General features: G+C 43.0%; 1 protein-coding gene and 1 long non-coding RNA gene across 2 annotated transcripts; both read right to left on the bottom strand.

Moving 5' to 3' along the window:
* Nucleotides 1–10,380: 10,380 nt before the first annotated feature.
* FGFRL1 (fibroblast growth factor receptor like 1) lies at nucleotides 10,381–172,755 on the bottom strand. Its single transcript, XM_048941045.1, has 7 exons — nucleotides 172,266–172,755; nucleotides 171,253–171,360; nucleotides 94,220–94,492; nucleotides 22,965–23,045; nucleotides 18,799–19,083; nucleotides 15,041–15,394; nucleotides 10,381–12,203 (listed from the first exon to the last, which is right to left on the bottom strand). Exons 2-7 carry the CDS (start codon nucleotides 171,311–171,313, stop codon nucleotides 11,794–11,796), a joined length of 1,464 nt encoding a protein of 487 aa, XP_048797002.1. The 5' UTR covers nucleotides 171,314–171,360; nucleotides 172,266–172,755; the 3' UTR covers nucleotides 10,381–11,793.
* Nucleotides 172,756–201,032: 28,277 nt separating this feature from the next.
* LOC125692051 (uncharacterized) lies at nucleotides 201,033–211,502 on the bottom strand. Its single transcript, XR_007376426.1, has 4 exons — nucleotides 211,459–211,502; nucleotides 203,837–203,952; nucleotides 203,055–203,203; nucleotides 201,033–201,680 (listed from the first exon to the last, which is right to left on the bottom strand). It is a non-coding gene; the product is annotated as an uncharacterized LOC125692051 (long non-coding RNA).
* Nucleotides 211,503–256,025: the final 44,523 nt, after the last annotated feature.

The raw sequence follows: 256,025 nt of genomic DNA on the forward strand, positions 1-256,025 counted from the left end.
TTCGGGTACTTCCTCCATCTGATGTTTCAGCCCTGATATGTGCAAATCACTGGCAGCATTACAACCCCCAGTTCCTCCTACAAATCCCGTTTTCTCTGTTCTCACAGGGAGGGGTGGGGTAAAGATACTTTCTGTGGTTAAATATGGGCTAAATGCTTTATTCTCACCAAATCAACACCAGTGGGGTCATTGTGCACTGACTCATAGCAGACAGAAAGTAAAAATCATCCCAGTGTTTATTCCTTTTGGAGCCTATATAATTAAAGCTGCCCACCTGCTCCTGAATTTTGCTGTCATTTTTTGATGTTACAGGCAATGCGATACTCAGTTATTATCATAAACTATGTTGAGCTTTACCCACTGTGGGGTTTATGAGAAGAATCCCGGACAAAACTGTAATCCTCTGTGCTCAAGTATATCTCCTTGTTATAATGCTTATGATTCTTGGCTTGAGATGGTGGCAGATGATGGGCCGTGAAAGATTTCCAAATAAGGGTTGTGGTCACTAACTCTTGTCTTCATTTGCTTACATTAAAATGAAGTCATTTGCAGCACCACCATTGTTCCTGTGCTGGGATGTAGAACTGAGAGATGCAACCAACAGTCCCAGGATACTTGTGGCCCCCTCCTCTTCAGAGCCATCCAATTCTGCATGTATCTGCTGAGGTTTCCGATGAATTAAGGTTGAGGTTGCTGGGGTGTCAGCTAAGCAGCAACCAAGAGCAAAGCTGCTGCATTTAAAAAAATCTGGTCTCTGAACTCCAAATACTGTTTATATTCCAAATATTTACAATATTATAAATACAGTCATGGGACAGCTAAATAGTCAATAGTCTTGGAAACAATTAAAACAGATTTCCATATAATCTAGCACACAAATATGAAAGCAATGATCATAATAACTCACTCAGACTTTGTAGATGAAAACAGCAATAATGTGTTTTCTCTCTGTATATGTTCTGTGTTGGTCTCTGGAATACTAAAAATTATCAAGAATAAATATAATAAAAATTTAGAAACAGTGCAAACACTGAGGATTTTGGAAACTGAATATTTTGATAGACTATTTTTTAAATTCTGAATGATGAAACATCCAAAATTTAACACCACACACTTACAAAAATTCCACATCTGATACAGTTTTCCCTGTGCTGGTGCCTCCCATTACAATCTCAACAATGACAAACCATCAAGATTAACAGTCCAAACATGTTTTCTAGACAGTCTGGTCATCCATAATTGTTGGAAGCAGTCACTTCTCTTCACTGCCAAAGTATTATCTATCATTTGTTGCCTGATACTCCTGGAGGGACTTATCAGCGTTTATTGAACAACTTGAATCTGCTTTGTAAATTTTCCATTTAATGTTATTTGAAATGTGAATTATTTGTCATGATTTTTTTTTTTCTCCAGTTTTATGAAAAATGACACATGGTCTTTCATAGAAGCTTTTGACTGCTGGAGGTGCATGAGCTGGCATCACACACAGCTTTCCATAGCAGCTGTAGGACAAAGGACCAATGTTGGTGCATCTTGTACAGGTCCTTCTTAATGGTGCAAAATTTCTTTTTATATTTCTTTTGCACGTTTACTGCAAAAATAGAAAGAAAAAAAAAAATCATTTTTCAGTGCTGAATGACAACAGTTGTCAAAAGCTTTGTAAGATAAATGAATTCTTTTCCTGAAAAAATTCAGTGTAAGATTCTCAATGACTTTTAGGAGGCTGAGTTTAATCCAAACCACTCTGGTGTCCTCACACAGTAGCTGGGGAACTAGTTCTGCTTCTGTCCATGGCTTTTAGACCATGTTTTGGGAGGAATAAGGATAAACCACAACCCTGAACAGAATAACAGATTAACTGTGACTTCAGCTGAGTGAGAAAGCCAGCTCAGCACCAGGTTAGAGTCACTCTATTATAGAATCATAGAATTGTTTGAGTTGGAAGGGACCCATAAAGGCCATCTAGTCCAACTTCCCTGCAAAGAACAGGGATGCTACAGCTCCATCAGGTGCTCAGAGCCTCGTCCAGCCTGACCTTGAGTGTCTCCAGGGTTGGGACTTCCACCACTTCTCTGGGCAATCTGAAATGGCACATGATAATTCACCTACGTGAGGTAAATCATCATATCCTCTAAAACTATTAAACAAGCAGGGTTTCCTTGGTGGTAGGTGCCATTATGACCTCATTTTACCCATTTAATTTTCTGACTTCCATTTGGTATTTGCCTGATCTGGCAAAAGTGGCCAACCAGCCTAAACGCTGCAGGGAATGTTTCTTTAAATACTCACCACAGAGCAGTGTTTGCACAGAGGCCCCTGCAGCACTGTCAAGGAACCAAAAGCAAGTGCAAACAGAGCTGTGCTGACTTTATGGCCCCTTACAAATCTTTTCTGGCATATGGGAGTATTAGGTCTTCACACACCGAAACGAGAGAGAAGTGTTTTATCACTATCGGGTCAGACCTGTCCCCACATGCAGCCTCTATTGTGTACGTACATTTGAAAAAGGTTTTCAGATAAACATCAAAATGCATCTCCTCTGGTGTCAAGCAGGAAAGCTTTGCTCTTTCTGAACCATGACAGAGGGCACCTGACATTCCCTGACAGCGTGGGCCCAGGGCAGGTGGCAGCGGATGGAGCAGTGAAAACTGGGACTTGTACCAGCAGGCAGCCTCTCACGGCCTCCCTGTGGTTTCTTTCCCTTCCTCCCCATTAATGGTCAAAGGTATTCAGGAAAACACTGTTCCAGGCTCATAGGCTGAGAAGCATAAGGAAAGGCAGAATTATTTACTTAAGTCTCCACCAGATTTGGGTAAATGTAATATATGTGGGCATTTTACCAAAGTGCTACGCATTTCTGTAGTTTTCCAACTCTCTGTTTTGTGCCCAAACCCAGATTCATCCTTTTGTTTTGTGGTACCTGGATGACAAATCTAGCTTAGCTCATTGGCTTTAATGGGCCTCTGTTGGTCCTTTGCTCCACCCAAAAACTAAACCATCTGCAGGAAGGGCCAATTCATGATTACTCTGGCAGTAACTTCGCTATCTGTTTCATTAAGATGGATTCAAGATTAAAAACACATTGTTACTTCTCTTTCAGATTTGGTCAATGCAAGAACATGCTTCAAATTAAAGATGCTCCTCAGTGACATGTTCCATAGAAATTGCCTGTTATATGGGAGGTGAGTGCACAGGTTTGTTATGGGTATGGAGACAGGGGAAGGTGCTAGCACCCAACACCAAATCCTGGTTATTTCTGGACTCCAATCTGTTTGGACCAGCCAAACAGAAACCTCTGTGACATGTTCTCTCTGTCCGTTTTATTTGTCCCTCCTTACCTTTCATAGAACCATAGGATCACTAAGGCTGGAAAAGATCACCAAGATCACCAAGTCCAAACACTGACCCATTCCTGCCATGCTCACTAACCCATGTCCCTCTGTGCCATATCTCCACAGTTCTTGAACCTCCAGGGACAGAGACTCCACCATCTCCTTGGGCAGCCTGTGCCAATGCTGAGAAGAAATTTTTTCACGACTTCTCTTTTCACATTCACATCCTGTCTTAAGCAGCACTAGTAAAAACATTAAAATTGAAATAACACAGCCTTAAATACTTACCCAGTACAATTTAGGATCTCAGCTCCCACTGCTTTCAGGATCCGGTCCCCCATCTTTATCTCTGTGGTTAAATTATTAGCTTTAAAATCCTTCATGGTCTTCAACTCCATTATAAAGCAAGGGAAAATGTGGCTGCAAGATTCATGAATATTTATTATTTCAACAGTGAAGGAGCAAGTTTACCTAACAGCTTTGCTAACTGATTGTCTGCAGAACAAGGAAGTTATGGCCATGTTAACGCAAGCAGTAGTAGTTTATTGTTTTAGTAGACACTTCTTTTTCCTTCCCTTTGAATAAACACACCGCAGGGTCTGGGAGGACGTGTGCCAAGAGCATTATTGAGAGCAGCAACAGCCCAACAAAGTACGGCAAAAGCACAATCCTAATCATAACAGGGAGAGCAAGTATTGTTACAAATGTTCCCTTTAGTATGGAAATGAGCCAGGGGTAATAAAAACACCATAAAAATGTCAAAATGACTGATCACCATGAAGCAGTGGCCTTTTTATAACCAAAACTTGTAATGAACTTTTAAAAATTCCGTGTGTTAAAAGAAATGCCATTTTTAGTTAACTTTCTTGTTTGACTTATCCTCATTTTGCTGGGCAGTTAAATGACCGCAGAAGAGAATGACTTCAGAAGGGCATCAGTAAAGATCTGATTGACATTAAATGGCAATCAGGCATGATGGTGGACTCTGGATGGGAACAAACTGTTAATCAGGGCATTAATATTAGCACTGCTACCGCCTCTTTATGAGAATATGGGGCATATTTAGGTACTAATTGTTTGAACAGCAGCAATAAAACATAATGTTTAATGACATACAAATGAAGAGCTGTGTAACTCGTGTAATTCCATCAGAAAATGCTTAGGAACAGCAACTTGACTCCTTAATTACTCAGATCAAAGAAAAAAGGCATTTTGAAGTCTGCTCTAAAGTGTTATTTATTACTCCTCTCACCAAAGCATAGATCAACTCAGATGGAAAGCGCACTGCAGACTGGATTTGGTTAGTGAAAATGGGAAAATAAAAGAATATTCATTGCTTTGCTGATGCCCATATGTACTGCAGGATATATTAAATCCTAATTACAACAGACTGGCAAAAGGGGAAACAGAAAAGGAAGAAGTGTAAAAGCTGAAATACTAACAAATAGAGGTCACTGCACCATGAATTATTCCGAGGGATCAGAAAATGGTGAACAGACACAAAGATGCCTGTGCTAAACACGAAAGGTAAAATGGGCACTCTCTTTCTTCCAGACTCTGCTCTGTAAGCAGACAATATGTATGTGCTAGTTAATAGTCAATGCAATACTAATACTTTAATTCCGTTTTCTTTTTCAACTTCAATAATGCATTTTATTTCATTCGTTTAGCATTTGTAGCAAAGTTTTAAAAGATAGAAATCTTAATTCAAGAAACGCTTTGCTGGTAAGGTAAGGTCAAGATCAAGTCTGAAATACCTGCAGAATCCTAACCAGTAGCATTTTCTCCCATGCCCCCATTGTGGAGCCAACCTGGCCTGGATCCCATTTGGATCGCAGACCCTGGCCCTCGTCAGGCTGACATCTTCCTGCCTTATTTTTTCCCTCTGAAATTTTTGCTGAGCTCCATTGGTGAAGCCTACCCCATAAAGTTGGGTGTGTTTGTAGCCATGTCCCTTGAATCCTCACTATATGGATGCATGAGCAGATGAATACAGACAAGTGCCCACCACCAATGGGACCAGGTGTGTGCAGGAGACCTGCATGGTTCACTTTGGCCAAGCTCTACAACCCAATTAGTGAGTCCATGTGTTCGAATGAGAGCCAGGACAGACTTGTGTCCACACCAACATGAATTCTGAGAAGGATTCTGCCCTCTTCCCTGCATGAAGAAAAAAAGGATTGTAGAGAATTTCACCAATAACAAGTCTGAACAACTCAGAGGCCATTTAACCACATGTGTTTATTCTCAATTCACGTGTAAATCCTCCCTGACACCAACTGCAGCAAACCCAGCAAGATTTGCCAAAATACTGAATGTAAAAGAGTGGGATGTGTGTATTCACAGGATTATGCTGCTGTTTACACAAGGGGTTATTTGCAGATGCTGAAAATGTCAATGCACAACTCCATTTTATATAAATAACACCATTACTTTAGTAATAAGCCATAAAATGCTGAGCTGACATACTTACAGCCTGGAAGGAAGTAGGGCTGCAAGCAGCAGAGCTGAGTGTGCAGCCCATGTGCCAAATGTTGATACCTGTGCTGCACATCTGTGGTTATCTGCAATCCTGGGGCATGGAGCTGTGCTTGTATCCTCAGCTGCATGTCTTTGAGGCCAGAAGGGATCTCTGGATGAGGCCCTATGGCCTTTCATTACAACAACATTCACAATACCATATGTCTGAACACAGTACCCATATAGCACCCATCCTTCATGTGACACTTGTGAGAGATGCAGGCTCTATCCCTTCCTTTGGTAGCCCACATAGGCAGAGGTGATACCTACATAGCAAAGCCATGAAAAATTCCCCAGTAACTTTTGACCATCTCCCAGTTTTTGTCCAATGCTACATCTCCTGTGGGGCTTTATTCCTTTACTTCAAAAGTCTGAAGAATTTCAGACAGCCATAGAAATGGAGTTGACATAGAAATATTTCTTTTTCCTCGCCCTACTTGTGCCACTTCTTCACAGAGCTGCTTGTGCCCAAGCTCCAGTAAAGGTTGGGTGAACTGAATTTGAAATCATAGAACCATAGAATATCCCAAGTTGGAAGGGACCTACAAGGATCATTGAGTCCAACTCCTGGCTCCACACAGCTCCATCCAAAATCCAAACCTACATCTGAGAGCAGTGTTCCAAAACTCCTTGAACTTCAGCAGCTCAGGGCTGTGCCCACTGCCCTGGTCAGCCTGTTCCATGCTCACCACCCTTGGCGCAGACCCTTTCCCTAATCCCCAGTTGCCCCTCATCTGACAACTCCATGCTGTTCTGTCTGTCTCTGTCACTGTCACAGAGAGCAGAGCTCAGTGCTGTCCCTCTGCTCCCTATGAGAAGCTGTAGCTGTCGTGAGGCCTCACTTCAGCCTGCTCTGCTCCTGGCCCGGGACCTCAGCTGCCCCTCTTACATCTCCCTCTTCAGTCTCATCACTGCTTTTGTAGCCACAATTGGATGTTTGCTGCTGTGAGGCAGCCAGCCATTCACCCACACATTCACCCCAAAGGGCTGGAGCAGCTGGGTCTCAGCCTAAACCCCCTGCTCTTCTCTGGACACTATAATGCTGCCATTGACACCTGCATACCCAAGATTTCATCTTGCTACATTTAGTTTGGCTTGTGGTGCATCTATGCCATTTGTCTATGGAGGTGAAGCAATCAAAAATAGACGTCATAGAATCATAAAACTGTTTGATTTGGATTAAAAGCCATCTAGTTCAACCCCCGTGCAGTGAACTGGGACACCTACATCTCCATCAGGTGCTTAGATCCCATTCAGTCTGAGCTTGAGTGTCTCCAAGGACAGGGCATCCACCACCTCTCTGGGCAACCTGTGCCAGTGTCTCACTGTCACTATTGTAAAAAACTGATTCCTCATATCCAATCTAAATCTCTCCTCTTAGTTCAAAAGCATTTCCCCTTGTCCTGCCACAACATATCTTGGTAAAGTTTTTGTCTCCCTCTTTCTGATAGACCCTTTAGATACTGGCAGTCCACTGTCAGGTCTTCCCGGAGCCTTCTCTTCTCCAGGCTGAACAATCCCGGCTCTCTCATCCTATCCTTGCAGGGAAGGTGTTCCATCCCTGGGATCATTTTTGTGGCCCTCCCCTGGATATGCTCCAACAGATCCATGTCTCTCCTAAGCCTATTTATTCACTAAGTAACTAGAAAACTTTTCCAAACCACCCCAAGAAGTCTGCCCTGGATTCACAACATACACAATTAATTAATCAGGCTGGGTCATGGTGCAGAGAGAATTTTTCAGTGCTGTGTGCTTCATCATTCTGGCATGTATTTCTCATGTGTATTCACACACATCCCACCACCCTTTCCCTCAAAACAACCTAAGAGAATCATTCTTTCCTCCTTTCTAGCTTTTATTGCACAGCCAGATGCACACAGTGCCATCCCATCTCTTTTTGATGTCCTCAGTTATTGTGTTTGCTACTGTTTGAAAATCACACAACACTTTTTATTTGTAAATGTCTGATAAAGGTTTTCAGTTTAAAAGGGCTGACAGTACAAGCATTGTCCATACAAAGCTTAAAAATGCCACACACAAACCGACATGTAAGGCCATGTTTGATCTGTAATGCAAATAAATTAAACAAAGATGGAGAGCTTTAAGCCTGATGTTCTTTTGATCTTTGAAGCCTGATGGCTTTTAAAGTACAGCTATTTTCTGTATCACAGCCCAGTACTTACATGCATATGACCATATATATACGTATTCTTATGTATAAAACAAAAAAAACTTCTGTGTTCCAAATAGGGTCAGTAGTTAATAGCAAGACTACGATTTTCTTTAAATGCCCTGTATGCATGAGCAGAGATGAATCCAAATCTTGTCTCATTGGTGAAAACAAAATATTCTGAGATGCACAGGATCTGGCAGTATTTATTTAGGCTAAAGATTTTGCAATGCAAGCAAGGCACAATTGAGCCCTAAAAAAGAAATGGCATGTGGTAGGTGGTAGTCATGGGACACAGTGACTCTGAAGAGTGCTTATAGGTGTCCTGTGGAGGAAAAATAACTCCTCAAAACACCAAATCCACTCAGGCCTAGCAAGTCAGTGCAAGATCCAGACAGGACATAAAATATATGTGCAAATCTAAGTGTTTGCACTGTCTTCCACCAGAGCTGGAACTTCAACAGGAAGGAGGAAGCTCCTTCCACTTGAGCCAACTGGCTATCATAGCATCATCTTGGAAGCATCATGGAAGGGTCTCACCCTGGATCATAGCAGATAGAAGGCCGCAGTTGAGAGCAAAGTGCTCAGCAGGAAGACTATACCCTATGGGAAATGCAGGCTCTGAGGGTCAATGACATAGCTGCTATTAGAAAGTGTTGTAAGGCCATCACTTAGGATTTGCACAGGGCCGAACCAAATGAAACTGGTTGAGCACCTCCTCTAAAGCTGGTATCAGCATGAGCTAGGTGCCATCTTGCTGTAGCACCAACACAGATAGCTGGGAAGGTTGGCAAGCTTACAGGTACAGCTACTGTGCCCTGAAAGCTGCTGAGATGTTCTCAGTGCCTACCACAGTGCAAAAAGTAGGTTCACATAGGCATGAGTTGTAAGACATAGCTCTTGGTATCAGCCACACGCTGTCTTCTTAAAAAACTGGCGATGCATGTAGTGTATAAAAGTATTTTGGCTTTCTCCATGAAGTGACTCAATAAACTGTAGCCACTGAGAGCACTGCCATATACAGAGCCCTCCTCAGTGCTCGTATTTAAGTCTTCCTGAAGCGGAGAGAATGTATGCAGAGACATTCATGAAGCGAATTTAGCTTTTATGAATTTCATAAAATGGCACTAACGAAGTTCTAATGAACTAACCCGCTTAAAAAAAAGTGTAAAATATTGGTAATAATAATAAAATAGCAGTAGCTTGCCTTGTTATAACCTCTACAGAAAAACCATTGTGTTAAGAGAGTTATTGACCTGGGTGGCCAAGGCAAAAAAGGGGACATTTTGGGGAGGCATGTGTTGATGAGGGAAAGTGGGAGTGTTTGTGCTTTGCTGAATGAGGACCCCATCTCAAGTGATCCAGCTGAGCAAACGGAGAGTTGTTTGGTTTGCATCTGAGGATGCAACAAGTCAGCAGAAAAATAACTGCAAATCGATGCAGAGCAAATAGTTTTGGAAACACTCAGAGGAAAACAAAAGCCTGAAGCACTCTTTTGTTTCAGCTTAAATGAAGTGTTTCACTCTAAGTCAGAGCAGCTGAAGCTGAAGATCTCTTTTGCAGAGCAGAACTGAGAAAGCAGTAGTTTCAAACCTAAAAATTGGCACATACCTTTTTTTTTTCCCTGCAACAAGCTTTGAGTGGCACTCGAGCAAGCAGCAAACAATTGCTCCATCACTGGAGCATCATGGAAAGGTCTCACCTCATCATGTGTTTTCTCCTCCTGAGCACCCTGAGGCTGAAGCTCATTTTACAGACTCACAAATTTTTATGTTTTGATTTATGAAACATTCTTTTTAAAAGAAAAACACCTGCAGGCTTGTGGTTTGCAACCTTTTATCCCACTTCCCTTCACTCTCCCCCCTAAAAATACATTAAAAAAAAAGCATTAAGGAAACAGATTTCCCTGTGAGCAGAGCTCTTTGCTCCTGGAGGTGACAAGTGGCCCATGGGAAATGACCCAGTCACTGCAGATCCTCACAATCATAGAGTCATGGAATCATTAAGGTTGGAAAAGATCTCTAAGAACATCAAGTCCAACCACCAACCCATCCCCACCGTGCCCACCAACCCATGTCCCTCAGTGCCACATTTCCATCTTTCTCGAACAGCTCCGGGGATGCTGACTCCACCGCCTCCCCAGACAGACCGTTCCAATGCATCACAACTCCTTTTTGTGAGGAAATTTTTTCTAATATCCAACCTGAAAAATCAGAATATAAATGGTGGAGAAGGTAATTTTCTAATGTAAATGGTGGCACTCAGAACCTGAGATAATACGAGGAGATTATGTCTGAGAAGACATACAGAGAAGTGCAGCTGGTTACTGTTTTTACATTGAGCATATTCTGAGCATGGTATCTATAGAACCTGCAAAAAAAAAATCTTTATTTTCTTTGATCAAAAATATGCATAGAAATGCCAGTCTTGAGGAAAATATCATACATTTTTTTTCTTGTTTAACAAAATAAATTAAATATACATGACTTCTGTTTAAACTCTATATAGAATTACAAAGGTTTTGTATTTGCATTTGGATTAATTTCCAGTCCATACAGGTATTTAATATGGCCCTTAATTAATCTCTTTTATTTCTGTTTTCACCGTTGTTCAAACCGGAATGAAACTGTATCATTTCCAAAATGCTACCTGTGGGGAGGGGACAACCACACACAACCTAGGTGAATATTTCTCAAATGCAATTTTTCCTACAATATTATTATTTCATTTTCTTTTTCTGTTTCTCCTTATGTTCTCACGTATCTTGCATTGATGTAGAGAATCCAGTAGCTTGTCACCATAAGCCATCAGAGAAGGGCAGCGTGTTTTGCTTTCTTCACCATCAGCAGTTCAATTATTATTATTATTAATTATTATTATTTCTTAAATATAAATATAAAGGTGTTCTGTACAACGTTCCTCTTTCCTTCCTTCCTTTTTCATGGCAGTGGCACTGAGTCCTGGGACTAGGGCAGTGACATTTGCTCTGTAAAACCCTCTATGGGGGAACTCAATGCCTTTAACTTGAAGAAATTGAAGCAAGCATCTTGGTTAGCATTATAGACAAGACAACTGTGCTTGAGAAACATTCCACATTTCACTTTGGGAACATAAATTCTTTTTTTTTTTTCCCCTTGTGTTATTAGGAAGAGGTGAGTTGGTCATTTCTCCTTGTGCTTTGGAACTAAATCTTTACAGCTTGAGTCATTCTAAGGGAAAAGGTTCTCCCACATAAATGGGACAGGTCTGGGGTCTTCCCACCAAAACACGATATGCAGCAAGCACAAGAACAGGGGTGCCTGCCCTAGAAAAGCACCATGTCACCTTTTTTTGCTCCTTTTAGCAACAGAAGGAGGCGGTGGTTTATATCCCTACATCCTGTCTCACTTGCCACCACCTTACTTAAAAAATCCAGGAAGGTTCCACTGGTGGAGACAGCTGCCTAGCTGCTGGGATTTGGAGTTCCTTCATTATTCCTTGGCTACATCCTGATTGCAATAATTAAAAAAAAAAAAAAAAGAATCTCTTTTCTCTGTCTTTCTCTATTATATATATATTTATATAGATAGATATAGATATATACACATATATATATACACACATACACACGCATATACAATTATATATATATGTATATATATATTTAAAATCATATATATAATCTTTTCTGTCTGCTTTGCCTACTGCTGGCAGTGTGAGCTGACTTTGAGCAGTCTCTTCTGAGGTACCAGGAGGAAAAGCCCCCATGAGCTTCTGTACACGGCCGCCCTCTTAGCACTGGTACTGAATGTGCTGGTGCTGGTGGACTTTGCCTTCCACATGCGAGTGGGTGTGGGTATGGATGTCCGTGTAAATCTTTGGGTACATTTTGGATGCCATGGCTGGAGCGAGCGCAGGCCCTTGGGACAGTAAATGCTGCTGCTGGGCGACGTATTCCTCATAGTTTATGGAGGAGATGCAGTCTTTGTCTGGGACCTGGGAAACACAGATCCTGTCCCGGGGCTGCGGCCGGTGCACAGGGGCAGCAGCTGGTGGGGAGCAAGGTTTCTTCTTGGTCTGGCAAAGCCACAGGAGGATTGTCCCAAAGATGAAGACCGCCCCAGCAGGGATGCCGATGATCACAGGCCAGGGAAGGCTGCTGGCTGAGGAGGGGGGCACAGGTGCACTCGGAGGCTTGGGATCTGGATGGACATCGTGGCAGGGAAGAGACAGAAAGAGTTAATTAAAAGCAGGCAAGGTAAATTTGAAACAGATGTCACACTTGAGCTGGTTTTGTACAGGCTGTATGGCAACTCTGCCAGACTAAGTAACGAGGGAAAAATCAAGCCAGCACATTGTACTTGGTAACTGCTGTGCTTTTCAGTGCTCCTGGAAGGACAAGCAACTAATTTTCTTTGGTTTGGGGAAGGTCTTTGGGGATTTTTTAACTTATCCAAGCTGTAATGGATGTACATATACTAGAGCCAGCCCAAGAGTCTCCTAACACCTTTACTCTGTGATGGCATGGGCTTCTCCGTCCAGATGGAAGCACACAACACATGGCATGCCACTACTATCTCCATGTCAGCAGCACAATTGGATCACACAGAGCCACAACATGCTGCATGCTTGCTTTTACTGAGCATATCTGTGTCTGAACAGCTTTAGACATACTTTAATGATACTGGAGCTACTAAACTACGCTCTGCCAGGGCAGGAAGCAAGAATTTGGTGTTCTGGAGGGGTTGTCTTGAGTTTCTTGTGTAGCTGAGAGAAAGGTCAATCACAAGTGAGCTGATGTCTTCTCCTTGGTGCCCAAGCAATAGGGAACTAACATTTCACTTGCCCAACTATTGATGCCAAATGGCCTCCTTCTCCACTAATTTATTTGGAGCTACTATTGGCTTTCCATGGGCAGCAAACTCATTTAAGAAATGCAATAAGGCAATAAGAAAGGCTCCAGACAGCATCTTTCACAGCTGCCCTCCCCCTAATCTCTGTGCTGTTGGCAGCCTGCACCTTCCTGAGCAGTCACTCTGGTTTCACAGCCTGATCTCTCAATTTATAGACCCCAAAGGAGTACTGGGCTAGGACCCCAGCTATCAAAGTCCCTTCCTAGATAGCTACCAGCTGTTGCTTTCAAAAGCCCTGAAAAATACCTAGGTGCAGAGTTCAGCCTGCAGGGTGACATTCAGAAACTTAGAAAACCGCAGGCTATCCAAACAGCCCAGAATGTTATTTTCAAACATATATCACTTAACTTTCAAGCCAAACTTCTTTAAAATACTCATGTCTTTTTCTCTCCTTGACAATCAATTCAATGGCTAGTTTGAAATATTAAATATATACCATGTGGCTTCTTTGAAGTCAGGAGGACGTGTACTGCTGACCTCAATAGACAAAACTTTCATCCAACACTGGAAATTACAGACTAATTTAGTCTGGATGGGACTCTGGAGGTCATCTGGTCAACCCCTTGCTCAAAGCAAGACAGGATCAGGGAAATGACCATCAGCTGACCACGAGAACAATAGTCTTTACATTGTTTGGCAGAAATCTGCTGGGCTAACTCAGAAGTGTTTTGATATTCAACCATACTATTCTTCTAAGCTGTCTATGTCAATTCTGCTAGATTTATGAGCAAAGTTCTGTTTTTCTAACTCATGGCCTTGCAACCATATTTTTGCTTCTGAGGGCAAGCTGGGTTCTCCTTCTCTGTTATTGCCAATAACAGCAGGACTGCGGGCGCTGGTTCTGGTATGAGGCCTCATTATAGTGCCATTCAAATCAATGGAAAGTCTCCCACTGATTTCAGTGGGAGCTGGATCAGGCTGTTGTAGTTTGGAAACTTCCAGAGGCTTTGAGTTATATCCCACCCACACAGCTTTCTGCTTCACACTGGCTTTCTAGTTGGAGTTTAGTCCTAAATCTAAGTGATGCAGAAGAAGGTGCTAAGGACGAATTGAATTTTTTTCTCTTACTTGGCAACATGCTGTTGGTGTCTAAATTCATGTTGCTGACTTTTGATGACTTCTAAGATGCAGAGTGTGGCAAGTATAGAGCAAAAGTAGCCACGGTAGCTTAGTTATAGGAGTCATTTTTCCCACCACATACACAAAAAAACAACAGTCCTAATACTCTGGGAGAGTTTATGGTCTCTGTCTCTTACTGATATCTTGACCAGTGACATCGCATTAGATCTGACAGCTAAAATGTTCTGATACTGGCTCCAGCCCCTGCATTTTCTTATCTGTGTTGGCCTTGTGCAGGTAAAGGGACGAAAAAGCAGAAAGATGGATTTTTGTTATAAAGGTGGTGGTTCTAAAGCTAGATTCACATGTCCAAATGAGGCAGAAGGAGATTCTCCTTTCAATAAAAATATTTTTTGGGCAAAACTAAATGAAGTAAATGATAAAGTGAAGATGGTGTGCCTGAAATACACAGGATATAGCCTCAGCTGGACACAGACACCAGCTCTGAGGCCTGCGGAGAGCAGGAAGCAGCAGTGAGTTTGGTACAACGTTCCTCAGGGGACCTTTGGGTAAGAATTTAACTAATCAATCATTCCCTCTTTCACATTCATTCATTTCCTTTTCTTGTGACCAGGACAGTTTTTATTCTTCTCTCCTTTTATGGGCTTGCATCATTGTTTTCTTTTACCAGTAAAGCAATACAAGTAAGAACAAGAGAAAGGAGAAATGTCAGGGAATAGGGCTGCAAATTGTGCTGCTATTCAGTACCCCTCTCACCTCCTGCACCCTCTTGCTGAACCCTGTAACTGCAGTATGATTTCCAGATCCTGCATTGTATTTCACCCTGCTGGAATTGTTGATCCCCATGGATGGGAGAAAAGGAACCATCAGCAAGAGAAATTCAGCAGGGGCTGATTTAAATCACGGCTCACATATTCTTAGTAGAATTGGACTAGCTTAAATCAGCACAGCATCACTGAGGCTCATAGAGAACAACAGGTAATGCATTACTAAATACCAAAACATAGGATACTGATTCAGACTGGGGAAATAAAAGCACAACTCACCTGGCAGGACTGTGAGAAAAGCACTGCGAAAACTGTAGCCCATGGTGTTTGCCCCTAAGCAAATGTACATCCCTGCATCCTCTTCCTTGGCTCGAGTAATCATCAGTTTGTTCAGGTAGGAGCCATCAGGACGGGACCAGACCTCCCCTGTGGGTAGCACAACAAACTTCTGTCCCCCGACATCAATGGTAGAGTTGTACTTGCTCTCTGTGCCATACTCCACCCGCTTCAGCCACTGGATGACAGGTTTGACATCACTGCGGACTTTACACTGGAAGGATGTGGTCCCACCGTAGTCTACCGTTGTGTTGACGGGGTGTGTCCCTGTCAGGATGGGCTTGGATCTCGTTCTCTCTGCACAAAAACACAAGGAGCTCCATGGAAAATGGGGTTTGCCAACCTGATTAACTCGTGATTCCAGAACCATTGCAAAAAGATGTAGAATGCATGCAAAAAATTGTCTAATCCAATTCTCTGCCATACAGTAGGCTGAAATCTCAGCTGAATTTCCCCAGTCCCATTTCCCAGGCTGCAACTATGAGAAAGAGCTAAAAGAGGTCATCCTTCCTTGTACTCCCACTAAAACATATCTCAGGAAATGCATCCCAGCAAGATGCGATCTTAATGATGTACCTGCACCTATAGAATGTTTGAAAGGTTGCAGAGGAATATAAATGGCTTGAAATTAGCCAAAACAATAAAACACTTTTGGGATTGAATTTTAACAATACAGCAGGTCTGAACGTGAATTAAGTGGTTTATCTAACTGTAAATGTGCGATTCCAATGATGTCTTATCAATGTCTTATCAATTATCAGTAGAACTATCTGAAGGGAAGATGTAAAGAAGACAGAGCCAGGCTCTTCTCAATGCTAAGAGGCACTGAGCACAAACTGGAGCCCAAGAGCTCCCTCTTTCCATCAGGAAGCATTGCTGTGGGAGCTGCCAAAGCACTGGTACAGGGACCAGAGAGGATGTGGGCTCTCCTCCTTGAGGATTTCCAAAAGCTACCTGGACATGGGGCTGGGCACCTGCTCAATGGGGGACCCTGATGGAGCCAGAAGGACCCAGAGGTTCCCCTCTCATCCATGCTGTGATTCTGTGTCTTTTATCACTGCCTCTGGTAGGGTGTAATTTACAAGGGCTTTTATTTTTTTTAGATCAGATTATTTGCAGTATGAGGCTACCAACAGTTTGGATACAGGAACTTGGGGTAAGACATGTTCCTTCTCCTTTTGGTCTTTCCAAATATCTCTTAAAGACAAAAAAAAACAACAAAAAACAAACAAAAAAAAAAACAGATGGGAAGAAGCCCCTTCCTTCACAGATTGTCCATCAGCAGTGAGGGTAGACTGTGGATTTCTCACATCTTTGCTTTGGGAATCCCTTGGGAGCAGTCTGTCACCTTTCCTGCTGGGTCTGGCATATGTCCATGGGATCAAAACTCTACTGGATGTCATCCCACACCATGTCACCACTGCTGGGCTAGAGCAGCTGAAGCCACAGGCACCACCAGTGCAGAAAATCTTGCATCAGCCTCACCTATCATCTGCTTTTATTATTCCTTTTTTCAGTCTAATTGTCCACACACTCACTGTGAAGTAACATTTGTCAAGTAATAAGCCAGAGATCTTTTCTAGACAATGGCAAAATCTTCCATTTCTCACTCAAATTTTGTTTCACGTCTCAGCTAATGAAGGAAACAAGATGGTAGGAAAGGAAATCAAACACAAAAGTTCACAAGACCATGCTTTCCAGCATGATCATAAGCCATAAGTTGTGTCAGTATAACGTAAAATCAAAAGAAAACTAAATTCCTGATTCCTAGGAATATTAGGATCTTATTTTGGTGGCAGCATCACAGAAACAAGGACAAGGATTTACTGAAAACTTCTTTCCTAAGCACAGAGAGAAATGATGGTATCACAGTGGGTGGTAACTGCTGGCAATCACCAACCACTTTTGAAGGCAAAACACTGCTGGATTGATCGTGTAACACAACAGCTCCCACCAGCACAGGCTTTGAGGTGACAGCAAGGAACAATGGACCCTCTTTCAAAAAGTCAGGGTACTGTCAACAACTAGAGCTCTAAAGATGTGCCTGGGAAACAAAAATACCACCAGGGTCTCCATAGGACTACAAGCAGAAATCACAGCTGGGGAGACTGAGACTCAGATAAGTAGGATGGGTTTAGGAGTGGTGGCTCAAGAAAAAAAAAAAAAAAGGAGGAAATTGAATAAAACCTGAAATACTCCACAGAAAGATGTTAAAAATAGAAAGACGTCTGAAGACTGCTTAATGCCCTTATCTGCCTGACTCTGGTTCCAGCTTTCGTTACTGTTTTCACTCCTAGCCAGCAAAAGCTAATGAAAACAAAGGTTACATACATCTTTAAGTTGATAAAAACCAAGATAAACAGGGACACAGAAAGGGGTTTGTTCCTGGTGCTGTCTGGTTTTGATGAAGTGAAAATGCCACAGCTGCCATTAGGATGGGGCTTGATTCATTTCCCTGTCTCTGCTCCTGGTTTTAGTGTAAACACATGTTTTTACTGTCTCCACACAGCTGCATCTTTATCAAATCCAGATGTCTAGCAGGTTTGTGCCTTCAGAGCCCAACAGAGCTCCCCACATGTGCTTTTAATTCCTGTTATTCTAGAGAAAGGACTTATCAGAGACCAGATCTTTACCTTTAAGAACAATCTTTCACACTGGGATAAACTTTCTCATGCTAAAACACATGCACAGACGGACAAACAACATGCTTTCCATGTGGCTGGAAATAGCCCTTCGTGCCCCTGCTCCTCATTAATGAAGGATATTCTATCTTCCTCCACTCTGCTCATCTTCTTCTTCAGCTGGCTGTTCCATAATCATTTCCATGACAGTTTATGATGATGTCATAGACAAGGCATGATGATTTAAGAATAAGAGTTCTACTTTGGTCGACTTAGGTAGCTTTGAGTATAATTTTATTCAGTAATAATAGGGGAAACAGGAGATTAGAGGCCAAAAATCAGAATATTAGACGGTAAGTGGAGCAATTTACTCTACTACATCACAAAGTAAGGTAATCCCCCACAGCTCATCTTCTAAGGGCTGAGACTGAAGATACACACAGGACTTCAGTGGAATTTTAGAATTTTGTTAGCATCTCATTTGTATCCACCTGAACTTTCATATGTCTAAATGCTTTTAAAAATCTGGCACTAAAGCCGTGTCTGGCTAATCAATCTAGTCATAAGATTTCTGCTCATTCCCTTGGGAGATTTCTCTAATGAAATGAGTCTCTTATTACAGATGTCTAGTGTAACTTTTCAGTTGCTTGGTTTCACTTCACTCTGATAAAGTAATCTGGACCATCCTAGTATTTCCACCCCTCCTCTATGGCCCTCTGTGAAGTGTCTTCTTGGTAAGTTCTCATTTTGCTCTTAAACTGACTGTCAGCAGTATGGGGTTGAATTGGTCAGTTGTGAACTTATGCCATGTGAGTGATGTCAGAGATGACAGTTTCCTAAGAGTTTCTCTTTATTAAGGAACTTCTAAACTGTATTATTAACACTCTGTCTTTTTCGGATGTTAGGTTTATTCTAGTTTCAACAACATTTTCTCTGATGGTTCCTGTTGGTATTTCTAACACTTACCCAAGTTTATATCCAGCTGTCAGCACTACATCCTCAAAACCATGCTCTCTTAACTCAGCCAGCCCCTTTCTGATAGCTCCCTCCCCCCCTTTCCACCATAGAGGCTGCACTTACGGATCACTTCAACTTTGTAAGTCGCATTGATCTCCCCAACTTTGTTAAACACTCGGCAGGTGTATTTCCCACTATCCTCTGGCTTCAGATTCTTCAGGTTCAGTGTCCACTTCTTCTTCTTGTTCTCTCCAGTCTCATGGGGCATGAGGGGCTTATTGTCCTTCAGCCACGTGATGTCAGGCCGTGGGTTGCCGCTGGCCACACACTTCAGACGGATGGAGCTGCCAACAGGACGGGCGATGACTCTGCGTCTCATCTTTGCAGGCTGGGTGAACCTGGGCTGGGCTGCAAAAGGCAAGAGCAATTGACATTAGCAAAAGGCATATAAAGCAGGATGCTACTGTCAAACATTATGGCCAAATTTTCTCAAGAGGCACTCAGCAGCACCATACAAGACATCTCATATTCCAGCTCATATAGAAAGCACTATCCAGTCTGATGCAGTCGAGTGTCTAGAGGACTGCTATGAATACATTAGCCTCATGCATGGAATAACCCCAGAATTCCTCAGTGTCCCTAAGGCAACTGAGTCAAAGAATCTCACGAAATAATACTAGAATCATGCTAAAGGCAAAATGTGACCCCTCAATCACATTATAATTGTTAACATATTCTATGCCAGAAATGCAAGACCTTAGCTAAGACCAAACAAAAAAGCCACAGATTCCTGTTAAGCTGGCAATTTTCTCAGTCCTTTGTGTTAAGCTGGCAATTTTCTCAGTCCTTTGGTTGTCACTTATAGCTTCATTTTTTGAAGACGTTTTTGCCTCTTAGTTCTCACTGGCTATTGTGGAACTTGGGAAGGGTCAACAACTTTTCAAACTGTAACGCAGTCTTAGAAGTGAGCAAGACATTTGAACAATCATCTGAACTAAAAGGCATCAGATCCACTGAGTATTAACTTACGTAGCATTCATGTTGAAAGACCCAAAGGAATCACACAGAATCACAGAATCACAAGGTTGGAAACGACCTGCAAGATCATCTAGTCCAACCACCCTCCCATTCCTATTAGTACCACAAGCACTAAACCATCTCTCGTAGCTCCTCATCCAGGCGCTTCTTGAACACTACCAGGGATGGCGACTCCACCACCTCCCTGGGCAGCCATTCCAGTGCCTGACCACCCTTTGAGAGAAAAAGTTTCTCCTAATGTCCAACCTAAACCTCCTCTGGTACAACTTCTGGCCGTTTCCTTGGATCCTACTATTTGCCTGGGAGAAGAGGCCAGACCCTTTTGCACCACAAGCTCCCTTCAGGAAGTTGTAGAGCACAATGAGGTCTCCCCTGAGCCTCCTCTTCTCCAGACTAAACAATCCCAGCTCCCTCAGCTGCTCCTCATAAGACTTGTGCTCCAGACCCCTCACTAGTTTTGTTGCCCTTCTCTGGACACATTCCAGGGCCTCAATGTCTTTCTTGTAGTGAGGGGCCCAAAACTGAACACAGTACTCGAGGTGCAGCCTCACCAGTGCTGAGTAGAGCAAACACAACACATGGAAACAAACAAAACACATGGAAATATACAATAAAAGAAAACTTGAGTCAACCTAATGCCCATCCATCCCCAGTACTATGAAGCAATATCTGCTGGTGGAGAGAATCATGGGATAAGATAAAGTTACCCTGATTTAGGATCGAAATAACTAGTATTCCTAGAAACAGTGACAAGAACACCAGAGAAATGTGAGGTCCCTCACCTGGCAAAATCTAGAATTTATGCCCTCAGATTTGGATTAGATAAGAATTCCAGAAGGAAAAGAAGTGGCATCTTCATACCTTGGTAGCTTTAGTAATACTGGTGAGGATCTTCCTATAAAATCATGAGTTGGTCTAATTAATCAGTAGAAAGAAAAAATGCTTTGCTTTGCACGCTTTTAAGACACTTAATGCTATACGATTTGTTGCAAGGCAAAAGCTTGAAAATCCAAAAGAAATTACAGCTTTTCTTGTATTTCCTTTCTTTGCTTGGAGAAAATGAAAAACAGAGAATGATTGGCCATTGGCTTGGACATGCCCATCAACCACTGCAATTAGAGATCCACAACATCAGTAGAACACAGCACATCAAAGCAAGCTGAGAAGGTTGTACTTCAGATATTGGGGAAGTTTGCTACAGGTGGGACTACCTACTATAGAGTCAGCCCTGCTGCCCAGCAACGGGCAGAAGCTCCAGGATGTGCATTATAGTGGAGAATTGATGGATGGAGGAGGTTAGTTTGCAGCTTCCTCTCTCCATGCATCTGCAAATTGCAGCCTCTGCCCTCCGAGGTCTGTGACCCTGTCCCCTGGTGCTCTCACCCACCTGCAGCCTTGACCTACAGATCTTCCTCTCAGAAGAAGACACCCTTTGGCATTCCCCTCTCTCGGAGTCTCTTTCTTTAGGAGAAACCATCTGCCTCTGCAGCCTCCTCTCGCCCTCCTTGACTGTCATTTTGGGTCCCAGCCATTTCATGTTATTTCAAACTCTTGCTGAGAAATGCTTTGCTCTCCATACAGAGACTTTCATGTGTAATCTAATGAACTGGAGCAACTCTGGCTCTGAGAATCCTTGCCATGACAGCTGAGCAGCAAGTGTGACATACTAACCTGCACAGCTCCTGGTGCGTAAATAACCCCCTGCACAGCTCCTTCTGTGTAAATTTCTGGGTATTCCCTTGAGGATTTGCTGCAAGAGGAGGCTCCCTTCCACCAAAACAATTGGCCTCTAGAGGGGAAATTAACCCCATCAGGGCTGAATATTAGGAATGACTGCAAGCTCAGGCCTTTCCCCTCACCCTTTCCTGCTTCCACAGCAGTATTTCGGGACGTGATCTCTGTGTTCAGTAAGAGTGGTGCAAAAGAGAAACTTTCTCCCCAGAAGCAGACCTATAACATTTCTGTATTTTTCTCCTGCTCTGATTCCCATAAATCTGTCTGAAGTTTTGCACTCATCTCTCATGCAACGTTGCTCAAATACACACTAAGCTACAAGTAAAGCTAAACTTGTTTGGCTCTTTCTCTTTCTTGTTCTGTTTAGGGAAGGTTAAGTGATTATGCGCTCTCAAAAGCTACTCCAGCCTGCATGCAGTAGGCTGAAATCAGATCCCATTTACACAGCCCTGAATGCTTCCTTGACAAAAGCCTGAATTGGACGAGTTTAGAAAGGACAGTGGACAAAAAAGGAGAAAAAGACAGACACACATATAAGAGAGAAAAAGAGGCTCAACAATCACAAAGGAGATGGAGAGAGAAGCAGCACTGTGAGACAGAAAAGGTCTCCTTTGAGTTTGTGCTGGTAAATGTCCGTCCCTAGATCTGTACCATTTACAGAAGTTTTGCTTGTTGGAGTGCCAGAGAAGGTCATTACAAAGTGCCCCTGTATTATTTATACTTCATTGCTTGTTCTCTTCCACATCGCTTGGTGTTTGCTTCATAAACATGAACAGCACATTTGTACAGTATAAATTATGCCAAGCACAAGATCAAGGGAAAACATGAGCAGATAGGGACAAAGAAACAGTGTTGTGCATGGGTTTCTTGCTGAAACCTGTTTACCATGAAGGTTCAAGCTAATGAAAATGAAATGAAGCAGAAGGTTATGAGCACAAAGAGCTGGGAAGGAGTACAGCTATCTCATCTCCCTAGATAACAAATCTAGGTGGTTAGCTAAAACATGCAGTCTGCTGTGATCTGCCATGTATACCTCCACATAGTGATAGTGCTGCTTCAAGCTTTCCTGATGCTTAGAAATCATCCTATGTACTAATAATATGTACAGAAATAATCCTATGTGCTACCAAGCACTGAAATACTTTCAGATCTTTAGGATAAGAGCTCAGTCATTTGTGGGAAAATGAGGACAGGGGTATCTATCTTTTCCTACTCTTGTTGGGCAGGCGCTTTCCCCAGTGATTTCCTTCCACAATGGTAGCTGGATGGCAAGCTGGGGCAATCACCAAGTTTCCTCTCTCACTTCTCCAGTGCCCAAGACTCTGCAAACACCAACTGCAACTTCGCTCATTCTCTTCCTGAAACCCACAGATACACACTGACTGTTTATTATTTGAGCATCTGCAGGGAGAACTCACTCCATTTGCTCTGCCTTTTCCTTTCTTTCTGCAACTGAGAAACATGCTGTGTGAACAACACTGAACAGGAACAGAAGGAAAATACACACTGTTCCTTACCCCATTGCTTCCCAGAATGATCTTCATATTCTCCATTAGAGCCTTCAGGTGTCTGGCTGTTCTTTCCTGAGCTGGTGTCATCTGCAACAGAGAGGAAAGTGAAGATGTTAGGAAGATCTCCTGCAGTGCAGCAGTGTGATGAAGGGAGTTTGCATTTCCTCCTGCAGGCACCATGAAGCTGAAAGGCACCTGACATACATTTGGCATTCATATCCCGGCATGTACAGCTTAGCCAGTTTAGTAAACAATTTAGTTGCTGCTTTATGAGCTTTTCGGCAAGCAACCAAAGCAATGGGAGATTAATCAATGTTTCCATTAATAGCTAACAAAAGACTCTTTGTTTATGTTTACAGGTTGCCATTCTCTAGGAGGAGCCGATCTGTTGTACCTTCTATGCAAATAATGGTATAAGTCAAAATTACAGATAATTAAACCTGGGAGGTGGTGAAGGCTTATGTGATCAGTAACACACAGAGCACAAGCAATGGAATTAGGGCCACTAATTTGCCTTTCAGTTTCCATACAAAATCAGGAAAGCAAGCAGGTTTGCTGAGGGGTCAAATGAGCCCTCAAGGGATATCAAACACAAAGATAGGGCTGGTCAAAGCATGGAAAAGTTTTATATATACATGTATGTTTAAAACAAAAAAAAAGAAATTAAGGCTGCCCATCCACCTATAGCAATGATACAGCTCTTTGCCCCTAATCACTTCCTATTATTGGCACAGGCTGCTCAGGGAGGTGGTGGGATTACCGTCCCTGGAGGTGTTCAAGAACCTTAGAAATGTGGCACTGAGGAACATGGTCAGTGGGCAAGGTGGGGATGTGTCAGTGGCTGAGCTTGGTGATCTTAATTGTCTTTTCCAACCTTAATGATTCTATGATTCTAAGTGTGTGTAATAAAGCCAGAACTAAAGTCTTCATCTCTGTGAGGGCAACTTGGTAGGCAGAGAGAGGTCAGAGGAAGGCAGGATCTACCTTAGTAAGAACTAGCAGAACTACCTCTACAGCAGTGTAAAATGCCAGCAAGAGAAGTGGAAATGCCTAAGCTAAGGAATGAATCCCTCTGAATGCTCAGCTCCTCAAACTCATAAGAAAAAATAATTCAGGCAAAAGAGAGAAAATTCTTTACTAATCTCTGCAGTGGAGAGAAAAAGCTCTGTATTTTTTTAATATTTTTTTTATAGAGAGTTGTATATGCAAAATGTGCAAAGAGTAGAACTGTTCTTTATAGTTACTTCAGAAGATGAAATGGGCTTAAATAGTGGCATATAAACCTGCATGTTGGCTTTGTGAGTGAAGTCCATAGCTATAACCCCATCCTCAGCCCAGTTTCCATTAGTTTGGAAAATCACCCTGTCTCCTCAACATGGGGCACTTTATGCTGCCACATGGTTGGCTCTCGTTTCCTGCTGTCTCTTAAGCAGCGAAGCTGCAGTGCCATAAGGGTTTGTCTCCCCTCACCCCTGGCAGATTTTTCTCTTCTCCTCGTGGTGACTTCGGCACGGTTCCCCCCAGAGGTATGTGCAGCTGTCACTTCGAGGGGTAAAGAAAACTTTCAGGGCCGCAGCACGCCGTGCCCTTGCTCCGGCAGCTCGCTCTGGCCGCCCGCCCTGTCCCACCTCCCTCACCCTTCGCCGTCCCTGGAATCCCAGAGGCTTTCCTGGCTGAGCAGTGGGGAAGCAGCGTGAAACGCAGCCACGCTCAGCAAACAGCCTTGGCAAACTGAATGCAGGCAGTACAAATTTACCCATTATATATGGTGGCTTGCTTATGATGGATTGCGTCCTTTCAGTTAAAATACTGAACGGATTATTTTCTGGTGCTTGTACAATTTTTCTCATAAATACCAGTTGGGCTGTGAATGAAATTCTGGATGCTCCATGGCAGAGAATTTAGTAAATCCTTTAGTACCATTATAAAAATGTATTGGGTAATGAAGAAGAAATGAAAAGTATGGTCAGAGATGTAGGAATCCTGCACACTGTTAAGCTGCCGAATATCTTAAAAGTGGCTAAGGCCTTTAAGTGGTGATGTCCTGTCAGTTATATCTTAATCCTCTCCAGCTCAGTGTGCAAAGAGCAGGGCAGCCTCCCTTGCCTCCTGCCTCATGTTACAATATGTCAGCCCATGTGCACTCCTCCTGCCTGCACACCAGGACCGACTGGCATCCTCAACACCTCTTGACACGCTGCCAAGCTTTTGATGTCAATAAAATTGCCCTGAATCTGTTTGATCTTTTGAAGATGCCTCTTGGGTTGTTATCCCACCAAATCCCAAACTTGCAGAGTAACTTACCAAACCCAGAGAAAATCGTTTTGGGGGAAGAGATTGGGATAGCTCATGTCACCACAGTGAGCATATGAAACAAATACTTTGGCAGGGTAGCAAGAAGTAGCCACATGCATTTAGGTTTGTTGGTTTAGATCCACTGGAACCAGTTTCATGCTTGTTAGGAATGTGGCAATGTTAACAACAAAACATAGCAGAAGACTTAGGTGGAGTGGAAATGTCATAAACATGGAAACTTGTGTAGAATAGAACTACTCCTCCTTCCCAGACCCAGACGTGCACAATGGGTGAGGGGATGCTACTGAAATCTCTGTTCCAGCTGCAAGAACTGCAAGAAAACCTGAGAACTGTGAAAAAAAAAAACAAAAAAAAATCTGATTTATGAAATACTGAATGGAACTCAGCAAAGCTCATTTGGGAGTGATTCCTTGAAACAAGGGAATCTCAGTGCAAGTTTAGAAGTGTGAGCAAGCCAGGAGAACAGCCAGTAATATAACAATAAAGCATTAACCTGGGATGAGAGTACCCCAGGGTCAAGTCCTTCTGCTGCATTCACAGTCGCATTTGAACCTCCTCTCCCGCACCTTGGGTGAGTGTCTTAAGCACAGAACTGTGGTACCAGAGAGCCAAAACGAAGCGCATTATTTAAAAAGTGGAACAGAAAAGCAGGAGATAGATATCTCAGGAGCAATCTTCTTATGGATGAGCCCTGTTTAATTCAGCTATATCAATGAGATTTGACTTCCACCTGACACAACCACATCCAAGTTAGCACTGCTTACATAAGAAGTGTCTGTTCTTCCCTGTTTTGAAGAATTTCCTTATTAGACAGAGATTGGGCCTCAGAAAACAAGTCTCATTCAAATATATATGATCAGCACGTAAATAATGAATTGGTAACCAAAATCATGAATCTTAGCTATATTCAAAAAAGACCTAATAAACTGATTGCTTATTCAAACTTTTGTCACTTCCCACAGAGGCAGCCAGGTCAGGGTGATAAGAACACACACAAAAAATCCAGCAGCAGCCAAAGGGCAGTGAAACCAGCTATGCAGCAGGGCCAGCCTGGCTGCCAGCAGATTACTGCAAGAGGCAGTGCTAAGAAGGATGAGCTGATGAAGTTTCCTACGAGCTCCCTTTTCCGTGACCTATATTGGAAGGTCATCCTGTGCTGGACATCTTGGACACTATCACAGGGTTAGGAGAGCAGCCAGTTGGAAGACTAAGTGGAAAACCTGCCTTGAAAAATAATCACTGACTAATTTTATGTCACGAGTATCTTGGGGGTAGGAAAATACATGCTGTGCACATGATTTGGGTGTCCTCTCTCTACAAGCTGTTTTTGTGGTGTTAGAAAGCTTGAATAATTTGTCAAGAAACCTTAGGTGGAAGATTCCCATATCAGGTCAGGTGACAAACTATCGTATTATGTCAGGTGATAAACTTGGAGACAAGGGACAAACCTATGTAGCCCCCTTCCCCTCCAAGTATCACACCTGGCCATTAAAGGTTGGGTCAGAATGGGTCCAAAGGCACCCAGTTGTTCAGGAATGCCGTCCCAGTGCTGCCCCCTAGCTGCTGCCCCCCAGGATGTTGTTCCAAGTTAGCTCCCAGGTTGAGATGCCACGGGTTGGTATGGGCTGGGGAAGTGTTGGGTGTTGGGTGGGGTGAAAGGGGGATCGTGAGCTTGTTTCTGTATGAGATTTGATGCATCTGAGAGTATGAAGCCTCGGCTATCAGTGCTGACGTCATGGCCAAATTGCTCTTTCACACTCCAGAAAGCATGATGCTCTGTGCATATTGCCTGTCATGTGTCCTCCTGGTTGATTTCCTTTCACAAAACAGGTTAGATTTCTTCAGACAGGGATTTCTGTATGTAACCCCATCAGCTGACAAATGGGATCCTATGGGACAAAGAGCACCATATAAGCAGAGTATGGTTACCATTTATTACCACAGCAGAATTGTTCCACTGACTCTTAAAACAAATGGAAAATTCTGCATAATGATCTGACTCCAAGAGGAGCTGATGGGAAATACTCACAGGCTGTTACTGAGTCAGGATCAAATTTTATTTACCCACAGACTTTCTGGGGAGGCTTTATGTTCTAGCTGAATGGGCATGACTTGTTTTCAGACCAATACCATGTTCTGAGCACCCATCCCCAAGTCAAAACATCTCAGTTTTTTATGAAGCAAAACTCTAGCCATAATGTTTCTCTATGATTCACAAAGTTGCTTTAATTTGTTATAATGCAAGGCCAGTCTCTGCTCTGACTTGATGTGACCAGCTTTGGAGCCTTTGATGTCAGAGGCCTTGAAAGCCCCATTTCGCAGATGAGCCAGCTTTGCATAAATAAACAAAGTGACCTCTGAACTGGAGCCTGAGACGGGAACACACTTCAAAGCCCTAGGGGAGGCACTGGGGGGCTAAAGGGGGGAGGGGGGAAGGGGGCAACAGGGAATGAAGCGATCAGCATGCATCATTAAGGCAGCCCCTACTCAACACTCAACTGCTGCCCAACAAGGGGTGCAAATGAGGGAGGGAGTGAAATGAGGGGGAAAGTGATGCAATCCAGTCAGGCTTGAACAATTAGAATGAGGCCTTTTCTCATGGATGAATGAAAGGGATCTCTCTGAACTCCAGCTTTAGGTGCTCTCTCTCGCACTTACTTAGGGGCACCATATTTGCACATGGTGTTTGTGCCCCAACTTTGCTGCTGCAGAAGCCCAGTAAATGACAAACTTACAGTTGGCTGTGGATGGTGGGTCTTGGGCCTTCCTTGGAGTTAGGTCAGAATTTGTTATCATGAACTTAACCGTAAAATTAAGGGGTGAGAATAGACCAGTAAGCATTTGGACTCCTTTCCCAGTAGTCCTGGCAGCAGACAGGATAAAGAACTTAGAAGAAAGCAAGTGCAATCTGAAAAAGTCTGTATCTACAGTTTATCTCAGATAAATTCAGGATTTCCTGTAGTACTGTCTGAAATTTAAAGGGAAACACAAGGGTAAGATCATTCTGTTTTACTGAGCCTCCTGCTATCCTAACAGGTTCAACTGATGTCCACGTAAATGGTCCATGAGGTATGCATGTAGACAGGCAGTAACAACTTTATCACAGGGTTTGCAGGGATTAAGGCACTTGCTTTCCCCAGATCTCCTTAATGCGGATTAACACTCCAGGTTTCACTTAGAATTTCAGCTGGTATTAACTCCCAATGGTCAGAGAAATGAGTACCAGACTACTGGCTAGTGCATGATTTCAATCTGAAAGCTACTTATGCCAGCTTCCAGGATTTCATCACTTGCCTTGTGATATTTGGGGATTCTAAAGAACTTTGATCCTGGCATGAGATTGCTTGAGAATTTCAGGGCTTGTTTGTTACTGATTTGCAGTCTGTGACTGCAAAGAATTCTGCATAAATATACCTAAAGACTTGGAAGGAAGAAAACATTAATTTTTGAGATCTTGTGACCTTTTTAATTGCCTCGTGTTTTTCTGTTTTTGTTTTTGAGGCCTGGATTATGTGTTTAGGTCTCATGAGTCCAGTGATCCATAGGTGAATTCAAAGCCTGATTTGAAATCACAGCAAGGATTAAAAAGCAAAATTTGTATCTCAGCTAATCCTGAATTTACTCACATCACTAAGGTTTAATTTAGCAAGCTTTCTCTCTGAACACTCCTTTATGCTAGAGTCAGATAGGAAAAAAATCCAATAAATTCATCCCACTAACATAAACCTAGTTTAAATCTTAGGTGGTATTTTGAATATTTTTTCATAGTTCCTCCAGCAACCCTTCATTTCATGCTTGCCACTCCTTAACCTGCCTACTACTATGTTAACAGATCCACTGTATTAACAGTGCTGATACTATGAAAAGGCAGGAAATGTGTTTAGAATTGATTTGGAAGGGTGCAGTGAAAGCAAAGTGATCAGGAATTTTTGGAGCAATGAAAAAAAGACTCCTGGAGGAAACCCCTTTCCTTGGGCCCAGCCAAACTAAACCCCTGAAGATGAAAAGGAAGAAACCCACTCAGAGGAGCACATAGCCAAGGAACACTCTAGCTATTTTTATTTATTTTATTTTTTTTTTTTATTAAACAAAAAAATATATGTTACTGGCAGAGAATTTGCTTCTGTAATGGGCACTGTAGACTTTACTGCTTATTGCCTTTGGTTTCGGTTGGGCCAAAAATAATCAGAGCTATTGGTACTAGAATTTCCTGAATATTTAGATTATATATGTATAAAGTATGGTTTGTGCTAGTGGCTTTTTTGGTATTTTCATCTCTGGTTAAATTCATGGGAATTTCCATTTCAAAAAATTCATGGATTTCACTTCAGCCTCAGTACTGGGAGTTTCTCTATAAGCAAGATGTGCTGAAAAGAATCCTTTGCAGCCCACCTCATGAATTCAGCAGGGACACCACAGGCTACAGCCTATAGCCTACAGCCCTGGCTAGGAAATGAGGACACCCAACTTCTGTCCCTTCCTACAGTTTCAATTCTTTAATCTATACCATTCCTCATTGTAGATGACAAAGCTCTTAGTTGTTATCTATTGCTGCAACCCACATCTCAAGAGGTGAACATACATTAGGAGCTTTAAGACCAAAGAAAATAGAACCATTCTACAGAATAAAAGAAGGAGGGACTATGGTGTAGAATAAACATGACAGAGCCAGCTTATTTCATGTGTTGATACCAATCTAGCTTCAGGCACAGGCAAACCTATTCTGCTTCTCCGGACAGCAGCCCACAGGGACTCTAGCACTGCTATGCATGAGCTGCTACCAGCACCTGAGCTAACTCTTTTACCACCAATTCCTTCTTTATACAGCAATCCTCTGCTGAGTGTGCAATGTAGGCATATCCCCAAAGAATGCTGTGGTTTATAGTTTAAGCTTGATTTAAAAAACTTTGGTTTGGAAAGGGATCACATATTTCCTTAGAGAAGTAAATGTGTAAAGAGGAGAGATGGAATTTCAGAAAGAGTGGGCTATTTTAGGCACACGTAAAAGTATTAATGCACAAATAATGAGATGTGGAATGAAAGTATTTAAATTTCAGCATATAAGAGAGCTTCTCAAAAGGGGTATCTACTGGACTATGCCACCTAGAAAAATCAAAAGTTTATTTCCTTCAATTTTTGGAACATCTGAGATTTAAAATTGTAATGGTCTACCTATGGCTGAACTAGAGATTTTATGAATCCATTGGCAAATGTTGCATCATCTAGTTCCCAAAGCATGCTGTAGTAACTTCTCCATTGTATATAATTGTATGATCACTATAATTGTATGATCAGCAAGAACGAAAATGCTCAACTGAAAATGATGTTCATGACAAGAAGACCTTGAGGATCCAAAAAGAATCCCTTTACTAGTGGCTGTATCCATACAGAGGAACTGCAGAGATGTTCTGAGCTCCTGATGAGACCTGCCCTGGGCATACCATGCTCATCTGTCCCCTTCGCTTCTCTGTACCTGGGTCAGGTTTTCACCCACTTTAACTCTGCACCCCTCTTCCTCAACCACTTTCCATACTGCTGTAGAGGGAGAAGCCTTCCTGAAGATTGGGTTCTTGCCTTGGTCTTTGTGGCCCATTATTACCCACAGAACTCATTAAATCATCTGAGACATTCCCAGCCATGGAACATCTGCACACGAGGATGCTCAATCTACTGCTGTAACCACACAAAGAACCACAAGGGGCAATGGCTGGAGTCACTCATGGAACCACTGCAATTCTCTGACCTACCATTATGACAATTACAAAGGCAATCAGAGCCCTTCTGCCACACAGACTTCTCCAGACACCAGGACCTCCCGCCTGCATCCAGGTCTCCATTCCACAGGAGACAAGAAAATAACTCTTCCTTTTTGTTCTTGTTGTTGAGGTTACTTTTTTTATCAGCATGCTACACCATACACAGACAGTAGCTCCCAGAGCTCTGCACCGCAGGCACCAGTCTGCGGTTAAGCTCTTGATCTACTGCTGGTGAGGATGAAAGGACAAAGGAATCAGAGAACAAGACAAGTGGTTAGGCTTCTGCCTTGTCACCAGCATTTTCTGGGCATGAAATAGCAGCACCAAGCAAACAGCAGTTACCAATCAACTCCTCCAGCCCTCGAATAACTTGAGAATGTCTTCCAGTATTTTTAAATCATTACTTGTACCATGACAATATCAAGGATTTCTTAGAGACAGGTTCCCATTATATTAAATACTGCTCACACACAGAGCAAAAGACAGTCCCTGTTCAAGGTTTTTTGTCTCAGTACTGCAAGCATGGAGTGGATGCAGAGTATATTAAAGTTTGCCAATAATATTTTTTTTAGGCTGCAGTCATTCTGGCCTGCTAGGGGAATGATGAGGATTTCTCATCGATTCATAGAGTTGAGAAACTAAGTTTAATTTATAGTATCAGTCAGTCCAATATCTGAATTTACAACAATTTTGTAATTACTTATATTAATGAATCATTTGTTACTTACCTTAAGTTTATAAAAATGGCATGTTTCATTTGGTTTACTGTTGCCTGACAAGTACATATTTTTTAAATAGCCTCTCCTTTAGAAATCAGCATTCAAGTTAGGAGTGAGGAGGAGAAGGTTAGGTTGACATCTACCTCTTCTCCCTGAGTGCAAAGGGATGATGGAGGGGTCCTCAGCCATGTACAATGGATGCCAAAAATGAGGTGGTATGAACGCTCCACCCAAGAACATTGGCCAAAAATCCATCTTCAACAATCCTAAACTGCTTAGGGTTGGGGGAGGGAGACATGCTACTAAAAGGACTAATGCAAGGTTAATGATAAGAAGATTACAGCAGAGCCAAGGATAAACTGCTAAGACCTGGCTCTCAGCTTTGTATTTTAACTACTACGCAGCTACTGTTCCTCACATAAAGTTACCTCTATCCTTCCCCTTCCTAGTAGTGCTGATTGATGTTCATTATTTCCTTTACTGAGATGTGTATGAACATCACTGATACGTACTGAATCTCCCTGAACTTTCATGTGGTCAAAACAGCCAGCTCCCAGAAATTTCCAGAGGGGCTGCTGGGAAAGAGAAGTCAGACATGTCAGTGATTGAGTGCAATAATTATTTTTAGATGGCATTCATGATCAAACAAAAATAATCAATCATACAGTCCTGACCCTTCCAAACACTGAGCTAATTCCTTGGTGTGGAATTACCTAATCCATCACAATGAACTGGGAATTGCAATTCTGAATGATACAGATAGGAATGTGGATCCAGCTGTTTCTTCAATGCCAGTATGAAAATTATTTAAACATCATTTTGGGGCTTGCATATTTCACAGTCTATTGGTGTAAAGGGAAAATATCTGCTATGGAAGAAAATTAAACATCCTATGCAGTAGAGCTATTACGAAAGGAAGCTAAGCCCCAGAGAGAACTGCTGCTTAACATCTTTGATGGGAAAACTGAGTCCCCTGTCTCTTTGCTTGAGGCAGAAACTCACACCTCATCAAGATCCATCAATAGCATATTAAGTTTAACTTTGATTTCAATAATAGCACCTGTATGTGTTAAAAGTGCTACGAAATGGGTAGAAGATGATGGTTTTCAACTGGACTTTAGAAGAACATAATGAAAAGGAGTGTTTAAGTTTTTAGTTATATGCAGTAAGACACGGAACGTTGGTATGGAATCTTTTGCCTCAAGTTTCAGGAATAAAGAGATCTCCTATTTCACAAAACAGTCCACGCGTAATAAATAGGATTCCATAAATGATGTCATCTGCAACCGTCATCACCTCTACAAGCTACAGGTCTCTGAGCAATATCAAATATCTTTCGATAAATGAACTTTCTAGAGGACACAAGTAAACTACTAAGATAGTATAAAAAAGGCATTGGAAAAAGTGGAGAAGAAAATCAAATTTTGTTAGTTTTTTGTGTTCAAGGTTGATTTAACCTTTGTTAACAAAGCGATATGCAGCAGTGCAACAGCAATACAGCAGTGATGTAACCTTGGCTTTTCACACTATCTTTCTGATCACTATAGTTTTCAGCATGAGAAGAAACTAAAAAAACCTGGAACTTTGGGTTCTGATCATGAAAATACAAAGTACCCTCAGTGCCTGCCGATGTCAAACAGTCATTTGATATTCTCTCCATAGGCTGTCAAATACATAATTTTATTACTTCTCCGTGATGTTCAATGAATGGTTGCATATATATCTGGTCATTGTCTGACTAATAATAGCAAGGAGCAAAATGTTACCACTTTCACAATTCTGTCCAAGAACAACTCTGGACAAGTGGCAATTTTGCTGGCTCCCAAAACAAATGGAATACTTGGCACCTCAAATAACGTGAGGATTACAGTATATTACACTGGATAATTCTGGCCTATGTCTTGCCAGAATTAAACTTAACCTAATTACATGGAGTAAATTATAGCTTTCCATGTGGGGTAAAACACAAATTGTAAAAATGGTTGTTCCACAATTAACTCTATATTCGCAATGCTGTCATTACAAATTTCTAAAACATACTTCAAAACAATGACTGGTGTAGCACAGTCATTCCTGTGGGATGGAATTAACTTCTCTTGTGTGTTTTTGTGATTTATTGTTCATTTTTTAAATCCCTTTCTGAGCACATGACCCGCAGTGTAAGAGAACAGTGGCCAGAGTGCAACCAGAAAGGAACCACAGTCAGGAGCCATCTAACAATACATGCAAAAAAATTTCAGGTGCATTCAAAGGCATTTGGGTCTTTAGTCGCAGTTACTGCATTTTTTAGAGAGCGATGGCGCAGCTCTCCCCGACAGTCAGAACTGAATCTAGAGGCACAAGTCACCCGTGTCAGTGTGCTTCATACCCTGCGCCTCTTTAAAAGACTTTGCTGAGATAAAGTAGCAAAGAATCTGCAGTAGTAAATCTATTTTGGGAATAGTTAACAGTCGTGAAGACCATTCAAACGCAATGAGAAAATGGAGTAGGTATGCTGTTCAAATCCAGTGGCTATGAATGAACCAGAGCTGGGTAGCACCAAATCAGAGTTGGCTGCCACCTATGACCTTGCCTAGATGATCCATAAAGAACTTTTTTCACCACCTCTGATATTTAGAAGCTAAAGCAGGTGCAGTTTATTGGCTTTCTATGTGAGTTACCCCATAAGGACCGATCCTGGAGAGCCACACTTCACTCTTAGGGTGCAAACAAGAACATTTAAGCTCTCATTCAAACTACGAAGAACCTATCCTACCTTAATCTGTGAGGAAAATATATTTATTTTTCACAACTAAACAGAGCTTTCTCCAAAACTTCTAAATACTTACTCTTACGAGTAGTGCATTTACATACCTTATTTTTCATGGCCATAATGTATACTGTTATTAACATTCTCATATGAATATTACACACTGAATGTATCCCACACGCTGCTGGCTATTTTAAACAACAGATGTGAGAGGATTTAAATGCCAATTTTAAATCTGCGCAGTTGATTAAAATCCTGTGAGCCATTCATAGATTGCCAGATATTCTATTTACATGTATTCCTCCTATGTAAAATTCTTCAGGGAATACTCTAGACCCTGGCATATGGCTTAGAATGATGTTAACTGATGTCAGAGATGCCACACAGACAACAGGCTGTATTATCCAGTTACATCTGTGCGTAAAATGCTTGGGGATTTTTTGATGGAAGGAGTTATGAATGTGTAAAGATGAGATGCTACATTTATGTCTCTCTAAATCCTGCTCAGAGATAACAAGCATCTCAAGTCCCATCAATACAAAACCAAGCCCTTCTATGAATGCGTTTCATTGCATCCATGTGCTGTTATTCTCCGGGGTAGTTACGACTTGTGGGTGAACCTTGAAAGGCTGTGGAAGATCAGCTTAAAAGGAGCACTTCAAGGCCAAAAATCACCAAAGCCTTGGAAATCGAAACCTTGTGAGAAGATCCTGTGTGAAGGCAGACTGCAGCACGCTCAGGGCTTACTGCTCACTTCTCGTAGTGCTGGGGAAACCCCCAGCCGTGCCACAAATCCAACTGCCTCCAACTCCTGCATTTGCAGCCTCACAAATCCCAAGGGCCCGAAACTCCCACGCTCTATAGCGCAGGCCCTGCCTGGTGGATTACATGCAAATGTTATAAATACATCATAGATTGCACTGGAGGAATGTCACAGCACCGCAGATGACTTCAAGAGAAGAGATCCCACAAGATCCCTCTGTGCAGTCCCCATGGCCATACATCCTGAATGAGGAGCTCCATCATGTGAGAACATTCCTAGTAATTCCTCCAGTTTTCATTAATACTACAAAATTTCACACTTCTAGGGTGCCATTTTGTTAAACAAGGGTAGATTTTTCTGAAAGACAGTTCCACTGTGGCCTAGTATTACTATTTACGCTGAAGTCAATTAAAAGAACCAAGCATTCATTTCCAAAATCAGCAACTGGCAAGCCATAATCTCATACCAGCCAGATTAATGTGACACCTGAGATGTGTTTTCATTCAAGACATAGAAGTCTGAATGGCTGAAAGTGTCAGAAATGCATGAAAAAACAGTCCCTCTGCTTCAGAAATGTATACGCAATTGAGTCGATAGTGCTGGTAAGTGACCTTCAGTAATCTTTTTCCTGACAAGGAGCCAACTAAAATTAAACAAAATTGTAGTAGGCAAATTGTTTGAAATCACAGGCAAAAAAAGTAAATAAATAAAGAGGAAGAAAAAAAAAAAAATTGCTTTCTTACTATTTGAAATACTCCATTCTGGCCCAGAAATAATTAGGGGTGGATAAATTATCTGGTCTCTGATTTTCTTTGTCATATTATTTTACTCCTGCCTTTCTTCTTCCTCAGCATGGGGTGCTTGTGGTCATATTGTTCTTTTATTTATGACTAACAGCCTTTTCAGTGGCAGCATGCACACCAAAGCGCAGGCACAGGGCAGGAATGCAAATTCCTGGCGAGGTAACCAAGATGAGAAAAATGTCCCCAACCATGCCAACTCTTTACAAGGACAGCAGTTAAACAGAAAGCTATACCCTTAAAACACAAAACCTGGGAAACAAGAGCGCTTAATTAGAATGTCGTGATGTGTGTTTTTATGAGGTTTAAATATAAAACGTGGTTCCCTATTGAGGTCTAATTGGTTCTTTTGAAATTCCCCTATAAACTGGTGCTCACATTATCCAGCCAATGCATTCCCCTATTTATTTTGCTTGCTGGTGACTTGCTTCTGCTTTGAATTGGTTGCTCCGAGGACCTCTCTCTGGCTCAGCTTTCAAGCTGATTTCTCTGACAAGCTGGCAGCAATAAAATAATTCATTCCAGAGGCTGAGAGAATCACCCCACAGCATATAGTACGAGTATCGTCTGGCAGCAGTACAGAGGCCGACGCAATGGGAAGCCTGGGGTAAACCCTGCTCTGGGACACATGAATGCTGTGGGGAGGAGGAAAAGCTGCAGCAATCTGAACAGGAATAAGGGCAGTAGCATGGCTCTGGGATGGAAGGAATGCAGGCGAGGAGGTTCTCCAAAGGATACCCACCAAAAGAGGAGAGAAGAACCCATGGAGAAGAATGTTTTGAGTTAAGCCACATTTTCCAAGAGAAGAAACAAACCCTTGTGATGAAGCCCGTGATATGTGAAGCACTGCAGTGTGAGTGTTCAACCTCTGCTTTGCAAACTCATGGTTGCTGCTGGAGGCCCAGGGAAAATAACCCAAGAGTACAAACCAAATGGCAGCAGCCAGGTTTTGCCAGTGCTGTTGATATAGATTTGTCTTTATTTCTGCTGGAAAAGCTGATAAAAGGCAAGCAAAACTCTTGTGCCAAACAAGATGTAGGAAGTCTTTTAACTATGAATCCATTCCCGTTCAGAAGGAAAGCGGAACTCATCTCAACTGGTTTTTGGGATCACATCCCTGAGATTTCTATAAGAATTAAATGGCTCAAGTTCCTGCATCTCCCTGCTGAACTGCCTGGATCTCCAAGCACTCAGGCAAACAGGACTTTCCCGTATCAACATGATGTGTAATGCACTGGCCAAATATCTCACTGCACAATCACCAGCCTGCTGCAAGGAAACCTGATTACATATCCCTGTATGCTTCCAAACCAATCACATCTGGGTAGAGATTAGTCACTGTTTTTACAGCAAACTCCTGGACTCAGACCTGCTGTCTGATGTATTTCCGAAGTCTGGAGATCCCGTATCCATATGCCCCAAAACCAGTATTAGCAACAGCCCCAGCAGACTTCCATGCAGGGAGAGGAAAGTTGAGTGATTTGGCAAGCTCCCTTTGAGATAACACAGCAGGGAAGCAAGGAACACAAGCTCAGCGGGATTTAACTGTGCTTTGTTTTATGAGCATTTTAAAATTGTACCGTTGGAAAATGATATCAGCCTACACATGAATCTTTCTTAATTTGACTTCTGGTTGGTGTAACCATAATTTCCCAGCATTTCCAACTAGAAGAATCTCCTCCTGCAAGACTAACTTATGCATAGAGAGAGTTGGCCCAGTATAACCCATGGTGCTCAGCTCAGTTGGCAGATATCCAGTACCACCATTGAAATCTGCCCATCTTTGTCCTAACCAAGTGTTCAAAAGGTTCTCCTGTCTGTGAGGACAGCTCTGCCAAGTCCACTTGCCCAACCTGCAGCTCTCTGGATGCACCAGGTTGTCCTTTCAGAAGCAACAGCAGGTGCAACCACACTGCCAGTGCACTGAAATGCAAACTTCATAACCACAGAGACCCACACCAAAAACTTTCCTTCATCTGCTAAGGTGAAGTTAGTGGAATTTAGGATTAACTTTTTAATTGCTTCTATCCCATTTCTATGCACTACTCAAGTGACGGATATTCCAAATGAAAACTTCCCACAAATGGAGATGTGCTGTTGATTTTGTATAAAGCAGAGCAGAGGGCAGAATGCTACCTCCTTCATATAGCATCCACAGTGAGCTGATGCCCAATAGTCTTAAGAAGATTATCTATCACCTTACTTACAGAAGCTTTCTGCTCTGGCTATAAAAATGCTACAACTGCAATAATAATACAACTGATCATAAAAACTCAATGTTTGGCCTGGATGAATACTACTGCTGCTTTATTCCACAGCGAAAGTACTGCAGTGGGTTTTAAGTGCTATCTCATGGGTTAATTATACTTTATTCATTGCAGTCGTTGTGTTTTTTTCCCACTCAGTGGAAAAACGGAATTTTCTGTTTTATAGACAATGGGTTAAATTTGGCAGCAGAAAAAAATAAAACCTTGGAAAGCAGGTAATTTGTTCTCATTAGCTTTCTTACAAAAATGAAAAGCACAACAAAGTGAAAATAACTTTTTAGCTACTGATTTAAAAAAAAAAAAAAAAAAAAGAAGAAGTTAAAAATTTGATTTGGAGATGATGATAAGGCCAGGGAACACATACCTGCCTCCAAGATAAACATGCCATATGAACACTGTGCAGAAGACATCTACCAGAAGAGATTTTCAGGGAGCTGTTAGCTCAAATATATCAGAGCCCCTTTTCTCTTCACATCCTTTCTCAAAGAAGGAGGAGCAGAGCAGATGAGCCCTGAGCTGAGCTCTGGGTTTTCCTCCAGCACTGAGGCAACTTTCCCTGCTGATGGGCCTAGACCTCATCTGTGAAACCAGGTGCAGCAGGTTCCCACCAACTGGGAGTAACATGAGGATAACTGCAGCCCATTTGTGAGCCCCTCTGGTAGAAGCACAGACGCAGATAGACAGGCATGTTGTTTTAGTCAGTGTGTATAACTCACTTAAATTTACCATGCAGTTTCAACTTGCAATCCCATATTTCCTGTTCTAATCTCACATACAATGTGGGTTTTGTACTGTTAAACAGCTTCTCTGTAGTTGCTCCATAGCAATGGGCAAAACGATTCTTACAAGAAAGGCTTTCAGATACATACACTGTTTCTGCTGTTCTGAAAAGGGAGTTGCTGGTGTGCTCAGGAACAACTGGTTCAATAAGGTGCAGGGGAGCTGACCTTTTCTCAACTTTTACCAATGCCTCAAAGTAAAAATTAGCAAATTACCTACGTTAATATTAATTCTGTCCTGTCTGCTTTTATTCATTGCAAGGGGTTTTTCAACTGTCTACAACCAGTTGCACAGTAGGTTCCCACTACAAGGAATTAGTAAGAACTAAGAGCAATGCTAGGATGCTTTTAGAGGAAAAAGTCAATACAATCTCCTTTTAACAACCTATACAGCATGACAGGAACCTTATACTACTATCAAAGTACACTAAAGCCAATTAAGTTGTTCACTGGCTTCAAAGTCTAATGGATGGAGGACTTTAATACTTAGGGATAGACAAGAATATTGAAAGAACCAAGAACCTGAAACTTCTCTTTAATAGCTTCTCCCTGAAAGGCTGAAGTGTTTTCCATCATATAAGAAGGGATTACATGGACGAGACTGAAGCAATGCCATGGGAGAAAAAAAAACGAACAACACAAAAACCAACAATGGAAACACAAGCTGTAGAAGTTCTCAGTACAAGGAACAATACAGATTACATTGGAAAAAAGCCTGGATAAAATTACCAACTTCACCCTTCAAAGTTTCTGCCTGAAACCAAATCTAACTCACACCTAAACTGCACATAGGTATTACCAGAGGGAAAGATGAAATGCCTTGTTAACTGCAGCAGTGCAACGAAAGGCAGTGAGAGATTCAAAACCATCTGTTTAGTAAAAGGTTGCCATAGGACAACATATGCTACATAGGTTATTTGTGTGAGTTCTTTGACTCCTGATTTGATCTGTATCTTCTTGGTGGGTTTGTTTCTTTTATTTATTTATTTTTATTTATTTATTTATTTTTTGTGAGCTTAACAAACAGTGACCTCTATGATAAATCCTGATCTGCACACAGTCAGTAGCCCAAGTTCTTACAGATTTTGCTTTAAAAGGAAACTTTTTTTTCCTTCAAAATACATGATTGCTTGTCTGCTCGCAGCAGGTAAGCCAACATTGGTTTGTGCTTCTGTCATCTAACCAAAGCTTCCAACATCATCTACAAAAGGGAGCACCCCATGCAAGAGAAATTCCACCTGGCCTTATGTTGCTTTCTCTGTTCTTGCTGTTTCATATAACAAATAATCTTCACCATTGCCAAAATCCATATTTGGCAAAAAATACACCTGGAGAGAATGGTGGACAGTGTGAAGCTGCCCAAGCATGGGCAATTCATAGAGTCACAGAATTGTAGAATCTTTAAATTTGGAAAAGACCACTAAGTTCATCTAGCCTGACTTTCAACCCATTACCGCCATGCCTACTGATAAAAAGGGAGATGAGCGTGCAGCAGAAACAAAGATTCAAATTGCCAGTGGAAAGAGATCAAACACTGCTTGATTTGAAATGAGTGGGCATCGAGATACATAGAAAATCCTTGGGTTTGAAGATACACTTTCTCAGAAACGTGAGGATTTACTTGTCCAGATAACCTTATTCTGTGCAAAGAGAGGGATCAGATAACAAATATAACCTTTTCCACACCTTCACCATCCCCTTGAGGTAAAACACAAGCAGCAGGTTTGGCTTTTCCAGCAAAAACTCTGCATTTTACTGTGGGTCTTGGCTGCTAGATTTTTTTTTTTAATCATATATCTTCAAGATCTGAGAGCAGGAACCGGTTATTAAAACACCAGCAATGAGTGAACACAGTTGACAAGCACAATCCAGAAGGAAGGGGAAAGCAGGCTTTTATGTCATACATTACTGTTTCTGAACAAGGAAAACATAACTGGCAATAAATTACAAAGAAAAGAAACAAGACGATTAAATAATCAGCACTGAAAAAAATTGCTGCAAAGGGAAAATGATTTGACCAGCCAAAGGTAGTGCACAATGACACATCTGAGCTTTACCCTGTGAAAGGTAAAGGAGATGCTCTTGGAGAATGAGCTAAATGCCTCATAACCAACAAAACAAACTCTCAGACACCTGTAGTGCAAAGCCACAGCTGAGAGCATTTTAAGGCTTATTCATAGCACTAGAGAAAAAAGATTTTTTTTCTTATGTCTTAACTACTGCATATTCAGCATGAGAAGCAGCTTCGTCCCTCCTTCACTTCAGTCTGGCCAAGAAAGGCCACCAGAGCCAGGGAGGTGTTCAGAGTGGGGCATCAATGAGAAGTCAGCTACATGTCAAGAAGTCCCACAGATTTGCCTTAAACCCACAGGGATAATCTGAGCAGGTCGTAAAGATCCTGATTCACATCTTGAGCAAGGGAAGTTTGGACAAGTTTGAAAGAAGCCAATAAAAAGCAGAATCACAGAATGGCCCAGGTTGGAAGGGACCTCAAGGATCATGAAGCTCCAACCCCTCTGCCACAGGCAGGGTCACTGATCTCACCATTTAATACCAGACCAGGCTGCCCAGGGCCATGTCCACTCTGGCCTTGAACACCTCTAGGGACGGGGCATTCACAACCTCTCTGGGCAGCTGTTCCAGCACCTCACCACTCTCATAGTAAAGAAGCAGAAGGAGGCAAAAGAAACCAAAAGCCAGGGCAGCTGTGCTGGAGAAAACACTGTTGTATTGGCTGACTTTAAAAACTGTCCTTTTCTCCAGAAATTGCTGCCAACCTAACATTGTAGAAAAGATTGTTCTCAAATATTGTAGAAAGTATTGTCAGCACAAAGGGTAAGCAACCCTTTCAAAACAACCCTTCTCCTTCACTATTGCTAATTTCTCATCTTTCAAGGAGTTCTGCCCAGACCCAGGTGACACAGGAGTCTGGGAAAATTCAGTGAACCTAATAACTGGGCAGGTCAGACAGCCTGTATCAGGCTTTGAGCACAAGCAGCAATTATCTCCAATTGCCTGCCTTGAAGGCACCTACTCCAGTTTTTCTCTCCTGAGCTATGTATGTGATGGGCTTCGTCCACACAAGTGTCCAATAGATACAACACGTGGAGTGCTGTAGGAGAAAAGCGGAAGGATTATGCTACCAACACTTCTGGAGCCTTCAAAAGCCTTCACTATGTTAATAGCCCTTCTAGCGACATTTCAGAGCACCTGGTCCAGCTGCTCACAGCTCCATCTGAGCTCCTCGCTGCTCATCTCCCAACCCCATGGCCAAGGTGAGGAGGGCTTGTGAATGCCTACTCAGTGCTAAAATTTATTGGTTGGGCAAGAGGAGAGAGGACACAGGATTCTCCTTTGGTTTCTTGTGCACATTCTCCTCTACAGCTGCTGAACGTAACTTTAGCAAACATCAAGGAGAACAGGAGGCTTTACTGAATTAAAATATTTAACATACTGGCTAGTCATCGTTCCCTTTGAAACCAATACCCATCTGGGATTTGACTTCATGAAGACTGCTACAATCTTTCCATACCATGTCCCAAAAAAGTTCAGAAGGGAAGCACATTGTTGTATACTTTATGTGGGCCCATAGCAAGACTGAGTTGGAGCATATACGCACACAAATGCTTTTTATCTCCAGGGACCTAACTTTTGATAACTGTCATTGCAAGCATTTTATTCTGCTCACTTAAGTAGCACTATCAATAACCACCTTTAGCTCTAAAGACAAAAGTGTTCTGCTTTTCCAAGCAAAGAAAAACAAATTAAAGACTCAAAACACCCATCAGTTGCTCACTTCAGCAATTTGATCACTATCTTTTTTTTTTTGCCAGAAGACCCTTCTGGCCAGATAATAGTCACTAACTGCACTCCAGTCTGCAGCACATGTATTTTTTGAGAGCTTCAGTGAAATATGAGCGAGAGGCACAGATTAGAATCTGCCCTGGAATTACGGTTTGAACTTTGCAAAAGCGGATACAGCAGGTCGAATTCTCTTCTCAGTTACACCAGAGTAGCATTCCAACAAAGAACAGAAAATCCATGTTTTTAGCCCTCATCTTTTAGGTTATTTACACAACCCAGTATGATGGGGAGGGCTTTTGGAAGGATTAAAACCATTTGTAAGAAAAGTACATCAGCTGAATACTCAACTGCAGCCTGAAGAAGTGCCATTTGGGAGGAGGTGGACAGGTTTTCCTGCTGCAAGTCCTACAGCTTGCTGTGGCAAATCCTGGAGTCTGCCTGAGCTCAGAGGAAGATCATTAGAACATCTCTCCAGATGACGCACTGGAACATGTTGCCCAAGGAGGCTGTGGATGCCCCATCCCTGGAGGCATTCAAGGCCAGGCTGGATGTGGCTCTGGGCAGCCTGGTCTGCTGGTTGGCAACTCTGCACATAGCAGGGGGTTGAAACTAAATGATCATTGTGGTCATTTTCAACACAGACCATTCTATGATTCTACGATTTTACCCAAATACTCCAGATTTCAGAGTTATTCTGATTTACTCAGCCTAACATTATCCTAAGACACACAGAGCAGCGTGGCAAAGGGATGCCGCTCCTCCTGGTATCCATTCTGATCGCATCTGCCATCATTCCATTACAATGGTGATGTGGCATACCTAGAAAACAGAGAGGGAACTTCACATTTATCTCTGAATGGGCAGAAGCTGGAATTGGCAGCTGACGGTTGGACTTGATGATCTTAGCAGTCTTTTCCAACCTTAATGATTCCATTCTATGATGCTAAGTGATGTAAACATGGTGGTGAAGAACAGCACTGAAAAGGAGACGGGCATCCTGAGCAGTACAGTCTGGAAAGTGCTGGTGTGGGAGTAATGTGCAGCAATTTTGATGTGCACAGAAGAAAAGCAGCATGGGGGATCTGAATTTGTACACGTGTGTGAATCCAAGGCTGAGGTACACCCACCCTCATGCATGTGGGAAAGGGAATGGAGATGTGCAACCCTGGAGCTATTGCACTGGAATTATACATTTATTGGCACTGCTCCTCTGCTGTCTTACAATAGAGATACATCAGGGATAAATTTCATCCTGTGATTTTAAACAGATGGCCAAAACAATAAAACTGCAATCTGTAAACGTGCTCAGACTTCCCTTTTTTTTCAAAAGTAACAACTTCCCCTTACACACACATATGTGCATTGTTCGGAAATATTAGGCACTTCTCCTGTGCTCCAGCTCTGGTAAGTCAGGTAACTGAAGCTTCAAAGGAGAATCATGGCTTAATGGAGCTGTGCTTGCCAAAGAAGACAAAGGACCTTCATTAGATTTTTTCCAGCTTATTTACATGACTTATCTTTTTATAAATTCAACTTCCTTCCAAAGTTGATAATGAGGTGCCTTGAAAAAAAAAGAAAGAAACGGAATGGTTTATTTTGTCGCAAGACAAGTGATTATTTTTGTGATAGAGTATGTCTGGTGTAAAGTTCAAAAACAATGGAAGTAATAGTCTTTAGGCAAAAAAACATAACTGTTCCTGATAACAGTCTACCAGGAAAAATGGCATTTTTCAGAGTTCTGCATAATGGCATTGACAAATACCTTCCATGGACAGTTGTCATGGTCAATTTCTGCTCTTGAATATTAAACCAGAGATGGCTTTTCAAATAGACCAAATCATAACTTTTTTGCATTCTATTTCTTTTGCCCAAGTAGGAAACAGACATCTCCGAGACAGGAAAAGAACTATTAACATACTGGATTAAAATGTTTCCATGCATTTTAGCCCTTGTCATTCTTACTTGGACACAAATATATCCAATTTCTGCATTGCAGAGTCCTTATAAAATCACAGGCATGCTGATATTTTCCTAAACTGACCACTGAAGTGCAGCAATGAGCCCTGCAGAGATTGAGATAGCAGTGAAAGGAACTTCACTCTTTCAACTCTTTGAAAGAGTAGATAACAGCAGGACAAGGGGAGGTGCTTTAAAGTTGAGGGAGGGAAGGTTCAGGTTGGATACTGCGGGAAGTTCTTTACAGAGAGTGGTGAGGTGCTGGAACAGCTGCCCAGAGAGGCTGTGGATGCCCCATCCCTGCATGGGGCCCTGGGCCACCTGGTCTAGTATCAAATGGGGAGGTTGGTGGCCCTGCATGTGGCTGGGGGGTTGGAGATTCATGATCATTGAGGTCCCTTCCAACCCTGGCCATTCTGTGATTCTTTGAAGGGAAAGCAGAAACAGAGGCATTGGATGATTTAGACTAATGATGGAAGTTACTTTCAAAGTACTTTCCAGGCTGGATGTGGCTCTGGGCAGCCTGGTCTAGCGGTTGGCGACCCTGCACATAGCAAGGGGGTTGAAACTAGATGTTCATTGTTTCAACCCAGGCCATTCTATGATTCTATCAAAGTAATAAGTGATTAAAAACATAGACAAAGTGATAGGAACTAGTTCAGCAGCTTAGATGCATGGAGGAGATTTACCCAGAAGGACAGAAGGGGATGGATGGTCTGGAACAGGATGGAGCAAAGCATTCCCCTCTGCAGAGAGTCAGGTGATCACCTCAACTACACCTCCATGGTTTGCATAAAACTCTGAAAAATAAGCATTCACTCAGACAAATTAATCTGAGGGTCCTGAAGGTCTGCCTATGAAGGTTTGTCACCCATAACTATCTTGTTTAAATCACGTTGTAGTCGATTCTCAGTTCACTTGACAAACACATGGTTTTGGCTCCAAGATTCCTGGTTCTAAATTTCTCAATGCATACATCAGTAAATGAACTGCTCATATGTTTGAGTTCACTCAAATAAAAATTTCCATGTCATAAAATAAAAACAGCATTAAAACAGAACTATGTGTGCAGTAATTAAACAAAAATAAAAGCACTAGCATACTTGAGTAGACAACCCAAAAATAGTTGCCAAGGAGATTCTCGAGATTGCTAAAATTAAAAGCTGTCATAATAACAGCATGTTGCAATGGCAAATATTGCGGTAAAAACTTCTGAACCTTCTGTGTGTGAGCTAACAGAAACTAAAGGAAGAATTTTTACAAGTCACTTGACTCAATATTATGGTGCATTAGCTTTGATTTTTATTACTGCTCAGCATTTTTGCCCTTGGACCAGACTAAAACCTAGAAATACCAATGAATACACAGACGGGGGTGGGGAAGAGAGAACTAGGATCTGGGTTTGTAACAACTGAAAAAAAAATATGCAGAGTGAGTTCTGCACTAAAATCTGAGTGGGTTTCCAATTTACCTAACTGATTAACTCCATTCATAATTAAAAAGTAACTTTTCTCTCTTCAGGCTGTGAATCAAAATCTGCAGCTGAGAACAGTGCAGGATGGACAGCAGGGATGCGATGTGGGCTCAGGTCCAGGCACAGCTCAGCCCCTCTCTGTTGAGTCAAGGCTCCAGGAAGAAAGCGTCTTGCCAAAACATCCATTTCAGTGACCACTCTAAGTCAGTGCAATATCACATGGTTTCAAATCAAGCTGCTAAAAATAAAAGGGGTAGCGGTTCTGCCTTTGCCCTGATGGGAAAAGCAGATGTTGCCTCTAGCTCTCCCCACCACAATTTTATTCTCAGTTTACCCACCACCTCCTGTTTTATGGCTTGCCTTGTGGTAAGATACTGGAAGTCAGAGCTGCTGATTGCCAGTATGAGCCTCGTGGCTGCTTGTACCAGCAGCTTTCGCTTGGAAAACTGTTAGGAAAATATCAAGACACATTCTCCAATCATTCCACTGGGAGCCCATGAGAGGTCTGAATTAACCTTGGCTAAAAAGGAAGTGAAAAGAGAAATAAAGAAAACAAGTGAAGATAGCATTCCTAATAATATGCTCAGTTCATGTGCCTAATTCCTGCCCGCAGACAGAAACAGGCGACTCGGCTGCTAAACAAGTGCTTGAGCCAAGAATTTGGCACCCACACTTCAAACCACAGGCCACTGCATACAAATGGTCTTGCTGCCCTTCTCAGGCTGGGGAAGGTCATTTTCCAAAGAGGTAGAGTTCTAAAGTGTTCTGGTGGGCCAGGAGACACCAGGAGCACCATGGTTGAGGACCAACTGTGGTGCAAAGCAGCAGTATCAATCAGATCATCTAAATCTCTTAGGTCAATTGAGTTGTTCTGCAGCCTTCCTGATGTTTCTAAAACTGCTTGTGCTTGACACAATGAAATGCTGGTGGTGTGGCTGATCTTCTGGCTTTATCAGGCATCCTCACGTCTCGTTATGGGTCTCATGATCTCCAGATGACAGATTCACAGAACCATATGAGTTGGAAGGGACCCTTAAAGGCCATCTGGTACAACTCCTCTGCAATATTTTATATACTACAGCTCCACTACAGCTCCATCAGGTGCTCACAGTCCCTTTCAGCCTGACATTAGTGTCTCCAAGGATGGGGCATCCATCACCTCTCTGGACAACCTGTGCCAGTGCCTCACCACTCTTACTTAAAAAACTTCCTTACATCCAACCTAAATCTTCCTTCTGGTAGTTTGAAATCATCTCTTCTTAGTTCTATCACAACAGGCTCTGTTGAAGGGTTTGTCCCCTTCTTTCTTATAGCCCCTCTTCAGGTAGTGAAAAGCCACTCTTAAGTCTCCCTGGAGATGATTACCCCAGATTCTTCCCCTTCATAGCTTCATAGATTTATGTTATGCCAACACAGAGTGGATGCCCTTTCCCACGCTATGTTTGCATCCCTCCTTGACTTGACACACCTTTACAAATGTCACCACGCTACTGTGGGACTTCTGTAAAATAAATATTTGAAATGTGATTTCTGCTACCAACAGCTCCTGCAATTAGTTGTGAACATTATTCGTCTACATCACTAGCAGAAAAACACGCAGATGTGCACGAAGAAGCCAAACATCTCATAGCAAATGCACGGGCAGCCAAAAGTAGGAGAAAACAGTAAAAAATTAGCCCGGATTTCTTCAGTCAAACTGACATATGAGTTGTTCAGCTGTGGCTCATCTCTAATGGAAATGCAGCATATGCTGAGTATTTCAATGATGTGGTGAATGCATTTAGCACAGAAATGCAAGCCCTGAGAAACACATGACTGCTTTTACAGGCAACACAGACTTTTCTCAAACAGCTCTGTCATCACCAACCAACTTCCATCTTTTCTGATATTCTTTAAAAAAATGCATAATCTTTCCAGTGTTCAGCCATATATCCCCTTACTCCTAGAGGTCTGTCATGGTGTGTCCCTGGTGAGCCGGAAATAACAAGAGGGCACATATAGGGTACAAGCAAAGCTTGTAACTTGATGAGTTTCAGTATATATTTTTTTGTTCCTATTAGAGATATTTTTTATATTACTCAATCATGACCCTTTCATCAAGTGAAATGGTTTGGATGCCTTTGGATTCAGGCTGGCATGGTGAGAAGGTGAGACCAGACCTCTATGCCCACCAAAACTCCCACTGCTCCAGGGGAAATAACTCCAAGAGCATCTGTGCTTGGAGCTGGCTCCAGGATTATTATTTTGCTGTGAGCCCCCTGACAATACTCTTACTTCCAAACTCTCTTCCAGATGAGGAATAAGCAGTGAGCTCAAGCCCCTGGAAAGGGAGGTTTGCACTTCAGAATCGGTGTCACCATATGCCACAAAAACCTTTCCAGAATTTCCAAGTGTTTGCACAAGCAAAGCAAACCAGGCTCCCTGTACGAGTCTCTGTGCCAGTTCACTTGCATTAACTCTGCGTTCAGCCGTATTCCCCAAGAAGAAGAAGAACTATTTTGGTTGCCAAAGGAATGTTCCATTGGAACAGCAGGAGGCAAGCCCTGGAGCCATGAGCTTGCTGGCTACATTGGCTGATGCTCAAGTGAGATTCCTGTTCAGCATGGAGGGAGCTCTACCTGTGAACAAACTTTGGACCCAAGAAAATACTGATTCATGAAAACAAAACAAAAAAATCGTCTCTGCCTCCTGAGCATTTGGGATTGGGGGGAAATTCAAAAGCTCTTAACGAAGGGAAACATTCCTATTGAGAAACTCCTCAGTGAGGGCGAATTAGTGGCGGAAAAATAAAATAAAATAAAAAAATAAAAATCAAAGCTCCAGAGGGTTTTATGCAACAGTAGCCAAAACCCTGAAAGAAAACATTGTTAAAGGTTCCCAGTTTCTCTTTTCTTTGGGGGAATGTTTCTTCTGGAGTAGCCTACATTCTCAGGCCTGAATGCTCCCAAATTAATTGCTTCAGATCCCCTTCCCTCCCCCCAACCCCTTTTCTTTCACTCCCTTCAGCTTATCCCAAGGCAGAGAAGTCCTTGCCGAGGCCACAATGAACTGGCAGAATGATAAAGGGAGGCTGGGCTGGAGGGGGAGCAAAGGCACGCTAATAAGGACAGGATCCCCTACTTACACCATGCCCCACCGCGGGGAAGCCATTAAAGTCCTGCAGAATAGAAGAGAAAAGGAAGAAAGTTCTTAGGGAGAGACCTCCCCTCCCAGCCCTCTCCAGCCCTTGTTCAGAGCAGAGCCCTGAACACGGCTAATCCCCCCACCGCTTAATGAACTACAAGCTTCCCTTTCACTGGGACAAAAGTTTCTTTCCTTTCTCGGGCCTAATCGAGACAAATGGTCCCCCCACCATGATGCCTGTTAAAAACCCATTCCCTTTTCTGAGGCTGGAGGCAGGAGGAATGCCACAGGCAAGAATAGGTACCCTTGAAATGAGCTCCTTCTGTGCTTCTGAGAGATAAGTGGGAGATGACATTGGAGCTATAATGGAAAAAATATTTTCACAAGGCAGCATCTGTTGTTTCAGTGGATGCAGCCCCATTTTTGTACCAGAATGCTTCTGTGCATCTGTCTATATCTTTTCTGTCAGTGAAATAATTACCTCCTGCCCTCCCTCTCTCCCCTGCTCACACACACATATATTATGGGGAGGAATGTTGCACGGCTGCACAATAAAGCTGCCATGGCCTGGCCTGAGTTCCATACAGACAGCAACTTTCTGCAAGAGATATTTATTGGTTTGCTCCCAGAGTGAAATAGTAGGCATGACTTTTACAGTGCCTATATAACACTTCACAATGTGTGGGATGTACTCAGGTAGTGCCAGTTTGATACAGGGGAAAAGTACACTATCTAATTGAGTATAAAAAACCCAAGCATCCAAATTTTATTTAGGGACATTATTTCAGGACAGTAAAAAGGTAAAGCGTTTGCAGATCTCACTTCTGTTAAACAGCGGTGAAATCAGCCTGGTTATTTCAGTGCTTAATCTTTAAATACAGCGTGAATATTTTGTCCTGAATGACTTTTTAGATGACCACACAAAACTGATTTCCCCAGGTTTGTAAAATACATCAGCATCACACTTGGGAAGGCATCAGGTCTTCTGAGCCTCTCTCAAGAGCCATGTCCCATCTCATGCTCGTGTTTGACAAGAAGATGTACAGACGTTTTTGGTCATCTAATCTGAATCTGAATTCCCATCTGGTCAGTGCTGCTGAATTTAGTAGAAACATTTTTCAGAAAAGCTTCCAGAAAGAAACTGGAGACACCAAGAGGTGGAAAATCCACACCTTCTTTAAATCTCTTCCATTAAAGTCCTATCTTCCTTTTGTTGATATTTTTGCAGCTTTTCATATGTCAACATGGTTTTTAATTTATGGGCACTTTGGGTTGTGTGCAACATCCCGCTATGTCACCAATGTTTTCACATGACAGAACTTCCTACTCCTTATGAACGGGACCACACCAGTTCTGCAACAGCGTCACTAACTTTCTGCATCTGGACTGAAAGAGAAGGCAAACTTTAATTTGTTTGCAGGAAAATATTCAGTTTGACTGGATTTGACTGGGACTCTTAAACCTATCCCAGAACAGAGTCTTCGCACACAGGCTTTTGACTTACTTTTACTAAAGAGAAGTGCTGGAGTTTGAATCCCAACTTTGACTATGCGTCAACAGACTTCATATCCAGTAATTTTATGTTACAAAAGGGGGAAAAATTGTCTGCTAATTGAATGAGCAGCTGTAAATTGATTACGATTAGATGCTCACAACAGGAAAAAAAGTCACCATCGCTCAGTATGTCATGTCCAGTAAGACCCATGGCATGTCCCTGGAGCATCATACATCATATGTTTTCTTTCCTATAACAAACTGTCATAGAAATAGGCCTCCGTGTGCACACAGTTTGGATACATCACCAGCCAACCCCAAAGGCTACACAAGAGTTCATGGATGCATTTTTCCTCATAGGACTCCAAGCAGCTCTTGCTCCTGTCTTGCTTTCCTATCACAATATTTCTGTCCATGCCCTGAGGATCTAAGAAGTGTTGAGGCCATCGAGGAAATGGGATCATAGAATCATGATGGGAGTTGTGCAAAGTGATCTGACATGTCTGTGTGCTGCAGAGGAGGGAGAAGCTGAAAACTGCTGGTGTGAACAGGAGCTCTGTGGCTCTGAGCCCACCTTAAACCACCACATTTATCTTATACCAGGGTGATGACACACATTTGGACCAACGAGGCTTTAAACAGAACTAGTAGCAGCTACGCAGAATCAGGAAAAAACATTTCTGACAGAAGAGGTCTCCTTTAAAGGCCATTCCCCATTACTACACCACTGAATTTCAGCTTTCTTGGGAGAAGCTCCCCACATTAAAGCAACACAGCCCCCAGTATCAGAGTCACTTCAGGCTTTTGCCAAAGTGTCACAGAGTTTATCACGGCCACCTCACAGCACAGGACACATCACAGCCTAGGTGCCTTAGCCAGTGTTTGTAAAGCACCTGGGATGTGAGAAATGACAATCATTAGTACTTCCAACCAAAACTTTTTGCCTCTGCAGAGAAGGCTCAGTTTCAAAGGGCTAGATTTGGTTCTCATTTCTCTCAAGCCTGCCTGCCCATCAGTATTTGCAGGGTCAGGCTTAGGAGGAGGGGACTTCTACCCAGCAAATCAAACAGCCACAAAACAAAAGGAATCCCATTCAATTATTCCCAGCAAGCGGATTAAGCAAGGAAATTGACATACGAGCCCTTTGTGTGGTATTTTTGCAATTACATTCATTTTTTCTACATTACTAATATGCTACTAGAAACCAGACACCATGACCAATAATGCAAAAACAAGATAAAAGACCGGAGCCAAGATGGGGAGGAAACAGAGTGAAGAATGTGAAACTATTCCTTTTAGCCTGTGTTAAGTACCAGCGAGAGCACATAATAGCAGGGCTCAGGACTCGGGCAGCAGAGAGCTGGGAGAAAAGCAGCAGATGGTGCAGCAGATCAGTGCTGCCGACTGCCTGTCCAGAGAGCTTTGCTTGGGGTTACGGGGTTGTAGCAAAATATATCAAAGTGGAAGGGTGCTTGAAAGAGGAAGGGCACTGGCTTGGTGGAGCTTAAATTTGCCCATGTGGACTTCACCCTGCCAGAGTTGGAGAAAGCAGACAGCAAGATTTTGTGAATGTGTTACTAGAAAAAGTAACTGGATCATGTTACTGTTGTGAATCAGTGCAGCTGCACTGGCATCAGCAGATCCAAGTCCAAAAGCGCTATACGAGATTCAGACTTCAGAGACCAGGAGAAAACTGATGAAAGTAATCAATTTTTAAAATAAGAATGGCTTATTTTTAAAAGACCAGTAACATACTCTGACCAAATAGGACAGCAGTAGCTCTGCAGGCCTCAGAGCCCTTCTCTGACCTTTTGCAGAGCCTGCTGTGCAGTGTACTGAACTCTCCATATCTCTCTCTTGGTTCCTGGCCCCCATGGCTAAGACATAGTATAGATGTGCACCTACGGTGGGACAGTTTTGGGTGTACCAAAGTGCTCATCAGTGCTCCCTTCTGTGGAGATCAACCATTAATTCTCCTTTACTCATTTATCCCCACAATCTTCCATGGGTAATTGTAGAATGCAGCTCTTTTTATTGTGGAACAAGTGTGTCCAACAAACAAATTCATTCAGAGTTAGGTTTTGTACCAGAGATTCATATTCCCTCTCCCCTTCTGCAGCAGAACCAACTCCCAGTGAAGCCATATGTGCAATCCACACTATGCTCACAGGAACTGATAACAGCTTTTGCTTTTATGTGATTGGGATCACCTTGAGGAAAAGATGATCAGGTATGCTGAGATGAGATTTGCAGTTGGACAGTGTGCATGGGTTTGCTACCTTTAAATCACCTAATGCTTTTCACAAGCAGAGGAATTTGGAAGAGCCAACTAAATAATGTCACAGATCTTGGATTAAGCAAGCAGAATGCTCCCTTGATTCACATGGTCAACCTCATATTAAATAATTCTTAATTAAATTCATGATCACTAGAAGCAGCTACTGGTATACCAGCATATCTCTATTCACAAAATAACAAACACACCTAGGCATGAACCAAAGAGGGTAAAGGAACCAACCTCAAACTTCACAACATATAATCTTCCCCATATATGACCACAGATATTTTCCAGACCAGAAGTTAGATGAAAGCTTGGGAGGAGATCTACTGTAGCAGGATGGGCAAATGCATATGCATGTATGCATATATTTATCACTAGCGTGTTCCCAGCCACTCAAAGTGCCTTCTGCAAAGGGATACAGTTTCTTTACTGGGTGATGTCCAAGCATCAGCTTCTGCCATTGGCTTTAAGTAATGAAACATCCTGACAATAAACTGCAGCAAGTTGCATACCAAATTCATCGCTCCGAACCAGTATGTGTTTGCACATACATTTTTTGAAAGCGCATTTTCCTCGATGAGCCTGTAATTTGACTCGGTATGTTAGTGCAATATAACTTATATGAGATGGGAGAGTTCTTCATGGTGTCATTCACATGGCCAAGGATCTGAAGCAAATCTACTAAACACATGATGTTATTCCAGATATTTAGCTGTGGAAACAAGATCGGGACCTGGCTTACGATCACAAGGAAAATGTCCCTTATGACCTTTGTCTTTCAAGAGTGGGGGGAAAAATCTGCCACTTGAACATATATAAGGTTTACAGATATATATCTTGACCTGGACTACAGAGGACCTAATGAGTGGGGCAAATGTTCAAAGTAGAAAAGTATCCTGCAGCAGGTCAGATCACCAGTTGTCAGTCCTACCAAATGCTGACCTCTTTCTATTCTGGCATCTTCCAACCAAAGCAACATAGGATTCCTATTCTCTCTTGAGAATGCAAAACTCCAAGTAGCCTTGGAGTTTTACTATAAAATACCTATATGCATATGCATTATAATTGCATCCATGTCTCAGCATGACCCCGTTAATACATGGGAGTGTATATTTGCAATAAACTATTTTTAAATAGGAATAAGAAAGGGAATGTTCTCCTGCAAATGAAATCTCAAACTAATGAAGGAAAACCAGTTCCCACTAATGTAGTTGTCCCTGTCATAAAGTGACTATAAGGAGGTAAAGTATCAGACTAGTTCAGCACAAATTCTTCAAAGCCATGTTTTCCATGAATATTTCTTCTCAGCACAAGTATTCAGAAACTTGGCATTTTCACATAGTATCTTCTGAACAAACAAGATTTTGCTGGAAAATAAGTCAAGCACACAGACTGTCCTGCTAGGGCTTTTCCTGAGAACGCTGTGGGCATGAAAAGCAAGACATGCCACCTCTCACTGCTGCATGGGATGGCTAGAGGGTCAGATCGCACCAGCAATGTTACAGACACGCACTACAAGCTCTGGAAAGTGAGCAGGCAGGGGTTATTGCCACCTCCAGGAGGAATAAACCCCAGTCAGGTTGGCCAAGGCAAATGCTGACCTGCCCTCCAGCCCACCGCCAAGGTCAGTCATACAGTGGGGCCCAGCCAAACGCTGGCTGCTGGCTGCTGAACCCGGGCCATCCCACAAAGCAGACGAGGCCCTGCTTTTCCCATACACAGCTGTGTCCAGGGCTGGCAGGCTCTCCTCATTGGTGATGCCAGGACTTTCACCTTGGCTTTGCTTCTGCCATTTGGATGGGAGTCCTTGCTGGCGGCAGACAGGCCGACGCCTGAGGAGGGCTGCCCTGCAGGCAGGATGCAACCATGGCAGTAGCCAAGGGCTCCCTTTTCTCTCACCCTGGGCAATCCCATGGTGCACAGTGCTGCTGGATCCAGCAGAAGAAGGCATAAGCTGTGGTTGCTCCTTCAGTTCTACAAAACAGCAGAGCTGGCGAAGTTTCTTTTTAAAGCCAGCGCTGTTTGTAATGAAGGCAGAAGAAATATGTTAAACTAAAATCCCAATTACAATGGTCTTTTTACATCAAAAGAAAATTTAGTAACTTTGTTGCTTTCACAATAATGATAATTAGAAAAAGAATCACTTCTCAGGATCACAAATTAAATATTTGTCTTTGTGGGGAAAAAGGGTGAGGTTTCCTCATCTGCTGCACAAGTAAATCTGTGTGCGCTCCCCTCGTGTAACACAACCCCTCTCTGCCATCAAAGCAGTGTGTGGGTAGGGTTTAATCACTGCCTCTACTTGCTCTGCTTACAAGCCGTGCCTTAGAAGACAAATCTTCCTTCAGAGATGGATTTTACCATCAAATCCCTCTTTTCAATGCCACACCCACTGCACCGGATCACAAAGAAAGGAGATTGTTTAAACACCAAACCACAACTGTTTGATCACAGCAGAGCTATCACGTATAGATGCTGCAGATTCTTTCAAATCTCCAGGTATGCGTGTAAAAAATAGCTAATTGCTGTTTCACATCTTAAAGACATATTATTCCTTCTTCACTAAAGTCAAATTAAACTTAGAAAACGAGAATGGCATTTTTATATGTAGCATTTATAAATACGTGTTCATTCCCCATTCTACACCCTAGGGTTCTACTTAAATATTACCCCAAGCCGTAAGCCAGGATATGAACAAAATCAGGCTGTGAAAAAATGTGGATCCAACAGTGTTAAGGCCAATCTCCTGCAAGACAACACGCAGATACACTGCAGCAGAAGAATTAGGGATCCTTCTCCATCTGAATGAGATATTCATTCTAGCAGAATCTGTCCTTCAAGCTAAACAGCTTTTTAGAACATCAGAACCATGCCTGTGTTACTTCTAATGCAACTATGCAATCTGTAAGACCATTGTACAAAATAAATAGATAAATAAATAATGAAACAAAATAAAATAAAGTGACACAGAGATCTTGGGACAACTTTGAGCATGGAACAAACTGAAAAGTACAGAAGAAATACAGAATTTCTGCTCTATGGAAAATTCTGACATTTCAGCATTAGTTATGTATCCTCGGGCTGTATAAATTTTTCACACCTCTTAATGTTTGTCTAGTAGACCAAAATGTCAAGCTGCTTAAATTTCATGCTGTCAAATGAAAAGAAAAAATGCTAATATTCTCAAAAAATAAATATCCTATTGCAATGCATTGAAAAAACCTACATTTTCTCTTATTTTGACATAATTTCTCCTACCCTTCCACATTGCCTTCTGGGAGCTGTAGTTTTTGGCCATGCCTCATCATGTATCAGGTGTAGAATGACTAATTCTTGGCATAGATCAAACAAATCTGGACCAGAGATATATATGTATTATATTACTGAAATACCCCACGGGAAAGACAGAAGCATAACTGCTAGAGGGTGCTTGCTGCATTAACAGAAGCAACTTAATACCTTACTGAATTGACTCAAAACTGAGTGAGTCAGATTCAATAAAATAAAATATTTTAATTTGAATCATACATACTCAAAATTTCTTTGAGATTTTCCCAACAGAAGATCTGATGGTTTTGGCATAATCAGAAGTTTTCTGAATTAATGGCTTTTTAATTTAATTTTCCATTAGAAAATGGCTCTGGGAAAAAGCCCCCAACCAGCTCTTACAAACTTTCTGGGACAGCAATCATCTCTGTTCTTTGGCACATTGGCTAGCATAATAGGCTCCCAGTTTGTGACGGAAATCTAAATCCTAAATCCTAAATCCTACCTTGTTACCAATATCATTAAATCCTAGAAGAAATACACTCCCAATGCCTTGTTTTATGATAGCTTTTTTGGTTTCCCTTGGCATATTTTTCCTCTGTAAGACATAAGTCAATTTGACATTCACAAAGTTTCTTGTATTGCCATATAAAGAACTCGTCCTTGGATCATGAAAGAAGCTGGCAAGGCCTTCAGCCCCTGGCAAAACCCTACTGAACATGGCTCAGATGACAAATTTACTTTCAAAAACATGCTGATGAGAACTTTCACACTAATTTATTGCTCTTCATCAACACACCACTGAATAGGTCTTCTCCTGTTGCTATCAGTTCTTAGATGGGCAAATAAGTTCCATTCACATTGCACACATCTACTCCTCAGGGCAAGAAAAGTTATTTTCAGGGCTTGGAGGAAAGAATGTGACAATAACCGATCAAGATGAATGGCTGCAGTCCACCTGTTGGAGCCAATGAAACATGGGAACATGCCATCCAAAACTTGTACTATCGCAGCTTAGGAAAACAGCCCAATCAATAAATCCTCTATGAATGCACTATTGTATTGCTGCTTTATCACAACAAGTGTGTTTGATGTGAAGCCATGTGGAACACTTCATTTGGAGTGTGGCCCAGTCGGCCCCTCTGTAAGCAATCCCCCAGCACCATGTTTCCCAGCACTGGAGCAAAACCCAACCTCACATCTGCGCTGCTAGAACCTCATTTTGTGCCCGCTACGTGCCAGCATCTGTTTTTATTTTCTGGCACCTTGAACAAGTATTAGTGACTCTAAATACTAGAGTTGTCTAAAGTCTAAATTGACTTACAGGCAATTTGCTGGGAATGAGCACCTGGGCTGGATCACGGCCTTCATTAAACTGCGACACATTCACCTACTGTGCTCTTCTCCTGTACCACACAGTTACTCATGTGCCTACTGGTGAGGTGAGAAATGGAAAATACAGCATGCCTCACTGGCCTAACCACTAGATCATGATTCCAGCTAAACTCTCCTCCTCTCTGCTCCCTTTCATCCTTGTTGTATGGCATACTGGATAACACCACAGGCACGCCTTGGTTGGTTTCCTCATTACAGAAGATTAGGCACTTGTTTTTTTTCCACCGTGTTAAAACCAGGGCCGCCATATAGAGGTGCAGTCAAGCTGAAATAGCAAGTAGGCTTTGCTTTAGATGGGAAAACAAATATCAGTTGAAGTTACCTGCAACTCTATAGCTTTATTATTTGCAAAAAACTTGTATGATTGAAGCACATCTTCCATGAAATTGAACTTCAAAGTACAGAACAGAACGTGCACCACGATGGTTTTGAGACCTGTTGGTTCTTCACTATCTTGTATAACAACTATTCACTTAGCACTTCAGCATAACTAGAGAAGGAAAGGAGAAGACACACTAGTGACTCATTTTACAAACTTGAAGAGGTGAATTAACATGGAAATTTATATTGCTATAGAAAACAAAGCAAAACCTCCTAAGCTTGACTGCTCCCTCATAAGGTATCCTTAGGTTCTAGAGTAGGACCGACAAACTAGAGGCCTTATTCTTCCCAAGGAAAGAACCCAACTTGGCTTTCACATTTAGCATCAGACCCCAATTTCTATACCTGATTAGTCTGTTGAAACGTACAGAAGATGTGTGTTGAATAACTTGTGGGTGAGGAGGAAGTTACCAGCAGTCATCATCCTTGAAAGGATTTGTTGAATTATGCACCCAGCCTCCACCACAGAGGAAGGTGTGTCTGCAGGGGTGGAGGGAGCATAATGGTTGTGTCGTACTGTGCTAAGCAATGCATGATAATCTAAAGATTTCCAGACCACGTGAAGGAAGAAGAGAGATTTATAACTGTTACCTACAACAAGACCAGTCAACTGAGCAAAGGCTGAACAATCATGAAGCTTTTTCACAGAGCATCTACTTTCCTTGGCAGACCATCCATTTCCATTAGTAACGACAGTGGCTGCTTCTTAAGCCCCTAGACATAGCATTTTTTCTTTCTTTTTTTTTCTTTTTTTTTTTTTCCCCCCTTCCTTTTTAAAAGAAACTTTCCACGGATGATTTGGAGCATTTATTTCAGGTAAATGGAGTATTTACTCCATTCCCCATGAAGCCAGTAAACTTTCCATTCATCAAAGACTGTTCCAGCTAAAACAGTGTGTGAAAGTACTACTAAAACATTATGAAAATGCATATACATTCATATATATGTGTGTATATACATTCCCTGAAAAACAGGGATAAGATTGATGACAAAGAATGTTACTAGTCTTTAAAAAACACAGCCTGCAATAAAACTCAAGCTATAAGAGTGAAACACCAGGGACTCATAGAGCCAAAACCAATAAAGCAACATTTAAAAACCCATTTCCAGTTTAGGGTAAGCCTGTTGCTGGATGGAGAAGGAAAAACCATCAATGGTAGCACAGAAAGGACTGGAGAAAAAGATGACTGTGGATATTGGACCCACAGAGAATACAGATGAGTGACTGCGCATAAAGTACACCCTCCATTGCTCAACAATGAACTCTCAGGCAAAACCTGTGGTCTGACAACAGCAAATGTATTATTTTAATATAAGGGGAATACTATGTAGAAGAGGATAGGTAGTCTGCCTTTCTACGTGACAGCATTCAGAGTCCAGACTAGAAATCATGGATCAAAAATGAAATAGAAATAATGGGAAAAAAAGGGGAGTACAAAAGTAGGCCAAAAATAATAAAGAGACCAGGAGAAAACGCTAGTTAGTGTTAAGGTCCTCAACACATCCCAACAGAAGGCTAAATGAGTTGAATTTCCTTAAAAGATATTACTACATAAGCAACACATAAAATTAGAGCCTCTATAATCTTAATTATCTAGGCAAAATGAAAACCTGTGACTGGGGCTGGAAGTTAGCAAATGGCAAAGGAGAATTTGCACCTGACTAAACAACATCCAACCCTTTCCTTGGAATATCCCTATTTCTGCCACCACCATTTCCTTACCTGTAGCTTAATTTTCTCCTTTCCATTTTCAAAAGCTGACTGTGAATTCTTGGGCTCCTTTGACACACTATTCTTCGTCGTTGCTTTTAGATTTAAAAACAGTAGTTTCAATCTCTTTTCTACTTATAATATTCACTCATTGGCTACAGAATATTACAAGTCAGGATGGCAGTTTATGTATTACATCTCTATTTCTGTCACTGAGAAAACATCTTCATACAGCCTACATCTGTTCCCTACTATCAGCAGGTGGGTGCACCTAGTCTCAGAAGTTTAGAGCACCCTATAATGATCCAAGTAGTCCACTATTCTCTATGCAAAGCAGCCAGTAAATTGTCCACTAGCTCTTTTGATCATCTATATGAATACAATGCCTTTCTATAATTTTCACCATGTGCTGATACACAATACCTGGATTCTAATAACTACCTGTAAGACTGATGAAAAACTGCTGTATGAATCACTAAGTAAATGAATTTACTAATCCCTGCACATGCAGATGCGTGTGCACATGCACTTCTTGGACATGAAAAGACTTAAACATAGACAGAGCTGCAATAAGGGACTGAAGAAGTCAACTGATCGGTGGATGTTTGTTTTTTTTTTTCATAGCAAATCTTTCAAAGATTCCTAATCCTGCCATTTTTCATCAACTTTAATCTTAGTAGGTTTCACCCTACTTTATTTATGAAAACAAAACAACCAAACCCAAATATGTCACAATTTTTCCAAACAAAAGGAATGAGTGTAGCATAGGTAGCCAATGTGATGACATTTGAGATAATCCTATAATCCAGTTTCAATCTCTCATCTGGAGACTGAATACTGAATTGTCTCAAATCCATAAAGCCATTGAACTTTAAAGTCTTAGCAGGCAAGTAGAAAGCAATGTAGACCAATGACACCAAATCTGCTATGTGGTCTGCTGAATATAGATTTTTATACGTGTCCTTTGTGTGCCTATTCTGATACAAACAGTCACAGCAAAACAGAAATATGTGCTGTCTGTGCAAGACAGACCGGAATTCTGACCTTGCTCGTGCTCATCTACTCACACAGAAGTCAGCAGGATCAGCCAAAGGAAGCAGCATTCTCAAGTCAGAAGGATTTAACAGCAACAACAAAAAAATCCTAAAAAAAATGGATCATGAAGGAAGAAAGGTCATGGGGAGCAGAGTATGCATCTTTATATTCTTTGTATTGCATTACAGTGTGTGACTAGCCCTTGTCCACTAACTCAATCAGGAAGACATATTTTAGAGAGTGACAAGTAAGAATGAATACAGTCAGCCTTGTTTTCACCGCAGGACAAGAGATGGGGTTTTGATGTCTATTTGAAACATTCATTTGCCAGGCAGAATGGGAGCCCGAGGGCAGAAGGGCTCAGAAAAGAAAAGAATATATATTCCCAAAGTCATCTAAAATGTAGGGCTATACTGTCAGTTGGTGTAAATGAATGTAGCTCCGCTAATGAGACTGAGTGTCTAGAGTATAAAGCAGAGGAGGATCTGTCCATGACAAACTAAGATTGTGCCCTTGGTCACATCTGATCTATTCACACAAATATGCATGCCTTCTGGGGCAAATTTTACTATCTGCTCGAGTCTGTTTGGTGAGTATGTATGACTACGTCTGCTGGGAGAAGCAGGAGGGGCAGAGGGAGTGCTCTGGCATAAAAAGCACTACACCATTAAGCATCTTGAGGAGAAAATTTCACCCTCACTTACACAGAAGATCCTCTCCAGAACTCTGTTTCAGACAATCAACCCAGTGCCCAGAATTCACTACTGTTATAACAAAGCTCCGGATAGAGCTGATCTTCTCCAAGCATCATGTTGGTGCAGAATAGGAGCAACTTTGCTGAAATAACTCTTATCGCCAGTCTGCTGTACAGCCTGCAAAGGGAATGCAGTTAGAATTGAAAGAATTTATCTGTCATGTGTGGAAACGTGCTCCATTTCAGAGCAAATTCCTTGTCATTTACACATGCAGCTCTACGTAGTTTTAACCTTAGCATAGCCGTTGGTAAGTCAATAGTAACAGGAGTGGGGGAAGAATGATTTATTTATCCTTCTTGCCACTGCAGAGAACTACATACTTTCCTTGTCAACAGCTGTAGTTCATATACACTACAGAGATAGGCAGAAAGAAGGAAAAAAACCCACCCCAATAAACAAGATGTAGGACTCTGAGGAATTGTTATTACATACTGAGCATGCCACTATAATGCTATTCAGTCTCCTCTCTAGGTCACCAGAGATTCCAGTGTCCTTTATCCAAAACAGTTGCTCTTTCTTTTCTCCTCGACATTCTGCCATGCTGCCAAGACCCAAAGAAGCTTTTAACCAAGGAAGGATGAGCATGTTCCATTTGTGCTCCTATCTGAGCTCCTTCTGCTCTTCACACCAAACTGCCATGTGCTTGTCTGCTCTCTTTCTTTGCATCCTTCTTCCACGCTTCTTTTCTGCTGCCTTCCTCCTGACTGCTGTGTCTGTAATCCAGTCTCAGTCCCACTTCTCTAATGCCTTCAGCACGCTCCTGCTGGGAGGTTTCACTTATGCTGCAGTCGACAGGGACAACTAATCTCGACACTGGCAGGCAGTGATGCTCCTACACGCTTTTCACCTTTTCCATACACATGTTTACAGCTCAGCATATTGGAAACTCCAAGAGAACAAACCCAGGCTATGTGGCTATGTTTCCTTTCAGCATCAAGGCTCACAAGCAAAGACAGCGGAGCTGCTGTATCTCTCCCAGCTACCTCTTCATCACAACGCATAATAACTCAGCCTGCCCCTCAGAAAATTAACACGGAAATCCAAACTGCTGTGAATGTGACAACACAGAAGCATCCAGTTTTGGTTAACACAGCTTAGCTGATTGGGGTAGCTCATTAAACAGGGATCACATCAACATTTTTCATCCAAAATCTGGAGTTCTAAAAGCTGTAAATTCAGTAGCACCTTACTGCCATGAAAATACAAGTGTATTCAGACTCAGCCCTTTGCTTCAGCTTTCTTCAGAGTAGCACAACAAGCATCAAGCATCATCAGCTGTCTATGGGCGCAAAACACAAGTGTTGACCTAAACCTTCACCCACCAGCTGAACCAAACTAAAAATGCACTCAGAGGGGTAGGAAGTCCTTACCTTACTCTAAATACTATCTTTAAGTATTTTGACATCTCTCAAGAAAGCTGATATTACAGACTGATGGCAGAGGCTGTTTGTTGAAATGTTGATTAAAATTTACATTAATCGTATAGTATATCTTAATCACATGTTAAAAAAGAAGTCAGGTTCCCACTGTTTGCAGCATTCCATCCAAGAGCATTCAGCTTCCCGAAGCACCAAATCCTTTTGGTAGGTATATATGCAAAAATGTAAACAAAAATATTCCCAAGGAGACTGGCAATTCTAACTGGGCCACACAAGCCACAGCCTGAATGACCATTCTCTTCTCCCAGGGTTGAATCTCCACCTACTGCAATGCAAACGTGCATATTTCAACAAGGATTTGTTCAGACTGGCTAATGCTGGAAAAGACAAGAAATTAAGGTTAATTATTTAGAGCTCTAACAAAATCCTAGTCAGCTTATATACTGATGCAGTTTTGAGCTTAATTTTGTCCATGTAGGAGCTCAGCAGAAGCTGAGGTCAGTAGAAAAAAAAAACAAAAAGCTTGGTTTTCCACTGTTTTCATCATAGTGAAAAATAACACAGTATCTGAGCTTCTTACACGGTATCCACATTTTCCAGTTTGAGATCTCATTTCGTGCATGTAATACTGGCTCCATAAACGGCTCCTGGAGAAAATCATGTTACAAATACAAATGTATCAGGAACAGATGCGGTCCTGTGGAAAAACATCTGTTCTCAGGTAGAAAAGGAAGCACACAGAGAATCCAAAACAATTTTAATGTTCATTTTCATAAATATATATAGTAGAAAATAGTCAGTGATAGCTGTAGAGGCTGTAGAGTAGAGTAGAGGCTGTAGGTGTAGAGCCAGGCTGAAGCCTGATTTCAAACCAAGCACTGTGGAAAAATGAACAGCACAGCTGGCATTTCCACAAAGCAGGTTGGAGTCAATGCTGTAACCATGGATTGACACTCGACTCCTTCCCAGTAACCTCTGGGAGCTGCACAGAACTAACATCTCTCTGCACCCACTTGCCTTTACATCCTCCCAGGTGGACTGAAGTTTGACACCAGCAGCAACGAGAACAACAAAGCACAAAACATCTTGCTCTCCCAGCACGGTGCTGAGCTATGCCTACGTGTCTGGAGGCAGCTACTCTCCTGCCTGGCTTTCGCAATGCCAACTTCTCCTTTGTTTTGAGACACATCTCACACAAGGAACCCATGTCTGCTTGCACTTGCAGGGATCACCCATACAGCCCTCCCTGTGCCTGCAGGAAACCTTTCTCTTTCTCTCAGTGGGTTTTATGGGGGCTATCTTCCAGTTTGCACAACAAACATATGGCCTGATCCAACCAGCAGAAAGACTCCTGATTTCCATGACTCTTGCTCTCTTGGACAGCAAGGAACTACCTTCCAAATTAGACCCTGGACCAAAAATAGGATTGAACACATGACACTGCTCTCACCCCAACACCACTCTCATCCCCCACCTGCTTCTGCAGGTCACGGCTTTGTAGCCACAGGAAGATGTTTACACCATGGTCCTATTGACACAGGCCAGAGGTCAAGGAAGGCCAGTAAATCATGTGTCTAAATAGGGCAGGGCCAGAGCTGAGCGGAGAAGAGAGGGGAGGTAATGAGAGCAAAACCGTCTCTTTGAAGAGGAACAAATGGGAATTTTTACAGTCCCCCTGGTGCACTCTCCCTCTGCTAAAAACATGTTCAGGCGCTGCTTAAGAAGCTGTGCTGAATGGCAAGGATCCCTATTCACTCAACAACTCAGTTGATGCTTTACCCTGTAAAAATCCTAGTTGCATGGAAAGGAGCCAACACATTAGTCTTGTATTTTTGTCTGCACTGTACCAAAGAGTCCAGAGGCTATATGTCTGTAAGCCTAACAGGTTGCTGAAATCAGACTTAGCAGCAGCACAGAGTGAGATTCTACTGAAAAGGGTAAAAGCCAAAAAAATCAACAAAATAACCAGCAAACAAGACAGGGCATGTTCCTACACTAAACTACAGTTAATAGTTTCATAGCTTTTCACAAGCCTTCTTCATTTATTGATCTAGAGGCAATTTCTTTTTCTCCAGCAGAGTGTGCGTGACCCAGCTCCTTTCTATTACAATTCTGGGTTTCCTATATTGTTCAGAAGACCTCAAGGATGTTACCAATGCCCATAATTATTGCACAGAGCATTAGTTCTTCACTCACTCATTTCCTCTGTCTCATTACGGTTGGACTAGATGACCGTAGTGGTCTCTACCAACCTTAATGATTCTATGATTAAAGCTTCAGGAGTGTCTGACTAGAGAATGTAATTAAAATTGAGCACAAGCTAATTATGAGGCCTCATATTATTCTAATCATTTGCTTGCTGATTAATAAACAGTAAACTCTGGAGACTGAGGGGGAAAGTCTAGGACAAAACAAGTGGATGAATTCTAAGAAGGGAGAATTAACGTCCAGGTGTGGACGTTAGGTGTCCTGTAAAATCAAATCCATACCAAGGTCCATGCAGCAAAGGTGGACACTTTATTAGATATGCTTGACCTTTCTTTGTTTTGATCACAGTCCATGTTTCAAAGACATATGAAAAGCATTTGCAAGACACAATAGTCCCATACATGGGGACAGGCTTCTAAAGAGAATTGTGACCTGCCTGCTGTGCTCCATCCACTTAGCCAATATAATCCAGGCTGTCTTCAGCACAGCCTCTTTACTGATGCCTCATCATTACAAACTGCAAAGGCAGCTACTGAATTAGACTCTTTAGCAGGGTCTGTTTTTATAGGACAAGGGGAAATGCTTTCAAACTAAAAGAGGGGAGATTTAGATTGGATATGAGAACAAACTTTTTACAAGATGGGCAGTGAAGCACAGGTTGCCCAGAGGTGGTTGCCAGAGGGGATCCAGTGGTGGATGCCCCAGCCCTGGAGACACTTAAGATCAGGCTGGATGGGGCTCTGAGAACCTGACGAAGCTATAGGTGTCCCCGCTCATTGCAGAGGAGTTGGACTAGGTGGCCTTTAAGAGTCTCTTCCAACTCAATTTAGAATCAAACATATGATTCTAAATCCTTGCACACAGAAGCCAGCCGGCTCCTCTTTGGAGGCAACCAGGAAGTGCCTATGGGATCAGACTGACCCTTCCTCCATAACCTGTACACCGAAAGATCTGTTCTGACTGCAGACCTATGATGTGGCATGATACATTGTCTAAATTCTTCACTGAAAACCCTGAAGCCTTTAGTTTCACTAAGTTTTCAATTTTTAGGCAACAAGGCAGAGCACAACAGTGTAAGCCTAACCACAGACTGATTTTCCAGGTCCCAGTGAGAAAGAGGATTAATTGCCTGAGCTAGGCCTCCGGGCTAGCAATATCCCTGACTGCAAATAAACAACGAAAAATAAATCTCGAGAGGTTCCTGCCAACACTTTCAAGAGCAAAAAATGGCTGGCTTACATCTGGCAATGAACGGCCCTTACCACATAAGTAAGACAAGAAGACAGACGTTGAAACTGCTGCAGCTGCAGGGTGATTTTCTGCTTCTCAGAAATAAGATAAAAAGTCTCTGTTGTGTTGGTATGCTCTACTGGAGTGGTCTATAAAAGAGGATAATAGGAATTACTCTGTGGTAGTAGCTATTTTCTTCATATTTTTCCTCAACTACTTTTGTGTAACCTGTGAATTTTAACAGTGTAGCATCCCAGTCAGTGCAATGACTGCTGGTTTCATTATTATTGTTAATTCTGTACTACCACGCAGACAAGACACTCAGGTACAGCATATGGCCACACTGTACTCCCAATTAAAAACAGACATAAAATGTGAGACTCAGAGGCCAGGAGAATATGTCCAAGGTGACACAGATACACAAAGCAGCCTTACATCTAGTTTATAGGCTTTGAGTCACTGTTATTATTTTCTTGTTAGGTAATAAAACATGAGTTGCAATGGTATCAGCCAGCCTTCCCGGCACCTGCCCAGCCGCACAAGTGATAAGCAACAAAGCCCATGGTATTGCTTTTAGTAGAGGAACATGCACAATTTCCTCCTCTGGCTACCTGGAACAAAATATTTCTGTCTTATCATCACTGGCAAAAAACATTGCGTTAGCAAATATATTTGTTAGCACAACGTTCAACACTTTTTTTGCCTTGTGAACAGTAACTATCACATTTAAAAACACATAAGTGATTTCAGATATTTCATGGAAACCCAGGTTGGCTGCCTGCTAACACGTTAAATGTGTCTTGGCTCAAGCACTCCAGGAAGATGAAGTCAAGGGCAAGCTTATCTCTCTACCTGCAAAGGATTTGAACTATCTGTATTATTTTAAGAGTTCATAGCAATATGTGGTTGCAGAATTCTCTGCTGCTTTGCATTCTGAGCTGCTGCAGGTATTTTTGACAACCCTCAAGTAAGCATGCAGCATCCTGCTCAGCAGAGCACGGGGTGTACCAGCTGCAGCTGTTCAGACAACTTTCCTAACGCCGTCCCATGATGCAACGTCTCCTGCTCAGAACTTACTCAGAAATCCCCACTTACGAAAACAGGGCACAGGAAGAGGATTTTCAGGACACCCAGGACAGGCTGGCATAACCATAGCTCTGTCCAAATATGCATCCCTCTCTGGACATAGTAATGATCTTGCATGGTTAAGTGATGTAACTTGCCATGTTCCAAATAAGCACCAGCTGCAATTTTCTCCATATTTTGCAAATTACATGTGGCTTTCAAGAGCTTGGCAAATTGTCAACACAGCCCCTAGTCTGGTGCAATTTAAGTGTCCTTAATCCAAATGGTATAAAAGGAAACAGTTACAGAAAGTCTGAAAATAAAGGATGATGTTGATTTGATGGCTTTCTAAACATTTTTTTTAAATCCTGGGGGTGCCTTCTGCAGACATCTACTTTCAGGAAAAACCTTAAAAGCCTGCCATAACTTTCCAGAGAGCTAGCTTAAAAGCTGTATTTAGAAGATCCTGTCAAACAAAGTTTCCTTTAAATCCATCAGCTTAGCCCTACCTAGAAATGGATGTCATTTTATACTCATCTGTTTAACTTCTAGACATATCCATACATACACATTTTTTTTAAAAGAGAGAAATGAGTGAGCTACCACCTAAACTTAAATGCAACCACCATAAAAACCCCACAGAGAAAATGCCAGTTTTATGCTAGAGTGTAGTATTTTCCTGGCACTACACAAATGGCTGATCCAATGGTTGTTATCTTTGCAAAATACTCAAATTAAGAAATTCTCAGTCGGCTGGCAATTGCTAAAAAAATCCTGGGCAGAACCCAACTTATGTCACTTGAATACTGCTTAGCATCTCACGAAAAAGGCTTAGAATGAGATTTCTTGATTTTTTCTTTTGCAGGAATGCAGTGAAATGTAACCTGAAATTATGAGGAAAGAAACAAGTGAACACAGAAGCTACTACTGAAGTGTTCTTTAAGTATTTTGAACCATCAAGCATTAATGTGATGCTGTCTTGGGGATGAATAAGATAATCTATTTCTCTAACTCATTTCTAGCTCTTATATCTATCTTTTGGGCAAAACATAAAACCAGTATGCTGATCATTTGTCATCATTAAAAATCTCACTGTACTTTTTTTACAGAACATACTTGTTCCAGGCAAAATTCCAATTTGTGTAATTACTATGCATTTTGCCTACCTAAATATCTCCCTTCAGTTTCAGTCACACTGCTCTATAGTCTCTTTTTATCAAAGGCAACAGCCTTTGTTCTTCACTTTCTTGAAGACAGTGCAGTCACTGTCACTTACCTAAAGTGGATACAAAACACCATTCTGCTGTCCCATTCCTAAAGACAGCATGTTAAAGACCCTATTTGAGGGAACAAACTCAGTGACAATAATACAGCAATAATACAGGCATCAGATCAAACTGAGTCCGTGAAATGGTCAAGAAGATTTATGGCACATCCAGTGCAATGGGACACTTTTGGGTCACCGATTCAACAAGTACAATATGGGGATCCTCATGCCCGTGAAACAAATTTGGACAAAAATGTATGTATGTGTGTATGTACATATATATAATCTTCAGAGGAAAACATCAACCATAGTCAGAGTTTAGGACAGATCGCAGAAACTTCTGAGTTGTTAGAAGATTGAATCTTCCATATCTGAGCCAGGTATGCCCACATGGAAGCACCTTTATCTCACATCTTCTCCTCTTCATGCCAGAACATTACATTGTGCTTTATTTTCTTTTATAAGCATGTCTTCCAGGCAAGATTTGACACTTAATACCTACCATATGTGTTAGAATTTTCCTGACACACAAGCAGATCTTGTTTTTATAAGTAGGACCTAACCCTATACTTCATCATGTATTTGAGTTGTAACAGTAGAAAGCCAAAGCCAAATAAAAAAAAAGGGTTATCACATTCATTAGAGTATGTCTACCTCAAACAAGCAAGACGAAATCCAAGAAGAAAATATTTAGGTTTTGGAAAAGCCTTCCATGTAGAGAAATAACATTAATATGTAAGTTTTAGAGAAGACAGACAGACTTCTGATTCTGGCACTGGGACTTGTAACACAGAGTTCAATTTCCAGTTCCTAAAGGAGCTCAATTTCCAGTTTCTCTACAAACTTCCTGTGGGAACTGGGACAAGGGCTGCCACTCATAATTTGTCTATAGAATAGACTCAGCCTCTAAGATCATAAGGGTGAGATCTATTTCTTACTACATGTAAGAAAAATGTCTAGCACAACACGGCCTTGCTTTTCATTCGGATTTCAGAGCACTGTGACATAAATAATGAATAACTCCAACATACGTAAAATTGTTTGGGACAATGAACTGAAAAATAGCTTTAGGAGGATAAAAGAATAGCAAGAATGATAATCCATGCTTCTTGTAAATATACGGTGAAAAGCAGGAGGGAAAACTGCTGCCCAACAAAGAAAAGACCAGACCTGAGGTGAGACTAGGCAGAGTTTGTAGCCAAGAATGGACAGAAGATTCTCAGGATCTGTCAGATGGATGTAGCTGCCTTGATATCCTAGACAGCAGGGTGGGAGCAGACATGGTATAAATGGTGTAAGCCTTGGATCCTGAAAAATACATGCAGGATTTGCCCTCAGACAGAGAGCAGAATAATTTCAAAACCAGAGAATCAAATTCAGACTTGGCACAGTCCCAGGCATCTCAGGCTACACTGAATCCCAGGGGACTGCAAGGCACTATCTTGCTTTTTAGCACTGTGCTGCCTTTTGGCTATCCCAACACCATAATGCAAATTAAAGGTCCATAAAAGCCCCCATCTTATAAACCTCTGACAGGTGTTCCCATGTCATACAAAAATGTACGTGAAGGAGAGAGGTAAGTGGAAAGGGAGAGAGGAGAGCTAAGGGAATCAAATGCTGTATGCCCAACTGACATAAACACTAAATATTTACCTCAATGTAAAACCTTTCTCCTTTTCAGCACTATCAAATAATCATTCTAATCCTACACACTTGTTATTTTTCCCCAAGGACACAAGTACAGTTGGCAAAATTTCTACCTGAGGAAAAACAGAGCACTGGTGGTGTGACATGAGCTTACCAGAATCCAAATTTCACCTTAACTCCTAAAATAGGATAATTACAATGAAATCCTGAGCTCAGCTCCTTATGTCTAAGCCTGAGACTTGCCACTTGAATTGAAGGGACTACATTCCCAATTTCTATTAAATGGCTTTTGCAAAGGAAATTGTTTTAACAGGAGCCACACAAGCTGAACCATTTGCAAGCTGTGAAGATCCACAGGAACTGAAGAACTTTTCTCCCGTGACTGCTGCATTGTTCTGCACAAGGAAGGATGAACAGGAGGTCAAAAGAAATGCAGGAACAGGAGCCTTTGGCCAATTTTGCTTGCTGATGTCTAGGAAGTCCCCCTTGGAATTTGCTCTGCATTATACAGAACAATATGGTCCCTTTGCAGCGTCCAAAAATCCCGACTTGTCTCCTCAGCACTGGCTCACAGTCCCTCCAGCATGCAGAAACTTCCTAAAATTATCTCATCCTGTGCTCTGATTAAAGCATTAAACCAGGTTTCCTTCCATCCCTTAAAGCTTAGTGAAGAAAAAAAAAAAAAAAAAAGCCAAAGAAAAAAAAAGAAAAGCCTCAAGCTCTCTGCAAAGACGATATCCAGAAGTAGGTCTTTGTATTCTCTCACATCCAGGATAGGTAGGAGAGAAATAAGCCAGTCTGCCTCAAGGATTACATGAAGAAATTAGGAGAAAAATACTTAGAAGCTTTTGCAATTTAAGTGTGACTCACCACTAAAAAGATACTGAGGCCTTATTTGCACACGTACTGCAAAACTGCCAAGTAACATTATTATAGTGCTATCAAATAGCAGAGTGAACTGATTCCAGATGTAATGGGGATGGGAAGGAAGAGGGTGCCTCACAATCCCCCACAGTTACACTTTCAGACTACTGCTGCTCTATCTGAAATTTCCCACTCTGTGTCCTATCAGTAGAGGTCCACAGTGCCTTACACACTGGAACTGCTAAGACAAAGTCCACAATAATACTCAATTTGGCAAATATGACAGTCCCCCTTGATTTCTCTATCAAAGCACATGCAACCTGTTGAGTGCCGCAAAACTGAATCTGTTTCTAATCGGCCAGCCCTCCCAACATCCTATGTGCACACAGAAAATTCCCAGCTGCTCTGGATGGGGACCATACTGGTTAGATACCTTTCCTGCTTTCGGATGTAGCTTGCAGCCAAGATTTTGTATCCACAAGGCATAGGGACAGCATAAAAAAAGGAGAGGGATCAAGGAGAAGCACACACAAACATGGGAGTCAGACTGGCAAGATGTACAATACAGGCTGAGTAAAAGCCAATGCATGAATCTTTTCTACCTTAGACTTTATGGGTATGAACTTGAATCCTATCTAATCTTTCACACAGAGGTCACTGGAACAAACTGCCTGGCTTATTTACTTTCCCGCCTTACTCTCTTCCATCTTCCCTAATGTCATTACACCCAATGAAACCCCACGAATCCCAGGAAATGGCTTTGCCATTGCTCCAGCATGAATACTGGCTGTATGCAGGAGCTTAGCCTGGAGACATAAACCCAAATATACAGCCGTGTACAGTATGCTGAAAACTAACCCAGTACAGAGAGCTGCTTTTATGGACAGGATTTGTTTTTCCAAATGGGATTTATTTAAAGGAAAATTGAATGGTTATAAAGAGCTCATTCTAACAATAACACAGAAAATGAATCCAGTGTTCACTGCTGGCCTTGCAGTGTGGTACAATCCAGACTGAAAAAACTGTTTTAATGGGACCAGGCAGCAAATGACTGCAGAGAGAGCAAGCTGTGCCTCATCAGGGAATGGCTGGGTGTAAACTGGGACTGCTAATACCTGAAATTAAGACAGGAATTTCACTGGGAGGGGTTACAATGCCAATATGAGAAAGTGAATACAGGAGCACCCGTTTCAATAGGCCATCCAGCCTAGTGAGGTTCTAGGAGACAATCAGGGCTTCATCCTGCAGGAAATCGTTGGTGCTCCCCACTCCCATTTCACCATCCCCATCACAAGGGTAGGAGGCCCTTCAGTCCAAAGGTTGCTTATATTTCCTCAGTGCTCCTGTCAGCTGTATAAAACTGCCTTCATCCCATTTTGCTTCAATTTTGGTGGCACTGGGACTCATCTATGGGTATGATGGAAGTGTGCACCAATAAAAATGTGATGCTTTAGGTTTCTGCATAAGGCATCCATAACCTGCCCCACTGAGTTCCTTATAGCATCTGAAACCTACTGAACATCTCACTGTACAACCAGCCTTCTCAACCCGTTTTTTCCAAAGCAGTTTCTTTTGTCCTTTTTGGCTTCTTCACTGCATGTACCAAAACAATCACCTAATTGCAGTTTATCTGACTATCTGGAGAATACAAAAAGAATTACCCATGACCATTAAAGTTTCTAATACAATTTGCTTCAGATCTATCAAATCTACTTCAGTGACTAATTAGAGAGACCATTAGATGTATTTAATCTGGGACACATCAAAGATCTTTCTTCTCCTATTAAGCAAGGGGCTTCACTGAGTCCTGCCCGGGTCACTAAGCCATACATTATTGCACAGATGTTTTCAAGTCACAAAGCAGAGCAGATGGGGGGACAATTTTTACAGCTCTTACTGGAAACCTATTAAGGTCATGGTGTTGAGAAAGAGCACGGTATGGCCTTCATAGTTTAAACTTTGGAAATAGCAACCCCAGATTTATAAGATTATTTATACTGGAAGCTGGTTAGTAGGCAGCTGCCAGGATAGAGCTAATCAAGGGACTGGCTGTCCTATTAATCCTGACATATTCCCTTGCCCATAGCTTGCCCTATAGTCTTCCAGGCCTGCTCCATAGTTAGCAGATGATACATTACACTAAGAAGTCCTGACGAAACCCCAGACACACCAGTTTTGGAATACAAGCACAGAATAAGAAGCTGGTTACTTAGCTGTTACTTACAGGCAGAAAACCGGAGTAATGGGAAGACTGCTCCTTGAGATCACCTGATCCCTTTCCAAACACTCCAACAGTTTCACAAGAGTCCCTTTTTCTTCCCAAAGGTACATCAGCCTTGCAGAGCTATAGAGCTGCTAGAGCCACAGAGGCTCTAGTTTTAATCTAAACCATCTTCCATTTCTTGTGCTAGCACCCTATGTAGCAACTCAGCACTGTCCCTAGCCCACATTTCCCAGCAGCCTGGGTCAACACATCAAAAGCATACTGCAGCATCCTTCCCTTCTCCCATTGTCCAGCATTCAGCCACCATCTAGCACTTCCTTTGCCTCCATCTCATATTGCCTACTGCAAATCTACCAGACTCTGCTCTGCTTTAAAGTTATCTTAACGAAATTCAGGTTTCAAGCAATACCAAGGAACACATTTCTATGCTCTCTAATTAACCAGCTGTGCTGATATCCCAAGTTCCATCTTGGTTATTTAATTCCTTACCAAGTCCTTTGAGGAATAACTCACCCAAAACTGTATAGGACATTGAAGAGGTAAGGCACCTTACAAGATCTAAGTTTTAGTGGAGTATATTAAGCGGTGTGTATAAATTATGCAATTTAAGTAGTTTTCTAGGACCTCTGTAAAGAGCCTCCAAGTAGATACTTCTTTTACCATTACTCTGGTTCATTTGCTGAGAATCCCAACATTACCTAGTGCGAGGGAAACCCTGTCAAACAGCTACCAGTGTTAAAAAAGCGGAATTTCCCTTATTTAACCTTTTGAGGAACAAGAGGTTAACAGAAAAGGTAAATTGTAAATCTTTCCAATTTAGAAAATAGGACCTTTTCAACAGCATTTTCAAGAAAATCTATTCCCAGAGTGCTCCCAGAATTAAAATGGAAAACCTGACACCTTTAACAATTTCCTGCCACTGTATAACTGTCAACATGGAATGGGTTTTATCAAGACAAAAGTTAAGTATCAAGACCAAAAAACCTTTGCATTCATATGCTTTTGGATTGTTTTCACGTCGTTTCCTTCCAGTACTTGAAAGGAGTTTATAAGCAGGAGGGGATGGACTTTTTACATGCCCTAGTAGTGATAGGACAAGGGAGCATGGCTTTAAACTAAAAAAGAGATGTTAGGGAGAATTTTTTTACTTAGAGGGTGGTGAGGGGGGCACTGGAACAAGTTGTCTAGAGAGCTGTGAGTGCCCCATCCCTGGAGGTGCTCAAGGCCATGGTTGGGGCCCTGGGCGACCTGATCTGGTGGGGGACAACCAGCCCATAGCAGGGGGATGGGACTGGATGATCTTTAAGGTCCCCTCCAATCTAAGTCATTCTGTGTAACTCCATACAATAAGGATCTGAAGAGGAGAGCTGTGGATCACCCCTGTGATCCAAAATAGTTCAATTCTGTTGCCCTGCATGTCATGTGACAAGTCATAACTTCTAAAGATCTACTGAGGGAGCAAACATCATCAGCATGGCTACTACTTGCCATACAATTGAATCCAGAGGCCACAGGCAAAACCAGAGCCCTGTGAGGATGAACACTTTGGGAGTGCCACATGCCAGACTCAGGTAGGAAAGCAATAACCAGTGGCATCTGGTAGCTAAATGTCAGGAAGAGGAATAAAATCCAGCTCCTCTCCTTGCAGCCACTGTGTTGTGGCACCTCACTGTGGGGCGAAGTAAGAATTTGGCTTAGCAACCTGTGATGAACATAATTTAGGCACGACAGGAAGGACTGTGGTGAAGTTATGGTCTTGCTGGGTTCATACCATATATAAAAGCACACAGTTCTTTCTGTCCTGTCATCCTGGATAGACTTCTTATAGAAAGCACAGCTTCTCTCTTAGTCTCTCTCTCCCATGCACTTAAAAGTCAAATCAGCATCATGAAGACATGAAGATCACATTGAATATTCAGAATCACCAGCATTGAAAAAGGTCCCAGTATTTCACTGCTCTATCCTTTAATTACAGAAAAAGTGCTAGCTTTCTTCTACAGAGGCATTCCATAGTATAGCAGCCCACTGTAATCACCATGCAGACATTCACACCTCAGTCAGAGGTGCTCTGAAAGAGCTACGTTATGATTTGACCACTTTTAAGAGCTGAAGGAATGCAACATTATCAACACAACCCAAAAAGCACCCCCCAAACGCATGTCTCACTATAAGGAGAAAAGCAGAGCTGACAGGAAGGGAGCCCACATGGGAGGATGCAACTACAACTGGAGAAAATGTTTCTGTGATGCTGTTAATTATTTTGAAGCCATCCTCATCAACCCCCACAATACTTTTTTTTTTTTGTTTTTTTTTTTTTTTAACAACAGAAGGAGTGTTTGAGACAGGAGAAGGCATTAGGTTGAGCTGCCTGCTCCCAGCCCCAACAGAACCACAGGGCTGTCTCTGTGTTTCCACCTCCGTTGCACCAGGGAATGACATCACCAGTGCTCGAGGGGCTGGCGGGCCAACACAAATAGCTGTTACTGACCAAGAGAGCTATTGCAAGGAATATTTTTGGAACCACGCACCGCATTCCTCTGACTCCCCTGCTTCCTAGTCCAAACATATCATGGCCTAAAAATTCCTCGCATTTTCTATGCAGTGTTTCCTTTGGGCTCACACAATGGAGCAGTTCTTCTGCTCAGCAGCGCTAGCGTTCGGGAAAGGGAAGGGGAACAAAAAGAGGCTGGAGCACTAAATAACCCTACAGGCAACCACAGGGGCTGTGGTGTTGTTTTTCAGTCAGAAAAATGGTGCAGAAGGAAATAGAGTTACCTCACATTTACCTTCCATCGGCCTTTACTAAACAAAGGGCTAAAGAACCTGGTTGTTACTCCCGTGTGGAAGTAATGGGGACAGAGAAACAGCACTATATTGGATTTTTGCTTGGTCAAAAGGATGTGGTATTGCCCTCTGACAGCAGATCTGGGGCTGGGCAAGGGTAACACAGCCCGAAACCTCCACAGCTCTGTGCTGTCTGGCTGCAAGAGGAGCAAAGCAAGAGAGGCAAATTTTGAGCTGTGTCTGGGTAGTGCACCAGCAGCCACTGCTTTCCCAGAGAGAGGAGCAGGAGTCCCCAGATGGCAAAGATCCTCCTAAGATCCCATTCCAGAACACAGTCCTGATACTCTCCATTCCCACATCTGACAGTGTGTTGATACAAGGTCATCCTGGGCAATTTCTTGCTCACAAATGACTGATATTGGCAAAATGTGCTTACCTAAAAAATACCTAAGCCAAGCTGTGAACAGAACTCTAATTCCTTCACTGTGCATTTCTACTATTTTTCCCCCTCCTTCATTGTAGGACAGCTCTTCTCCTTAAGAACAAAGTCAAAGTCATGGCTGATCTTGCAAGAAGCTGTACCCAAATGTACCTCCATTCCCAGCCTGCTCTGTCCCCAGTAGAACACTTCACCCACTCTTACTGTGAATTCCTATTTGAATAGCAACAGAGGCTCTTAGACAATACGTGCTTTACTGGCCAATACTTTGTTTCTTTTTCTAGCTGCCCAGATAAGAAAAACAATAGAGATACAAAGTTAATAGGGAACATAAAGAGCCCACTTATACCACTGGTGCTCCACACAAGGTTCAGAAACTCCCTTTAACATTTTATATCTTCTCCAGTCCTTGATTAGCTTTGCATGCTTAGGCTATAAATCTGAGACTTGTTTTCTGCTCTGCCCCTGCCCTTCCCTCTCCTCGTTGGGCCTTGAAGCATATTTTTCCTGGAAATTACTATGTTTTTAAAAGATGTCTAGATTCTGCACATCTACAAACAAACCAGTTGTCACAAGCAACTGAGAGAGCAAACAGTATTCATGCTTTGGGGGTGTTAAATTTGAGAAACAAGGAATGGAGCTGGGGAAATCAGCATTTAGGTGGAACTAATTAGCAACAACTAAAAGCTAAATGACAACGTAACTCATAGCCCCCTTGTGGGATATTCTAAAATGGTTGTGGATGTCTAAAGCATTTCAAGGACTTTCATTATCTGCTGGGTTGAGTGGTTTCACAGCTCAGATAAATCAGTATTTTCAACCGCAGCATTCAGCCTACTGCCCTGCGGAATAATTCCCCAGTTCATAGAATCCAGCAATACAGAAGCACACAAAATATGGTATCTTTTACTAGGCTAATAAAAATCAAAAAGTATACTGTATAAATTTTATAGACCTTGGAGTTCTATCTTCCGCAGGAGGAAATCGGTACTTCAGACTATCATCAGCATTGTACCAGACAAAAAAAATATTTATCATCTGCTTTGGAAAACCCACCAGATAGAAGTCACCAGCAAAGCAAAATGACATAACCACAAACTTACATGAATCTTTCCTCTCTGTGGAGCTCTTCTATGTTGCAGTTTCAGCTTGCTGATAAATTCACACACATACAAGGGGAAAAGGAACAACCAGCAGAAAATACTTCTGCCTCTTCCAGCATAGCTGAGTCAGGCAACTCTGTATGATCAGAAAGCAAAATGCTAGAGCCATTACAGGTCTCACTCACAGCTCTTTGGCATCGTCATATTGAGCCCACTGGGTGCTGTATGCAAGTTCACCATCGCCCTGCAGCTAAACCAGGCTGGGGGCATTGAGAGGAGAAAGTCCTGCTGATTCAAAGGATGACTCGGGGAACCTATCTAATAGAATCCATCCCTGGATTTGGGAAACGGAGTGAGACTGCAGTAACCTTGGCAGATTTAAAGGAAATGGAGAGAGAAGAGAGAAACTCTATTGAGATAAAATTTCTTAATGGTATAGCAAAGGTATGCATCTTTTCAAGGTTGTATACAGACCATATTTTTAGGAGACTCAGAAATGTCTGCCTCGAGGACAGAAGTTGTGAGGCTTTACAAATGCTCAAAGACTTGAAAATAATAATAAAAAATGTTCAGTTTTATTCATTGAAACCTTGCTCTATAGTGTACAGGTAACTGGAAGCAATTCAGTTGTGTACAAAACCAGGTCATTTAGTGTTGTGTTCTGACTCTCTTCAGCTTTCTGAATTTTTCTTTCTAACTCTATTACTACCTTAAATCAAGCCCAGGTAGTCTGCCTGAAAGCCTTTCCACCCACATCCATTGCTGATAGCTCATTTTAGTGTTTTCTACTTTCACAGACACGTGGTTCTCCAGCAATGAGTTCTTCTAACCCTCAGAAACACCGTGAATGTCTATCAGCAAAATAACTAAGCACTGACTGACAGAAAACCCCCAAAACTGTTGTTTACTAAACTCATATTCCAATAGACTTGGTAGGACTTAATTACAGCCCTAGGCCTGTTCTAGCAACATGTCAAAGCAGGGAGATAGTTTGGTACAAACACAAAACTCCTTGATGGTTCTGAGCCCCTTAGTGAGGCTTAAGCAGAATTTTAGTCTTGAAAAATTCTGCTTGACTGACACAGGAGAGTCACAGAAGCATTTCACATGCACAGCTCTGCCTTCTAGCCAGTGTGGACCACAGATCTTTGCCAAAGGCTTCTCATCCTGTCTACATCTTCGCTCCCAAAAGGAGGACCAGAAGAACAGGCTCCCTGTGCCTAGATCTCAGCATCCATGGCAGTCATATCACTGGGGTTGGAAGCACTTTCAGTACAGTTTGACCTTCTTACTTCAAGCCTGTAGCAGGTTTTGGACAATTACCCAAAAACTAGTGATGGCGTTTAACTTACAAAAAGTTGTTCAAGGAGACTTTTGCTGGAGAGATCTGTGAACATAGATTAGTAGTTAATAAGCGTGGATGGATGGATGTCCACATGACTGCCAACAAAGTGAAAACTACAGATTTAGGCACCATTTTTCATGAAAAGACATGGAAGTTCTAGCTTAGAAAACTACAAAACCTGTGGTTACAGCTGTGAAGTTTGACCCTTCCAGAAACCCAGGGAACGTATGATGGAAGAAAGGGGTGTATACAGTAAATATTTTTATCCATACATATATATATGTGTGTGTGTATAAAATGAACACTTTTCAAGTTGAAATTACAATTCCCCAGTGCTTTGTTTTGAATCTCCAAGGGAAATTAACCTAACTACATGAAGTTTTGAATCCAAGGCAGAGTTAGACATCCCTTCCAGGGGCATGCTCCTGGGATCCAAATGTGGGGTTCTACTAACAGCCCATAAACCACTCTCCCCTACCTTTGCAGACAAAAAAGGGAGCCTCAGGACCATCTTAGTCCAGGTTAGTGACGAGAGGATACCATCTCAGCAGTCAGCTGGAAAAAACTGCAGGTGTCTGTTCAGCCCAGCTCTAGCTCTAGTTTTGTTGCAAAAAGATGGAACAAAGAGAAGAGACCTGGCTCATGACTTTGACATTCACTCTGCTAACATCATCAGCTCTATCTGATAGGATGACACTGCTTAAAACTATGGTAGCCAGAGGAAATCCAGTGCTAAGGAAATGGACATTCATTTAATGTTTATCCAGGATCTGCTCCACCAATGAATTCCAGATGTTGGCTTTAATTGTCACATTCTGGTGTGTTTAAGCAGTAGGAGTTCGTAAGGCCGATTTGTAAATCAATCTGGCAGACTCACAGTGAATCCCATCTCTGCCAGCTTTTCTGAGTAAGATGCTCTTAAAATATTAGGTACTTAACGTGTCTACAACACAAAAGGAAGGAAAGATTTTACGAAGTCCCTCACCTGACATTTTTCTCCTTTTACTCCTTCTCTCATTCATTTCCTCCCTGCAGAACTGCAATAGAAAGCCATTCCTCTCCTCTTGGATGTGTGCAATGAATATTAGCAGTTCTAAAGCTAATGAGGATAGGTATCAGGGAGACTCCCTGCAACACAGGCAGAACACCCTGACTCACACACATGCTTTCTGAGTAATTCACTGATTTCCTGCTATGACCAACAGCAACTGAATGAATGCATTACATCCAGTGATCGTGTTCTGATATCTGAGCTTAGAATTTCCTCAAAGTGGAAAAGAATAATTGATTACTGCAACCTTGGGACAGTCTCAGACTTCACCTTCCACATTCTTATTAATTTGTATTTAGCAGTTACAGCAGTTACAGCAGTCACAGCTCATGTCCAGAGATGGTACGTAAATGTCTTCCACAATCTGAATCCCAAAGCTCTGGACAAGCCCTGAGCTAGGGACCAGCAAACCTTGCAGTTGTTTCATGCTCTGTGTGAGTTCACACAACAGCAGTGTGTCAGGCTGGTGTTAGAGGGATTGCTTATTGTGACAGCAAATTTATCAGTAAAGCTCTGCTTACAAAGAGAACAATCTGTAAATATAGCTGCAGCTTAAGTACTATTTTCCTACTGACCAGGACAATCTATGGCTTATTAAAATTGTTTTAAAATTCCATTTTCTCAATTTCCTTTTAGAACACCAGCTCCTGAGGAATCACCTCAGTATTCAGCTGATGTGCACCCTAATTAGGGTGCAATGTGTGCTTAGCACACACATTTTTCAAAAGGTGTCACTGAATGGCTAGGTAAGGTTTCAAAACCTTTCAGCATTGGCAATACTCATTCCCAGGAAGTTAATAGGAATTCTTCAGAAGGCCTTGGCTGAGTGCTTTTAAAAACATTCCCTTTATCTTCCATCTTTGCTGGCCCCAGAGATAAATTGTAAGTTCAGATTAGCATCCTTTAAAATTACAAACTTGTCAATGGAGTCCTCTCCTTTCCTCCCTGAGGGAGGGAAGAAGAGGCAAAAACCATTTCACTCATGTACTGAGTCATGCCATGTTGGAAGAGAGGATTGTAAGAATGATGGCTACACATCCACCTGCTGCTTTATGCTCTGAGCAGTTTCAGCAAATAATTGGCTGTATCATCTCAGTTTGGCAGTGGTTTAGCATTTAAAGCTGGAGAAAAAAAAACCCTTACTATATCAAATCCCATAGAACAGGTAGGACACAGTGAGCAGACTTGGAACTACACTCTGGAGTCCATGAGACCATGAATGAACAAGGCACAGAACCAGGGTCATCCCCAAAACTTAAACCATCATCTGTGTGCACACTGCAGAGATGAGGTGGTATCAGGTTTTGCAAAAGACAAAAAGAGAAGCTCCAAACTAAGCAAATAAGCTAACTGTTCATTCCCCTACAGCAAACATTCTCCCTGTGATAAGTGCCAAAAAAGCTGGTATGGGGCTCCAGGGAGGTAACTGTCAATAAGAAAGGCAATAAAACACTGTGAAAACAGGCTGCAGCAGAAATAACAGGAAAGAAGTTTCATTCCCTACGTCTGAAACTATTTCTGTGGTCCATAGCATATGAGCAAGATAAATAGATTCGGCCCAAAATACAGAGGAGTGCTTTCTCCAAATACCAGGTGGATAGGATCTGGTGAATCTTTTAATGAGTTTGCCCTTCAGGACATGTCAGCGTGGCCTTGTCGGAGCAGTAGCATTCCCTCCCTCATTGCAGGCGCTGAAGGATGGGAAAAATAGCACTAGTGAGTAGCCTGGTGTACAGCCCGTCCTGTAAAATGTGGCACTTCAAGCACAAAGAGGAGCCAAAAATTCCTCAGAGGGGTTAACACAGGTCAAACAAACAAATGGCAATAACCACATCGAAAGCCTATCTTCACTATTTGAAGTTTAATAGTTTAATTTATAGTTGGATGTGTCCATGACCCAGGTTTTGCTTAGAATGAGGGCAAAAAAGTAACCAAATCATTCCTGGCAAAGGGATGGAAGATACACTTCAGTGCTGAGGGTACTGAGGATGTCAGGCGGTCAAATTCCTCTCTGACGCAATTCCATGGGTCTACCCCTGACAGCCGCTGCCCTTTTGTCTGTTTATCCTGGCAAGGCTTCAGGGACCCATCACAAAATTCTCCCTAATTACCCAAGAACGAAGCACTCGGATAACAAACACTATTTTTTGAAGGTCACAGAGAGATATTTTTACAATGGCCATGATTACAGCTTCTCAGACACCTCCCTGTAGGCTCTGAAAACCATCCTGGAGAAAAATGGCTGATGGAGTACCCAAAGGTGATCCTAACATAACCACTAACGTGAATAAGGTCAGCTCACATTGCAAGGACACACCTGATGGAGCTGGAGAAGTACACTCAACACTTCACTCAAGCTTTGAGCCACAGGCACCGATCAGCTTCTCAAAATTCACTTTCAATATTACCCACCTCCCACAGGTGAAGTCTGTTGTATTTTCCAAGCCTCCTCGAAGGAAAGGGATTAACAAAACTCCACTCAAACCAAAGCAGTTCACCAGAGTCCTTGGCTGGAACAACCCACTGAGCACTCAATTCCCACAATTTTCGCTTGGGCTGGAGCATTTTTCCAGCCAAAGCACATATGAGGGCTACCAGAAGAATCTGAAGTAGGCTTGGAGTTGACAGGAGGCACTGCAAACACAGCACAAAAACTGGACAGTGCCGGGGCTGGGGAGGTGCCATTCCTCTGCTCTGCCACCAGATTCCTGGTGGAATTCCCAGTACTGCTCTGGAAAGAGAAGCAGGCAGGTCTGGGATTCCCACCGCATGGATGATGCGAGTCCAGCCCCCTCCCCAAGCTCCTCACCAGTAAACAAGGAGGACTGTCACCAATTCTTTCCCCTTCCAGATGCAAATTCAGCAAGGGTAAGATGGAGACCTCAGCAGATAGGTCACAAACATTCATTCTATCTGAACAAAATCAACATGCCAACTCATACGGCTTCTCTTTAAGAGGAAAAATATCTAATACTGGCCTACATAAAAGTCAGCCAACAATTTGTGATGGTGCCTTTTCCAAATCAAAATAATTTCGTGAGGGAGGACCCAATCCCAATTATTTCAAAGTCCTGTGCTGTCTATCAAGCAGAAAACTGACTCAATGTGATAGTTCAATGACTTGACAACATTACTCATGGAAAGAATGAATTGGAGTTAAAATAAAAATGGCAATAAAAGCCCTATGCATATCATTGTGTGATAAACTCAGATTTAATGGCTTGGTTGGCATGAAGAAACAGGAAGACCATCCATATTCTGCAGTTCTTGCCCTATAAACTTTGTAGTGGAAAAAAAATTATATACACACACGTGGCACGAGGAATGTAGTAACCTTTAAATATCTAACAGGGGCTATAAGAAAGAAGGGGACGAACCCCTTAGCAGGGTCTTCTGTGCTAAGACAAGAGGAAATGGTTTCAGACTGAAAAAGGGGAGATTTTAATTTGGAACAGGTTGCTCAGAGAGGTGGTGGATGCTCCATCGCTGGGGACACTCAGGGTCAGGCTGGACAGGCTCTGAGCACCTGATGAAGCTGTGGGTGTGAGGGGGGGGGTTGGTCTAGATGCCCTTTAAGGGTACTTTCCAACTCAAACAATTCTGTGAATGGAAAGAAAAAAGAAAAAAAAAAGAGAGACACCAACTGCCTTTGCTGCACTGGATATTCGCAATGGAAAATAAAACTATTGTTTCCCTTTAATTTGCACAAAATGTTTTTTGTTTGGGGCTGTTTGTAATTTAGTTGTTGTTTAAACGACAGCATTGTTCTTACTGTTTGTCTCCCTATTGTTCTGCCACTTGCAGCAATTTAAAACAATACAGAAGAAATCACAGACAGATGCGCTGCGCAGAGGACAGATGCGCTGACCCATACAGTGCTTTCACAGCTCAGCTTGTAAGATGATGTTCATGTCCTTCACTTTTACTGAACATTAAAAGAAGGTCCCTTTAAAACACTACTTTGAGAGCAGCAAAAGACATTATGGGAGTAGAAAGTGAAGGGATAGATTCTACGGTAACTGATTTCTTTTACCACTTGGAGGGGTTTATTTCTCCCTTCGTTTCCTCAGCTTCAGTGAGAGCAGCAGGTTCCACCTCATCAGTGCAACCAGAGAAAAACTGACATTTTATGAGTGGAAACAGTCCAAGAATGGTGGCTTATGCTCTTAACATCCTGACATCTCAACCTCTGAAAGCTGCAGCAGGGCTGCTTCCAGTGGCTGCAGAACACCTTAAAAAGCAGCACAAACTGACAGTGAAAATAAACTACAGTTGCAGCACTGCTGGAGTCTGGCAGCCCTTAACAAATACGGCAGCGTCTGGGTGTTAAAATACATAAATCTGTCATCATTACCAGGCTAAGGGGTCATCATCCTATTCACAAAATAAAAGAACTGTGCATAATCAGTAGGGCAGGGAGTTCAGAACAAAGTACGCCTTTTACAAACTCTCAACTGCTGATAGATGGATGTTTGCAAGGGACTTAATGTCTTTAACAGGGTACGCTCAAGAAGGAGTGTAGGTTTCAGAACTCCTGGGATTAGTGTTTTTTTTCTCTGCTTTTCCAAATTTATTGCCAGAAGTGTATAACGTAAACACTAGGGTCATCTGACTACGAAACCCACGTTATTATAAAGTGAGAAGAATCAAAGCATTCTAGCACAATGCTATTATTCATCAAGCACGATGCAGGATATGTTCTTTCTCTCATCAAACAAAAACAAAACTGGATTTAAAAATAGGTTTATACAAATTGCCAGAAGGTTTTTTTTTTTTTTTTTTTTTTTTTTTTTTTTAATGCAGATGCCAAATACAGCACAGGAAACCAGATTCTACAGGAATGTAAAAATATACCTCCTCTACAGCCATACATTTTAACAATCAACATACCTACATGCATGGATTGAGAAGCAGTACATGAACAATCAATGGTGTGTGTGTGTGTGCATTTATGCATAAAGAAGGAGTCTCCAAAATCAACAGTCAAGTCACACCCTATAAATTAGCCCAACTTCTGCTGTTCTCTCTATAGTAAACATTATGCACTGTACCTTAATTTATAAGTGTGCCTTTTGTGCATTTCTCAGTTAACTGATATGAAAGGGAATGAAATTTAGCTACAAAACACTTCTTGTGGTATTTATGGGGCAAACAAGTGAGTGACAAATGGGGCATGCTGCTCTTCGGCACAGACCTCATGGTGACACTGCCCAAGAAGCACAACCCAACTACAGAGTCCCCTGTGCTCAATGTGGCCAGGTGAAGTCCAGTTTGTGGCATGTATAAGGGGCACAGGTGCCAAGGAAACTGACCAAAGAATGGGAGGACAGTGATAGTTGTAAAAAGTTAACAGAAAGATCTTGCTGTTGGGAGAAGCTGATCTAGGATGATAGGCATGAGGGCAGGTATCTCAAAACTGTTGATGTCCAGGTCTGCAATTAGCACGACGACCTCCCAATACTCAGGGCAAAATTAAGTGTAATAGTTGGCCCCATTAAGGAGGTTGTGGATGCCCCATCCCTGGAGGCATTCAGGGCCAGGCTGGATGTGGCTCAGGGCAGCCCGGTTTGGTGGTGAATCAAAAGACCCTTAACAAGAGACCCGGGTTTGTAATCTAGTCCACCTTCTATGTCTGCTCTCTGCATACCACCTGTTTGGAGGGACTGCTTTGGCTTTGCATAGACCTGTGGCTATTACTAAATGTTACAGACCAGTAGATGTAAGCAGACCAGCAGCTGCGCACACCAGCATTGCTCTGTTTTTACACAGTTTTAAATTCTGCCCATTAACTGTATGGAGAATTAAAACAAAGATAACTGATTAATAAACTCAGACATACTGACAAAAACATCTAACATGTACACCACAAACCCACTGGAGTCAGAGGCCGATTCTATTGGTACCATCTGATGGAAGCCATAAACTGCTCAGATCAAACATGCTTTTAACATCAGCCTGCCTGGCATTGTGTACTGCTTTCATTCCCAAACAATATTTGTGCAGCAAACTGAGCTGCAGTTTGATACTTGCATGGGTGTAGCAGCAGCTACACACTCCAAAGCATCTGCAGAGGATTGTGGGCTAAATGCATCCATATGTCCTGCACGCCTCAAATTTACACTGGCTGCAGCTCTGGTCTGCCACAGTCTACCACAGGACGGCGTGCAGGGGAAAATTATATATACACATATATACGTACGAATTTCATGCTTACATCCATGGAAAAAGAATCTTTTCATTTCCTTTAAATTGTGAACAGGTGTTGTCACCTTCTTAACTTGGCTTCTATGTTACAGCTTCACGAAGGGGAAAAGAAATCTACCCAAAACAGTGAGGCTTTTGTTAGCCAGAACATGATGTATTGATAAGCATACTGTAAAGTTTGTTATAAAATCAAATGAAGCTAATAAAATCTAACAAAGATCTTGTAAAAACTGTGGACATTTTACTGAATTAGCACTGCATTACATTATAGATCTGGACTTGGAAGAAATAAGACTGCTGCCAGTGATGTTTTCCAGCCTTTCACACCTGCAGACCAACAGCCGTCAGTCAAATCTCTTCTTGCTACATTCTTGATCAGTCAATTTTAGAATGGTTATAGCTATTAGTGGCACTCACATCATCACCTCTTTCTAGAGATAGACTTTTCAAGAACAAGTTACTACAGGCTGCTCTGACATGAAAATAGCATAGAACTCATCAAAATGACTAAAAATAGTAAAAACATTTTTCTCAAACAACCCATAAATAGCCACTGTTTCACTTTTGAGTATTCCTCTCTTCTCCCCTCTCCCAGGACAGTGGATATTTTCCAGGACAAAACAGACTATAAATGGGATTCCCCAAATGAGGAAGAAATGAAGCACCAGTGAAACTACTGATAGGACAAGGGGAAATCGCTTCAAACTAAAAGAGGGCATATTTAGACTGGATATAAAGAAGGGTTTTTTATGGCAAGGGTGGTGAAGCACTGCCACAGGTTGCCCAAGAGGTGGTGGACACCCTGCTCCTTGGGACATTCAAGATCAGGTTAGACAGAGCTCTGAGCACCTGATGGAGCTGTAGGTGTCCCTGTTCATTGTAGGGAGTTGGACTAGATGACTTTTTAAGGGTCCCTTCTAACTCAAATAATTCTACAATTCCATGAACTTGGGGGATGCGAACACCTTTTAGTTGACTTTTAATATCCAGACATGTATGTTTGTGCTGTCCCTGGACAGGGACAAGGGTGTGTGTCTTCGTGCCTAAGCTAATAAATACTCAGATGGAAGAGCCTTCGGCCTGGGTGAGACAATCGTTAGGCAACGATGAGTCACTTCCACTGCAGAAGGAGCTTCATTTCTGACAAAAAGTCCTTAGCTACGTATTTGCACCAAAACTTGACAATACATTGTTCATGCTTGGCTCTGCTAGTTAAGAGGATCAGTTCAAGCACATTACCAGCTTCGTCCTAGAAGCTGACACACAGGATCCCTTCACTCAACACCACCCCCTAGATAGCCTTTACTGTGATCCAAAGCCCTGAGCATCAGCACAGATGTCTTGCTGTGCCCCAGTGACACCGCACCATGTGCTGATGAGGCCTTGTGCTGCCACTGCAGTTGGTAGGCTGCAATGAAGGAGTACATCAGGTCTACCCTTTGCAGTACAGCTCCCAAAGGTCAAAAACAAACTGAGCTTTAATTAGCAACATAACCATTACTAAGCATCAGTGACTATGGCCAGATCCTCATCTGGTGTTAATCAGGCTGCGTATGCACAGAAGGCCACCAACATAGATCCAGCTGCCTTAACAAATTAAACACAAGAACTTTGTTACTGTTTATTGTCACAAGGAATTCTTCATTTCCATATAACAACTGACTAATCATCATTAGTCATGATTATATGCCCTGTGATTGTGTTAACGGTCCCATGCTGGATGGGCTGCCTTTCCCACTTCGTGCTGATGTAAATGTGCTAAAGCAGTATTGCTAGTTTCCTACCATGACTAGCACAAGCTCAACCACCTTGTGCTCAAATGCAACGAATACACTTCTTTTTTTTTTAAAAGCACTGACTCACTGCAGTTTTTGCTTAGTATTAGCAGTCCCGTGGTGCACACACTGCTGACTCAATGTTGATTCACATCGTATTGCTGAGCACATCTCTCTCTGTTCCCTGGAGTTTATTAAGAGGCCAAAATCAAAGCATAAATGAATTTGTCATGCTTTTCCAAGATGGCTGATGGCACCTGACTCTACTCTAGGCTACAAATGTTTTCTCAGCTTTTGCACTATAAATGAGTTCTGAGACACGGATTGATGACTTCATTGGAGAACTGTAATGCAAACCATATTTTACTGTACTTGTCTTTTTTTTCACTTGGTATTTTCTACTACTATGAGCAGAAAAAAAAGCACACTAAAATAAATATTCATTCAGACATTGCCATGATTTTTTTTCAGGATACTTATGCTGACTGTTAAAAAAAGGTTATTTTAATGCAATTTTTTCACACATGCCAGTTATCCAAGAGAGCTGTCTCTAGTCAAGTTGTAAAAAGCATAAAATAGCAGCTGGCTCAGCAGGAAAAAACTACTCTAAAAATAAATCTTCTGATGTCAGGGGGATTCTCAAAGCAATCAATTGCAGCAGACAGACAGTAGCCATTTAACAGCAAATTTGATTTGTTTGAAAACAAGATGTAGCTCAATTTCCCAATAACGTATCTGACGGTCAGGACAACAAGCTGTCCTTTTCCTACTGCTCTGTGCATCAACACTTTCCTGCTCCACAGTCCCAAAAGGGAACTATGTGGCCTTGCCACTTGGAGGGCCAGGCAGCAGGAAGGGGAGTGTGAACTTGACAGTGATATATTCTTCCCACAAACCTTCCCCCAGATCAACCCAGAGAAGAGAAAAAGCAAATCTGATAGGCGAAAGTACGCAGAAAGAAAAGGTATGAAGAAAGAAAAACACTGGAGAAGCTGTTCCTTGGATTTAAATATTGATCTTTTGAGAGTGTGCTGAGATGCACTGAAGCATTATGTCTTATGTAATTGACAAACATCAAGGGAAGCAAGAAACCTACACATGCTAGTGTCTCCTATTTTTCTTGCTGCAGAAGGTAATAAGAAGCGTGCATGCAGACACAAAAATAAATACAGAAAGTCTGATCTTTCATCACTTGGTTGAGCAGTTGATGCAAGATGAAGTATTTACTGGTAGCACCTGTAGCAATAGTCCTGTGTGTTGCAATGCTGGCACACCTTGCAGGGTTTCACCCAGAACATTTCTGCAAGTGAAAAGCCTTTTGTGTTGTGCATTAGTGAAAGAGGTCATTATGCCACATCATAAATATTTACTAATAGTGTTTCCTACAGGTGTTTATCAATGAATTTCCCTTCAGAGAATGAGCAGACCTCTGGAACAAGTGATCTTGTTTATTATTGTAGAAGGGGATGGTAGTGGATGCTATCCAGTGCCCTTCCAGATTGTGAAGCCCTTTGCACCAGTGTCTGAAGTGTGTGCAGAAGACTATGGCTATCGATGCAATACTGTAAGAAGGAATATTATTTTCCTGATTTCCTTTATTTTCCACATGACCCACTAAAATCTCAGAGAATCCACAACTGATCGTAAAATCAAAGGATAAGTAGCAATGAAATTGATGGCTGTATGCAACCTCAGAATTTCTCCACTCTGGCTACAACTTGACACAGGCTTCAGTTAAACTATTACTTGGAACTTCTTCCTGCAGAATGTGCCTCATTCAGTACATAAGGTGGACAGTTTTCAAATTATAATAAGCAGTTATTCAATATTTTGTTTTTTGCTCTTTGGCCTTAGGCTCCCTTTCATAGATTACTGGCAAGGAAGTTTCATTCTGCAGTAAAGAAACCACAGGTTTCAACCAATAAATTAAAAACAAAATACAGCTAAGTTTCACACCTATAGATTGCAAACCATCTTTTCTGACTTGATTCAACTGGGAAAGAAAAAAAAATTAAACCTGTAGTGGACATTCAAAGATAAAATTTTCATAGACACCATTGTACAAGTAAGGTTTTGGGGAAGCACAGCACATTTCTTTTGATGAGCAACAGATAATTCCCATAATAAGAAACCATTGTACTTAATAACTGCAATGCAGATTTAATGCTGATTAAAGATGAGTTCCTCTTCCAACATTAGTAAATCTGTCTGCAGTATAATTGGCATCCCGAATCTTGTGGTAAGCCACAAAAACTAGTAAGGCTGGCTAGAAGAGGAAATTGTAGTTTTGACTTATATTGGTTATCTGCTTTTACTGGCTTACATTTCACGCAGGGTTGTATTAGACCAGGATTCCTTGGATCTTTGGGATCTGGGTCCTGTAGTCTGAGAGAATGTAGAAAAAAGCAGGGCAGAAACCAATTGCTACCATGTGGGTTGGCAAAACCTTTGTCTGAGATCAAAACGCCAGAATAAGAGAAGACTCCCTTTTAACATAATTAGGAAGAGAAGACTTTACCAAGAAATGTGAAGGAGGAGTAGGGTGAGATTTAAGAAATTTAGACTCAACTCTGAGCCACAGTTCATATTTTCTCTGGTCTTGAATTAATCACTTGATCTCTCTTTGCCTTAGCTACCATCTGTAAAAACCCAGTAATCTTTCCCATCCACACTTGCAGACTGGAAGTTCTCCAGTCAGGCAATGTGTAGGTATGTCTACAAGACATGCAGAGGCTGCCCCAAGTTTGCTGTACTTGTGCACTGAGCCAGCTGGTTGCAAGCAAGACCTGGCACGAGAGCCACAAGTGTCATTAGAAGAGTCCTAAACCCACATTATTACATTTCACAGAGACCAGCTTGACAAATAAACATGGGAGCTCACCTCTGCCACCCACTGATGTCAGTGGACCCACTGATCTGTTTCCTCTGTACAGTGTCACAAACTTTTGTTGGCTCTCTGTTGTACTCTAATGAAAATAGGGATTAATTGAAGTTAATATTAGTAAGAGTTATACAGCACTGAATGCAGAGAGGTACGGTGCAGCTGAATTTTAGTTTTTACTCTCTGTAGGATCTCAAGTAAGCCCTCAGGTTAACCTTCTGCACTTTATACATATATAACATAGCAGTTACAGTTCTTCACTTGCCAGTGGTTTGGAAAAAGTCAGTTAAAACTGTATAACATAACTACAAAATCCTTCAGTAAGCTACTGTATGGATTTCAGATATCACTACTGAAATTCCAAGAATGTTTTCATGCCAAAATAGATTTATTTTTTTTTTAATACACAGTGTTTAATGAATACTTTGATTCTATTCTAGATTTAATGTCTTAACCACCTTGCCCATGCCTGACACCTGCATGGTTTATGCGCATTAGGTGTCAGCAGTAAAGCTGTTTATAGGAGCGCTTTTCTCCTTTGAAGAAGCTGGAGAATGAGAGCCCATATGGTTCAAAAGGCCACTGTGCCTAATGAAGTTTGTGTTCTCCGGAACACAAACAAAACAGCTCCATCAATTTGATCTTCATCCTCAAAACCAACATGTGGTTGGTTTTAAAACACTGCCTCCTTCTCAAAAATCAACAAAGGACCTTTCTCAACCAAAAGCATTTTCACCACGATGAACACGAGCATCTGGCTAAAGCATTAAATGTTTGGAACTTTTGAAAGAATAAGTCACTGATACCTTGTGTTTACTTGAAGACCTTGGAAAGAAAGTCTCTGGGGAACATTTGTTTTCAGGGAAACTCTTGTAATGAAAAGAAATTGGTTTGAACATTACAAGAACACTTCTGTATCACTGGAGATGAGAGACAGCAATAATCCATCAAAAGTGGCCTGAGCAACACTGTGAGACAAGGTAGAAAAGTACAAAGACTAAGAATCACTGTCTTTAGCCAGCATTAAAATAAGGACGCAAAGAGATGAACAATAACTCAGTCCATATGTCTGCCACACATTTAGTTTAAAGTTACCCTTTTCTTGGCACTTGGTTATCAATATTTGTTTGCATAGCGTTCAATCTCACACCCACAGAGGCCGATGGGAGCTTGCTGTTTCCTTACATAGCTGTGTGATGAGGCCCCAAATAACTGGTGTTTGTGCTCAAGGCTTTTCAGTGCCAAATATAATGAACATCATTGTTCTTGATACAATTTAATTTGATAATCCAATTTCCCTGACCAACTGAAACGCAATTTTTGTCTCAGTCGTTCTTGAATACAACTCAGCTTTTACCCTGTGCCTCCTCATTTTTCCCTCTCATTTCTTTCAGTCATGCTACCAAGGGCCTTCTTTGTCTTACAGATGCTGAAAAACCACTTTGCCTTGGAGTAACATCAGCCAGCTTGGACCCTGAATGCTATAGAAGGCAATGGATGACAGAATTAAAGATTTTGGCAACCTCTGTGAACAGCATAAGCATGACTGAAGCAGTTTCCTATAACACTGTCTTCTCCACACTAAATAGTCTGGAAGTCATGTCCAAGAGTCTGCAGAGGCATTAATCTTTATAGACTATTTTCACTTCGTTCTTTCAGCTCAGAGTAGCAATGAAGAAAGGATGAACAAGGAAAGGAATGTGTATGACAAAAACCAAGCTACAAACAGCATGTAAGCTATAAGCTGGCTTTTACAGTTTTATATCACTGATGCTACAGGAGTTGTACAGCAAGTGTTCCCTCACCTAAGTACCTCTTTCCTGATAAGACACATATGTTCTGTTTTCTTTCCCATATTGGCTTTGCAAAGTGCGTTCACCAAGAATCACCCTGTTATCGGGTGATAATCCTCTACCAAGCAGTGTCAAGTGTTTACTGCATGCTCTGAGTCCAGAGCAGTCCTCCTACTAAGCACAGAAAGAATAAATTGGGAAAAAAAATAAACAAAAAAAAACACAGGTCAAGTGCAACCAGCAGGATGGAGCCCAAAGCACCATCTTCACTTTTACTTTCCAAGGAAAAAGAGAACTCTGTGGACCAAATACTGGGAGTGCTGACCTGGCAATAGCATGAGCAAGATGCCTAATTTCCTCTCTTTGTAACATTTCCCTTTGCTCCTTCAGTATCCGCCACCATGTCAATTGTAATCCAAATCCAGCCTCTTCACAGCTCTTTCCCTCCACAGACAAAGGGTATTGAGCACATTTCTGTGGCAGCCATGCCAGAGGAATCTCTGATTATCCAGAGAAGTTTTTCTATGGACTTTCAGGAATCCTCACCCCAAAATCCCATCACCAGATCAAGCAAGCCCTTCGGGGCCAGTCAAAAGCACAACCAGAGAATCCAAGATCACCAAGTTGTTATCCAAAGTTTTTTGAATCCTGTGACCATCAAGTGAATTTCTCAGCGAGCGAGCATCCCTGAGTCATACACTATCTCTAAACCTTATTTCAATCTAAATATTATTACTCCTAAAGATAACGCTTTGCAAAAGCTCAGCACATAGATCTTCCAGCTGTACATTTTTTTTTATAGGTACCTTAATGTTTGTTTTGAGAACTACCCCGTTCCAACAGCAAACATAAAGATCAGCGTGACCTCTCCTTATCACACAGTCTTTCCTGTGTGGAATTCATTGTGATCTAGACCCTAGTGACTATTGCATCATTTCTGTTTATTTGTAACCTTTGGCACTGTGTAATCTTATCTGCCTACAGCCGGCTGCAGAAGATGTGCAGCAACACAGCCAGCTCTGGCAGTCCTCAAACACTGGAAGGGTCCAGTTAAGAGCGGAGATCAGTCAATGATTAGCAAAGCAAATCTTCAGTCACTGACAGCTACCCAGAAATCAGCTCGCCCTCTCCTCCCTGCAGAGAAAGTCAGGCTTGGCCTTTCTGTAGCTTTACTCACCTATCACGATGAGGGTGTAGTTCACATTGGTGCTGCCGAAACCATTGGTGGCTTTGCAAATGTAGGTTCCCGCATCTTCGCTCTCTACCTCTTTGATTTTCAGCCCTTGCTGAAGGATCCGGAACCTCGTCCAGCCACTGTGGATGGTGCGTCCATCTTTCATCCACATGGTGAGGGGTGGGGGATCACCTTCCACCGGGCACAGGAGCTTGATGGTCCTGCCCAGCCTCACTGACTGACGGTGGATCACTTTATCGGCAATCCTCGGAGGGCCTAAGAAAGAGCAAAGGCAGGTAGAGTTGTTACTGCTTTTGCCACTGATAAAGCACTGATTTAAAGGTCAGCCATCAATCAAGGCACTACAATGACTGCCACACAGAGAGACAGCAATAAGGGCTCACCAAAAATGTTTTAGAGCTAAAAGTGGAGGTGATTATAGAGAGGGACGTCAAGGGATATCCGGGTTTGTGGAAAACCTGAAGCTACATCTTCTTCACCATCAGCAGCAGCTTGCACTAATCCACAGCTCTAACACACCAGGAAAGTGCAATCCTCTCTTCCTTTTCCAAAGCAGCCTTCCTGTAGCAAGAAGGAGCTCTCTACACAAACTGTTCAGCTGTATTTGGTAAAGCAACTGTAGTTGTTTTAAACTTACCACCAATCCTGAAGACAAAATTAGTAACAGCACCAGTACTTAAAACAAAACACTGCCCCCCTCAAAAAGTTACAGCCCTTTCATGTTATATGTACAGTAATTCCCTTTAATAGTCACCACATGGGCTTTATCTGAGACACATACGCCTGCAGTTGTTGGACATAAAGCATTCACTAGATAACGCTTCACAGAATCACAGAATGGCCAAGGTTGGAAGGGACCTCAAGGATCATGAATCTCCAACCCCCTGCCACATGCAGGGCTACCAACCTCCACATTTAATGCTAAACCAGGCTGCCCAGGGCCCCATCCAACCTGGCCTTGAACACCTCCAAGGACGGGGCATCCACAACCACTCTCCAGGTAAAGAATTTCCCTCTGATGTCCGACCTAAATCTCCTCTCCCTCAACTTAAAACCATTTTCCCTCATCCTACACATATCAACCCTTTCAAAGAGTTGATTCCCCTCCCCTCTGTAGGCTCCCTTTAGGTATTGAAAGGCTGCAATAAGGTCACCCCGCAGCCTTCTATTCTCCAGGCTGAACAAGCCCAGCTCCCTCAGCCTGTCCTCATTGGGGAGGTGCTCCAGTCCCCTGATCATCCTAATGGCCCTCCTCTGGACCCTCTCCAACAGCTCCCTGTCTTTATTGTACTGGGGGCTCCACACTTGGACGCAGCTTCACCAAATCACAGCATAGCCTGACACTGCTGCATTGCTAGCAGTCCAAAAGAGGACATATTCATAAATTGCCTTTGCAACCCTGCTGGATTCTCCCAACTGTCAAATGTTTGTTCTTTGTAAAAGGTGATAATTTCATGCAAAACAGAGCCCCTGATACACTACAGAGTATCAAACGTGCTGTTTGCCATGTGATAACAGGATCATCTGGACCAGGCCAATATGTAGAAAAAGAAGTGATAAAAAATCCAATGGTAGGAATGGTCCCATAGCTGAATTCAACCTGGAATTTCTTCCCCAGGCTCTGAAAAATTGAAGCAGCCTCTTTTTCCCTCATCTGTCTTTTCATTAATCAGTCCATTGCACAAGCTCCCCGCTCAAACTGCAATAGCAATGCTCTTCCCAGAATAGTGTATTAATGGGTGTGATAATAAGTGCCCTGTTCTTGCATAAGGACAAAATGTTTTGCTAAGGATTGCTGATGCTGAGTTGCACCCAAACCCACAAGATGTTTGTGGGATTTGAAGCTGCTCCTTCGTGTTTTGTTTCTGTTTCTAGTGTTTTGCAGGATAGGACTCACTTGGGACAAGCTACAGAGTTCACATTTGCACTTCCTCATGACTAATTCCTATTATTTTTGCGTCTGCCAGAATTTTCTCCAGTATGACTAACGCAGCACATACAGCCCGGTTCAGGAATGGCTACAGAGCTGCTATCATAGTTGCTCCCATGAATTTCACAGCTTTGCTGTTGAACAGAAGTGCTGCACAAGCTGAGTAAAGAGTCAGAAATTAGTGTGAAACTCATTAATTAGCTTCATGATGAGCCTGGTTAAAACAGGGGGGCTTAGTTTAGACACATGCATTCTGGAGATCTGTTGAAGTCCCAAAGAAGGCATATATTAAGAGCATTTATTCTGAAAAACTCACTCCCAGGCAATGATCCCACCATCATAGCACATCTCCTGCAGACACACGTGGAACAGGATATTGGAAGTAATGGTACACCAAGGGAAACAGCAAAACACCGTGAGAAATCCTGCCTGATCAGAACTTTCTGGGCACTCAAGTCACACTGTTGACACTTTTGAGTGTAAGGAAACTCCAAGCAGCTCAGTGGATGGGAAAATAATACTGAGATCCTTTGAATGTTGATCTGACACAAGTCACGTTGCTGAATCTTTTAAGAAGAGCTCCACCCATCAGGAGGAATTGTGCCTATTGGCTTAAAGAAGTGGAATTCACTCACACCAGATGAGATCCAGCCCCAGATTCTTCTAAATTACTCAGTGTAAGGAAGTAGAATTGTCCAAACAATTTCAAAGCTTTGCTGAAATTCTGGGTTGCCCTTTGGAAAGGTGCTTTGTGTTTTAAAGCCCCGCCAAGTTGAACTTCAAGAGCAGCTTCATTACAGTCTACTTGCAAGCCAGGAAACTACTCTGTGCATATTCAGATTGCAAAAGCAGACCTAAAATTAGTGCTGGGGGAAAATGTTTGGTGCGGGGCAAGCAGGGACAGTGGATAGCGAGCGCCCTCCTCCCTGAAGCTCCTTCAAAATCCCTTTCCTTCCGACATTCAGGTTGACTCCTGATGAATTTTGAGACCTGGAGGAATCAGATAGTTTCCCAGTCACGTCATGTGCCTCGTTGAGGCGGGCTGCACAAGCAGCTCTCCTGACGGCACTGGGGTTGCCTCTGGATCTGTCACATGGTTGGGTCAGCGAAAAGCTTGGTCCTCCTAAATGCCATTTTCCTTTGATTGACCTTTCGTTCTGAGGAACTGTTGGATCGCTCTCAGTCACAGGATCTACTCACAGACCTTTGTGACATTTAGTAAAGGGTGTATTTCTCAGAGCCTTTTGGCCTGAAAAGCAAAACACCGGTGGGGTCCTTTGCAACCCTTTCCCCCTCCATTAGCACTTCTGGTGGCTTTTTTCTTGCTACAAATTTTTCTGGATACAGCTGCACGCACTCCTCAATATCATATGGATGCAGGCACGGATGCTAAAATCTCGCTTCTGCTTATTGGTGCTGTAAATATTCCTATTTAATTACCCATCGTCTTAGTATTAATAACTTCCCACAGAAGCACTATTCTCCCTCTGCAATCAGTGCCTTCACATATACCAGAGGCTTCAGAGGCCCTGACAAGCCAGCGAGATCCTGTCCTCCCATGGATGCTCACAGCAAAATCAAATGCTGGTTTTATCATAGAACAGCTTGCATTGTAAGGGACCTCAAGGATCGTCTGGCTCCAACCCCCCAGCCACAGGCAGGGCTGCCAACCTCCAGATCTAATACTAGACGAGTCTGTCCCTCACTGATCTCTGTCTCTCCTTCTAAAATACCAGCATCCCCTCAGTCTTATTTCACTATATAGCTGAGCAGCCCTGCCTTGGGACTGCAATAGAGACAGATAAATGCTTTTCAAGACCAGATACACGTTGGCACATCTCACCGGCAGTGTTCTGAGGGAAGACAGTGTGGAAGGGGACAAATGTTTTGCAGAAAGGTTTTTGCCACATTCCCTAGCACAGCATGACATACCACAGAAATCCCACAGCATCCAGACAGAAACATATTCCCTCTCCAAATCTATGCATTAAGCTGCCCAGAGCTGCTCAGGCCCTCTGTGATTTCTAGGGCTTCTCTATAGCAGTTTCATCTTCAGTGAAATGAAGTGAGTAAAAGGATAGAGTAAAAAGAAGCCATGCATCTCAGTATCTCACATGAACCACTGGTACTGAAGAAAGCTCCCCAACTCGAAGAATCATCCCATAATATCCTGGAGTGCTGCTGAAAATTGCCAGCTCCCCCATGGCACTGATCTGAAGATATCCACAGGCTGCTTCACGTGCAGCTGCCAACAAACTTAAAGACTGAGCCCTAGGTGCTGCCAACTCCCCATCCCTTGATGCTGCTGGTTTCTGCCTCATGCTATAATGCTGACCTAAAAAGCTGATGCAATCACTCCCCAAGCAGCCAGGGTCACAGTTTCAGCCTTTCTAGACCCCAGCTTTATGTTTCAAAACTTGAAATTATTTTGTTGACATATTATTAAAATATTTAATGTAGACATCTACCAAAACAGACCTTTTAATGCCAATATACTTCTAGACCAATCCCTCTATCCTTACACTTAGCTATCCCCTGTGATCCAATTGCCATGTGCCAGGACTCATGGGTAAAGGCACAACACTGGGCCCTTTCAAACACAGCAGGAGAGAGCAGTGCCTGCTGTTTCTGGTTGGAAATCCTGAATTCCTGCTCCATACCTCCCTCATTTCTTAGCCACTGGGCAGTGCTTCTTGAAATAGACCGGCTTTTGTAAGTGCAGAGAATCCGCAGCCTCTGATGCTCCTGGAGTGAGAGAGACCTTCACACAGTCCTTTTTCCCATGGGATGTGGGAGAAGAGCTCAAAGGAAAGGCCCCAGGTGGGTATTCCACCAAGACTGCTGATGCAGGTTTTTGCATGCTACTATAGTTGGGAGAGAAAACAAGCACCATTCCTTGTTTCTTTCAGCTCTCCATTCTGCAGAGGCAGCTCTCTATGGCTACTGGGTGCTGCTGAGAAAAACTCTTTAAGCCACACCAGGCTGCAGGGTGCGGCTGACTTCACAGTCCAGGCAAACAGAAGGAGCTGGTGCAATAAATTACACCCACCCTCAACACAAACCCCACAGGGGCTGGTATCATTCACTCCCCTTGTCCTCAACCCTATGGTTTGACTGATTCATTTCTTAATATCTGGACTGGGGGGGAAGGGTGGGGTTTGACATCCAAGGATATGACTTGGGAAAAAGTGACAGGAATGCAGCTGCCTTCCCCTGTGCCTGGCTGTTATTCTTTCTCCAAATACAAACTAAATATAACTTTGCCCCATACCATTCAAATCATTTTCATTACTAGAAGGGATCATGCCTGGAGTTCCAAGGGCCAGGGTGCAATCAGGCTTAAAATATAATTTAAACAATCCAGACCTTACACTTTCCACCAAGTTATTCTCCTGCTTCTAGTTTCCCCATCTGCAAATACATAGGAGTACACTCAGAAAGAAAGCAACAGACCGAACCAGATGCCAAGTTTTCTGTTCAAGATCATATAAGCCCAGTCAAACATTAACAAGGAAATGCTGTGATCACCTCGTTTGTTTTAAATATTTCTGCCCATGTACATGCAGACATGTGTGCAGATTTATTTGCCTCATTTATGAATACAAGCAACTGGAATCTCCATTCTGTTCCATTATATAAAAGACAGATCCTACACCTGTCTTACTGAACAGCTGGGCAATTTTCAATTTATATCCGGCAATTCTGCTCTCTACTATCCTATACCATGGAAAAGCCCCACTTGCTGCTGTGTTGCTGACACGACTTCACAAGCATTCCTGCTCTTGTCCCCAGTGCTTGGAAGAGTTGGTTGTTGCCACATCTTAGCGAAGGGGTTATGTAAAACTTAGAAAGCCTCCCCGCTTTTTTTCAGGAAGCAGGAAAAACGATTTCTAGAAGTGTATTTAAGACACAACAGTGGAATAGGCTGGAGCTTCCTGTCCACATTTCTCACAGTCAAAAACACACACACATGTAATTATATTTTCCTGGACTGCACTGCAAAGTTCGCGCACTCGTTCAACTCATACTTGTAGTAAACATGATTTATAGCTCTGTGTGAAAAACCTCCAGATATATGGTGTTTTGATAGTGACTCGAACCTAACACTATAATTTAGTAACACCTAGCAGTGAAAGCTAAATGATTTCCCACTCCACATTCCTAACTTTCCATGAACCCCTTTTACTGCTAACCTGGGGAGGAGATACTGCTTCTACAATTGTTTGGACTTAGCCTTGTTATTTCTTGAACTAAACTGCACACTGACTTCAAGCTTCACATATGGTGAACACACCAGCACTGACCCACATCCTAAGAGACCGTTTGCCATGATACAGTTCAAAGTGAACTTTATTAACACATTAAACATAATTACAAAGAGGAAATTCCAAAGAAGGTCAACCAGCCCGGACAGTTTCTTGGAATGGAAAGTAATTTATAATATCCACATACAGTATTGTGAAGTTTATAAAGAAGTTAAATAAGTTTTAAGAGCCCCATGGGTTAAGCATATTTTATTATTTAATACCAAACACATTCACTTTCCATGAAGATAAGATTTCGTTTGAAGTGCTGTGTTCGCGAATTAGCAAAGTCTATTACCACAAAGCACCCAAAACAACTCATCAATGCACGCAAGGAATTAACATCAGGGACCACGGTGTGTCCTACACAAAGAAAACAGCAAAACACAGAAGCCTTCCACTATGACAATGAGGTGAAGGAGTTGGACGAGGGCCACTAACCAAACCACTTGTTCAGTGTGAGCCCAATCTCTTAAACCATTTGACGCAACCATTTGGCCTTCGCTGTACTCATCACTGCCAAACTTTGTCCTCCAAAGTCCTCACTGCAAGGGAGGCTCACAGCAGAAACAATTTCCATCACCTCTTCCATGTTCCAGAATTAACATGGATGGTTGGAAAGAGTCATCTCAAAATCAAGTTTAAAACTTGACTTTGTTAAGTTGAGGAACCTATTGGACTGCAAATCTCTGCTCGGAGTTTAACCCATTCTGTAATAGCTCTTTGCAATGTCAGTACAAGGTTTGAGTGCTCCTTGCACTCTTCACACATTATAATTACCATTATTTGCATTGGCAGTCAAGTTGTAATGTTGGGTTGAAGGCCCACTATGCTGAGGGGTGGACAAACACCTACCAAAAAGCAAGTCCCACAGGGAAGGGTTTACAAGCAATGACGGCAAAATCTTAATTAACACTATTATGTGTTCCTCAAAGGTCCATGCCCAGTCTCTGCTCAAAGCGAAGCCACTACATGGGAAGCAGAACTGATAAAAATGAAGACACAAGGGGGTTGGACTAGGTGAAGTCCAGAGGTCCCTTCCAATCTCTGCAGTTCTGTTGATTCAGTGATTCTGTGAAAGCTTTGCCTGCATGCAACATTAACTATTGGCATAAGCAATTTACAGGAATGGTGAACTCAATAACTTCTCATTTTTTAAAACAAAACAGTCTGCTTTTCCAAAAGGTATGCAGTAGCCAAGCAAAGAAGGGGTCATCATAGGGGTAACTGGGCCACATGCTTTGGTATGTGACATAAAGAGATCAGATTAGATGAGCTAATGGGTCCTTCTTGGCCTGAAAACATAGGCGCCCACAGACAAAAACAACGCTTATCAAAAACAATCAAAAGATTATAGAAAAAAACAACAGCATCTCTGCAGAACAAAGGCTCCTAGAGAGGAACAAAAAAACACCACAAGTATTTGCTGATCAGCCACGATGAATGGTCAATCTTAGCTGTGGAAATAGTCTCAAGAGCAAGTTGTGAGCCTGAGCTGTGCAGCTGAGCCCAACATGACAGAGGAAACAGCTTTGCAGATACGTTTTATGTCAAGTAAAGTGGCCTATTTTCTGTTTCTTCCCTACCTCTGTGTTAGGAGCTGCTTTTCTGAGGAAATTGATATTTATTGATAGCACAAGAAGTGCTTGCCATGTTTTATATGAGTAAGAACCAGTCCCTTGAGTGAAGGCTGCCAGTAAATTTTCTACTCTAGATGTTCCAAAAATGAGAAAAAAATAGAATATTTGGGAACATGTTCCATTTAATTAAGTGCTCTGCATACACATTTCACCAAGATTTAATAAAATAGTTATTGTATGTTAAACAATTGGCACTTGATTATTGCATAGATTTATTACAGTTCAACAGCAGTAGATGAGATACGTATCTCTTACATGGCTTTTAAATCCTTTGAGCATATGTTTTCAATAATCAGTTGGTATTTATTTAACATGAAATTACCATTTTATTAAATTAAATATGCATAGGTGACATTCAATTTCAAGTTTTGCAGACCATTTTTTCAGCAGCAAAAAATAGTAACTGCATCCCTTAGGTTTTGAGGTAGCAAATGCAAAGGAAAGTTAGGATTACTTCAAATTACTTTTGAAGAAACAGTCTTTGCAGGTTAGAAGGTTTCTCTTCTAGTGCGGAAGAAAATATTTATTGTTTCTTAAGTGCTGCCAATAGATTTCATGTGGCCGAGAAGGGAGGACTAATATTTTTATTCTGAGGCTAAAATTACACTGACAGTGCACTCCAGGTACATAGCACAACGGATAACCAGAAAAGTTTCCATAGAAAAGAGGTGTGACAAAGGTGCACTGGCACTCCTTCCCAAGTAAATTGCCTTCTTCATTCCCATTCAAGAAGGCAAGCCTATCCGAATAACGACATTCCCAATTAGCCTGTTCTAAAAAATCCAAGTCATTACAACATGTTTTCAAGATTCTGAAATGAAAATGCTTTTTTTAGCCTCGTCTCTAGGCAAGACACACTGCCTGATGCTGGAAGAAAGCTAGAAGTCATCTGGCCCGAGTGAGGCAGCAGGATCCAGAGCCCAAGCAAAAATCCTGCCCAATAGCTCTAACCTGCTCTCCCCAAAGCCAGCCCAAACTGCTGGTGCCTCCATCATAAATTCCTGCCAGCACAAGGCATTTGTTTGCTCACCGTACTCTCTGGGAAACAATCCAGTCAGGCAGCCCTATATTGGCTTGTGGGGTTAAGCAACCCCAAATTTAACAGAATTGTTATTGTACTGCTCCCTTCCAACTACGAAAATCCTGCTCCGTGAGCCCAGTGCATTTCCCAGCCAAATCACCCACCACCTCCAAGATTTTTAGCAAAACAAACCAGATCTGCAAATCTCAGTTTAGTTCACATATTTTGCAATAAAACTGAGCCAGTCTGCTCAATTTTTGTCCCCTTCTTTGTCCTCTTATTGACATGTAGTCCCCCTGCCACTCAATCTTTTTATTTGAATGCTCCTAGAAAAAGGGATGCCAAGGTTCAAGTTCAGTGACACAACTTCCCCTTGAGCCTTGGTAGTCAATATTTAACCCAGTCTAAACACAGTTTAAGGTTTAATAAGTAATTAGCCATTTCCCTTATAGACAGATGCTTGTGCGAGAGCTGTACAAGCAGGAAATTGTAAGTGTCATTGTTTATGTCTGCAGGGAAACAGAAACCACGATGGCTGACTCCGTGCCATATTCGGGAATGATGTGAGCTCAGGTCTGTAAATAGCAGGTTTGCCTTCCTGCTAATCCACAGCAGCGAGCCTTCAGACACACATCAACACAGGGACCTTCTTCATCAGTATCCAGAAATTTGGTTTTCCTCAACATATTCTTAAAATAATAATAATAGTATCCTTTAAGGAACAAAATTACAGAAGAGTTGATACTCTTCCATCCATTGCTGGTATTAATGGCCATTCCCAACAGACAAGGCAGAAAAATCTGTTATAAGGGCATTGAGAACATGGATTAAAAAATTAAAAAAAGGTCTTGAATGCTCGTTCTTGAATAGGAGACACTGCCAAAATGTCCATACACCTCTTGCTGTCAGAACATCAGTGCAGTGCCCTACATAGTGAGGCTGCTCTCTGTCCTCAGTTTGCTCTACTCTTGTCACTGGGGGTTTCTAAGTTTGCTCACCACAAAAACACTGTAACAAATGTTTGTTGGTGACCACAAAGAGATAAACACCGTGGTATTTAAAAACTGAAGTTATTTTCGGAGGCTTCTCTGAAACAGAAAGCGCTTCTAGCTGGATGGCCACAGAGCAGACTTAGTCCTGGAATGTTCTGCAGAAAGGCTTTTCTACCAGAAAATGACTTCTTTTTGTCAAAAGCAGAGATTTTGCCCAGATTTCTCTTTCAATACTTGCCTTTTCATTATGAGAAGTCTTTCATGTCAGAATTTTGATGAATAACGATGCAAAACAAGTGAACAGAAAAGTCTGAATTTTGAAAGCATATAGATTAAGGAATAGTGGTCTTTTTTACATGCTGCATCACTGAAATATGAAAATAGGTGAATTAATAAGCATGGATGTTATACATTCAGATTTTATGTACATATATATATATATATACACACACATACATACACGCACACAAACATAAGAAAAAGGAAACAAAAAAATCCTCATTTTGCTCCAGAAAAAAATGCAAACCAAAGCTGACAATCCACCTGCCTCCAAGCCAACAGCAATTTACATTTTTGACTGCAACCATCCACAGTTGCTCTACCAAAGCCTTCTGTCCACCCTATGCGTGGCGGAAGGGCTCAGAGATATTCTTCCTCTCCAGATTGAACTCTCATGATCAGGGCCTACCTTAAGCATACCCTTGAATCAGGAACCTGCTTTAAGTTTGAATTTCTTTGTCATTTCCACCAATTACGCTTTGGCTCAAATCACAGAGCTGTAGTTGAGCACGCATACTGAATTGCTTGTGTATTAAATTAAAATGCAAGTTGTCTTCCAGTTCAAATTGGCACATAATCCATAGGACCAGCCAGGGGCTATTTTGAAGTGAATACCCACCTGAAATGAGAGCATCGGGTCCGCAGCACCAAATGCTTTAATATCCAGATCCAATCTTACCAATCTTATCAATCCTCAGCACTTGCTAATACAGATATAGAAAGAAATTGCTAGTTGGGTGCCTGGTAAAACAAAAGCAGAAGCTGTGCTCTTGGATTTCCATTAACAAGATCTTGGTCTACACGAGCAGACTGGAGCTAATCCAGAATAAACTCCCCAAATGCCTATAGTGTGAACATCACCTCCTCAGCACCAAATATTTCATTTTCAAGATCTACTCCTGCTGTGCTGTTCCACAGCCTAACTCTGACATGTCTGTACATCTCTTCCAGGAGGGGAAAATACTTAAAGGCAATTTAAAAGAAAGTGTTCACATAGGTTGATTCAGTGAAAACATACATTATACTCGAGCAATGCCAAGTCTTACACATATGAAAATAAGGAAACCATCAATGAATTCTTATAGCATTCACATCTGGTTCCTGCTCCCCAGACACTGAGGCACGCACTACCTGATGCAAAAGTCTGGTACTGGCAGAAGCAGGGCTTTTTAAAGAATGAAGCATTCACTCCTATAGAATAATATCCTGTCAGGTACACAGCTGACAGTCAACAGCCCCAGGTTCAGATTATACCCAAAGGAAAGCAGATAATGGATCAACCCCAGCTTGGTGCCACAGCACAATATTAAAACATGTGCTGATGCCTGCTAAGTCCATGTACAAGCAACTTCATAGAATCATAGGATAACAGGAATCATTTGAGTTGGAAGATACTCTCTCAAAGGCGTTCCATCCCTTGGATCATTTTTGTGCCCCTCCTCTAGATGCTGTCCAAAAGGCCCATGTCTCTCCTGTACTAAGGACTCCACATCCTTAGTACAGTATTTCAGGTGAGTTCTCACCAGCACAGGGCAGAAAGGCAGGATCATCTCCCTCAACCTGCTGGCTACACTTCTTCTGATGCAACCCAGTATATGATTGGCTTTCTGCACTGTGAAGGCACACTGCTAGCTTATGTCCAGCTTGCCACCAACCAGTATACCCAACTCTTTTTCTTGCTGTTAAAACTCAAGTTACCTTTGTCAAAGCCATTGTTTACAGCTAGGAGTGCCAGATGAGTTTCTGGACAGTCCCAGGGCAGCTCAGATTTGAAGGCAATATCAATGCATTTCACCTGGTGTGTCTGAAGCTCTTCTGCATCCCTTGCTGCTCAAAAACTGCTTCACTTCATCTGAAAGAAGATGCTTTCTCCCTGCCCCTATTGTACAGCAACATGAAGCATCTCAGGATGAGCACTATTACCAAAAAACCACCTAATAATGGGGATATTATGCCTAAATCAAAATGCAAACAATAAAAATGTGAATTAAAAATTTAAAATTGAAATTCCCCAAACTACCCAAACGTTTTGGCAATATTTCTCCTTTGCTGAAGATCCCATATCTATATAAACCTACACATCTATATAAACCTACATACATAGTGCTAATTACTGTGTGATGCATAGCTGAAGTACAAACACTATCTTGGTAGTGCAGCGTTATTCGAACTACAGCTCCCAAGCATGCAGGATTTTTGTCAGCATTGATTGCCCTGTGATAGCAAATGATGTCATTCCTCTGGTGGGCTGTACACTGGCACATACTGTTGTCTCTGTCAGGTAGATAGGGCTACCCTGGAATATCAATCAGTGAGCTCTCCTATTACATCACAGTCTGGTAATGCACAATCCCCACTGCCCTCTTCCATGTGTGCATGGGGGAGAGAAACTTGGAGAGCCCAGCAGCTATCTAGTGAATCTGTGCATGGAGAAATATTGTCTCGGCACTACCCCACATCACGCACACGTGCATAACCAACACGCACATCTCAACAGCTGTCAGCAGGAATTCCTGGCTGCGTGGCCATAGATTGGCTCCTTGTAGCACAGCAAAGTTCCCATTATGGGGAAGATTTCTGACTTTCTCTGCAGAAATGCAAGTTTCTACTGTTGTGACAACTTGAACTTATTCTTAGTGAGGACACATCACACCTGTGCTGCACACTGGCATCTCTGAGTAAGGACGCAGGAGGTCACAGCCTATGCTCAAACAGCACAGGACCCCTTCCTGTCACCTGTGGTGGACAAATTGACACATCCCTAATCACCTGCTAATCCTTTAATCTTTATTGCATGTAAACTCCAACCTTCTCCCAACGGCAGTGCTGTGATAATTGCCAATCTGATTACAGTGAAACCCCATTGGAAGACTCAGTGATAAAAGATGGATGCAAAATCGATTTGTTGTATAGAACAGTGCCACAACTGCCTTCAAATACTGACAAATGAAAGGTCGTTTAAAATGGCTTTTATCTAATAACTGATTTGACTATCTGACAAAAGGCAAAATTCACTTCTGAACATAGAACAAAGGAATTGTTTTACATACATAAGAGAATCAGTTTATGACTAAGAAAGAAAAGGTGATGTAAGAAATTTCATCATCATCATAGCCTATATTAGAAGACTGACAGGGCAAAATACAAGAGACCAAACCAGATGCACTTAGGCTCAAAACATCTGTGCAGGAACTCAGATGGAGCCATTGGTCTCACCTTTGCTTCCAGATGTCACAGTAAGAGCAGTGCAAAAGTGACACCTAATATTCATCATGATAAAAAGCAGTAATCACTGGATTGAGCAAAGAGTGAGCAATACGCGCTGAATTTTGATCTGAGATAAACTGAGCTTTGGGATGGAATGGCCCCAGTAGTAGAGGTGGCAGGTTTGGTCCACTGGGAACAGCCTGAAATCCATATAATTGCAGAATATGGTGGTTCTTAGCTTTAAAAACAATGGGAAAATGACACAAAAACAAAACATCTGGGCAAGAGCTTATCCTCACATCACTTTCCTATGGTGGGTAGAAGCAAAGCCAAACCCCCCCATCATGTAATCCACTGAAAGACACAGAAAAATATTAAGAAAAATGCAAGCAGAGGCCAAACTAACTCCTGTGTTTCATCCATTGAAGGGAATCTGCCTGCATTCAGAATTTTCTTGCTTTTATCTTGTGATATTAGGTGCTTGTTTCTTAATGTCTCTTTCGTGAGGGCATAATCCCAACGGAGAATCTCTGTTTATTTGAACAGGAGAGGGAATCTGTGACCTTTGTGATTATGAAGAATCACTAAATGCTTTCAAAACAGTAAGCAAATAAATAAAATCCAATCTGTTGTAACATTTATGATATTTAAGCTGCAGCACTGGCTTTCTGGGGTTTGACCAAGGAGTGCTGAACACGCAGGATTAGTAATGCGAGTGTTTCCCACGGATGTGTCCCGTGCCATTTATCTAAGCGCCTTTATGACACGCATTAACAAAAAGCTACACTAGCTGCGGGATCCAATAGCTATAGGATCTAATATATCTTACACTCCATTCACCATATAGGAGATTATAAGCAGGTGCCTCTCCTAGGGAAACTGGTATATAACAATCAACAGGAAGCTTGCTCATATCTCCAGATGTTTGACATTATGGGAAGAGGAGAGAAAGCGAGACATCAGGGTCAGTAAAACCATGCTACTACTCTTGCAGCACCTACAGTCCAGGAGGGACTTCAGTAGCTCAGTTCTGCCATTGATAAAAGTTTTACAAGACCTCTGCTCTGAAATCAAAGGTCTGTTTACTTAGCCTTTGCTTGCTGGGCTTTAGTATAGTGCAGGGAAGATCAAAGCTGAGACCTCGTTTAGCATGTCCAAGTACACAACCAGCAAGTCTGTTTATGTTGGATTCCTACACACTGAGTGTGCTGCTGTCTGTCAACACTTCAGGCTCATTTTTGGCAGGGAGGGAAATATTCAGAAAGGCCCCACAGATTTTGGTCCTATTGAAACAGAAGCGGAAGTCAGAACAGGGAGATCTGAGGTCAAAAGTGAACTCCTTGCAGGAAGAAAGGAGGAGACCCATGGTCTCTGCTGAAGTGCTGCATCACTAAAATGCATCTACAGTCTGCATCAAGAAATGCAAAAGAAAATTCTGGTTCTGCACTGTTTGGATCTCACCTGAGTTTTTACTGCTCACACACAATGCAACCAGGGCACCTGGTTTGGCAGGTGTAAGGGATGGCATCCTTTCAATCATGCACAGAAAAGGGTACTGATGGTTATCAGCAAAGCACACTCCTTCAGTCTCCCAGTGATGGCTATCAACTCACACTGCACTGTTCCAGCATTTACAATAACAGCCCACTTACTCACTATTTCTATTCTCCCTTTCAATCTTGCTGCCACAAACCAAACAGTTTTGTAGTTGCAGGCAAATTTTCCTGCACCTGTAGAGCAACACTTTCATCCATTAATGTACATCCATTTATGTAACTTTTAGCAAAGGCTGGAGCCATGCCATGGCCTTAGTCCCAGGCACAGTGGTGGTGGGACACAGCAACTGTACAATCACTCTGTTCTACATGGCTTCCATTTTCACAGTTTGTAAGAACTTATCACTCTCATCAACTCCTTCCCAAAAAGACTGTGTTATATCCGTGCTTTGAGATCCTTAGCTGGTGGATCCCACAGCGGCACTCCTGGAGCAGAAATGGAGCTGTCTGATCCAAACTAGTCCAATCTATCACTGGGAAAGAAACGTCACAACTGAGGACCTTACCAATGATTACTACAGCTATAACCAGAAAAGAACCACTAACACAGTTCAACCAACCACACATGTACCATGTTCTTACCCTCTAGTGTATTGATCAGTTTTAAGGGTGGTTAGAGTAAAATCGCTTCAATCTTAAATCTTCATCTGAACCTACATCGCTTTCAGTGGGTCCCTTCATAGCTTGTTTTCTGATGGGAGCAGCTCACACAGGACTGATAAAGCAGTACCTGCTTCTTCTTCACTTGGTTTTACAAAGAAAAAAATACATTACCAAGAGAAAACAAACAAAAAAACAATCCTATAAAGGAATGTGTAGAGAAGACCACAAAAATTGTAATCTGGAAGTTCTTCCTCTCACCATCCTATCAACAGAACTGACCCCTGAAAAATGGAAAAGTAGCAGAAAAAACAAGCTAACAGATAAGGTAGTCCCTTAGGTCTTTGAATCAAGCCAAATAGTAACAGTCACATGGGTACTGAAGAGTCTTCATCCGCCCAAAGGAATATCTCCTACTTGTGGCGGTGCAGACTGTGGGCACCTTACAATGAAGGGAGAAAAGATGGATACCTAGAAGCAGGTGTCTTTTAAATCAGTCAGAATCTTTCCAGCCTGTCAAAGGGATTTTTCCTTAAGAGAACAGCACAGACCACTTTGTTCCACCATATTGCACCACCTATTGTCAAAATCTTCACATACACCCTGAGCTTCTGCCTCCCCCACCTTCTGGCTCTGATATCCAACCCCTTCATACACTTGTAGACAGTTATTGTCCCCTCAGGTGTCACTTAGCCAAGCAATACATACATTTACAAGCAGCTCTTTTAATCTTCTCACATAAATCAGCTCTTCCAGTTGTCTGATCTGATCATCCAGGCCTGCCTCTCTCTGTCCGGATGAAAACCTTGCCTGTCACCCTGACATCTCGTGGATGTTGAGCTGTCAGCTCGAGCTCAGAGCTCTTAATCTTTCCCCCCCTCCCCACCTCCTTCCTTAAATTGCTGCATACACTGTGACTATACTGCTGCTAGATTTTCCTTGGCTTTCCCTCTGGCTGCCCACACCCCAACATGTGCCACCATCTTGCTGTAGCTCATTGATAAACCCTGGCCCTAACTCTCCATCCATTCACTCAGTCGGCATCCATGATCCTGTCACATTTCAGCAGGCCTTGATGAAGCACAGTTCTTGCCTCAGCTATACTCATGTTTTCTAGGCCCCACTTTGACCACATCTGCTTCTCTTGGCAACCCTGTCAATGGCAGGGATGCTGGAACTCTTGAAGCTCTCTTCAAGCTAAGTCACTCTACGATTCTCTTCATTTTGAGCTTTCCCTTTCAAATGGCTGATACTTTGCTTCACTGCAAAGACCCCTAGAATCTTAAAGGTTGGAAAAGATCTCTAAGATCAACTAGACTGACCATCAACCCTTCTCCACCGTGCCCAATAAACCACATCCCTCAGTGCCACAACTATGTATTTCTTGAAAACCTCAAGGGACAGTGGCTTCATCACCTCCCCAGGCAGCTCTCCTGGTCCTGCTTTCAATAGCACCTCTTCTCTGTCAAAGCTCCAGCTTTGTCCAACTGACCTAGAAGTCCAGGCTCTCTCCTCCCGTTGTTTGTTTTGTTCTGTTTTGTTGTTGTTTTTTTGTTTGTTTGTTTTTGGTCTTCAAACAACATCACTGGTGTTTTATGTCAAGCTGTCTGTCCCATGTGAGAGCATCTTCTCTGCACTTATACTGCATCCTTTTTACAACTCCCTGAAAGGAGGTTGTGGCAAGATGGGGATCAACAGCTCTCCCAGACAACAGCAATAGAACAAGAGGTAATGGCCTCAAATTGCATCTAAAGGTCTTTTCCAACCTCAGTGATTCTATCTTCCTTCACCTCATGCCCCTGGCAGCAATTTGGGCACAGCCTGTTTGTGGTGCCAGTCAACAGCTCTCAGCAGGGTGAAGGCTCTGAACACAACAGTGACGCACATAAATCACAGTAATCACCATAGCTTCACTAGCACCTCTCCACTGATTATCCTCACTTCTACAACCTCAGCATTAAAGTATAATTGCATTTTAACAAGCTTCATTAGCACATTGCCTTAGTCAAGCTGAACGCAGCCCAAGCATCCAAGGAAACCTCATGGTGCTTCTTTTCTGCTCAATATAATTTTCAAGGCTTCTGTAACCTGATTTGTTAGGAATAACCTCAGGGCTGCAAAGCTTTTCTTCTGCCATCCAGCAATTAAGGAATAATTTGTCACAGAGCAAGTCAAGCTGCAGGGCAGGGAAATCCTGTGCAATACAATGAAGCTATGTAAACCCCAGCCCTCAGTGCAGGAATGAAGTGAGCATCCCTCCCCTCCTCCCTCATTAAGGAGAGAAATGCCTGGATGCACCCTGCCAATGTTAGCTAGCAATGGTTCTTATGTGCTTTTTCAAACAGTGAAGAAAGCGAAACTGAAAGACTCCAAATCATAATGTTGAAACCCCATTGTTTATTTTTAAACAAAAGCTACACTGAGAAATGTTAATTTCTTAATAAGAAAAAAAAAAACAACAGTGCTAAGTGATGTTGCGTTGGACTGACCTAATTTGTGCACACTGCCATCCACAATAACATGAGGTGCCCTGGGCATATAGTGTGTGTGCCATGGGATCGAGGACACGCTCCTGCACAGCGAATCCCAATCAGGGCCACACTGCAAATAAACACTGGCTCAGTAAGTGTTCACATAGCCATGGGCAGACACACACATGTACAGACTCACATCAGAAAAAAGGAAGAATGGACAGCTCAAATTTTGGTAGAGCTCAGTATTTCTATCTGGCTAAACCCTTGCTAGCTTTAAAGTCATTTAAAACTTTCTCCAGATATGTCTGTGACATAAAAGTCAAACAGTTTCCCAAGCATTCCTGGAAAGATGCTTCCTGTTTCATTGAGGGAAAGAAGGTATTTTTAAATAAAAATGCTCCCTGTGTATTAAGCTCAGTCACAAAACCAGAAGTGGTTTTGCAGATGGAGGCTGTTACCTGTTTTGGGTTTTTTTTCCTTACCATCCACAGTAGCCAGATTAAGGAACTGTTAGCAAAGTTCAGTCACAATTTCCAAAACCGTACATAGGAAAAGTGTGGCAGTTATGGAAAGCTATAGAGCTCAATTACTACAGGGCCCCAAACAGCTGTCCATGAAAGCAGAAAACATGGGGTTAATGGCTCTTTTAGCTTTCCCTTTTAGCATTTACAGACAACTGAGGGCTGGCATGGAGATCACTGATCACTGTTGGAAATTCTGCGCGCAAAGAGAGAGCCTGATCTTGAAAAGTGTGGGTAACACTCAATTCTCATTAATTTAAAGGGAGATCAAAGATGTCCAGCATTTTGTAGGAAATTCTAGATTTATGGACAGGTAGGTTCACTTCTCACTACATAAAAGGGTTTTCTCCTCCAGCAAACTCCTTTCCTGTCTATTCATCCATGCCTTGTAATTTTTCAACTTAAACACATAAAGAAGAAAAGAGGTGCTATCTGATGTTACAATACCACATTACGCAGGAATATATACTTTTCTCATTCTGCTACCATTATTTTAGGATTCAGAGGAAAAACTTCACCCATCCCCATCTTCCTCCCCCTTAACCAGACAAACAAGGCATTCAGCTCGTCTGAATTTAAATTTTTATTGGAGCTGATCCAGCAACCAGAGCACATTGCTGGAAGCCAAGGTCCCGCTTCCTTCAACACACCTCCTTCATTCTGACTCCCTGCTTTTGTACTGCTTCAGTAATTTCAATCTGTGGTCAGGGACAGGGTAAAATTTCAGCTATTTCCCCCCTTAACTGCACAGAATGGGGCTTGCTCTTAAATCAAAAGCCCTTCACCCTAAACCTCTGGTTAAGTGCTTAACTACAGGCAAGTCTTTGAAAACATCATGGTTTTTTTTTTTCTCCTAGATATAGGTCTGAAAACCACAGAAATAAACCAACTTCTCAGGAATAGCGAAGGTATTCAGAGGAAATTGGGGAGGGGGGCACCCAGGGCTGCTCCACAGTGCTGTTTTGGCCTGATCCTCTGAAACAGATGGCATTACCAGTCCTCATAAAGAATGTGAAATTTCCTCCCTTATCCTCTAGGGCATGAGAAAATTCTGTTAACTGTTCTGGAAGCATTAGGAGCAGACAGCAACAGGAACCCAAGCAGAAGTCACGTTTCTGTCACTGCCTTGGTGAATGACCACCTTTCTGCATGGGTTGGTGTGGGCTACCTCTCATATTCTGCAAATATTTCTATTTTCTCCTCTCCGTGTTTTTCTTCTTTTTTCCCCCCCACATTCCCTCTCCTGTAACAAACAGTAATTCGATAAATAGAACCACGATCAGCCCATTGCTTGGCTCCAAGTCTCTCACATAGGCTGAAGTTGCCTCCAATTCTGCAGCATGTTTTGGAGAATTTATTTACATTCTGCGTTCTGGAGATAGACCTCACATCTTGCCAAGGGCTAGAACAGGTCTTATAAAAGGAACACTGACAAATATTTATGGAACCTAAAGTGAAACTCAAGACACTGTTAAAATAAAGTTTGCCTTAGCTTTTTTTTTTTTTTTTTTCCTGAAGAATTGACCTGGCTTTCTTGGCAGAAAGACTAATCCAAATGCTATTGGTATCTTAACAGCTCATAAGAACCACATGCTTCAAATAAAACCATTACTATCAGACATGCTGACTGGTTCAATTAAACAAATATGAAAATAGACACTTCATCCTGCTTTAACTAAGTGGGATCATTTCACTCCTGAATCCAGACTGACAATGAAAACGTATTTATAGAGTAGCTTTTTATCCCGAGGGATCCTATAGGATTATGCAGACCTTCACACACCACCAAGATGATGCCACTTCCAGAGTGGAACCCATGAGCTGTCCTTCAGCCTCCAGTGATGGCACACAGCAGTTGAGATGGAGGAGCAGAAAGGAATTTCACATTCAGCTGAAACTATAGAAGGGAATTTAGGCAAGCAGAATGGAGCTTGTTTAGACTGGAGCACATCCAGCACAGAGGAGGTATAGTGCTCCAGTGTTTTAAATATAAAAGTTGAGGCAAAACAATAAAAAAATTCTGGTTTAAACTATCCACAGAATTTAGAAGAAAAAAAATGAAAGTCCATCTTGTAGATGAATAGTTTCATTCTCTCCCACCACTTTATTTGTGCATAGGAAATTCTCCAGAAGGTGCTACTGTGTGCCATTCCCTTCAGGGATACAATAATCAGTACAGGATTTATGTAATTGATACAGGACACTTCATGAATTAAAGGCTTAAAAATGCTTCGTCCTGTAATCACACACAATTCACAGAGAAGAAAACGTTGTGCCTCCCTACAACATTCACGAGACCATAACAAGAGTTGCCAGGATCATAGAATCATTAACACTGGAAAAGACCACTAAGATCATCCAAGTCCAACCACCAAGCCATCATCTCCATGCCCACTAAAGCACATCCCTCAGTGCCATATCTACCCTTTTCTTGATCAGCAAGAGCCCTGCTGGCATTTCTTCCCCATTTCCCATTAAAGCACTACAAATATAATACAGACCAGAGACAGAGTGACCTTGCCCAGGCCCGCCCAGCAGGTCTCTGGCAGCAGAAGGAATCCAGTTTTGATCCCCGGTGCTCAACTAGTGACAACCAGAAAACACATCTCCACACCGGGATGCGCTCCCTTCCTGGGAAACCTCAGCAATGCATGAGGAGCCCAGTAGGCCTTGGGGTTTTCAAATATTGTGCTATTGGCTGGCCAAGAAAGTTGCAGTGAGAGGCTTCTGCGGGAGAAAGAAAAGGAAACTGGTGATTTGTGGGGAAGCATTGTGGCAGATAATGGTGAAGCAGAGAAGATCCATCATTTTAATGAGCCAGGGAAATGGCACCATGACACAAAGTCATGAGGAGATGCACCAAAAGTCAACTGCAGCACTAAGGTTCGCAGCAAGACTATTTCAGCATGAAGAGTTCAGCATGTGGGTGTGCTTATGTAGATAGGACCCTAAGTCCTATCAATGTCCAGTGTGTTGAACTGCTGTTTTTCTTTCTCCCACAAGTTTCACATATGCTCTCCTCTTACAGTGTCAGTGTTCTTTCCTTCAATTCACAAAGACACATATCAGAAAAGGATCAGCCCTGTCATCATTGCTGCAAACATTCCCCCAGCACATGTGTGAACAAAACGCAGCTGTGCAGTGAGAGTTTCCTACCTGGTCCCAGAGCTTGAAGACCTGGTAAAAACCTCTCTGCAGAACAATTAGGGGAAAGCACAGATCTTATAATGCTTATTTCTATTTTTTTTTTCTTTCTTTTTCAGTTCATTTAGCCTAAGTAGTACAATCAAGGCTGTCCTGGCAGCATACTACATTCTCAATATGTAACCACTTAAAGGAAGAGGACAGATACTGCAGAGAGATGTTCCAGGAGAAGAAATCCTTATACTAGGGAAAGGGAATTCTTTGGAGCAACTTTTTTCAAACAATATAAACTTGCTTTTTCCCCCCCCTTTTTTCTTCCAAGACTGGACTCTGAACCTCTCTTTCCCTAGCCAGCAGTTGTTCGCACATTTAATCTTCTCCCATTCAATGAACCTCCTCAGGCAGGTAAACACCAGTGGGAAGAAGGGGCTGGGACTCCAGGTATAGCACTGCTTTTTCCTTGGAGGAAAATGGAATAGGAAAGAAAGGAAAGCCCTCAGCCTTCAGGAGAAGGGGAAGATGTTGCATGCTGTGTGATGTAGAAGACTTTCAATGGCACTATAACATGACAGAAGCTAATCCTATTCTCTTACTCATGTATATTTTAGGGGGTTTTCAGTACTCGCAGAGCTCATACCACTGACAGCAAGGAATAAAGCACAGCTGTATAGAGACTGCATTTCCCTGTTGAGACAGGGCAAACTGTGCTCAGCGATGGGAACCCGTGAGAAGGACTGCACAGCTCAGATGGGACCCTTGCAGCAGTGACAGACATGCCTATCTCCATTGTGCTGATAATGGAGGACTCCATATTTCCTAAAGAACTCAATTCTTACGTGAATACAGTGCTAGCAGTGAGCAATGCCACATCATCCTGCAAGCCTGTGACATTAGAAACACACCCAAGCTTCAAAATCTTGTAGTTGGAGAGCTTTTGGCAATGCTAGCTTTCAAAGTCCAGCCTTATCACCCAGGAAACCATCCACGAACAGGTGGATGCACCTTTAGGGTGGCTCACTGCGCTCTGCTGGTGCATCTTCACTGTCACTACTAACATTAAGTGACCCATGTGGCAACAGCACTGCCACCGCCTGCACAGCCCAGCCAAGAGCTCCTGCTAATCCCCCTGCTAAACTCCTCAGGCACTGAGAATGCCTGACAGCTACTGTTGCTGTGGAAAAAAAAATGGTAACTGTCACTGCGAATAGAAAGGCAAGGGGAGGAGGGAGTGTTTAAATATTGAAGCAAAAGGATGAAGGCATTAAAAGCTATTTGAAATCTCTTTTTCTAAATCGAAAAGAGATTTTAGTCAAACTTGGCTGCTTGTAATTGGTTGCTCTGTACGTGCATGCACATGAACAACGTGCACATATGCACACGCACAATCCAGATGTGAAAATGCATGCATGAAGATCAGGACATACCAGGATCCCACATACCCCAAATGCATGAGGGTGTATTGACATACAGTTGGTGAGGGGAAACTGGGATAGCATTGCATTAATGAAGCATATGGTGCTACTCCCCAGCCATAGGGCTCCTCTGTAACTCAAAATCCATAGTTGGTATGTAGAATCTACGTTCTAGTGGCATGACCCCACACTTAGGGTATAATTAAGACCTTGTCTGGGCTGCAAAAACTGGCCCCATCATTAAAAATATAAATAAGTTCTGTTCAGCCAGTAGCAGCAACAGCAGTGCTCTAATGCAAGACTGGACTCAGCTGTTTCTCATATTGGATCATATAACTGCTCAGAGCAGGGTTAGAAATTACACTGGGAAAAACTCCCACACCCTGACACTGCCCGTCTTAACAATGGGCTAATTGCAGCCGGGAGAGGGGAAATGGCTTTCCAGGCTCCAGAGAGTTCTCTGAAATTTCAAAAGGACTATTCTATTCCAAGGAGGAGTAGCAAGTAATAATGAAAAGTAAGAACATCAGGGTCTTCTCAAAATGCTAATCTACAAATATTTTCCTATCTGGTCAAATGTTATATCAGTGGCTTGGGAGAGTTTCATTTCAATCCCGGCAGTTGCTTTTGGAAGATTTGGCTTTTTGTTACAAATGAACCTCAATCACGCACAAACTATTTCAAATTTTAAAATGATGGTTTTCATTTGAGAAAAGTAAACTGCAATCACAACCTCCCTGGGCGAGAGACAATTCTGTTCCTACCATTCTTCATCTGTACAATTGCCTGTCCTGATCCAAGACAAAGCTCCCCAGGCACAGTCACGAAACGAGACAAGAGAAGGATGGTTGGGTTTTAATTTTTTTTTTTTTTAGCGGACCTGATGAATGACCAAAATCAAACCTTTCCTCAGAGTTTCATAGAATCACAGTATCTCAGGGGTTGGAGTGGACCTGAAGAGATAACCCAGTCCAACCTCCCTACTAAAGCAGTACCCTACAATAGGTCGCATAGGTAGGCATCCAGATGGTCTTGATTATCTCCATAGAAGAAGACTCCACAACCTCTTATGGCAACCTGTTCCAGTGTTTTGTCACCCTTACCATAAAGAAGTTCTAAATGTTAGTACCAGCTTACTATGTTCAAGTTTAGGCCATTACTCCTTGACCTATCACTACATACCACTGAGAAGAGCCTGGCTCGTCCACTTGCCTTTCACCTCCTTTTAGATATCCTTAAACATTTATAAACGTAAAACCAATGGTGACACAAGAGCATAAAATCATAGAATGAAAAAAGGTTAGAAAATACCATCAAGTTGTCAAGTCAAACTTTGCACCTAAGGCAGTATTGCCCACTAAGCCATGCCCTAGGAATCACATCTACACATTTCTTGAATGTGATCCTACATTTCACAGCAGTTCACAGTTGTTTTGTTATTCCAAGCTGCTTCTGCAGCTGCATATTGGTACAGCCAACAGCTACTCTTCTAAAAGGAAGACTACACAAGATTTCACAGACTGTACTTCAAAAAGACAAAACGAGTCCTTCCCCTACATGGTGAGGTGAATGAAAGACTAAATGAATTTAATTCTTTCAGGCACAGAGGCAACGAGCCGTAATGCAGAGCAGCACACCAGCTCTCTGTGTCAGCAAGCAAAGAGGGTATGTGCTTAGACCTTGTGTCAGAGGCCTCTCATTGCTTCATTCGCATGTGCAACAGACAAGCACTTCAGTAAGGAACCCTTCCCCTCCAGTATGTTCTGTTCTGTCCATTCCCTGCTGGAATGATTGCAGTGACCTGTTCTCTGCAAGCATCTGGGAGGTTGCCCCGTGCTGCAGGCTGCCTGGCATAGCCTTCAAGATCTTCCGTTTCTCTGCACAAATTACTTCAGTCATTCAGATAAAAGCAGAGGGAAATGAAGAAGCACTTGTGTCTGGAATTCCCTGAATTTCATTACAACAGCCGAGGGCTGAGCCAGGGCCAAGCTCTGTGGTTATTAGCACAGCCATGCCTGGACTGCAGAGTGATAATGGTTCATTCATTGCTACCAGTGAGCCTTATGGGGTGCTATGTGAGCCCAACAAGGAGCAAAAAAAAGCCCCCATGGTGACACTAGATTGAACTCCTGCAAACAGGGCAGGTACTGCAGCATCCCAGCTGTGACACGCACTGCCACAGTACTTCTGCTGCTCTCATAGTGCTTAACCAAGGTCAACTGCCTCCTGAGCTGCCCGCTTCAAGACCTGATAGTGGCAGATCCGATTTGTTTTGTGAAGATGCAAAAGCCAATTCTGTACCACCTCCCTCCCACGTCCATCAACCTTCCTTCTGGTTTCCCTTGGGATGGAGATCACAGCTCCAAATCATCTCACTCTATTAAAGAAAAAATTGCAATCAATGCTTGCACACTTATTACTGATGAGATACATGATCAATGAGAAGCAATCCCACCCTCCCTCTGTTGTGCTGACTCCATGAATAGATTCCCAATAAAGTTAACCAAACAAGAAGATGCCACTTCTAGCCTATCTTGTAAATGTTAACTTTTACGCAAAACTCCCTGAGATGCCAATTATGCCCTTTTCATCCTGATGTTAACTATATTTAGTGTGTTTTCATGTTTTCAGCTTCTGGAGTTAAGGGATAACAAAAAAGGATGAACCTGAAGGAATTTTCTAGCCGATGTGATGACAAGCTTGTAGAAAGCTTGAGAGTATGAACCCTCAGCCAGAAAACAAGTAATAAACATCCAAATGGAAACCTAAAAGGACATACTAATGTCTTCCTGGGTGTTGAATCATGTTTCTGGGAAGTGCAATATTACATCTTCATCATCCACTGCAGGACTTAGGGGGGATGAAATCAGAGGTTTCTGTAACAATTCTGCACCTCTGTCTCACCAGTGAAGGGGTTCATAGCAGGAGACGCCTATTAAACTGGCATTAAATTTAACAGAATTACAAGGACTTTTAACAGAATTACAACAGCCTCTGAAGGTCAAGGCCACGTAACTTGTGTAAATCCCTAAGCATGGGTGTAAACAACTATCATTAAATATGGACATTTGAATGCTTAGGACTTGACTTCTAAGTATCAGTTCTTCTCAGTGCAGCAGGCCTAAATCTAAATCTTTGCCTTTCTCCAGCAACAAGAGGTTGTTCTGGTGCCTGTAGAGGAACCTGAGATTGAATAAGATGAGCAATGTCAATACCATAACTTGGTAGGAAAAGCTCTGGAAGGAGCATCTTGCATCGGGACACACCACACTAACAGAAGGACAGCAGGCGGATAGATGCTTTTCAGCAAACCCTAGGCATGGCCCAAGGTCCCCCCTTCAAGATGGACTCAAAAAACAAACTTCTAATGACCACAAAGCACTTAGAAACACAGCAGGGATTCACCTTGCTCTCAGCTGTTTCATGCAGTGACTGCAGAGCCCAGGTTCCTGCAGCTCCAAGCAATCGCTGCACTGCTATCCTTCCCAGAACTGATTTCTTCAACCCCTGTATCTATCAGCCCTAATCGTATATATTTTGTTACACCCCTGTATAAAGGTGCTATACAAAAGCTCCCTTCTCTTTGAACACAACCCTCAGCTCTTCATCCACACACTCTGCCTGGTCCTGCAGAAGCCTCCTACACAGAATTCCCATATACCTTGTTATTTATTAATGAAGAGCCAGCTGCAGACACTGATACTGAGAACAGAGAGAAGATCACCTCCCTATTCCTCTTGGCAACACTTTTTCTGATACAAGCCAGGATTCCATTGGCCTTCTTGGCCACCTGGGTATACAGCTGGCTTGTGTTCAGATAGCTGTTGATTAATAACCCCAGAAGTTCCAGCAATATTCCAAAACCCAAATGCTCTAAGGGCATCAGGAGGCTGGGTGAAGTCAAAGCTGTTCACAAACTACCCAGGGTAAACACAAAACAGCTTTCTTAAAGGTTTGCTACATCCTCACAACTTCTGTGCCATACCCAATAGAAAAGATGCAGAAATTACCTCATGAGACTTCGCTGTGTAAGAGGTCAGATGAGATCACAGCACAACAATTTTCCAGCTGCCTGTGTTTCTGTCAGAAGATGCCAACTTGGATAAAAGCAAAAATTTGGGGTGAAAGTCTACCAAAATTGGCACTGTAAATAATTTTTAGGTTTAAGATCTATATGTTTGTCAGAAGAGTCACAGCCTAGATCACAGAAATTAATTTAAAGTACCGCTGTAAATCAGTGTGAACTAAACTCTACTATTTTCTCACAGCCCTGGTGCACACAGATTCACCTCTGCAGCCTCTCTCTCTCTCTGGCCTGAGGAACACTGGCTTTGTAATAACAAGTGGCTCCAAGAAGTGAGATTGAGATCATCTCAGACCAGCTAACTTGTAACATCCATCTGCCTCATTTAGACATTTTCCTTACCCAAACCACCTAACTTCAAAATGCAATGAAAAACCTGAAAAAACTCTATACAGTAAGAGACTCCAAATGATCCCTCTTGCCTTTTAAGCCTGTGAAAGGTATTTCTGCCTTCCAAAAAGCTTCAGCATAAGGATCAAAATCTATAGTGTTTTTATAGGGGAGCTCTCACAGTGCCAGTTATGGTAAAATGCGACAGGTCAGTGTAAATAACACAGCAGAACAGGTAAACAGAGGGCTGCTGAAACAAACAATAAAGCAAAGTGCATTAAAACTCTTCCAAGGTTGATTTTGTTTTCTTTTTTTTTCCCCTCTGAAGAGTTAACATGAACAGAAATGAGACAGTTCAATCCTACAGTTTAAGTCAATAGTTCCCTAAGAAGCGCATTCATTCTTTCTTGCTTCCAGTAGCCTTTACTGAGCAATTGGAAGATGCTGTTTTGAAAGCTAGGACTCAAGTTAGTTAATTGTTACACCTCTTTGTGTTGCCTTTTCTTTCAGTGAAAAATAGCTAAAAGTTTGTAGGAAGGAGCCTCAGGGCTGCAACAGATGCCATGAGCCACTTCCTACAAATTAGAAAAGGAAAGTAACCCCCTCAGGTTGATTATGGGAGAGGCCACACACAGAGCTGTGTAACAAGCCAGTGGGACAGAGAGAAAGCAACTGCTTCATATTGGATTTCAGGACACAGAGCATGAAATTTCTCATGCTGACTACACGATTTTACACTGCAAGAGCAATGCCTTCTCCCCCAGGGAGGACACAAGCCATGCATCTGGGACAGGCAACAGTGAGGAAGGCTTTGACTTCCCCCTGACCCCAACTCTGCCCATGGATGGCCACTGCTCAGGCAGTGCCTGATCTGCACAGGTGCAAGGCAGTTTGAAAGCCACAGGCTAAGGACCAAGGCATGAAGACTGGGACTTGACTGACCTGGATGCTGTTGTTTTCCTGGTGGGATGAATAGGCCAAAGTCTTTCTATTTTTCTCTGCCTCATTCCCCCATCTGTATAATGATGATGGTACTATTCATCTTCATATGGTCTGATTTGTGCATAATCTTGTGCAGAGTCAGAAATTAGACTCAATGATCATAGAACCACAGAATCACCGAGGTTGGAAAAGAGCGCTAAGGTCATCCAGTTCAACCATCCACCTATCACCAGTATTCCCACTATACCATTTCCCTCAGTAAAACATCTAAACATTTCTTGATCCTTCTGAGTTCCTTCCCACATGGGATATTCTGTAATTCTATGATCCCCATGTTTTATAAACTTTTTTTTTTTTTTTTTCCCCTAAGGGAAAGCACCAGGATAGTCCTAAGTAGCATCACTACCAGAAAGCCCTGGGAGTACAAGTTATGGCTTTTTTCCTCTCTCATGCCTTTTACTTCCATTTCCCTTTCCCTGGCAGGTTGCTCCAGCCTTGTCTGCAAGCCTGTACTCCATGGAATTGTTTCCATAGGGGTCAGGTCACTTTAAAAAGATAGATGCTCATTTACAATGAACTGATGTAACTAAGTCATTATAACTCAGCTATGAACTCTAGCTGAAGGCTCAGATCCGTGATTCCTTTAGCTAAAACACACATCCTTGGTCAGGTTAGCATGACCTGACAACAAACTCGAGCAATGGAGAAAACAACAAGGCAAAATGAGCCAGCCAGCATGCCTACAAAATTTCTTCTGATGAGGGGGAAATGGCTGTATGTGTACTTAAAGTGTAACTTACAGGTTGGGAGTTTAAGTGACAGTGAATGGGTTCATCCATAAACAAGGAGAATCCTGGTCAACACAGGGCGACAGTTTCACCCAGGAAGCCCTCACTGAGAGTAGAGATCAGTGGGACATACAGAGTCCAACCTCCTGCTGCCAGGATGGCCACAGACAGCTTAATCCAAAGAAGCAGGGATAAGAGACCGCATGCTGTACTGAACACATACGGTGGCCAGGAGGAATGCAGAAAGCTCAAGACTTCCATCCCAAAAGGGAATTTTTGTTGACATTCCACCTTGTGAAAAATTAAAAAAATTAAATATGGAACATTCTGAGCTTGTTTCAGAGCAGGGCAGCATTTTATTTTTAAATCTCTGGAGATAAGTCTGCCAGCCTTTCGACAACTGCAGCCACAGCAGTTACAGCCTCCTGTATGCACACCACTTCCTACACTTTTGTTGACGCTGCACTAAAAAGAGAGGCCAATTATTTATTTAGCAGCAGAAAGGTCTGAATTGGCTCAAACATCTCATAAAGTGTGACTAATATAGAATAATACACAAGTTCCCTCAGTGACAAAAGCACCAAGCTGTGGATTTTTATCAACACCTATCACTTCCAAACGCACAGAAGAGTATTCACAAATACATTAAAAATGACTAATCAACAAAAAAATATTTAATGAACATTAAATCATGAATATTAAATATTTCATCTTTTTCTGCACTCACAGAAAAACAAAAAATCTTTAGACTTGAGCTGCCAGTTTTCATATCACCTTAAATCACAGACCTATAAAAAAAAGAAAAAAAGAGTGCACCGAATCCACCCTAGCTTCAGTAGGTAGATTAGAGATTATGCAAACTGATTTTCTTGAGCAGGATTAGTTGAGGTGCTTCTGAGATAATCTGTCTGCCTTCCAGGCATCTTCTGAATACTGAGAGGCACTAATTTGTCATCACTGCTGCATCAACCTTGCAAGAAGTTACTCAATCTGCATGGTGGGAAAGTACGTGCCTGTCAACTTGCACATGCATCTACCGGGAAGGAAGAAAAAACTCCATGGTTTCCATATCTCAAGCTGCACATCAAAAAATTACAGGAAAAAACATTGCTATGCCCATGGGTGCAGAACAGCACCCAACTCAGGTACAAGTTTCTTGTGGCAGATACAGAAACACAGAATCACAAAGGGTGGAAAAGACCTCTAAGATCATCTAGTCCAACCATCACCACCATGCCCACTAAACCAAGTCACTTGACTAAACAATATCACTCTAATATGAAGGGAACACATAACGCATCTGGGAGTTCACCAGTGTCCTGATAAGTGAAGTGGGGTAGCAAGGCAGCCTGAAAGGCTGAAAGAGTACAGCAAGTTCTGTACGTACTTGTACCCAATTCTCCTGAACTCAAAGGATTCCTCTACAATTTAAACACATAAGAGTCAGAGGGTTTTTTGAGAAGCTCCCACAGACTCGGAAGTGGTGTCCAGCCCTTGGTGCAGTCAGTAAGTGTGAAAAAAAAAACATTTAAACACAGTTATCATGACTTACACCAGCTTAGCATCTCTCATCCGGACTTTAATGGGAACATGACCAGGCTGCTTGCCAGCATGTTGGCTTTGCTGCAGTAGGAGTGACGTTCAGGTATGCGTGACCACTCACCATCAGATTACTCTACAATGACAAGCTTTGAAGTCAGAGCTTTCTTTGCTCTCCTTCCACAAACCATTTTCACTCAAAACAATAAGTATTTAAACAGGAACCTCACCAAAGTCATTTTAGATTCTTTTTTCCAACTCCTCTGTCAATGATGAAATATAGTTTAATCACAAAACAGAGAGATCTGCCTGCTCCATAGTGTGACATTGGCTGGATATCCCAACACTGAACCAACTCCACTTTATTGCAGCAAGAGAAGATACCAGAGGCTTCACTCAATACTAAGCTAAAAAGCAAAGCTTAGAAAGAGCAGAATGGAGAAAATGATCCTTTTCACTGAAAATCTTATTAAGCTGCTCACCACAAAACCTGCTACAAATCTCCATCCAGCCAATGGGGCTGCTAGAGGCAAGGGTGTGATTTGTGAACCTCATCCTGCCTATTCAGAGCAAAGACAACACCTGCGGGAAGCAGGCGAAAGGTTAAAGCCTGGTACCTCTGTGTTTTCCTAAGTGCCGAGCTTGGCACCAGAACAGAGGCTGCAAACAATGGCAGGAGCATTGTGCGTTTTCTTTTCCCTTAAAGTAACATTTTTGCTGCAGTGTCATCTTTCTGCTCAGCCAAGCAGGCACTCTGGGTCAAATCAGCTGCCTGAGCCGTCAGCAGATTTTTCTGGCCCTTTCAAAAGATCTTCAGGCATTGTATGAAGAAGCCAAATGGGTGAAAAAAAAACAGGAAAAAAAAAAAATTGTAGACTGCCCACACGTTTTACCGGTCAGGCGCTCACATGACTGTGAAATAATCAGCATTCTTTTGGTGAAATGTAGCAGCTTTAAACCAGCAGTTTGGCTTCAGTGTCTGGAAAAGAGTGTGCTTTCTTGAAAAAGCTAAAACCAGGGTATTACAGCCTGACAGCTTCAGAATTCCTCAGACCTCCCATAGGAATCGCTCACAAAAGAGCAGGCTATTCCCTGGGGCTGGGCGTCAGGGAAACAGATCCTCTGATGGAAAACCCTAAGGGAAAACATACTTCCATTTACACAATCTTTTATGGTTTTGTCTAAGTGGCTTGTTTATAATCATTGGATTTAGGCAAGAGAGGTTTCACCTCTCCCCACAGTTCTGTAACGCAGCAATAAGAGATTTGGGGCCCATTGGGTCACCTCCCAAATAGAGGAGAGAGAAGCACAGTTCCTTAAAGTCTTTGCACACAGAATCACAGGGGTTGGAAGGGACCTCAAGAGACTGAGACCAATCCCCCGCTAAAGCAGGTACCCTACAATAGGTCACACAGGTAAACAGCTTGAGCATTTGTACACAAAGGCAGGGAGCTTCTGGCAGATAGGGACACAAACAGCATCCCACTCCCACAGCCCTTAGCATGAACCATACCCATTTCTGGGAGCCACTATACACCAACACAGTACAGAAAGAGGAGGCACTGAACAAAGATCGTCACTCTTGCATAAGAGTAACAATATGTAAGAAAAAAAAAAAAAAAGCATCTTTTCAATACAAAATTTCTCCCTATTCTGTTCCTATCCTGAACAAAAGAAAATGCAGACTTACACACAGAACCTCCATACTTAACAGCTACCATTGTCTCAGTGGTTATGATGAGAATTAACATGCTGTTCAAATTGAAGATTTTAATTGCTCATCATTTTGCCTAACAGAATTTGGGCTAAGGCTTTTGCATGTTTGGGACATCGAATTTTTATGGAAAAATATAATTTTAGCAGAAAAAGGGTAGGAGAATGTCTACTAATTAGAAGTTGTACCATTTAGCACATGCCCATAGAAGACAAATTAAGGCAGAAAAGGACATTTCCTCTCTAGGACAAGATACAATGGCCTTAGGTTAGATATTAGGAAAAATTTCTTCTCCACGAGTAGTGATGCATTGGCATAGACTGCCCAGGGAAGTGGTGGGAGTCACTGTCCCTGGAGGTGTTCAAGAATCACGGAGATGTGGCACTGAAGGTCACGGTTAGTGGGCATGGGTTGGACTAGACGATCTTAAAGGTCTTTTCCAACCTTAATGATTCTGTGAATTTCTTCAAGTCTTTTTTTTTTTTTTTTTTGTAACCTTAATAACTTGTTTAATGTCATTTTATGCATTTGTAAATACATTTAAGGAGTGGATAAATTAACATTATTTCCCGGTACTTATGAAGCAAAGAAGCTGACCTAGAGATAACTGTACTTTAAAGAACGGGCAATGGTTTTAATTGTCATTAATTAATTAATGGAAATTTAGAACAGTGGCCTTCAAGCCTATGCTTTCCCTCCTGACTCTTCTCATGTCTACTTACTCCAATTTGAACTTTTGATGAAAGAAAGAGAGAGTCACTTCCAAAACGAGGCAGAAGCTCGAAATGCAAATCAGAGGAGGAAGAACTCAGAAAAGTGTCGTCATACAGATTCAGGAGGTTATCAGGCCCTTACCTTTCTGGTAATCAATCCTGCTGCCTCATCAGCTTCAGAGAATGGACTCAACAGAAGCACAAAGGCTCTTTATTTGCTCTGCCTATGTTGTAACTTTGCAGCTAAGCCCAATTCTCTAGGAAAGGCAAGGTGAAGCTGGACATAGTCTATCAGGTAACACTAATGCTTAGACAAGACATGGATCTTGCATTTGAATGAGACAGGCAGTCTCTGAAGAACATAATATGCGTTGTCAATAATGGCTGGAGTAAAAGGATCTCTCTGTGGTTACCTTATAGGATGAAGTGGTAAAGCATAGTCAGGTTCTTATCAAGATGTTGAGTTTGTTTTGTTTGTTTTTTTAAAAAAAAATTCACTAATTCATATGGTAATGGCTGAGAGTACAAAATGCAAGGTCTTCAAAGGGAGGAAACACGAGAACAGTACAGATTTTCTAGTTCATGTTAAGGTTGCACACGTCTGTACCGTATGCTTCTTTTTTTTTTTTTTTAATATAGGTATAAACTCCCCTACCTTCAAAAGGGCCTGATCCTACCCATGTCTCCCCAGATTCCCTCCCATTCCTCTTGAATGCAGCACACCAGCAGCTCTCCTGGGGTGCTGTGCTCTCACACTGACCTTAGCTCTGTTTACCCTAGCTATCGAAGTTTGGCCCAACATCTGCTAAACAAACTGAAGGGCTGGTGTGACAGGGAGCTAAAAACAAGTGAGATTATTCTGAAACAAGAGAGGAGTTAGAGGATCTGTAGGGCGGTTGTGGTGGATTGGGATAAGGATGCAATTCCCTTTGAAATTCATAGAAAAACTTCCTCTGACATCTCCAATCAGTTTTGAACATACCTATCTAAAGGTAACATTTCCACTTCAGGCAAAAAGATGTTTCCAAAGCAATGCTGAATTCACCTCAGAGCATCACGATTCAGCCCCTCTCTACCAGCAAATCACAGTGTTTCACGGAGATCATGCCCCCCTCACAGTGTTTGCCAGAGCACATAAATCAAAGCACTCTGCAGAAGAAGCTTGTCACCTTGCTGGTTCAGACAAGCAGGTGATGTTCTGTTTACAGCCTACCTGACCTGTAACCTAGCCCACCAGAGCGTCATCCTGGCACTATTTCTGAAAGCCAGGAACGCTGTAAGAGACAGCATACAATTCTTCTGCCTCCAGACAGCCAGGTATGAGTAGCAAACCCTAGAATGACATTACCATTACAGCGGTAAGGCTAAGAGTGATCCCAGATTCACTCAGAACAGATAACGTATATCAGAAAGCCTGCAATATCTTCAGTTTTTAGAGGATGCTTTAGCTGTATAGACTAAAGTATAGTTTGTTGGAAGCAGCTTCATTCACGCTAGAAAGACACCAAGTGCATAGCATACCATTATATACCAGTAAAGCAATCCTTAAATAACCATACATTCAGCATTCAGCATATGCTTTTAAAGCATCAAGATTAGTATCCCTTAAAAAAGAACAGGGTAATATGAGAGCAGATATTCCCATTATCAACATATCTACATATTTTTTAATCCCAACCAGCACGTGTCCCTGGTGTTATCTCATGGCAATGTGTTCCAGAGCTTATCTAGAATAACTTCGCTTTTCATCACCTTCAGAGTTCCCTGAATATTTCCTTGTATGTCTGTCATGCTGCCTTTTGGCACACTGGACAGCTCTGCTCATACAGAAGAAACCAAGAGGGGGACAGATCCCAGCTGACTCAAAGACAGCATCCAGAAAAAAAAGAGAAATGAATCTTTCCTTGACAGTGAGCTGTCTGATTCAGGGTGCTTACAGACTGGAACAGGTTGCCCAAGGAGGCTGTGGATGCCCCATCCCTGGAGGCATTCAAGGCCAGGCTGGATGTGGCTCTGGGCAGCCTGGTCAGGTGGTTGGTGACCCTGCACACAGCAGGGGGTTGAAACTAGATGATCATTCTGGTCCTTTTTAACCCAGGCCGTTCTATGATTCTCTTTCATACATAGCAATACTGAGATGGGTAACAGTGTCATCCAAGGTGAGTACAAGCTCAGCTACACAACATTAGTGGCTTACAGGGCTTTAGAGCTAATACTGAAGCCTAGACCAATCAAAGATAGGTAAGTAGTCATTATCAGTGATAAGGGGAACGGTAAGTTGGGTTGGTCAGTCACTGAACAGGAAAACACCTGGTATTATGAAAAAAAAAAAAAAAAAAAAAAAAAAGATCAACTTAAAAAGATGTTCACTAGATGCCAGTTTCGACACCAGACCACAGCATGTGTTTAGAGGCTGGACAGCTCTGTCTCAGGTCTCCATTCAGCCCTACAGGTAGATGCCAGAAGTCACTTACAGGCAACCTAGCACTTCCCAGTGTAGGTATTCTTGGGGAAGCAACAGACCCAGGAAACTCATGCACTGGCTGCTGATGGCAAAGACAGAAAAGATTTCTCTCAGGTTGATCAGATGATGCACAACTGTCATACACACAACGCACAGAGTTGGAAGAGACCTTAAAAGGTCATCTAGTCCAACTCCCCTGCAATGAACAGGGACATTCACAGCTTGATCAGATTGCTCAGAGCTTTGTTCAGCCTAGCCTTGAATGTCATATTTAAGCATCCCTTGCCCACACAAACCAAAAGAATGCTCTTATGCCATCTTCAACCTTCCACTACCCATTGATATTCACTCTTCCTTGCCAAATCCTTCCCCATTACCTGGGTGCTCACTCACTGTCATGCATTAAGTGCCAAGAACAGTAACCATTACACTGTTTTTTCTCCTCTTTAGGTTACAAGTCCTCAAATTCATCTGGAACAGATGTCTTGAATGTATCAATCCCATGCTGGGGCACTGAAGGGTTAAATAGTCCTTACAAAGTATTTTCTCTGCTGATAGGAAAGAGTTGGAAATAAGTTACAAATAAAAGTCAATAAAAATTACAAAGGAAGCTCTAATACTTGCTGTCACAGTGGGAAACCCCTGAACGCTATTTGTAGTCAAAAACTGCAAAATGGTAACCTAAGCCTCTTCAGTTCACCTTTAAAAGAAGAAAATTAGAAGAAGCAGGGAGCTGAAATCTGTGTCACTCGATACGTCCTGGCAAACTCTTCTTGGCTTTATGGTTATGCTTCTAAATCCTCCCAATTTAATGGCACAGGTTTCCCTATTTTTAGCTCACAACTTAAGGCAGCTCTGCTTTTTTTCCTCACGTTATTTTTTAACCAGACCATGGTCATTAAACTTAGCAGCAAACGAACAAGACAGCCTCTCAAAGAGAAAGAAAAAAAAAAAAAGCATAGAAGTACAATAACCACACAGCTCCCAGGGGCTGACAGACCTCTTGAGTTCCCACTTTGCTGGCCCACGAGGCTGGGCTGGTGGTAGGACTCCTGAGCCCCCAGAAGTGCCAGGGTTTTGGGGGCTGACAAGGAGCTGCCTTGGCATGAGCCCCCTATCCAGTGTAGGTTACCAGCAAGTCTGCACTGAGCTCCAAACCACATCACCTCAGCTGGATTATAATCAAATAACCCCCAGTTTAATGCAATAATCAGGGTGAGTATGGCACCCTGCTGCACCTACGTTTGGCTGGTGGGGGATTTGCATTGGGAGGGCATGCCGTCCTCCAGACTGTTTTGAAACAACTAGAAAAAAAGCTTATCGTAATCCTCCTGGCAATTAGAGCCCTGGCTGGCTGTAAAGTGTAATGCATTTATCAAAACCTCCTTTGAAGGCGCTGAGGGAAGTGAATTTGAAGCTGTTGGGGACTGCAGGAGTAAGAAAGCTCAGCTGCTCACAGGGAGCCTGAACTGGGGCAAGGGGGCAGAGGGAGGAGGAAGAATTTGCCTGTCTGAGACATACTGATTTTCCATCAGCCTGTTTGTGCAAGGATAAATAAAACGTTATCTTGCTCTGTTTATCCCTGGAAAGCTCGGCAGATTACAGCTGGCATGCTTCGGGGGCTCTTCCTGCAAGGTTTGCCAAAATGTTAGCCACCCCTGGAGCCATAAATCTCAAACCAGGCTTCTCCTCTCCTGCTCCCCATCAATGTGAGAAAAACACAAGGCAATTAATAAGTTTTTGAAATAGAAAGTTGCCAGTTTTGTAAAATGTCAAAAGGATAAAACTGGCAGCTTTTGCCTTTTTCTTTTTTTTTCTTTTTTCAACATGCATCAGCAGTGTTTTCCCTGTGGTGATTCATACACAGCGGCATGTTGGAGGGGATCACCTCCTCTTGCCACGTGACAAGGCCCTGCTCCAGCCGCATGAGGTGGGATTACAGCAGGGCCGCCCTGTAAAAGCCTTCTGAAGTAACAGTCCTACAAGACCTCTGAGCATTGCTTTGCCTCTCCTTCCTCTCCACGGTTGCAGGTCATTTCCTTAAAGAACAGAAGAAAGAAAATTGTTCACGATGCTCTATCCAATTCTGATTCCCTCTGTCTGGTTTTGGCATAGAATCATTAAGGTTGGAAGAGACCACTGAGATCATCCAGTGCAACTATCAATCCCTCACAGCCACACACGCTAACATGTCCCTCAGTTCCACATCTCCACTGCTTCTGAACAAGGATGGTGACATTTCTCTGGGGAGCCTGTTCCAGTGCCTCACCACTCTTTCTTAGAAGCATCCTTCTTCCTTAGAGCAAGGACCGTAACATCTGATTTCTCTTTACTCATTACAGAGGCACGGTCCCACTCCTCATTTCCCATTCCAAAACTCCCTCTGCAAAGTTTTGTTAATCCCAAACCACTGAACAATCACTGCCTTGCATATTTCTCTAATCACTCCCAAATCCCTCCTCTTTTGGGGGCTCCTGCTGAGCTCCCAGACTGCGTTTTGCATTGGAGCCCTGCTAACTGAGCTGCTGATTGCCATCTACCAGAGATCTGCCCGCCCAGGTTCACTCCCTGTACACAAACCTTGTCTAACAAACTCCTGGTGAAACCTCGCAGTGCATCCTCCCCTGCACAGGGTTATTCCTGGGATTTAAGGAATGCGTGCTTTACACTGCCATGAAAAGGAGAACTGTACTGAATTTACACACAGGGAGGTAACATAGATGAGGGCCTTCCATCTCTGACAATGTTACAGGGGTGACAACAGCAAAAAACTTTGATCAATCCCAGAGTACAAACGCAGGTTTATATTCTTGCCATCTGGCAGAGTATCATGTTAAGGGCTGTGCAGACAACAGTGGCTGCTACTACACAGTGTACCAATAAAAGCTGAATGGATCCACAATAAAGCAGACTTTTGAAATAGCTGTGAAAGGAAAATCTAGGCCACTAAGTGCTGTTAGAAACAATGTCTCTATATTTTTTCCCTTCCCTAGCTATTCTCTTCTGCCTTGCTTCTGCTCTTGAGATACTTCTTCCCTCCTTTTTCCCAGCCCCAGTGGCTGCACAGAGAGCTATCAAGTGAAATGCTGAACCTAAACTAAAGGTTGGGTTCTTTTAACAAGCATTAAATGGCAGACAGGAGGGGCAGGGTGGCACATGCCTTCACAGCTGGGGCCAATCCCCCTCTGTAAATGGAAGTATAGCATCCCCATGAATGGAGAAGGGAGTGCAGTCCCTCCTTTCCTACCAGTATGGACAAACCGACATTTTACTCATGAGTTCAGAATAGCTTAAAGATGCTTCCAAATCTAATAGCAAAATCAGGAAGAGATTGCTTCCATCCCATTTCCCAGCAACATGTTTTAAAACAAAGAGCAACAGGTTCTGAGCTATGTAAATTCACAGGTCACAGATCTTAAGACAAAAACATGCTTTGTGTTTTTCTTCACTATCCATATAAGTAATCTGAGCCACCAAATCATCACAATTGTTGCATATGGACAGACACAAATGTATCAGTGGCAATATGTACTCTCTAGTGACAAACTAGCAAAAATATCACAGTAAACACTGCATCAACTAAGGGTACCCCCTTCTCTCTTATTTGGGTATGCATTTCTCATTACAATGATTAAGAATATTAGCCAGCAATTAGATGGAAGAAAAAAAGCGTAGCACAGGAATTAGATCTCATTGTTACTGAATTTTCCTATCAGGAAATACAGCGGTCTCAGAAGGGAAGCAATGGAAACTCTCACTCAAAACAGCTGAACAGGTTGCTAAACCAGACACTGCAGAGAACAGCCCTGACCTGGCAGGAAGACCCAATAGCCCCATTCTTCCTCTTTGGCATCCATGATCCCACAATTGCTCAGTCATTTCAATAAATCCTTCAGCTCCTCTATCAGATTTCAATTTTTATAGGCTTAATTCTCAAAAGAACACATTGCCCAGCATTCAGACAAGCTTTTCATCTTCAATTGCAAGTCTGAGCTCACCAGACATGCTCAGCACCCAACAGGCTTTCTTCGGAAAGTCCCAGATGAGCGGCATTACTTCGCCAAGACTCTGAAGTACTGCGGGTACATCCGATGGATGTCTGTCTCTTCAACAGGAGGAAATGTTTGCTTGATATTCTTATGGATTTTCACACTTTCAAATGAGCTAGATACTATTTTTCCCAAAGTAACTTGACCCATTTAAAAAACTTCTCCAGGAAAGACATTTGAGTTTCTCTGACATCTGCGTTACCACGAACACTCTGCTATTAACCACCCTCCTTATCTCACTGTATTTTTGTTGATAGCTGAACTATGCAATGCAGTGGTTCTGGCATCCCAGCAATGGCTAGTTATCAGGAGCAAGAAAGCACGAGGTCTGGGAACTCACTGAAAACATTCAGAGGCGATACGTGAGAGACTGGGAGAGATTAGACAGAGTTTGCTGGGGCTCCAGGAATTCCTGCAATTCAGGAGTTACATGGTGAGATTTTCTTTTTTGTATGGCACAGCAGCAAGATGGAACTTCTAGTTCTCTTTAAACTTATTTTCCCAAATCCTTCAGATTCACAGCTTTTCCTGCTTTTTCTCCACTGTTTCAAGCAGCTGAGGTACCCAGGGCAACTCATCAAAGTAACAACCTTGATGCCAACTAGAGAGGCTCACTGGGCTCTCATTTTACCAGGAACCACATTTTGGAGTCTAACTAACAACATCCACAGCTGCCTCCCTAGCAACTCACCACTTAGGTCTAATTAGTATGAGCTAATTAGTTTCAGGCAAAGAATGCTTAAAAAAATAATCTGAGTGTGTAAGGTCAGCCACCCTAGGTTTTATTCAACATACTTTTACTTTTTTTCCCCTTTGCTGCTGAAACAGAGCCCAGGAAGATGATGTAAGATACCTAAACCAAGCAGATGCCAGAGATGCAGAAAATCAAGTGCTCAAACACACTAAAACGCTTAAAGTTGCAGCTTCAAAGCTAAATGCTTCAGATGTAACAGACATCGAAAATGTAGAGATTTGATGGGCAATGCTAATTATCCTAAAAGTTCTCCTCCTTTTCCCATACAGTCCCATACCTAGGTTCTTGATCTGCCCAGGGAAACAGCAAAAAAAGCGATCCAGCAGAAGACAGATGTGCCAACAACAAGAGATGTGGCTGCTTTTATTTGCCACTCAGCTCCTGCCCAGTCATGGGGCAGCTGTGAAAACAAGGCTGCTGGGAAAGCATCAAGTGAAGCCTGAATGGAAATGCCGACACAACCCCAAGGAAATAGCAGCCAATCTCAGCCACAGGCGCTGCGGTGGGATCTTTCTTGCACTGTTGTTGTTTTTCCCTAAAATAGCCTGTTAGATACAGAGAGACAGTGATTAGCTAAGTGCCATCTCCTCTGATATGCGTCTGCCCATTATCTGCTCCTGACACCTAATATCTAATTGCACTGAAATGTCCAGCAGGACAGCCTGTTCTGAGGGGCACTGAATAGACTGACTGTGGGAAAAAAAGAAAAAAAAAATTCTTGCTAGCACATCCAAGAAATGAAAAGGCTGCACTCCAGCAGGGTTAGGATGTCAGCACGGGGATTTCAACAGCAAGAGAGCAAAAGGTTAGGTCTGGGAAGGGGTGACTATCTCCCAGAGGAGCATCCATACTATTGCAGTTTGGTAAGGTTTTCTGCCCACAAAACTAGCCATGAATTCTCTGCCAATGAGACCTGGGCTCTTCCCTCTTTCCTTCCTACTTATAACACATCACTTCAAGGACATCAGTGAGATCAGAGACTCTCTGCACCCAAGGGAGAGACAGCCTTTGCATCTCCATGCTTAACATCTGCAGGAGGAGAGAGGGAGTATTGTCAAGAGGTTTATTCCTGCTTTATTGGTTTAGGGAATGTCATTATTTGTTTTTTAAACTTCATCATTTCGCTGATCCTATTTACCAAGAAAACACATGAACAACCTGACTAGGACAGATGGCTGAACAGCACAGCAAGGTGCAGGAACAGGTAACTGGAGATGGAAAGGTAGGAGTAAGGACCATGCCTGGGAAAAAAGCCTGAAGTACACAACACAGGGAACTTTTGGTGAAGCCCAGTTTTCCCAAGCTTCAATCAAGAAGCATGAGATCCACTTGCCTTTCTCTTGGTAACTGAAGAGCCAGTTCCAGTGATGCAAGAGCTTGTACATTGAGGCCTGTGGGTTTTGGCACTGACACAAGTCATCCTGTCCCTGAACGCAACACTGAGTCCACCATGAGCACAACACTGCTTCAGTGTTTGTTGTTAACTGAACAAGAAGGTATCAACTGATTAAGAGCCTCATGCTGTCCACGCTGGACAAGAGAAAAGTCATTAATCATTAAAAATAAGTAAAAAGAGATTTTGGAGTCTCTCTCTGCTAACTATTTTTGGCTATTAGATTTGTATTCAACCTTGTCTCCCCTCCTGACAAAGTGATACTCTGCAGAAAGTATGCAAAATGCCTAAAGACCAGGAACAAGGCAGAAGTTTGTGAATCAGAGATTTGAATCTGGAGCTTCCTATCCCAACTGGCAACTCAAGATGAGAAGCACCACCTTGTCTTGCTCTTCCTGTCATTTGGCTTCCATCTTGGGATCATTCTGATTAAATTTTCATCATACTTCTACATCTTCTCAAATAGGTGGTTTTCAACAAAAGTCCAAAAACAATTTCAGAAAAGCTTCATTTTCCCTAAATGTTCCCATCACCTCTAATAGTGACTTCACTTTTTCTACATAGGCACCACATGAGTCCAGCTGCAATGTGTGTTGTGTAAACCTGATGTGACCATGCTGAAGTCAGCAGATACAGACAAAATTTGCACAACTTTCCTGGAATGAGATTTTTTTTTTCTATTTATAACATACTTCCTTGTTAAAGAAATAGCCTTAAAATGAAATCCACTGTTTCAGTAAATGCTTTTAAATAAATGAAACAAAAAGTCCAACAAGCACTATGAAAACCTCCTATTTAAGAGCAAAAAAAATAGCATATTGGCCAAGTTTTGTTGCTATGCTGACATAAAGCTGGAGTCATCTTGATCTTGTCACTAACATGACTACATCTTCATTCTAATTTAAACAGACAACATAAAGCTGTTCTCACACAAGTAATACATCTGCAAGAAATTGGTGAGACTTCAGCTCAATTTGACAGCTAAACATATCATCCGACAAGTATTGATGATAAATAAAGATAATGGATGGGAAACTTATGTTTAGCAGCCTAAGAAATCCCTAAATAGGGAAAGAAATTCCCTAACTAGGCAAAGACAGACAGACAGACAAAGTCTGTCAGCACGCAGAAAGAAACCACTAATTGCTTTGCATAAAATTTTCCTTTTGTTTTACAAAAAACAAACCTGTAAGAATGTTTAAAACAATGGTGTTAAGCTATAGTTCCCTCTTGAGCATAGCAATGCTATATCCAGGCATGTCTCAGGTGGCAAACAGGACTCCAGTGGCACCCCCATATTTAGATTTCCCTCACGTTAGTCAGATGACTTTCCTGTTGACTTAACTCCCCTTTCTTTAATGTCTCTAGGGTTGATCTTTCCAACATAAGTCCTATTCATATTTAATCTCTACCTCTATTTAACTTGTCAAGGCTCTAATAAATGAGGAGAGCACTCTTGGCTGAAGGCTTTCCTCTGATCTGCCCTGGTAAAATAGGTACACGGAAGTGGATATACACTTCAAATGGCATAGCTCATGTCCCAAAGGACACAGGCCTGCAGCCAGCAGTGGGGCTTGTAGACACCTAGTCTCATCATATTTCTGGAAAGGATCATTTTAGGCAGCCAATCTAATCCTAATTTTTGAAGACCAGAGACTGATTCCATCTCCATGACCCCAGTGAAGCTCTTTTGTCTTTAAGGTTTCAATCAGCAGAGGAGCTTCTGCTAGAGACAAGGGGCAAATCCAAAAAACACCCTTTCAATGAAAGCACAGGATACCTGAGGAACAAGGTGAACAAGATGCAAGCACCAGAAAACAAAGCTCTAACTTCTGTCCAGTGCCATCCAAATAGACAAAAGGCCTGTGGGCCACCTCAGGAGCTCTCTGACACCAGGCCCTATCTGCCATATCATGCCATATCTGCCACATCCAGCTCGACCCACCATCCTGCAGCCTACCCTCTGCATTGTGCATCACCCAACGTGCCATGCCCTACCCACACAGTCGTGCTTCACTCACCATGGAGAACAAAACACCAACTCTTCTCTGCCACCGTTTCCTTTCTCCACTCTCCTTCCTCCACAGGAGTTTATCTAAATAAAATCATCTTCAAAGAAAAAAGGCACACATCTCCTGGATGACAAGAAAAAGAGGGCTGTGGTCCCAGCAATCTTTTCACCCATGCTGTTCAAACGCTTGGTCAAAGAGTACTATCTCAAAACCAGCTCCGTCCTCAGCCCTCAGACAAACACGGCTTCCCACTTGACTTGCTGTTTTAAAAACCAGCCCAAGATCTGGATGCAGCCACTTCACATTAACAGATTAATGGGGCCACGAGCAGGCAGGTGGTGCTTCCCCTCTGCTCTGTCAATACTTGCTGCCAAGCACCGGGCTCCCCATGTTGGAGCTACCAGGGCCTCCATGTAGGGCCATTCTATCTGTTAACACACAGCTTAGTCTTATTTTTTACTTTGAGGAGGAGCCTTTTTGTAAACAGGTTAAACACTTTGATTTTGAGGGAGTCACAATTCAGCTGTGGGTATATATTGTACAAATTTTAGGTTTTATTGCATTTACACATCCCCTCTGAGCTCACTCTCCCAGAATAGCTCTTTATCTGCAGACTTGGTTTGCTGACCTGGGCTGAACGTGGAGCTCATACTGAGGCAGACAACACTACAGCAAGATTATTTGACTCCATGCCTTGTGTCCTGCCAGAAAACCTGCTCCCTTGGAAGCCCACAGCCTTCCCAGCCTGCCAGGGCACAGACAGCCTCCTGCTGCCTGGAGATAGGCAGAAGACAAGCATTTTGCTTCACTTAGGATTTCAGGAACTTCAAAATCCAGCTTGACACTGAGCAGCAGGGAAACCTAAAGTGTGGAAATTGTCTTAAAGGTAAACCCTTATTTTCAAGAGGATTGTTCAGATATGAAAGTCAGCAAACTTCTCCGCATGGCAATTTGTTCCAATAGAACTGCATTTTTTGATGGAAAACAGCTCTTCTACAAACTTTTTCCTCCAATATATCAGAGCTAATATAATCATGGAAAAGAGAGAGTGTGTATTTGTCATTCTGCTGCATCTAGCACAGTCATTTACAGTGATGCAAAATGAGTTAATGCACAGTGGGGTTTTACATCAAACTGTCACAGCAGCTGCCCAAGGTCCCAGGCAGGTCAGAACTCTGATCAAATGAGGAGCAGCATAACTGAGAGAGCACATCCAAACAGAGTAATAGGGCAGAAAGCATGAAGATGAACAAAGCAATGAAATGAACTGCAGCAAGCTGATTGCAGAGGCAGGAACACAGCCCCCAAGGGCAGCCCATACCTCCCTTCCCACAGGTTTGCACAACTGTAAATGATCAGACACTCCAAAATCACTCATTGTACAGGGAAACGTGGCTTTAGGGCACACTGATCCAAAGGTATGTGCCAGGGGCCTCCTCCTTATAGCACATCTGCACTCTTGTTTCAGCAGTAAACAAGGTCCAAATGTCTCTATTAATAGATGGTGACATCATTTAATACCTTAGCTTGCTTATTGAACTTGGCCAAGAAACTCTGCAGCTATTTGATGCAGATTTGGGATGTTGGGGAAGAGTCCAGCACTCTCAGGATTTAGCTGTACCACAGAACGAGAAGAATGGGGACAACTATGGTGGGATAAAGGAGAAGTAACATCCAGCAAGAGAAGGAAAAAATAAGAAATTGCATGTTGATAAAACCCAAGCAGAAAATGCAAACTGGTTTTAACATCTAGAAGCAACTCAAAAAAACCCACAGGAACGCGGACAGTCATTTATGCCATTCTTGTGCAAGCAGCAGACAGCTCTACACAGATGGAGTAACCATTAAAGCTGTAAGCACATGAATTGGAACAAAATTTCCAAGTGGATGGGAAGAGCTTCAACTCCAGCAGGCACAGTCTCTCAGCAATTTGTATTTCACACATTCACGCTGCACCCTAGAAGGCATGGAGCATCACATTCCTTCTAACATGTCTAACAAAGACAGTGCAGTGATGAGATGACATCACTTCTCAGGTAATGATATCAAGTTGCAGCCTGCTGGAAGGGCAACATGTGGGGTTCCAGCAGCTTGAAACTCCTAAGGTTGTTGGTGCATGCTGAAAAAGCAGGTGCAATGGAAGAGCTCTGGTTAAAAAAGAATAGCAATATTGTATTACAGTCTGAAGACATGCATGGTTGAAGTCTAGGGAAAATCTAGTCTAGGAACTCTAGAAGATAATCAATTTGAAGCTCAAAGGCCATCTTGGTGAGTAATATACCCACTGCTTTTAAATATCCCTCTCAGGGAGCAACTTCATCCTCATCATCCTTGAAAAGAAGTCTTCAGAGCATCCACACACATAGCATCTTTCCACCAGTACCCACTCAGCAGTGCAAGTACCACGAGTGAACAGATGCCTCCCCTCTGTTGCCTTGAAAATGACGTGGCACAGGGTTTGGAGGGCAGCAGAGAGGATGCTCTCCCCAGGCACTGCAGATGTGCATGTGGCCTGTGCATTTACATGCAACCTTTTTGGCTTTGTAATTTCTGACAGCAGCTTTTATGGGCTGAAACTAAAAGAGAACCACAAGATTACAGAGGGCTTGTAGACAGACACACGCAATCTCACCAAAGCTGAAACTGTGGATTTCTTAAACAGTACACAGAAATTCTCCAGAACTCTCAAAATCCCATTAAAAGTGCTGGCTCCTTTGTATCCCCTAAGATTCAGATGAGGAGAACAGGCATCAAATCCACAGCAAATCCATGGTTTAGGAGTCCAGATAACAAAGGAGGCTTTGACTTCCTTATTTTTACATTCCAGCCATACATAAACAAATAATCTGCTTTAGAGAACTTTAAGTTTTGCTGTCAATGGTGCTTAGCCAGTGCCATCAGCCTCTGTTCATCAGGTCTCATATACTAAGTTGACCTTTTTTTCATTTTTTTTTCCCCCTCCCCAGATGTCTTAGTAATGGAGAGAGCAATACAGAAGGGAAAATTGAGATTGCTATGAAAGAATTGCTTGCAATTAGAGAAGGGAGGAATACATCTCTGGCACAGACTAACAGGAATGGGTTATGACAGAGGAAACCCTTCACTGTGAGCTCTTGCATTTTGTCAGCACATGAACACTTCAGTTGGTGCACCATCCAGTGAAATTCTGACCATTAAAGCAATAGCACTTTCAGCACTGTTTCCCTTGAGAGGCTGCCCCATAAGCTCAAATGACTGCAGCTATTTACACAGTCTATCTTTACCCTCCTGTGCAGCTAATGGACAGCGTAGACACAACTCAGAGTCCTCACTTAGACACCTAAATTTGGTGCCTACAGTTAGATGATACCCACACTTTATCATACACTCCTTTTTAGACTGTCAGACTGGTGCTAACAAACCTGAACATCCACAAAACCAAGCGTCTCTCATTTTAGGATTATATTACCCCAGGAACAAATAGCATCAATCTACAGACTACAGTCCAACTGGCTGTTGGCAATCAGTCTGGGCAGGTTACGAAAGAAAGTTTATCTCCTTTATTGCCATTTCAAACACATTAAAGAGAAAGCATATATAAAATGCAGGATCAGTGCCCTGCACTCAAACACCTGTTTACAGTGGCAGTTCCATGCACCCAGGGGCTGATTTACCACGAGAAGGAGAGGAAGAAAGAAAAGAACTCTCTGCATGCACACAGCACCTGTCCAAGTGGACAGCTGACCCCAGGCAGTCTTGCTGTGACATATTACACACTGGATTTGGGCTGGAAGACGTTGCATCATGATCTGCCTACAGAAGTAACAGCCCCCATAAAAGCAAGTAGGGGGCTGTGGATTTCCTGCAAAAATGTAACTAGCAGGAATTAAAACATAAAGGAAACACCCTCCAGGATCTTCACATAAGCTGTAAACCTAAGCAAATGTTTTGCCAGGTACTGTTGTGCAGTGCCTGCTGCTAACGCAGCTCTTTGCCTCATCCTCCCGGCACCCTGAGCCCACTGGGCAGGCGGTGCTGAGCTGGGGCAGCCAGGGAAGCTATCGGCCAGTGCTGCTGAGCCAGGACTGAGCTGCAACAATCTTGGAGCAGCTGAATGAAGTGTTGTCATTTCCCAGCTGGGAGTGGGAAAGAGCACGGTGCCGCTTCCTGGTGCTGTTATTTTATTTTGCAGCAGCTTCCCCTTCCCGCTGTCTGAATGTCACAGATTGCTTCACTGCTGTGCAAGGCTCTTGGCGGGGGGAGTGAAAGGGGAAGAGAGAAATCTGGCAAGTACTTCCCAAGCTGCTAGCATCACTGATGATCCAGTTGGTGCACAGGAACTAGAGTCTGGAAGGGACAGGTGGAAAAATCCATCCTTTGGGAATTATCCACCCGCCAAAGCCTGCGAATACCTGAGGATCCTGCTTGCAACTTCCATCTCTTTCAACCCCATGCTCTAGCTTGGGATGTCATGCTGACTCAGGAAACACAAGCGCAGGGCTGCTTTTTGGAGCCTGTCAGCAGCACTCTTTTGTCAAGCAGAGGCCTTCCTGTCAAGTGATACAAAGTGCTCACTCTCCTTTTCCCTTCGGGAGCAGCACAGGCTTCCTCTCACAGCAGCCCCAGACTTTGGCAGCCCAAAGGGAGCAGGGCAGCTGGCAGGATGCCCACACCTCCGGCAGGGACACAGCTCTGCACAGCCTCACAGTGCACTGCCATGCGTGTGAGGAGCCTAGGAAAGGAAAATTTGAGGGACCAGGATGGAGAACAGCATAGATCACTGGTCAGGAGGATCAGCAGGGATCTATACACTTCAGAAAAAAATTCTTCTCAGAAAGAGGGGTGAAGTGTTGAAACAGGCTGCCCATGGAAGTGGTGGGAGTTACCATTCCTGGAGGTATTCAAGAAGCATGGAGACATGGCACTGAGGGACACGGTTAATGGGCATAGTGGGGATGGGTTGGGGTTGGAGATGATGATCTTACAGGTCTTTTCTGACCTTAATGACTCCATGATCACTTCAGAGCAAAGCTAACCCCACCTGCCCAGGGTTAATGCCTCCTGTACTAGAGACTGACGTGCTGCATGGCTTGTGGAACACCATGAGCCCAAATTGGAAAAGTAGCAGGAAGGCAATTCAAAAGCAATACATGCTACTTTCTCATGCTTTCTAACCTGTCTTTAGACTAGAGGCAGGTAGAAAAAGGGAGGCTATATTTAATCCATTCAGAACAAGTGATGCAGCCATATGACTTCATATCCCCTAATCTGCAGAAAGCTCCTTCCCTCAGTAAGCAGTCTGATCAAGGCTGACGGAAACATTCTTAGTTATTGTGTTAGCTCTGTGAGTAAGACAAAAGAGTCAAGGCATGATTTCACCAAAGATACTGCAGTTAAAGCAGCAGTGAGAAAATATTTTTATTTTTTTTTTTTAGCATATGTCAGAAGCTTGTTTCTATAAACATCCTTGTCGCCATTTATCTCTATTAAGCATTTTGAGACCCATCCACTGCCAGGTGCAATACAGGGTTTTAATAGATAAAACTATTAGAAGATCCCATGAATTACGTGCATTACAGCATCAAGATGGGAGATTGACAAGAATGACAGAATCACTGAGATTGTAAAACACTTTCACGACCATCTAGTCCAACCATCAACCCATCCCCACCATGCCCACTAACCACCTTACATCACACCTCCACCTTTCTTGAATACTTCCAGGGATGGCAACTCCACCACCTCCCTGGGAAGCCTGATCCAATGCCTCACTAATGCCTTCCTAATATACAACCTGAACGTATCCAGGATATCTCTTTTCTCTGCATAGAACTTCCAGACACTTATCCTGGAATGGCTGAATTCCCAGCCCACATTTAACTCATTTAGCCTCATCCTGCATCCACAAGAGAAAAGAAGGTCTGGAATTACTCAGCATTGACCTGAATTGCTACTGAAGCTGAAAGTGGTTTTAACTTGGGTCAGATTATTAACAGTTTACAGCAGCACTAAGTGCAAGACAGAGCAGGGCTGAGATGTGACCATTGGATGCAGGCAGGCTGAAACACTTCTTTTGGCAGCAGTACTGGCTTCTGAAGGCTGAAAGTACCAGTGACAGACATGCAACCACACTGCCAGCACCGAGCTGAAGAACAAAAACCATTTGGTAGCACACAGCACTGCTTTACAGTGATTGAGGCTAGGAGATATTCACCACCACATGGCCCCCTAGTTTGAAGAAGCATTTAACTAGCAGGTTGCATTAAATCCCACGTCAACATGCAGCCTCCAGCTTAGATGTTTGGACTGAACATGTGTAACTCTCCACTAATCTGCAGGGTGATGGGGGGGGGGGGATAAAACACCATCCTCACATCCCTCAAGGCACAAAGGAAACCTTTTAGTTCTCACTTCTTTTTCACCCCTCTTAAAGTGATGGCATTCCTCGCCAGCTGTAATCAGCATGCAAGTTCTCCCAAGCTGCTATTTGATACTGTCACACTAAACTGCAGCATGACTTACTTTGAGTTATATCGTGCAATAATTGCAAGCCACAGCAATCCAGGTCTGCCAGATTCCAAGAGGCTTTCTGCAAGGACATTGACTCAATCCATGGACTTTCCATGGACTCCTAACTACAAGCCTGAGAGATGGACTGCACTTCTCTCAGGCGCATCCACCCCCACCTCCACTTAATTTCATGCTTGCACTGTGACTGCACTAACAGGGCATATCTAGTTTCTCCCTCATGCACTGATTAAACCAACATGGTGCTTTGCACAGTCTTTCACAGACTCCTTATCTTAGTAACAAGAGGGAGGAAAATGCACAAGGACAACTCTGAGCAAACCAACACGGTCTCCCTTTCCGGCACTGGCAGAAGTCTCTCTGAGAAATGGTGCACAGCACTGGGAGAGAAAAGCTACAATGGCTCAAGGGCTCATTAGGGCAGAACAGTGTCAGTAAAAGGGGAATTCTGGAGATCTGCTTAACAGCATTTTCCAACACTGGCACCAAAGCTGAGTTCTGCTACTTTACATCAGTCCCACAACTCACTAGATCAGTTTTAACAGAATGATTTCTCCTAATGTTACTTTTTTGACCTGCTAGGGTTTGGGGTTGTTGAATGCACTTTATCATAAAGTGCCTATGGAACTTCCCTGGAGAAACGTTTTTGTTTTAGGAATGAAAAATACTTTAAAAAGCGAGTCAAGAGTTTTGATTTAATCCCAATTCCTTAGTTTTTGAAATGATCACAAAAAACCAGGATAAAACAGGCCTAAGTATTTTGAAATGAAACTGCCACCATACTAGGATATATTGGTGACAGCACCATGGGTAGAGGTGGGGCTAAGAGACAACTCTACAAACTTCAGAGCCTTGAGTTGCTCTAAACATGAGATATCTCTGGCAACACAAGATGCTCCAGGTCATCCATATGGGGCTGGCAGATAAGATGCTGTGAGATGCCTAAAATCTTGTAGAATAGCAGGGCCTTTTGGCAACAGCACCCACATATCACTCACCTGTGTTTGGGAAACCAAATCTATCATTGCCTAGGTTTCTATGATGCAGGTGCCTACAATCATACTATTCCCCTTCAGTTCCCTTTACTGCAGGTATAGAGAGCCCTCTGATCATCTCATGACAACGCAGGCACTTCAGAAAACTCTCCTAGCTCACACTTACTCCACAAGGAAATCATTTGACAGGCTTTTCAGGTGTCATAGATGAGTGCAGTGTCTGTAAAATAAGGGTGGCCACAAATCAAAGCCCTAATCAACCTTATGATCCAAAGTTCTAAAAGACCTTTGGAAAATGCTAAGACATTAACTTGCCTTTCCCTTCTGCCTGCTTCTTGCACTCTTACCAGATACAACACTGCTCTGGTACAGTAAGACAGACATTTCACTCCTAATGGACTTGTGAAGCATTCACAGGTCCTTTCAGCTCATGCTAAAACAATTCAACATCTTTACAAGTTCCCTGGTTTGTCAGAGGAGCCAACCCAGCATCTCCAGAGCAGAAATAGCACAGCACAATGCAAGTATAAAACAAAGGTTGTTTCCAACCCACAGGTTAGAGACTTTGCTTAGAGAACCTCCAGACTCATTACACACATATCTGTTGTATAAGCAATGTAAAAATGGCAGCACCTGGGAGAGGAACCAGGGAAACATGCTTATTCTACTGACACACAACTACAGGTAACATTTATGCTGTTTAAAACATCCTATTCCAGGAGGAAATATCTTTGTTTGGTGTGGCATTTTTTTTTTCCTGATGGGACTAAAGAATTGCAGCTGATAACATGATTGAATGGAGCAAGGCCAGGTGGGTTATCATTCCAGATAGCCAGTCTGCTGTAAGTGCTTTTATACACACACACAAACTGTTTGGCTGGGCTGGTTAAAACACTGCAGCACTTATTGCTCCTTGAGGCTTATGAGTTCACTTCTAGGCTCCAGGCCAGCTTGGAAATCACATAACCCACACAAGCAGCATAGGTTATAAGCAGATATTTGTCAAGAGGAGGGGGGAAAAAAGAAAAAAAAAAAAAAAAAGATAGTTCCTGAGTGCCATTCCCTGCAGGACATATCTCAGCAACCCCAAAACCAAGATAGTAACTAGTCAACAATTTGGGGACTACCCTAGGTGAGGTCAGCCAAGACGTGACTGCCTATGAGTGAGATGGCCACCATACTGGGAAGGAAAGGGAACGTTCCTTCTAGATCTGACTCATTTCTGTAGAAAAGTACAGAAATTCTGAGTCATTACTCTAGCACTTTTATGTCGATTGAAAGGGCCAAAGAGCCAGAAAAGGGCCATATATCATTTATGCTGACTAGGAAAGTTAGGTTTTTTTAATGGGCAGGTACTTTCCAAGGACCTTGTTGCAAATACCTGTACAAGGAGCAGGAACGCCAAATAATCAGAGCAAAGCATGTTCATGGAGTAATAACGGATGGCACTACATGGCCCAGAGGACACCTCATTTACAGATACACCTCTAAAGGAAATTACAAACAATCATAGATCTCTTTCACACACACAAGTTGGGCAACCAGTGAGGCGGAAAAAAACATCTTTAAGAACTTAGTATTGATCTTCCTGCAGAAGAAATCCCTTTCTGCAAATCCTGGTAGGTATAGTCATACCAGACCTTACAAACCCACCCCATTTGCATTCTCCCACTGCAGCACCTGGACACTGGCTTTAGTTGGATCACAGTGGGGAGAGAACTGTGTCTGAACCATCAAGTGCAATTAGAAAGCTTTGCCAGCCCTAATTCTGACCCTTTGCAAGAGCATGCCACAAAGGAAGCCAATGGGATGCTGGCACAACACATGGATTTGGAATTTAGGCTGAAAACATGCAAAATGAACTCCTAATGCAACATTAGTGGTTTTTGTTTGTTTGTTTTTTCATTCTGGTTATAACATTATTTTAATATAATCAAATTTACACTCCCTGACAGTCATTTTTTTCTTTTGTTTTAATTTTTTGCTATTTAGAGGTAGCTCATTATTTGGGGGAAGCAAGGGGTTATGTTTTTTTTCCAATTAAATTGTGGCAGCGGTGTGCGGAGAAGCACAGCACTTCCCCTCTCTCACCGGGTAAGCTGCAGCACAAAAGCTCAGGGCTGATTTCACATCCTCTTCAACAATTAAAAGTCAAGGCCAGCAGCACAGCCAAAACTTGACACGCTCTTTAGAGAACAAAGGTCACAGGATTGAAGTCTTCACTCCCTGCTTTGGCTGAAGCAGCATGAAACATCCTCTTCAAAACCTAAGGCAGTTGAATCTTTATCAGGTGACGATGGCTTTTTGAAGAATAAAGATGACTGACCTCTGTGCCTTCCCTCCTACTGCTCCACAAGAAGCCTTCAAGCCATCTAATTAGTATGAATCATTTTCCAGTAAGTGCTCCTGCCTCATGATGGCCTCATCAGACACTAGCTCCAGAGATAATACTCCTGGTGTCTGTGACAGCAGCAGGGCCAATGCCAGGCATGATGGTTGAAGCAAGCCAAGAAGTTGGACAGACCCAGGCTAAGCTTGGACCTGGCTCCATGAGAAGCAGACAGGCTCACAAGGTCATTGCAAAGCTGCCAATGGGACCTCCACACAGTTGCAGGCCAAGGGATGTAGGAGTGGAGAGGACCACAACTGAGCAGGAAATGTGCCAAAGAAACGTCATTAGAACCCTCAACACTCCTGACACTTCAGCATAAACTGCATTTTTTGAAGATTAAATTTAAAAAGTCATTACATGGTTAAATGGTTAATTTCACAGCCGCGCTCATAACGCTAAGAGGAGTCCTGCGTGCAGGCCACATCCAAGCTCGACGGCACCAACACCCTCCTGAGAAATGAGGCTTCAATAAATAATTCTATTTTGGCTAATTTAAAATTAATCCACACAGCACATTGCTTGGCCTGCCCATGAGCCTCGCTCCTGACAGAGCCTAAAAGTCAAACATACAACATAGAACTCAGTCATCTTTTTGCCCGTTACACCAGGCTAGGACTAACATCCATCACAAAGAGTTTGGGAGGCCCTTCTGGATTATTGCCTCTTGCCAAAGCCCTTTGCTTTGTTCAGCATACTTAAATCCTTAACTGAAACCCCACCCAATTCAAAAGTAGCCTTTGGACTCAGGACGTTTCGTGACAGTGGTGAACAAGGCCTAATGGATTCTCAATTTCTCCTTTCCTGCTCAAGACAAAAATGACCTGTAAGGAAAAGTTACAACAGAGGACAGAAATTACCTTGGGGGTCATACAATTCAACTATGAACTATGAAGGACTCCTTCCTTCCTACCACCTCAGGTGGACCCTGGAAGCATTGGAAACTTTTCCAAACATAAGTTCAAATTGCAAAGAGCAAGCAGATTCTCCCACCATCACCACAAGGATGCTTTGATTCAACTGTCAACTCTGAGCAGGCACACGGCTTGTTCTTTGTTCAAATACATTTCTAGTTTGTGACACTTCCATATGAACTTCACTGGTAGGAGCCAGAGGACAGAAAAGCAGACCACAGGTACAAGGAACTCCAACTTCAAGAAAAGCTAAGCAAAAAAAAAAAAAAAAAAAAAAACCAAGATGACATTTTCTTACCCTTAAAGTGTTATTACTTTCTAGGTATTGACATCGTAAGAAGGAAGATTTAGGTCATTAATTATAGAATGATAGAAGCATTTGAGTTGGGAGGGATCTTTAAAGGCTATCTGTAATCCAACACCCCTTCAGTAAACATGAACACCTACAGCTCCATCAGGTGCTGGCCTTGGGCATCACCAAGGATGGGGCATCCACCACTCCTCTGGGCAGCCTGTTTCAGTGCCTCACTACCTTTATTGTAAAAGAACAAAACAAATCAACCAAGCAACAACAAACTTCCACATATTCAGTCTAAATCTCTCTTCTTTTAGTTTGAAACCATTTCCCCTTTTCCTGTCACGACAGACCCTGCTAAATGGTCTGTCAGCTTCTTTCTGGCAGAACCCCTTCAGATATTAAAATGCTAGAGCCTTCTCTTCTCCAGGCTGAAGTCAAACTCTCTCACCCTGTCCTTGTAGGGAAGGTGTTCCATCCCTTGGATCATTCAGTAGAATCCAGCAGATGTTTTGTTGCATTTTTCAGTTGTATCATAAACCCTGCTGGCTCAGTGCAGCCAGAGGAGCTGGAATCAGGAGGGGACATGAAAAGAGAAGGGCTTCCAGAAAGAAACACCCAAAAATATGACTTTTACATGCAGCTTCTTCTGCTGACAAATTGTTATTTGTCCTAACACTGAGAGGGAAGAACTTCCCCTGGGCAATTAATTCCCTGCTTAGCAAAATAAGATGTGCTGAAGAAGCTGGTACTGCCTCCATATGCCCTATTGGCTTGAAGACAAACATTTCCAGCCATGTCCTGCAATAAATAAGTACTCTGTTTCATGTTTTGATGTATTTTCCTTTCGCTATAGGAAAGTAAAAATCTTCCTCCAATATCGCTGAGCCAGTGGAGCTGTGCTGCCCATGCAGAACTGTTCCTCTTGTCATCATCCTGTGTTAAATAAGGTCCAGAAAGCAAGATGTTTAATAAAACACAGGGCAGCTTTGATCAGTTAACCCTAATTTGTACTTTAAATACTAGTATGTAATTCTAAGTTTTATAAGTGTAAAAAACAAACAAAAAAAAATTTAGAGGGGAACAAATCCCAAATTATCTTCAGTTGTCTTTCATGGAATGCTGAAGAAATTCAAACAGATGGATGCACAGAGTAGAATAAATTGTATTTGAACTCTGGAATCAATTGCTTTAATACTCCCAGGATTTCTGTCAAACTTTATCCCTAGAAAAATGGATCCAAGTTCACTAGACATTAATTTATATATAAAATAATTCCCACCTCTTGTAAAAAAAAAGTGATAAAAAATAAAAACAAAATTGATAAAGAAGTCATAATGGATGAACACACATATGCATTCACTCTGCTACTTACTAACCACATCTAATAGGAGATAATGGAAACTGCTTTCAAATGAAACGTCTAAATGGGCCTAGAGCTTGTTTTCTCCAAACTCAGCCAGGCATTACTGCTGCCACAGCCACTTTCAATCAAGCTTTTACTGCAAAGCAAAACAAAGGAAGAAGTTAAATCCATGGGAGATTTCCAATGAATACTTAAAAATCTTTTCATGGGACAGAGTGGGGGAACTCTGTACCAGCAATGACCTCAGAAATCTGGTGAGTTCACTACATTGCAGACTGTTCCCTCTCTCAGCTAGATTTTAATTAGCTAATTCAAAGCTTTGTATGGAGGAGGAAAGAGTATTGCTTAAGCAGCAGAAAGTTCAGCTGAGTTTGCTGTGTGCTCAGAATTTAATACATGAATACCAAGATCCTTTAGGGGATTGTTATTTTACACAGTTAAAAGGTGGACACAGGAACGCTTGGAGATTTTCAGAGGAACACATTCACATCGTGCTCATATATGCAGCCACAGCAGCTCATCTTCTATCCAACACGCATTTGCTGGGTTTGTGTGCTACGTGGGCACCTTCTGATGCAATGGGGATACGTGCATGGGGAGAGGTGCTGCTGCTCTGTACATCCCTCTGCATGTTTCTTGTGCAAACACACAACGTGCACCAGAGGCATTTTCACTGTCTGCCTGTTTTCCTTCCATAAGCTCTTTTCATTCATCTGAGGAACAAAGCCGGTGGCTGAAAGATTCAGCAAAAAGTGCCTTGTTATGCAGAAGAAAGAGATACTTTAACTCAGCTATCAATAAGTTTTGCCCATTTACATGTGTGCGGAACACTTTGAATAAATTACGTTTCCAGGATTTAGCTCCACAACAGCAGCCTAACAAAAGCAGGCTTACAGCACTGGGCAAGGGGAGGGGGCAGAGGGGAAAATGCATTTTGCACAAGATAAAACCCTTTCCAGGACCACAAGGAAAAAACGGGGTGGCATTTTTCTTTGAAGAGTGTGACTTTCACATCACTTCAGGTTTCTTTTCAGATACATTTTCTGCTTTAAAACATTGAGTTTGCATCAACTATTAGGGAGTCCGAAATACACCTCTGGATGTATGGATTGGATGATTTTGCCTGTTTAATTATAGACCCAAAAAAAGTAAAAACAGTGGTGTAAACGCGCGCTGCTCCTGACGTCAGGGAGATATCTGTCCTTTTGGGGCTCAGGTTTGCCCCTTGGAGTTCATTCACTATCAGACAAGTTCCCTATAAAAATGGCTACTGAAAATATCCCCTGCAGAAAGCCTCTGCAGTGCTTTGGCGACAGCAGACTGGGACAGCCAAAAAGAGCCAAAAAACACTACACAACACCTTCCTCCTTCAATGCAGCGAATGTAAACATGAAGTCCTGACCTCCATGATACAAAAACTAAAATGCTGAAAGCAACAGAATAAGAAACCACCAATATCCCAGCTTCATGTTCAGTATCAATGGGAACATGAAGAAACTTTCTTTAGTGCTTCAAACAAATGCCTTCTCAGCAGCAACCTTCACAGCTGCTGCCAGCTAAAGAAACAATGCAGTGTGTGTGTGTGTGTGTGTGTGTATATTATATATAATATATATATATGTAAAGGAAAGCCTCTTCTTCCAGTTCCCACCAGAAAGAGGTGCTTGACAAATGATATGGGAAAACTTTCAAAAAATTTCTCATTATCCAAAACAGCCTCTCTGCAGTTACCCCCTAAGCTTGTCAAAACCACTGGCAGGAGCATGCTGATTACAGCGCTCTTAATCTTATCTGCAGAAGAGGATCCAAGGCATCAGCTTCACTGATTCCAGGAAGAAAAGCTGTAATCTAACATTTCTCCTCACGAACAACTGACAAGGAATGCCTTCAATTGGCCACAAGTAGCCTAAGAAAAATTAGCAAAACATTATAAAACCCCCTTTGGAAGCAGGGGAGAGCTAGCAGATGATGCAACTGCTGAATTATCTCTTCTAGTGCAGATGCTGCAAGGCTGACCCATGGACAGCATGTCCTTCCAAACTGGCCCAAGCAAATCTGCAAGGTCAAATGCAAGACCCAGTTAACAATGCTAGATGGCAATAATGCAAAATGAAGCTCTCTGCTCCATAATATTTTTATTATTATTATTATTAAGAAAGCTGCAATAATTACTAATTTCATTAAAGCTTCAGTTGCTCCAGCATTGTAGCAATGTAGAATTTGTAGCCCAAACAAAAGCCATCTGAACATGCAGCAGAAATAGTCCAAGAACCAGACTATATCAGGTGTGAATCTGAGACTATCCATCCCTGGTGTAGGGACTTGACCCTTCACTCTGGAAAGCACCAAGTGAGCCACAGAGTATACTAGAGCATCTCTAGAAAACAAATGTTTTCAAATTCATTTATATGCCAACTGGGTATGGTCATTCCCAACCAACCAACCATTTCCTGCATGGTTTGTAGAAGGTACCGAACTTGCCAGGGATAATTACTAATACTGGTATGGCTGTTCCATAGCAAGTAAAAGCACTTCCAAGCACGTGCATACATGCAGATTTGCCAGGCGCTTCTTACAGATCTGACAACATGTAGCAAAGGGTCAACAGTTCTCTTTGGAAGGCTGTGTTGATATTTGCTTCCAGATAACGTGCCCTGCAAAGAGACTGACTTATTTTCTAGGCTCATTATCAGTTGTTATTGTAAGTAAAGCAGTACTATGTCAAATACCCCTTCGTTTTGACCTTACCATGGGCAGGACTCACTAAGATCTCATGGAATGTGAAATAATCATTTATAAAGACTCTGCGGCAGTGCTAATAAATCATAGAGCTCAACATCTTTTAGCAAGGCAATAAAACTTTACCTAAGACACACCAATAAACTGCACATACAAGAAATCTGCCACCCCCAGCCTCTTCCCTCACATTCCAAAAAATGCAGAACAGCAGCGATGGCATTGGCTCCAATCCTCTAATCCTCAAATCCCCAATTACATCAAGGGAGCAGAAGATAACGCAGATTTAGGACTTGGAACAAGGCTTCTTCCAGAGGCAGAAGAAAGGTGTTAAACAAACAATCCAGGGTAATGAACTTACTTAGAGTAACACCTCTCTGTGCAGGCAGATAGAGAGCATAAAATCTGCGAAGCCCTGGCCTCCTGCATGAGCCCTTAAGAGCTTTTGCGGTACCTGAGCCTTCTGCAAAGAGCTGAATCTCATGGCATAAGGATAAGTTTTGCCTGTGTAAGGAAATGGGGTGGCTTATATATTAATACTTTACCAACATTTACTGCAGCCTGAGGGTGAGTTCACACTTGTTGGATTTAAATGAGGGTTACCCCTTCCACTTCCAAGATGACATTCCTAATTTCTACCATCACACACAGAACCAGCTCATCAACCACTACTTCATCTCTAATTTCAGACACAGTGGAGGCACTTGAAGGTTGTATTGCTTTCCTTTACAGCTCTTGAGAACAAAGAGGTGCTTTCAGGCATGATGCATCTCATTTTAATACAGGTAAACAGATAGATTGGGCTGAACAAATCCTACTCATGTATCTATTAACATTAAAAGAGGCCAGGAACTATCAAGAATCCCCTCAAAATTAAGAGAAATGAATCACAAGTGATCTACAGCAGAGCAGGGACAATTGGAGCTCTGCACAGAGCACGTTTTGTCACTGCTCCCTATCATGACGGCCATCATGCCCATCTTCTCCCACTCTCACAAAGCAGAAACTGCTATACCGACCTATAGCTAACCCTGGAGAAGGCCACCAAGTCCTTGATGTGCATCACCAGCCTTGTAACCAAGGACAGAGAGGGAAGTTTTTCTTTTCCAGCTTCTCCTCCTGAATCCAGCTACAAATCTTCTGATAGGATGCTTCAAAATGAAACGCCATGCTTTCAGGGTCACTGTGAAATGATGTTATTTTCAGTGAACAGAACTGTTTCAACCTGATTTACTGATTCGTTTTATGTTCTGTTCATGCTCTGCAAAGAAAACATCATGCAAGGTTTCATGTAAATGCTTCGAGCCCCTTCTGCTCTAGATACCAATACCAGTTCCTGCTGGTGATAAGTGAGCTGCAAGACCTATTAATTCTGGGGAACAAACTGATTATTAGTGGAAGAACAGCCATCCCTTTCCCAAATACATACAATACTACACACAGAGAAATTAGCTCATGTTTGAAGCTCCCAACCACAGCTTACCATTGAAGGAGCAAATGTACATTAGCCCTGCTCCCTTTGGCTCATTGGGACTGTCCTGGTGCTCTTCGCCAGTGAGAGGAGCACAGAGTGCAGGCAGCAGTTTGCAGAAACACTTTTTCCTCCTGTCTAAATCCTCAGTCCAAACCTTTCCCTTTTGCTCCAAGTCTTCACAAACACTAGCAAAACTTTTCCCGTTAATCTTTCTTCATCTTGCTAAAACAACACAGACTGTCTGTCTCCAGGGAAGGCTGTCACAGGATATGGGGGAGGAATCTATCATTTGTAATGCACGGAAATATAACTTACATGTATCAAAGGCATTTTCTGTAAAAACAAATATGCAGCAAAGATTGGGAGGCCAAACCCCCACTGCCTTCAAGCTACTGTGCTTAGCAATTGTGAAAGAAACAGCCTGAGCAAACCCAATTAACTTGATTTGTAGATTGCACAGATTAGCAATTGCGTTCTAATAGCAAATCCCAGAAGGAGCCCCTTCGCTTATATTTCTCTACAGCTCCTCATTCATTACACTAATACTTAAGGATATCTACCAAAAAATCCCTTAAATTCATGTACTGCCAAGTAAGCATTCTTGGTCTCAAAATGTATCTTCTGACCAACAACTGTGGAAATCTCTGCAGATTTTAATTCTGAAAACTCCTGTATCTATGTCAGGTATATAAACCAAAGCCTTGACATATGGCTGAACTGAGGCATCAAGTTGTTCGATTTAGCTGTTAGGAGTTTGCCACAGAGTGGAACAGTCTCGAGGACACAATTTCTGATGGGTTCAAACTAGAACCCCCTGGTCTCCAGCACCCTCCAACACCTCTGGCTTGATCCAAATTTACCTCCAATCCACTCAGATCCCAGCGTGAGAAGTTCTGCATGGTAACAAAGCAAACAAGTAGCAGCTATGCAAAACTTTACTCTCAAAACAAACAAACAAAAAATAAAATGCAGCAAGATCCATCTTTGGAGTAGAGATCACTCCTTTGGCTCTATGAACAGTTACTTCTCAGTTAAAAATGCCTGATGTTGAAGAACATGATCAACACTGCACGATGCTGGTAACAACTAGTTTAAAACCAGATATGCCTCTCTAAAATTAATACATTTAAGAAGTTGAAAGAGAAAGACCCAGTGGTGACAGGAAGGTGGGGCCAACTTTCTTTTTTTCTTCTACATCAACTAAAGAAACATGTTCCTCTGGTTAAAATTAAGAAGAAAAAAAAAGCAAGAAGTCTGATGAATAGTTCTACTGATATTGACTGGATTTCTCTATTTCTAAAAACATGAGCGCTTCATAAATACACCAAAATGTTCTGTCATCACCAGACAGAACGTGCCAGTTTTCTATAAATATAGACATCTGGCTGTGGTTTTTTCTACTGTTATACATTTCTGGTGTGAAGAACACTACTTTGAGAGCAAATGCACGTTTGAAATTAATTTCATATGCGACAGGTTGCATTAAAGGTTGGCTGGGCAGAAGCGCGTAACAAAAACACCACTCCCACACTGCTCTGACTTTCTGGATGAGGATGCCTGCATGATACTACAGGCATGAAACACATCCCCATAAGCACTGTTGTGAAGCTTCATGAAGGCACGCTCATTGCATCGAAACTCGAAAGCAGGAACTTGTGTTTGGCATTGTAATTCCAACCACGGTGAAACACCACTGAGAAAATAACATATATTAATATCAAAAAATAACAGCATGCTTTGTGCAAACCACTTGAGCTCCCCACAAGAAAAAGCAGGTAAATAACCCAGCATTGAGGGATGTGCCATGAATTATTTGGGTGGGTTTTTTTGGTGGGATTTCCTGCCGGACTTCCTAATATGTCTCACAATGATCCACAAAGTTGCCACAGGCAGTGGGCAAGCTGGGATGTAGCAGGTTCATAACAAAGATTCAAGGATACCTTATGCCACTAAGGGCTTGCTTGGGTGAAAACCAGACTATTATTATCAACAGGTTAATCAGCTTTAGCTGGAAAAGCTTATTTTCTGGTTTACATAAGCCAAGCATAAACAGTCCCTTTCACAGTAACAAAATCCAACAGCCCAAATAGGGACAACACTTTAGGAAAAGGAAAGCTGGAGTTGGAGGCAGAGTGAGTTGAAAAGGTGATCAATTACAAGCTTTTCTACACCAAGACATGTTTTGCCAATGCTGGGCACTGTATTGCTTCTTACCCCTTTCAAACTGTGGCCAAGGCAGTATCTCCAGCTGAGACTATCACAAGACAGGAGCCAGAGCCTCCTTTGGTGCCCACCTGTCCTACTCTCTTTAGCAAACACTGCTAATTCACAAACTCCATTAGCACTTTTTTTTTTTTCTTTTAAATACTCCAAAACCACCCTAGAAGTATTTTCAGACCAAAAACAAAGAGAAAGACAGAGGGAAAATTCACCAAACCCAAAATCTCCAGAGGCTCTCAACATGTGTCAAATACTTGCTAAGAAACCCAAATAAAGACAAAACCAAGAAGCCTCAATGGCCTGTGTTATCTTTGTAGACTGGCTGCTGCCTTATCAGCTCTAACAGAAACCAGCCTTTAAGAAAAATTCAGTAGCCTTTGGATGGGAGCTGTTTCCTAAGAAAACAGGCAGCCAAATTGCTGGAAGTTGGCTGAAGAGGAGATGGGAAGCGGGTAAGCCTGAAAGCCTCTGCCATCATCTTGCCATTCTCCATCAGGAAACACGTTGCATGATTTGTAATTATTTTTTTGTAATTCACTCCTTGTGCTTCACATCCACTGCACAGGCCAAGAGCTACAAGAGTGAACAATGACTTGCAGCACTGCCTGCTCTCATTGTACTGGCATAGGGAGAGATCAGAGATTCATGGCTTGGCAGAAACTTTAAAGCCCATCCAGTCTCAGCCCCCTGCAGTGGGTAGGGACGCCTCCCACCAGACCATGTTGCCCAAAGCTCCATCCAACCTGGCCTTGAGTAGCTCCAGGGAAGGTTTAGCCATGGCTTCTCCGGGCAGCCTATGCCAGTGCCTCACCACCATCCTCATAGTGAAGAATTTCTTCCTTATACCTAATTTAATTTTTTCTTTTATTTATTTTTTTTAAAGAAGCTTAAAGCTGTTCCCTCTTGTCCCATTACTACTCCCTCTGGTAAAGGGTCCCCTTCCAGATTTCCTTCACGACCACTCAGGTCCTGAACAGCCACAGTAAAGCTTCCCCAGAATCTTCTCTTTGCCAGGCTATCATCCCTATACTCCAGTCTCTGTGCATACTTATGGCCCCCACCAGACTCACTCCAACAATTTCAAAGAACTACCAAGTGCATCAGAACTGGGCAAAGATAGAGGACCACTTCCACACTGGTGTTAAGTACTACTGCCCTGCTGAGACAGGAAAAGTTGGATTTTCTCTACCCTCACTTACAAGATCCTCTCTTTACAGATAAACTATCTGCTGAAGAACTTAGATGCTAGGGTACTGTTTTTTCATTCTGGTTGGTAAGCCGCCACAAGCAGAGCTCCTGAGCATAACTTCCCACACACAGATTTTGGCAGCCACCCTGCACAGGGGTTGGACTTCCCCTCACAAGGGTCTCGCTCTTTAAAAAGTTATAAAATAGTTATAAAACACCTTTATGTGACATTAATTGATGGGCAGAATGAACAAGAAAGAGAAGAGCTGTCTCAAGGCCAAGGGCTGCATTTCAGCATCTCATTTGTAACATGACAGAGGGAGCAGCCGTGGGGAGGCTGTCTGCCTCTTGTCAACCCCAGAGGAAAGGACAGACAGATGGACACTCTCCAGAGAGCTGTCCTGGCATTATAAATGCCTCCGACATGGGGCAAGCAGATTTCTACCCCTGACCTGAACCTTTCCCCCATGGACCATCCTCACAAATCTTCCTCGAGAACTAGCAAAAATTGAAGTGACACAGTTGGCCACCAGAAGTGTTTTCTTCTCTTTTTCCTCTTCCACATTTCAACCAAGATAGCTCAAATAGTACGATTGGTTTAAAGAAGTTATAAAAAAAGTTACTTCCATATTTTTCTTCTGCTGCCTAACGCTGCACAACTCATATTTTCTATCCATCCTCCAGAACTCTCAAGACTTGCGGTCTCTTTCCCCACTGTCGTCACCCCCTCCCTCCCCCCCCCCCCAACTTGAAAATTGAACTATTTCCCTAGTTTCCATGATTCTAGAAAACTTATTTTAATGGAAAAGAAAAAACCAACAGGGTCAGAAACCTCCCAAAATAATTGCTACCACTTCAACCTATGCTTAGGTCCTCCACATTTCGAATAAGCAATGTAATGGGTTCTCCACAAGCATTTCTTTGAATAAAAGGGATTCTAGGGTGCTTAATAGTAAGTCTGTGCTTAAACACTTGGTTGAAATGATGTATGAGGTCAGAAACTTCTATAGTTACAAAAGTGCATTGAAAGACTTGTTTTTGTTCTTCCCCTTGCACGTCTCCAGTGTCACGCTACATGAGTTTCAGTGGATTCAAACCAGGATGAATTCAAGTACATGTCATAAATTATTTTCCTTGTTTTATTTGACTTTAATTACTTCTTAACAACATCGCTGTTTGAAAATATTTCTCAATTGAGGGTGTTGGTTATGCCTAGGGCTGCTTGGCCCTTTTCCACCCAAATGCCCTTTCAACAGCCACCACAGCCTTTCCAAGCAAAATGAAATCTTTTTGAAGAACCTCTCTTTTTGTGTGTACATGTGGAAACTGGTGTTTCTCAATGCTTTTTCCCTCTGTAGGATTCCAAAATTTGAGGCTGGCATTTCTTTGCTCTGCTCCAGGAGGGAACAGAAACCACGGTGGGCTCCAGCAGGACACGGAGTAATGCTTGGGTGCAGGCAGAACTTGTTTGTTAGCATGCAAACACTTTGCTGCTACCTGAAAAATCTGTAATTGTTTTTTTTTTTTTTCCCCTCCTTTCAAGGAATCTCACCACAAGTATCATCAAAAATAATCACGGCATAATGCAAAACTCTCCCTAAAATCTACCAACTTTGCACTCAGCAGAGAAGGCAAGAGTGGAATTGCGGTCACTGAATACAAATCACATAAGTGTGCAGTACAAACCCCTCAGTGCATGCATAGGCTGCACCTCTGCACCTGTTCCACCATTTTTGTACCACTTTGTACGCAACTAGATCTTCTGGGCACTAAACCCCTAGGACTAAAGTGTTACACTACCTATAAAAACAACTGTGCGTTATGCTGTCTTGCATAAACCAAAACCTACCTGACACACTTGCTGACACATATTCCAAGAGCAAAATAAAATAAATGCTGTCTTCTTCCTCCAGCTCTGCCTTAATATCTCTGTCCAGTAGCAAAATATCATCCAACACATGCCACAGAAAGATGGCCAAGCTCCGGTTTTAAGCAGGGATACTTACAAAACAAAGCTCTTTCAATTATTTTGGTGCACTTTTCATCTTCAACTCATAATGGAGTTTCTGTATTTTTTGTTTGTTTGGTTGTCTTTTCTGTTTTGCATTTAACAATTAAATGCATTATATGTATTAGTCTTGCAGAGACTGCATAAGAACATGAACAAAAAGACTGTCATCAAGACGATGTTAAAATTAATTCAGGTTTGTTCTTCTACACTGTTATTTCGATTACTGTCTCCAGGGTGCAGGACCACAGGCCTTTGCATTCTTAGTCAGTTCTTAGAAGTCCAGCTCAAGCTATTTTGTGTTGGGGCTGTCTTTTAGGGTGGTGGGGTTTTTTGTTTGTTTGTTTTTAGTGAGAAAGAAAGAGAGCTACATTTGTCCAAAAGAGAGAACAAAGATAGACCATTTCGGAGAACATACATTTCATTCCTTTGTGATTTTGGCCTTCTCTGGGGCTTCTTGGGACAAAACATACAGCACCTGTGACTTAAAACACCATGGAAACATAACCGAGGGAACACAGAGGGATGAAACATATTTGAGATGAGAACTGAGAGCAAGGGAAAGCCAGGGTACAGCAAAGACAGCAACAACATGAACACAAGCCGAGCAGCATAAAGAGAAGACTGTCCTGATGTAGTCTGAGTCCCAGTACAGAAGAGTCAAAAATGAACCACCCTCCTACCAAGACAAACCATGGACCTCATGGACCCTACTGCATTTTACACTCCTCAGGGGCTACGCAATAAATGTTCACATAAAGGCCTACTCCTCCAAAGTCCAGAGCCCTCCTGCCGCAAAAAAAGAAGGGAAAGGTTTTGCTGCCTATAGTCATACTGATATCCATAAGCTCAGGCTATAGTTCACTTACCGCATTCTTTTCTATGCTGGCTCCAACTTCCCAGAACACCTAACAGCAAGGCCAGGAGAACTTCACACCAGCACAAGAGACATCCAAGGAGCAATGCAAAAGAAGGGCAGGGTGGTGCTGGAATCAATTTATTCTGTCTTCAGCTGCCATGATTTCACACCTGAGAAGCATTTACTGCCAGGAGCCAAGCAGCTGTAATTGGGCAGAGAAGGGGGTCCTATTTGTGCTGCTAATGATTCAATTTAGCAGGACAGCAATCAAATGCTTGACCTTTCCCAAAAATCCCATGAAGCAAATGCTCCACATGACATGGCTCCAGCATTATCTGCCAGTAACAGGTGCATGATTGCAATTAGAAGTGATCAGCTGTAGTGATCCAAGAAGTGATCCAAGTATTGTTGGAGGCTCATTTGCCACCTTTCCACCCAGACTCCCTAGAGCCTTACTAGCTCAGAAAGCACCAAATAACTCCCTTTTAAATCATAGAATCATCTAGGTTGGAAGAAACCTTCAGGATCACTAAAGCCAACCATCAATCTGATCTACCTAATCCTGCCACTAACCCCTTAGTGCCACATCCACATGTTTTAAATACCTCCAGGGATGGGGACTCTGCCATCGCCCTGAGCAGCCTGCTTCAATGCTTGAGCACAATCATTGTGGCAAAATTCTTCCTAATATCTAATATAAACCTCCCTTGGTGCAACTTGAGCCTGTTTCCTTGCGTACACTTGTCATCTGAGAAAAGAGATTGACACCGTCCCCGCTGCTGTAGAGACCAACGAGGTCTCCCCTCACTTCAGACTAAACACAAATCTTACAGCTATTACTCAGAAATTGGATTGGCAACCACAACACCTATCTGCACACTGCTAGATCTTAAACTTGGTGCTTGGTTTGTCGTGAGACCATTTCTCACCCCCAGCCCTAAATCAACTTCCGCCGTGAACAATGCTGCCGGTTTGTGTCTACAACAGATTTATTCCCTATTCCAGCAGCTCGCACGCCTGTGCCTTCAAGGGGCAGTAGCTACTTTAGGCAAGTGGTTCCTTCTGGTTTCTGGGAATAAAAGGCTGTCCTCCATAATCGGGGTATTGTTCTCCCTAAATGGACCCAGACTCTGTAAACACGCTCCTCTGCACGGCACTGGGAGGGCAGCTGCGTGTGCATACGTACATGCAGGGAATGTGTCTTGCTCTAAAACCAGTAAATTATGTTAATTCATTTCCTCTGCCCAAGCAGCTGTAATAAACTTGGGGAAAGGAGGAGAAAAAGTAAACAGGAGTGAATTACAAAAAGGTGAGGGGGAGAGGTAACCCAATAACTCCACCAAATGTCTCCTTTGGGAAAGGACACGGAATTTCAGATCGGATGAGCTCCATGCAGCCCTCCCTCACTCCCAATGGAGGTGTAAATGCAACTGCAGCAATTTTTTATTATTATTTTTTTTTAAATAAGGCTTCAGAGCCAGCTCATTTTCTGAGTTCAATCTTGGGAGCTGAGAACCAAGCCCCCAGCAGTGCCCTGATCCCATTGAGCACGTCCCCAGGGGCTTTGCACACATGTGATGTGTGTGTGCCTCAGTGTCTGAGGCCAGTAGGAATAGTCAGAGCCTATTTGTAATTTTCTAACAGGAAAATAATTTCACTAAGCAAACTACCATGCTTTGACTCAAAACCCTGATTAGCACAGTTTGAAAACAGGGCAGCATACTGTTTTGGGAATTAACTTGTTTGACCCTAGTCTATAATGGCACTCAAATAATCTGTGAGTCAGACGAAGTTGAAAAACTCTTGGAAGACCACACTGAAAGAATTTACTGGATTTATTGGATTTTCTAGGATAAAAGGAAAATAAGCCTCAAACTCCGCTTAACTAGTCTGTAGTCTTCAGAGAGGCAACCTTTTTCTTCCAGTGTATCTAGAAGAGGAACCTTATGCTGATCTCTGGGTCTTTTTTGTTCCCCAGAAACTCTCAATAAATATTAATAATATTATAAACATACAAATTGTGAATAATTCCTTGCTGCACTCTTACTTAGGATTAGTGGTAAAATACAGAATCAGTGGACAGACTCCCACCTCTATGAGCCTGCAATGCTCATCCCAATAGGGGTATTATTTCTTGGGAAGAAAAGCCACAGATAGAATTTCCAATTAAACATCCTGAGGCTACTGCCCATATATATCACTATCACAAACTATTGCTTGAAATTCTCCATAGCCTCTGGTCTATCTCAGTTTGAGTAAGCAGGGAATCAAACAAAGCATTCTGCCTCAGTGCTACAAGCATGCTCTGGTCTAGATAAAGCCTTGCCCATCCCTACCTTAAACGTTTCCAGATAACAAATGTGGCAATTAGAAATAAACTGTCCAAAGCTTGTTCCCCTACATATGTAAATGTCTCCATAATGGGTTTACAACTCTTTGTCAATCAAACCTGTCAAGGAAAAGTAAACACCTGTCTGAGGCCATGATTAAGTGGAATGCTCCACTCTCATTAGGCCCTAACAAAATTAACCCTGGCAATACTGCATTTCTGATTGGTTGTGAATACCAGGAGGAGGAAAGATACTCATCAGCTCTGATCCCTTAATCTAGTTTTATATTAACTCCTGCAGATCATGATGAACCTTGCCTTGGCTTAATGCCACACTACACAGGTCTGACACACAACCTGCACTGATGAGGCTCCAGTTCCTGCTCTCTGGTAGGATTATTATTTCTGATCCTACTCACAGCCACTCAGCCACAGCTACTGAACCTAAAAGGACTGTTACCTTCATAACTTGGAACAATACTTGACTCTGAATGCTCTGATATGACCAGACTTTCTGAAGCAGCAAGACTGGTCTCCACTTGCCGGTGAAGCTGGCAATAGCCCTCCCAGATCCCACTTTAAATGTGCCCTAAAATACATTAAGTACTTCCTAATATTACTCACCCAGCTAAACAGACACTGTGATTGCCACCAGGATATTATGTTAATCTGGAGAAGAACATTAAAGAATTTGGTTCACCCAGAAGCAGAGGCACAAGGCATTCCCTATCCCAAAGGTATCCAAAGTTTTAAGGGCTTTTAACCACCAATTTTACATCAACTGCTCAATGCCCAGCAAGCATGCAGCAGCCCTGGACAGGTATCCCATAATATCCAGAGTTTTGTCATGTTATTCATTAACCTTTCTATCCTTGACATGCACCTGCAACTTCTCTGACACTTGTCACTGCTTAACCAGTGTTAACATTGGGTTAGGTGAGAACTAAAACAGCTTCCCTCAATTACTCCAACTCACAAATCTGTTAGTCAAGAAGGAGAAGAAGAAACCAGTTCATAGTGCCCCAGGGTCAATAGCAGCCTAACTCCTCTAGTTGGGCTGCTTCTGCTCTGGGGGGCTGAATAACTGCTTCTTCCCCCTCCTTTGGGGTTGATTTGGCCTCACCCGAACCACATGTCTAGAAAACAGAAGATTTAAATTCATAAAGAGTAATAGGAAAATACTAACAATTATAATAAAAGCCTCCCTTTGCAGCAGGATGCTTCTGCTCCAAGTCACGTGGTGGCCAGAAGTCAATTAGGTACTTCACCAGATATATAATGATATGGGGTACCTGGGAGGACACAAAGGAAAAGGGAAATACAGGGCAGATTTGGAATAGCTGCATCTCATCATCCTGATCACACACACGCTCAGCCCGTTCAAGTCTCTCTTTCAACACTTGGCCTCACAAGGACTTGAGAGCTTCAGCACTGTAGTTCAGACTAAATTGCCTCCCAGAGGCTGGCTGATGCTTAGATTTCCCTGCATGACCTCTTCCAGCTTTATTCCTTCCTGGACATCTTGTTCTGGACAGAACTGGGAGGTGCACAGCTGCCACTGGTAATCAGTACAAGGCGGTACCAAATTCCTACACCCATCAGTTCACCAGGCATACGTGAGCCAACCCAGCACAGAGAATAGGAATTAATTTGCAAAATAGGCAAATTTTGTAAAATCAACATTTCTGCATTTGTCTGTTGTTCCTGGATTTTTATTTAATATGCACAAATACAAGTCCTAAAATAATCACTGAAGGCGATACAACCCAAGAGGCACAGTTGTGATAATCCTTGCATTATTCACTTCTCAGCCACCTGACAGGATACCCAAGACCGTGTCAACTGTTCTTGAAATACATTTCCCAGACATGAGGAGCAGTGATTCGGGATCTTTACAAACTAGAAGCCATTCGTACTCTTATGCAGGAGAGGCTGGGAATAGTGGTGCAGCAGTCCCGAAAAACATTAACCTCCTCTGGGAAGCCTCTGTTCCCAATTTACATTTTTCTTCCCTTAGCGAAGCTCAAAACTAAGTTTGAACACTTAATGGAAGAAGTAGCCTGGAGTTATTGGCTGAAATTCTTCCTGAAAATCAGGGTGGTTGTGATGAAATCAGAACTTCAGGTTATTCACAGCACTGCTGGATACTGTGTTTCTACTGCAATACAATGGGGAGACTGTGTAATGAGGGCAAGCAATCAAGCTCCAAGCAGCCCGTTTATTTGACTCAGAAAGGGGAAAAGGAAAAAAAGAAAAAATCCAAGATGTGAAAGGATTCAGCAGCAGTCAGCATATATTAACTTGTTAAATAACACTTAGGCCAGTTGTCAGCTCCTCCACACCTAGCAACCCTGCCTGCAGAATGGCACCCATTCTTCGTGGATAAAACCCAAAGTTAAAGCGATGAATTTCCAAGTTCCTTTCAGCCTCTGCTGTGCACACTCCAGTTGCCAGCCTGAGCCTGCAGCAGGCAGAATCTGTGTGTTTCTGGGAGAAAAAAAAAAATCAAGCTGAGCTGTCCCATTGAGCAAGCAAGAGGAAGAATCCAAAATCCTGCCCCTAGCCCACCACTGACAACAGCGGGGGTCAGCCCAGCAGTCGATATCACGTATCATCTGTGCAGGTCATCCTTAAGAGATGGATTCAAAACCCATGGGAGTGAGGAGGAGTCACAGCATAAATGCTCACAGGCTCCAAATCAGGTCCTAACCTGTTCCGCCTGGCATGGGCTGCATCTGCTTATCTCATCCAGTGTTAGGGCAGCAGGATCAGGCTGTTTGAGCAAGTTTCTTTCTTCTATCATAGCACCACGGCAGATACAAATAAGTGCCAAGTTCAATAAGCTTGCAAAAGTCTTTGCAACTTGCACATTTACACTACTCTTAAAAAGTTCCCTTCTATGAACAAAAGCATTCATAAAAAGTTTGGTACAAAATATGAGGACAGGTCAACCCAACTAAAAACACAAGCGTGCTTATATTACAGAAAGCTCCAAGGGAAGATTGATTACAGAGAGCAAGAAGAGGGATAGAAATACAAATTAAATGCCCAAAACAAGATCAAATGCATTTCAGCTTGAGCAGCTCACCAGAAAACACAGGAAGAGGGCAGATGAAAGACCAACTCTTTGAAACAAGACAAAATGAGGGGGTTAACAAAATGAAAGAGAAAGGAACATTGCCACCAACACTTGTAATGCAGGGATACATTTGCACGGTCCCTTTGAACAGCACAATTCTACAGGTTGCTGCGGACACAAGCAGGAGTTTCACATCTTAGAAAAACCAGAAAGCTGCACAGATTCCTCTCCCACTGAGTAAACAAAGCTGTGACCAAAGGGTTTTGTTGTTCTATTTTCTGATTTCAGATAGGCAGAAGACCTCGGTATTATTATTTTCCCACTTTGGTAGAAATGTTTTCTTTTTTCCAGTAAATAATCCAAAATATGCAGTCAAGGCAGTGGCCAAGCAAATCCCAACCCATTGCACAGCAATACACCCACTGGAAAGGAGTGATCAGCTTCACCAGCAAAAAAGTAGACATCATCCTAGAAGTGTCCCTTTTGCTTTTTTGGCTTTTTTTGAACAATATTTTCTTATGAAAGAACTGCTATTTCTGTATTTTCTCAAGTACAGCCTCATGGCATGTAAATTTTTCTTCTGTAGACAAAAGCCTGGCTTTGGAACTGAGCTGCTTCCAGGTGCATCACAGAACAGACGTATGTGAATTTGCCGCTTGCGTCCTTTAATGAAGGTCAAAGCAGCACACGTACTTCAAAACAAAGTTATAAAAATGTTAAGGAAAATCCACATGTACTTGAGCCATTTGCTGAGTTCTGTAATATTCCTTAAAAAATAAAATTAAAAAAAATATAATTTTCCAGTACAACACATGCTGTACTTTATGTTTAAACTCAGCCACAATTTAAAGAAACCGACGGTCTTGGAAGAAGGGAGGAACCACAGCTTAAAAAAATAACCAGGATTTTCGTAGATTGTCTTGTTGGCTTTCAGTACAAGTCGTGATGACAGATTATTCACAAGCAAGCTCCCTAAGAGCATGGCCCAAAAAAAGACACCAAATTTAACCAAGAAATCTGCAGCGACTTACGTAAAATTTGGATCAGACTGTGGATCTGAATGCGCTTCTCTTTCACAAGTGAAGAATTACCCAATTGTTATACCTGATAACAACATTGAGGCAGGAATAAAGGAGACTGTAAACAGCAGCCAACAGCCATCTCTTATATTATCATTATCTTATCCGCATTAAATACCGTTCACTCTTATTTAACCTTCCCTAACTTTGTGGTTTATATATCAAGTACTCAGCTTCCAAGGAATAACAATAATAATAAACGCAACCACAAACTTTCTAAAATCCCATTCCCTTTTCTCCAATGCTCAGCAAAAAAGGCAAACAGCATTATTTCTGCACCAAACTGTTGAGTTTTAACATAGTCCCAACACATTCCCCATAAAGCAGGAACCAACCAGAACTTGGAAGCCAAGTGGCACAGAGAGAAGTGCAAGAGTAGAAAGTAATTAAGGTCCCGCTCTTCCCCTCCCTACGCAAGGCACCGAAAATGAAATCAACATCCAAACTAATTAGTTTCCAGCAGAATATCAGTTTACTCGCTAACAGGAAGGTTGTCACTGCTCTTACCAAAAACTTCTAAACATACCATACAAAATCTTGCTTAAGCCATGGGACCAAGCCAGGCACATCCCAATGTGACCATATACGGTAACCAAAGTGAATCGGATGGCAACTTGACAGATTTGGAACAAATATTGCGTCGTGTGTCACTGAGTTAACACCAGCGGGAAAATATCAGATTGTATTACCTGTATCCGACCGGAGGTGTGGAGTGGTTGGAGCCACATTGCTGCAGGACATAGTCACCAAGGGTTAGTGACCCAAGATGGCATTCATCCCCGCGGAGGAGGGCTTTTATGCCCAGTATAGGGCTGTGCAGAGGGCAGGGAACGGAGCGACATGAGGGACGAGCCACTGGCCCTGCATCATTCTCCCAGGTTAAGGGCTGACGTAGCTGGGGCTGCTGGCAGAAAGGCTGGAGCTGTCACCCTGTGCCTCGGCTGCCAGCCAGGAGGGATATTCCCCCCCCTGAGAGCAGGTTATGTGCTCAAAGGGTGGGTTTTGTGCACACAGAAGTTCCCGTGTTCACCCAGTAGGGAACGGAGGAGTGTGGAGGTTCACCCAAACAGCTCCCAGGGAGCAACCACTGAGTACAAGCTCCTTCCAGAGGGTCCTCAGACTGGATTAAGATTGGTTTCTGGGGCATTTATTCCAGATTAACTATTTTGGAAGGGTTATTCCAGTGTAGACAAGCCCCTAGCCAAAGTCTTTAAATTTCAGTACTGGAAAATATGGGTTCAGACCTCGACAAAACTACCTCATCCTTCATCCCTTCAGATAGAATAAGTTCCACACCCGATCCTCTAAAATAAAGCCCTGCTCTTGATACTTATCTTGCTGCTTTCTTAAGAGTTTATATTGCTTACCTAAGAAATCCCCTATTTCGCTATTCTGTGTGTGGGTGATGAGACACAACAGGTCGCAAGTGTGCAAGAAGTGACAGAGCCAGAGGGCACAGCTCCCAACCTGGGAAAAAGCTGCAGCATTGGCCCTATCAGGCAGCCCTGTGGGTTCCTTCACCTTAAAAGGCACCACCTAAATAAGGAGGTAAAAATACTGTAAGGCAACATTAATGCAAGATTGCAGATGAGCTGCCAGGGAATAGCAAGGCTGCGTTGCGTGGGCAACTTACCTCTGCCCCCTTGTGCAAATGCACTTTGGTACAGCCCTTACCCAATGCAGTGCACACAAACAACATCCTAATTCCACTAAAATCTCCTCTTGCCTAATAAAAGAGAAGGGCCAATGCTTTCAATCAGAGCCTTCTCAGCCACCTTCCTCACCTGAGCACCTCTTGACAACTCAGGTTAGGAAATGCTGGCACACTTTGTGCCACGCATGTAAAATTTGCAATTGGGACAGGGCTACTAAAGGCTGTTTGGCCAAAACAAAGAGCTCATCTCCCTCCAGATAAAAATCTCAGGCTGAAAAACGATCGATAGACTCAAGCAGGTGACACCTACCCACCACCAAACGCACCACATGATACATTTGGAAAAAATCTGTGGGCACATTCATGGTAGGACACGTTTTTACAAGAATCTGAAGTTATCCCAAAGTAAACAACCAATGATCAGTGATAATCGCCTGACCAAAATGCGGCTGCAATGTGTCAGAGATGTGCCACCTCTGCTCATGTGCACGTTTGATCCTTCATCTGCACCCATCGCCCTCTGAATACTCTCAGTTTCAAAGAGAGGCAGAGCAGGATTGTAATGGTAGGGCCATGGCTCTGTTTTTACCACATTTACACTTCTTTCTTCTCTTCCTCCCTCATTACAGACAACGAGTGAATGACGTTTTTCATGGGTTTGGCCCTGGATTTATACTCTATTTCATTTTAAACAACCCACACCAACTCTCCATCCACACACTAGATGGTTTTTCCAGCTCTGAATAGAAGGAGTTCAACAAACCCAATCACTATTGTGACCCTGTTAACGTTGCCTTAAAAATAAAAACTTTTTCCATAGGAAAAACAACGATGTTCTGAAATTAACGCTGTTAATTATCTGGCTCTTCTTCACACGACAGCAGCCCGCAGTCAATCGCACCACGTTTTCCAGAGGCAATAAAAGAATACGAGCAAGACAAGTGCAAACAGCATCGAAACGGGCTGCCAGGAAAGCAGCCGACACTCCGCTCACAACAGAGACAAAACTCCTTTTGTCTTCTTCTGCCCACTTCAGATTTTTTTCGGAACTCCACCAGCTCCTCAAGTCTATGGCAATAACCTACATCCATGAGGCCGTTCTTATTTCATACGCCACTGCCTACAACTTCAACGGAGTCTACATTATGGACCTGGCTGGGAACTCAGTCTGCAGGGCTCTGAGCCTATATGCACTGTTTTCTTTTTCATTCAGCTTCCAGCTGATCATTTTATAGTGCTTCTGCCTCCATAAAGTATTTGCTTGGGAGCCAACAAGAAGATGGAAAAAAAAGCAAAGCACTAATTTGAGCCTTGGGTTTGTAGAGCAATGCTCCCTCCCCATCCCTTTGGTTTTATTTTTGGCAAATTATGGCCCCAATGAAGCACAAGTTTTAAGATCTTTTCATTGCATCAGGTGATTTAAGGCTCTTTCACCAATTCATGCAACTCCAGTACTCATTCACTCAACTCCAATACTCATCTGCACAACTCCAATCCTCTTGGGACGTGCAGCTGAAGCAATCTACATCCTAAAGCCACGCACCCATTCTGCTGGAACAATGCAACCCCTCCTTTGTCAGCGGTGGTTTCCCATTCAGACAGCACCCACCAAGGTATGGGGCAGGGAAAAAGGCAGCCTTCTCTGCTCTGACCCCACACTCGAGTTAAGGCACCTTCCCACTCCCAGGTCAATGCATTTGGTAACCTGTGCATTGAAACCCGACTGCCGGAGCCCCAGTTCTTAAATGTTCTCACTATCAGGAGCTGTCATTTGTCTGTCACCAGGAAGGTTAATGGATGCGTTTGTTACATTTGCTGGTGGGAATATACGGCGCAGGGGCTGGGGGGGATTACAAGAGGGGAGAGGTATTTCTGATCCACGGAGGAATGCAGCTGCTTTCCTTTAAAATCAAATGGGATGCATGAGGAAAGTCTCATGCGAGTCCACCTGCGACCACAGCACCAAATCCACGCTGCACCCAGCAGCACCAAGAGGCAGCAATGGAGCACGTGTGCACGGCAGGGCAGCAAGCAGGAGGGCTCGAGCTGCTCGGTCCTTACCTCTCGCTGAGTCCGAGAGCGCGACGATCCCTGCGAGCAGGAGCGCCAGCTGCAATCCCATGGTGAAAAGCGGATCCCTGTGAGCTATACGAGCTGCCGTCCTCGGAGCTGCAGGAAAGGGAGCGGAGCGATTACGGGGGGAAATGAGCAAACAGCCCACAAGTTTGTACAGTTTTAAGGGTTGTTGCAGAAGCGCAAGAGCAGGAAGAGTAAACGCAACAGCAGCGTGTTTGTAATTCATTCCTTGGCGCTCAGCAAGCAAAACTTTGCCCTCCGCTCTGCTTCAGCGTGATATAAATCAGGGACCCACTGAGGCCAGCACGCTGCTCTAAGTTTACAGTTAATGCATAATTCTCCGGTATCCCGCACAGAACCAGTCTGGAAGGCAAACAAAACGCGAGCAAAAGCGGCCGTAAACCAAGATTTCAGGTTAACAATTTGCGGAGGAACTCGGATGAGAGAGAGGGGGAGCGCTGCCTCCACAGCCCAACAGACTCCGTTCACCGGCCCCGCTTTGCCCCGGGAACACGCGCTCCTCCAGCACGGATCATCGCTTTCTAAGCATCGCTTTCCTATTTTCCAACCCCCCCACCACTCATTTCCTTGAGTACCAGAGGTGTGTCCCAAAGCCAAACTCCATGAAACCCACCACCCTCGGGCGATGCCCTCGCAGCGATACGCCGGGGCAGATCGGCTTGACGCTCGTTACGCCCCGCTCCCCTCCTCACACTCTCACTTTCTAAGCACTGTCTGAATTCCTCACCCTCGTGAAGCTCTCGCTGAGACACCTCAGTGCCCCCGGGATGCACAACGCACGGCATCCAACCATCGCCTGCACCATAGGGAGCTCGTAGAGAAGGGTTACGGGGAGGAGGGGTGAGGGGGCAAGAGGGGAAGAGTGAAAGCAAAAATTAGGAGCCGGGGGCGCACGGGGAATGATGCCGCCAGGTGCGCCTGTAGCCCAGGTGGGGACGTCCCAACCCACCCTGCTCCATGGGGGGGTCCCCACTTACCTTGGCCGCTGCCGGTTCTCAGCAGCGAGCGCTGCCTCCCATCCCCGCAGCTCTCCGTTTCATGCCCTCCTGCCGCGGCCCCCGGCCGGGCGCTCCGCCGCCGCCCTCTACCTCATCGTACCCCCCCGGGACCGGGGGCTGCTTTGGGTTGAGCCCTCCCGAGCGGACACGGCACCCCCGGATCGGTTTGCCACACCGGTGAGAGGGGTTAAAGGGAGAGAAGCGGGGGACGGGGTGGGGAGGAGGGGGGGTTATAATTCTCACTGCTTCTCGGGGTGGGGTGAGTGTATGTGTGTGTATGCGTGCGAGTAGGGACAGCGGGGACCTGCCGGAGCCCCGGGGGCTGCCGCCGCGGGATGCCCGGTGGTGCCGTCCCGAGCCGGAATCCCGTTTAAGGAGAGATGGGAGGAGGGGAAAGGGGTTGGGGAGTCGGGGCGAGAAGGAGGAAAAGGGGGAGGGGAAGGGGGGGCGAAGAGAAACGGGCGATCGAGCAACTTTCCCTGCAGGGCTTTGTGGCGGCGGGGGCCGAGCCGAGGAGGGCGGCCCGGCACCGCCCAGCTCCAAACTTCGCTCCAATCCCCGGCAGCCCCCGCCCTCCCCGCCGCTCCCCTTAACCCTTAGCGGCGAGGCGAGCGCCCCGCGGTCCCCGAACCACGTCCCGGAGCTTCCGAGTTCTCTCCCGGCCCCGCGCATCCCCGCGGCCCCACTGTGCGCAACCGCCACGGGCACCGCGGGTGGGCAGCCCCATAAGGGCAGCAGGGAAGCGGCGGGGGACGTTGGGCCACGTGCGCCCATAGGTTGCGTGTCCAACTCAGCGCTCGGGTACGGTTCGTCTCGGGAAGAGTTCAAACGAGCTGGAAAATAGGCTGTTGGGATGTCTTTTCTTGAGATGAGCCGCTACAATTCGGCTCCTAACATTTCGGGTTGTATATTAGGAAAAAAAAAACTCCTTCTCCGAGTGTGGTGATGCATTATCACTGGTTGCCCAAAGGGGTGAGAGGGGGGGGAGGGGGTCACTCACTGAAGCTATTCAAGAACCATGGAGGTGTGGCACTGATAGACACAGCTCAGTGGGCAATATTGGTGGTTTTCTAAACCTGTGTTGCCTAAACAGCTCCCCTTTTGTATCTGGAGAGAGAGAAACGTTGTTCACATTATTTAGAATCTTAGAACCTTTTAAGCTGGAAGAGGTTCCTAAAGGCCGTCTAGTTCAACTCTCCTGCAGTGACCAGGGACACCTACAGCTCCATCAGGTGCTCAGAGCCCCATCCAGCCTGACCTTGAATGTCCCCAGGGATTGGGCACCCACCACATCTCTGGGCAACCTGTGCCCGTCCCTCACTACCCCCACTCTAAAAGCCTTATTCCTTCTATCTATCTTACATCTCCCCTCTTTTAGTTTGAAACCATTTCCCCTTGTCCCATCACAAGAGACCCTGCTGAAGAGCCCTGTCCCCTTCTTTCTTATAGGCCCCCTTTACATATTGAAAGGCTGCTATCAGGTCTCTCAGATTTACCAGATCTCATTTGCTGTGCTCCAGCACAAAGGCTTCTCCCAAGACAAAGCTATCTCAGTGCCCAGTGTGGTTTGCAGCCAGAGAATCCCTACAGCCAGGCAGGGAAACAGCCCAAACCCACCTTATCTGTTTTGTTAGGATTATGAAATCACACCCTCTGTTATTGTTGTTACTAAATGCCTTTACTCAGCGGTTCCAGACAGCATTAAATCTGGATATACATAATCAATGTGAAAAACACTCAAGACTAAACATATAAACCCCCAGAGTCAGAAACAAACAAAGTGGCTGACAATATCATTTTTATTTATTTTACATATTTTTACCATCATTTTTATTATTGAAGTTCATCATACGAGAAATCCCAGATGGACTGCTCCTCATGTCAGGCAATAACTTCAGCCTCATTGACTTCAAAGCAGCGTTGACTGAGTCAAACCTCCAGGACTTGACCTACATGGTTGTGTTTGTGCCATCGGTCCTGATAAAGTTGTTTTAAGTTGCACAAGATGAGATCTGCAACTAGAGGATAATCTGTTGAACACTTCTTGGTAACATTTCCTGGCCATTTTACTGTGAAGGAGGCAAGGTTTTTGTCCCAAGGACATCACCATTTATTATCTGGTCCTAAAATATTTACACAACATTCTGTTCCCATGCACACTGAAGTCTAAAGCATTTTCAGCTTGGAGGACAAGTAACTATGGATGAATCCACTCCTATGTCCTCATTTTCTTATTGAAAAGTTTCATGTGTTCTCACATCTCCTGGTCTCCCAGTGCATCCCAACCTGTCTAGTGCCTGATTTAGTGCGTGGCAACTCTGCCCAAGGCAGGGGGTTGGAACTAGAAGATCTCTGAGGTCCCTTCCAACCCAAGCCATTCTATGGTTCTGTGATCCTACAATCAATAAAACAGCAGAATGCCTCCTGCAGCCTTTCCCATTGGGACGTTCTGAGAGATGCAGTATAGGTAGACCACAAGATTTTCAAAAGCATCCATGTACCTGAAGGTTCCCCTTAGGCCTCCATCTTTGGGCATCCAGAAGCTTTTTAAGGATCTGACCCAACAAATGCTGTAAAGGGACATTCACTGTAAAGAGACAGGGAACAAAGCCCACAGTTTACAAACCCCAGGCTAAAATAACCAGAGAACCACCCCTACTGACTCCCAGATGTCTGTATATTTCTTACTTTCTTGTTCAGAGCTTTGGGAGTGCCCCAAAGACAGCCTGAAACCAGGCCACAAGCTTCATCCATCTTTTTCACTATACAGCTGTAGAGAAATAAATGTAAAACATTGATACAACAAAAATAATTAATATTCCTGAAACAGCTCCTACTTTATCAGAAACAAAATCTCATGCCATTTTCCCAACACTTCCACCTAAATAAGGAAACATGCCGAGCTCTGTTTTTCTGGGCTGGCTGTATTTTGCAGGATGATTGATTGGCTGAAATTCAACAGCCCCGCTTTGCTCCCGCACCCCACAGTCAGCTGTGGGAAAAGTGGAGGCAAACAGACCCAAATGCTAAGCAACCAAGGATGTTTCTCCACATGGCTCAAGGAGCAGCTAACAGTCCATCTGTATCCCACTTGTCCCCAAAGCCTTGTTGCTAGAACGTGGTTGTCCAGGCTTGTGATGGTCTAGTGAATGTGCATCCCCATAATGACTTTCCTTCTGTCTCTGAAGTTGTGGCTTGGTGTTTTTCCAGCTTTCTTGCTTCTTTTCTTCCAGGTGCTGCTCACCTCCATCGTTACAGATCCCCATTTTTTCTTCACTTTCCATCTCAGCTATTTTGCCTCTTTTTCTTTTTTTTTTCCGACAGAAAATATGGAAGACACATCTGCTCTGGGTTGTAATTCCTCACCTGCTGCTTGTGGATTTCTTCAAACTGCAGGACAGGTCCATGAAATGGGCCAGCACATGGGCTGCTGTGTTTATTCAAGTACCTTTGGGCTAGGGCCACTAAGGCTACTTGGGCTGGCACTGATGTTTTGATGGAGCATAACATTTGGTGGCACAGGTCCATGGCATGGAGGGTCCATGGAATGGGGCACAGCTGATGAGCACAAGAAGGTGAGGAAAGGAAGGGCACAGTCAGCATTAAGAGCATTCCCGTGACCTAAACCTAACCCTCTCTGGTTATCAATTGCATGGAGAATGTCCCAGATGAGCAACCAAGGAGCCCAGCACACAGCTTCCCATCTGCACACTGGGCAAGCCAAGAAACATGGTACCACCTTATATAGATATCTGTATAGTTATTTAACTATAACTATGTTGTGTAACTACAGATAATCTATGAACTTCCACAGCTCCATAGATGCTTTTACCCGCAGGTTTTGGAGATCACCCCAAAGTTCTGGACCTTCTACTCGGCTGCTCAGGTGAGACTCTTCAGACCCCAGAAACTGAGATGAGTTTTGTCATAGCTGCTGTGCTAAGCCACTTGGATCTACAGATAAATTGTCAAAGTTAAAGATGAAGTGTGTTTTGTGAAGAAAGCAATGTTTTCTGAGAGTTGAATCATCATCTGCTCTATATGTGGTAGCTAAGGTCTGTCAGTAACTTAGATATATTCAGAGAAGAGGTACATGCAGGAAGAAAGATGGACTGGGATTATATGGTCATGAAAACTATATTTTTTTCTTATTAAAAAAATGACACTTCTCCCCACATATATGCTTATTCCCTTAGAATAAGCTTTGTTTTAAACAGTGTTGCAAGGAAATGAAATGGCCCATTATATGCAGAAGATTAAATTTTATATGGACGCCATGGTCTGGCATAGAAGAAAAAGTGATGAAATGATGTTCAGAGTCCCGTCAACCAAATGTGATGCTTGGAGGTTATATTGCTCTCCTCTTCCTCAGGGGCTGTAGTTTCAGGGGAAGCTCTAACTTCTCTTAGTAGACCCAACAAAACGTATTCTCCTCCAGCAAGATTTTCTTACTTTCCCCCTAATGCACACAGCAAACCATTTTCACACACCCAGAAGGTGTTCTGGATGAAGAATATGGTATAAAAACCCCATGGGAGATCAGGTTGCCTTTTTTTCTGGAAGAGCTATGATCCTTCTGCTTTCTTTGAATGGATCTCATTCTTCTTTCTCATATCCCTTTGTATCACTGTGAGCAATTTATTTTATGCTCTGTACTTTTTTCCCTCTTAAACATTTGCAGGCAGCTTCCTTACTCAGTGCTTGGTCTAGCTACAAGTAGTTAAAGTTTCCAAATGTTCTCCATAAACACATCCTTCCTCAGGCCCCTTATCCTTTATATCACTCAGCATGGGTTTGCTTGAAGTTGGCCTGACACTGATATATGAAGGATTTGATTTTGCCTTCCTTTTACATCTGGCTATTACAGCAATAATCCCCTTGGAGCCATTGGAATCGCTGTAAGTGAGAAAAAAACTGATCAAGCCAACAATCTGTGAGCAACTACATCTTCCAGGTATCTGAGCCGAAGACATTGAACATGCATCCCTGAGCCTAAATCATAAAATCATAGAATCATTAAGGCTGGAAAAGATCTCCAAAGTAATCTAGTTCAACCCCAACCCATCCCCACCATGCCTGCTAACCATGTTTCTCAGTGCCACATCTCCAAGTTTCTTGAACACCTCCAAGGGACACTGACTCCACTGCTTCCATGGGCAGCCTGTGCCAATAAATATCTCATCTGGGGATGTGACCAGGGTTTTGGAGGCCTAAATCTCCTCTCAGTGCTCCTTCACACCATCCTGCTGCACAAGGTTTAATTGTAACCGCTGATGCTGGGTTTGTGTCCTCCAGATGTAGCAAACATGAAGGGAGTGATGCAAAAAATAAACAGAAATAAGCAAAAATTTTAAAAGCCCAAGATGGACAGAGTGAAAAACAAAAATGTCAAGACTTAATTGTTGCACAGATGTGAAGAATGTTAAGGGAAACTGTTTGGGGATTTATGTTCAAAAAAATAAGACAACTTCCCAAACTATTTCCTTTTCAAATCTTTCAGCCTTTTCCATAAATTCCATGCGCCTGTGTGGTGCTCTCTGATAACATACAAATCTGAATACATAAACTGTTTTGAAATGTTTGTACAATTTCATCCAAAAATATGACCGTGTGTTTGTGTTTTAATTGCTGTCGGTAGGATATTGGGTAATAGCTGTGTGCATTGTGTCAGGGTGCTGGGTGAGATGGGTGGCACAAGCACAGCTTTTCCTGGTTCATTGCAGGGAGGATAAACCCTAAATCATCTGAAGGAATAACCCACAACCATCCACTGAAACCAAGAAAATGATTTCGGATTCATACAGATGCAATTGGAATCAGAAATTTGATGACTCCCAGGTCAGGCATTATACTTTTGCCTCTCTTTGTGGAGGAGCACAGACACTTTGCTTCAATCAGTGTTGTTTGCAATGGCTTTCATTTATTAACATTCTTGCTGAAGTTGAACATTAGTTCCACTTTATCATGAATATAATGCAGCTGCATTTTCTGGATGGAAACACCACCAAAAATATGTTAACTCTATAGTCAACAGCTATGCTTTGTTTACTCTTATGCATAAAACCATACGGAAACAATCGTCATAGGAAATCTCTTTTTTTGTTTTGTTTTGTTTATCTGTATTCAAATAAAAATAATAATAAAGAAATAATAAGAATTATTCCCTGTTCCTGGCAGGGAATTGAGTGGCAGGAGCTGTGGTTCATTGAGAAGCTCTCTGATTCCTCCAGGTGTGAATCTAGCCAGGATGGGCTGCTCTGGACCAGCAATAGGGTTTGCAGGAAGACCATAGAATCACAGAAAGGCTTTGGTTGCAGGGGACATTGAAGCCCCCCAGCCCCAACCACCTGCCATGGGCTGGGTGCCCCAGCCAGATCAGGCTGCCCAGGATCCCATCCACCCTGGCCTTGGGCACCTCCAGGGATGGGGCATCCACACAAATACTTCCCCATCCCTAGGATGTTCTAGTTGAGAACCCAAGCTGCAAAATCTGCTGGCATGTGACATGCTGAGGACAACAAGGCACAGCCTCCACCCTACCCTCCCCAGGCACATCAGGATTAAACATTAACTGTGGTGCTGGGAGAAAACCCCCATGGTTGGCCAGCCATCCTCGCCACCATCCCCACGTGAAGGGAAGAGCAGAGAGAGCACACTAAGGAGCCCTGGAAATATGCGAGGAGCTGCCAGCATTTGCTGCCAAACACTTTTATCTTTAGACAGAGATAAATCTGTTGCTTACTTAACCCAGCCTTTACGAAACTCGCAGCTCCGGATTTCCAAAATAACAGGAGCAGAATGAAGCTGGCTGGTGGCCTGGGGAACAGCAGATACAGGCAGAGCAGCTGAAAGGTGACAACCTTTTGCTTGAGAGTAAATCGTGTGCCACAGAAATAAATAAAGAGTTAACCTCCACAGGCTGCAGGACTTATCTGCTCGTGTTCCTGTAAAGTGCAGGTGTCTGTTTACTGAAGAGAGCAATTAAGATATATCACTAATAATGAAGAACAAAAAAAAGGCTGCTACTTGCAGTGTGCAGTATAGGGTAATCATGAGACAGCAGAAACGTGCCATGAGTGCCTACCAGGGCTGCAGACATGGGGGCTTCTCTCACAGGGGCTTCTATCAACAGTGTACATGATTCATAGAATTCATAGAATGGCCTGGGTTGAAAAGGATCACAGTGATCATCCAGTTCCAACCCCCTGCTATGTGCAGGGTCACCAACCAGCAGACCAGGCTGCCCAGAGCCACATCCAGCCTGGCCTTGGATGCCTCCAGGGATGGGGCATCCACAGCCTCCTTGGGCAACCTGTTCCAGTGCCTCACCACCCTCTGTGTGAAAAACTTCCTCCTAATATCTGACCTAAACCTCCCCTGCCTCAGTTTAAAACAATTCCCCCTTGTCCTATCACTATCCACCCTCGTAAACAGATCGTGTGGTCTGATGGAGAAAATGGATAAATCATACAATCATAGAATTGTTTAAGTGGAAAGGGACCTTTAAAAGCTATCTAGTCCAACACTCCTGCAATGAACAAAGGCTTCAGTAGATAGAATAACACCTGCAGGGTTCCAAACTCAACAGTCCCAATAAATTCTTTTTTTTTTTCTTTTTTTTAATGCTAGAGTTATTATCTGGCAAGCATATAGCCCCTTCCTCTGCCACCCTTGAGCCAGGCTGGATCTGTTTGTCTCATTTTATTGTGTTGGTGTAATTCAGTGGAAAAGAGATTGGATTAAACAGGCAGCTCTGGAGGAATAAATGAAAGAAACACACTTACTTACTTATTTACAAGAGTAAATAGACAACCCTGGTATAACAGAATAATTCCTGGCAGTGATCAATCAAAGAGAAAATTACACACTCACTAAAATCTGAGCAGTGATTGTAGAGAAATCCAGCAAAACTGGATGATCTGTGCATGTGCAGAGCCCTTCCTAAGAAAACTTCAGAGACAGCCTGGTAATTCCTCACTGGTTCCAGCCCAAATCTGTTTAGCAGCAGAAACGTTTTCTCATCACTGCCAGCCTTGTAGTTCAGCCTGGGCTGGCAGGTCGGGTCCTCAGCTTCACCTCCTCTTTCCCTTTGATGCCACTCCAACCAAACCTAGAGCATGTTCGAAGGCAGCAATGGGATTTTGCTAACACAGGGATCCTACAGGAGCTCTGCCCAGGGCAGCAGTGTGATGTCCCAAGGCAGCAGAGGATCTTATGCTTTCTGGCAGCCTCAGCATGCGGATCTCTGCTTTGGGAATGTTTCACAGATGCCATGAATCTGACCAGCTCTAAAGACAATTGATCCATCTTGGTCCACAGGCTATTTTACCCCTAGCAAAAAAGTAAGGGGCAGATGATGTGAGGCTCACAGCCATTCCAGGCTTTTCCCAGGTGCTCAGGCTTTTCCCAGGTGCAAGAGCACTTGCCTTTGTAGGACCACAGCAAGAAACAAAGCTTTTGAAAACCAAGGGTGTGATTGTGTTTATACCTGCATAACCCAAGGTGGAACCCAGACTGCCTCCATCTCTCTGCTGTGTTGACCTGTTCCCCTGTGGGGGAAAAAGAATTTAATATCAGCTCTCAACTGAACATGTAAGCAGGTTGGATATTATGGAAAAAATCTTCTGAGAAAGAGTGGCAATGCGTTAGAAGAGGCTGCTCAGGGCAGTGGTAAAGTCACAGTCCCTGGACATGTTCATGAACTGTGGCGAAGTGGCACTGAGGGAAATGGTTAGTGGGCATGGTGGGGATGTGTTGGCAGTTGAACTAAATGATCTTAGAGATCTTTTCCAATCTTAATGATTCTAGAACCTACAAGTGGTACAAAGCATATGTGGAGTCGTTATCAGAGCTGACATCCTCTTCTCTCTTTTTTACACAGTGGTATTGGGAAAGCCATACTATGAATGACTCTGACACATTTGTTTCTCACCAGCTCCAGGGGAGATCTGCTGGGCTTGCAAGGTGAGAGTCCTTCCCATGGGAAAGCAGGACAGTAAATCTGGAGGGTGAAAAACAAAGACATAATTTCTGCAGGAATTCTAGTGGCAGAGCTTAAACAGTGAATTCTGGCAGTACAAAATATAGCTCAACTTGCTTATTAAGGATGCATTAATCTGCTAGCATGGGTATAAGGACTGTCATTTCAGTTGAAAAAAGTGCACAAAGGCTAAATATATGAAACTTTATACAGGCATTTTCCTACCTATCATCCAAATGTATTTTCCACAAATCAGTTGTTAATATAGAAAGGATATTAGAACATTTGATGCAGCCATTTACTGAGATACACAGAAAACAGCCACAACCACCCCTACTTGCTCATAGCAGATGATGTGAAGGAGGAGGAGAGGCAGAAATTGTGCATATTGTAAAATTATACAGTGCAAAAGAATTCTTCAAGGAATACCACATCCTGAGTCTTACATAAGGAAATGAAGTCCAGGCAGCGTGGAAAAAATTAATACATTTCAGGGCTAGGCAGAACTATGAGGATGATCAAGCTGAATAATCCAAGGTACGTGAACTCCAACAAATTCTCCTACAAAGCAGTGAACAAGTCTGTCACGTAACACAGCACAAAGGCATGGGACTTGGGTTACAGACATTGAGGGTATCTGCAAGGAAGTTCCACCAGGCCCTCACTTCAGAAGAAACTCAAAGATAAAACCAGGCTTGAAACCATTGCTCTACTCTTCCAAGTCACCAGCCACAATGTCCAGTGGAGAGAGCCACACTGGTGAGTGTGCAGGGTGTGCAGCTCTCACAATGCCAGCCCACAGTAATGGCCCAAAGCAGGACTCTGCTTCCACCAACCAAGGGATGAAGAATTGCCCCCTCAAAGGCAACCATCACAAAGCATCTGAGCAATATTCACTCCCATCACACATTTTCCCAACGATGTTTCTGGGCGTACTCATGTTGAGAACATCCTCAGGCAACACAACAGGCTGTGCCTTGTGAAAAGTGCTCCAGAAGGTGCTTCAGAATAGACTGATAGAAATTTGGATGCAGGAAGTACATCTGTGTGGCTTGAAACCTGGGAAGCTGGGAATCAGCAGCAACCTTCTGGAAAAACGCAAGATTTTGGACATGAAAAAATTGCTTGTCAAGAAGACCACAGGATTAGAGGGCCGCTTAGGTTGGAAAAGACCTTTAAAATCATTGAGTTCAACCACTTACCTAACATTCTAAGTCCCTGATCAGTGTCCCTGAGCATCACATCTACATGGCTCTTAAATGTGGAACTAGAGGGTATACAAGCTGGTGTCTGCAGGACGGAAATAAGAACTTTTTTTTTTTTTTAATTAGAGAAACTGGTTTGCTAACATCTATATTCATTACTTTCATTATGCATAGGTCCATGCTGTACTGAAAATACCACCCAAGGAAGCTAATATCACATGAGTGAGAACAACTTAGTAGTTACTTTTTTGCTCAGGCCTCAGAAATGTGCTGGGCAAAATGGTCATTTTGGATCTAAGTAAAGCTTTATGGATCACCCAAAAGTGACACAAAACTCAAAGTGCAGTGGAGGTTAACCTACTGCCACTATAACTTTTCTGACAACTCTGTCTGAAGACACAGCTGAATTATGCTATATTAATGAACTTCAACAAAGCAGTATTCCAACAGTCCTGGAAAATCTTTCAGGCCAAGTCTTCTGCCATCTAATAGGGCATTTTGAACTTCTTCTCTTGATCTTTTCCTTCTAAGGATAAGAATGTAAAAATTGACCCTGTCTGTTTTCATCCTTTTGATGTTTTCATGCAAAGAAACAAATACCTTTCTATAGCCAACTCTGTGCAGGTTGGTTTGTTCCTTCTGTCTTTTTGTTTCCTTCAAGAAGCAGAATAAAAATGTAAGTCACATTTACTATGCGTACAATTATATGAGAGGGAATGCAGTTGCAGAAGAAGGTACTGAGTTTCTCCCATCCCTTTGAGGTTCACTTCAAATATGCAAAAAGCAAAAAAACACCAAAACTAACAAGAAACACCCAAGTCAACAGATCATTACCCAGGGAAAACTGGTGAAGACAAGGAAATTGAGGTGCTTAGAACTGCAATCTGGAATACTACATGTAAAGTTGTAATTTCTCCAGCCATACATGCACAGAGGTACAGTCATCCTTGGGAAAGTCGGGAAACCTGTAAAGCCAAATAGTCGCCAGTTCTTAGGCTTGTATAAGAAGCTGTTTGGTTGCTATTCAGAGATGTATGGTTGCTATTCAGATATATACTAGGCTGGTCACTCACATATCTCCAAATGTTTTACAACCATTCATAAATTAAATCTCAGTCTCCTTCTTCACTGGCTTGTGAGTACCTCCATATCACGGAGAAGAAACTTATCTTTGGGCTTCCACTGGAGCAGCATTTGCCATCAAGGACATACCCAGATTTTGACACAGAGCATGAGTAAACCAGATGTCAATCCTTCTCCTCTCACTGCCAGTTCAGATGTCAATCATATACAGGCTCCTGATTTATGGCAAGTCATGTCACAGCTCTTGTGAGCTGGAAGTGAGAATGCCTGTGTGAAGCCCCAGATACCACCACACAGTGCAGGGCACATGGTGTGAAAGTGTCTCCTAACAACGTAGGTGTAGGACAAGCGGCTGATACCACCACCCCCTAACAAGGGGACTTTGCACAATGAGTAAATGTGAAGGCTGTGAGCTGAGATTGACAAAATAATGGTCAGAGATGAGCCACAGCCACAGAAGTTGGCTCAGAGTCCAAACTTCTCCAAAGATCAGAAGCACTTGAGCCTGGAGCTGATGTTCAGCCTGTTAGAGGCAGAAACTCTCATAAAGACACTGTGGGATGTGTCCTGTGCTGCTTTGGCTCCTGCTGCCTCATGCAAATACCTACATGAACACAAGGTTCTCCCAACACCATCCTCTTCCTCTTCCCCTTCCATGAACCCACCCCTTGTCCTTGCACATTATCATTTACTCACTTTAGTAAGTACTGTATTCAGGAAATCTTTACAGATACTTGTCAGCTTTATACCTGCCCCTACTGAATCTGCAGAATAAAAACACTATCCTTTTTCTTGTTGTTGTTGTGGTTTTTTTGGTGGGTGTTCTGTTTTTTTTTTCTTTTTTGTGCAGCTTTGTTTCTCCTTTGTGCTTTTCCCTTCATGCCTACTTCCTTCTTATTACCTTTGCTCATGAAGATCCAAACCCAGATGAAAGGGAGACAATCGCCTTAACCCAGTTTGTCTTGAGGATAGTGCAGAAGATTACATGTCCATCTAGTCTACAGGAGATTGATCTTGCTAATCGTTCCCCTTCCTCACCCCAGCACTGGCCAAAGGAGAAAGAGAGAGAAACTCTGCCAAGTCTCCAGTCATGAGTGAGTAACAGATGGGTGGTTTGTCCCTCTGCAGCTAAACCTTCCTGGTAAAGCGAAGACACCCAGCTGAGTTCCTTCAAAGGCAGCTCGACACCACTGCAATTCTTACATCAGAAGCCATGCAAACCAAGATATTTGGTTTCAAGGTCCAGGCCAAAAGTCTTTGGCAGGATCCTGTTGCTGGATTCAGGCTGGGAAGTCCTTTGAGAACCAGAAGTGCTAGGGCAGATAAGAAAAGATGGATAATAAGCTCTGTGTACAGTGTTCCAGACCTTCTAGGATGGCTGAGCCATTCAGTGCTGATGCTGTACAAGCACGTCTCTATTGTGTTCCCAGTGCATCACATAAATTTCCCTATTTTTGTCAATTTCTAGCTATTCCCATCCCACACTTTCCCAGATAATGGAAGTATGATTATACACTGAATTCACCAAAATCTACTTTTGTTTCTTCTTTTCTTATCCACGTCTCCCCTTAGCTGGTAAGTGCTGCTCTGTTTTGCCATGTATAGCAGTAGTGTGTGAATAACAAATAACAATGATATGCTTTCAGCTAGAAAATAAACCCCATATGTGTCCTCAAGTATCTTTTTTCTCTTGAAGAATTAACGCAAACACTGGTTCCAGAGACAGTTATAATCCTGTTTACTTGTCAATGCTTGGAGTGAGCATATAATTACAGTTCTACTGTAAGACACTTAACATGTAATTCAATGGTAAGGAGCTACCACATTACAGTCTTCTAAGGTTGGATTTCTGCCCTGAAACTTAAATTAGTCCCAACAGTTTCTGTTCAGAAGAGGATTATTTAATGCAATTATCAGGAGCACCAAAGAACAAATTTCAGCGGCCTAAGAGACAACACAGGCAAGTAATTACTATTTCTTTTTAATTTTTTTTTTAAGCTCTCTTTGCCACCACAATTCTCTTAGACTTGTATCTTCCTAGATAGGCAAAGGGTTTGTTTGAAATGTGAAATAAAAACTTTCAGTAGCAATCAAAGAAACCTTAAGAGTAATTCTGGAGACGGGCATCTGGCCTTTGGGACACATCCCTTAAGGTGATGCCCAGAGGCACAACTCTGATGTCAGTACTGAGCGAAAAGGCAAAAATGTTATAGGAGAATCTGGCCTTGCTCACTTCCTGGCCCCAGTGCTTGTAGGATCTGTTAAGCTGCTGCCTGTCATACCATCATCATCAACAGCATTAATTGGGCCCTGCCTTAAAATAATCCATCCTCAGCACCACAATGCTTAGCACTCCTACGGGCCTGTTCATGCAAGACTTAGAGGGCTTTACAAGTCCCGACTGTTGAAGCATTGCAATGTGCCCAAGAATTTGGTCAGGGGCACAACAGGGGTAACTGTTTGCCACAAAGATACACGCTTGCCTATAGCCACAGCCAAGGCACAGAAAAAGGAATCCAGATCCAGACTACATTTATTTTATAGAATCATAGAATATCCCAAGTTGGAAGGGGCCCATAAGAATCATGGAGTCCAACTCGTGGCTCCACACGGGACCACCCAAAAATCAGACCATATGTCTGAGAGTGCTGTTCAAATGTTCTTGAGCCCTGGATAGAATCATGGAGTATCTGTGCCCAATCCTTTGCTTTATTATGAGCCTCAGTTTCCTTTTTTGAAGGGCAGCATTGGACTTTCAGTCTTTCCAAGGGCAGACTGACACCGACCATGGGCATCAACCGATACAGAATAACCTACAGGCACGGAGCTATTGGGTCTGCCTCCCTACCTTGAGCCATTATCTGACTCCCAAGGCCGTAGGTACAACACTAATACAGGTGGTGTTACAACACGAAGCTAAGCTGAGAGTCCACAGGAGTCCCATGAACGTGAGCAGAAAGTCCCCAAATCTCACAGGAAGAAAAGCAGAGGAATGCGAGAGCAGGGAGCACCTGGGGTTCTGGTGCTGCCAGCAAGCCCAGGTGTGCAGACACAGGCTGGGGGACTGAGGCCACAAGTCGGTGCTGACAGCTCAGGGTCCCTAATACATTAGTTCCTGGGGTCTCACTTGCATCTGTTGGAGGGTCAGAGATCTGCTGGGGGCCAGGGGGATAATTAAGCAGGTGGGCTGCTGGCTGTCCGAAATGCCTGCCAAATCCAGGCCTGCTGGAAGTGGGTGTAACCCTGTGTAAGTCGTATATGTGATATCCTCACATATGTGTGCACATGAACGCAGAAGTGGAGAGAGGGGGGTGAGAAAAAAAGGCACACACGTATGTGTAAAAGCACAATAACCACAGAATGATAGAATGGCTTAATTTGGAAGGACCTTAACGATCACCTAATTCACAAGCCATGCCATGGGCTGGTTGCCCCCAACCAGATCAGGTTGTCCAGGGCAATGCAACCTGGCCTCCAATGCTTCCAGGACAGAAGACCTCAGGAAGACAGATTTGGGAGCTGCAACACTCCAGTGATCACCTGAGTGCCAGCATAGATTCCTAAGAAAACTTCAGACCATTCAGTTCTCCTTTTAACAACTGTCAGTGCTTTATTTAGGGAGAGCTCTCTGATAGGCTTGGGAGCAGTAATCAGGTTCATACAGCGGTTACATTGTGCCATCTTCTGGTTAAAGGCTGGGGACTCCAGGCCAGGGAGTCACTCCAGCACAGAACAAAACCCTTTCCTTAAGCCTCCAAGAAGTGAAATCCGGAGACACTCCAGCAGCCTGGCTGTTCTGGTATAACAGCATTGCCTGCAGGAGTGAACTGGAAGCATCAGGCAGCGTTAGTGAGGATCACAGGGATGTGGGAGCTGCCAAGCAGAGCCTTGGTCTGCCAAGCCTGCTGTCCCAGCCTCCTAGAGAAATGATGCCCCAGCATTCCTCTTCCACACAATATTGGGGTACCCCAATATCCATTTGGGCAGCTTTTGTGGCTGTTGACAGTCTGTAGGTGCAGAAAATGAAGAAGAAAACGGATTTCACAGGATTTGCAGAGGCAAAACACATTCTCTCCTGAGAAAGATCATAAATATACATAAAAACATGAGGACACATGTTTAGGACAGCTGCCAATTACTCATCTGAATCATGAATATGGGGAACTGGATGTTCCCAACCCACCCTTTGCTGTAAAATAAATAAATAAATAAATAATTTTTTTTTTTTTTTTTTTTTTTTAAAAAAAAGGTACATTACTGCAAACGGATGCATGATCCTGAAGCTCTTTGTGGAGAAATAACTGGTCTGAGCGTACAAGCCCAGACCTGATGCAAATATATACGTACAGCTGACAAATCCTCCTGTTTTCCAGCTGCCCCATTTACTATGTACATTTTAATGTATAGACCCTGAAAGCAGAGGGATTTCCAGCATTGCCACATCACGCCCACCTCCTAGCTCGCTTGCACCAGTGTAGCTGCTTTGATTTCGACAGCAACTTTTCTCCACCTACCAGGATCACTTCACACAAGTAGGTGTGCAGGATGATGGGTTCAAAAGTGGCTAATTGCACACAAATTAGACAGACAAATTAGGAACAACGACTTTGCTAAATACTGGCTAAACAAACACAGCTTCGGGGAAGATCCATGCTGCAGGTTGTCATCAGCAGTGCTCATGTGAGCTGGATGAATGAGGTGCATGGCATTCCCTACCAAAAAGCTGGCTAGTAATGATGTTGCTGCAGGAAGGGATGAAATCATCTCCTGTTCCAGGAAAGGGGAAATGGCTACTGCAGAGCATGGGACCTACAGCCTCATGGCAGCAAGTGTTTGCAGTCCTACTGTTATTTAATTATTTGGCTTCTAACGAGCATATGTGTTTAGTCTGAAAATGCCTTTTAATAGGCTCTGAAATTTCAAGTAAACCAGGGTCACTATGAAAGCAGTCTGATGCTATGCACAGGTACTGCCTTGTTTTTAGCATTACTCAAGCATAAGAAACACATAGAGAGTTTCAGAAGTCTTAAATGACTTCAACCTCTTCTAGTCACTTCATAATCTACACACATTTCCTACCGCTCAGAGTATCTCTTTGCACAAGCCTGTCATCAGGAGGAGATATGAGAATGTGTGCAAGTTTTGAAGCCATTGAAAGGTCTGCACCCTGGTGGATTTAGCTGAGGAGACATCAGGAGCTTGGGTTGCAGCATAGTGCAACCTGGCCGTGCCTGACATCTCTGCACTCTATAGAGAACATGAATGTGATTACTGAGGTTGCATCCAAATCATCAACAGCATAAAAAGGGATTGGGACCTGAAGGTTGAGACTGAACTGGGGCTGAACTGAGAAGTGGAGCATATGGATGCCTAAGGCAAGACATAAGCCCTGCTGCCATCTGACCAGTGCTGTTACCTAGTCATCTTCCAAGAATGAGTGAGTCCCACCCTACATTTGCATCACTGCTTGAACACAGTGTGAATATGAAGTGTTTTTCCTGCTTGCAAGAATATCAAATATCAATCTTCCTTCTATATCATCTTCGAAACATTGTACCATTTCTTATGGTTGCTATTATGACTACAATTCTTAGCTCATGTCAAGACTGACTGAAATATTCAGAAAGAGGTCTTTCTTAGCCTGTTTCTTGCAGCTGTTCCAAGAGCACTGTATTCATTTCATTATTTACTGTAACTTTCTAATCTCCTCTGAACTCATTTTTTCTATATCTGCTCCCAAGATGCTGTTCACTCATTGTTACTGTAGATTCCTCCTCTCTGCTCTGGCCATCTCTCAAGTAAGCATCACTGACAGCACCCACAGACCACAAATATTCCCGGTGCCATCAAGGAAAGAGAGAAAGAGCAAGTCACCAGATGACCAGGAACTGCTCTGGTCCTGAAGGTGTGAAGTAAGAGTCACTACTGACCTCTTTTGCACCCTGCTGTGCCCTTGGGAGCTCCTCAACAGCAACACTCCACTGCTGCTGGGTAATATATAGTATGTACAAGTGTATTTTTAACCACTTAGAATTTTTTATCCAGTTTCTAGCATGGTGCAATATCGCATACGCCAGCAGTTCCCAAGAACTCTATGGCTGTGCTAGAAACTGCAATAAAACAGGAAGACAATTATACATTTGTTTGGCATGATCTATTTTTAATACACTCATGTTGTTTACTGAATATTGGATATTTTTCTGCCAAATGTTTTTATACAAGCTCCTTAATGCACTCTGAAGTCTTGACACTTCTCCAGAACAATCTGATAACATGGAAGGTGCCGAGACCTGATTTCGTGATCTTCCTAAAGCCAGGTACCATCATCAGATGCTTCAGACCCAGAGATTTATTGACTTAATTTTCACTGGCAGCTTGCTTCATCGCTAGATTCCTAATCCAGCAGTTCCCGTGCTGTTAGATTCCCACAGAGGGCAGAGGGAACTGGGGCTAATCAAGGGCTAGAGGACATGGCCCTGGCTTTTCCCAGCTCCCCTGAGTGCATTGCAACTGTTGATTTGTGTGAGAAACTGTTTGCCTTGGTGGAGAAACAAAAACACCCAAGTGAAAAAAAAAAAAAAAAAAAAAAAAAAAGGCAACTGAAGACACAATGGTCATGTTGTTATTGCAACGTGCTTCTCACTTCAGAAACAACAGTCTGGGCTCAAACAAAGTGATAAGTGGGGACAGGGATTAAGCCAAAATAAACCTTCCTATCTTAAAAGAAATTCAGCTTCCTAAAGCCAACCTGGTGCTGACCTGTGTGAACAAGAGAAAGTGCAAGAAAGTTGAGATATTTCTTAAAATAATATTACTCTAGGACACAACAACTCAGCTCATGGGACAAAAGTTATTTACAGTCAACGCTGACATTATGCCTATGGGAGGTCAGATGGAGAGCAGAGCTCTAACCTTCCTATGTCTCGCACATTTAGTTTACAAACATAGGCAACAGTCCTGCAGAGAGATACCTTGGCTGGACATCAAACAGCAAGCAGTTCACACTGTCTGTGGACTTCCCTTGAAAAGCAACAGGACTCCTCTCAGCATACTGCAGTTAGAAGTCTTAAAAAAAACTATACTGAACCAGCTTCCCAACTCCCATCGGGCAGGAAGGATGATGGCACTGAACAAGGTCAGAGATGCTTTGCATCAGGTGCTGACCCTTCCAGAGACTTCCTTGGCATCTGTCTCCACCAAATTTACCATTCTATTTTAATTCCTTAGATTTGGATTGAAATGAAAAAAAAAATCTTGAATATGTTCTCTGTGAATTAACTCCATTAACTCCACCTTGGACGCCAAGTCAACATAGACATGAGAGAAAGCGACAACTTAGGCTCAATAACTGATGACCACAGGGACATCTCTTCTGCCATGTCTTTAACTCTGTGCTCTTTAGTTCCCTGATCCAAACCGATAGAAGTCTACCAGAGGGTTAGGCTGTGTCTTCCCAACATCCCATTCCTGGCATGGTGCAAAGCCTTTAGTACTGAACACAGATAGGCCCGACCCATCTATAGCCCACAAGCAGCCCTGGCTTGGTCCTTCTACCCTACATAGACATGATCGCTTAAGATCTGCTTTGCTTGCCTGTCTTGCAGATCACTCTCCTTCAAGCATGGGTATACGAATATATACATACATATTTATATGCAGGTACACCAGCCTACATATACAGGCTCTATCATTCTCTTCTAATTAAAGACCATAACAAATAACAGCAAAAAATAGGGAAGAGATGTCACGTTGTGAACTTGTCATGACCTTTGTGACATCTACATGTAAGAAGGAACCATTTGCCACCATGAGCAACTACCTTTCGTCTAGCCTTATTTTTCTTCCTCAGTTTAGCAACAAACAAGCCCATTCCAGAGGTTTTGCCTCATAAGTACACTGAAAATCAAAACAGAATCATAAAGGTTGGAAAAGTCTACTAAGACCAGCAAGTCCAACTGCCAACCCTCCCCATCATGCCCACTATGTCCCTCAGTGCCGCATCTGCACGTCTCTTGAACACCTCCAGGGATGATGACTCCAACACTTCTCTGGGCAGCCTGTTCCAATGCATTACCTCTCATTCTAAGTAATTTTTCTTAATATCCAACCTGATCCTGCCACGAGACAGATGTAAGACGGGCTTGAAAGAGATCTGGATGAAGACGGGAGATAAAAACCTCTCTTCAGTCATGCCCACTCTGTCTAGGCAACTGCTGGATCCCAATCTAACAATGTTTTTCCCCTCTGAAGCCCGTGTCCAACTGGTGTGTGTTGGCCTAGCCCTGCCATCAAACCATCCATAAAGGGAAGGCACTAAATGAAGCAGAGCATCCACTGGGAAAGCCTCTTTCCCCATTTCTAACTTGTGGAGAGTCTCTCAACACTGTTCCAATCATATGACACACTTGGCAGCAATACAGCCTTGAATTGTTACTCTTCAGGGGTCTATCTGCCAAGAAAAGGCATGACTCAGTAACAGCATTCAGAGTCAGGAGAGGGCAGGTCCAGGAGGTGACTAACAATTAGAGAGCACAGCAGTTTGCTTCCAAGAGAGGACAGGCCAACCCTGCGCACAGTGCGGAGAAGGGGCCTTTCAGTACACTGGGATGACAGAGAAAAGCAGAAGATGCATGGACAGCAGAGAAATTGTCTATGTCCTAAGGGGGAGATGGCAGACTTGTCCTTTCTATGAATGATATATACCTGATTTGCTATGGGTTGGGCAACTCTCTGAGTTACTCTGAGATACAGATGATTCGAAGATGAACCATATCACTAGAAACTAAGTGAGGGATGTGTGGTGGCAACCTGAAATGTGGTTAGAGTTTCCTGCTGGATTTCTTCCTAAATAAGGAGAAAGGCTCAGTGAAAGACAGTAAAGAAATGGCCAAAGAAAGCCCTTCATGAGCCAGAAGAGGGGAAGCTGTGTCCTAGTGGGGAGGCACTGTGGTCCATACAATATCTGTGTTTGAGAAACCCAGATCTGCCCCAGTGATTTTTCTGGGAAACACACGTGAAGAACATACAGTGGGAGAATGCGTCCCATTTGCTCCTCTAGAGACTTTTTGCTGCTTAATAAGTCATATGGAAAAAACCTGCACCCCTGTTCCCACCCCCTGCCTGAAGGATAGTCAAGAAAAAATGGAAAACTTTTTTTAAAAATGGTGGCTTCCTGACACATTTTTTTTCCTCTTTTTCATGCGAATCTTTGTCCACCATGGTCCTATCCTGCTGCATGTACTGATGTTCAGGTTGGGTATCTCGTAGAGGTAATGGCACGCCAGGGCCAGGAAGGCTTACATAAGCTTTAGGGGAAAATGGGTGAGTGCTGGAGAAAGTGCCCAAAGAGACAGATTTGCCTTGAAACTAAAATAGGAAATGCAACTCTGCTTATGAGGCTGCCAAAAAGGGCATGGAGTGGGAATACAAAACATCCCCCTGCCTGCTGCCATGCTAAGTGTGTCTAGTCTATAAACAGGGGACAGCTCACCAACCACAGGTTGAAGGGTCAGGCTGCAAGGGACAGATAACCTGGCACAGTGACCCTGGATCCAAGTGTGGTGTCAAGGCAGCCTCCATCCCAGGGCAGCCTCATCTGGGTTCAGGATAGGCAGGGGCTAAGGCTGGCCTCTGACCAAACTACAGTATGAGTGGGTTTGCATTTGGCAAGGGGAGATTTCTGCACCATAGAGTCAGGAACAGCTGCTACAGTGACACCTGGACCCAGACACTGATTAGAAATTATCAGGCAGAGCAAGGTGAGGGCAAGGGTGGATAAGTGAGTGATGGATTAGTTTGTTTCAAGTCACACACTGCCTGTAAGAGCGGGTTACTTTCTGCTCTGACACTGAGTTATGCCAACAGGCACTGCTGAGACAGGACCCAGGCGAGATTTATTTATCTTGAATCCCTTTAAATATTTCAACACCCTGTGGCTGTGCACCCAGTGAGCCTGTGAAACTACATGCCTTGCAGTTCCTATTCTCTCCCTGCTCTTCCCCCCTTTTCGCTTCACTCCCTCTGTGCTGCAAGCTGGATTGCTTATCAAAATTAAAAAATAAGGCTTGGGAGACAAGCACTCAGATTCCCCCTCTGCCCTGCTTCGTGCAGCACACTTGTTAACTTCTCTGTCCTACTGAGTAACGGAACATGCCAGGAGTGGCTTGTGGTCCAGCTCTGAACGACATAGCAGCTCCAACACCTTTGTTTCTATCCATCACCTTTCTTTGGAGGACGCACTGAAAGTATTGGGGGTCTTTACAGGAGTTGGTCACTCATAAGCAGCTCAACCAACTTCAAGAGAGCTGCAACACTGAAAAAGGGCTGTCCTTTATCGCAAAGACCTCCTTGCAAAAGAAGCAGCCAAAGCACAAAAATTTGCTCTATTCTTGCAGTACAGTTTTCTTGTTTCTTTTTCTGTGGATAGGACAAAAGGTAGCGACAATGATTTGCCCCAGGGAGTGTTCAGATTGAATATTAGGAAGAATTTCTTCTCAGAGAGTGCTAATGCATTGGAACAGGCTGCCCAGGGTGGTGATGGAATCACTGGCCCTGGAGATGTTTAAGGAAATAGTACTTACAGATGTGGTTTAGCATGCAACACTGACGGTATGTGGGCAGTTGCACTAGAGGATTTTAGATAGCTTTTTCAACCTTAATGATTCCATGACTCTATGAAACTGAAATGGAAGCTTTGCAGCACAGCTTAACACTTCCACGCTGCCTTGTAATCAAAATGCATCTCCCTTCACCTTCAAAAATGTGATGTTCATCACTCATTGAGGAAAGACATCCTCGGCAACACAGGTGGAGATTTTAGGTTCCTGCCCCCCAGGCATCCCCAAAAGCTTCACTACTTCTAATATTAAATATGAAGGTTGGCAGCCCTGCCTGTGGTGGCACGGTTGGAGCTTGATGATCCTTGAGGTCCCTCCCAAACCCAAGCCATTCTGCAATTCTATCACATGATTCCATCTCTCCTTGCCATACCACCTGGTGAATGCTGTGCTTCACTACTATGCTTTTTTTCCACTACCACAATATTTAGCACCATTTAGAACAATTTCATCCAAAGATCTCAAAGTACTTTACAAGGTTTAGTTAATTAAGCCACTGAAGTATTATTACATCTCTCTTACAGAGCAGAAAGCCAAGCAAAGATATTAAATGATTTGCCAAACGTAACATGAGTCAGTAGCTAAGTTGGGAAAAGAACCCAGGAGCCCTGACTCTTAACTCATGGCTGTAAACCATTTTTCTCTATAAAAAAGAAATTAAGCAAGCAGAAAGGTGGGAGCATGGCTATTCCTTTTCCTTGAGCTGTTTTATAATTAGGAGAGCAAGGAATACACTGATTTCTGATCTTAGATCGTTTGCTTGAAGTTGGTTGCATAGACATTTTGGGGGGCTCTGCGCCTTGAATCAGGGTGTATTTAAAGAAGGCATTGTGCCATCAAGAGTTATGGGCTTGTAGCAGAAATGAGCTCTGTGTTATCTAGGAAGTCAAAGCAGATGATTAAAACCCGGCTTTGAAACAATCTGACAAATATGTATCTTACTACAAACCAAAAACTTCAAAAAAAAACAAAAACAAAAACAGAACGAGACACTGTTTGTTCTACTATCAAAAAAGCAAAAAATAAATAAAATAAAATAAAATAGAGACCATTAAAATGATTGCTCTTGCAGAAAAGCACACCTCTCCCTCCAGCCCAGCCCAGGATCTGCTCCAAGTCTGAAGATAAATAAAGCGATAGCAAGGGCATTTCCACAAGGAGACCAAGGAATTTGAAAGAGGAAGGAGTAACTGGGACCCCAATGAGCTATTTGCCTGTATCCTGCTGTCCATAAGTTTTATAAATTATAGGGGAAAAAAAGGTGTGTGTAACTGAAAGCTGCCCCTAGGCACCAATAATTTGTCTGACCTGCATTTAGACAACGAATCCGCTCAGCTCTAACCAGCCTTGGCAGCCTTGCACAGGTCATATTTTTACATGGATGAACTGTTCTTCAACAATTTCCCCTAGTGTGCTAGCAGCACAAACAGGCTTTTCTTTGCGAGCAGGTACGTGTGCCTTCTTTTTCCAGTTTTTTCTTTTCCAACACACATGGCTCATGTGGCCATTTGCAAAGAAAACCTACCCAACTTCCTGGCTCCTTCCTCATCTCAGGGCTGCTGCAGTTCTGTAGGGCAGGGATAGACCACAGAACTTTTCTTATTTTTTTTTCCCCCATTTTAGAAGGTAAGAGCATCACCTTATTCTTCCATTTTTTTCTCCTGAGTCTTTTCCTATCATTTTCCTGTAGTATATTCATAGAACTGTTTGAGTTGGAAGGGACCCTTAAAGACCATCTGGATCAACTCCATTGCAATAAGAAGGGACACCTACAGCATCATCAGGTGCTCCGAGCCCTGTCTAGCCTGACCACGGACATCTCCAAAGACATGGAATCCACTATCTCTTTGGCAGCCTGTACAAGTGCCTCACCATCCTTGGGTTGTTTTACTGCTCAAGAAACTTGCTTTTGGTTATAGTGACAGCTGGATGTTACAGTTGCAAAATTTCCAATGTTTTTCAGAGTAATTCTGAGGCTGTTGGAAATCCAGGAGAAAGCATGGCAAAGAAGGGGAGAAAGCTGGGAAAGCTATGCCATCACCTTCCTAAACCCATCGTTCTCATATAATGAAAGCTTGCATGCCATGGTCAAAGCCCCGTAATCCTTTGGTCTGTAAGTCTCAAGATTTGGTAACAAAAGCATCAAGAAAGCAGGACACAAGGGCACTGTCAGAGATATGTAGGTACATACACATACATATATAAATACATTTGTCCTTTCTGGGAAAGGATTCACAGCATGCACAGAAGCAGCATGACCCCAGGGCACAGCCCAGGATTTAGGTCCTTGCTGGAATTTGCCCTCGCTCTTTATTTAACACCAAGTAGCACTGCTGAACACGTATGAACTGAGCACATCCACTGGTTTCCCTCAGACCATTTGATGATGGATTGCTGCCATCTCTTGTTTTCTTTTGAAGGCGATTCATTTATCAGAGACAATTACTCAGCTGATAAGCTCAGTGTGCTCAGCTGTTCATGGCTATATAGCAGCGACAGGCCAATAAACATCAGTTGAAATTAGCCTGATTAATGATTCCAGATCACTAAACCAAAACTTTGTCAAAGATAAGTCTCTAATAAGGTTTTCTAATGAATCTGGCAAGTTTGATGGCAGTGGTCACACTGTTCCAAGCCCAGCCACTATCTCTATGATAAAGCCACTCTGAAAGCTCTGAAGAGCTCAGCAGGTGTTTGGTAGGTAGTATACAGCGCTGGGTAACCCACTTCCATCTGCCACACAGAAAAGCATGAAGGAAATCATTTCCAAGTGTCCCTTTATTTAGAAGTTTGCTTCTCCCTTAGCCTCCTGTTGTGCTCTGTGGGGCTGCTGACCTCCACCTCTGCAGCCATCCTTCAGTAAGTCCTAGTAGTGACACAGTTGCAGGTGTCTCTTTGAGACAAGAGACACAAGTCAAGAGAAGAGAAGAACCCAAATATTATGTGCAGACCCATCAACAGTGTAAAGCTAGCATTGGAAAGACCTAATTTGACTTGGCTTGTTGGCAATCACTAACATATTACTGCAATGAGACTTAGGGAGCATGGGCTGTGAGAACTGATAGCAATGGAACAGTTTTACATGTGTCTACGTGCACCTACATGCATTTTCTCAAGCTGTCCTCTGCTAAAGGAACCAACGTCACTGACTTCTGTACTGCAAGCCCAGACTGGTAAGGACTGTTCTCATGGAATTGCAGTTTCAGAATTACCAACCCTGCTAAACTCCAAGCATGGGCTTGAACTGGCTGGGGTTCACTGCACTACATAGTGCACTGCACTATCTTGCTTTATGCAGTCTCAGTTCCACCTCCTCGCTCCTACCAACAAAGAAACTTCCAGGCTGGAGAAGAACTTCTGGATGTTTCAGACCTCTGGAGATTCGATTTCATGGTCTAGGAAATTATGCCCTTGGTATTTTGCTTGAGATGGAGAGGTTCAGCCTGTGGACACAAAATACCCTTTTCCCAATTCTTAGCATGAGTATGGGATATCAGGGTATAGAATCATTAAGGTTGGAAAAGACCTCCAACATCACCTAGGCCATCTGTCAACCCACTCCCACCATGCCCATGAATGATTTCATCCCTCAGTGTCACATCTTCACAGTTCTTGAACTCCTTTAAGGACAGTGATTCCATCACCTCCCTGGGCAGCTCATTCCGGTACCTAACCACTCTTCAGGAGAATAATTGTTTCCTAATATCCATCCTGAACCTCCCCTGGAGCAACCTGAGGCTATTCCCTTTTATCCTTTCACTGCTACCTGAGAGAAAAGGCTGGCACCCAACTCACCACAACCTCCTTTCAGGAAGAAGTAGAGAATGATAAGGTCTCCCTTGAGCCTCCTCTTCTCCAGACTGAACAATCCCAGCTCCCTCAGCTGCTCTCCATTAGATTTCTGCTCCAGACCCTTCGCAGCTCTCTTACCCTTTTCTGGAGACACTCCAGGACCTCAGCGTATTACCTGTAGAGAGGGACTCAAAACCCAGATACCAGCATGAACCCAAGAAGAAAGGTTCTTATGGCAATCTGGAAAATTTTGAACTCAACAGATACGCAGGAACAGAGAAGCACAGACCATCACTATCCTGCACTACAGCTGTTTGACCTTTCACCATAGCTGAGGGAGGAAAACAGGCTGTTTACAGCTACATGGAACCTGCTGGATCTGGGCACAAGGTAATGCTAAGCACAGGGACACAGCTGCATTCCAAGCCCTTTTTCATGTTTAATTGCTAAATTAGCACCTCAGCTATTTCATTTCAAGGTGAGAGTCTCAGATCTCCCTCCAAGGAAGAAGTGATGGAAGAAAGCATCCACCTCTTAAATAACACTGCAGCGTTCACATGTACAGTGCAAGATATTGGGTTCAGTTTCAGCATCTACACAGGAGAACCCAGGCAGGACAGAGCCATCAGAGCTGCATTTCACCCTTAAGTGGAGGAGGAGAAAAAGCTCCTGCTTGCTTTCCCTATTCATGCAGCATTTCAAGCATTTAACATTGCACTTCAGAGGAAAACACATTGCAGTTGTTGACTTTATGTCTCTTTCCTTGCTGAGACTGTCCCTGAAAATCTACTGAAAACATGTTGCAAAGATTTGGAAATCAACACGTTTCCCTGGGAGGTTTCCTCACAATTGACAGCTATATTTTATTGGCTTAATTGTAATTGCTCTCCCTCATACCAGCATCCCAGTAATGATTTATCAGCCACAGCCAAACACCGAACTGTTTACCTAGATATCCCCAGAGAATTAATAAAAGAAAAGAAAACAGAGTTGTAGGCAAGAAGTGCTGCATACCCAAGGATCCAAATAGTAAGCCTTGGACCAGAAAGACCAGAACAAACACTTTCAGAGGAGTGAGAACCCTTGACTGTGTTACAGGTTGAATAAAAATCTCTCATTGGGGTATTAAAGAAGACAAGGATGGATACAGCTGAGTAATTTCCAGCTGATCAGCTTTGTTCTCCCAGAGCTACAATGGCTTCGTGCTCACAGAGCTAAAGGTGGACTTTTATCTGCACAACAAAAAGATCCAAGCTGGACTAAGGGGGAGGATGAGGTGAAAAAAGGAGGAAGGCTTTGCTGATATGAAAGACAGGAGCTTTGGCAGTCTGAAGATGACAGTTTCTGGACCAGTTTCCACAGCTTGTTTTCTGTAAACCATGGTCTTGGCACATGTTTTTTGGTGCTCCTACTCTTTCCAGTCCAACTGGGTTTTTAGCAGGCACAATGACAGCACTCTGCTGTGAGAATAGGGTTATGTCAGCATCATATCTCCCCATATGCAGTGTGGTTGGGGACCAGGGGAAACAGCAAAGTGACACAATAAGGAGGTCCATTAAGAGGTCTCAGCCTACCGTGGAGATCATTATCCCTGTTCAAGAGAATGATCTTTCACCTTTTTCAGTCACTTCACTAGCACTGATTTACAGTAAAGACTGTAGACCAGGGATTACTCCAGCAGTACCCCCTGAATGCAGGAGGCTGTTAGAATCACGCCAAGCGCTTCTGAGTGTAAATGCCAAGATACAGAAAACTGCAAGAGGGAGTTGGAAAGTAAAGAGGATAAAGAGGCAAAAATCGACCACGTGGATAAGCAAATCTTGGCTGTGTCGTCATCAGCAGCTGGAGCATACATCCCATTGAGCAATGCCTTTGGTGAAGGAATCTGGAACCATAGTCCCAATTGCACAGACCGACAGGCAAACGCGCAACAGGGGATGACAAATGGCCACAGCTATTTCTTTTTTACTGAGCAATGAGGAGGAGGTGGGAGCCCCCGGGCTGGGCAGGGGAGGTTGATTTCATCTACCCAGCCCCTTGTGCTGACCCCAGAATTATTTTCTTCCCCAACAGCTGCAGCTGTGGGGGACGGAAGAGCACAGAGACATCCAGCTGTCCTTCACCAACACCACACAACCTGCTGAGCCTTGCTGCATCCAACCCCACGGGTCCAACACAACTCCCAGAACTGCTTGGACAATTTTCAACTTTTCTAAGCCTTACCAGTTTGAAGAAGGAAAACTGTAGCTTTTTCTTGTAAACTGCTGGCTTAGAGCCTTCGACTTGCAGACCTACAGTGCAGCAGCAGAAACATGCATTACTTGAAAAGCCACTGTGGCCATGCAATGAGGACCTTTAATTCAGTTTTAAGTATTGCACATCAGTACATTCCTCACTGACCAGCACATGCTCCTCTTGACCTGTATACTTCCACTGTGAGCAGCAGTGATACTTAATTTTCACAAAACTCAGCTGCTGAGAAGCTTTCAGAGCAGCTTGCTAAATCCCCTCTCTGAGGATTACAGTGCTGCTTGGGGTCCATTTGTAATGTTCTGAAATTTTGTATTTTTATTTTTGTAATCAGCTGAAGGGGATTTCTGAGCAGCAGTGAACATCACTGCTCACAGGGAAGTCTTTATCTTCCCTGTGATGTCCAGCTGGAGCCTGGACAGAACAAACCTACTGACTGACCAAATACAAATGAGCCTTTAAAAAGATCTACATCACATTTGTTAACATCGAGGCCACGAAGACCTGGGTGCACAAGGACAAAGGCTTTAGAAGTAGACTCATCCTCAAGCTGGGCTGGTCCAGCACAAAGGGGACCAGAACAAGGGAACAGACTGCGTTTCTCCTTCTCCTCTCTTTTACCCATTTAGTTTGACTCTACACATAGTATAATTTCCTGGCCTGATTCTATATAAGTGACAACTTCATAAAGTCACTCTTTCTCTAACCTGGATTTTTTTTTTTTTTTTTGCACACAAAAAGTTCAGTATTTGACATAATCACTTTTTGGCATGCTATATAAATATGTATTTTATTATACTGACTGACTCTGCATAAAGACCGAGTAGGAATAAAGTGCTACTATTCACTATTGTCAGAGTAATACCCCAGACTCCTAATCAAATCTGCTCCTGCAAGGGTAGAAAAACAATAACTCTGTGAGAAGTAACTTGGCTGGAGATACCATTTTGACACCACAAAACCAAGGTTTTCTGTACAGCATAGAAAAGAGGTATCAGTCAAGTCCCTAAGCTGCAGATAGTTGTTCTGCAAGTTATTTGTTGCCATTCTCTCAGGGGCAAAGCATCACAACGTGCACAGGCTACAGAGGGTTCAATCTTAGTGTTGTTAGGGAAGTAGCACCTTCAGTTTACATTGAACTTGTGTACAAAGGTTGAAGGTGCAGGAGCCCAGAATTGAAGAGCCACAAACTGCCTTAAGTTGCACCCTTGTCATAATCACACAAGTCAGCATGGAGGATCATCATACCAAATATAAACAAATAATTTAATTCAGGAAAATTTCAGAACACCACTGTTCAGAGACCTTGCATTTGATGGCAGTTTGATGCTGATGAATTTAATGTTGATGTTTTGAGGCTTGGACAGAATGATCTCCAGTGATGCCCATCCAGTTTCTTGGTAGTTGTGCACAGTTCTTTCCTTCACCACAAGTAGGACCTCAGCTTTTCATTAACAAATGAGAAAATCTGCCAGGAAGTTTATGGTCAAAGGAATTGGATTCACATGTAAGAAAACATTCTCAGAACACTGTTCACATACTTTAAAGAACAAAGAATAAATTACTACTATTCACTAGCATTACTGCAGAGATTTTCAATGCACATTTTTCGTATAAGGTATAGCTATTTCTAAAAATTGATGCAGACAATGTTCTATCAGTTCCAACAGCTCAGTGCATTTCAACAATTGGCCTCTTCTCCCAGGTAACTAGCAATACAATAAGTGGTAATGGCCTTAAGTCATGCAAAGACAAGTTTTCTTCTCAGAAAGAGTGGTAATGCATTGGCACAGGCTGCTCAGGTAACTGATGGAGTCACCATCCCTAGAGGTATTCAAGAAACATGGAGATGTGGCACTGAGGAACACAGTTAGAGGGCATGGTGGGGATGGGTTGACAGTTGGACTACATGATTTCAGAGGTGCTTTCCAACCTTAATGATTCTGTGAATGCAAATATTTCTCTATTTGAAGACTATGGCAATAAACAGATGCCCAAACTGACACACCGCTCCACTCTCTCAGTTCTCCTAGTGACATACAATGTTTTAAAGTTAGATTGTTAATTATCAAACCATGAGATCAGCCTTATATCAGCTGCATACAACCAGCTTTACCACTTATATCAATAAGAACACAGAAAAACAGATCTTGCATGTGAATATTCTGCTGAATAACAAGTCTATTGCCTTCATGTCATGTCTCAAAACTACGAGAGCTGGAGACACGGTGCCTGGAGACACTCAAGATCAGGCTGGATGGAGCTCTGAGCACCTGATGAAACTGTAGATGTACCTGATCCTTGCAAGGGAGCTGATTCAGATGGCCTCTAAAGGTCCCTTCTAATGCAAATGATTCTATGAAAAAGCTCCCTTTTTCTAAAGCCACTCTTTGTCCAGAGGAAACAGGGGCAGCACAGGTCATGCAAGCAGGCATTAGTGCTACTGGACATCTTTCCAAAACTGTTCTGCATGTAGCTGTCAATGCAGGATATGCTTTCAAAAGCACCACTTACCCAAACCATATCTTCCTCCTCAGGATCTCCAAAATCTGCCTGGAGTCCTGCTCTGGATGAAGCAAGTCCAGGCCAGAAGGTCCCTCCCAGCCTCAGCGAGTATAGCTTTCCACGAGGGCTTTGGGTAAGGGCAGCTCTAATTTGTAACTCAACATTACCTTAGCTTTTCCATCAGGAAAAAAATATGTCACATTCACTAATGTCATCTCTTATCTGCACTGTTCACATTAGGCAAGAAGATGGGGGAGAAAATACAGCCCTCATTTCTTTGGCTCACACCTTATGCTGCTGCCCTGAGTATTTGCAGTGAGTCTGTGAATGTTCTTACCAGCCCTGGGACTCCTCTGCAGCTCAGCTATTTGGACCAGCAGTATAAGAAGAGCTTGAGTGAATGACCCTGAAAGCTTATCATGCAGGCAGAACTCTGTGTTTCTGCCTATTTGCAGGATGGGAACAAGTTAGTGAACAGATCAAGACCTAAAAAAAAAAAAAAAATTTGATTAACTAAAGAGAGGTGGAGGATCAACAAGTTAGTTTCACTTGGAGGGTTTTATACCATTGCACAAAAAAACATCTCTAATTTCATCATCAACTCTAAAGTAGTTGTGGGAATGAGGAGGGGAACTCTTATAATTTCACCAGATCAGGTTGCCCAGGGCCCCATATCCAACCTGGGCTCAAATATCTCCAGGGATGGGAACTGTTTTCACTTCTGTTTCTGATGCACCTTTGCTGCTGCAGCTTAAACTGAGCTAAATGAAGCACTTTCACCCAAAGGGTCTATACTTGGTCTTTTTAATATCAAGGGGAGAGGAGGTAGATGGACATCCCAGAAGTACCAACCCCACAAAATATTTTTTAAAGTCATCTTCTCACAACAACATTCTCCCTGCTCTGATACCCCCACATGACCACAAACAGCCTTTGTTCAGCCATGAAGAAGCACATGTTCCCCCTCTGAACAACATGCAGACAACATGAAGAGTTGCACAACAATTCCCATAGCTGTTGCACATGGAATATGGTCTTCCAAATCCCATTCTGGGCAAATAGCAGCCCCATAACCCAACCCTGCCATACCAAAACCACTGTTCCAGCATCTGAACTGACCTTTGAATGGGAAAGAGGGGGTCCTGCTTGCACCACACTTCTTAAAGAGCACATTAACCCTGATTGTCTTGGCTAACTCTCTGGAATTTCCTTCCTTGCCCTGGAGACAGAGCATTCTGTGGAAATGAAAATTAATACTTACAGGCAGCTTGAGTTGGGGTATGTTTTCAATTATTTTTTTTTTTTTTAAATAAAAAAAGAGGGGGAGGGGTAAAATTCAGTGGCTGCTACAAATAAGCCCATTTTAATTGTAAATCCATTTAGCAGGAGGTGGAATTAATCACCTAAAAGAGAGCAGGGGGAGAGCCCTGATGTTGCACACAAAGCAGGGAGAGCGCGAATCACAGTTGGCATGAGATCCCCTTTCATTTTTGTTAAGCACAGGCGTTTTAACCCCCTCAATATCTCACTGTTCTCTCCCTCCTGTTCTCCAGAGGGAGAACAAATGCAAACGGTGTCGTGTGAGAAGGGGCTAAAAGGGCACCCTGTAATAATCCCGTGTGCGAAACCCCACGGGCTCATCAATGAGGGAAGGTGTAGCAGCCTTCAGGAAGCCTGCAATAGCCTCTGTGTACACATAACACCTCTGAAGGAATTTTCCGCAGTCATTCAGGAACAGAGCTGGGTCTATTCACCCCGGCTTCACCCCATAGCTCATTCACACATTTGGGCAGCACGATGGAACACACCGAAATAACCCTGGCCAGATGAAAAATGGACTCTGTTATTTCTCTCAAGGACAGTGGTGTTACAAAGGGTGATGTGCAAATGGAAAGATTGTCTTCCTGCACTGTGCACACATCAGCAAGAGCAAAGTCCAGCAGCAGCCAGCTGCATAATACCACTTCCTCATCATGCCCTACAAACCCCTTGTTCCAACCCATCCTCAAGCAGGGGCAGTCCATCATCCATGATGCCTCATCACGGCTACACAAGAGGCTGCCGCTGATGGTGCCATGCCTAAGAGAATGAGGCCATGGGACAGCAGGAGGCTGGGGCTGCCAAGCACAAAGAAGATGCTGGAGGTGGATCGGCTCCAGCAGGTTTTCCATACACATTTTCCTTGAAGGCTGCAAATGAATTCAGCTTGGGCAAACTTGCCTTGGTTTAATATTCCTGCTCCACAAACAGCCAAGCTCTGGCTGTACAAATACTTAGAGAAAATGTTCCATGTTTCCAGCCAGCACTTGTCACTTGTCACATCAGTATGGCCTGAATCTGTTCACTGTCAATGAATTTGTCCACCTCCTCCTTGGAGCTGACAGTCTCCACAACATCCTGTGGCAGCACAATTCCACTGCTTGCTGCCTCCCTGCACAAAGAAGCTCTTTAATTCCTAATTTAAACCAGCCCATTCATTTTGCCCCTCCCCCCCACATTTAATATTATGGGTACTGGGGGGAGATCAGCCACGATGCTTTTGAAAACCTGAATCATACTCCCCATCACTGCTCTTCAAATATTGCTTACAACATTGCCATATTCTGAAATTATTCCACTCAGAAAGTCAAGGGTCCAGCCTAAAGGAAAGCACTCAATAGGCCAGTTTATCCCCTCCACTGAGTGATCTGCAAGCAATACCCAATTACCCAGCTGAATTCTACACTCACACCTGAGGTAGAGAAGCAATGGCCACATAACTTTAAAAAAAAAAGTAGGTAGTTTTTTTCTTGAAAAACCTCTCCTTGATTTTTCTTTCTATTTTGCATACTGGCCCTGTATAACAAGCAGAAAACAATAGACTACACAAGTTCTCATAGGAATCAAGTTGTGCGCTCTTGCATGTAGCAATTTCAACACCAGCTGTGATGACAAGAAACACCACAGGTCTCATCCAACCAACCATGCCTCCCTTGAACTCCTGGAAAAAGTAATCCATTTGCAGTGCACAAGACTGTGAATAATTAATCTGTCAGTTTAGCCATCCAACTGAGAAGCCAAAACCTTTTTGGTTTGCTCTGGGTTGAAGCTGCAATTTTCTCCAGCTTTCCTTAGACATGAGGACAGATATCAATTCCCAAAATGAGGCACAGAAAACCTCACTCAAAAGCACTCATTTAGTGTTTGAAAGTGGAAAATGGCCCTTCAAAGCCACTTTCCAGGAAGCACTCTATGAACTCCGAAGCATTTCTCAAAACTAATGAGCTGTGGGGTGGATTTGCTGCCTCCTCCCTCAAGACGTGGGCACCACTGCATGGGCCATTGCCTCACAGCCTTTTGACAAACAATTCTGAAAGCAGGGAAACAATATTTTCCCCACTCCACAAGGGACAGTCCTCCATCTCAGGGGACACCCAAGCAAAACACGGTCACCAGCATGCCACGTGTTTATCCTTAGTAGAGCTTTCACCTCTGGGTATATGCCCTCCAGCAAGAGTGAGCAGACAGGAGCCTAGACAAACTAAAAAATAAATAATAAGGACAATAATGAGTTAAATTGTGCAGCTACAAAGAAGGCTGGGGAACAGAAAGTAATGTATATAGACATAGCATGGCAGAAGGGTGGCAGGTCTCTACTCCGTGAAGGCACAAGGCTGCTTTCACAGACCAAGATTACTGCTCTCTCCAGGGCTCTGGCAGTTGGATGCTTCCACTGCAAGGTCCCTTGAAATAACAAGAGCTTTCAAGCCTACAGCTGCAAGAAGCAGTCTTGAGCTACAGTATGTATATGACTTCATAGAAACATACTATAGAATAATGTTGCAGATGGACAGTTCGTACAAAAACAGCTTTGCAAGCGTGCTCCACAGCACTGTTAGCATCCTTGATTCTGCATATTTACAGTAAGTATCCTGGGCTTTGATCATTAATTCTCGAGTACTACCATTCAAAGTCAGGTTCACAAAAGCAGAGAGAAGTATTTCAGGGCAAATCTGATTCCCACATAGCTTGGTTTCTTTAGAGCAGCAGGCTGAAATACTAAACTCCATTTCCCCCACTGCTGGGCATCTTTGTTAAGCACAAAACAGGCAGGAAAAGCCTTTAAATGAAGTATTAATTTAGAGAACGTCAGTGATTCTAATTCAGGTGCCATTTAATGGGAACATGTGGGTGTATTGTGTTACCCAGCCCCAGCAGTCAGATGTTAAAGCAAAGATGTGCATCATGCAGAGCCCACTAGGGCTTTGCACAATGTTCTGAGCACCGAAAGCCAAAGGACATGCTGAAGCAGAGAGGATAAAAGGAATGATATGAATCATCTGTCACATAGAGGGGAAATGCACAATAAAAGGGAGGCAGATAAATCTGTTTTCAAACCAGAAAATGGTTCAATTGTGAGGGATTTTAGGTGTTGCTTCTGCAGCCCTAAAAAGGACTTGGACAAAAGATAGATGAATGTTACCATTATGAGAAGTGATGCGGGTATGCCTTGCCAGAAGAAGATTCACAATAGACAGAAATTTAAGAGAAGAGCAAAACAACTGGTACAAAGGAGCCCTGAATTGGAAAAAAAAAATCCCACGATCCCAATGTTTGCAACACTGATATTGATACTTGGGAACCAAATCCCTTCAGCAAGACATAATGCAGCCAGAAACTTGTGAAACTTGTTCCCCAGGTCCACAAACACAGCAAGATGTGGCCAGGGAGCTGAGCATAGAGAGGCAGCTCTGGAGAACAGTGGGTGAGGTTATGGATGGGGCACTGGCAAATTAAGCCTGGGAGAAATTAAATTGAAGGGAAGCAGGAATTAGCATTTACAGATGACATCAGGCTGGCTCCCATTGCAAGCTGCCTGCCATGCAGCCTTTTTGTGGGTAACTCTGCTCTGGCTTGAGAGGCACCACCCCATGCAGAACCATGGGAGAGGCTCAAGGGCCTCAACATGATGCTGCATTAAAAAAGAAAAATTCAAGATCTGCCTAACAGAGCCAATCTCTAAAGGAGGAAATGATTTCTCCATTTACGCATTGGCACAAGGAATTTCCTCTGCTCCTTCCCACCTGGCCCCTTTCTGTTCAATATCCCCTCCTCCCCACCCCACACATCCTAACATCATGCAGCCACAAACAGTGAGAGCCAAGACAAGAATTCAGCACACCAACCCAATGAGTTAAAGATGTCCTGTTCATATTAGAGTTTCCAAGACCTCAATGACTGCACTGATCCCAGAAGCCCTAACAGGGCCTTGGATTGTCCCCTCCTGTTACTGCAGGAGGAAAGGTGCACACCAGGCTAGAGATAAAAGCTCTTAATAAAACCCTGCTGCATCCTTAAACACTTTAAAACCAATGCACTTTTCCACATCCATCATGGAGTTAAACTGCTGTTTTAGAAAACATCTGAATAAAAGTGCTGATCCCAATGGCACACAGTTACTCTGGTCTCCCAGAACTCAGCCCAGCCCTTTTATTAGGGGTGGAAAAACCAAGATCATTTGGTCTTTAGTGTGAAGGGAAGTCCAGTGTGAATGCTGGACTCATTCAGACACAGCCCTAATAATTAGCAGGGCTCTGGCTTCAGCTTGGTACATGAAGGTGCAAAGCTTTTAAAAGCTTGAGCCAAAGGGGAGAACTGGATGGGATAGAACGATCAAATCTTTACAGCAGATTAACAGTACCACCTGGTGGACAAATCCAAATTTCCTCTGGCTGCTTCAGAGGGGTTTTGCAGAGGGTTGCAAGAAATACAGCCATCGAAGATGAAGATGCAGCAAGCCTATTCTGACTTATAATCCCCTTTCCAGTAGGCAGTGAGCAAGGATGAAAGTCACCCTGAGCCGTTTAGTTCAGGTCTCCTACTACAGATGTGACCACAAGGCCAGTAAAGATGCTGCTGGCATGCAGCACACAGCAGTCTCCTGAGCTCTGCTTGCAAAATAAACCAGCAGCAGCCTTCATACGCAGCAAAAGAAGTGGTCAGTAGGCACCCAGGTGGCTAAGATCAACCTACATACTGAAATAACACCCAGGAAGGGAAGAGCTAAACCAAAAACCAAAGGCACACAAGGACTGTGCTTCATGTGAAAGTGAGGACAGACAGAAGTACACCTCAGTAATAACCATCCCCAATTGCAGCTACTTCAGAGCTGCATGTTTTAAAAACCTCAAGCCTCCCTGAAGTTCATTTTGGGAGAGGAATTTCTTGGAGAATCCCTGGATGAACACAAAAGGAAATACATAGTCCACCACTTGTGCAGCTCTCCAAATTCCTAAGTTGCACACAACCTTATATCTAACAGTTTTGAAGTGTTTAATTAGCAGTTTTTCCAGTGTCTGCAGACAAAACATTGGTTTTCAACAAAGCATAGGTTTCATTACACTTAAGCAGCCTCATTACACAGCGCCATCCTGGTGTTTAATCAATTAAACACAGCTGCAATAAAGCAAAGTGGAACTAAAACCAATGCCCTAGTGGGAGCTAAATCACTGGGATAATTCAGAGTGAGATACTGCTTAAGGAGAAGTAGGCAACTTTTATCTGTGCTTACAAACATCACTGTGGTGCAGCATGGACCTGCCCAAGGAGATCCCAACCTCTTGCTGCACACCTGAGAAGCAGCAAATTAAATCCCTAAATCACTGGAGTTGTTTGTACACTCATACCTAACTCCAGGCTCTGAGTAATTTTATTTTTATACATATAATATATATATGAAAGAGAAAATTCAATCAAAATCAGGGCTCTAAAGCAGAGTCTCACTCACAGTCAGCAATACCTCAATAGAGACAAGGTAAGGAAAACTCAACATTGTCTGGTGGAAAAACTACAAAGTCCCAGCTACCAAAAACCAGACACTGTTGAGTTCTACTCAACTACGACAATAAAAACACCTCCACAATTTGCCATGGCCACTAAATAGTTTATTAAAATCTCCCTGCCAGTTGTGAAATCCTGAAATATGGAAGATGGAATATTTTGGGCTTTATTGCATTGTTTTGGTTTTTTTTTTTTTTTTAAACATGCAATTAATTTTTCCATTTCTGATTTTTTTTTTTCCCCCTCCCACTACATTTGGCTCAGCCCAGACTGCTCTGTCCTTGGTTCAGCTCTCACTGCTGCAGATAGGTTGTTCTCAGCCTGGGGACTTCACACCACATGCTAACAGTGCTCGTTTATTAAGAGAAGTGATCGTGGACAGGACTGCTCTGAATTTGAGCTGAAAACAGATGCAATTGTGGGTTGTTTTATGGTTGTTTTTTGTTTGTTTTGTGTTTTTTTTTTTTTAATTTTATATGTCTTAGGTTGGTCAGCTCCATAAGAAAGCCAGGGTTATGATAGTTAAAGCAGAAAACTGCTTCTGTTTGGAAGCACTGTTCAGGTATATCTCAGGCACGAGTCATTTGCTTCCTGTCTTTGCAAAGGGCAAATAAGATTTTAGCTGCAGGCCCTCATCCCAGGATTCCCTTCCCTTACAGGGGGAAAAAAAAGATATGAAGAAACCAGACTACATCCTCATGCCATTGCTAGGATGACTTGCAGAAGTGAAAACACTCAGGTTTTCCACCACTTTAGGATCAAGATAAAAGCTTATCACAAAGCTACATATTTACTGACAGCTTCAAGTCAAAAGCACTGAGCTCCTTCTAAAAGAGGATTCCAAAGTATTTCCCTATAGTAAGTTACTTTAATAGCATCCTTCCAGGCACCATTTAAATACCATTTGCCTGGAAACAAACCAGCTTCCAAGTAGGAAACCAGGAAGCACTGATCCAGCATCTCCCCCAACCAGCACAGACAGGAAGGAATTTAATCAGTGGTAGGTTTTCTTCCAGAAATTTCACAATTAGGAAGAAAAGCTGTTCCGATGCCTGGGCCAATAATCTAATTAGGGAGTAAAAAACTACATGGTTGTGTTGCCTTCACAGGTCAGCAGGAGCTTGGCTGCGGAGAAGGATGGGATGGAGGGTTAAAGCATCATGTCAGGATGGGCTGTGAGGAGCCAAGAAGTTGGGTAAGAAAGCAGCCTGGCTTCTCTCACAGAATCACAGAGGCAATACAGCCCTGCAGAGCATTTCCATTGTAAGGAATTGGCATTTTCCAATGGAAAATAACAAGAACTCTCTGCCTGGAAGCAGTTTATGAACAACACTGCCAGCACCCACTGGAATCAGTGGTGTTTTTGACCACTCACATTCTCAGGTATACAAAACAAAGTTTCAGAGCCCAGTCTCAGGCTCTCTCTCTTTCTCATTCAACTTGGCTGCTCTTCAGCTTTCCATCAGATTGGTTGGTGGCAAATATCATGTCCCCTACCCTCTGCCAAGGTGGGTTGATGCTCCATATTGGGCATCCTCCAAATGCCTCTTCCCCAATTTTGGCAGACACAAGGCCTGGAGAGTCTTCTCCATGAGATCCTGTCTCCAGAAAGCTCTGTGCTTTTTGTTGTTCAGAACATAAGAAAATAAATCTTTTCACAGAGGCAAGAACTGCCTACAGCATCTGAAAAGACACTGAAAAGGCAGAGATCCACCACTCTTACCCACACAAGGAGAACTAGGAGAAAAAAAAAAAAAAAAAAAAAAAAAGTCCTTTCCAGTTATTGCTTCTGGACTTTCAGGAATCCTGGCAAGGCCTTCTCTTAGAGGGTACATTGCAAAGGAAGGTGATTACAGTGCCTTCTAACAGGATACAAACCCAAGAGAGCAACAGCAGATAAGAAAGAAGGAAAATTGACTCACCCCTTCTGATTACCTGCAACAGCTTTGAAAAAAGTACAGCTCCTATCCAGAGAGATGCTGCTCTCTTGGCTGCTAACACTTAAATGAGGGTGAGGAGGGATGGATCCAGGCTCCACCCCTTCTGGTCACTCAGGTGCATTGCTTGCACCTGAGCTCCCTGTATTAGTTATGCCTTCTCACCTGGTGCTCAACCACTGGTTCAGGTTGTGACCTGGCAATTCCACTGCAGAGGGCAACCTAGATGGAGCAGTGGAAACTGCCAGCAAGGAGCCAGGGCATAGGAGCCAGCATAGGCTGCACATGATGGAGCTGATCCAGCTGGCAGCCCTTCCCTGATGCTTCTTCCATTCAGCTCCACAGGCCTCCAAAAGCCTTTGAGAAAGTGCAGGCCTGTCTCCAAACCTCCCTTAGCCCCAGCAACAAGCTGCATGGCTCCTGTTCGACAGCTTGAGTCAGAAGTTCATGGGCCTCCCCAGCCAATTCTCTTCTAGGGAAGGTTGTGAAGAAAACAATCACTCTCCAGATGTGGCACGCCATGCCCTTCTCAAAGAAACCAGAGCTCCTTTGCTGCTTTCTCTTTGTTACAGAGATATTCGTAGTTTCTTCCTCCACTGCTTCCCAGTCCCATCCCTTTCCTCATTGTGCACAAGAAAGATTTTGCTACCCATCAAACCCTCACCCTACTGCCACAGGATCAGGAGGACAAGGGACGCTGGCATGAATGGTAGGAGAGGTCAACAGGCATGTACCTGACCCAAATCTTGTATGGTTATGCCATAACCTCCTGTGAGCACCTAGGGCTCACATTAGCAGCTCACACATGGCCTCTCCCTCCTGGCTTGTCTGGTCTCTGCTTGGAAGAGGACTCCTCAGCTCCCAGAGCCATCAATACACACAGCTCAATAGATACTCTAATCACTATTGACTTTTGCTGATGCTAGTCCTATAAAGTGCTGATGAAACCTGCTGGGATCAGGATACCTTGCTCAGGTCAGTAACTTAAAGCTGGTCAAAGGAGGTGGTGGAGTCTCCATCCCTGGAGATTTTCAAGAACAGGATAGATGTGACACCGAGTGACAAGGTCTAGAGCAGTCACAGACATGGACTGATGGTCTGAGATCCCTTGGTTTGTTCAGCCCAGAGCAGAGAAGGATGAGGGGAGGCCTCATGGTGGTTACAGCTCCTCATGGGAGCTCAGAGGGCAGTGCTGAGCTCTGCTTTCTGATGAAAGGGACAGAATCTGAGAGAACAGCATGGAGCTGTGTCAGAGTGCAATGATTCTGCAGGAAGGGCTGGCTGTCTCATGAGCAGTAGATGGAGAGATTATGACAGTTTGTACTATGATAGGCACAGAAGTGAGTTACGCTTCCAGCTTGGACATGTCCCTAAACTCTGCTTCTTTGCTTTGTACTATGGACCCCTAACCCAGCTGGCTTTTAAAAAATAATAATAATAAAAAATTGCTCCTATGCTGCTGCAAGAAGTGGTAAATGTAGAGCTTCTGAGAGAGATAGTTGTCCCACAGGGAAGCAGATTAACAAGGATGCACTAAAACAAACAATTAATGTTTGTTTTAGAAACATTAAAAAAAATGTGGAGATCTAAAGTCAGCAGCCATGACTACTTTGTTTAAGAGTGGGGGACCAGGGATCAGAAGGAAGAAGATGCACACCCAAACTCTGAATTATAGTATGGCTTGGGGCCCTGCATCCCCAGACAGGGCCATCAGAGGCAGAGTTACAGGATGCACAGCCTGGTCCTGGAGTAGCTGAGCATCCAGTAGAAGAAATGCTGAGCCCCAGGCAGGTATTGACATGTGTACTAAGAGACAGATCTTCAAGTAACTTGAGATTAGGAAGCTCTGTAAAGCCTAAATTATTCATTCATGCAGAGAAATCTTGGAACCTCAATGAAGAAACTGAAACCTACAAAACGCAAATTTCTTCTCCTATTAACAGCTCACCATCCTGATGCTCACACCCAGAATGACCTCCTGGCCCACTGGCACACATGCACCTGAGTTTGTACTGCTGTCCTACAGAGCAGGTTGGCCACAGCCAAGCTACTGTGGGGATTGGTTCTTCACCCTGCTCACTTCCAGGCCATCTGCAGTAGCTGGCTGGAGACTGACGATTTAACAGCACGATTGAGTTGCAGTGTCTGAGGACATTCTTTGGCTCTGCTCAAGTCACTGGTGTAGCTGCAGTTCCTCAGACCACTCCCTTCCTGCCTTTCTTTTATAGCCAATGACTCTTTGATGTATTTCCGGTATAGGTTTGGTTATAAAACTGCTACATCAGAGAGACCCTTTCATGATTGCTTCTTAAGGAGGACTTCCTATATCCACCTCCAGCAAAATTACTCATTATTATATAAATAAAGTACTTGCTTTTGTCTTTTTAGCAAAAAGAGCAAATGGCAGGTCACCCAGCAACATTCAGCTGGGCTTTGGAATAGCTGAAACTCCAGAGTGAGATTGATCTGAACCATGAACCCTTGTAGTTGGTCATCCCCACAGCTACTTGTGCATGAAGAGCTATGTCGGGTTACAGGGGATGTGCTTCTTTGGAAATAATGGGGCTGGATGTGGTTCAGAATGACTGTACAAAATGCCTGTTACCAAATTGGTATAGTGTAGAAGAATTAAAAGTCAGGGAAAAAGGCAAGGGCACCCCAAGCCAATACTGCTTACCAAGTGTGTTGTGTGAAATTAAAAGCCCAGCTCGTCACTGCTGCGGTATTTTCAAGATCATCTATTTAAGACATCATGACAACGTCTGCATGAGCCACAGTCACACAGCAAACTGCTGTGCAGATGCACTCTGCATGGAGAACTTCCCCATGAAAAAAAAAAACACAAACCATTCTCAAGATGATGGTTATATTTGACATAAGAGCACTGTGGGAACGAACGTCAGCAGCACTGAATATAGGTGTCAGTGCAAATTTTCTTCCTTAACAAGCAATTTTCTGCTATTTAAAAACACCTCTTGTTCTCAAGAACATTCCATCCCTGAATTCTCTGCACAAAGCTTGGATCGGATGTCTACTATTCATATATTTTTCCCCCTTGGTTTCAATATTAGCTAAGGAGAATTATCGGAGGGAGTTAGAGCCGGAAATAGGAAATGAGATTGAAATTGTTAACAAGAGGGAAAAATAGTTCAAGGAGATTGGTCCTTCTAAGAACAGCTACATTTACTGCCTAAGATTATGTAACACTTGGAGTAGAATGAATTTAATAAAAGGTGAATTCAAGACATTTATTGATTTTGACCATGTTAATCAGATATCTTGTTCCGTTAGAACTCTTAGAACATTAGAGCTCTTAGCCAATGCAGAACATGCATGCAGTCCTTGTGCAAGAAGCTGACAATCTAATTATAAAAGAAGTGGTATGTAGATGCATAACATAAGATACAAGATGAAATGAGGTAATAGAGGCCAGCGTAGAAAGTGATGATCACAGAATCATAGAATCATTTGAGTTGGAAAAGACCTTTAAAGGCTATCCAGACCAACTCCCCTGCAATGAACTGGGACACCCACAACTGCATCAGTTGTTCAGAGACTCATCCCACATGACTTTGAACATCTCCAGGGACAGGACATCCACCACCTCTCTGGGCAACCTATGCCAGTGCTTCACTAGCCTTATTGTAAAAAACTTTTTCCTTATATCTAGTCTAAATTTCCCCTCTTTTCATTGGAAACCATTTCCCTTCATCCCAACACAAGTCCCTGCTTTAGACCCTGCTGAAGATTATGTCCCTTCTTTCTTATAGTCCCTCTTTAAATACGAAAGACTGCTATCAGATCTCCCCATACCCTTCTCCCCTCCTCTCCCCTCCCCTCCTCTCCCCACCTCTCCCCTCCCCTCCTCTCCCCTCCTCTCCTCTCCTCTCCTCTCCTCTCCTCTCCTCTCCTCTCCTCTCCTCTCCTCTCCTCTCCTCTCCTCTCCTCTCCTCTCCTCTCCTCTCCTCTCCTCTCCTCTCCTCTCCTCTCCTCTCCTCTCCTCTCCTCTCCTCTCCTCTCCTCTCCTCTCCTCTCCTCTCCTCTCCTCTCCTCTCCTCTCCTCTCCTCTCCTCTCCTCTCCTCTCCTCTCCTCTCCTCTCCTCTCCCCTCCTCTCCCCTCCCCTCCTCTCCTCTCCTCTCCTCTCCTCTCCTCTCCTCTCCTCTCCTCTCCTCTCCTCTCCTCTCCTCTCCTCTCCTCTCCTCTCCTCTCCTCTCCTCTCCTCTCCTCTCCTCTCCTCTCCTCTCCTCTCCTCTCCTCTCCTCTCCTCTCCTCTCCTCTCCTCTCCTCTCCTCTTCGACAATCTTATCACCTTCTCTTGAAAGATTTGTTACCCTCTCTTCTCAGGGAATCTCATCCGGTAACTCCCTAAACAACCAGTAGTTCACCCTCCTGAAGTTTATCATCTTGATATCTCTCTTTGCCAGGCCAGGCTCATACTCCTTGAGATCACAAACTCAGACAGGGTGTGATCACTACAGACCAGACTGTCTCCCATCTTAACCTCTTAATCGATCTTCTTCACACAGGTGAGCACAGAGTCCAGTAATGCTTCACCTCTTTTTGGTCTTCATCAAACAGATAAAGACCAAAAACACAAGACAGGAAAACACTAAAAGAAAAATAATTGCAACAGGCCAATTTCGGTGTATCTTTACAGTTATTTTTCCATTTGAGCTCCATTGGAGCTCATCTTGTTATCTTGTTCCAATTAATTTCTTCTTCCTGAATATCAACCCTATGTACATGTACTTGTACATAGCAGTATTGATAAGAAAAAGCTGGCTGCGTGCTAGCATCAGCATCTCACTGACTGTGAAACAGGTTCTCAAGAGAAACTGCAGATGTTTATTGCTGGAAGCAAATGAAATGAAAACATCTCATATACAGCAACAACAAAGTAAAATTGACTACTTTAAATTATTAGGAATGTGCTATCATATTTTACATTTCCATGAGCTAGAGTAAAAGCAAATATAGCTGCAGGAGGGTAAATTCTTGCCTTATGCCAACCTGATATTTTGCACTCTGATTCTAACCCTAGGACACACCAGAAGATATTTGAATTCTCTCAGGCTCTTCAAGGAGCAGACTGAACATATCGTCTGTACACAGTCCATGTTGGTGCCATTTCAACATATAGTTTTGGATTTATAATGTTTTACTGGCACCACCATTCAATAACATCATGGGAATTTCTAAGCAGTGTGGTTTGGCACTACCAGGAGAGGTGGGAATGCTCTTGGCTCTTTGGCAATTTGTACAGTAAAGAAATAACATATTTATAGATTGAGAACTTAAAATAAGTTCTGCATCACCATCACTCCTCATCTACGTACACAGGAATGTCTCCATTATTTAAGGTAAATTACACAAGGAGACTCCATAGGAGTTCCCCTAAGAAATTGCCAAACCTGGGATATGAGCAAGGAACGTATGTGCATGATTTTGCACACAACTCCCATAGTTTAGATCCCACCTCAAGGTGCATTTCTTCATATATCAATGCCTTTTCTACTACAGGAAAGCAGTTCAAACACAGAGGGACAGTTTCTGAGCAAGGATGACCCTTGCCTTTCCAAGCAAGATGCAGCTTGAAGATTCTGGTGTTCAGCAGCCACAGGTGTAACAACAACATGAGTGTTAGTGTAGACTCTTAGATTTCATTTCCAGAGGGACTGAGTGAGTTTGTACCAAATTTTTTGTTCTGGAAACTACTCTAGCATGTATGAAGTTTGAAATATTTTTTCAATGTGGAAAATAACTTGCATTCTTAAAGCTTATAAAATATAATCACTGTAGGAAATGAAACAAACATAAGCAAGGGATGCAGAAGACCTTCTCTTTCACTGACAGAGAGAGAACCAACATAGGGACTGCAGCTGGGATGAGTTGGGAGGTGAATCATCACAAGAATTCACATCCAAAAGGCTCCCAACAGCCTCATTGCTGTTGGTCTCTTTGAGCCATAGAGTGCTTGAGAATGGCTCAACCCAACCTTTCTGTGAATGGCTAGGCACTGTCAACAGGATCCAGACTCCCAGTACACTGTACATAAAAGGAATGTTGGACCTGATATTAGCTAGTTAGCACCTCAGGAAAGAGGATGCATATATGTATTTCCTTAATCTAAGCAAAAAAAATTATTAGCTGAGTTTCTTCATAGGTACTGCCAGTAACATGGTCAAGGGTTTTTTCTTCTGGGTTTTGTTGTTGTTGTTTGGTTTTTGTTTTTGTTTTTGTTTTTTGTAAGCATTGCTGTGCACCACTTCGTATAAATTTTTACCAGGTCTCTAATAGCGTTTTTACTTCTATCCTCTCTTCTTCCACTCCCATCTTTTTTGCCTCAGATGGTGCAGGCACCTCCCAAGGAGTTCCAAAGTTGAAATGCTCTCATCCAGGTATGTCATTTGTCACTCCTCTGTACAGGGTGACCAGAGATATCTGGAAGCTTTTATTAATTTAGCTTTCCCACACTGTAGTTTCTGCCCTGCTTCTCCTATTCTACCCAATTAGAAACTCATTTCCTGAGGGATATATATTTCCCAGAGGAGAAACAATACAAAACATCCAGTAATTACTAGCCCGTGATATAAGTTTATTTTAAGGCTATATTTCTGGGAGTTCCAAGATATTTGGGGAGTATTTATTGTTACAGCAGAGCAAGTCAAAGGACTAGAAATGGGATAGCAAATCTTTCATCTCTGGGTCACTGACTCAAACTCAGCACAGGTCAATAGTGGCTATAAGCTATTTTTAACCAAAAAGTCCTTAGACCTGAAGATGCTACTCTGGTGACCTAAACTGATTTCCATGCAGGTGGATGCCAGGCTCCCGAACATGCTGCCACTGGGTGACCCTACCAGCAGAGCAAACGGTGTGAGTTGTAACATGAACTTTCACTTCCACTTGATCATCTGCAGATCCATGATACGAGTGCCCTTCATGCAGCCAAAGAAAAACAAAAATTGTCAAATGGATATAAAATCTCCATTGGCATGATGAATTTCAGGGATACCTGCCCTGAGCATAGATCTTGCAGTACACTGAGAGGTGTCAGTCTGAGACCTGATCCAGGCTTTCATTAGCCAACCAGTCTGTCAATCATTCAAAGTGATGGAGCCCATGAACTGCTGACTGTAGAGTCTGTACATCTTTGTAAAAACTATAGGGATCATGTATCTTCCCCATGCTCCTGTGCTGGGGATCTTTTCACACTTTCCATCACAGCTTTGCACCTTGGCCCTTGCCTCTTGCAGTAGTCATTTCCATCTTGTCCATAATATTTTTGCATAAATGTTGCACAAGAAAGGAATGGTGTCTGGTCAGGAGCACAATACTTGAGAGCACAGCAGAGGGAGGACTGAGTTTCAGAGCCAGTTTCTAGCCTTTATTACATGATCTTGACTCCCACTTACCCCCACAAAATTCAGTGGCACAATTGCATATGGAGTTCACACACATTTGAGACCAGGACCTGGCCTCTCATTTGCAAACACTGCTGTTGCGAATTTTGGCTCAGGGGTGAGCGGTTATGGGGGTTCTGCCATCTGGCAGGCTGAGCTTCCCCACTTGCCTTTTGAGGAGAGTATTTCCCATTTCTGAACTGAAGGCTTCTTCTCAATCTTGGTGGCAGCTCTTGGTTTGGCTGGGTTCACCTTGGTTTCTTGGGAATGCCTAAGGGCAGAGTTGATCTCTGAAGCCTCAAAACCTGAAAGATTCAATTTCATGAACAAGAAAAACATAAGGTGCACTTGATCTTGACGCCTTTGCACAACCTGTGTACTTTCCCAAACAAACCTTGCCTAAGCCTTCCAGAGGTTCAGTATGAGTTTTGTAATTGTGGACAATTTTATTTTTGATGAACAGAGCTGAATTACACAGCTTTTCTCACATCTGTTACTTAATTGGCTGAGCCATTTGAAATTAGACCTAATTACTTTTCTCACTCCATTAATACCCAGAGATGGTTGATTTCTTTTTTTTCTGAAAGCTGTTGGAGCTTTTGCTGAATTATTCAACCACAGCCTCACTGCAAAGGATCTTAGGAACTAATACAAATAACAGCCATAGTCAGTTTATGCTAAGATACCTATGCAGGCCACCTTTTCATCCAGCTCAATGGGCTGCAGATAAGCCTACTTGGATCACACATTACTCTGGGGAGCACTTGTTCTTGCTGTGTTGAAGTGGATGGGCTCCCACTACTTTCAGTGCTGGCAAGTGCCTGACTGCTATCCCATACTGTTTGGCTTGGCACCAGATTTGCACTTGGGTGTTTGCCTTTGCCCCAGGTTATTCTGGCAAATCTCTCTTCCCAATTTAAATTCTTGAGGGCAAGGATGACTTTACCATGTAGGGATCACCAGCAATGCTGCCACGTCCCTTAAGAGCATCACTTCTGCTTGCCTTTCTTCACTACAGAGGTTAGTACTGGAAAGCTCCTTAGCACCTCTGAGGAATTATGGAATCACAGAATCATCAAGGTTGGAAAAGACTATTAAGATCATTCAGCCCAGCCATCAACCCACACCCACCATGCCCACTAACCATGTCCCTCAGTGCTGCATCTCTACATTTCCTGAACACCTCCAGAGTGTGGAGATCATCATTCTTGGCCTGAAGATGGGTCAGGAACAGAAGCAGCTGTAGATTTTCTAACTTTCCTCAGCATCTTCCATACCTTGGCCAACATAAACGAGGGAACCAGCATATTTGAAGAGGGTGACTTGAGCATACAGGACAAATTAGGAGTCCAAGAAATGGCTTAGTCCAGGGAAACCTACAGGTAGTTTTGCAGATGTATGGCAAAGACGATTCAGAAAAAGAATGTAGCAGAAAAAATCTTGCTGCTAGGCAGATTAATTTCTGCTGTTCTAGTCACCTGGAAAATGCAAACAATGCTATTTAATGATACTAATATTTTTTAGCTGAATACCCCCAAATCTAATGATACTTATATATATATATATATATATATATATATATATATATATATATATATATACATAATATATTTAATAAGGCCCTGGGCAACCTGATCTAGCTGTGCATGTCCCTGTTCATTGCAGGGGAGTTGGAGTAGATGACCTTTAAAGGTCTCTTCCATTCCTAAGGATTCTACAATTCTATGCAATCAAAATAATCTGAGGATCTTCCCAGCATTCACCTCCAGTGAAAATGGAAAAGGAGAACTATTCTACTCGTGGCTTTTGTGATGAGATTATGCCATCTGGCTGCAATGATCCGTGGCCAGATTACAACAACCTTACTTTTATATGTGTAATTTTGTTTTTATTTTTTCTTTTTAAAGACTAAGTGCATTTATTTGACATCTTTTTTTTATTAATTCCACTACATGAATTTATGCAAGTGAGATGGAAAAACATGCCACCAGGGTGCTGCCTAACACTTATAAAATTACAGACTCACTGAATGGTTGAAGTTGGAAGGGACTTCTGGAGGTCACTTGGTCCAACCCCGTTTTCCCCCTGCAGAGATATTTTATGTCCTCCAAGACTACTTGTTCTTTTTTTTTTTAATTTTATTTCAGCACATTTCAAAGCAGAGGCACAATGCACTCCTGACCTTCCTGTCATCATGTGGGGCATATTTACACCCGTCCACAATGTGTCTGCTCCAAGCTGTTCTCGAGGATCTCCCTTGATACTACATAGCCTTCTCCATGAAGCTATTATTTCAAAAGGAAACAGATGGGAAACAACCATAATTAGCACAAGGCATTCCTTCTTATCTCTTTGTCTTCCAGAAACAGGCGAGACTGACATAATCCTCTAAACTTTCTTTAAAAGGATACATAGAAAACAATGAAAATCTCATCTTCTTCCAGAATAACTGTAGGTACAGCAACTCTGTCCATGTCCTGAAGTGATCTGAAGAGCAGACATTTCCTGGTATATTTTTGGATAGAAGATGTCCAGTCTGCAACCCTGGCCCTTTCCCAACTTTTATCAGATCAATATTGTGTCATCTCATCATACAGATTCATTGCTTCTGCTGGAATGGCCATTATCCAAGCTGGGGGCATCTTCCATGCAATGTTTTCTTGTAGCTTTTCTGAGAAATCCCAGCAACTCACAGATGCTACAGTATGTCAGCACAGCCACAGTGCACCCTCACAAACATCCTCACTGCGTCCAACAAAAAACGGGATGAAGGTCAATACTGGTCATGCACACTCCCGTGCTGTGGGCAGCAACTGAGGAGCAAAAGCCAGCATTAAATAGGTGCTAAGCACATTTGCAAGCTCCTGTCCTGGGAGAGTCACAGAACTCATGTCTGGCAAACACCCCTATGGCTTCCCTCAGTTTTTACTTTATCTTGCACATGTCAACACATTCTCATCTCCAGGTCTGAATGGCTAAAAAAAAAGTCCAAGTGGTTTCCTGACCTCAACAAGTACAGTACCAAAACCCTCTGTGCATTGACTGCAACCCATCCCTATGAGTCATGGTCAGAGCAGCCAGAAGCAGCCCTCTGCTGCCAAAAAACAATGCCTGATAAATCAGCGGGTGAAATAACAGCCTCTCTTCAGCTTGTCATTTGTGTAGCCATTGTGTTTTAGGAAATATCAAGCCTCGGCTCCTCCACCTGGGCAGCAGGATTCCTGACAGTAGAACAGAGATGGCAGTATCCAAAATCCCTCCCACTGTAAGCTAAATGGCTCCAGATAGTTGATACACCCCAAAATTTGAGCAACACATGCTGCATGACACAGGAAATAGAAATCACAAATTTTAAGGGCATTGCTAAGAGATTTCACCTCATGAGCCAATTTGCCTGAGGGAAGACTGCTGTTGTGGAAACCTCTCTGTAGGGTCATGCTATGTCCTAAATGACCTAACAGTGAGAAGTTGTCAGCAAAGCACTGCCATCACTGCAATCGTCTGCTTGTTGGCAGCTCCAGACACACCACTGGGAGAACAGGAGGAGTAATGAAGATGGGATCCAACCATGCAAAATGGTTGGATAGAAAAGTTTTCCGGATCCAAAAAACTCCAAATAAAGCAAAGACATTCAGAGGAACATCTGTGTTTAGAAGTCACCAGGTTTTGAGCGCTCATTGAAGTCCTGATAAATAAAGGCTCTAAGCCACTTTTATACCATGTTCTGATAATGTCTGAATGATGGTGTCTCTGCTAGAAGAGAGCAAAGTGAGATGGGAATATAAGAACTGGGGTTTAAGTCAGTAGTTGTTATGTTTCAGACATGAGCTATTTGAGGTCAGATTTTTACACATGGATTTGAAAGACATTTGTGATATCCCTGACTAGTAATCAGTGAACTCCTTAGACTCTCTCTTATGTACAAAACAGATGATCACACTTCTAGCACAACTGATGATTCAGTTTCAGTTCAGCACTGAAACAGCCTTGGCCCAGCAGTTTGTTTGATAGTTCAAGTACTCTTTTCTTGAGCTAGTTCAGTACTTTATTAATAAAAAGCTTAGCTTCAGTGATGTTTTCTTGGTTTAAGTGAGTTTATTTTAAAAGCTCTAATGAAATATTTAAAGCCGAAACTGATACTGGACCCATCTCTCTGGAGCAACACTGTTCTAAAACCTTAGAGGACCTGAAGCCAGTCAGTTGAAAGGCAATTTCCCCCACAATAAATCCGTGCTCTCACACACTGGGAAGCTGTTAACAGTGAGAGTGGGGAATTCAGCTCAGAGAGTGTCTGACAGCAGACGACCACACAAGGTGCGAGGTAGAGGAGAACTGAGCCATAAATTATCACTTCATTATGTTACTATTTAAATAGCCTTTGGGACGAAGGTTGCCTTCCTCCCACCATCAATTTTGCTGTCTTCCACCTTGTCTTCCTCAATCCTCTCAGTCTTGTGGAGAGATGCCTCACGTGAACATCAGAGATTTCCATGGGCTCACCACTTCTTCACAATCCTGGTACGTCCTTGCAGATGGCAACAACAGAAAATGAGGATTTGGGGCTTATAGAATCACAGAATATCCTGAAAGGAACATACAATGACCATCAAATCCAACCACTGGCTCCACAGCTCAAAAGCTAAACTACATTCATAGAATATAAAGAATATCCAAACATTTTATGGTTATATATATATGTCCTTATGGCTCCTTAGAGGTGTCTTTGGTGTGGACCTCACTGCATGGCAGACATACGCATTTGGGAGCAGTACAAATCTGGATTTTGGAGTAGGGAGCGGTGAGCAGAAAGACAATGTGAATTGGTGAATAAAAACAGGCCACTGGTTATTCAAAGTTTGAATGAATTTCTAAGGCCTACCAGCACATTTATGATTAACTTACATGTTTTTAGGATGTCATAGAATCATAGAATCATAGAATGTCCTGAGTTGAAAAGGACCGTAATGATCACCTAATTTCAATGTCATGGACATAGGATCTCGGTCTTTCACTACTGGGTCCATCATCAGGCAAAAACCAACACTGCTTCAACTATGTTTTCCCTAGCAATGAAAATGCAATGAATACCAAAAACCTTAACAACCTGTAGCAAGATGAGGGCGGACTTTCAGTGTCCTCACTCCTACATAATTGCAGTCTGTGAAATCCATCTGATAGAGACCTCTCTGTGATCATCACTCTGTGTAGGCACCTGTACACCTTCTCATCAGCACATGTTCTCATCTGTACACGTTTCCTCTGCCAAGAGTTATTTTTGTCAACCCCCAAGGAGACCGCAAAGGCTTATTGAGCAATGGACACTCAGAACTGATAAAAATGTAAAAGAACAGCATGCAGTATTTAAAACCATTTTCTATGTAGCTACAAGAAGCAAAGACGAACTGTAGGATGTGTATCCTCATTCTGCCTTGAGTTTACTTCACTCTTGCAGCAAGACAGGCAGGCAATAGAGAGAGCATGATCAATTGTGCCAAATCTACAGAGCAGGGCTGATATTTATGGACTCTGCTAAAAACTGTGGCAGAAGGAAATCAACAAGTTGGAAAGCCATGCTGGATGCAGCTCTGTGGGAAACAAAGAGGCAGAAAAGCAAAATTTGTCAAATGGATGAGAAAAATTATGGTAAGGCCGACTTTTTGTTCTTTCTTTTCTTTTAATCGAGTTTCCAAGGTTGTTTTACAAATGTTTTACAAACTTCTGTGCAATGAAGCACAGAAAAAAATGCAGACTTTGTTTCTAAAAATAGTTCATGACCAAAAAGGCAGATGCAGTTCAAGCAGCGTTGAAATCAGTGAAGGATGGATATTGTCTTCAAGTACTTGGTTGTAGCATATCTCTCCCAACACAGCCCCAGAGTAGCATGGGTATCAAGGTTCTCATTCCCTTCATCTGGACAAACTCACTTCCTTCTCTTGCTCATTGCAATAGATGTAGGAGCATTAGGATCTTGTTTCTCTCCACATTTGCCCAACCAGCTCTTACTTCTCTCCCCACCAAAGATGCAACAAAACACTTTTATTATCTGTTTAACTTACAGAACTGAAGAGGAGCTGCTGCAAACCTGGTCTTCTGGCAGCTAGAATATCATGCAGGATTTGCCAAAGGATGTAGTCTCATCCCTTCAAAGGATAGAAGATCTCAGTATCATCAGTGAGTCCTCTCCTCTCCTCTCCTCTCCTCTCCTCTCCTCTCCTCTCCTCTCCTCTCCTCTCCTCTCCTCTCCTCTCCTCTCCTCTCCTCTCCTCTCCTCTCCTCTCCTCTCCTCTCCTCTCCTCTCCTCTCCTCTCCTCTCCTCTCCTCTCCTCTCTTCTCCTTTCTAATTCTCTCCTCTCCTCTCCTTTCATTTACTTTCACAGATGATCTATTTTCATAGAAACATTAAATTAAAATAACAAAAATAATTTTTAAAATTTTATTGAAAAATTACTGTCCTTTTAAGCTAACTTTTACTAAATGGTCTCCAGTATTTAAAGGCTTCACATAGACTCTCATCCAGTAAGAGCAGAGTTTTGTTTTCTTCTGCTTTGTTATACAGGTCTAGCTGCTGCTACAATGAAATCTGACCCTGCTTTTAGGTTTTATGACCTGACAGAGGCCCAGAGGGCAGGGCCTCTCTCATTTCTTACAAATAAAAATAAATAAGATTCAAATATAAACTTTGGGGGACATTTTCTTAAGCATTTCTATAAAACAGAGTTACAAGTCACGGTGGATTGAGGTCTCTATAATCATTTTTACTTACAAGAGATTTCACATATGAATTTAAAATAAAATAAATTAGAACAGTTTTCTATGAAAGTGATTGAAAGACTTCTTCGTATCATAAATATTTGTAGTTTTTAATGAAAACAGCTATTGGAGGGAACTGCTAACTGAAATTGAAGTGTAAATTGGAAGTAATGCTGAGACAATACTCTGGGGTCTCAAACATGGGACTTTGAAATTACCTGTCACGAACATGAACAGGGAAGTTTGTGTGCAAATGGCAGATTGTGAGCAGCATTAGCTGTCTCAGAGCCTTTCACCCTAAGGCATCTTAGAACTGGTGCACACAAGGCTCTTTACCTATCCATACAGTGTCATCTCTTCTCTTTTGGAAGGAGCATCACTTTGACACCCTGCAACATAAAGAAAACCTTTGGAAGAAGAATTTCAAAAGACAGAGTCAAACAAAAGCCCACTTTGCTCTGCAAATTCATATCAGAAGCAAAATTTTTGTTTAATTTCCTGCTCTGGGGAAAGTTTTTCTACCATTCCTGTTGTAACTCTACAACCCAGCTAAAATCAAATGTCAAATTCTCCTAAGCATCCATCCCTCAGTCAGAGTTTGTTTTTCTTCATGGATGAATCAAACATACTGAGTAAATTACGTGAATCATCAACGGAAACATCATCCTTACAGCATCATCTCACATTTATGAATAAGGAGCTTGTTTTGCAAGTCCCTAGGGAAGGAAGAAAGTGGTAATAGCTCAGGGAGAGGCTCAGGACTTTCACAAGCATTTTGTTTTAATAGAACACAAACAATAAGGTATATCCACCTGCCAAATATATGTATATGTATATATATACACACACAGCTCACATATATATCCATCTTTTATATATGTATAAGCAATTTCTTTACAAACCATCTCTCAACTTAGAAGCCCTTTTATTAACAAGAAAACGCTTACACTGATGACATAGCTCAATAACCCAGCTATAAATCGTTGCAATGGTTACAAATGAGCAGCATGATTTATGACTGGGGCCACTGGCTTCTACACCTGACATAAAACTTTGTAGGCAATCAGCCACATTCTTCATTTTAGTTTTATATTTGGCATATAAATCAGGTAGTGAAAGGGACTCTCTCCACCCCCACTCCTCCCCTTTAAAAAGATGAAGCAAATCTTTTACAAGCAGCATGTAACTCACTGTAGCAAGGACATGTTATGAGGTATGGAAAATATTATGCTGTGATTTGATTAATTTCATGTGAACCAAACTTAGCTGCAGTGACCTGCCCTGAGAGCAGGCAGGTTTAGTGGAGAATAATCATGTAAGTCACCACAGAAAAACATAATCCATTAAAGATAGTCTTATCCTGAACAGAATGGAGCAGAGAAAGAAACTAAATAGTCACTGACTGACTTTGGAGGTTTACTTTTCACAGATACTAACGAATAATTCATTGCCCAGCATGTACTGTGGGATGCCTCTCCTATTCTTTAGCCTTCTTGGTTACCAGGGCACACTGCTGGCTCACATTCACCCAGGAGTCAACCAACACCCCCAGGTCAGTTTCTTCCACACAGTCATCCAGCCACTCCTCCCCAAGCCTATAGCATTGCCTGGGGTTGTCTTGGTGAAGTGCACAAGCATTAGGAGCATGTGTGCATTAGTAAAACTTTCAGTCATTTTAGGGTTATCTGTGTGTGACCCAGTTCCAAAGTATGTCAAAAATAGAGATTCTGCCACATTCATCTCAATCTTTCAGACATTGGCAAAATGAGTCAGATCTTTGTGAAAAGTGAAGCCTGAAATTAGGTAGCTAAACATTTGCTTTATAAACCAAAATAAGTGCTGCTGCTCCAATTGTTTTTGATGTTAATACAAACGTCAGATTTTTAGCACTTAAAAATCAAACCCACTAATACGGAAAAAATTCTGCAGATCTTATGTACAGAAGTGAGATGAAATGTAAAACAATACATGAGTACCTAAAACAAAGGTTATTTTAAGTAAGTGGCATAAGTCCAAAGTGTCTTCATCCAGTTGCACAAGTTAACTTATCTGAGCTGGATACGGTTCCGACAAAGGTTTTTATATGCAGTCTCCCAGGGGTGTGAATTTTTTCCACAACAGAGGTGTTGGCCATTTCTGGAAAGCTCTCACTATGAGTCAGGCATGTACTGCTTTTCCATTTTCTCAGAAGAACTCTGTAAATACACTTGAGGCAATGGAAAGCCATCTGGAGGCAGAGGTTGAAAGATGGGTTATGACTGCTTCGTTGATGCAGTGATGCAGACCTCTAAAAACAGGGTAATAAATGGACTCTGTGATGTTAAAGCAAGATTTTGTCAGAATTAATCCACTCCTTACTTAGAAACGTCAGCAATTTTATGTGATATATCTTATGAACACAAGCTTCAGTCAGGCTTCAGTTAGGCTCTGACCAACCATTTGAGTTACTCCACCACTCACTTTCTAAGAGCAGCTGAGCCATTTGTACACCCTCAGATGAGAACTTCAGCTTCAATAACGCAAATATCTGTGGTCCCACCAAGGTAACTGATCTCTCATCTCATCTAAGAAATATATGCATGCTCTAACCTAATCAGACACCATCTGTAATTACTTTTCTTGGGTGTGCATTCAAAATGGAAAACTAATTATTTGTTTGTTAAAATATGAGTTGCTCAGAGCATAGCTGAGGTCTTGTTACTTATTAAAAAATAAGTTGCAAAAATATTGTAGAAAGCCAAATTTACACTAGCTGAGATTTGCCTTGTAAGTTATTCAAGTGCTCATTACCTGATCTCTTCACCAATAGATAATGCAATTATCTATTATCTATCTGATTTTGCCATATGGAGAAGTGTCACTGAATAGAAAGCTTTCACCTCTAAGTGTTTGTCTTAATTAAATTTGTTGAATGAGTCTTGGACGAATGATTATTATAATACTCTATCTACATGCAAATTAACATTCAGTAGAAGGGCTGGTATTGAAGCAAACACAGCAGTGAAATCATTCAAGGTCACTGTGAGAGTGCTAATTACTAATCACTAATGTAGAGACTGGGTTTGAAGCCTTGCCTAGACTCAATATCCCGGACTAAATAGCAGAAGAATCCATCAGCTCACCAGTATCAGAAGCCTTTGTTATAACTGGGTTCAGGATAAATATGCCCTCATGAGTCCATAACCAAGCCTTACCTGCCTGGCAGCCAATGAGCACCAACCTTTCCAGCCATAAATTGCTCTCACTTTTCTACTCTGTCAGTCTTTTAGAATCATAGAATCATTACTGTTGGAAAAGATCGCTGAGATCACCTCATACAACCAGCAGCCCATCACCACTATGCCCACTAAACCACCTCACTCAGCACCACATCTACCCATTTTTTGAAAACCTCAGGAATGGTGACTCCATCACCTCCTTTTTTCTTAAGCAGTAAGATGTCCCTACACATTGGTTACTTGTAGTGGGTTTTTGAGTGGCCCACCCGTATCATATGGCTTGTATTATTTTGTTCCCACTGTAACAATGTTTACCTGAACAAGTGTCCACATGTCAATAAGGCTTGGATTGGTGTCTGCCTTTCTTTTCTCTCCTTCACATTAGCTTCAAAACATGGAGTGAGCCCAGCACAAGGTCACAAATACAAGTCAGTGTCTGAAACATGCTTCATATGCGAAGAGAGTGAAGGAGCTGGGACTGTTCAACCTGGGAAGAAAAGACCAGAGGGATCTTGATATCACAGAATCACAGAATCACAGAATTGTAGGGCTTGGAAGGGACCTCCAGAGATCATCGAGTCCAACCCCCCTGCCAAAGCAGGTTCCCTACACCAGGTAGCACAGGTAGGCATCCAGGCAGGTCTTGAACATCTCCAGAGAAGGAGACTCCACCACCTCCCTGGGCAGCCTGTTCCAGTGCTCTGTCACCTCACTGTAAAGAAGTTCTTGCGCATGTTTGTGCAGAACTTCCTGTGCTGCAGTTTCCAGCCGTTTCCCCTTGTCCTGTCTGCACTCACCAATGAAAAGAGTCCGGCCTCGCCATTCTGCCCCCCACACCTTAGATATTTATAGACCTGGATCAGATCCCCTCTCAGTCTCCTTTTCTCAAGGCTGAACAGACCCAGTTCACTCAGCCTTTCTTCATAGCAGAGATGCTCCAGGCCCTTCACCATCTTTGTGGCCCTCCACTGGACTCTTTCCAAGAGATCCCTGTCTTTTTTGTACTGGGGAGCCCAGAACTGGACGCAGTACTCCAGATGAGGTCTTACCAGGGCAGAGTAGAGGGGGAGGATCACCTCCTTTGACCTGCTGGCCACACTCTTTTTAATGCACCCCAGTAAGCCATTGGCCTTTTTGGCTACAAGGGCACACTGCTGGCTCATGGCCAACCTGTTGCCCACCAGGACACCCAGGTCCCTCTTTGCAGAGCTCCCCTCCAGCAGGTCATCCCCCAACCTGTACTGGTGCATGGAATTATTCCTCCCCAGATGCAAGACTCTACACTTGCTTTTGTTAAACCTCATATACATAAGTACATGATGGGATGGAATGAACGCAAGGCAGTCAGACTGTTTTCATTAGGAGGGGACAAAAAGTGATGGGCACAGATAAAAACACATGGTTTATTTTACTTTTAAGGTGTTCAAACACTGGAACAGGTTAATGATAGAGGCTGTGGAAAAATTCAAAACCAGACTGGACATGATCCTGGACAATCTGCTCTAGGTGACTGTGCTTGAGGAAGGGGTTTGATTAGATGATGCTGCTTCCAATCTCAGGCACTTAGTGTCTCTAATAAAGCATTACACAACAGCTGCATTGCTCTTCTTTGAATGATAGGCATATAAATATTCAAAATACAACATTGTTCACTAGCCTATTAATTGTTCATTAGCATATTTCTCATTGGTGTATTAAAATACATATGTTCTTAGATTGTGTTTTCAGTCACAGCAGTTTGACACACTAAAAAATAAAAATAAACAATTATTATAATTGGAAGTGTAGCAGTGGTCGGATCCAAGAGGCATTTTTGGCTCCAGATTCCCAAACTTTCAGGAAGTTCCAGTTCAGATCTGCACATTGCACCTGGTTCCTGTCTGTGTAATGGGCAGAATCTGCTTTTCTTATCTGAACAGACACCTGCTATTTCATGAAAGCCTGAAACCCACAGCTTTGGAGACATTCTTGTTTAGATTGAGATGCAAATTTTATAGACAAAGTCAAGACCATAACTGTAAAGTTTTTGACCTGCTCTACTCCTGCTGTAGGGAACCTGCTTTGGCAGGGGGTTGGACTTGATGATCTCTGGAGGTCCCTTCCAACCCCTACAATTCTGTGATTCTGTGATTCTGTGATACTCTGTTCTTCAAGAAAAATATAGGTGGTAGTATATATTTTAAAAGAAAAGAAGGTATTGTATTAAATCAGAATGAGACAAGACAAAAACTGTTTTTTAAACATTTGGTTTTCTTTTCTTTTTTCTTTTTTTTTTTGCAAATTTTTCAAATATCTTTTGGTGACATGTATTGATGTATTGCTGAAGTTATGCCAAAAAAAAAAAACACAACCAAACAAACAAAAAACAACAAGCAAACAACAACAAACCTGTTTACAACAAATCATTCTTCTCATAAGTGAGAACCCAATTATTTTGATTCAAAGGAAATTTTATAAACTGATCATTTTTTATTTTTTGTTCAGGCATAGGATATGAAGTGAATGAAGTAAACAATCTGATTCTGAAGAGGAGAACTCTCTGAAGGTAATTGCCCTTCACTATCTGAAGAACCAGGCACAAGAAGGGAAATCCTGAGTCCCAGATCCCAAAGGAAAATTATTGTGTTACATCAGGAGAGCCTAACCTCACAAGCTGAGAATGTATTTGCTTGGCACCTTTTCCAACAAACATGGGCTCCATTAAAAATAAATGTGTATTATTACAAATAATACACTCTGATGGCATGTAAATTCAGACCATAATTTTTCTCTTCTTTTTTTCTGTTGGGAATTCTAGTGATATTTACCTTCCTGCTATTGCCTACATTCTTTATATCATTGAAGTTCTCTTAAACTCCAACTGGTGTAGAACAAACTCCTGACTCAGATTTCTAAAAGATCCCCCAAAAGAAAAAAGCATCCCTTCCAAGAGTGTTATTTTCTCTCTTACTCTGCCATGCTCTCAACAGTATTAAGCCAAGAGTCCTTTTGCTGCTATGTGCACATGTACACGAAATCACAATCTAAATTTCATTAATAATAGAACAAATCAGTCTTGGTTCAAACTCCTTCCAAATAAAGTTCCTCCTGCTAATAAGACACTCCAGTTGCAACTCTACTTCAATTGTAAGCTCTGGTAAGAAAGCTCACTTGTGCAATCTGAGGTCTTTTCTGCTTCCCACTGGGACCCACAGGGATTGCAGGTTGTGTCTTCCAGAGTGATGTCCTCCCACTTCAGCTCCTGGCTTCAGATCCACTCACTGGAACAACCATCCAACTGACAACCCAACCCCGTCATGCTCACAAAACCACATCCCTCAGCATTACATATCCAAGGTTATTGAACACCCCCAGGAATGGTGACCCCACCACCTCCCTGGGCAAGGCAGCCTGTGCCAATGCATCACCACTCTTTCAGAGAATAAATTTTTCCCAATATCCAACCTGAGCCTCTCCTGCTGCATCTTAAGGCCATGAACTCACCCTAAAACTGAACTAACCCACACTGGGAGGATTTGAGAGAAACATGCAGTGCTGTGCATCTCTTGCTGATTTCTTCACCCCTGTTTGAGAAATGAACAATGAGCTGAATCACTTTGTGGATTAGGACGATAATAACTTAATGGGTAAAGCATTTACCTTCTGAATTTCTTCTTACTTGTGATGGAGAAAAAATAAAAACCAGCTTGGTATGCAAAACCAGCAGAATAGATCAACTTTTTTGTACCACAAGATGTCTAAAGGAAGAAAATATAACAGCTGGCAAGATTTTTTATGAGAATCACTTCCTTATTAACATTCTGAAAGGAAGTTATTGGGAAAATATATCAGAGAAATTATAAATATCTGTTCAAAGTATATATTTTGAGAGCTTGATATGTCCTCAACAAATTGAGCTAAGGTATGTCATGCAATATGTAGCCATGCCCCCAGCCAAACAGAAAGTATTGCACAAATTTGGTTTAAAGCTCAGCAATAACTCCATACAACCTCATCTAATAGACAAAGAAGGAGTTCTAGATGATCTTTAAGGTCCCTTTCAATCCAGGCTGCCTGTGATTCTATGATTCTATGAAAATCCAGTATTTAAATAAAACTCTCCCTTCATCTGCTGAAAGTGCTGGAGTTTGCACCTCACTATTCCATTTTCTGTTTCTAGTAGTTAGGAATTCTTCTCTTGGATTGAAGCTGATCTGTCTTAAAGTCATGCAAAAACTGAAAAGATGTAAATTGAGATGACGGAGCATGTTTGGTGAGGGACAGGATATTTGGAAAGGAAGTGGCAATGAGCTGGGGAAAAGGAGGATGTATTTTAAATGATTCTGGGAAATTCAGTCCCTGAAGTCTAAATTTATGAATCTATTCTTATTTTCTGAAATGACTGAACACATAGTTTAACAGTACAGATCCTTGCTTTCAAAGCCCAGCTAGCATAAATCACAGATCCTCATTGTCTGCAATATATATGCCACATTTTATTGCCTGGGTTCATGGACAACACTTAACTCAATTTAATGCATACCCTTTCATGTAATGTATTCCGAGATACGCATCAATTCAGTGCCACAGTGCTCAAAATTGCATATGCTATTGATCTATGTAATGATTAAATCTCATCACTTATTAACAACCTAGGCTTTTGGAGCACTAGATGGTGCTAGAGAATGCTCTTAGCCAGCTATGGAGACCACATTCCCATAAACTCATTCCATGTACCATTTATTTTTGTGGGTTGTAATGGCCTTATCTGGATCAAGCATCTGTACTCTCAGTAATGTTTCAGATTCACTGCTGATATTGTCCTTCATTCCTTCTTGCTGTGTGATTAGAAATTGTTATTGCCAAAAGCAAGCTGTTAAAACCATGTCTGGTCGCGAGGCTGCCTTAAAAAACAGGGCTATATATACATCTGTTTAAGTGTGTGGTTTTAATTTACCTTTAAGTTCCCAAGCTTTAGGCTGATATGATGCTGCTTATGTGCTTCCTAGGAAGGCATGGTAGCACTGGGCACTAAATGTGTCTACTGGTCATGTTTGGAGCAGGGTTTTGACCCATCCAAGGTAAAAGAACCATCCTCAACAACAACAAAAACAGATAAACAAGAAATGAAAAAGAAAAGATAAAAGAAAAAGATTTTTAAAAGACTGTAAATGGAGTAGGTAGATGTGCGTTTCTTAGTCTGCTAATGATGAGAGCAATTTTTTGACTGAAGCACTTGTTGAAAGAGGAGGTCTTGGGGTAGATCAGAGCATCCTGCACCTATTGAGAGGAATTGGGAGTACATTAATGAGGGCAAAGGTACACATCTTTAGCAGGAATTGATGCACACAGATGCTGGCAGTGTAACAGAAATGATAGGGTGCTTTTTTCCCTCCAGCTCAGCTCAGCTGTGAAACTGAATACACTGCAGGCTGTAGGACACTCAGGTAATTACAGGCAGACCATGTCTATTTTGCAGACAGGTGCCAAACAAACAAGAGTTTCACAGTGCTGGCACTGTAAGAGACCCCAGCTGTGTCTATCCAGCAGGCCACCTAACCACAGACAGCAAATGCTGCTGGACAGCTGGAGTTATGGGGCTGCAAAGGCACAGCCCTGAGGTGCAGCTGGCAGCGAGCACAATCCCATGGGTCCCTGCCATGCTTCATCCCAACAGCAACACAAAAGAAGGGCAGTGCAGAACAAAAAACATGGTTTGAACAACAGCAAAGAGGGAGCAGAAATTTTGAAAAGCTGGGCCAAAATCCAGATGGATGTCCCAGGCCCTGCACTCACACCTCTCTCATATCATGGACTAAAAGCAATCATCTTTTATGGTTGATTTAATCTCGATGTCCTTGCTCCATCTTGATTTAATCCTCATGGAAGTGGTCTGAAGTATTTGGACATGATATCATGGTACGATGACATCGTCGCTAAAACCACCAACCAGTTAGCATTTAAAAAGTGACATATCCAGGAAACTGACATGTATTGCTGTTGCACAGTTAAGACTTGAATGTGATGCAGCCGGATCACACTAGGCTAATACATCTTGGAAGATTAGTGGAAATGTTCCGTGGTTTTTTTCTTAACCAAAATCAAATCAAATGTTGGTGAGAATTTAAATGCATCCCTGAAAAATTCGTGGATGAAGAACCTGCAAACCAAAAGGGAAATCAACTGCAGTACTGTTTGCTCAGCTGAGTGAGTGCTCAAACTCAGCCCTACAAGGTAAAATCGCTGTGGTGTCTAAACCCTGTCCTGTTTTATACAGCCCACAATCTTCTAACAATAATACAGGATGGGAAAATTCCTATTAACTGATTGGGAACCTACCAGCATCCCTCCGTGCACCTTTTATTTACATTAGCAGTTTGAAAGAGTGAAATATTCCTCTTCAGGTTTTATTCTGCTGGAGAAATGGGTTTGCTGTCATCACCCCTCACTAGCACAGCCTGAGACCCACTTTTCCCAAATCTCTCCCTTCCACCATTTGTCTTTACTACCTCATAGCTGTCAGCTTTTCCTTTAGCTGCTACTATAAAATGAGCACAGGGTTGTTCTGGCCAAAAAACTCTGCAAATGCCATGAGAAGGGACAGAGGAGACAACTATTGATCTTCAAATGGGAAATGATCCTGGGACGGTATCCCTGACTAAGGGTTGCAATGCTCTTGTTTAAAACCACCATTAATTCCCACCTAATAATTAATCCAAGTGAATTACATGCGATCATTTATTCAAGATTCACCCTATTTCTCCCATCATCCTGCCACAAGGAATTCTCTTCTCTCATGGAATAGTTTTCCATGTGGAGATTCTCGAAAGCATCAGTTCTTATGTTGCTACAAGCATATTAAACAAAGATTAACAACGCTCTACAACTCCCATATTTGACAGAATGTTCCTTAAACAAGTTATTTCAGCTTTGCTGCCTCAGTTTCCCCACCAGAAAAATGGACATGGTGGTAATTGCATGTTATTCAAGGAGGAACAGGGTGTTCTATGAGCCCGTTGTTTCTCTTTCCCTCACTGAATGGGTATTCAAACATGAATCTGGGAGAAGGAAATAGCCCAAATTACTGCCGATCTCTCCTTGCAACACTCCATGAGAAAACAGAAAGCCAACTTCAGGCCCTTTCTGTTTGGGTGATAGATGTTTTAATGGACAGTCAGATACATATATTTATTTTGCCTGGGGAAAGAAAAAAAAAAAAAAAAGAAGACTTGTGTAGAAAAGCCAACTGTATTACATGCTTAATGTCAATTGGGTCAGAAAAGCCTGAGCTCTTCCCAAGGCCTTGGCTTCCTTGAGGGAGTTGTGTGTTGTTCTTTTTTCAAAAAGGTCAGCAAAAATGAAGATAAATGGGTCAAATATCACTGGAATTTTAAAGAATCATAGAATCATTCGAGTTGGAAGAGACCTTTAAAGGTCACCTCATCTAACTCCCCTTCAATGAACAGGGACAAATTCAAAATGAAAGAGGTGATCCATCAAGACCTGGACCTGGGTGAGGATGGGGATTGGACCAGTTGGACACAGAGGTCCCTTCCAACCTTATCCATAGAATCACAGAATCATAGAATGGCTTAGGTTGGGGAGGAACTTGGAGATTATCCAGCGCCAGCCCCCTGACATGGGTTGGTTGCCTCCTACCAGATCAGACTGCCCAGGGCCCCGTCCAACCTGGCCTTGAGCACCTCCAGGGATGGGGTGCTCACAGCTTTCTGGATAACAGAAAAGAACAGCCATGCTGTGGTTCTGTGCAAACAAGGAAGGGAAGGTTCTTTCCATTACCCTATCCATGTTGCTTGGTGTCGTGCTGGAAGCACAGGGTCATCTACCCATCATTTATGGGACAATGAGTCCCAAGAAAATGTGAAGAGGGAAGAAGCCTTAATTCTCAGCTTTACGTGAGGATGTGGGGAAGAACAGACCATCAGACAAGCAGCCAGTGCACTATGAAATCGGATATAATTAACAACACGCAGCACTCTGGGTGCCAGCAGGCACCAGTGGTGGTTTGGACTGTCCTGCAGCCGGGTGACACCAGGTGCTGTCACCCATCTACCTGCCAGCCGTGCCCTTTCGGGGAGCCCCCCTGCCGCCATACATCATCCCAGCTGGCCGGGCAGCAGCCCTAACCTGGGTCTGTCCGTCAGCCCGGAGCCAGGCTGTCCCCTCACACCCCTCCCGCCACCCCCTCGCCAACCGCCAGGACTTTGTGTCCTAAAAGCTCATTCTTTCCATAGCGTAAAAAATAAACCAGCATGTGCTCTCCCTCCCCAACGCCACCCGTCTCCGCAATGGCCCCGGGTGGGTTGTTGTTGTCGTTCGACTCGGTGTCTCCTTAAATAACAGAATTACAGCAGGCCTAATCCTGCAAAGTGCTGAGTAACAGCTCGTTCCCAATAAATTAAGCAGGCACTCAGCGCCGCAGTCTGATATTTGTGTCCATGTCCTCCCGGATTATCGGTCTCTCCTCCTCGCTCTCTCCCCGGCCCCTCCGGGAGCAATTATCTGTGAATGAGAACAGAATAACTCTTTTAGCAGAAGGTTTCCACACTCTCGCACAAGGAGCGCTCTGAATGGATTTATCATGCTCGCTAAAAAGGGGAGGTGGAAAAAAAAAAAATCCCCCCTTCTCTCTCATTTTTTATTTTATTTTATTTGAAGGAGAAATCCCCGAAGCCGGCAGCTGTTCCCCGGTGGCTCCCTGCACCAGAAAAAAATAAGAGGGAAAAAAAAATGGATATAGTAAAACTTTTTAAGGGAAGCATGAATCGGTTCTTCAGAAAAACAAGGCAGTGGTGCCAACTGGAAATGTTTGCTTTGGGGGTGAGTTAGATGGCTGGCGTCAGCCAGGGCTAAAGACATGCCAGCGGAATGCAATATTGGGGAAGCAGCAGGTCACTCAATCACTGGCAATTTGCCCAGGAGCAACTGGATGCCTTCAGATATTTTTTTCTTGTGTGTGTGTTGTTTTTCGGGAGGGGGGGGAGTTGCCTTTTTTTTTTTTTCCAGGCAAACAGAACCTTAGCAGTTTGGGGGCCGGTTGAGCTGCAGAATGGTATTTCTGAGAGGCACGCTCCTGCAGGAATATCCCAGTCTGCTCGGGTGTGCATTGGTGACATCTGGCAGAAACTGTGTTTTAATAGATGGGGCTGAATTCGGCTTGCTGTTGTCTGGGCGCAAGGGCAGGAGATAAAACACTGCATGTTGGGTCTGCAGGGCAGGGAAAGGATGGGGCAGTGGGAGAGATACCCTTCAGGAAGCAGGAATATTTTTTCCTCTGCTAACACGTATCCAACAATAGAGATGAGATTTTTGCTTGTGTTTTTGGGAGGCAATATGATTTTTTTCCTGTTTCTTCCAAGCTGCATAACTCATGGAGGAAGGCTTCCAGAAATCACCATCATTAGAGATTTGCCTTTTTTGCTAATGAGGAAATCAGTTTCCAGACAGTGCCTGAAGACAGCATATGACATGCTGATGTCAAATGTAGTACTTCTCCAGAGGTAAAAAGGAGAGGTAAAATCACCGTCACCATCACCTCCTCTATCCACATGGGTAAAACTCAAGGCATGAGAGGGAGGGGAGCTCTCATAGAAGTGCTACCAGGGGCCAAGCTGTACCTGCAGCCCCGAAGCCATAGGGTTCATTACAGTTCAGATGTATTTTCACATTGAAACACAGCAACCAGCACCCATTTGTCCTCCCCTACATCATAACCACTCCACAGGCCAAAGGCACATGTGGAAATGGGGTGATTCTCCATTTGGGCAATCTGATCAAGCCATGAACAAATCAGAGAGAATCTGAAGATCTTTGGAGGCAGATCCCAGTTGTGATTGGCAGGTCAGAATCCCTGAGAGATCTTCTAAGTGGGGTCACACACATGCAGAGGCACACAGAAGGCCAAAGCCCTTCTGCCACACACATGGAGAAAAGCCATATGCATCATTGCAATAAAATAACAAAATCCAACATTTTTCTTCCATTTCCCTGATCTAGCTGTGTACAAAAGACCAAAAAGCACTCAGCATCCCAGCTCTTCATCTCTTCATTTTTGCTTCTATTTTCATCTTAAAACAGTCACATTTGGAACACAAGCTGGTCATTTAATTACTAAGCAAGGGTTTAAGTTAAAATGGATTGCATTCGCAGGTCAGCCATTAGTTTCTTGTGTGATCTTGAGAAGAATGGCTCTGCCCCAGGTCCTTGTACTATCAGATGGATACTGCAACCTTTGCTTTTCCTTGCTGAGTCATTCTTGCTGTCAACAGCAGAAGGAGACTTCCCTATTGCAATCTGCATGCATTGCAAACCAATGAAAAAATATTTGATTTTACCATAAAATACCCTTACGGTGGTTAGGGGAAAGAATATTTCCCAAATTGTTTCCTAGATGATTAATCTGGGATGATCTTATTGGAGCACCAAGCCCATATAACTCTTGTAGAAGCCATAAATGCCAACAACTCATGGCACCTCACTACCTGCCTGAAAATGCCTTCTTCCCAGGAGGACATCCGGTGTAGTTCAAGAGCATCAGTGATGGGCAATGAAGATAGATTGTATGGATTCACTCAATAACCTAGCAAGATACATGTCCCATTGAGCTCTCTTACCCAACTCTGTGCTCTAAGACTGGCAACTCACTTGCTTGAGACAGGCAGGATCAAACTCTTCCCTGCTTCTATCTCAGCATTCCTGTGTAGCTTGAGCAACTCATTTTTGCTTCCTGTACCACAGTTTCCCCATCTGGAACATGGAAATAGTGATCTTAGCTTCTTTATGCAGCCCTTTGAGATCAGCAGATAAACAGGCTTTTTAAAGAGGTAAGCGGTATTATAAGCAATGACCTCTCGTCTGCCAAGAATCAAAAGTGATACGAGGGTGATGAAATTCAGGCCACCTCATCAGCAAAGCATGTTGTCCTGGCCTTCAAGACAAGGTTAGGGCTCTCCAAGAGAGCCTGCTCCTTTTTGGGACAGAAAGGAGTGGACACAGACCCAGCACACACTTTCCTATAATTAGTCATTTGTACCCATGTATTGCCACAAATGTATACGGCCCTCAACAGCCCAACCATAGTCACTATGTAGCCTAACCCAAGCGATCATCTGTGCAAAGCAAACTGATTATAAGTCAGCAGGTAGTTTCCCCCCAACGGCTGAAGTAGGGTGGATGCAACCAGCCCTCAGCAAGCTTCTAAGTCCTCACCACCTCCATGAGTTTTTCAATAGGGCTGGAGGGAGATGACTGACAGAGAGACCAAAGCTGGACAGAGTATTGGGATGACGCCAGAAATTGTGTGCACCCCATCTCTGGAGGTGCTGAAGGCCAGGTTGGATGTGGTACTGGACAGCTGGGTCTGGTGGAGGGCACCCAGCCCATGGCAGGGGTTGGGTCTGGATGGGCTTTAAGATCTAGCCTAAGCCATTCTAATATTCTATGATTCTACGATTCTATGACCATTCAGGATGACGACACATGGCCTGGCCGGGGCAAGGAAGCTGGATGGAGTCAAGCCTCAGGCATGATGCTCAGTGAGGAGTTCATGAACGAGGCGGCAGGCATGACCAAGAGCTGCTTTGCACGATGAGGCCAAATCCACCCCTGGCACAGCTCCGCTCCGGCCACCTCCATATGTTTGTGTAACGATCCCGCTCCGGCCATGGCGTGAGGCACCGGCTGCGCGGGGCTGGCGTGCCAGGCCACAGCCCCAGACACCAGGGCCGCTCCAGATGCCAGGCATATTTTGTCAGCTGCGCGGCCACGGGGAGTCACATGGGGCCCGGAGTGCACCTGCGCGACCCTGAGCCGGCCTGCTATTAACAGCCGGCGACGGGGCTCTGATGCCGTACGGCTGACCGCCCTGTTCCTCAGCATGGTGATAAATTAGCTGCCCTGCTGACAGCTCCAAGCTCTTCTGCAGCCGGGATTGATGTGAATGCCGAGGGAGGCCAGCCTGGCTCTGCGGTGTCCTGCCTCTGCTGTGCAGCCTCATGTTGTTCCCTCACCCCTGCCCGCTGATCCCGGTGCTCCAGGGTTGGCCTCAGTGACTCTGAGTGTTTCCTGAAGTAGTTAATTAGTGCTTGAGGACCTCCGAGCAGATGGAATGTTTAGAGATCAGCACTGTTTTTTTGGAGAGAAGAGAAAGTGGGTAGGGTCAAAGTGATACGTGAAGTTGCTTGGGTTCATTTGAAGCCACTGAAAGCCCGCAGATGCAAAGCTGCAGAAGGCACCTGGTATCAGGTGGCTATGTCGTCTTACATCTGGGGGAGAACAGCTCGGTTGAACAGAAGCGAGCAGTGTGCCCTTGCCACACAGATATTTTCATGCTATCTCAAGCTGCATTAGGCAAAGCATCGCCAGCACATCAAGAGAGGTGAACTTTCCTCTCTATTCATCATTGGTGAAGCTGCACCTGGATTAGTGGGTCCAGATCTGGGCTCCCAGTACAAGATGGGGGAGAGTCCAGCACAGCTTCCAAGGTGCTGCAGGGCTGGGGGCAGCTCTGCCATGAGGAGAGGCTGAGAGAGTCGGAGCTGCTCAGCCTGGAGCAAAGGGAGCTTGGGGGATCTCAACCACGTCCACAAATTCTTGCAGGAAGATGCAGACAGGACAGAGCCAGGCTCTGTTCAGTGATGTTCAGGGGCTCTAGGCACAGCTTGGAGCCCAGGAGCACCCCATGCCCATCAAACAACCCTTCTGTGCTAGGCAGTGCCAGGGCACCGGCACAGAGACCAGAGAGGCTGTGGAGTCTCCTCCATGGAGATGTCCTAAAGCCACATGGGCATTGGCCTGGGTACTCCATTCAGGGTGTTCTGCTGGGGCAGGGCTTTGCCAGAAGGGCCCAGAGATCCCTGCCAGCCTTAGCCACTCTGGTATTCTGACAACCAGCAGCCTCGCACAAGGCTTGCAGGAAATGTCAGCCATGTCCAGCCCCTGTACAAGAGACACTACAGAGAGAGTGATGGGCTTTACATTCTCTTTTCCTTTACTGCTGACACAAATATGCACAATTTTACTGATGAACAGAGCTAGTTAGTGTCAAAATGAAATGTCCAATATGGAACACAGACTCTTGGGAAATAGATTTTGATGCTTTGGGACTCAGAGAAATGATTTCCCGGGTATCATGTGCATAGCACAGCAAGTTCTGTGATTTTTCCTCTTTTTCCTCTTCAGTTCTTGGTTCTAGCACAAAGATTATTTTTAATGCCAAATCATTGTGCTTCTTCCCTCTTTATTTCAGGCCGCAGGCTCACCACATTCTGGACTTGTTGCAACCCATCTGGTTTCACTAATACTTCTAATATAATATTTATAACTAGCTAAGGGCTGATCATATGACCGGTGTAATCAGTAAGTCATGTGCCAACTGTGGTTATTCTACACCTCAAGCCATTTTTCTCCATTTTGGCTTCCAGAGCCTGTTAGGCATGTTTCACTGCTGTTGAGCCTTTGCATCTTCGCAGCCTGGCACTGAAGAAGGCTTTCTTGAGTCTTAGTAATTAAGAGAAAAAGAAACATTATTTCATTTCCACCCTAAAAAGGAAATGAGATGAGAGAATCAACCAAATGTTCTGCTTGCCAGATAATACTTGCCACCATCTTGGCTTTGGTGAAGGAACTTGCGCTTAGGAAAGTTGTTCTGTCTAAACAAAAATCTCTTTTCAACAAGTTCCTCCTTCACTCTGCCAAAAGGCTTACCCAAGAGGAACCAAAACCAGGCCTGACAGTTTTAGCCCACTTAAAGCCAGGTGAGGCAATCCAACTTCATATTCATGGGCATAGGAAATTTCATGGCAGAATCACTGGGTTAGGAAGAGGAAAGATCTCCTATATTAAGGGGGGAGGACCCATCGCTTGCAGAGACCTCCTCCTTTTTCTTTGTGCCCTTCTCACTCTACATGTCTAAGGACTGCATGGAGAAGTAGAAATCCCTTCATAGATGCTAAGATGTGGCAAGAGGCATTCTTAGTCCCTCCAGAAGGGTTCTCTATGAAGTAACCTCGAGAAACTTGAGTTGAAGCACTCTTGAGTGAAAAAAAACTGGCCGAGTTTTGGAAAGAGTGAATGTCCTTGGTGTAAAACCATTGGAGTTGCACAGAGGCAGGAGAAGAATGAACTCTCCCTTTCCACGGGTGCTTATAGCTGGCCACAGCCTGAGAGCAGATGATTTAATGCTTCAGTCTGGCAAGCAGGGAAGGATGACTTCAGGTCTGAGCTTCCCACTTCACTCTTACCAGCTCCCCCTGGAGAGCCAACACAACAGTGGCCAAGAAAATTGCAAAGTCAAGCAGTGCTGGCTTTTCAGCCCTTCAGCAAGAGCACCAAGGAGGGTCCCCTCATGACACCACTGCATGAGAGCCCAGCAGCAAAACAGGCTGGATGGCAGCCCCAGGAGAACAAATTAAGCATCTCCTTTTTATGCTGAGTGTATCAGCAGTGACAACTACTACCTTGTGAGCCAGTTTATTCAGAGCAGCTCTGCGCTAATGGGATTAACAAGCTCTTCACTGCTTGGATCGCTTCACTGTGGGAAGATCCAAAATCAACTGATGGAAAAAGGATAATTCCTCCTGTGGAGGGAGCAAGTTGTTTGTGGAACCAAATGTTCAAACAGTGCCTCTGAGTGCTGCGAGTCATCCATACGTGGAGATGTACCTAAACTCTGCTGTGTGCTTAGGTTGAACGTTGCAGACTCACAGTGTCATTGCTTGCTTGAGACCCATTCTTGAGGGTGGGAGAGATGACAGGAGAAAGAAGCAGCCGTTGTTCAGGCACTTCTCACCTGCCCAACTTCAGTCTGGAGGCTTAGCTCCAGTGAGGAGCACACGCTATTAAAAAAAATTATAGGTCCTAAAATGTCCCAGCTCTGCTTCCCCACAGACACTACGTGGCGTTATGCCTTATGCCCTTTCTCTAAAGAGGAAGATATGCTCAAATTTTCTCTTGCCAAACTCATTTTCTCATTCATCTGTCTCTCATGGGGCTTGGCACTGAAGAGGAAGAACTGGCTGAGCATCAGCACCGGCAGATGGATAGTGTTCACCGAGACACATCAAGCTCCATCATCAAGCCTGAGAATTGCTGAGTGTGTCTTGTTTCTTGCTCAGGCTGTATCTCAAGCATTTGCCAATGGATGCACAATCAACATAGGCCTCTCCTCACTCAAGGCATCCGGATTTGTGGTCATCTCATCTTGGTAAATATGGTCAGAGACGGGCAGCACATCAGAATTCTATGTTCCATTGAGAATTAGCTATTTTGCCAGTACCAGGCACCAAATGCAGCTGTGTTCAGCTTACCAGGGAGGTAACAGTCATACAGTCCCAGAAAGGGTTGTAGCTTTCACCTAAGGCAATATCATAGAATCACAGAATCACAGAATGGCTTATGTTGGAAGAGAACTTAAAGATCAACTAGTTCCAAACCCCTGCCATAGACAGGGTTGCCACGCACACGATCTGCACCACAGGGCTGCAGCAGTGGTGAATTCGTTCCCCATTCACATAATCTGCTGTGTGGGGTCCACTTTTCAGGAAAGAGGAACACTCAAAGAGATCGCATGAGTGCAAATGGTTTACACTAAAGGCAGTCATGCATTTAATGTATGTTCATAATTTCAACTCCAAGAAGTTTTAGGACCTTGTCAGAAACTGTTATGAGAAATCTCATGCATACTGTGTTTTCCTTTTGTCTTTCCCATGGCAAGGAGATAAGCCATTCAAGAGACATGAGTGAAAATTGTCTAGCCAGGACCCTACTAAGGGATTCCAGTGTTCACAAAGAGCTTAACACTTCAAAATGACATTGTTCATGCTCTTCTCCATCTGGAAGAGTGAGTGAAAATGAAGTTTTCTCCTTATCTCTCAAAAAAAATCTAGCTTTTAATACAGGTATAATATTCACCCTTTCAAGTTAGGGTGAATGCTAAAATTGAAGTCCCTCAGTTTCTTATACAACTGCATATCACGTTTAGCTCTGCTAGAAGGGGAGTGGAAAGCACAAGAATAAAAATTTCCACATGAAAACTGGACTTGGGGCCACATTGCATATCTCAATGGGCTCCTGTTTCAGGGTAGCTAAGGCTTGCTTTCTGACCAACTCAGCCTGGTATCACAAAAAGAAACATCGTCGCTCTTTCTGTTGTGTTAATATCCAGCTTATTTTTCAGCATTGCAATTTCCTGCCTGCTCTTTGAACAGCTATCAAAGGACTAGGCACCAGATCATGGCAGACATTCTTCTCGTAGTGACATCTGCTAAACTAGTCAGCCTGTTCCTATACAGCCCACTCAGCGCATCCAAAAATATTTTATAAGCCACCAGTGGAAAAGAGAATGGTAATGTTGGACCCTGACCTTTATTCAAGCCACCTTGATGTTGACTACAGATGGGAAATCACACTTCTGCAGCCAGAATTTCTGGGTCCATTCAGCTTAGGGTTTCTGTGTTACCTTCAAACCCAATAAATTTCACTTAATGCCATCTGGCACTTCATATCCTTGACTTTTTTTCAGCTGACAGCATTGGCAAATCTATATACGAGTCTCAATCCAAAAGCCTCTGAAAATCAATGGAAAGATGGTTTTGGATCATGGCTAACAATACAAGACTTTATTTAGAAACATGCTGTCTACCACTTTGTTGGAAGATGCTTCTCTTCTTAACAAACACTCAACCAGCAGTGAGCACTTCCCAAGAAAACACCTGTACACCTAGGAAAAGGTTAGTCCAATTGCATTTAGACAAGCTATATGAAATAAATACTATTAATAAATTAATTGCTCAAACTCTTACATACGAGAGCACTATGGCTGGTTTTGCTTTAGGCAATACCACTGACACAATGGCTATAATGTGTTCCACAAACATAGTCAAATACTGCAAGGGCCTACTCACTCAGATCTGCAAATTATTGATGGGATCTGCAGTCTCTGCATCACTGCATTTCTTATGCTCTGTGGCTATATCCCAAAATGTTTTCTATATGAGTGATGGCTTCAGCCTGAATTACTGTCCTGAAACTGGAAGAAAGAAAAAGTGCCCAAGCACCTAGGAGTTTTCTTACGGTTTTGATTGGTGGCTCCAACCAATCATTACACATAGAGACCTTCTCATGCTCCTCATTACCTCTCTGGGTTGTGCTTGTATTCCTGAGTCTTATCTCTGCAACCCTTGAGCCTTTGTTTCTAGTCCTTGTCTGCCTGACCCCATTCTGTCTAGTCCTTTCCTAGATCCTAAATCCCACTCTTCCTAACCTTCAGCGTAATCCCAGACTAAACTTCTTCTTCCTGATTGAGTTTCTGCATAGATTCTGGCCAACATCCTGGCCTTTCATCTCACTCCCACTTTTCTGGACCACTGTATTCTCTGCATTCTCCTCCATTGACCACAGTCATCTTCATCCACTTATTCTGAGCCCTGCCTGAGCTTGGTCACTCTGCTGAGACCCCTTAATAACCAGGTGCCTGGTTAAAGGCCATTGCTGTCTAGCAATGTCATTGACTGTTAAATAAACAGCACGCCTGAGCCATATGCCACACTAAACAGCTATGGAAAATATAATTTTTTTTTAGCCCCTGCAGATTGTTAAATGCAATTATTTACCTACAAACATTGTTTGTTACAGTGTTTGTAATCAATTACATGTTGTTGACAAACATCTTGAGCACTACCACTTTAACTGAGCAGACTGAGATGAGCAGTCTGATAGCTCAGCCAACCAGAGGAAAAGAAGGTTAGATAAATTTACACTCCAAACTGTTCAAGAACAGCAGTGAAGACATTGGTTGTACGTGTAATAGTAAATAAAACAGATAAAAGCCATTTTCCAGCTGTAAGACCATTTGCCACAGCATAACAAGGGTTCAGATGGACAAAAGTTCCTTACCCTCAACCCTAGAAAAGCAAAACAAAATAGAAGAAAGAAAGGGGAGAAAACATATTGACCATGTGAATTTCCCATTGGGAATCCTGGGCATCATCTGAGCAAAGTCACTTGGCCCAAAACAAACCATCCCATAGAATGTACTTGTGATTTAACATTATGGACAACAGTTTGGTCCTTTGGTGTGGATACCAGAGGATACCCCTGTTTTGACAGTCTCTCTTCTCAGAAAGCTTCTAAGTAATTACCAAGAAAGACTTTAATGATGCACTGCTACAGTCCTGCTACAAGTATCTTCAGTAGGATAAATGCGACAGAAGCTAGTTCAACAATGCCAAAAAATCAATTCATCTATCAGCTAGCTGAGAGACCATCACTTCAGTGATTAGCCAAGGGAGAAAGTGTTACATCACAATCATGGCAACTGATTATCAACCTTTTCCCATTCTACCCACAGCACCCCAGATGGATGAACATGCCCAGTTCTCAACACTGAAGGATCCACGTCCAAGGCAGCAAGATATCCAAACTCAACCCTGAAAGCAAACACTCACATTAAGTAAACTTTGCATTTGACAGTGTATCAACACACTAGAATCCTGATCAGTGTACAAGTCAGAAATTCACAGACCAAACTGTTAGAAAGATGATAATGTCCACAGAGCATTCATTTATGTGCTGTGAAATATGTTAGGAGGCCAAGGTGGAGAAATCATATTGCAGAAAGCAATATGATGACTTCTTGGAAGTTGTTATATTTTATATCATATTAAATCTAAGAAAACATTTACTGACCAGTACAAAACTAAGTTCTGCAGTAAACTGATGTATGTATTACCATCTTTCATATGTTGAGATTATTCTCTATTTGTAGGATGCTGACAGGCAGTAACAAAAACAGTGAAGAGCTGTACACAAAGGAAATTGAAAGCAAAAGTTAGAGTTAAAGAAACTTGTTTGTCAGAGGGCTGGCTGGACTAATAGATGATCTGTATGTGATAGCTGAGAACTAAAGGAACATTATCTCATGATAGCAAAGTCCAATTAATACTTAGGATGCATCCCACACTGCAAGCTTTCCTCCTTAGTGGGAGCATGTCTGAAGAGATATCTCAAATTGAAGTGTCAATAGAGAAGATTTTCAAACAAACTGATAAAGTGAGTGAGACAAATCTGCAGGACCAGATGGTATTCACCCAAGAGCTCCATGGAAATCCAAATAGGAAATTGCTGAGCTGTTATCCACAGTGCAGAGCCAACCTGCTGTTTAAATCAGCCCATGTCAAAAGAATAGAAGCAGTAAACATGATGCAAAATGAAACAGCAGTTTTCAGAGATGGCTTACTGAAGAAATAGATAGGGGTAATTCGCTATAAGATAAACTCAGACTTGTCCTAAAAAAGAACAGTAGACACATCAGGGAGCAAGGTTTAATGGGTAAGAGTAAAGCACTACACCTGTAAGTGGAAGTCGTGTTTCACTCATCAAATTTATTAAGAGTGTCACCGAGTTTTGGGGAATAGTGATCTGAGTAATGTGGTCTAAATAAATTTCCAAATATTGGAACAGATCAAGCTATTGCTGAACAAGGAAGAAAGTCCCCTTGTGACTCAACAACTGGTTAAAAATATATCTAAGATATTCCAAATTAAAACTGTGAACAAATAAATTCAGAAGGACTTACAATGCCACAGTAAAATGGGACAGAAAATTCAGAATAAGTAACGAGGAAAAACAATCTTAAGGATCCATCCACATATAATGAGTACTGAGTAAGTTACTACTGCTGGGAATAAGTTCCTGCAGTTACCGTGGATTATTCTGTAAAAGTGAGAATTTACTGCTCTTTGGGGATCCGAAAGGCAAAGAGAACTTTAAAACGAGCAGGAAAAGCATTTAGAACAACAAAGAAAACTTTTGAACATAGCTGCAGTGCATCCTTCTCATACAGGATACAGAAGAGTGAGAAAAGTTACAGGAACGGCAAGAAGGCACAAGGGAGAGTTTCCAGAAAGGAAGAGTCAAAAAAGGCCAAAATAGGCTATTCATCTTGGGAGAAAAGAAGATAGACATGATCTGAAAGATGTCTATGAAGTTTTGAGTTACCTGGAGAAGATGGGGAGCAAACAATTATGCCTCATTGATCAAAATATCAAGATTGGGCAAACAAACAGAAACTTTTATTCTCACAAACAAGTTATGTCACTCATTGTCAAGGAGAGAAAAAAAATGCAATGGAGCTAACATACTAACAGTGGGGAGCTCCAGCAGGGCTACTAAAGACCACAGACCAAACTGAGCCTTTAGTTGTGGAGTTCTCTCAGCTGCTGACTGCCAGAAGCTGGGATGGTACACCAAAGGTGGGACCACTCCACAGACAACTTGCTTCTTATTTTTTGTATTTTTTATTTCCTTTCCCACAGTCTTTCTATTTTATTACACCAACCCCACATGACTCTGGACTCCTTTACCCTATTCACTAATATGCCTCTAAAGTTACATATCCCAGTGTGGACTCCAAACTTAACCAGAAACAGGCTACTACATGAAATTTTATGGAAAAATACCACTATTAATACACTCTAATAATAAATTCAGTCCCTGTGATGAATGGTCAGTAGCAGAAAATAATGAACTTTACCAGGTGATAAGACCTCTTTCATAAAGATGAGACTCTCCAGGAATCCTCTACTGCCTCAAAACTTAGATTTCTGCATGATTATGGTGACTGCCCACTGGAGATGTGGGCACTTAGCTCATATAAATGAAGTTTTCAGTGGTAGTATTCTTCCCATTTCCCCAGTAGATGTGCCTCTAATGGCACTCTCTTTACTGTAACCACTAAGAGTCATTGAGGATTCTTGAGACTTTGCAAACCACACTCAACAGCCACCATCAAAAAAAATCTGACAGAGGAGTGCTTGCTTTGCCCTCACCCACAAAAGTAAACTTCCATTCAAAATATATAGGTTTGAACTTAAAAAGAGACTGCACACTACCCACGTTCCATTTAATGTTCACTATTTTCTTTCTAGAGCCAAGAACTATTCAGTGAAAGACTAGCTTCCTCACACCTCATACTTTTTTTTTTTCCCCCTACCTCAATATATCCACATAGAATAATTTTAATATGCTTTTTTCACCAGAGTATCTGTCAATAGAATACACCATCACTGAAGACAGTTTTAGCCAAAGTCCTCTTGTCCACCTGCATTCCAGAGCTGGCCAAAAGCTGTAAAGCCAACCACGCAGGGCTGGGACAGAGCAATGTTTGAGGCTGCTGATGGGCACAGCTGGAAAGGGTGCCATTCTTGTTCATTGTTTGATTTTTGGGTGGTCCTGTGTGGAGCCAGGAGTTGGCCTTGACGATCCTTATGGGTCTCTTCCAACTGAGGATATTCTATGATTCTATGACTCTTGCTCTCCTTGATCAAAAAGAAGAAATGCTGGAGAGACGTTGAGATACAGGACCTGAAACTCCAAAACTCCAAAAGAAAATCAGCAAATAGCAAAGATTGCTCAACACACATGAGGAAACCAAGGCAGGGGAAAGCATAAGGCTGCTTGCATAAGCTTGCATCTCGTCCACACATACTGAGTTTGAAAATCCTACAAAACATCATTCATTTCATCTCTCATGGCCTTGACAAGCTTGAGGAGGAAGAGTTTGAGCTCATACAATACTGGCTGTCTTGTAGGGCACTTAGGAGCACAGGAAGGAGGTAGACTTGGGCAAGGGAGAACATTGTGCTGCCCATCAGAACCCACAGACACCTGGAGCACCTGGGGTAATTGTCAGCACAGTTGGAACCGCATTTCATGTCCATCTCCAGACATAATCGCTCTCCTGGCCTCATGAACAACCTCCCAGCCTCAGACAGGTACTAACGAAACAAATGGGAGGATTTCTACTGGTTTTAGTGATGGATGAGGTCAGATCGGGCTGAAGTCAGGCCAGCTGCCAATGCAACTCTGCATAAATCAGTGAATTGGCTCACAGATGGAGAAGGAGTTGAAGTTTTTTCTACTCCTCCTACAGCTATTCAACCTCCCATACATCTTGCACCCCTGCAGTGCAGGAACCCCTATATGCTCTTGCTGAAGTCAGTGGAAGAGTCGTCCTTGGCCTGGATGCCTCCAAGTCAATCTCTAAGCTGCTGCAGTTTGGCTAAGCCAGCAGGTCAGCGGAGATCTTTCATCTTGCCTTAACAGGAGGGAGGCATTGAGGCATCGGTCCCGAGTAATGCAGTACTTCCACTGGGGCTGGGCTGAGAATTATAAGCTGAGGTTTTTAATCTTAAACACAATTATTTTTTTTATAAAATTGAGCTTCTCTGTCTATAGTGGAGTGTATCCAAACTAATCTGCATGACTGCCAGGCACCCAGCAGCTCCCACCAAGATGTACATCACTGTTTCAGAAAGTCAGATAACCAACCACAACTCAAAGATATTAGGGCCACAGGGATCTTGTCTGAGCTTTCCACATGGAAAAAATAATACAGTAACTCCTGTATCAGTTTCAAAACTTAACCTATAGCTCATATTCTTAAAAGCTCTGCAGTTTTTATTTATACAATCACTACACTTCAAGCAGTGTAGACACAGTTATTCCTTTAGATAATATGTAGTGAGGATCGTTATGTTCTGCATAACTACATGGCTCTTGTCACAAGGCTCATCTCTTCTGCCTCTGCATCTCATTGTACTTCTTTCTGATGAGGAGAGGAGAGGAGAGGAGAGGAGAGGAGAGGAGAGGAGAGGAGAGGAGAGGAGAGGAGAGGAGAGGAGAGGAGAGGAGAGGAGAGGAGAGGAGAGGAGAGGAGAGGAGAGGAGAGGAGAGGAGAGGAGAGGAGAGGAGAGGAGAGGAGAGGAGAGGAGAGGAGATGTCATTGTTAATCCAAGAGAATAAAACAAAGCTGCTGTCATAAGCACTTTTCCCTCTGAGTGCATATTTGACAGCACTGTGTGACAAAGAAGCATTTAGAAAGAAACACAATGTTAAGTCAATGACAGATAAGACTCCAGTGTTGGGTGTGAATAATTCTTGTTACCTCATTTCACTATTTTTTCTCAGAAGACTCCAAGAAGACTCTTGTCTAATCCTGCCCATGCACATTTGCCAAGTCTCCAAACAGCTTTAAAAAACCTCACTGATGAGAGACCACCAACTTTACGATTTCTTGCAGCTCCCACTGTACATTTTATGGGTATTCAGCAATGCTTTCCTAATGCTGCAGAAATTTCTCTTCTCTTTACTAGACGTGTTTCATCAGCCGTCTCTCACTTTCTCCTCTCCTGCCTATATTCTCAAATTGCTGATTTTTAAGATGTATTTTTCACAGAACTATAAAAATAGTGGATTTCTTTTTCCTTTTCATTTTTTTTCAGATCAGGGACAGGACAAAAGTTGAGCCTGCCAACTTTGTTAATTTTTATTTCTTTTCTGTTGTTGTTGTTGTTTAAATACTTCATAATAAAAGAATGTGCTCCCAATGGAATTTTTACTGCAAAGAAGAAAAGTTCTCCCATTCTCCTATCCTACATCTTACATGCTTCAAAACACACAGCAAAATTCTATACCTGTAAGAAGGAGGGCTGCTCAGGTGCTGTCAAACCATTCATGATAAAGTCATGGTACATGGCACATATTTAAAAGTTAATGGAAGAAGGATTAAGGCTGCATCTCCATAACGCCTGGATGACTCAACTTCACATTGACAGAATCAGTGTGCCAATTGCAACCAGACTTTCTGTTTTTCTTCTATAGCAATTTAAAATAATTCCCCTCGTCTGAGGAGAATGCTGGAAAATGTACATGGGAGCACACATCCCTTCTTAACAAGTGCAGAGCCCTAGCTTTTCACAGCACTTGGAAATGACTTTCTGGTTTTCAGAAAGTACAAAGCCATCACCAGCTGCATCACCCTTCAGAAAAGTTCAGGATGCTCTCCTGAGGATGAAATCCCATTTGCTGTCCTCTGCTTTGGAGCCATTTTGCCATCGCTTGTCTGCCCCCTACCTTGGGAGCTGAAGACAAGCCAAGATCACAAACAACATCTACTGTTCAGTCTTGTCACTTAAACGTTAGACTGTTTCAGCCTCCTTTTCCTATTTCTTTATTACTTTTTAAAAAGATATTATTTGAAAAAACATTCTTGAGTTTCACAGCTATGTCTTCCAACTCCACCAGTTCCAGCAGATAGGTTTAGGAGAACAGATAGGTTTCGGAAATGGCACTGCAGCATCAAGGCAAGCTCTGCCCTTTACTGGATCCGCAGTGCAGTCAGAATCACAGAATCAGAAAGTTGGAAAAGACCACTAAGATCACCGAGTCCAACCACCAACCCAACCTCACCATGCCCACTACCCCTGTCCCTCAGTGCTGCATTTCTACATTTCTTGAACCCCTCCAGGGACATTACTGACTCCACCACCCCCCTGGGCAGCCTATGCCAATGCCTGACCACTCTTTCTAAGAAGATTTTTTTCCTCACATCCATCCTGAACCTCGCCTGCCATAACTTAAGGTTGTTACCTCTTGTCCTTATCCATGACTTTGAGTAACTCAGTGCCAGATGATGGTGGAGTGAGAGGTTAACACTTCTTCAGCAATAGTCCGCTCAGGATTTTACCCACACTCTCAGGCCCTCACAATGGACTAGCAAAGCGATTATGTTCTTATTTATCTACTCATGAAGGTAGAGGTAACAAAGTTGCATGGCATGCCTCTTGGTTAGTGCTTGTAATGAAGCTAATTACTTGATGGTTCTTGAAATTGAAGAACAACCCCTTTCCTATCCTACAAGAATGTGGCCACAGCTAAACCACGTCACAAAACATCTGCTGTATTAAACACGGCTGGGTTGTGTCAACTTTGCTCACCCAAGAAAGGGCAATAGGGGCATCCTCACTGCTTGCACCAGCTTAGCTCTGCTATCAGTGAAAGCTCACCTTGTGTGTACCAGTGCTCTCCAAGACCTGAATCTGGGAATACATGCCCTATAGGACACCACAGGGCTGTTAAAATGATGCAGCTCTGAGCAAAGACAAGGCTGATATTGAGTGGCCAGAAGACAGGAAAAAAGTTTCTTTGCTCCTCATAACCACAGCCCCACTCCCCTGCACTTCTCTCCAATGGGCAGGCAATTCCCTCCATCTGTTTTTCACCTCATGTCATCATTTTGGCACACGGGTACCGTGCAGCAGAATGAGCTGCTACCCCCATATGGCACACAGCAGCTGGCACAGAGCTGGGATTTATTGACATTTTGTCCCCAAAACACAAAGCCATGCTCCTCCAAGCCAGGATACCACACATCACGGTAGTGATTTCTGTGAGCAACATGGGTAACGTGAGCTCAGGCATTGCTGCTCATCTCCATCACATGGGGCTGGTGTGCCAAAGGGATCCAGCATCCTGCTTGTTTCAGTTAAAGAGCAACTTTCAGCTAAATAACTCTGCAGACGAGGCAGTGGAGACCCTTTTAAAGCTCTCTCCCCTTGGTTTAGCTTTGAATAAGCTTTGATTTCAATCACCTCTAAGGCAAAGAGCAGCAAGGCAGTCAGATGGTAACAGCAGCCCACTGGCACTTTGCATTGGTTGCAATGCACTGGCTTGGTGTGCATGCAGCATCTGTGCTGCAGAGATGGCAGCTGGCACCACTGTGTCCTCTGCAAATGGGGACAAAGCACCAGCACCTATGAGCAATGGAGCCCTGACTGGGGCCCCCTCTAGCCCTGTTGTGATACCCGTAACCACAAGGATACTAAAACGAGAGGAGGGGAAGGTCTGACACCGGGTATGTGACCAGGGTCACTCAGGTTTAGGTTTCTTCTTGGAAGCACTCCCTATCACAGCCACACCAAAAGAGCGGCTCTATAGCCAACACCCAGAAAATGCCCACGCCTTGAGGTCAAGAGGGAAAAACAAATGGTGCAAATGGCTGCAAATTTGTTTGTTTTTGGTGGGCTTCACTTATTTACCCCCCAGAACGATTTGCTCTGTGGAGTCAAGCTAGAACAGCAAAGGATTGTAGATAGCCAGAATTTAACGCTGACACTGAAATTTGGCCAAGATCTTGTGCTTAATCCTCCTTCTCCTGTTAGAAGAGCCTCAGAAAGTTTAATGTGGGCTTCCAGGGAATGCCAAATCTCCTGAACAATGAGAGCAGACACTGCTGGAGTGGCTGGGGCCCCTGGCACCCCCAGAACATTGGGATAAAACAGGTCAGTCAAAAATCCTTTGTTGGTTCTCATCTTAAAGACTGAAATCAGGAACAAAGATGAAGAAAATAACCATCAGTGGTAGCACTAGTAGCAGAAGATCAACAACTGAGCTCAACTGGCTCACCTAAAATCCTTCTGCAAAAGAAAACCAAACTCCAGTAACATCTTGGACAGAGGATTTAATAGAAGGGGCAGCAGAGCCACAACAAGGTGCTGAACCAGGACTCAGCACACCTTCTCTTGGATTGCCCCAATACCTGACCACAGCACTGAATGAACCACCAGGCAGAGCTTGTCTTGCTCTCATGGATCTCAGCTAGGTCAATTAGAGCTCCCTTTGCTCACCTCATGTGGTCCCAATGGCTGCAAGGTAGACACGCCATGGCGGAGGGTTGGGAACCAATGTCCCTCTTCCAGCAGTAAATTCAAGCATCTCACACCTTACATGCCAATGACTCTCAACAACAATGCTGTTGTTTAAGGGGTTCGAGTGATTACCACAACAGAAGCCAAGTACCTAAATCATGAAGATACTTCTAAAAATGACACTCACATTTTCCCACAGTCTTGCAGGAAGTTTATTCCCAGCAAACCTCTGCCTCTTTGCAGCCCTCCCTTCCAACCTGGCTCTGCCATGCTCGGTCTGCACCCTCATTAGGATGAGGAAGGGGCATTCAGGGTGCGCAAGGGCCCAGCAGGACGCAGCTCGTGGCCCATAGCAATTACCCTCAAGTCCAGGCTCCGTGGTTCACCCTGTGAAAACTAGGTCGGACTTTTGCTGCAAGAATAATTCTCACAAGAGGATCCAAATATGGTAGCAGAGTGGTAACAGAGGAGTGGATTTTGAGGAGTAACAACAGGCAAAGTGGCAACAAAACAGACAGAGGGTGGGTGTCAGGGCTTCTCTTGCTTTCCATCCTGCCAGGGGGCTCAGGGCGCCATTAGGAGTGCTGCATGAAGTCAACAAATCATAGAATGGCTTAGGGTGGAAGAGACCTTAAAGATCATTGCTTCCAACCTCCTGGACAGGGTTAAGGGTCAGGCAGCCCCAGCTCACAGATCA

The sequence above is a fragment of the Lagopus muta genome, chromosome 4, assembly GCF_023343835.1.
Source record: "Lagopus muta isolate bLagMut1 chromosome 4, bLagMut1 primary, whole genome shotgun sequence".
Lineage (NCBI taxonomy): Eukaryota > Metazoa > Chordata > Aves > Galliformes > Phasianidae > Lagopus > Lagopus muta.

Excerpts from the sequence above, each read along its gene's own strand:
- FGFRL1 (XM_048941045.1), bottom strand. The coding sequence starts at position 171,313 with ATGGGATTGCAGCTGGCGCTCCTGCTCGCAGGGATCGTCGCGCTCTCG. Across the intron at positions 23,046-94,219 it reads CTACACCCTCATCGTGATAG|ATGACACCAGCTCAGGAAAG; the intron begins GTGAGTAAAGCT and ends TCTCTGTTGCAG. Across the intron at positions 15,395-18,798 it reads TTACAAAGTTGAAGTGATCC|AGAGAACGAGATCCAAGCCC; the intron begins GTAAGTGCAGCC and ends GTTTTTGTGCAG.